Below are 288,358 nucleotides of genomic sequence, written 5' to 3'. Positions count from 1 at the left end.
CAAACCTTTCTGGGGAGAATTTGCAACAGTTTGGCACCATTTTTGAGTGAACTGGAGAATTTCAGATTTTTGCTGAAATTGTGACCCCGGGGCTTGGAAAAAAATTTTTTTCACAGGTTTTGTCTTCGAGGGCTGATTTCATTTCCTATGATTAAAGGCCTTCTGTTTCCTCCGCCAATCCTTTCAGGGGAGAATTTGCAACAGTTTCGCACAATTTTAGAGTGAATTGAAAAATTTCAGATTTTTCCTGAAATTGTGACCCCGGGGTTTAGAAAAAAAATTTTCAACCGGTTTTGTCTTCGAGGGCTGATTTCATTTCCTATGACAAAAAGGCTTCTGTTTCCACCGCCAAACCTTTCAGGGGAGAATTTGCAACAGTTTGGCACCATTTTTGAGAGAATTGGAGAATTTCGGATTTTTGCTGAAATTGTGACACCGTGGCTTAGAAAAAATTTTTTCCACAGGTTTTGTCTTTGAGGGCTGATTTCAATTCCTATGATAAAAAGCCTTCTGTTTCCACCCCCAAACCTTTCAGAGGAGAATTTGCAACAGTTTGGTACCATTTTTGAATGAACTGGAGAATTTCAGATTTTTGCTGAAATTGTGACCTCGGGGCTTAGAAATTTTTTTCCCCACAGGTTTTGTCTTCGAGGGCTGATTTCATTTCCTATGATAAAAAGACTTCTGTTTCCACCGCCAAATCTTTCAGGGGAGAATTTGTAAGAGTTTGGCACCATTTTTGAGTGAACTGGAGAATTTCAGATTTTTGCTGAAATAGTGACCCCGGGGCTTAGAAATTTTTTCCCTCCACAGGTCAACTTGTCGAGGGCTGATTTCTTGGCCTATGATAAAAAGCCTTCTGTTTCCACCCCCAAACCTTTCAGGGGAGTATTCGCAACAGTTTGTCACCATTTTTGAGTGAATTGGAGAATTTCAAATTTTTCCTGAAATTGTGACCCCGGGCCTTAGAAAAAAATTTTTCCACAGGTTTTGTCTTCGAGGGCTGATTTCATTTCCTATGACAAAAAGGCTTCTGTTTCCACCGCCAAACCTTTCAGAGGATAATTTGCAACAGTTTGCCACCATTTTTGAATGAACTGGAGAATTTCAGATTTTTGCTGAAATTGTGACCTCGGGGCTTAGAAATTTTTTTCCCCACAGGTTTTGTCTTCGAGGGTTGATTTCATTTTCTATGATAAAAAGGCTTCTATTTCCACCGCCAAACCTTTTAGGGGAGAATTTGCAACAGTTTGGCCCCATTTTTGAGTAAATTAATGAATTTCAGATTTTTCCTGAAATTGTGACCCCGGGGCTTAGAAATTTTTTTTCCCACAGGTTTTGTCTTCGAGGGCTGAATTCCTTTCCTATGACAAAAAGCCTTCTGTTTCCACCGCCAAACCTTTCAGGGGAGAATTTGCAACAGTTTGGCACCATTTTTGAGAGAATTGGAGAATTTCGGATTTTTGCTGAAATTTTGACCCCGGGGCTTAGAAAAAATTTTTTCCACAGGTTTTGTCTTTGAGGGCTGATTTCAATTCCTATGATAAAAAGCCTTCTGTTTCCACCCCCAAACCTTTCAGAGGAGAATTTGCAACAGTTTGGCACCATTTTTGAATGAACTGGAGAATTTCAGATTTTTGCTGAAATTGTGACCTCGGGGCTCAGAAATTTTTTCCCCCACAGGTTTTGTCTTCGAGGGCTGATTTCATTACCTATGATAAAAGGCCTTCTGTTTCCACCGCCAAACCTTTCAGGGGAGAATTTGCAACAGTTTGGCACCATTTTTGAGTGAACTGGAGAATTTCAGATTTTTGCTGAAACTGTGACCACGGAGCTTAGAAAATTTTTTTTTCAAAGGTTTTGTCTTCGAGGGCTGATTTCATTTTCTATGACAAAAAGGCTTCTATTTCCACCGCCAAACCTTTTAGGGGAGAATTTGCAACAGTTTGGCACCATTTTTGAGTGAATTGGAGAATTTCAGATTTTTCCTAATATTGTGACCCCGGGGCTTAGAAAAAAATTTTTCAACAGGTTTTGTCTTCGAGGGCTGAATTCATTTCCTATGATAAAAGGTCTTCTGGTTCCACCGCCAAACCTTTCAGGGGATAATTTGCAACAGTTTCGCACCATTTTTGAGAGAATTGGAGAATTTCAGATTTTTCCTGAAATTGTGACCCCGGGGTTTAGAAATAATTTTTCAACAGGTTTTGTCTTCGAGGGCTGATTTCATTTCCTATGACAAAAAGGCTTCTGTTTCCACCGCCAAACCTTTCAGGGGAGAATTTGCAACAGTTTGGCACCGTTTTTGAGAGAATTGGAGAATTTCGTATTTTTGCTGAAATTGTGACCCCGGGGCTTAGAATTTTTTTTTTTCACAGGTTTTGTCTTCGAGGGCTGATTTCATTTCCTATGACAAAAAGCCTTCTGTTTCCACCGCCAAACCTTTCAGGGGAGAATTTGCAACAGTATGGCACCATTTTTGAGTGAATTGGAGAATTTCAGATTGTTCCTTAAATTGTGACCCCGGGGCTTAGAAATTTTTTTTTTCACAGGTTTTGTCTTCGAGGGCTGATTTCATTTTCTATGACAAAAAGGCTTCTGTTTCCACCGCGAAATGTTTCAGGGGAGAATTTGCAACAATTTGGCACCATTTTAGAGTGAATTGGAGAATATCAGATTTTTGCTGAAATTCTGACCCCGGGGCTTAGAAAAAGTTTTCCCATAGGTTTTGTCTTCGAGGGCTGATTTATTGGCTTATGATAAAAAGCCTTCTGTTTCCACCGCCAAACCTTTGAGGGGAGAATTTGCAACAGTTTGGCACCATTTTTGAGTGAACTGGAGAATTTCAGATTTTTGCTAAAATTGTGACCCCGGGGCTTAGAAATATTTTTTTTCACATGTAAAATTGTCGAGGGCTGATTTCTTGGCCTATGATAAAAGGCCTTCTGTTTCCACCGCCAAAGCTTTCAGGGGAGAATTTGCAACAGTTTGGCACCATTTTTGAGAGAATTGGAGAATTTAGGATTTTTGCTAAAATTGTGACCCCGGGGCTTAGAAAAATTTTTTTCCACAGGTTTTGTCTTCGAGGGCTGATTTCATTTCCTATGACATAAGTCCTTCAGGTTCCACCGCCAAACATTTCAGGGAATAAGTTGCAACAGTTTGGCACAATTTTTGAGAGAATTGGAGAATATCAGATTTTTGCTGAAATTGTTACCCCGGGGATTAGAATTTTTTTTTCCCCCACAGGTTTTGTCTTCGAGGGCTGATTTCATTTCCTACGACAAAAAGGCTTCTATTTCCAACGCCAAACCTTTCAGGGGAGAATTTGCAACAGTTTCGCACCATTTTAGAGTGAATTGAATAATTTCAGATTTTTCCTGAAATTGTGACCCCGGGGTTTAGAAATAATTTTTCAACAGGTTTTGTCTTCGAGGGCTGATTTCATTTCCTATGACAAAAAGGCTTCTGTTTCCACCGCCAAACCTTTCAGTGGATAATTTGCAAGAGTTTGGCACCATTTTTGAGAGAATTGGAGAATTTCAGATTTTTGCTGAAATTGTGACCTTAGGGCTTAGAAATTTTTTCCCCCACAGGTTTTGTCTTTGAGGACTGATTTCATTTCCTATGACAAAAGGCCTTCAGTTTCCACCGCCAAACCTTTCAGGGGATAATTTGCAACAGTTTGGCACAATTTTTGAGAGAATTGGAGAATATCAAATTTTTGCTGAAATTTTGACCCCGGGGCTTAGAAAAAAAAATTTCCACAGGTTTTGTCTTTGAGGGCTGATTTCAATTCCTATGATAAAAAGCCTTCTGTTTCCACCCCCAAACCTTTCTGAGGAGAATTTGCAACAGTTTGGCACCATTTTTGAATGAACTGGAGAATTTCAGATTTTTGCTGAAATTGTGACCTCGGGGCTCAGAAATTTTTTCCCCCACAGGTTTTGTCTTCGAGGGCTGATTTCATTACCTATGATAAAAAGCCTTCTGTTTCCACCGCCAAACCTTTCAGGGGAGAATTTGCAACAGTTTGGCACCATTTTTGAGTGAACTGGAGAATTTCAGATTTTTGCTGAAACTGTGACCACGGGGTTTAGAAAATTTTTTTTTCAAAGGCTTTGTCTTCGAGGGCTGATTTCATTTTCTATGACAAAAAGGCTTCTATTTCCACTGCCAAACCTTTTAGGGGAGAATTTGCAACAGTTTGGCCCCATTTATGAGTGAATTGGAGAATTCCAGATTTTTCCTGAAATTGTGACCCCTGGGCTTAGAAAAAAATTTTTCCACGGGTTTTGTCTTCGAGGGCTGAATTCATTTCCTATGACAAAAAGCCTTCTGTTTCCACCGCAAAACCTTTCAGGGGAGAATTTGCAACAGTTTGGCACCATTTTTGAGTGAATTGGAGAATTTCAGATTTTTCCTAATATTGTGACCCCGGGGCTTAGAAAAAAATTTTTCAACAGGTCTTGTCTTCGAGTGCTGATTTCATTTCCTATGATAAAAGGTCTTCTGGTTCCACCGCCAAACCTTTCAGGGGAGAATTTGCAACAGTTTGGCACCATTTTTGAGAGAATTGGAGAATTTCAGATTTTTGCTAAAATTGTGACCCCGGGGCTTAGAAAAAGTTTTCCCATAGGTTTTGTCTTCGAGGGCTGATTTATTGGCCTATGATAAAAAGCCTTCTGTTTCCACCGCCAAACCTTTGAGGGGAGAATTTGCAACAGTTTGGCACCATTTTTGAGTGAACTGGAGAATTTCAGATTTTTGCTAAAATTGTGACCCCGGGGCTTAGAAATTTTTTTTTTCACATGTAAAATTGTCGAGGGCTGATTTCTTGGCCTATGATAAAAGGCCTTCTGTTTCCACCGCCAAACCTTTCAGGGGATAATTTGCAACAGTTTGGCACCATTTTTGAGAGAATTGGAGAATTTAGGATTTTTGCTAAAATTGTGACCCCGGGGCTTAGAAAATTTTTTTCCCACAGGTTTTGTCTTCGAGGGCTGATTTCATTTCCTATGACATAAGGCCTTCAGTTTCCACCGCCAAACCTTTCAGGGAATAATTTGCAACAGTTTGGCACAATTTTTGAGAGAATTGGAGAATATCAGATTTTTGCTGAAATTGTTACCCCGGGGATTAGAATTTTTTTTTCCCCCACAGGTTTTGTCTTCGAGGGCTGATTTCATTTCCTACGACAAAAAGGCTTCTATTTCCAACGCCAAACCTTTCAGGGGAGAATTTGCAACAGTTTCGCACCATTTTAGAGTGAATTGAATAATTTCAGATTTTTCCTAATATTGTGACCCCGGGGCTTAGAAAAATTTTTTTCAACAGGTCTTGTCTTCGAGTGCTGATTTCATTTCCTATGACAAAAGGTCTTCTGGTTCCACCGCCAAACCTTTCAGGGGAGAATTTGCAACAGTTTGGCACCATTTTTGAGAGAATTGGAGAATTTCAGATTTTTGCTAAAATTGTGACCCCGGGGCTTAGAAAAATTTTTTTGCACAGGTTTTGTCTTCGAGGGCTGATTTCATTTCCTATGACAAAAGGCCTTCAGTTTCCACCGCCAAACCTTTCAGGGGATAATTTGCAACAGTTTCGCACCATTTTAGAGTGAATTGGAGAATATCAGATTTTTGCTGAAATTGTGACCCCGGGGTTTAGAATTTTTTTTCCCCCCACAGGTTTTGTCTTCGAGGGCTGATTTCATTTCCTATGACAAAAAGGCTTCTATTTCCACCGCCAAACCTTCCAGGGGAGAATTTGCAACAGTTTCGCACCATTTTAGAGTGAATTGAAAAATTTCAGATTTTTCCTGAAATTGTGACCCCGGGGTTTAGAAATAATTTTTCAACAGGTTTTGTCTTCGAGGGCTGATTTCATTTCCTATGACAAAAAGGCTTCTGTTTCCACCGCCAAACCTTTCAGGGGAGAATTTGCAACAGTTTGGCACCATTTTTGAGAGAATTGGAGAATTTCGGATTTTTGCTGAAATTGTGACCCCGGGGCTTAGAAAAAAAATTTTCCACAGGTTTTGTCTTTGAGGGCTGATTTCAATTCCTATGATAAAAAGCCTTCTGTTTCCACCCCCAAACCTTTCAGAGGAGAATTTGCAACAGTTTGGCACCATTTTTGAATGAACTGGAGAATTTCAGATTTTTGCTGAAATTGTGACCTCGGGGCTTAGAAATTTTTTCCCCCACAGGTTTTGTCTTTGAGGGCTGATTTCATTTCCTATGACAAAAGGCCTTCAGTTTCCACCGCCAAACCTTTCAGGGGATAATTTGCAACAGTTTGGCACAATTTTTGAGATGATTGGAGAATATCAAATTTTTGCTGAAATTGTGACCCCGGGGCTTAGAAAACGTTTTCCCATAGGTTTTGTCTTCGAGGGCTGATTTATTGGCCTATGATAAAAAGCCTTCTGTTTCCACCGCCAAACCTTTGAGGGGAGAATTTCCAACAGTTTGGCACCATTTTTGAGTGAACTGGAGAATTTCAGATTTTTGCTGAAATTGTGACCCTGGGGCTTAGAAATTTTTTTTTTTCACATGTAAAATTGCCGAGGGCTGATTTCTTGGCCTATGATAAAAGGCCTTCTGTTTCCACCGCCAAAGCTTTCAGGGGAGAATTTGCAACAGTTTGGCACCATTTTTGAGAGAATTGGAGAATTTCGGATTTTTGCTTAAATTTTGACCCCGGGGCTTAGAAAAAATTTTTTCCACAGGTTTTGTCTTTGAGGGCTGATTTCAATTCCTATGATAAAAAGCCTTCTGTTTCCACCCCCAAACCTTTCAGAGGAGAATTTGCAACAGTTTGGCACCATTTTTGAATGAACTGGAGAATTTCAGATTTTTGCTGAAATTGTGACCTCGGGGCTCAGAAATTTTTTCCCCCACAGGTTTTGTCTTCGAGGGCTGATTTCATTACCTATGATAAAAGGCCTTCTGTTTCCACCGCCAAACCTTTCAGGGGAGAATTTGCAACAGTTTGGCACCATTTTTGAGTGAACTGGAGAATTTCAGATTTTTGCTGAAACTGTGACCACGGGGCTTAGAAAATTTTTTTTTCAAAGGTTTTGTCTTCGAGGGCTGATTTCATTTTCTATGACAAAAAGGCTTCTATTTCCACCGCCAAACCTTTTAGGGGAGAATTTGCAACAGTTTGGCACCATTTTTGAGTGAATTGGAGAATTTCAGATTTTTCCTAATATTGTGACCCCGGGGCTTAGAAAAAAATTTTTCAACAGGTTTTGTCTTCGAGGGCTGAATTCATTTCCTATGATAAAAGGTCTTCTGGTTCCACCGCCAAACCTTTCAGGGGAGAATTTGCAACAGTTTGGCACCATTTTTGAGAGAATTGGAGAATTTCAGATTTTTGCTAAAATTGTGACCCCGGGGCTTAGAAAAAAAATTTTCCACAGGTTTTGTCTTCGAGGGCTGATTTCATTTCCTATGACAAAAGGCCTTCTGTTTCCACCCCCAAACCTTTCAGAGGAGAATTTGCAACAGTTTGGCACCATTTTTGAATGAACTGGAGAATTTCAGATTTTTGCTGAAATTGTGACCTCGGGGCTCAGAAATTTTTTCCCCCACAGGTTTTGTCTTCGAGGGCTGATTTCATTTCCTACGACAAAAAGGCTTCTATTTCCAACGCCAAACCTTTCAGGGGAGAATTTGCAACAGTTTCGCACCATTTTAGAGTGAATTGAAAAATTTCAGATTTTTCCTGAAATTGTGACCCCGGGGTTTAGAAATAATTTTTCAACAGGTTTTGTCTTCGAGGGCTGATTTCATTTCCTATGACAAAAAGGCTTCTGTTTCCACCGCCAAACCTTTCAGGGGAGAATTTGCAACAGTTTGGCACCATTTTTGAGAGAATTGGAGAATTTCGGATTTTTGCTGAAATTGTGACCCCGGGGCTTAGAAAAAAATTTTTCCACAGGTTTTGTCTTTGAGGGCTGATTTCAATTCCTATGATAAAAAGCCTTCTGTTTCCACCCCCAAACCTTTCAGAGGAGAATTTGCAACAGTTTGGCACCATTTTTGAGTGAACTGGAGAATATCAAGTTTTTGCTGAAATTTTGACCCCGGGGCTTAGAAAAATTTTTTTCCACAGGTTTTGTCTTTGAGGGCTGATTTCAATTCCTATGATAAAAAGCCTTCTGTTTCCACCCCCAAACCTTTCAGAGGAGAATTTGCAACAGTTTGGCACCATTTTTGAGTGAACTGGAGAATTTCAGATTTTTGCTGAAATTGTGACCTCGGGGCTCAGAAATTTTTTTTTCAAAGGCTTTGTCTTCGAGGGCTGATTTCATTTTCTATGACAAAAAGGCTTCTATTTCCACTGCAAAACCTTTTAGGGGAGAATTTGCAACAGTTTGGCCCCATTTTTGAGTGAATTGGAGAATTCCAGATTTTTCCTGAAATTGTGACCCCGGGGCTTAGAAAAAAATTTTTCCACAGGTTTTGTCTTCGAGGGCTAAATTCATTTCCTATGACAAAAAGCCTTCTGTTTCCACCGCAAAACCTTTCAGGGGAGAATTTGCAACAGTTTGGCACCATTTTTGAGTGAATTGGAGAATTTCAGATTTTTCCTAATATTGTGACCCCGGGGCTTAGAAAAAAATTTTTCAACAGGTCTTGTCTTCGAGTGCTGATTTCATTTCCTATGATAAAAGGTCTTCTGGTTCCACCGCCAAACCTTTCAGGGGAGAATTTGCAACAGTTTGGCACCATTTTTGAGAGAATTGGAGAATTTCATATTTTTGCTAAAATTGTGACCCCGGGGCTTAGAAAAATTTTTTTGCACAGGTTTTGTCTTCGAGGACTGTTTTCATTTCCTATGACAAAAGGCCTTCAGTTTCCACCGCCAAACCTTTCAGGGGATAATTTGCAACAGTTTCGCACCATTTTAGAGTGAATTGAATAATTTCAGATTTTTCCTGAAATTGTGACCCCGGGGTTTAGAAATAATTTTTCAACAGGTTTTGTCTTCGAGGGCTGATTTCATTTCCTATGACAAAAAGGCTTCTGTTTCCACCGCCAAACCTTTCAGGGGATAATTTGCAAGAGTTTGGCACCATTTTTGAGAGAATTGGAGAATTTCGGATTTTTGCTGAAATTGTGACCCTGGGGCTTAGAAAAATTTTTTTCCACAGGTTTTGTCTTTGAGGGCTGATTTCAATTCCTATGATAAAAAGCCTTCTGTTTCCACCCCCAAACCTTTCAGAGGAGAATTTGCAACAGTTTGGCACCATTTTTGAATGAACTGGAGAATTTCAGATTTTTGCTGAAATTGTGACCTCGGGGCTTAGAAATTTTTTTCCCCACAGGTTTTGTCTTTGAGGGCTGATTTCATTTCCTATGACAAAAGGCCTTCAGTTTCCACCGCCAAACCTTTCAGGGGATAATTTGCAACAGTTTGGTACAATTTTTGAGAGAATTGGAGAATATCAAATTTTTGCTGAAATTTTGACCCCGGGGCTTAGAAATTTTTTTTTCCACAGGTTTTGTCTTTAAGGGCTGATTTCAATTCCTATGATAAAAAGCCTTCAACTGTTTCCACCCCCAAACCTTTCAGAGGAGAATTTGCAACAGTTTGGCACCATTTTTGAATGAACTGGAGAATTTCAGATTTTTGCTGAAATTGTGACCTCGGGGCTCAGAAATTTTTTCCCCCACAGGTTTTGTCTTTGAGGGCTGATTTCATTACCTATGATAAAAAGCCTTCTGTTTCCACCGCCAAACCTTTCAGGGGAGAATTTGCAACAGTTTGGCACCATTTTTGAGTGAACTGGAGAATTTCAGATTTTTGCTGAAACTGTGACCACGGGGCCTAGAAATTTTTTTTTTCAAAGGTTTTGTCTTCGAGGGCTGATTTCATTTTCTATGACAAAAAGGCTTCTATTTCCACTGCCAAACCTTTTAGGGGAGAATTTGCAACAGTTTGGCCCCATTTTTGAGTGAATTGGAGAATTCCAGATTTTTCCTGAAATTGTGACCCCGGGGCTTAGAAAAAATTTTTTCCACAGGTTTTGTCTTCGAGGGCTGAATTCATTTCCTATGACAAAAAGCCTTCTGTTTCAACCGCCAAACCTTTCAGGGGAGAATTTGCAACAGTTTGGCACCATTTTTGAGTGAACTGGAGAATATCAGATTTTTCCTGAAATTGTTACCCCGGGGATTAGAATTTTTTTTTCCCCCACAGGTTTTGTCTTCGAGGGCTGATTTCATTTCCTATGACAAAAAGGCTTCTATTTCCACCGCCAAACCTTTCAGGGGAGAATTTGCAACAGTTTCGCACCATTTTAGAGTGAATTGAAAAATTTCAGATTTTTCCTGAAATTGTGACCCCGGGGTTTAGAAATAATTTTTCAACAGGTTTTGTCTTCGAGGGCTGATTTCATTTCCTATGACAAAAAGGCTTCTGTTTCCACCGCCAAACCTTTCAGGGGAGAATTTGCAACAGTTTGGCACCATTTTTGAGAGAATTGGAGAATTTCGGATTTTTGCTGAAATTGTGACCCCGGGGCTTAGAAAAAAAATTTTCCACAGGTTTTGTCTTTGAGGGCTGATTTCAATTCCTATGATAAAAAGCCTTCTGTTTCCACCCACAAACCTTTCAGAGGAGAATTTGCAACAGTTTGGCACCATTTTTGAATGAACTGGAGAATTTCAGATTTTTGCTGAAATTGTGACCTCGGGGCTTAGAAATTTTTTCCCCCACAGGTTTTGTCTTTGAGGGCTGATTTCATTTCCTATGACAAAAGGCCTTCAGTTTCCACCGCCAAACCTTTCAGGGGATAATTTGCAACAGTTTGGCACAATTTTTGAGATGATTGGAGAATATCAAATTTTTGCTGAAATTGTGACCCCGGTGCTTAGAAAAAGTTTTCCCATAGGTTTTGTCTTTGAGGGCTGATTTATTGGCCTATGATAAAAAGCCTTCTGTTTCCACCGCCAAACCTTTGAGGGGAGAATTTCCAACAGTTTGGCACCATTTTTGAGTGAACTGGAGAATTTCAGATTTTTGCTGAAATTGTGACCCCGGGGCTTAGAAATTTTTTTTTTTCACATGTAAAATTGCCGAGGGCTGATTTCTTGGCCTATGATAAAAGGCCTTCTGTTTCCACCGCCAAAGCTTTCAGGGGAGAATTTGCAACAGTTTGGCACCATTTTTGAGAGAATGGGAGAATTTCAGATTTTTGCTAAAATTCTGACCCCGGGGCTTAGAAAAAATTTTTCCCACAGGTTTTGTCTTCGAGGGCTGATTTCATTTCCTATGACAAAAGGCCTTCAGTTTCCACCGCCAAACCTTTCAGGGGATAATTTGCAACAGTTTGGCACCATTTTTGAGAGAATTGGAGAATATCAGATTTTTGCTGAAATTGTTACCCCGGGGATTAGATTTTTTTCCCCCCCAAAGGTTTTGTCTTCGAGGGCTGATTTCATTTCCTATGACAAAAATCCTTCTGTTTCCACCGCCAAACCTTTCAGGGGAGAATTTGCAACAGTTTCGCACCATTTTAGAGTGAATTGAAAAATTTCAGATTTTTCCTGAAATTGTGACCCCGGGGTTTAGAAATAATTTTTCAACAGGTTTTGTCTTCGAGGGCTGATTTCATTTCTTATGACAAAAAGGCTTCTGTTTCCACCGCCAAACCTTTCAGGGGATAATTTGCAACAGTTTGGCACAATTTTTGAGAGAATTGGAGAATATCAGATTTTTGCTGAAATTGTTACCCCGGGGATTAGAATTTTTTTTCCCCCCACAGGTTTTGTCTTCAAGGGCTGCTTTCATTTCCTATGACAAAAAGGCTTCTGTTTCCACCGCCAAACCTTTCAGGGGAGAATTTGCAACAATTTGGCACCATTTTTGAGTGAATTGGAGAATTTCAGATTTTTCCTGAAATTGTGACCCCGGGGCTTAGAAATTTTTTTCTTAACAGGTAAAGTTGTCGAGGGCTGATTTCATTTCCTATGATAAAAGGCCCTCTGTTTCCTCCGCCAAACCTTTCAGGGTAGAATTTGCAACAGTTTCGCACCATTTTAGAGTGAATTGGAAAAATTTCAGTTTTTTGCCGAAATTGTGACCACGGGGCATAGAAAAAAATTTTTTCACAGGTTTTGTCTTCGAGGGCTGATTTCATTTCCTATGACAAAAGGCCTTCAGTTTCCACCGCCAAACCTTTCAGGGGATAATTTGCAACAGTTTCGCACCATTTTAGAGTGAATTGAAAAATTTCAGATTTTTCCTGAAATTGTGACCCCGGGGTTTAGAAATAATTTTTCAACAGGTTTTGTCTTCGAGGACTGATTTCATTTCCTATGACAAAAAGGCTTCTGTTTCCACCGCCAAACCTTTCAGGGGAGAATTTGCAACAGTTTGGCACCATTTTTGAGAGAATTGGAGAATTTCGGATTTTTGCTGAAATTGTGACCCCGGGGCTTAGAAATTTTTTTTTACACAGGTTTTGTCTTCGAGGGCTGATTTCATTTCCTATGACAAAAAGCCTTCTGTTTCCACCGCCAAACCTTTCAGTGGAGAATTTGCAACAGTATGGCACCATTTTCGAGTGAATTGGAGAATTTCAGATTGTTCCTTAAATTGTGACTCCGGGGCTTAGAAATTTTTTTTTTCACAGGTTTTGTCTTCGAGGGCTGATTTCATTTTCTATGACAAAAAGGCTTCTGTTTCCACCCCCAAACCTTTCAGAGGAGAATTTGCAACAGTTTGGCACCATTTTTGAATGAACTGGAGAATTTCAGATTTTTGCTGAAATTGTGACCTCGGGGCTTAGAAATTTTTTCCCCCACAGGTTTTGTCTTTGAGGGCTGATTTCATTTCCTATGACAAAAGGCCTTCAGTTTCCACCGCCAAACCTTTCAGGGGATAATTTGCAACAGTTTGGCACAATTTTTGAGAGAATTGGAGAATATCAAATTTTTGCTGAAATTTTGACCCCGGGGCTTAGAAAAATTTTTTTCCACAGGTTTTGTCTTTGAGGGCTGATTTCAATTCCTATGATAAAAAGCCTTCAACTGTTTCCACCCCCAATCCTTTCAGAGGAGAATTTGCAACAGTTTGGCACCATTTTTGAATGAACTGGAGAATTTCAGATTTTTGCTGAAATTGTGACCTCGGGGCTCAGAAATTTTTTCCCCCACAGGTTTTGTCTTCGAGGGCTGATTTCATTACCTATGATAAAAAGCCTTCTGTTTCCACCGCCAAACCTTTCAGGGGAGAATTTGCAACAGTTTGGCACCATTTTTGAGTGAACTGGAGAATTTCAGATTTTTGCTGAAACTGTGACCACGGGGCCTAGAAATTTTTTTTTTCAAAGGTTTTGTCTTCGAGGGCTGATTTCATTTCCTATGACAAAAAGGCTTCTGTTTCCACCGCCAAACCTTTCAGGGGAGAATTTGTAACAGTTTGGCACCATTTTTGAGAGAATTGAAGAATTTCGGATTTTTGCTGAAATTGTGACCCCGGGGCTTAGAAAAAAAATTTTCCACAGGTTTTGTCTTTGAGGGCTGATTTCAATTCCTATGATAAAAAGCCTTCTGTTTCCACCCCCAAACCTTTCAGAGGAGAATTTGCAACAGTTTGGCACCATTTTTGAATGAACTGGAGAATTTCAGATTTTTGCTGAAATTGTGACCTCGGGGCTTAGAAATTTTTTCCCCCACAGGTTTTGTCTTTGAGGGCTGATTTCATTTCCTATGACAAAAGGCCTTCAGTTTCCACCGCCAAACCTTTCAGGGGATAATTTGCAACAGTTTGGCACAATTTTTGAGAGAATTGGAGAATATCAGATTTTTGCTGAAATTGTTACCCCGGGGATTAGAATTTTTTTTCCCCCCACAGGTTTTGTCTTCAAGGGCTGCTTTCATTTCCTATGACAAAAAGGCTTCTGTTTCCACCGCCAAACCTTTCAGGGGAGAATTTGCAACAATTTGGCACCATTTTTGAGTGAATTGGAGAATTTCAGATTTTTCCTGAAATTGTGACCCCGGGGCTTAGAAATTTTTTTCTTAACAGGTAAAGTTGTCGAGGGCTGATTTCATTTCCTATGATAAAAGGCCCTCTGTTTCCTCCGCCAAACCTTTCAGGGTAGAATTTGCAACAGTTTCGCACCATTTTAGAGTGAATTGGAAAAATTTCAGTTTTTTGCTGAAATTGTGACCCCGGGGCATAGAAAAAAATTTTTTCACAGGTTTTGTCTTCGAGTGCTGATTTCATTTCCTATGACAAAAGGCCTTCAGTTTCCACCGCCAAACCTTTCAGGGGATATTTTGCAACAGTTTCGCACCATTTTAGAGTGAATTGAAAAATTTCAGATTTTTCCTGAAATTGTGACCCCGGGGTTTAGAAATAATTTTTCAACAGGTTTTGTCTTCGAGGACTGATTTCATTTCCTATGACAAAAAGGCTTCTGTTTCCACCGCCAAACCTTTCAGGGGAGAATTTGCAACAGTTTGGCACCATTTTTGAGAGAATTGGAGAATTTCGGATTTTTGCTGAAATTGTGACCCCGGGGCTTAGAAATTTTTTTTTACACAGGTTTTGTCTTCGAGGGCTGATTTCATTTCCTATGACAAAAAGCCTTCTGTTTCCACCGCCAAACCTTTCAGGGGAGAATTTGCAACAGTATGGCACCTTTTTTAGTGAACTGGAGAATTTCAGATTTTTGCTGAAATTGTGACCCCGGGGCTTATAATTTTTTTTTTTTCACAGGTAAAGTTGTCGAGGGCTGATTTCTTGGCCTATGATAAAAATCCTTCTGTTTCCACCGCCAAACCTTTCAGTGGAGAATTTGCAACAGTATGGCACCATTTTCGAGTGAATTGGAGAATTTCAGATTGTTCCTTAAATTGTGACCCCGGGGCTTAGAAATTTTTTTTTTCACAGGTGTTGTCTTCGAGGGCTGATTTCATTTTCTATGACAAAAAGGCTTCTGTTTCCACCCCCAAACCTTTCAGAGGAGAATTTGCAACAGTTTGGCACCATTTTTGAATGAACTGGAGAATTTCAGATTTTTGCTGAAATTGTGACCTCGGGGCTTAGAAATTTTTTTCCCCACAGGTTTTGTCTTTGAGGGCTGATTTCATTTCCTATGACAAAAGGCCTTCAGTTTCCACCGCCAAACCTTTCAGGGGATAATTTGCAACAGTTTGGCACAATTTTTGAGAGAATTGGAGAATATCAAATTTTTGCTGAAATTTTGACCCCGGGGCTTAGAAAAATTTTTTTCCACAGGTTTTGTCTTTGAGGGCTGATTTCAATTCCTATGATAAAAAGCCTTCAACTGTTTCCACCCCCAAACCTTTCAGAGGAGAATTTGCAACAGTTTGGCACCATTTTTGAATGAACTGGAGAATTTCAGATTTTTGCTGAAATTGTGACCTCGGGGCTCAGAAATTTTTTCCCCCACAGGTTTTGTCTTCGAGGGCTGATTTCATTACCTATGATAAAAAGCCTTCTGTTTCCACCGCCAAACCTTTCAGGGGAGAATTTGCAACAGTTTGGCACCATTTTTGAGTGAACTGGAGAATTTCAGATTTTTGCTGAAACTGTGACCACGGGGCCTAGAAATTTTTTTTTTCAAAGGTTTTGTCTTCGAGGGCTGATTTCATTTTCTATGACAAAAAGGCTTCTATTTCCACTGCCAAACCTTTTAGGGGAGAATTTGCAACAGTTTGGCCCCATTTTTGAGTGAATTGGAGAATTCCAGATTTTTCCTGAAATTGTGACCCCGGGGCTTAGAAAAATTTTTTTCCACAGGTTTTGTCTTCGAGGGCTGAATTCATTTCCTATGACAAAAAGCCTTCTGTTTCCACCGCAAAACCTTTCAGGGGAGAATTTGCAACAGTTTCGCACCATTTTAGAGTGAATTGAATAATTTCAGATTTTTCCTGAAATTGTGACCCCGGGGTTTAGAAATAATTTTTCAACAGGTTTTGTCTTCGAGGGCTGATTTCATTTCCTATGACAAAAAGGCTTCTGTTTCCACCGCCAAACCTTTCAGGGGAGAATTTGCAACAGTTTGGCACCATTTTTGAGAGAATTGGAGAATTTCGGATTTTTGCTGAAATTGTGACCCCGGGGCTTAGAAAAAATTTTTTCCACAGGTTTTGTCTTTGAGGGCTGATTTCAATTCCTATGATAAAAAGCCTTCTGTTTCCACCCCCAAACCTTTCAGAGGAGAATTTGCAACAGTTTGGCACCATTTTTGAATGAACTGGAGAATTTCAGATTTTTGCTGAAATTGTGACCTCGGGGCTTAGAAATTTTTTTCCCCACAGGTTTTGTCTTTGAGGGCTGATTTCATTTCCTATGACAAAAGGCCTTCAGTTTCCACCGCCAAACCTTTCAGGGGATAATTTGCAACAGTTTGGCACAATTTTTGAGAGAATTGGAGAATATCAAATTTTTGCTGAAATTTTGACCCCGGGGCTTAGAAAAATTTTTTTCCACAGGTTTTGTCTTTGAGGGCTGATTTCAATTCCTATGATAAAAAGCCTTCTGTTTCCACCGCCAAACCTTTCAGGGGAGAATTTGCAACAGTATGGCACCATTTTTGAGTGAACTGGAGAATTTCAGATTTTTGCTGAAATTGTGACCCCGGGGCTTATAATTTTTTTTTTTCACAGGTAAAGTTGTCGAGGGCTGATTTCTTGGCCTATGATAAAAATCCTTCTGTTTCCACCGCCAAACCTTTCAGTGGAGAATTTGCAACAGTATGGCACCATTTTCGAGTGAATTGGAGAATTTCAGATTGTTCCTTAAATTGTGACCCCGGGGCTTAGAAATTTTTTTTTTCACAGGTTTTGTCTTCGAGGGCTGATTTCATTTTCTATGACAAAAAGGCTTCTGTTTCCACCCCCAAACCTTTCAGAGGAGAATTTGCAACAGTTTGGCACCATTTTTGAATGAACTGGAGAATTTCAGATTTTTGCTGAAATTGTGACCTCGGGGCTTAGAAATTTTTTTCCCCACAGGTTTTGTCTTTGAGGGCTGATTTCATTTCCTATGACAAAAGGCCTTCAGTTTCCACCGCCAAACCTTTCAGGGGATAATTTGCAACAGTTTGGCACAATTTTTGAGAGAATTGGAGAATATCAAATTTTTACTGAAATTTTGACCCCGGGGCTTAGAAAATTTTTTTTCCACAGGTTTTGTCTTTGAGGGCTGATTTCAATTCCTATGATAAAAAGCCTTCAACTGTTTCCACCCCCAAACCTTTCAGAGGAGAATTTGCAACAGTTTGGCACCATTTTTGAATGAACTGGAGAATTTCAGATTTTTGCTGAAATTGTGACCTCGGGGCTCAGAAATTTTTTCCCCCACAGGTTTTGTCTTCGATGGGCTGATTTCATTACCTATGATAAAAAGCCTTCTGTTTCCACCGCCAAACCTTTCAGGGGAGAATTTGCAACAGTTTGGCACCATTTTTGAGTGAACTGGAGAATTTCAGATTTTTGCTGAAACTGTGACCACGGGGCTTAGAAATTTTTTTTTTCAAAGGTTTTGTCTTCGAGGGCTGATTTCATTTTCTATGACAAAAAGGCTTCTATTTCCACTGCCAAACCTTTTAGGGGAGAATTTGCAACAGTTTGGCCCCATTTTTGAGTGAATTGGAGAATTCCAGATTTTTCCTGAAATTGTGACCCCTGGGCTTAGAAAAAAATTTTTCCACAGGTTTTGTCTTCGAGGGCTGAATTCATTTCCTATGACAAAAAGCCTTCTGTTTCCACCGCAAAACCTTTCAGAGGAGAATTTGCAACAGTTTGGCACCATTTTTGAATGAACTGGAGAATTTCAGATTTTTGCTGAAATTGTGACCTCGGGGCTCAGAAATTTTTTCCCCCACAGGTTTTGTCTTCGAGGGCTGATTTCATTTCCTATGACAAAAAGGCTTCTGTTTCCACCGCCAAACCTTTCAGGGGAGAATTTGCAACAGTTTGGCACCATTTTTGAGAGAATTGGAGAATTTCGGATTTTTGCTGAAATTGTGACCCCGGGGCTTAGAAAAATTTTTTTCCACAGGTTTTGTCTTTGAGGGCTGATTTCAATTCCTATGATAAAAAGCCTTCTGTTTCCACCCCCAAACCTTTCAGAGGAGAATTTGCAATAGTTTGGCACCATTTTTGAATGAACTGGAGAATTTCAGATTTTTGCTGAAATTGTGACCTCGGGGCTTAGAAATTTTTTTCCCCACAGGTTTTGTCTTTGAGGGCTGATTTAATTTCCTATGACAAAAGGCCTTCAGTTTCCACCGCCAAACCTTTCAGGGGATAATTTGCAACAGTTTGGCACAATTTTTGAGAGAATTGGAGAATATCAGATTTTTGCTGAAATTGTTACCCCGGGGATTAGAATTTTTTTTCCCCCCACAGGTTTTGTCTTCAAGGGCTGCTTTCATTTCCTATGACAAAAAGGCTTCTGTTTCCACCGCCAAACCTTTCAGGGGAGAATTTGCAACAATTTGGCACCATTTTTGAGTGAATTGGAGAATTTCAGATTTTTCCTGAAATTGTGACCCCGGGGCTTAGAAATTTTTTTCTTAACAGGTAAAGTTGTCGAGGGCTGATTTCATTTCCTATGACAAAAGGCCCTCTGTTTCCTCCGCCAAACCTTTCAGGGTAGAATTTGCAACAGTTTCGCACCATTTTAGAGTGAATTGGAAAAATTTCAGTTTTTTGCTGAAATTGTGACCCCGGGGTTTAGAAATAATTTTTCAACAGGTTTTGTCTTCGAGTACTGATTTCATTTCCTATGACAAAAAGGCTTCTGTTTCCACCGCCAAACCTTTCAGGGGAGAATTTGCAACAGCTTGGCACCATTTTTGAGAGAATTGGAGAATTTCGGATTTTTGCTGAAATTGTGACCCCGGGGCTTAGAAATTTTTTTTTACACAGGTTTTGTCTTCGAGGGCTGATTTCATTTCCTATGACAAAAAGCCTTCTGTTTCCACCGCCAAACCTTTCAGGGGAGAATTTGCAACAGTATGGCACCATTTTTGAGTGAACTGGAGAATTTCAGATTTTTGCTGAAATTGTGACCCCGGGGCTTATAATTTTTTTTTTTCACAGGTAAAGTTGTCGAGGGCTGATTTCTTGGCCTATGATAAAAATCCTTCTGTTTCCACCGCCAAACCTTTCAGTGGAGAATTTGCAACAGTATGGCACCATTTTCGAGTGAATTGGAGAATTTCAGATTGTTCCTTAAATTGTTACCCCGGGGCTTAGAAATTTTTTTTTTCACAGGTTTTGTCTTCGAGGGCTGATTTCATTTTCTATGACAAAAAGGCTTCTGTTTCCACCCCCAAACCTTTCAGAGGAGAATTTGCAACAGTTTGGCACCATTTTTGAATGAACTGGAGAATTTCAGATTTTTGCTGAAATTGTGACCTCGGGGCTTAGAAATTTTTTTCCCCACAGGTTTTGTCTTTGAGGGCTGATTTCATTTCCTATGACAAAAGGCCTTCAGTTTCCACCGCCAAACCTTTCAGGGGATAATTTGCAACAGTTTGGCACAATTTTTGAGAGAATTGGAGAATATCAAATTTTTGCTGAAATTTTGACCCCAGGGCTTAGAAAAATTTTTTTCCACAGGTTTTGTCTTTGAGGGCTGATTTCAATTCCTATGATAAAAAGCCTTCAACTGTTTCCACCCCCAAACCTTTCAGAGGAGAATTTGCAACAGTTTGGCACCATTTTTGAATGAACTGGAGAATTTCAGATTTTTGCTGAAATTGTGACCTCGGGGCTCAGAAATTTTTTCCCCCACAGGTTTTGTCTTCGAGGGCTGATTTCATTACCTATGATAAAAAGCCTTCTGTTTCCACCGCCAAACCTTTCAGGGGAGAATTTGCAACAGTTTGGCACCATTTTTGAGTGAACTGGAGAATTTCAGATTTTTGCTGAAACTGTGACCACGGGGCCTAGAAATTTTTTTTTTCAAAGGTTTTGTCTTCGAGGGCTGATTTCATTTTCTATGACAAAAAGGCTTCTATTTCCACTGCCAAACCTTTTAGGGGAGAATTTGCAACAGTTTGGCCCCATTTTTGAGTGAATTGGAGAATTCCAGATTTTTCCTGAAATTGTGACCCCGGGGCTTAGAAAAATTTTTTTCCACAGGTTTTGTCTTCGAGGGCTGAATTCATTTCCTATGACAAAAAGCCTTCTGTTTCCACCGCAAAACCTTTCAGGGGAGAATTTGCAACAGTTTCGCACCATTTTAGAGTGAATTGAATAATTTCAGATTTTTCCTGAAATTGTGACCCCGGGGTTTAGAAATAATTTTTCAACAGGTTTTGTCTTCGAGGGCTGATTTCATTTCCTATGACAAAAAGGCTTCTGTTTCCACCGCCAAACCTTTCAGGGGATAATTTGCAAGAGTTTGGCACCATTTTTGAGAGAATTGGAGAATTTCGGATTTTTGCTGAAATTGTGACCCCGGGGCTTAGAAAAAAATTTTTCCACAGGTTTTGTCTTTGAGGGCTGATTTCAATTCCTATGATAAAAAGCCTTCTGTTTCCACCCCCAAACCTTTCAGAGGAGAATTTGCAACAGTTTGGCACCATTTTTGAATGAACTGGAGAATTTTAGATTTTTGCTGAAATTGTGACCTCGGGGCTTAGAATTTTTTTTCCCCACAGGTTTTGTCTTTGAGGGCTGATTTCATTTCCTATGACAAAAGGCCTTCAGTTTCCACCGCCAAACCTTTCAGGGGATAATTTGCAACAGTTTGGCACAATTTTTGAGAGAATTGGAGAATATCAAATTTTTGCTGAAATTTTGACCCCGGGCCTTAGAAAAAATTTTTTCCACAGGTTTTGTCTTTGAGGGCTGATTTCAATTCCTATGATAAAAAGCCTTCTGTTTCCACCGCCAAACCTTTGAGGGGAGAATTTGCAACAGTTTGGCACCATTTTTGAGTGAACTGGAGAATATCAGATTTTTGCTGAAATTGTTACCCCGGGTGTCAGAGCTGCCACCCAGTCCCAGCTCACATAGGACCAAGTCCGCCAGCGTTCACTTTATAAGAGTCTTTATTAAGTTACAGGTTTCATTTCCGAACTGCAGCGTGCAGCTCTACACCTTCTGCCCTAGGTCGGCGAAGACCCGTCTGAGTCCCCGCCTCTTGCACACCAGCTTAATACCCTAGCCTTGCTCCACCTCCTTCGCCTCTCCCTACGTCTCTGGGTCCTTCTGCCCCCCTGGGCCTCCTCCCTTCTACTCTCCTCTGACGCTGACCCCCCTGATCCTTCTGCCTCCTTGCGGCGGGCTTTGGGACCTGGCTCACTCTCCGGGCTGCTTACTGCTCCAGCTTCCGTTGCATTTGAACTTGGCGCGCGCGCCCAACTCTCTACTTTCCTCTTAACCGTTGCCTCGCTCTCTGAGGAGGGCGTGACCACCCCTGACTCGTGCCCTCCCTCCTGCTGACAGCCTCCGGAACCCGATGCCTGGCTACCTTCCTCCCTGCTGCTCTCAGTCTTGAGCGTGGGTCCCGACTTCCAGCTGCTGCCGCTCTCAGTTATGAGCGTGGGTCCCGACTTCCAGCTGCTACTCTCTGAATCTCCTCTGTTCCCTTCCTCCTGGGGTGTCCCCCCGGATCCCCCCCTTGCTCTGCTCACTGGGGCTCCCTTTTGGGAGTCCTCTGACTCACTGCTTAGGCTTGGAGATCTCGGGTCGTCATCATCACTCATTTTCCCTTCGGATTCCTCCCCCTCGCTCTCTGCTTCCTCCCTTCTCTGCGTCTCTGCTCCTGAACCCCTGACATCCATCCCCCCCTCGAAGCCCCCCCTTCCCCCCTCCCCGCTTTCAGGTGTGGGTGCTGGGTGCTCCATCATCACGGGAGGGAATGCCGGATACAGTTCGCTCCCCGTGGTTGGCCGCCAACTGAAGACCTCCGAGTCTTCCTCCTCGCGGTCGCCGACGTTGACCTGTTCCGCTTCCATCTCTGTACCGCCGTGCTCGAACCCAAGGTCCTCCCCGAACACTTCCATGTCAGTCTCTGCGTCGGTCGCTCGACCTGGCATCTCCAGCCACTTCCGGCGCCATTGCTCCTCCGGTCGATCGTCCCACCAATACGAGGTGTCTGACGCCGAACCCGCCGGCGATCCTTCTGGGGAACGGGTGCTCAGTGCGGGTTCCCCGTCCGAGTCGAAGCCATGGAACGTGCTGGAAGAAAGTGTGGGCGTGAACAGCCAGTCGTCGAAGAAGCTCGCTGGCATGGGTCTGTGTGGGAAAAGGGCATGAAACTCGTCCTTGAGCAGGGGTTCCTCCAAAGCGTAGTCTGGCACCCAGCTATTGGCGCTGGCCCGGGTGCCCTCTCTGGCTAGGAGGTATTCGACTCCCTCTTCCCCCCATCTGGAGTCCAAAATCTCCGTGACCTCGTTGATGGGGTCTTGCTGCGTCACCCCTCGCGTCTCCGTCCGCTCCCGGAACGGACTCGGTGCCGTCCCTGGCTCCTGGAATCTGTGAGGTGCCTTGTAGGGAGTGAGCACCGACCTGTGGAACACCGGATGCATTCTGGAACCCTCCGGCAGCGCCAGTCGGAAGGCTACCGGGTTGATCTGTGCTTCGACTTGGTACGGCCCAATTTGCTTGTGCCCCAACTTCTTCTTGGCTAGTGACCTGGTCGGCACTGCGTGGGCTGCCAACCAGACCCAGTCTCCCACTTGGATCTCTTCGCCAACCCGCCTGTGCTTGTCAGCTTGCACCTTGTAGGCGTGCTTAGCTAGCTCCAGCTGCCGTCTGAGTTGATCGTGTACCGCCTGCAACTCTGACGCGAACGCGTCCGCCGTCTGTGGTTCTCCGTCCCCCACTCTCTCCCGTCCCGGGAAGGTTCTGGGATTCCTCCCATTGTTGGCGAAGAACGGAGTCACCCCTGTGGACACGTGCTTCGTGTTGTTGTAAGCGAACTCGGCGAGCGGCAGGTAATCCACCCAGGTCGCAGGTTGTTGATTGGCATAGCATCTCAGGTACTGCTGCATGATGGCATTGACCCTCTCTGCTTGCCCGTTGGTCTGCGGGTGTCTTGCTGATGCCAGATCGACCTTGACATTTAGAAAACTCATCAGCTTCTGCCAGAAATTCGAGACGAACTGGCGCCCGCGGTCGGACAGGATAGACCGCGGCAGACCATGCACTTTGAACACGTGATCTATGAACAGTTTGGCGGTTTGTTCCGCCGTGGCCACCTTCGCACACGGAATGAAATGTGCCATCTTGGTGAACAAGTCCACCACCACTAGTACAGCTGTCTTGCCTCTCGAGCTGGGTAGATCCGTAACAAAGTCCAGGGCCACCCTCTCCCACGGTTCAAACGGCGTTTGCAGCGGTTCCAGCAGTCCCGCCGGTGGTTTGTGCACCGGTTTGGCCCTCTGGCAGGTGTCGCACCTCGCAACGTAGTCCGCGACTTCCCCTCTCAGTCTGGGCCACCAAAAGTCCCTTGCGACTAATTCCACCGTTTTTTCCGTGCCAAAGTGCCCGGCCGTGGGTGCGTCGTGCAGCTGCTGCAGTACCCTGGCGCGAAGTTCGTCTCCCGGCACGTAGATGGCCCCTTTACGTAAGAGCAAGCCGTCTCGTATCTGGAACTCGTCGCCCTTCGCCGTGCCCTTGTGCACCTCTGCCATCTTCGCCTGCGCGAAGGAGTCGTCCTGCAACGCCCGCCGCACCGCATCCAGGTCTACTGTGGCTGAAGCGCACGCCCACGCTGTTGGCGCGAAGATGTGCATGGCTGCCGCTGGCGTCGCCTCTTCGAGGTATTGCGGTTTGCGGGACAGTGCATCCGCCATGACGTTGGTGTCGCCTGGGACGTACTCTATTCGGAAATGGAAGTCAGCAAAGAACTCCGCCCAACGTATCTGCCTCTGGTTCAGGAACTGAGCCGTGCGCCAGTGCTCCAGATTCTTGTGATCCGTGCAGACCTGCACCGTGTGCTTGGCGCCGATCAGGAAGTGCCTCCACGCCTTGAAAGCTGCATGAATGGCCAGCAACTCCCTGTCCCAGATGGTGTAGTTCTGCTCCGACTTGCTGAGCTTTCTGGAGTAGAACGCTCCCGGCCTCCAGACCCCCTGTGGGTCCCTTTGCAACAGGACAGCTCCCACTGCTCTATCGGACGCGTCTGTCTCTACCCGCATCGGTCTGCTGGGGTCGATATGCAGCAGTTGCTCTTCCGACGCGAAGAGACGCTTGAGTGCCTGAAAGGACTGCTCCGCCTGCTCCGTCCAGATGAATTTCTTTTTCTTGGAGCTTAGCGTGTCCGTAATGGCCGCCGTCTGCATCGCGAACCCCTTGATAAACTTGCGATAGAAGTTGGCGAAGCCGACAAACCGCTGGACCTCCTTCCGGTTGCGCGGGCTCTTCCAATCCAACACCGCACGAACCTTGGCGCTGTCCATGGCTAGCCCCTTGTCCGACAACTTGTAACCCAAGAAATCCACCTCCGTCGTGTCGAACTGGCATTTCTCCAGTTTGGCGTACAGTCTATGCTGCTGCAGCCTCTTCAGCACCTCCCGAACATCTTGGTCATGGGCTTGCTGCGATTCGGAGAATATCAGGATGTCATCCAGAAAGCAGACGCACTTCTTGTAAAGGAGTCCCGCCAACACATGATGCATGAAAGCTTGGAAACAGTGAGAACCGTTTTGCAATCCAAACGGCATCACTCTGTATTCGTAGGTGCCCAGAGGCGTGAACATGGCTGTCTTCCACTCATCGCCCTCCCTCATGCGGATGAGATTGTACGCACCTCGCAGGTCCAACTTGGTGAACACGCGTCCCTTGCGCACCGTCGCTAGTAGGTCGTCAATCCTGGGCATGGGGAAATCAGAAGGCTTGGTCATCTTGTTTAAGAGGCGAAAATCCACCACCAGTCTTTTTTGGGGCGTGTCTTTCTTCTTCACGAAGAAAACAGGACTGCCCCCTACTGCCCTGGACTCCCGGATGAAACCGCGCTGCAAATTGTGATCTATGAACTGTTTGAGTTCCTGTAATTCGTCCTCAGACATGGAATACAGCTTCCCTTTCGGCAGCGTCGCCCCTGGTAGGAGGTCAATCTTGCAGTCATATTGCCTGTGCGGTGGTAGCTTGTCAGCCTCTTTCTCGCAGAAGACCTCCAGAAAGTCTGCGTATTTGTGGGGGACTGCTTGCAACGTTCCCAACTGCAGTTGTGATTCCTCCTCCTCTCCCTCCTGTCTGGGCAGGATGCAGTGTTCTGCGCAATAAGAGGAGCCGAAGATCAGCTGTCTCTGGTACCAAGCCAGTGTCGGACTGTGCCTGTCCAGCCAACTCATGCCCAACACAATGGGCGTGTCCGACAGTTGGGTGACATTAAAACTGATGACTTCCCTGTGGTTGCCAAGGCGCATCACCATCGGTGGCGTTTGCTTCACCACCTGCCCCCCTAGCAACTCTCTGCCATCCACTGTGACGACTTGCAGGGGCAGAGTGGCAGGCAGTAGCTGTATAGCGTGCTGCTCCACAAAATCCTGCGCTATAAAGTCTGCGTTGCTTCCAGAATCCACAGAAAGCGGCACTTCGATAGTGACGCCATCGGGTAGCTGGAGAGATGCTGTGAGCTGTACTACTGGTTTGGGTGGGAGGGGGTCCGTGGGTTGCAAGATCGCTGGGGACTGCTTCACTGATGCGTCTGGCTGGGCCCCAGTGCCTCTGTCTCCAGCCAGACATCGTCGTTTCCCTGCTGTGGTTCTCCTTGCTGCGTTGCTGCAGTCACCATTGCTGAGGCTGCAGTGTGCTTGTGGAGCCTCCGGGGACACTCTTTCGCCAAATGGCCTGGATCCTCGCAGATGTAACACTTCCTGTTCCCTCTAGGAGGCTTCGCTTTCACTGCTGTCGGTGCTTGGGCTCTGGCTGCTGACTGAGCCCTTGCACCTCCCACCTCCATCGGTTCCCCTCCCCCTCCAGGCGGAGGTGTGGATTGCGCACGCGCTGCTTCTCTTGGAACGAAAGAGAAACTTCTCGCTGCTTCGCGCCCTCCACGTCCTTCATCTCTGCACCATGGACGTTCTTCCAGCCTCACCCCCACAGTCAGCGCCCTTTGGACCACCTCCTGCGTGCTTCGGGGCCTCTCCCCCCTTGCAATTTCATCCTTGACCGCAGAGCTTAGACCCTCCCAGAACAGGTCTCTGACAGGGGGCGAATCCCGGTCCCACTCTAAAGCACTGACCAGCGCAAAAAAGCGGGCGTGGTACTGCCGGACGCTTGCCCTCCCTTGTTTTAGTCCATGAATCTCCCGTCGGGCAAGATCCACATCAATAGTAGACAAAAAACACGCATCCATCGCTTTGATAAAGGCATCTGCATTCTGAAGCGCCGGATCTTTATCCCTCCACAAATTGCGTAGCCACGCTTTAGCATCCCCATGCAAATGGGATAGTATGAACCCCACTTTCTCTTCCTCATCTCTAAAGTCTTTTGCCAGCAGTTGCAGTGCGCACATTACGTCTGCTCGAAAATTGGGGTACTGTTGTAAATTCCCATCGAAGTGAGCCACAAGCCCTCCTGCTCTCCGTGCCAACCCAACCCCCTCCGGTCTGGGTCCTGGCTGCCCGTGTTTAACCCATGCTTCAAACCTGGCGTGGAGATCTCTGTAGGCGGCTGCCGCATCCTCCTCCCTCTTCTTGGATGCCAGTACCTCCGCGTTCAATTGGGTAACTGCCTGTTGCAGCGCTGCAACTGTCTCTGCTTCCGTCATCTCTGCTAAACGTCGTGAGCTTGCTCCCAAACACCGATCCCCTCCTCCAGCTGCCTCTCTCTCCGCTGCGATATATCAGGTGTCCGAAGCTTTTTTAGAGACGGGTCTTACTGTCAGAGCTGCCACCCAGTCCCAGCTCACATAGGACCAAGTCCGCCAGCGTTCACTTTATAAGAGTCTTTATTAAGTTACAGGTTTCATTTCCGAACTGCAGCGTGCAGCTCTACACCTTCTGCCCTAGGTCGGCGAAGACCCGTCTGAGTCCCCGCCTCTTGCACACCAGCTTAATACCCTAGCCTTGCTCCACCTCCTTCGCCTCTCCCTACGTCTCTGGGTCCTTCTGCCCCCCTGGGCCTCCTCCCTTCTACTCTCCTCTGACGCTGACCCCCCTGATCCTTCTGCCTCCTTGCGGCGGGCTTTGGGACCTGGCTCACTCTCCGGGCTGCTTACTGCTCCAGCTTCCGTTGCATTTGAACTTGGCGCGCGCGCCCAACTCTCTACTTTCCTCTTAACCGTTGCCTCGCTCTCTGAGGAGGGCGTGACCACCCCTGACTCGTGCCCTCCCTCCTGCTGACAGCCTCCGGAACCCGATGCCTGGCTACCTTCCTCCCTGCTGCTCTCAGTCTTGAGCGTGGGTCCCGACTTCCAGCTGCTGCCGCTCTCAGTTATGAGCGTGGGTCCCGACTTCCAGCTGCTACTCTCTGAATCTCCTCTGTTCCCTTCCTCCTGGGGTGTCCCCCCGGATCCCCCCCTTGCTCTGCTCACTGGGGCTCCCTTTTGGGAGTCCTCTGACTCACTGCTTAGGCTTGGAGATCTCGGGTCGTCATCATCACTCATTTTCCCTTCGGATTCCTCCCCCTCGCTCTCTGCTTCCTCCCTTCTCTGCGTCTCTGCTCCTGAACCCCTGACACCGGGGATTAGAATTTTTTTTTCCCCCACAGGTTTTGTCTTCGAGGGCTGATTTCATTTCCTATGACAAAAAGGCTTCTATTTCCACCGCCAAACCTTTCAGGGGAGAATTTGCAACAGTTTCGCACCATTTTAGAGTGAATTGAAAAATTTCAGATTTTTCCTGAAATTGTGACCCCGGGGTTTAGAAATAATTTTTCAACAGGTTTTGTCTTCGAGGGCTGATTTCATTTCCTATGGCAAAAAGGCTTCTGTTTCCACCGCCAAACCTTTCAGGGGAGAATTTGCAACAGTTTGGCACCATTTTTGAGAGAATTGGAGAATTTCGGATTTTTGCTGAAATTGTGACCCCGGGGCTTAGAAAAAAATTTTTCCACAGGTTTTGTCTTTGAGGGCTGATTTCAATTCCTATGATAAAAAGCCTTCTGTTTCCACCCACAAACCTTTCAGAGGAGAATTTGCAACAGTTTGGCACCATTTTTGAATGAACTGGAGAATTTCAGATTTTTGCTGAAATTGTGACCTCGGGGCTTAGAAATTTTTTCCCCCACAGGTTTTGTCTTTGAGGGCTGATTTCATTTCCTATGACAAAAGGCCTTCAGTTTCCACCGCCAAACCTTTCAGGGGATAATTTGCAACAGTTTGGCATAATTTTTGAGATGATTGGAGAATATCAAATTTTTGCTGAAATTGTGACCCCGGTGCTTAGAAAAAGTTTTCCCATAGGTTTTGTCTTCGAGGGCTGATTTATTGGCCTATGATAAAAAGCCTTCTGTTTCCACCGCCAAACCTTTGAGGGGAGAATTTCCAACAGTTTGGCACCATTTTTGAGTGAACTGGAGAATTTCAGATTTTTGCTGAAATTGTGACCCCGGGGCTTAGAAATTTTTTTTTTTCACATGTAAAATTGCCGAGGGCTGATTTCTTGGCCTATGATAAAAGGCCTTCTGTTTCCACCGCCAAAGCTTTCAGGGGAGAATTTGCAACAGTTTGGCACCATTTTTGAGAGAATTGGAGAATATCAGATTTTTGCTGAAATTGTTACCCCGGGGATTAGAATTTTTTCCCCCCAAAGGTTTTGTCTTCGAGGGCTGATTTCATTTCCTATGACAAAAATCCTTCTGTTTCCACCGCCAAACCTTTCAGGGGAGAATTTGCAACAGTTTGGCACCATTTTTGAGAGAATTGGAGAATTTCGGATTTTTGCTGAAATTGTGACCCCGGGGCTTAGAAAAAAATTTTTCCACAGGTTTTGTCTTTGAGGGCTGATTTCAATTCCTATGATAAAAAGCCTTATGTTTCCACCCCCAAACCTTTCAGAGGAGAATTTGCAACAGTTTGGCACCATTTTTGAATGAACTGGAGAATTTCAGATTTTTGCTGAAATTGTGACCTCGGGGCTTAGAAATTTTTTTCCCCACAGGTTTTGTCTTTGAGGGCTGATTTCATTTCCTATGACAAAAGGCCTTCAGTTTCCACCGCCAAACCTTTCAGGGGATAATTTGCAACAGTTTGGCACAATTTTTGAGAGAATTGGAGAATATCAGATTTTTGCTGAAATTGTTACCCCGGGGATTAGAATTTTTTTTCCCCCCACAGGTTTTGTCTTCAAGGGCTGCTTTCATTTCCTATGACAAAAAGGCTTCTGTTTCCACCGCCAAACCTTTCAGGGGAGAATTTGCAACAATTTGGCACCATTTTTGAGTGAATTGGAGAATTTCAGATTTTTCCTGAAATTGTGACCCCGGGGCTTAGAAATTTTTTTCTTAACAGGTAAAGTTGTCGAGGGCTGATTTCATTTCCTATGATAAAAGGCCCTCTGTTTCCTCCGCCAAACCTTTCAGGGTAGAATTTGCAACAGTTTCGCACCATTTTAGAGTGAATTGGAAAAATTTCAGTTTTTTGCTGAAATTGTGACCCCGGGGCTTAGAAAAAATTTTTTTCACAGGTTTTGTCTTCGAGGGCTGATTTCATTTCCTATGACAAAAGGCCTTCAGTTTCCACCGCCAAACCTTTCAGGGGATAATTTGCAACAGTTTCGCACCATTTTAGAGTGAATTGAATAATTTCAGATTTTTCCTGAAATTGTGACCCCGGGGTTTAGAAATAATTTTTCAACAGGTTTTGTCTTCGAGGACTGATTTCATTTCCTATGACAAAAAGGCTTCTGTTTCCACCGCCAAACCTTTCAGGGGAGAATTTGCAACAGTTTGGCACCATTTTTGAGAGAATTGGAGAATTTCGGATTTTTGCTGAAATTGTGACCCCGGGGCTTAGAAATTTTTTTTTACACAGGTTTTGTCTTCGAGGGCTGATTTCATTTCCTATGACAAAAAGCCTTCTGTTTCCACCGCCAAACCTTTCAGGGGAGAATTTGCAACAGTATGGCACCATTTTTGAGTGAACTGGAGAATTTCAGATTTTTGCTGAAATTGTGACCCCGGGGCTTATAATTTTTTTTTTTCACAGGTAAAGTTGTCGAGGGCTGATTTCTTGGCCTATGATAAAAATCCTTCTGTTTCCACCGCCAAACCTTTCAGTGGAGAATTTGCAACAGTATGGCACCATTTTCGAGTGAATTGGAGAATTTCAGATTGTTCCTTAAATTGTGACCCCGGGGCTTAGAAATTTTTTTTTTCACAGGTTTTGTCTTCGAGGGCTGATTTCATTTTCTATGACAAAAAGGCTTCTGTTTCCACCGCGAAATGTTTCAGGGGAGAATTTGCAACAATTTGGCACCATTTTAGAGTGAATTGGAGAATATCAGATTTTTGCTGAAATTGTGACCCCGGGGCTTAGAAATTTTTTTTTACACAGGTTTTGTCTTCGAGGGCTGATTTCATTTCCTATGACAAAAAGCCTTCTGTTTCCACCGCCAAACCTTTCAGGGGAGAATTTGCAACAGTATGGCACCATTTTTGAGTGAACTGGAGAATTTCAGATTTTTGCTGAAATTGTGACCCCGGGGCTTATAATTTTTTTTTTTCACAGGTAAAGTTGTCGAGGGCTGATTTCTTGGCCTATGATAAAAATCCTTCTGTTTCCACCGCCAAACCTTTCAGTGGAGAATTTGCAACAGTATGGCACCATTTTCGAGTGAATTGGAGAATTTCAGATTGTTCCTTAAATTGTGATCCCGGGGCTTAGAAATTTTTTTTTTCACAGGTTTTGTCTTCGAGGGCTGATTTCATTTTCTATGACAAAAAGGCTTCTGTTTCCACCGCGAAATGTTTCAGGGGAGAATTTGCAACAATTTGGCACCATTTTAGAGTGAATTGGAGAATATCAGATTTTTGCTGAAATTCTGACCCCGGGGCTTAGAAAAAGTTTTTCCATAGGTTTTGTCTTTGAGGGCTGATTTATTGGCCTATGATAAAAAGCCATCTGTTTCCACCGCCAAACCTTTGAGGGGAGAATTTGCAACAGTTTGGCACCATTTTTGAGTGAACTGGAGAATTTCAGATTTTTGCTAAAATTGTGACCCCGGGGCTTAGAAATTTTTTTTTTCACATGTAAAATTGTCGAGGGCTGATTTCTTGGCCTATGATAAAAGGCCTTCTGTTTCCACCGCCAAAGCTTTCAGGGGAGAATTTGCAACAGTTTGGCACCATTTTTGAGAGAATTGGAGAATTTAGGATTTTTGCTAAAATTGTGACCCCGGGGCTTAGAAAAATGTTTTTCCACAGGTTTTGTCTTCGAGGGCTGATTTCATTTCCTATGACATAAGGCCTTCAGTTTCCACCGCCAAACCTTTCAGGGAATAATTTGCAACAGTTTGGCACAATTTTTGAGAGAATTGGAGAATATCAGATTTTTGCTGAAATTGTTACCCCGGGGATTAGAATTTTTTTTTCCCCCACAGGTTTTGTCTTCAAGGGCTGCTTTCATTTCCTATGACAAAAAGGCTTCTGTTTCCACCGCCAAACCTTTCAGGGGAGAATTTGCAACAATTTGGCACCATTTTTGAGTGAATTGGAGAATTTCAGATTTTTCCTGAAATTGTGACCCCGGGGCTTAGAAATTTTTTTCTTAACAGGTAAAGTTGTCGAGGGCTGATTTCATTTCCTATGACATAAGGCCTTCAGTTTCCACCGCCAAACCTTTCAGGGAATAATTTGCAACAGTTTGGCACAATTTTTGGGAGAATTGGAGAATATCAGATTTTTGCTGAAATTGTTACCCCGGGGATTAGAATTTTTTTTTCCCCCACAGGTTTTGTCTTCGAGGGCTGATTTCATTTCCTATGACAAAAAGGCTTCTATTTCCAACGCCAAACCTTTCAGGGGAGAATTTGCAACAGTTTCGCACCATTTTAGAGTGAATTGAATAATTTCAGATTTTTCCTGAAATTGTGACCCCGGGGTTTAGAAATAATTTTTCAACAGGTTTTGTCTTCGAGGGCTGATTTCATTTCCTATGACAAAAAGGCTTCTGTTTCCACCGCCAAACCTTTCAGGGGATAATTTGCAACAGTTTGGCACCATTTTTGAGAGAATTGTAGAATTTCGGATTTTTACTGAAATTGTGACCCCGGGGCTTAGAAAAAAAATTTTCCACAGGTTTTGTCTTTGAGGGCTGATTTCAATTCCTATGATAAAAAGCCTTCTGTTTCCACCCCCAAACCTTTCAGAGGAGAATTTGCAACAGTTTGGCACCATTTTTGAATGAACTGGAGAATTTCAGATTTTTGCTGAAATTGTGACCTCGGGGCTTAGAAATTTTTTCCCCCACAGGTTTTGTCTTTGAGGGCTGATTTCATTTCCTATGACAAAAGGCCTTCAGTTTCCACCGCCAAACCTTTCAGGGGATAATTTGCAACAGTTTGGCACCATTTTTGAGTGAACTGGAGAATTTCAGATTTTTGCTGAAACTGTGACCACGGGGCTTAGAAAATTTTTTTTTCAAAGGTTTTGTCTTCAAGGGCTGATTTCATTTTCTATGACAAAAAGGCTTCTATTTCCACTGCCAAACCTTTTAGGGGAGAATTTGCAACAATTTGGCCCCATTTTTGAGTGAATTGGAGAATTCCAGATTTTTCCTGAAATTGTGACCCCGGGGCTTAGAAAAATTTTTTTCCACAGGTTTTGTCTTCGAGGGCGGAATTCATTTCCTATGACAAAAAGCCTTCTGTTTCCACCGCAAAACCTTTCAGGGGAGAATTTGCAACAGTTTGGCACCATTTTTGAGTGAATTGGAGAATTTCAGATTTTTGCTAAAATTGTGACCCCGGGGCTTAGAAAATTTTTTTTGCACAGGTCTTGTCTTCGAGTGCTGATTTCATTTCCTATGATAAAAGGTCCTCTGGTTCCACCGCCAAACCTTTCAGGGGAGAATTTGCAACAGTTTGGCACCAATTTTGAGAGAATTGGAGAATTTCAGATTTTTGCTGAAATTGTGACCCTGGGGCTTAGAAATTTTTTTTTTCACATGTAAAATTGTCGAGGGCTGATTTCTTGGCCTATGATAAAAGGCCTTCTGTTTCCACCGCCAAAGCTTTCAGGGGAGAATTTGCAACAGTTTGGCACCATTTTTGAGAGAATTGGAGAATCTAGGATTTTTGCTAAAATTGTGACCCCGGGGCTTAGAAAATTTTTTTTCCACAGGTTTTGTCTTCGAGGGCTGATTTCATTTCCTATGACATAAGGCCTTCAGTTTCCACCGCCAAACCTTTCAGGGAATAATTTGCAACAGTTTGGCACAATTTTTGAGAGAATTGGAGAATATCAGATTTTTGCTGAAATTGTTACCCCGGGGATTAGAATTTTTTTTTTCCCCCACAGGTTTTGTCTTCGAGGGCTGATTTCATTTCCTACGACAAAAAGGCTTCTATTTCCAACGCCAAACCTTTCAGGGGAGAATTTGCAACAGTTTCGCACGATTTTTGAATGAACTGGAGAATTTCAGATTTTTCCTGAAATTGTGATCCCGGGGTTTAGAAATAATTTTTCAACAGGTTTTGTCTTCGAGGGCTGATTTCATTTCCTATGACAAAAAGGCTTCTGTTTCCACCGCCAAACCTTTCAGGGGATAATTTGCAAGAGTTTGGCACCATTTTTGAGAGAATTGGAGAATTTCGGATTTTTGCTGAAATTGTGACCCCGGGGCTTAGAAAATTTTTTCCCCACAGGTTTTGTCTTGGAGGGCTGATTTCATTTCCTATGACATAAGGCCTTCAGTTTCCACCGCCAAACCTTTCAGGGAATAATTTGCAACAGTTTGGCACAATTTTTGAGAGAATTGGAGAATATCAGATTTTTGCTGAAATTGTTACCCCGGGGATTAGAATTTTTTTTTCCCCCACAGGTTTTGTCTTCGAGGACTGATTTCATTTCCTACGACAAAAAGGCTTCTATTTCCAACGCCAAACCTTTCAGGGGAGAATTTGCAACAGTTTCGCACCATTTTAGAGTGAATTGAATAATTTCAGATTTTTCCTGAAATTGTGACCCCGGGGTTTAGAAATAATTTTTCAACAGGTTTTGTCTTCGAGGGCTGATTTCATTTCCTATGACAAAAAGGCTTCTGTTTCCACCGCCAAACCTTTCAGGGGATAATTTGCAAGAGTTTGGCACCATTTTTGAGAGAATTGGAGAATTTCGGATTTTTGCTGAAATTGTGACCCCGGGGCTTAGAAAATTTTTTTTCCACAGGTTTTGTCTTTGAGGGCTGATTTCAATTCCTATGATAAAAAGCCTTCTGTTTCCACCCCCAAACCTTTCAGAGGAGAATTTGCAACAGTTTGGCACCATTTTTGAATGAACTAGAGAATTTCAGATTTTTGCTGAAATTGTGACCTCGGGGCTTAGAAATTTTTTTCCCCACAGGTTTTGTCTTTGAGGGCTGATTTCATTTCCTATGACAAAAGGCCTTCAGTTTCCACCGCCAAACCTTTCAGGGGATAATTTGCAACAGTTTGGCACAATTTTTGAGATGTTTGGAGAATATCAATTTTTTGCTGAAATTGTGACCCCGGTGCTTAGAAAAAGTTTTCCCATAGGTTTTGTCTTCGAGGGCTGATTTCTTGGCCTATGATAAAAGGCCTTCTGTTTCCACCGCCAAAGCTTTCAGGGGAGAATTTGCAACAGTTTGGCACCATTTTTGAGAGAATTGGAGAATTTCAGATTTTTGCTAAAATTCTGACCCCGGGGCTTAGAAAAAATTTTTCCCACAGGTTTTGTCTTCGAGGGCTGATTTCATTTCCTATGACAAAAGGCCTTCAGTTTCCACCGCCAAACCTTTCAGGGGATAATTTGCAACAGTTTGGCACCATTTTTGAGAGAATTGGAGAATATCAGATTTTTGCTGAAATTGTTACCCCGGGGATTAGAAATAATTTTTCAACAGGTTTTGTCTTCGAGGGCTGATTTCATTTCCTATGACAAAAAGGCTTCTGTTTCCACCGCCAAACCTTTCAGGGGAGAATTTGCAACAGTTTGGCACCATTTTTGAGAGAATTGGAGAATTTCGGATTTTTGCTGAAATTGTGACCCCGGGGCTTAGAAAAAATTTTTTCCACAGGTTTTGTCTTTGAGGGCTGATTTCAATTCCTATGATAAAAAGGCTTCTGTTTCCACCCCCAAACCTTTCAGAGGAGAATTTGCAACAGTTTGGCACCATTTTTGAATGAACTGGAGAATTTCAGATTTTTGCTGAAATTGTGACCTCGGGGCTTAGAAATTTTTTTCCCCACAGGTTTTGTCTTTGAGGGCTGATTTCATTTCCTATGACAAAAGGCCTTCAGTTTCCACCGCCAAACCTTTCAGGGGATAATTTGCAACAGTTTGGCACAATTTTTGAGATGTTTGGAGAATATCAAATTTTTGCTGAAATTGTGACCCCGGTGCTTAGAAAAAGTTTTCCCATAGGTTTTGTCTTCGAGGGCTGATTTATTGGCCTATGATAAAAAGCCTTCTGTTTCCACCGCCAAACCTTTGAGGGGAGAATTTCCAACAGTTTGGCACCATTTTTGAGTGAACTGGAGAATTTCAGATTTTTGCTGAAATTGTGACCCCGGGGCTTAGAAATTTTTTTTTTTCACATGTAAAATTGCCGAGGGCTGATTTCTTGGCCTATGATAAAAGGCCTTCTGTTTCCACCGCCAAAGCTTTCAGGGGAGAATTTGCAACAGTTTGGCACCATTTTTGAGAGAATTGGAGAATTTCAGATTTTTGCTAAAATTCTGACCCCGGGGCTTAGAAAAAATTTTTCCCACAGGTTTTGTCTTCGAGGGCTGATTTCATTTCCTATGACAAAAGGCCTTCAGTTTCCACCGCCAAACCTTTCAGGGGATAATTTGCAACAGTTTGGCACCATTTTTGAGAGAATTGGAGAATATCAGATTTTTGCTGAAATTGTTACCCCGGGGATTAGAATTTTTTTCCCCCAAAGGTTTTGTCTTCGAGGGCTGATTTCATTTCCTATGACAAAAATCCTTCTGTTTCCACCGCCAAACCTTTCAGGGGAGAATTTGCAACAGTTTCGCACCATTTTAGAGTGAATTGAAAAATTTCAGATTTTTCCTGAAATTGTGACCCCGGGGTTTAGAAATAATTTTTCAACAGGTTTTGTCTTCGAGGGCTGATTTCATTTCCTATGACAAAAAGGCTTCTGTTTCCACCGCCAAACCTTTCAGGGGAGAATTTGCAACAGTTTGGCACCATTTTTGAGAGAATTGGAGAATTTCGGATTTTTGCTGAAATTGTGACCCCGGGGCTTAGAAAAAAATTTTTCCACAGGTTTTGTCTTTGAGGGCTGATTTCAATTCCTATGATAAAAAGGCTTCTGTTTCCACCCCCAAACCTTTCAGAGGAGAATTTGCAACAGTTTGGCACCATTTTTGAATGAACTGGAGAATTTCAGATTTTTGCTGAAATTGTGACCTCGGGGCTTAGAAATTTTTTTCCCCACAGGTTTTGTCTTTGAGGGCTGATTTCATTTCCTATGACAAAAGGCCTTCAGTTTCCACCGCCAAACCTTTCAGGGGATAATTTGCAACAGTTTGGCACAATTTTTGAGAGAATTGGAGAATATCAGATTTTTGCTGAAATTGTTACCCCGGGGATTAGAATTTTTTTTCCCCCCACAGGTTTTGTCTTCAAGGGCTGCTTTCATTTCCTATGACAAAAAGGCTTCTGTTTCCACCGCCAAACCTTTCAGGGGAGAATTTGCAACAATTTGGCACCATTTTTGAGTGAATTGGAGAATTTCAGATTTTTCCTGAAATTGTGACCCCGGGGCTTAGAAATTTTTTTCTTAACAGGTAAAGTTGTCGAGGGCAGATTTCATTTCCTATGATAAAAGGCCCTCTGTTTCCTCCGCCAAACCTTTCAGGGTAGAATTTGCAACAGTTTCGCACCATTTTAGAGTGAATTGGAAAAATTTCAGTTTTTTGCTGAAATTGTGACCCCGGGGCTTAGAAAAAATTTTTTTCACAGGTTTTGTCTTCGAGGGCTGATTTCATTTCCTATGACAAAAGGCCTTCAGTTTCCACCGCCAAACCTTTCAGGGGATAATTTGCAACAGTTTCGCACCATTTTAGAGTGAATTGAAAAATTTCAGATTTTTCCTGAAATTGTGACCCCGGGGTTTAGAAATAATTTTTCAACAGGTTTTGTCTTCGAGGACTGATTTCATTTCCTATGACAAAAAGGCTTCTGTTTCCACCGCCAAACCTTTCAGGGGAGAATTTGCAACAGTTTGGCACCATTTTTGAGAGAATTGGAGAATTTCGGATTTTTGCTGAAATTGTGACCCCGGGGCTTAGAAATTTTTTTTCCCACAGGTTTTGTCTTCGAGGGCTGATTTCATTTCCTATGACAAAAAGCCTTCTGTTTCCACCGCCAAACCTTTCAGGGGAGAATTTGCAACAGTATGGCACCATTTTTGAGTGAACTGGAGAATTTCAGATTTTTGCTGAAATTGTGACCCCGAGGCTTATAATTTTTTTTTTTCACAGGTAAAGTTGTCGAGGGCTGATTTCTTGGCCTATGATAAAAATCCTTCTGTTTCCACCGCCAAACCTTTCAGTGGAGAATTTGCAACAGTATGGCACCATTTTCGAGTGAATTGGAGAATTTCAGATTGTTCCTTAAATTGTGACCCCGGGGCTTAGAAATTTTTTTTTTCACAGGTTTTGTCTTCGAGGGCTGATTTCATTTTCTATGACAAAAAGGCTTCTGTTTCCACCGCCAAACCTTTCAGGGGAGAATTTGCAACAATTTGGCACCATTTTAGAGTGAATTGGAGAATATCAGATTTTTGCTGAAATTCTGACCCCGGGGCTTAGAAAAAGTTTTCCCATAGGTTTTGTCTTTGAGGGCTGATTTATTGGCCTATGATAAAAAGCCTTCTGTTTCCACCGCCAAACCTTTGAGGGGAGAATTTGCAACAGTTTGGCACCATTTTTGAGTGAACTGGAGAATTTCAGATTTTTGCTAAAATTGTGACCCCGGGGCTTAGAATTTTTTTTTTTCACATGCAAAATTGTCGAGGGCTGATTTCTTGGCCTATGATAAAAGGCCTTCTGTTTCCACCGCCAAAGCTTTCAGGGGAGAATTTGCAACAGTTTGGCACCATTTTTGAGAGAATTGGAGAATATCAGATTTTTGCTGAAATTGTTACCCCGGGGATTAGAATTTTTTTTTTCCCCACAGGTTTTGTCTTCGAGGGCTGATTTCATTTCCTATGACAAAAAGGCTTCTATTTCCAACGCCAAACCTTTCAGGGGAGAATTTGCAACAGTTTCGCACCATTTTAGAGTGAATTGAATAATTTCAGATTTTTCCTGAAATTGTGACCCCGGGGTTTAGAAATAATTTTTCAACAGGTTTTGTCTTCGAGGGCTGATTTCATTTCCTATGACAAAAAAGCTTCTGTTTCCACCGCCAAACCTTTCAGGGGATAATTTGCAACAGTTTGGCACCATTTTTGAGAGAATTGTAGAATTTCGGATTTTTACTGAAATTGTGACCCCGGGGCTTAGAAAAAAATTTTTCCACAGGTTTTGTCTTTGAGGGCTGATTTCAATTCCTACGATAAAAAGCCTTCTGTTTCCACCCCCAAACCTTTCAGAGGAGAATTTGCAACAGTTTGGCACCATTTTTGAATGAACTGGAGAATTTCAGATTTTTGCTGAAATTGTGACCTCGGGGCTTAGAAAATTTTTCCCCCACAGGTTTTGTCTTTGAGGGCTGATTTCATTTCCTATGACAAAAGGCCTTCAGTTTCCACCGCCAAACCTTTTAGGGGATAATTTGCAACAGTTTGGCACCATTTTTGAGTGAACTGGAGAATTTCAGATTTTTGCTGAAACTGTGACCACGGGGCTTAGAAAATTTTTTTTCCACAGGTTTTGTCTTCGAGGGCGGAATTCATTTCCTATGACAAAAAGCCTTCTGTTTCCACCGCAAAACCTTTCAGGGGAGAATTTGCAACAGTTTGGCACCATTTTTGAGTGAATTGGAGAATTTCAGATTTTTGCTAAAATTGTCCGGGGCTTAGAAAATTTTTTTTGCACAGGTCTTGTCTTCGAGTGCTGATTTCATTTCCTATGATAAAAGGTCCTCTGGTTCCACCGCCAAACCTTTCAGGGGAGAATTTGCAACAGTTTGGCACCAATTTTGAGAGAATTGGAGAATTTCAGATTTTTGCTGAAATTGTGACCCCGGGGCTTAGAAATTTTTTTTTTCACATGTAAAATTGTCGAGGGCTGATTTCTTGGCCTATGATAAAAGGCCTTCTGTTTCCACCGCCAAAGCTTTCAGGGGAGAATTTGCAACAGTTTGGCACCATTTTTGAGAGAATTGGAGAATTTAGGATTTTTGCTAAAATTGTGACCCCGGGGCTTAGAAAATTTTTTTTCCACAGGTTTTGTCTTCGAGGGCTGATTTCATTTCCTATGACATAAGGCCTTCAGTTTCCACCGCCAAACCTTTCAGGGAATAATTTGCAACAGTTTGGCACAATTTTTGAGAGAATTGGAGAATATCAGATTTTTGCTGAAATTGTTACCCCGGGGATTAGAATTTTTTTTTCCCCCACAGGTTTTGTCTTCGAGGGCTGATTTCATTTCCTATGACAAAAGGCCTTCAGTTTCCACCGCCAAACCTTTCAGGGGATAATTTGCAACAGTTTCGCACCATTTTAGAGTGAATTGAAAAATTTCAGATTTTTCCTGAAATTGTGACCCCGGGGTTTAGAAATAATTTTTCAACAGGTTTTGTCTTCGAGGACTGATTTCATTTCCTATGACAAAAAGGCTTCTGTTTCCACCGCCAAACCTTTCAGGGGATAATTTGCAAGAGTTTGGCACCATTTTTGAGAGAATTGGAGAATTTCGGATTTTTGCTGAAATTGTGACCCCGGGGCTTAGAAAATTTTTTTTCCACAGGTTTTGTCTTTGAGGGCTGATTTCAATTCCTATGATAAAAAGCCTTCTGTTTCCACCCCCAAACCTTTCAGAGGAGAATTTGCAACAGTTTGGCACCATTTTAGAATGAACTGGAGAATTTCAGATTTTTGCTGAAATTGTGACCTCGGGGCTTAGAAATTTTTTTCCCCACAGGTTTTGTCTTTGAGGGTTGATTTCATTTCCTATGACAAAAGGCCTTCAGTTTCCACCGCCAAACCTTTCAGGGGATAATTTGCAACAGTTTGGCACTATTTTTGAGAGAATTGGAGAATATCAAATTTTTGCTGAAATTTTGACCCCGGGGCTTAGAAAAAAAATTTTCCACAGGTTTTGTCTTTGAGGGCTGATTTCAATTCCTATGATAAAAAGCCTTCTGTTTCCACCCCCAAACCTTTCAGAGGAGAATTTGCAACAGTTTGGCACCATTTTTGAGTGAACTGGAGAATTTCAGATTTTTGCTGAAATTGTGACCTCGGGGCTCAGAAATTTTTTCCCCCACAGGTTTTGTCTTCGAGGGCTGATTTCATTACCTATGATAAAAAGCCTTCTGTTTCCACCGCCAAACCTTTCAGGGGAGAATTTGCAACAGTTTGGCACCATTTTTGAGTGAACTGGAGAATTTCAGATTTTTGCTGAAACTGTGACCACGGGGCTTAGAAATTTTTTTTTTCAAAGGCTTTGTCTTCGAGGGCTGATTTCATTTTCTATGACAAAAAGGCTTCTATTTCCACTGCCAAACCTTTTAGGGGAGAATTTGCAACAGTTTGGCCCCATTTTTGAGTGAATTGGAGAATTCCAGATTTTTCCTGAAATTGTGACCCCGGGGCTTAGAAAAAAATTTTTCCACAGGTTTTGTCTTCGAGGGCTGAATTCATTTCCTATGACAAAAAGCCTTCTGTTTCCACCGCAAAACCTTTCAGGGGAGAATTTGCAACAGTTTGGCACCATTTTTGAGTGAATTGGAGAATTTCAGATTTTTCCTAATATTGTGACCCCGGGGCTTAGAAAAATTTTTTTCAACAGGTCTTGTCTTCGAGTGCTGATTTCATTTCCTATGATAAAAGGTCTTCTGGTTCCACCGCCAAACCTTTCAGGGGAGAATTTGCAACAGTTTGGCACCATTTTTGAGAGAATTGGAGAATTTCAGATTTTTGCTAAAATTGTGACCCCGGGGCTTAGAAAAATTTTTTTGCACAGGTTTTGTCTTCGAGGACTGATTTCATTTCCTATGACAAAAGGCCTTCAGTTTCCACCGCCAAACCTTTCAGGGGATAATTTGCAACAGTTTCGCACCATTTTAGAGTGAATTGAAAAATTTCAGATTTTTCCTGAAATTGTGACCCCGGGGTTTAGATTTTTTTTCCCACAGGTTTTGTCTTCGAGGGCTGATTTCATTTCCTATGACAAAAAGGCTTCTATTTCCAACGCCAAATCTTTCAGGGGAGAATTTGCAACAGTTTCGCACCATTTTAGAGTGAATTGAATAATTTCAGATTTTTCCTGAAATTGTGACCCCGGGGTTTAGAAATAATTTTTCAACAGGTTTTGTCTTCGAGGGCTGATTTCATTTCCTATGACAAAAAGGCTTCTGTTTCCACCGCCAAACCTTTCAGGGGATAATTTGCAAGAGTTTGGCACCATTTTTGAGAGAATTGGAGAATTTCGGATTTTTGCTGAAATTGTGACCTCGGGGCTTAGAAATTTTTTTCCCCACAGGTTTTGTCTTTGAGGGCTGATTTCATTTCCTATGACAAAAGGCCTTCAGTTTCCACCGCCAAACCTTTCAGGGGATAATTTGCAACAGTTTGGCACAATTTTTGAGAGAATTGGAGAATATCAAATTTTTACTGAAATTTTGACCCCGGGGCTTAGAAAATTTTTTTTCCACAGGTTTTGTCTTTGAGGGCTGATTTCAATTCCTATGATAAAAAGCCTTCAACTGTTTCCACCCCCAAACCTTTCAGAGGAGAATTTGCAACAGTTTGGCACCATTTTTGAATGAACTGGAGAATTTCAGATTTTTGCTGAAATTGTGACCTCGGGGCTCAGAAATTTTTTCCCCCACAGGTTTTGTCTTCGATGGGCTGATTTCATTACCTATGATAAAAAGCCTTCTGTTTCCACCGCCAAACCTTTCAGGGGAGAATTTGCAACAGTTTGGCACCATTTTTGAGTGAACTGGAGAATTTCAGATTTTTGCTGAAACTGTGACCACGGGGCTTAGAATTTTTTTTTTTCAAAGGTTTTGTCTTCGAGGGCTGATTTCATTTTCTATGACAAAAAGGCTTCTATTTCCACTGCCAAACCTTTTAGGGGAGAATTTGCAACAGTTTGGCCCCATTTTTGAGTGAATTGGAGAATTCCAGATTTTTCCTGAAATTGTGACCCCTGGGCTTAGAAAAAAATTTTTCCACAGGTTTTGTCTTCGAGGGCTGAATTCATTTCCTATGACAAAAAGCCTTCTGTTTCCACCGCAAAACCTTTCAGAGGAGAATTTGCAACAGTTTGGCACCATTTTTGAATGAACTGGAGAATTTCAGATTTTTGCTGAAATTGTGACCTCGGGGCTCAGAAATTTTTTCCCCCACAGGTTTTGTCTTTGAGGGCTGATTTCATTACCTATGATAAAAAGACTTCTGTTTCCACCGCCAAACCTTTCAGGGGAGAATTTGCAACAGTTTGGCACCATTTTTGAGTGAACTGGAGAATTTCAGATTTTTGCTGAAACTGTGACTACGGGGCTTAGAAATTTTTTTTTTCAAAGGTTTTGTCTTCGAGGGCTGATTTCATTTTCTATGACAAAAAGGCTTCTATTTCCACTGCCAAACCTTTTAGGGGAGAATTTGCAACAGTTTGGCCCCATTTTTGAGTGAATTGGAGAATTCCAGATTTTTCCTGAAATTGTGACCCCGGGGCTTAGAAAAATTTTTTTCCACAGGTTTTGTCTTCGAGGGCGGAATTCATTTCCTATGACAAAAAGCCTTCTGTTTCCACCGCAAAACCTTTCAGGGGAGAATTTGCAACAGTTTCGCACCATTTTAGAGTGAATTGAATAATTTCAGATTTTTCCTGAAATTGTGACCCCGGGGTTTAGAAATAATTTTTCAACAGGTTTTGTCTTCGAGGGCTGATTTCATTTCCTATGACAAAAAGGCTTCTGTTTCCACCGCCAAACCTTTCAGGGGATAATTTGCAAGAGTTTGGCACCATTTTTGAGAGAATTGGAGAATTTCGGATTTTTGCTGAAATTGTGACCCCGGGGCTTAGAAAAAAAATTTTCCACAGGTTTTGTCTTTGAGGGCTGATTTCAATTCCTATGATAAAAAGCCTTCTGTTTCCACCCCCAAACCTTTCAGAGGAGAATTTGCAACAGTTTGGCACCATTTTTGAATGAACTGGAGAATTTCAGATTTTTGCTGAAATTGTGACCTCGGGGCTTAGAAATTTTTTTCCCCACAGGTTTTGTCTTTGAGGGCTGATTTCATTTCCTATGACAAAAGGCCTTCAGTTTCCACCGCCAAACCTTTCAGGGGATAATTTGCAACAGTTTGGCACAATTTTTGAGAGAATTGGAGAATATCAAATTTTTGCTGAAATTTTGACCCCGGGGCTTAGAAAAAATTTTTTCCACAGGTTTTGTCTTTGAGGGCTGATTTCAATTCCTATGATAAAAAGCCTTCTGTTTCCACCCCCAAACCTTTCAGAGGAGAATTTGCAACAGTTTGGCACCATTTTTGAATGAACTGGAGAATTTCAGATTTTTGCTGAAATTGTGACCCCGGGGCTTAGAAAAAATTTTTTCCACAGGTTTTGTCTTCGAGGGCTGATTTCATTTCCTATGATAAAAAGCCTTCAGTTTCCACCGCCAAACCTTTCAGGGGAGAATTTGCAACAGTTTGGCACCATTTTTGAGTGAACTGGAGAATATCAGATTTTTGCTGAAATTGTTACCCCGGGGATTAGAATTTTTTTTCCCCCACAGGTTTTGTCTTCGAGGGCTGATTTCATTTCCTATGACAAAAAGGCTTCTATTTCCACCGCCAAACCTTTCAGGGGAGAATTTGCAACAGTTTCGCACCATTTTAGAGTGAATTGAAAAATTTCAGATTTTTCCTGAAATTGTGACCCCGGGGTTTAGAAATAATTTTTCAACAGGTTTTGTCTTCGAGGGCTGATTTCATTTCCTATGACAAAAAGGCTTCTGTTTCCACCGCCAAACCTTTCAGGGGAGAATTTGCAACAGTTTGGCACCATTTTTGAGAGAATTGGAGAATTTCGGATTTTTGCTGAAATTGTGACCCCGGGGCTTAGAAAAAAACTTTTCCACAGGTTTTGTCTTTGAGGGCTGATTTCAATTCCTATGATAAAAAGCCTTCTGTTTCCACCCCCAAACCTTTCAGAGGAGAATTTGCAACAGTTTGGCACCATTTTAGAATGAACTGGAGAATTTCAGATTTTTGCTGAAATTGTGACCTCGGGGCTTAGAAATTTTTTCCCCCACAGGTTTTGTCTTTGAGGGCTGATTTCATTTCCTATGACAAAAGGCCTTCAGTTTCCACCGCCAAACCTTTCAGGGGATAATTTGCAACAGTTTGGCACAATTTTTGAGATGATTGGAGAATATCAAATTTTTGCTGAAATTGTGACCCCGGTGCTTAGAAAAAGTTTTCCCATAGGTTTTGTCTTCGAGGGCTGATTTATTGGCCTATGATAAAAAGCCTTCTGTTTCCACCGCCAAACCTTTGAGGGGAGAATTTCCAACAGTTTGGCACCATTTTTGAGTGAACTGGAGAATTTCAGATTTTTGCTGAAATTGTGACCCCGGGGCTTAGAAATTTTTTTTTTTCACATGTAAAATTGCCGAGGGCTGATTTCTTGGCCTATGATAAAAGGCCTTCTGTTTCCACCGCCAAAGCTTTCAGGGGAGAATTTGCAACAGTTTGGCACCATTTTTGAGAGAATTGGAGAATTTCAGATTTTTGCTAAAATTCTGACCGCGGGGCTTAGAAAAAAATTTTCCCACAGGTTTTGTCTTCGAGGGCTGATTTCATTTCCTATGACAAAAGGCCTTCAGTTTCCACCGCCAAACCTTTCAGGGGATAATTTGCAACAGTTTGGCACCATTTTTGAGAGAATTGGAGAATATCAGATTTTTGCTGAAATTGTTACCCCGGGGATTAGAATTTTTTCCCCCAAAAGGTTTTGTCTTCGAGGGCTGATTTCATTTCCTATGACAAAAATCCTTCTGTTTCCACCGCCAAACCTTTCAGGGGAGAATTTGCAACAGTTTCGCACCATTTTAGAGTGAATTGAAAAATTTCAGATTTTTCCTGAAATTGTGACCCCGGGGTTTAGAAATAATTTTTCAACAGGTTTTGTCTTCGAGGGCTGATTTCATTTCCTATGACAAAAAGGCTTCTGTTTCCACCGCCAAACCTTTCAGGGGAGAATTTGCAACAGTTTGGCACCATTTTTGAGAGAATTGGAGAATTTCGGATTTTTGCTGAAATTGTGACCCCGGGGCTTAGAAAAAAAATTTTCCACAGGTTTTGTCTTTGAGGGCTGATTTCAATTCCTATGATAAAAAGCCTTCTGTTTCCACCCCCAAACCTTTCAGAGGAGAATTTGCAACAGTTTGGCACCATTTTTGAGAGAATTGGAGAATATCAGATTTTTGCTGAAATTGTTACCCCGGGGATTAGAATTTTTTTCCCCCCCACAGGTTTTGTCTTCAAGGGCTGCTTTCATTTCCTATGACAAAAAGGCTTCTGTTTCCACCGCCAAACCTTTCAGGGGAGAATTTGCAACAATTTGGCACCATTTTTGAGTGAATTGGAGAATTTCAGATTTTTCCTGAAATTGTGACCCCGGGGCTTAGAAATTTTTTTCTTAACAGGTAAAGTTGTCGAGGGCTGATTTCATTTCCTATGATAAAAGGCCCTCTGTTTCCTCCGCCAAACCTTTCAGGGTAGAATTTGCAACAGTTTCGCACCATTTTAGAGTGAATTGGAAAAATTTCAGTTTTTGCTGAAATTGTGACCCCGGGGCTTAGAAAAAAAATTTTTCAACAGGTTTTGTCTTCGAGGACTGATTTCATTTCCTATGACAAAAAGGCTTCTGTTTCCACCGCCAAACCTTTCAGGGGAGAATTTGCAACAGTTTGGCACCATTTTTGAGAGAATTGGAGAATTTCGGATTTTTGCTGAAATTGTGACCCCGGGGCTTAGAAATTTTTTTTTACACAGGTTTTGTCTTCGAGGGCTGATTTCATTTCCTATGACAAAAAGCCTTCTGTTTCCACCGCCAAACCTTTCAGGGGAGAATTTGCAACAGTATGGCACCATTTTTGAGTGAACTGGAGAATTTCAGATTTTTGCTGAAATTGTGACCCCGGGGCTTATAATTTTTTTTTTCACAGGTAAAGTTGTCGAGGGCTGATTTCTTGGCCTATGATAAAAATCCTTCTGTTTCCACCGCCAAACCTTTCAGGGGAGAATTTGCAACAGTATGGCACCATTTTCGAGTGAATTGGAGAATTTCAGATTGTTCCTTAAATTGTGACCCCGGGGCTTAGAAATTTTTTTTTTTCACAGGTTTTGTCTTCGAGGGCTGATTTCATTTTCTATGACAAAAAGGCTTCTGTTTCCACCGCGAAATGTTTCAGGGGAGAATTTGCAACAATTTGGCACCATTTTAGAGTGAATTGGAGAATATCAGATTTTTGCTGAAATTCTGACCCCGGGGCTTAGAAAAAGTTTTCCCATAGGTTTTATCTTTGAGGGCTGATTTATTGGCCTATGATAAAAAGCCTTCTGTTTCCACCGCCAAACCTTTGAGGGGAGAATTTGCAACAGTTTGGCACCATTTTTGAGTGAACTGGAGAATTTCAGATTTTTGCTAAAATTGTGACCCCGGGACTTAGAAATTTTTTTTTTCACATGTAAAATTGTCGAGGGCTGATTTCTTGGCCTATGATAAAAGGCCTTCTGTTTCCACCGCCAAAGCTTTCAGGGGAGAATTTGCAACAGTTTGGCACCATTTTTGAGAGAATTGGAGAATTTAGGATTTTTGCTAAAATTGTGACCCCGGGGCTTAGAAAAAATTTTTTCCACAGGTTTTGTCTTCGAGGGCTGATTTCATTTCCTATGACATAAGGCCTTCAGTTTCCACCGCCAAACCTTTCAGGGAATAATTTGCAACAGTTTGGCACAATTTTTGAGAGAATTGGAGAATATCAGATTTTTGCTGAAATTGCTACCCCGGGGATTAGAATTTTTTTTTCCCCCACAGGTTTTGTCTTCGAGGGCTGATTTCATTTCCTACGACAAAAAGGCTTCTATTTCCAACGCCAAACCTTTCAGGGGAGAATTTGCAACAGTTTCGCACCATTTTAGAGTGAATTGAAAAATTTCAGATTTTTCCTGAAATTGTGACCCCGGGGTTTAGAAATAATTTTTCAACAGGTTTTGTCTTCGAGGGCTGATTTCATTTCCTATGACAAAAAGGCTTCTGTTTCCACCGCCAAACCTTTCAGGGGATAATTTGCAACAGTTTGGCACCATTTTTGAGACAATTGTAGAATTTCGGATTTTTACTGAAATTGTGACCCCGGGGCTTAGAAAAAAATTTTTCCACAGGTTTTGTCTTTGAGGGCTGATTTCAATTCCTATGATAAAAAGCCTTCTGTTTCCACCCCCAAACCTTTCAGAGGAGAATTTGCAACAGTTTGGCACCATTTTTGAATGAACTGGAGAATTTCAGATTTTTCCTGAAATTGTGACCTCGGGGCTTAGAAATTTTTTCCCCCACAGGTTTTGTCTTTGAGGGCTGATTTCATTTCCTATGACAAAAGGCCTTCAGTTTCCACCGCCAAACCTTTCAAGGGATAATTTGCAACAGTTTGGCACCATTTTTGAGTGAACTGGAGAATTTCAGATTTTTGCTGAAACTGTGACCACGGGGCTTAGAAAATTTTTTTTTCAAAGGTTTTGTCTTCGAGGGCTGATTTCATTTTCTATGACAAAAAGGCTTCTATTTCCACTGCCAAACCTTTTAGGGGAGAATTTGCAACAATTTGGCCCCATTTTTGAGTGAATTGGAGAATTCCAGATTTTTCCTGAAATTGTGACCCCGGGGCTTAGAAAAATTTTTTTCCACAGGTTTTGTCTTCGAGGGCGGAATTCATTTCCTTTGACAAAAATCCTTCTGTTTCCACCGCAAAACCTTTCAGGGGAGAATTTGCAACAGTTTGGCACCATTTTTGAGTGAATTGGAGAATTTCAGATTTTTGCTAAAATTGTGACCCCGGGGCTTAGAAAATTTTTTTTGCACAAGTCTTGTCTTCGAGTGCTGATTTCATTTCCTATGATAAAAGGTCCTCTGGTTCCACCGCCAAACCTTTCAGGGGAGAATTTGCAACAGTTTGGCACCATTTTTGAGAGAATTGGAGAATTTCAGATTTTTACTGAAATTGTGACCCCGGGGCTTAGAAAAAAATTTTTGCACAGGTTTTGTCTTCGAGGGCTGATTTCATTTCCTATGACAAAAGGCCTTCAGTTTCCACCGCCAAACCTTTCAGGGGATAATTTGCAACAGTTTCGCACCATTTTAGAGTGAATTGGAGAATTTCAGATTTTTCCTGAAATTGTGACCCCGGGGCTTAGAAAAAAAATTTTCCACAGGTTTTGTCTTCGAGGGCTGATTTCTTGGCCTATGATAAAAGGCTTCTGTTTCCACCGCCAAGCCTTTCAGTGGAGAATTTGCAACAGTTTGGCACCACTTTTGAGAGAATTGGAGAATATCAAATTTTTGCTGAAATTCTGACCCCGGGGCTTAGAAAAAGTTTTCCCATAGGTTTTGTCTTCGAGGGCTGATTTATTGGCCTATGATAAAAAGCCTTCTGTTTCCACCGCCAAACCTTTGAGGGGAGAATTTGCAACAATTTGGCACCATTTTTGAGTGAACTGGAGAATTTCAGATTTTTGCTGAAATTGTGACCCCGGGGCTTAGAAAAAATTTTTTCCACAGGTTTTGTCTTCGAGGGCTGATTTCATTTCCTATGACATAAGGCCTTCAGTTTCCACCGCCAAACCTTTCAGGGAATAATTTGCAACAGTTTGGCACAATTTTTGAGAGAATTGGAGAATATCAGATTTTTGCTGAAATTGTTACCCCGGGGATTAGAATTTTTTTCCCCCCACAGGTTTTGTCTTCGAGGGCTGATTTCATTTCCTATGACAAAAAGGCTTCTATTTCCACCGCCAAACCTTTCAGGGGAGAATTTGCAACAGTTTCGCACCATTTTAGAGTGAATTGAAAAATTTCAGATTTTTCCTGAAATTGTGACCCCGGGGTTTAGAAATAATTTTTCAACAGGTTTTGTCTTCGAGGGCTGATTTCTTTTCCTATGACAAAAAGTCTTCTGTTTCCACCGCCAAACCTTTCAGGGGAGAATTTGCAACAGTTTGGCACCATTTTTGAGAGAATTGGAGAATTTGGGATTTTTGCTGAAATTGTGACCCCGGGGCTTAGAAAAAAAATTTTCCACAGGTTTTGTCTTTGAGGGCTGATTTCAATTCCTATGATAAAAAGCCTTCTGTTTCCACCCCCAAACCTTTCAGAGGAGAATTTGCAACAGTTTGGCACCATTTTTGAATGAACTGGAGAATTTCAGATTTTTGCTGAAATTGTGACCTCGGGGCTTAGAAATTTTTTTCCCCACAGGTTTTGTCTTTGAGGGCTGATTTCATTTCCTATGACAAAAGGCCTTCAGTTTCCACCGCCAAACCTTTCAGGGGATAATTTGCAACAGTTTGGCACAATTTTTGAGAGAATTGGAGAATATCAAATTTTTGCTGAAATTGTGACCCCGGGGCTTAGAAAAAGTTTTCCCATAGGTTTTGTCTTCGAGGGCTGATTTATTGGCCTATGATAAAAAGCCTTCTGTTTCCACCGCCAAACCTTTGAGGGGAGAATTTGCAACAATTTGGCACAATTTTTGAGTGAACTGGAGAATTTCAGATTTTTGCTGAAATTGTGACCCCGGGGCTTAGAAATTTTTTTTTTCACATGTAAAATTGCCGAGGGCTGATTTCTTGGCCTATGATAAAAGGCCTTCTGTTTCCACCGCCAAAGCTTTCAGGGGAGAATTTGCAACAGTTTGGCACCATTTTTGATAGAATTGGAGAATTTCAGATTTTTGCTAAAATTCTGACCCCGGGGCTTAGAAAAATTTTTTCCCACAGGTTTTGTCTTCGAGGGCTGATTTCATTTCCTATGACAAAAGGCCTTCAGTTTCCACCGCCAAACCTTTCAGGGGATAATTTGCAACAGTTTGGCACCATTTTTGAGAGAATTGGAGAATATCAGATTTTTGCTGAAATTGTTACCCCGGGGATTAGAATTTTTTCCCCCCAAAGGTTTTGTCTTCGAGGGCTGATTTCATTTCCTATGACAAAAATCCTTCTGTTTCCACCGCCAAACCTTTCAGGGGAGAATTTGCAACAGTTTCGCACCATTTTAGAGTGAATTGAAAAATTTCAGATTTTTCCTGAAATTGTGACCCCGGGGTTTAGAAATAATTTTTCAACAGGTTTTGTCTTCGAGGGCTGATTTCATTTCCTATGACAAAAAGGCTTCTGTTTCCACCGCCAAACCTTTCAGGGGATAATTTGCAACAGTTTGGCACCATTTTTGAGAGAATTGGAGAATTTCGGATCTTTGCTGAAATTGTGACCCCGGGGCTTAGAAAAAAATTTTTCCACAGGTTTTGTCTTTGAGGGCTGATTTCAATTCCTATGATAAAAAGCCTTCTGTTTCCACCCCCAAACCTTTCAGAGGAGAATTTGCAACAGTTTGGCACCATTTTTGAGTGAATTGGAGAATTTCAGATTTTTCCTGAAATTGTGACCCCGGGGCTTAGAATTTTTTTTTTTAACAGGTAAAGTTGTCGAGGGCTGATTTCATTTCCTATGATAAAAGGCCCCCTGTTTCCTCCGCCAAACCTTTCAGGGTAGCATTTGCAACAGTTTCGCACCATTTTAGAGTGAATTGGAAAAATTTCAGTTTTTTGCAGAAATTGTGACCCCGGGGCTTAGAAAAAATTTTTTTCACAGGTTTTGTCTTCGAGGGCTGATTTCATTTCCTATGACAAAAAGCCTTCTGTTTCCACTGCCAAACCTTTCAGGGGAGAATTTGCAACAGTATGGCACCATTTTTGAGTGAACTGGAGAATTTCAGAATTTTCCTGAAATTGTGACCCCGGGGCTTAGAAATTTTTTTTTTCACAGGTAAAGTTGTTGAGGGCTGATTTCTTGGCCTATGATAAAAATCCTTCTGTTTCCACCGCCAAACCTTTCAGTAGAGAATTTGCAACAGTATGGCACCATTTTTGAGTGAATTGGAGAATTTCAAATTTTTGCTGAAATTGTGACCCCGGGTCTTAGAAAAAGTTTTCCCATAGGTTTTGTCTTCAAGGGCTGATTTATTGGCCTATGATAAAAAGCCTTCTGTTTCCACCGCCAAACCTTTGAGGGGAGAATTTGCAACAGCTTGGCACCATTTTTGAGTGAACTGGAGAATTTCAGATTTTTGCTGAAATTGTGACCCCGGGGCTTAGAATTTTTTTTTTTCACATGTAAAGTTATCGAGGGCTTATTTCTTGGCCTATCATAAAAGGCCTTCTGTTTCCACCACCAAAGCTTTCAGGGGAGAATTTGCAACAGTTTGGCACCATTTTTGAAAGAATTGGAGAATTTCAGATTTTTGCTAAAATTGTGACCCTGGGGCTTAGAAAAAGTTTTTTCCACAGGTTTTGTCTTCGAGGGCTGATTTCATTTCCTATGACAAAAAGACTTCTGTTTCCTCCGCCAAACCTTTCAGGGGAGAATTTGCAACCGTTTGGCACCATTTTTGAGTGAATTGGAGAATTTCAGTTTTTTGCTGAAATTGTGACCCCGGGGCTTAGATTTTTTTTTTTTTTCACAGGTAAAGTTCTCGAGGGCTGATTTCATTTCCTATGACAAAAAGGCTTCTGTTTCCACCGCCAAACCTTTGAGGGGAGAATTTGCAACAGCTTGGCACCATTTTTGAGTGAACTGGAGAATTTCAGATTTTTGCTGAAATTGTGACCCCGGGGCTTAGAATTTTTTTTTTTCACATGTAAAGTTATCGAGGGCTGATTTCTTGGCCTATGATAAAAGGCCTTCTGTTTCCACCACCAAAGCTTTCAGGGGAGAATTTGCAACAGTTTGGCACCATTTTTGAGAGAATTGGAGAATTTCAGATTTTTGCTAAAATTGTGACCCCGGGGCTTAGAAAATTTTTTTTCCACAGGTTTTGTCTTCGAGGGCTGATTTCATTTCCTATGACAAAAAGACTTCTGTTTCCACCGCCAAACCTTTCAGGGGAGAATTTGGAACAGTTTGGCACCATTTTTGAGTGAATTGGAGAATTTCAGTTTTTTGCTGAAATTGTGACCCCGGGGCTTAGATTTTTTTTTTTTTCACAGGTTTTGTCTTTGAGGGCTGATTTCATTTCCTATGACAAAAGGCCTTTAGTTTCCACCGCCAAACCTTTCAGGGGATAATTTGCAACAGTTTGGCACAATTTTTGAGAGAATTGGAGAATATCAGATTTTTGCTGAAATTGTTACCCCGGGGATTAGAATTTTTTTCCCCCCCACAGGTTTTGTCTTCAAGGGCTGCTTTCATTTCCTATGACAAAAAGGCTTCTGTTTCCACCGCCAAACCTTTCAGGGGAGAATTTGCAACAGTTTCGCACCATTTTAGAGTGAATTGAATAATTTCAGATTTTTCCTGAAATTGTGACCCCGCGGCTTAGAAATTTTTTTTTTAACAGGTAAAGTTGTCGAGGGCTGATTTCATTTCCTATGATAAAAGGCCCCCTGTTTCCTCCGCCAAACCTTTCAGGGTAGAATTTGCAACAGTTTCGCACCATTTTAGAGTGAATTGGAAAAATTTCAGTTTTTTGCTGAAATTGTGACCCCGGGGCTTAGAAAAAAATTTTTTCACAGGTTTTGTCTTCGAGGGCTGATTTCATTTCCTATGACAAAAAGCCTTCTGTTTCCACTGCCAAACCTTTCAGGGGAGAATTTGCAACAGTATGGCACCATTTTTGAGTGAACTGGAGAATTTCAGAATTTTCCTGAAATTGTGACCCCGGGGCTTAGAAATTTTTTTTTTCACAGGTAAAGTTGTCGAGGGCTGATTTCTTGGCCTATGATAAAAATCCTTCTGTTTCCACCGCCAAACCTTTCAGTAGAGAATTTGCAAGAGTATGGCACCATTTTTGAGTGAATTGGAGAATTTCAGATTTTTCCTTAAATTGTGACCCCGGGGCTTAGAATTTTTTTTTTTCCACAGGTTTTGTCTTCGAGGGCTGATTTGATTTCCTATGACAAAAAGGCTTCTATTTCCACCGCCAAACCTTTCAGGGGAGAATTTGCAACAGTTTGGCACCACTTTTGAGAGAATTGGAGAATTTCAAATTTTTGCTGAAATTGTGACCCCGGGGCTTAGAAAAACTTTTCCCATAGGTTTTGTCTTCAAGGGCTGATTTATTGGCCTATGATAAAAAGCCTTCTGTTTCCACCGCCAAACCTTTGAGGGGAGAATTTGCAACAGCTTGGCACCATTTTTGAGTGAACTGGAGAATTTCAGATTTTTGCTGAAATTGTGACCCCGGGGCTTAGAATTTTTTTTTTTCACATGTAAAGTTATCGAGGGCTTATTTCTTGGCCTATCATAAAAGGCCTTCTGTTTCCACCACCAAAGCTTTCAGGGGAGAATTTGCAACAGTTTGGCACCATTTTTGAGAGAATTGGAGAATTTCAGATTTTTGCTAAAATTGTGACCCTGGGGCTTAGAAAAAGTTTTTTCCACAGGTTTTTTCTTCGAGGGCTGATTTCATTTCCTATGACAAAAAGACTTCTGTTTCCTCCGCCAAACCTTTCAGGGGAGAATTTGCAACCGTTTGGCACCATTTTTGAGTGAATTGGAGAATTTCAGTTTTTTGCTGAAATTGTGACCCCGGGGCTTAGATTTTTTTTTTTTTCACAGGTAAAGTTCTCGAGGGCTGATTTCATTTCCTATGACAAAAAGGCTTCTGTTTCCACCGCCAAACCTTTGAGGGGAGAATTTGCAACAGCTTGGCACCATTTTTGAGTGAACTGGAGAATTTCAGATTTTTGCTGAAATTGTGACCCCGGGGCTTAGAATTTTTTTTTTTCACATGTAAAGTTATCGAGGGCTGATTTCTTGGCCTATGATAAAAGGCCTTCTGTTTCCACCACCAAAGCTTTCAGGGGAGAATTTGCAACAGTTTGGCACCATTTTTGAGAGAATTGGAGAATTTCAGATTTTTGCTAAAATTGTGACCCCGGGGCTTAGAAAATTTTTTTTCCACAGGTTTTGTCTTCGAGGGCTGATTTCATTTCCTATGACAAAAAGACTTCTGTTTCCTCCGCCAAACCTTTCAGGGGAGAATTTGGAACAGTTTGGCACCATTTTTGAGTGAATTGGAGAATTTCAGTTTTTTGCTGAAATTGTGACCCCGGGGCTTAGATTTTTTTTTTCCACAGGTTTTGTCTTTGAGGGCTGATTTCATTTCCTATGACAAAAGGCCTTCAGTTTCCACCGCCTAACCTTTCAGGGGATAATTTGCAACAGTTTGGCACAATTTTTGAGAGAATTGGAGAATATCAGATTTTTGCTGAAATTGTTACCCCTGGGATTAGAATTTTATTCCCCCCCACAGGTTTTGTCTTCAAGGGCTGCTTTCATTTCCTATGACAAAAAGGCTTCTGTTTCCACCGCCAAACCTTTCAGGGGAGAATTTGCAACAATTTGGCACCATTTTTGAGTGAATTGGAGAATTTCAGATTTTTCCTGAAATTGTGACCCCGGGGCTTAGAAATTTTTTTTTTAACAAGTAAAGTTGTCGAGGGCTGATTTCATTTCCTATGATAAAAGGCCCCCTGTTTCCTCCGCCAAACCTTTCAGGGTAGAATTTGCAACAGTTTCGCACCATTTTAGAGTGAATTGGAAAAATTTCAGTTTTTTGCTGAAATTGTGACCCCGGGGCTTAGAAAAAATTTTTTTCACAGGTTTTGTCTTCGAGGGCTGATTTCATTTCCTATGACAAAAAGGCTTCTGTTTCCTCCGCCAAACCTTTCAGGGGAGAATTTGCAACCGTTTGGCACCATTTTTGAGTGAATTGGAGAATTTCAGTTTTTTGCTGAAATTGTGACCCCGGGGCTTAGAATTTTTTTTTTTCCACAGGTTTTGTCTTCGAGGGCTGATTTGATTTCCTATGACAAAAAGGCTTCTATTTCCACCGCCAAACCTTTCAGGGGAGAATTTGCAACAGTTTGGCACCACTTTTGAGAGAATTGGAGAATTTCAAATTTTTGCTGAAATTGTGACCCCGGGGCTTAGAAAAAGTTTTCCCATAGGTTTTGTCTTCAAGGGCTGATTTATTGGCCTATGATAAAAAGCCTTCTGTTTCCACCGCCAAACCTTTGAGGGGAGAATTTGCAACAGCTTGGCACCATTTTTGAGTGAACTGGAGAATTTCAGATTTTTGCTGAAATTGTGACCCCGGGGCTTAGAATTTTTTTTTTTCACATGTAAAGTTATCGAGGGCTTATTTCTTGGCCTATCATAAAAGGCCTTCTGTTTCCACCACCAAAGCTTTCAGGGGAGAATTTGCAACAGTTTGGCACCATTTTTGAGAGAATTGGAGAATTTCAGATTTTTGCTAAAATTGTGACCCTGGGGCTTAGAAAAAGTTTTTTCCACAGGTTTTGTCTTCGAGGGCTGATTTCATTTCCTATGACAAAAAGACTTCTGTTTCCTCCGCCAAACCTTTCAGGGGAGAATTTGCAACCGTTTGGCACCATTTTTGAGTGAATTGGAGAATTTCAGTTTTTTGCTGAAATTGTGACCCCGGGGCTTAGATTTTTTTTTTTTCCACAGGTAAAGTTCTCGAGGGCTGATTACATTTCCTATGACAAAAAGGCTTCTGTTTCCACCGCCAAACCTTTGAGGGGAGAATTTGCAACAGCTTGGCACCATTTTTGAGTGAACTGGAGAATTTCAGATTTTTGCTGAAATTGTGACCCCGGGGCTTAGAATTTTTTTTTTTCACATGTAAAGTTATCGAGGGCTGATTTCTTGGCCTATGATAAAAGGCCTTCTGTTTCCACCGCCAAACCTTTGAGGGGAGAATTTGCAACAGCTTGGCACCATTTTTGAGTGAACTGGAGAATTTCAGATTTTTGCTGAAATTGTGACCCCGGGGCTTAGAATTTTTTTTTTTTCACATGTAAAGTTATCGAGGGCTGATTTCTTGGCCTATGATAAAAAGGCTTCTGTTTCTACCGCCAAGCCTTTCAGGGGAGAATTTGCAACAGTTTGGCACCACTTTTGAGAGAATTGGAGAATTTCAAATTTTTGCTGAAATTGTGACCCCGGGGCTTAGAAAAAAATTTTCCCATAGGTTTTTTCTTTGAGGGCTGATTTATTGGCCTATGATAAAAAGCCTTCTGTTTCCACTGCCAAACCTTTCAGGGGAGAATTTGCAACAGTATGGCACCATTTTTGAGTGAACTGGAGAATTTCAGAATTTTCCTGAAATTGTGACCCCGGGGCTTAGAAATTTTTTTTTTCACAGGTAAAGTTGTCGACGGCTGATTTCTTGGCCTATGATAAAAATCCTTCTGTTTCCACCGCCAAACCTTTCAGTAGAGAATTTGCAACAGTATGGCACCATTTTTGAGTGAATTGGAGAATTTCAGATTTTTCCTTAAATTGTGACCCCGGGGCTTAGAAATTTTTTTTTTTCACAGGTTTTGTCTTCGAGGGCTGATTTGATTTCCTATGACAAAAAGGCTTCTATTTCCACCGCCAAACCTTTCAGGGGAGAATTTGCAACAGTTTGGCACCACTTTTGAGAGAATTGGAGAATTTCAAATTTTTGCTGAAATTGTGACCCCGGGGCTTAGAAAAAGTTTTCCCATAGGTTTTGTCTTCAAGGGCTGATTTATTGGCCTATGATAAAAAGCCTTCTGTTTCCACCGCCAAACCTTTGAGGGGAGAATTTGCAACAGCTTGGCACCATTTTTGAGTGAACTGGAGAATTTCAGATTTTTGCTGAAATTGTGACCCCGGGGCTTAGAATTTTTTTTTTCACATGTAAAGTTATCGAGGGCTTATTTCTTGGCCTATCATAAAAGGCCTTCTGTTTCCACCACCAAAGCTTTCAGGGGAGAATTTGCAACAGTTTGGCACCATTTTTGAGAGAATTGGAGAATTTCAGATTTTTGCTAAAATTGTGACCCTGGGGCTTAGAAAAAGTTTTTTCCACAGGTTTTGTCTTCGAGGGCTGATTTCATTTCCTATGACAAAAAGACTTCTGTTTCCTCCGCCAAACCTTTCAGGGGAGAATTTGCAACAGCTTGGCACCATTTTTGAGAGAACTGGAGAATTTCAGATTTTTGCTGAAATTGTGACCCCGGGGCTTAAAATTTTTTTTTTTCACATGTAAAGTTATCGAGGGCTGATTTCTTGGCCTATGATAAAAGGCCTTCTGTTTCCACCGCCAAACCTTTGAGGGGAGAATTTGCAACAGCTTGGCACCATTTTTGAGTGAACTGGAGAATTTCAGATTTTTGCTGAAATTGTGACCCCGGGGCTTAGAATTTTTTTTTTTCACATGTAAAGTTATCGAGGGCTGATTTCTTGGCCTATGATAAAAAGGCTTCTGTTTCCACCGCCAAGCCTTTCAGGGGAGAATTTGCAACAGTTTGGCACCACTTTTGAGAGAATTGGAGAATTTCGGATTTTTGCTGAAATTGTGACCCCGGGGCTTAGAAAAAATTTTTCCCATAGGTTTTTTCTTTGAGGGCTGATTTATTGGCCTATGATAAAAAGCCTTCTGTTTCCACCGCCAAACCTTTCAGGGGAGAATTTGCAACAGCTTGGCACCATTTTTGAGAGAATTGGAGAATTTCAGATTTTTGCTAAAATTGTGACCCCGGGGCTTAGAAAATTTTTTTCCCATAGGTTTTTTCTTTGAGGGCTGATTTATTGGCCTATGATAAAAAGCCTTCTGATTCCAACGCCAAACCTTTCAGGGGAGAATTTGCAACCGTTTGGCACCATTTTTGAGAGAATTGGAGAATTTCAGATTTTTGCTGAAATTGTTACCCAGGGGATTAGAAAATTTCTTTTCCCCACAGGTTTTGTCTTCGAGGGACGATTTCATTTCCTATGACAAAAAGGCTTCTATTTCCATTGCCAAACCTTCAGAGGAGAATTTGCAACACTTTGGCACAATTTTTGAATGAACTGGAGAATTTCAGATTTTTCCTGAAATTGTGACCCCGGGGCTTAGAAAAAGTTTTTTCCACAGTTTTTGTCTTCGAGGGCTGATTTCTTGGCCTATGATAAAAGGCCTTCTGTGTCCACCGCCAAAGCTTTCAGGGGAGAATTTGCAACAGTTTGGCACCATTTTTGAGAGAATTGGAGAATTTCAGTTTTTTGCTAAAATTGTGACCCCCGGGGCTTAGAAAAAAATTTTTCCACAGGTTTTGTCTTCGAGGGCTGATTTCATTTCCTATGACAAAAAGACTTGTGTTTCCTCCGCCAAACCTTTCAGGGGAGAATTTCTAACAGTTTGGCACGATTTTTGAGTGAATTGGAGAATTTCAGATTTATGCTGAAATTGTGACCCCGGGGATTAGAAAAAAATTTTCCCATAGGTTTTTTCTTTGAGGGCTGATTTATTGGCCTATGATAAAAAGCCTTCTGTTTCCACCGCCAAACCTTTCAGGGGAGAATTTGCAACAGTTTGGCACCATTTTTGAGACAATTGGAGAATTTCAGATTTTTGCTGAAATTGTGACCCCGGGGCTTAGAAAAAGTTTTTTCCACAGGTTTTGTCTTCGAGGGCTGGTTTCATTTCCTATGACAAAATGACTTCTGTTTCCTCTGCCAAACCTTTCAGGGGAGAATTTGCAACAGTTTGGCACCATTTTTGAGGGAATTGGAGAATTTCAGATTTTTGCTGAAATTGTGACCCCGGGGCTTAGAAATTTTTTTTCCCACAAGTTAAGTTGTTGAGGGCTGATTCCGTGGCCTATGATAAAAAGGCTTCTGTTTCCACCGCCAAGCCTTTCAGGGGAGAATTTGCAACAGTTTGGCACCACTTTTTAGAGAATTGGAGAATTTCAAATTTTTGCTGAAATTGTGACCCCGGGGCTTAGAAAAAGTTTTCCCATAGGTTTTGTCTTCGAGGGCTGATTTCTTGGCCTATGATAAAAGGCCTTCTGTTTACACCACCAAACCTTTCAGGGGAGAATTTGCAACAGTTTGGCACCATTTTTGAGTGAACTGGAGAATTTCAGATTTTTGCTGAAATTGTGACCCCGGGGCTTAGAAATTTTTTTTTTCACAAGTTAAGTTGTTGAGGGCTGATTTATTGGCCTATGGTAAAAAGCCTTCTGTTTCTACCGCCAAACCTTTTAGGGGAGAATTTGAAACAGCTTGGCACCATTTTTGAGAGAATTGGAGAATTTCAGATTTTTCCTGAAATTGTGACCCCGGGGCTTAGAATTTTTTTTTTTTCCAAGGTAAAGTTGTCGAGGGCTGATTTCATTTCCTATGATAAAAGGCCCTCTGTTTCCACCGCCAAACCTTTCAGGGGAGAATTTGCAACAGTTTGGCACCATTTTGGAGTGAACTGGAGAATTTCAGATTTTTGCTGAAATTGTGACCCCGGGGCTTAGAAATTTTTTTTTTCACATGTAAAGTTGTCGAGGGCTGATTTATTGGCCTATGATAAAAGGCCTTCTGTTTCCACCGCCAAACCTTTCAGGGGAGAATTTGCAACAGTTTGGCACCACTTTTGAGTGAATTGGAGAATTTCAGATTATTGCTGGAATTGTGACCCCAGGGCTTAGAAAAAATTTTTTTCCACAAGTTTTGTCTTCGAGGGCTGATTTGATTTCCTATGACAAAAAGGCTTCTATTTCCACCGCCAAACCTTTCAGAGGAGAATTTGCAACAATTTGGCACCATTTTTGAGTGAATTGGAGAATTTCAGATTTTTGCTGAAATTGTGACCCCGGGGCTTAGAAAATTTTTTTTTCACAGGTAAAGTCATCGAGGGCTGATTTCATTTCCTATGATAAAAGGCCCTCTGTTTCCTCCGCCAAACCTTTCAGGGGAGAATTTGCAACAGTTTGGCACCATTTTTGAGTGAACTGGAGAATTTCAGATTTTTGCTGAAATTGTGACCCCGGGGCTTAGAAATTTTTTTTTTCACAGGTAAAGTTGTCGAGGGCTGATTTCTTGGCCTATGATAAAAGGCCTTCTGTTTCCACCGCCAAACCTTTCAGGGGAGAATTTGCAACAGTTTGGCACCATTTTTGAGAGAATTGATGAATTTCACATTTTTGCTAAAATTGTGACCCCGGGCTTAGAATTTTTTTTCCCCACAGGTAAAGTTCTCGAGGGCTGATTTCATTTCCTATCACAAAAAGGCTTCTGTTTCCACCACCAAACCTTTCAGGGGAGAATTTGCAACAGTTTGGCACCATTTTTGAGTGAACTGGAGAATTTCAGATTTTTGCTGAAATTGTGACCCCGGGGCTTAGAAATTTTTTTTTTCACATGTAAAGTTGTCGAGGGCTGATTTCTTGGCCTATGATAAAAGGCCTTCTGTTTCCACCGCCAAAGCTTTCAGGGGAGAATTTGCAACAGTTTGGCACCATTTTTGAGAGAATTTGAGAATTTCAGTTTTTTGCTGAAATTGTGATGCCGGGGCTTAGAAAATTTTTTTTCCCCACAGGTAAAGTTCTCGAGGGCTGATTTCATTTCCTATCACAAAAAGGCTTCTGTTTCCACCACCAAACCTTTCAGGGGAGAATTTGCAACAGTTTGGCACCATTTTTGAGTGAACTGGAGAATTTCAGATTTTTGCTGAAATTGTGACCCCGGGGCTTAGAAATTTTTTTTTTCACATGTAAAGTTGTCGAGGGCTGATTTCTTGGCCTATGATAAAAGGCCTTCTGTTTCCACCGCCAAAGCTTTCAGGGGAGAATTTGCAACAGTTTGGCACCATTTTTGAGAGAATTTGAGAATTTCAGTTTTTTGCTGAAATTGTGATGCCGGGGCTTAGAAAATTTTTTTTCCACAGGTTTCGTCTTCGAGGGCTGATCTCATTTCCTATGACAAAAAGACTTCTGTTTCCTCCGCCAAACCTTTCAGGGGAGAATTTGAAACAGTTTGGCTCCATTTTTGAGTGAACTGGAGAATTTCAGAATTTTCCTGAAATTGTGACCCCGGGGCTTAGAAATTTTTTTTTTCACAGGTAAAGTTGTCGACGGCTGATTTCTTGGCCTATGATAAAAATCCTTCTGTTTCCACCGCCAAACCTTTCAGTAGAGAATTTGCAACAGTATGGCACCATTTTTGAGTGAATTGGAGAATTTCAGATTTTTCCTTAAATTGTGACCCCGGGGCTTAGAAATTTTTTTTTTTCACAGGTTTTGTCTTCGAGGGCTGATTTGATTTCCTATGACAAAAAGGCTTCTATTTCCACCGCCAAACCTTTCAGGGGAGAATTTGCAACAGTTTGGCACCACTTTTGAGAGAATTGGAGAATTTCAAATTTTTGCTGAAATTGTGACCCCGGGGCTTAGAAAAAGTTTTCCCATAGGTTTTGTCTTCAAGGGCTGATTTATTGGCCTATGATAAAAAGCCTTCTGTTTCCACCGCCAAACCTTTGAGGGGAGAATTTGCAACAGCTTGGCACCATTTTTGAGTGAACTGGAGAATTTCAGATTTTTGCTGAAATTGTGACCCCGGGGCTTAGAATTTTTTTTTTTCACATGTAAAGTTATCGAGGGCTTATTTCTTGGCCTATCATAAAAGGCCTTCTGTTTCCACCACCAAAGCTTTCAGGGGAGAATTTGCAACAGTTTGGCACCATTTTTGAGAGAATTGGAGAATTTCAGATTTTTGCTAAAATTGTGACCCTGGGGCTTAGAAAAAGTTTTTTCCACAGGTTTTGTCTTCGAGGGCTGATTTCATTTCCTATGACAAAAAGACTTCTGTTTCCTCCGCCAAACCTTTCAGGGGAGAATTTGCAACAGCTTGGCACCATTTTTGAGAGAACTGGAGAATTTCAGATTTTTGCTGAAATTGTGACCCCGGGGCTTAAAATTTTTTTTTTTCACATGTAAAGTTATCGAGGGCTGATTTCTTGGCCTATGATAAAAGGCCTTCTGTTTCCACCGCCAAACCTTTGAGGGGAGAATTTGCAACAGCTTGGCACCATTTTTGAGTGAACTGGAGAATTTCAGATTTTTGCTGAAATTGTGACCCCGGGGCTTAGAATTTTTTTTTTCACATGTAAAGTTATCGAGGGCTGATTTCTTGGCCTATGATAAAAAGGCTTCTGTTTCCACCGCCAAGCCTTTCAGGGGAGAATTTGCAACAGTTTGGCACCACTTTTGAGAGAATTGGAGAATTTCGGATTTTTGCTGAAATTGTGACCCCGGGGCTTAGAAAAAATTTTTCCCATAGGTTTTTTCTTTGAGGGCTGATTTATTGGCCTATGATAAAAAGCCTTCTGTTTCCACCGCCAAACCTTTCAGGGGAGAATTTGCAACAGCTTGGCACCATTTTTGAGAGAATTGGAGAATTTCAGATTTTTGCTAAAATTGTGACCCCGGGGCTTAGAAAATTTTTTTCCCATAGGTTTTTTCTTTGAGGGCTGATTTATTGGCCTATGATAAAAAGCCTTCTGATTCCAACGCCAAACCTTTCAGGGGAGAATTTGCAACCGTTTGGCACCATTTTTGAGAGAATTGGAGAATTTCAGATTTTTGCTGAAATTGTTACCCAGGGGATTAGAAAATTTCTTTTCCCCACAGGTTTTGTCTTCGAGGGACGATTTCATTTCCTATGACAAAAAGGCTTCTATTTCCATTGCCAAACCTTCAGAGGAGAATTTGCAACACTTTGGCACAATTTTTGAATGAACTGGAGAATTTCAGATTTTTCCTGAAATTGTGACCCCGGGGCTTAGAAAAAGTTTTTTCCACAGTTTTTGTCTTCGAGGGCTGATTTCTTGGCCTATGATAAAAGGCCTTCTGTGTCCACCGCCAAAGCTTTCAGGGGAGAATTTGCAACAGTTTGGCACCATTTTTGAGAGAATTGGAGAATTTCAGTTTTTTGCTAAAATTGTGACCCCCGGGGCTTAGAAAAAAATTTTTCCACAGGTTTTGTCTTCGAGGGCTGATTTCATTTCCTATGACAAAAAGACTTGTGTTTCCTCCGCCAAACCTTTCAGGGGAGAATTTCTAACAGTTTGGCACGATTTTTGAGTGAATTGGAGAATTTCAGATTTATGCTGAAATTGTGACCCCGGGGATTAGAAAAAAATTTTCCCATAGGTTTTTTCTTTGAGGGCTGATTTATTGGCCTATGATAAAAAGCCTTCTGTTTCCACCGCCAAACCTTTCAGGGGAGAATTTGCAACAGTTTGGCACCATTTTTGAGACAATTGGAGAATTTCAGATTTTTGCTGAAATTGTGACCCCGGGGCTTAGAAAAAGTTTTTTCCACAGGTTTTGTCTTCGAGGGCTGGTTTCATTTCCTATGACAAAATGACTTCTGTTTCCTCTGCCAAACCTTTCAGGGGAGAATTTGCAACAGTTTGGCACCATTTTTGAGGGAATTGGAGAATTTCAGATTTTTGCTGAAATTGTGACCCCGGGGCTTAGAAATTTTTTTTCCCACAAGTTAAGTTGTTGAGGGCTGATTCCGTGGCCTATGATAAAAAGGCTTCTGTTTCCACCGCCAAGCCTTTCAGGGGAGAATTTGCAACAGTTTGGCACCACTTTTTAGAGAATTGGAGAATTTCAAATTTTTGCTGAAATTGTGACCCCGGGGCTTAGAAAAAGTTTTCCCATAGGTTTTGTCTTCGAGGGCTGATTTCTTGGCCTATGATAAAAGGCCTTCTGTTTACACCACCAAACCTTTCAGGGGAGAATTTGCAACAGTTTGGCACCATTTTTGAGTGAACTGGAGAATTTCAGATTTTTGCTGAAATTGTGACCCCGGGGCTTAGAAATTTTTTTTTTCACAAGTTAAGTTGTTGAGGGCTGATTTATTGGCCTATGGTAAAAAGCCTTCTGTTTCTACCGCCAAACCTTTTAGGGGAGAATTTGAAACAGCTTGGCACCATTTTTGAGAGAATTGGAGAATTTCAGATTTTTCCTGAAATTGTGACCCCGGGGCTTAGAATTTTTTTTTTTTCCAAGGTAAAGTTGTCGAGGGCTGATTTCATTTCCTATGATAAAAGGCCCTCTGTTTCCACCGCCAAACCTTTCAGGGGAGAATTTGCAACAGTTTGGCACCATTTTGGAGTGAACTGGAGAATTTCAGATTTTTGCTGAAATTGTGACCCCGGGGCTTAGAAATTTTTTTTTTCACATGTAAAGTTGTCGAGGGCTGATTTATTGGCCTATGATAAAAGGCCTTCTGTTTCCACCGCCAAACCTTTCAGGGGAGAATTTGCAACAGTTTGGCACCACTTTTGAGTGAATTGGAGAATTTCAGATTATTGCTGGAATTGTGACCCCAGGGCTTAGAAAAAATTTTTTTCCACAAGTTTTGTCTTCGAGGGCTGATTTGATTTCCTATGACAAAAAGGCTTCTATTTCCACCGCCAAACCTTTCAGAGGAGAATTTGCAACAATTTGGCACCATTTTTGAGTGAATTGGAGAATTTCAGATTTTTGCTGAAATTGTGACCCCGGGGCTTAGAAAATTTTTTTTTCACAGGTAAAGTCATCGAGGGCTGATTTCATTTCCTATGATAAAAGGCCCTCTGTTTCCTCCGCCAAACCTTTCAGGGGAGAATTTGCAACAGTTTGGCACCATTTTTGAGTGAACTGGAGAATTTCAGATTTTTGCTGAAATTGTGACCCCGGGGCTTAGAAATTTTTTTTTTCACAGGTAAAGTTGTCGAGGGCTGATTTCTTGGCCTATGATAAAAGGCCTTCTGTTTCCACCGCCAAACCTTTCAGGGGAGAATTTGCAACAGTTTGGCACCATTTTTGAGAGAATTGATGAATTTCACATTTTTGCTAAAATTGTGACCCCGGGCTTAGAATTTTTTTTCCCCACAGGTAAAGTTCTCGAGGGCTGATTTCATTTCCTATCACAAAAAGGCTTCTGTTTCCACCACCAAACCTTTCAGGGGAGAATTTGCAACAGTTTGGCACCATTTTTGAGTGAACTGGAGAATTTCAGATTTTTGCTGAAATTGTGACCCCGGGGCTTAGAAATTTTTTTTTTCACATGTAAAGTTGTCGAGGGCTGATTTCTTGGCCTATGATAAAAGGCCTTCTGTTTCCACCGCCAAAGCTTTCAGGGGAGAATTTGCAACAGTTTGGCACCATTTTTGAGAGAATTTGAGAATTTCAGTTTTTTGCTGAAATTGTGATGCCGGGGCTTAGAAAATTTTTTTTCCCCACAGGTAAAGTTCTCGAGGGCTGATTTCATTTCCTATCACAAAAAGGCTTCTGTTTCCACCACCAAACCTTTCAGGGGAGAATTTGCAACAGTTTGGCACCATTTTTGAGTGAACTGGAGAATTTCAGATTTTTGCTGAAATTGTGACCCCGGGGCTTAGAAATTTTTTTTTTCACATGTAAAGTTGTCGAGGGCTGATTTCTTGGCCTATGATAAAAGGCCTTCTGTTTCCACCGCCAAAGCTTTCAGGGGAGAATTTGCAACAGTTTGGCACCATTTTTGAGAGAATTTGAGAATTTCAGTTTTTTGCTGAAATTGTGATGCCGGGGCTTAGAAAATTTTTTTTCCACAGGTTTCGTCTTCGAGGGCTGATCTCATTTCCTATGACAAAAAGACTTCTGTTTCCTCCGCCAAACCTTTCAGGGGAGAATTTGAAACAGTTTGGCTCCATTTTTGAGTGAATTGGAGAATTTCAGTTTTTTGCTGAAATTGTGACCCCGGGGCTTAGAATTTTTTTTTTCACAGGTAAAGTTCTCGAGGGCTGATTTCATTTCCTATGACAAAAAGGCTTCTGTTTCCTCCACCAAACCCTTCAGGGGAGAATTTGCAACAGTTTGGCACCATTTTTGAGAGAATTGGAGAATTTCAGATTTATGCTGAAATTGTGACCCCGGGGCTTAGAAATTTTTTTTTTTAACAGGTTAAGTTGTCGAGGGCTGATTCCTTGGCCTATGATAAAAAGGCTTCTGTTTCCACCGCCAAGCCTTTCAGGGGAGAATTTGCAACAGTTTGGCACCACTTTTGAGAGAATTGGAGAATTTCAATTTTTTGCTGAAATTGTGACCCCGGGGCTTAGAAAAAAATTTTTCCACAAGTTTTGTCGTCGCGGGCTGATTTGATTTCCTATGACAAAAAGGCTTCTATTTCCACCGCCAAACCTTTCAGGGGAGAATTTGCAACAATTTGGCACCATTTTTGAGAGAATTGGAGAATTTCAGATTTTTCCTGAAATTGTGACCCCGGGGCTTAGAAATTTTTTTTTTCACAGGTAAAGTTGTCGAGGGCTGATTTCATTTCCTATGATAAAAGGCCCTCTGTTTCCTCCGCCAAACCTTTCAGGGGTGAATTTGCAACAGTTTGGCACCATTTTTGAGTGAACTGGAGAATTTCAGATTTTTGCTGAAATTGTGACCCCGGGGCTTAGAAATTTTTTTCCCCACAGGTTTTGTCTTCGAGGGCTGATTTCTTTCCTATGACAAAAAGCCTTCTGGTTCCACCGCCAAACCTTTCAGGGGAGAATTTGCAACAGTTTGGCACCATTTTTGAGTGAACTGGAGAATTTCAGATTTTTGCTGAAATTGTGACCCCGGGGCTTAGAAAAAAATTTTTTCCACAAGTTTTGTCTTCGAGGGCTGATTTGATTTCCTATGACAAAAAGGCTTCTATTTCCACCGCCAAACCTTTCAGAGGAGAATTTGCAACAATTTGGCACCATTTTTGAGTGAATTGGAGAATTTCAGATTTTTGCTGAAATTGTGACCCCGGGGCTTAGAAATTTTTTTTTTCACAGGTAAAGTCATCGAGGGCTGATTTCATTTCCTATGATAAAAGGCCCTCTGTTTCCTCCGCCAAACCTTTCAGGGGAGAATTTGCAACAGTTTGGCACCATTTTTGAGAGAATTGGAGAATTTCACATATTTTTTTTTAATGATTTTTATTGCATTTTTTCCAAATTACAGAAAGAACAGAAGAAAGAAATAACATAAAGAATAGAAAGAAAGAAAAAAAAACAGAAAATCACAACCATTTCAACAACTTATTTCAAATTTCCATTGGACTTCCCCACATCTCCCACATAGTGCATTCTTGACAATAATCAGCAAATTATACCCTTATTTCGTGTGTTTCTTTGTATTTTCAATTGCAGTTTAAGTTTAAATCTCTTATTTTCCATTTACTCTAAAAATATAACATGTTGTCATTTTTACCCATTTAAACTTTGATTCTTTCATAAATGTTATCCAATTTCATATATAATCAACTTTCGTTGCTGGGGCTAATATTCCAAATCATACGGCATCTTAAGATTCATATAACTTATAATACTTTTGCAAATAGTCTTTGAATTTTTTCCAGTCCTCCTCCATTGCCTCTTCTCCCAAATCTCGGATCCTTGCAGTCATCTCGGCTAATTCCATGTAGTTCATCAATTGCGTCTGCCAGTCCTCCAGTGTGGGCAAATCTTGAGTCTTCCAATGCTTGGCGATAAGGATTCTTGCTGCTGTTGTAGCATACATAAAAAAGGTTCTATCCTTTTTTAACACCTTCTGGCCGACAATGCCCAGAAGGAAGGCCTCTGGTTTCTTGGGGAAGGTGTACTTGAACACCTTTTTTAACTCGTTATAAATCATTTCCCAGAAGGCCTTCAATCTTGGACAAGTCCACCAAAGGTGAAAGAATGTCCCCTCAGCTTCCTTACATTTCCAACATTTATTATCGGACAAATGGTATATCTTAGCCAGCTTGACCGGGGTCATGTACCACCTGTATACCATTTTCATAATATTTTCTTTCAGAGCATTACATGCAGTGAACTTCATACCGGTGGTCCATAACCTCTCCCAGTCTTCAGACATGATATTATAACCAATGTCCTGAGCCCATTTTATCATCGCTGATTTAACTGTCTCATCCTGAGTGTTCCATTTAAGCAGCAAGTTATACATTCTCGATAATAACTTGGTCTTTGGTTCTAACAACTCTGTCTCAAGTTTCGATTTTTCCACCTGGAATCCTGTTTTTTTGTCTAGCTTAAAGACCTCATTAATTTGGGCATAGTGTAACCAATTTTGCACCTTATCCTTTAATTTTTCAAAGCTCTGCAACCTCCAATTACCTCCAATGTTTTCTATTATTTCCCAATATTTCGGCCAGTATGCCTCCATATTGGGTTTTTTCCGAGCCTTGGCCTCTATTGGTGAAATCCACCTCGGAGTTTTGCTTTCCAATAAGTCTTTGTATTTTTTCCAGACCATATATATTGCTTTTCTGACAATATGGTTTTTAAACATTCCATGTGTTTTCCCCTTGTCATACCACAGATACGCATGCCAACCTAGCGAATTATTAAAGCCTTCCAGATCTAGGACATCAGTGTTTTCTAGTAGAATCCAATCTTTCATCCAGCAGAAGGCCGCAGCTTCATAATATAACCTTAAGTCTGGCAGGGCAAACCCCCCTCTCTCCTTTGCATCAGTTAGTATTTTAAACTTTATTCGGGGCTTTTTGCCCTGCCAGACAAACCTAGAGATGTCCTTCTGCCACTTTCCAAAACATTCCACTCTGTCCACAATCTGCAAGGCTTGAAACAAAAACAACATTTTTGGCAAAACGTTCATTTTTATAGCTGCAATTCGGCCTAACAAGGATAGTTTCAATCTTGACCAGATTTCTAGGTCTTTTTTAACTTCTGACCAACATTTCTCATAGTTTAAATAAATTCAAGTTCTTAGAAGACAGATTGACCCCCAGGTATTTCACTTTTTTGACAATGTTTAGTTCTGTTTCCTTCTGAAACCCCTCTGTTTCAATAACTGTCAAGTTTTTCCCTAACACCTTAGTTTTTTGTTTGTTCAACTTAAAACCCGCCACCCGACCAAATTTCTGAATCAATTCCAAAACTCTTTTTGTACTAGATTCTGGCTCCTGTAATGTTAAAACCAAGTCATCTGCAAATGCTTTCAGTTTATATTGTTTCGCTCCGACCCGTATTCCTTGTACCTGCCGATCCTTCCTTATCATGTTCAGCAAAACCTCCAGGACTGAAATAAATAATAAAGGGGAAAGGGGGCACCCCTGACGTGTTCCTTTTTCAATGTGAAGTTCTTCTGTCACCACATTGTTCACTATCAACTTAGCTTTTTGTTCTGAATAGATTGCTTCTATCCCATTCTCAAACCCCCTTCCCACTCCCATCCCTTCCAAGTTTTTCTTCATGAATTTCCAAGAAATATTGTCAAAGGCCTTCTCCGCATCAATAAAAATTAACACTGCTTTAGTGTTAATATTTGTTTGTAAAAGTTCCAGAATATCAATAATATTCCTAGTGTTATCAAACAAATGTCTACCTGGGAGAAAGCCGGCTTGGTCCTTATGAATTACTTCATTTAATACTTTTTTAAATCTATTAGCCAAAATATCTGCAAATATTTTGTAATCCACGTTTAGGAGTGAGATGGGACGGTAGTTCTTAAGTTGAGTCTTTTCAGTTTCCACTTTAGGTATCAGTGTGATGAATGCTTCTTTCCACGTATCTGGTGCCTTCCCTCCCCCCATAATCTGGTTGCAAACCTCCATTAATGGTTGTATCAAGTAGTCTTTTAACATCCTGTAGTACTTGGAGGTAAGTCCATCAGGGCCTGGAGATTTGCCTAGTTGCATATTCTGAATGGCATCCTCGATTTCCTGTTGTGTTATTTTACAGTTCAAGATTGATCTCTTCTCTTGAGATAGTTTTGGTAGGCCATTGTCTTTCAAGAATTGTTCTATCTCAGTTGCTTCCTCGGACCCTTGTGTATACAGTTTTTTAAAATATTTCTGGAAACACTTTCTAATTTCTCCCGGTTTCTGAATATTTTTCCCTTCAACTTCTAGGTTGGTAACATAATTTAATTTTTGTCTCTTTTTCAACTGCCAAGCTAGCAGTTTCCCACATTTATTCGCAGATTCAAAAGATCTTTGTTTCATTTGTTTGATTTTCCATTCCACTTCTTGGTTAATCAATTTCGTATATTGTGACTGGTGGAATTTGATTTCTCTTAAAGTCTCTTTTGATTTTGGATTCAATCTTAATTTTTTCTCTCCATCTCTTATCTTCTCCAATATCTTATCCTTTTTACCATTCCAGAATTTTTTCTTAATCGTATTCTGTTGTATCAGAAACCCTCTCATAACAGCTTTGCTTGCGTCCCAGATTATTCTTTTTTCCACCGAGGTATTCAAGTTAATTTCAAAATAGTCCTTTAAGGCTTTTTGGGCCTTCTTTACAATCTCTTGATCTCTTAAAAGGTTGTCATTCATTTTCCATCTGAAGGAATCGGCAGTAGTAAATCTCATTTCCATTTTCAGAGCGTTATGGTCGGAGCAAGTCTTTGGGCAGATTTCTATTTTTGTAGTCTTAGGTGCCAGCCCTCTAGTTGTCCAAATTTGGTCGATTCTTGTCCATGACAGGTGGGCCTCAGAAAAGAAAGTTCCTTCTTTACCTAGGGGGTTTCTCGTCCTCCATAAATCAATTAAATCCATATTGTCAGTTAGTTCAAAGAAAGTTTTTGGTAGTCTTCCATCTTTGGTCAAATTCTGGTTCTGTGACTTATCCATAAAAGTAGAGACAACCCCATTCATGTCTCCCATCATAATGATGTTAGAATAATCCAGATAGTCCAGTAATGTCTCATGCAGCTTCTTATAGAATTCTGATTTCCCCTCATTTGGTGCATAGATTCCTAATATCAAAACTTTCTCTCCTTGGGTCAGTATTTCAATAGCCAGGATTCTTCCTTGTTCGTCTTTGAACAAAAATTTTGGTGATAAATTCTCCTTAGCGTAGATCACCACGCCTCTCTTCTTAACTCTATCTGATGAAATAAATTCTTGGCCTAGTCTTTTATTTATTAACACCTTCCTATGTAACCTGGTCACATGGGTTTCTTGCAAACAAATTATGTCCAAATTTTCTTTCTTTAGAATATGGAAGATCCTTTTGCGTTTTTCCGGGGAATTTGCGCCATTAATGTTCCAACTGTACAGCTGCAGAGACATCCTGTATCAATCTGTTGTTGCTCTTTATGGGGCGTCTTCTTTTTTGTCCAAATCCGAGGGTGGTAGCTCTTTTCCAGACTCTGGTGGTGGCCAAATAGCTGCCGCTCCTTTCTGCAAGTCTTCTCCGTGGTCGTGTAGGAACTTCTGGCTGTCCTCTTTCGTTTTGATTTTAATGTTCTTTCCTTTGTATTTGAATGAGAGGCCTTGTGGAAACTCCCACCTGTATGGTATTCCGTTACCTCTCAAAAGTCCAGCTAGGTCGGTGTAGTTAGATCTGAGATCCAATAGTTGTTTAGGAATATCCTTGTAAATTTGTGCTCTTCTGTCCTGGATCTCGAGTGCTTTGTTAAAATGTAGATCAAGTAGCTTGTCTCTCTCCTGCTTAGTCCTTAAGATAATCAGACAGTCTCTAGGCCTGTCCTTCCCGGTAACTCTTCCCAGTCTGAATGCAGTTGTTATTTTAAAATCTGTATCTTCATTTATACCCCAGAATTTAGAAAATTCTGCTGTCAAGAAGCCAATCAAGTCCTCTTTCTCAATCTCTGGGATAGAGCGTAATCTTAAATTATTTTCCCTGTTTCTCAATTCCACCAAAGACAGGTAGGCCTGCTGGTCAGTGATATGTTTATGAAGCGGCCTTACCTCTCCTTTCAATTCCTCCACTTTCTGAATTGCTTCTCCTGCTTTTTCGTTCGCAGCCTCGGCCAATTTCCGATTTTCAAATGTAGCGTCCTTTAGATTTCCAATATCTTGTGCATGCTTAGCCACCTGTTCAGAAAGTTTGGTGATTGAAGATGTGGCTAAGTCAATTTTTGCAGTTTGATCATCCACTTTTTTATTCAAAATTGCAAATTGTTGTAACATTTCCTCTAAAAGAGTGTTGGAGCCCCCAGCTGCCATATCCTCAGTTGTTGACTGTTTAGCTTCCTTGGATGGGGGTGTTGGTGATGGTACAGCCGAGAATTTCACATTTTTGCTGAAATTGTGACCCCGGGGCTTAGAAAATTTTTTTTACACAGGTTTTGTCTTCGAGTGCTGATTACAATTCCCATGATAAAAAGCCTTCTGTTTCCACCGCCAAACCTTTCAGGGGAGAATTTGCAACAGTTTGGCACCATTTTTGAGTGAACTGGAGAATTTCAGATTTTTGCTGAAATTGTGACCCCGGGGTTTAGAAAATTTTTTTTTCACAGGTTTTGTCTTCGAGGGCTGATTTCATTTCCTATGACAAAAAGCCTTCTGTTTCCATCACCAAACCTTTCAGGGGGTAATTTGCAAGAGTTTGGCACCATTTTTGAGTGAACGGGAGAATTTCGGATTTTTGCTGAAATTGTGACCCCGGGGCTTAGAAATTTTTTATTTCCACAGGTTTTGTCTTCGAAGGCTGATTTGATATCCTATGATAAAAGGCCCTCTGTTTCCTCCGCCAAACCTTTCAGGGGTGAATTTGCAACAGTTTGGCACCATTTTTGAGTAAACTGGAGAATTTCAGATTTTTGCTGAAATTGTGACCCCGGGACTTAGAATTTTTTTTTTTCACAGGTAAAGTTGTCGAGGGCTGATTTCTTGGCCTATGATAAAAGGCCTTCTGTTTCCACCGCCAAACCTTTCAGGGGAGAATTTGCAACAGTTTGGCACCATTTTTGAGTGAATTGGAGAATTTCAGATTTTTCCTGAAATTGTGACCCCGGGGCTTAGAAATTTTTTTTTTCACAGTTTAAGTTGTCGAGGGCTGATTCCTTGGCCTATGATAAAAATGCTTCTGTTTCCACCGCCAAGCCTTTCAGGGGAGAATTTGCAACAGTTTGGCACTACTTTTGAGAGAATTGGAGAATTTCAAATTTTTGCTGAAATTGTGACCCCGGGGCTTAGAAAAAATTTTTCCCATAGGTTTTGTCTTCGAGGGCTGATTTATTGGCCTATGATAAAAAGCCTTCTGTTTCCACCGCCAAACCTTTCAGGGGAGAATTTGCAACAGTTTGGCACCATTTTTGAGAGAATTGGAGAATTTCAGATTTTTGCTGAAATTGTGACCCCGGGGCTTAGAAATTTTTTTTTTCACAGGTAAAGTTGTCGAGGGCTGATTTCATTTCCTATGATAAAAGGCCCTCTGTTTCCTCCGCCAAACCTTTCAGGGGTGAATTTGCAACAGTTTGGCACCATTTTTGAGTGAACTGGAGAATTTCAGATTTTTGCTGAAATTGTGACCCCGGGGCTTAGAAATTTTTTTTTCCACAGGTTTTGTCTTCGAGGGCTGATTTCTTTCCTATGACAAAAAGCCTTCTGTTTCCACCGCCAAACCTTTCAGGGGAGAATTTGCAACAGTTTGGCACCATTTTTGAGTGAACTGGAGAATTTCAGATTTTTGCTGAAATCGTGACCCCGGGGCTTAGAAATTTTTTTCCCCACAGGTTAAGTTGTCGAGGGCTGACTTCTTGGCCTATATTAAAAAGCCTTCTGTTTCCACCGCCAAACCTTTCAGGGGAGAATTTTCAACAGTTTGACCCCATTTTTGAGTGAATTGGAGAATTTCAGATTTTTGCTGAAATTGTGACCCTGGGGGTTAGAATTTTTTCCCCCCACAGGTTAAGTTGTCGAGGGCTGATTTCATTTCCTATGATAAAATGCCTTCTGTTTCCACCGTGAAAACTTTCAGGGGAGAATTTGCTACAGTTTGGCACCATTTCTGAATGAACTGGAGAATTTCAGATTTTTGCTTAAATTGTGACCCCTGGGCTTAGAATTTTTTCCCCACATGTTTTGTCTTCGAGGGCTGTTTTATTGGCCTCTGATAAAAAGGCTTCTGTTTCCACTGCCAAAACTTTCAGGGGAGAATTTCCAACAGTTTGGCAGCATTTTTGAGTGAATTGGAGAATTTCAGATTTTTGCTGAAATTGTGACCCCGGGGCTTAGAAAATCCCCCCCCCACAAGTTAAGTTGTCGAGGGCTGATTTCTCGGCCTATGATAAAAAGGCTTCTGTTTCCACGGCCAAACCTTTCAGGGGAGAATTTGCAACAGTTTGGCACCATTTTTGAGTGAATTGGAGAATTTCAGATTTTTGCTGAAATTGTGACCCCGGGGCTTAGAAATTTTTTTCCCCACAGGTTAAGTTGTCGAGGGCTGATTTCTTGGCCTATATTAAAAAGCCTTCTGTTTCCACCGCCAAACCTTTCAGGGGAGAATTTTCAACAGTTTGACCCCATTTTTGAGTGAATTGGAGAATTTCAGATTTTTGCTGAAATTGTGACCCTGGGGGTTAGAATTTTTTTCCCCCACAGGTTAAGTTGTCGAGGGTTGATTTCATTTCCTATGATAAAATGCCTTCTGTTTCCACCGTGAAACCTTTCAGGGGAGAATTTGCTACAGTTTGGCACCATTTCTGAATGAACTGGAGAATTTCAGATTTTTGCTCAAATTGTGACCCCTGGGCTTAGAATTTTTTTCCCACATGTTTTGTCTTCGAGGGCTGTTTTATTGGCCTCTGATAAAAAGGCTTCTGTTTCCACCGCCAAACCTTTCAGGGGAGAATTTGCAACAGTTTGGCACCATTTTTTGAGAGAATTGGAGAATTTCAGATTTTTGCTGAAATTGTGACCCCGGGGCTTAGAATTCCCCCCCCCAAAAGGTTTTGTCTTCGAGGGCTGATTTGTTGGCCTCAGATAAAAAGCCTTCTGCTTCCACCGCCAAACCTTTCAGGGGAGAATTTGCAACAGCTTGCCACAATTTTTGAGTGAATTGGAGAATTACATATTTTTCTGAAATTGTGACCCTGGGGCTGAGAATTTTTTTTTTTTCAGGTTTTGTCTTCGAGGGCTGTTTTCATTTCCGTTGATAAAAAGCCTTCTGTTTCCATTGCCAAACCTTTCAGGGGAGAATTTGCAACAGCTTGCCACAATTTTTGAGTGAATTGGAGAATTTCAGATTTTTCCTGAAACTGTGACCCCGGGGCTTAGAAATTTTTTTTTTCACAGGTAAAGTCATCGAGGGCTGATTTCATTTCCTATGATAAATGGCCCTCTGTTTCCTCTGCCAAACCTTTCAGGGGATAATTTGCAACAGTTTGGCACCATTTTTGAGAGAATTGGAGAATTTCACATTTTTGCTAAAATTGTGACCCCGGGGCTTAGAATTTTTTTTTTTCACAGGTAAAGTTCTCGAGGGCTGATTTCATTTCCTATCACAAAAAGGCTTCTGTTTCCACCGCCAAACCTTTCAGGGGAGAATTTGCAACACTTTGGCACCATTTTTGAGAGAATTGGAGAATTTCAGATTTTTGCTAAAATTGTGACCCCGGGACTTAGAATTTTTTTTTTTTCACAGGTAAAGTTGTCGAGGGCTGATTTCTTGGCCTATGATAAAAGGCCTTCTGTTTCCACCGCCAAGCCTTTCAGGGGAGAATTTGCAACAGTTTGGCACCACTTTTGAGAGAATTGGAGAATTTCAGATTTTTCCTGAAATTGTGACCCCGGGGCTTAGAAAAAAATTTTCCCATAGGTTTTGTCTTCGAGGGCTGATTCATTGGCCTATGATAAAAAGCCTTCTGTTTCCACCGCCAAACCTTTCAGGGGAGAATTTGCAACAGTTTGGCACCATTTTTGAGAGAATTGGAGAATTTCAGATTTTTCCTGAAATTGTGACCCCGGGGCTTAGAAATTTTTTTTTTCACAGGTAAAGTTGTCGAGGGCTGATTTCATTTCCTATGATAAAAGGCCCTCTGTTTCCTCCGCCAAACCTTTCAGGGGTGAATTTGCAACAGTTTGGCACCATTTTTGAGTGAACTGGAGAATTTCAGATTTTTGCTGAAATTGTTACCCCGGGGCTTAGAAATTTTTTTTCCCACAGGTTTTGTCTTCGAGGGCTGATTTCTTTCCTATGACAAAAAGCCTTCTGTTTCCACCGCCAAACCTTTCAGGGGAGAATTTGCAACAGTTTGGCACCATTTTTGAGTGAACTGGAGAATTTCAGATTTTTGCTGAAATCGTGACCCCGGGGCTTAGAAATTTTTTTCCCCACAGGTTAAGTTGTCGAGGGCTGATTTCTTGGCGTATATTAAAAAGCCTTCTGTTTCCACCGCCAAACCTTTCAGGGGAGAATTTTCAACAGTTTGACCCCATTTTTGAGTGAATTGGATAATTTCAGATTTTTGCTGAAATTGTGACCCTGGGGGTTAGAATTTTTTTCCCCCACAGGTTAAGTTGTCGAGGGCTGATTTCATTTCCTATGATAAAATGCCTTCTGTTTCCACCGTGAAACCTTTCAGGGGAGAATTTACTACAGTTTGGCACCATTTCTGAATGAACTGGAGAATTTCAGATTTTTGCTCAAATTGTGACCCCTGGGCTTAGAATTTTTACCCCACATGTTTTGTCTTCGACGGCTGTTTTATTGGCCTCTGATAAAAAGGCTTCTGTTTCCACCGCCAAACCTTTCAGGGGAGAATTTGCAACAGTTTGGCACCATTTTTGAATGAACTGGAGAATTTCAGATTTTTGCTGAAATTGTGACCCCGGGGCTTAGAATTTTTTTCCCACATGTTTTGTCTTCGAGGGCTGAAATCATTTCCTATGACAAAAAGCCTTCTGTTTCCACCGCCAAACCTTTCACGGGAGAATTTGCAACAGTTTGGCACCATTTTTGAGTGAATTGGAGGATTTCAGATTTTTGCTGAAATTGTGACCCCGGGGCTTAGAAATTTTTTTTCCCACAGGTTATGTTGTCAAGAGCTGATTTCTTGGCCTATATTAAAAAGCCTTCTGTTTCCACCGCCAAACCTTTCAGGGGAGAATTTGCTACAGTTTGGCACCATTTTTGAGAGAATTGGAGAATTTCAGATTTTTGCTGAAATTGTGACCCCGGGACTTTGAATCCCCCCCCCCACAGGTTTTGTCTTCAAGGGCTCATTTCATTTCCTATCATAAAATGGCTTCTGTTTCCACCGCCAAACCTTTCAGGGGAGCATTTGCAACAGTTTGGCACCATTTTTGAGAGAATTGGAGCATTTCAGATTTTTGCTGAAATTGTGACCCCGGGGATTAGAAATTCTTTTCCCCACAGGTTTTGTCTTTGAGGGCTGATTTCATTCCCTATGACAAAAAGCCTTCTGTTTCCACCGCCAAACCTTTCAGGGGAGAATTTTCAACACTTTGGCACCATTTTTGAGTGAACTGGAGAACTTCAGATTTTTGCTGAAATTGTGACCCCGGGGCTTAGAAATTTTTTACCCACAGGTTAAGTTGTCGACGGCTGATTTCTTGGCCTATATTAAAAAGCCTTCTGTTTCCACCGGCAAACCTTTCAGGGGAGAATTTGGTACAGTTTGGCACCATTTTTGAATGAACTGGAGAATTTCAGATTTTTGCTGAAATTGTGACCCCGGGGCTTAGAATTTTTTCCCCACATGTTTTGTCTTCGAGGGCTGAAATCATTCCCTATGACAAAAAGCCTTCTGTTTCCACCGCCAAACCTTTCAGGGGAGAATTTGCAACAGTTTGGCACCATTTTTGAGTGAACTGGACGATTTCAGATTTTTGCTGAAATCGTGACCCCGGGGCTTAGAAATTTTTTTCCCCACAGGTTAAGTTGTCGAGGGCTGATTTCTTGGCCTATATCAAAAAGCCTTCTGTTTCCACCGCCAAACCTTTCAGGGGAGAATTTTCAACAGTTTGACCCCATTTTTGAGTGAATTGGAGAATTTCAGATTTTTGCTGAAATTGTGACCCTGGGGGTTAGAATTTTTTCCCCCCACAGGTTAAGTTGTCAAGGGTTGATTTCATTTCCTATGATAAAATGCCTTCTGTTTCCACCATGAAACCTTTCAGGGGAGAATTTGCTACAGTTTGGCACCATTTCTGAATGAACTGGAGAATTTCAGATTTTTGCTCAAATTGTGACCCCTGGGCTTAGAATTTTTTCCCCACATGTTTTGTCTTCGAGGGCTGTTTTATTGGCCTCTGATAAAAAGGCTTCTGTTTCCACCGCCAAACCTTTCAGGGGAGAATTTGCAACAGTTTGGCACCATTTTTTGAGAGAATTGGAGAATTTCAGATTTTTGCTGAAATTGTGACCCCGGGGCTTAGAATTCCCCCCCCAAAAGGTTTTGTCTTCGAGGGCTGATTTGTTGGCCTCAGATAAAAAGCCTTCTGTTTCCACCGCCAAACCTTTCAGGGGAGAATTTGCAACAGCTTGCCACAATTTTTGAGTGAATTGGAGAATTACATATTTTTCTGAAATTGTGACCCTGGGGCTGAGAAATTTTTTTTTTTTCAGGTTTTGTCTTCGAGGGCTGTTTTCATTTCCGTTGATAAAAAGCCTTCTGTTTCCATTGCCAAACCTTTCAGGGGAGAATTTGCAACAGCTTGCCACAATTTTTGAGTGAATTGGAGAATTTCAGATTTTTCCTGAAACTGTGACCCCGGGGCTTTGAAATTTTTTTTTTCACAGGTTAAGTCTTCGAGGGCTGATTTCTTGGCCTATGACAAAAAGCCTTCTGTTCCCACCACCAAACCTTTCAGGGGAGAATTTGCAACAGTTTGGCACCATTTTTGAGTGAATTGGAGGATTTCAGATTTTTGCTGAAATTGTGACCCTGAGGCTGATAAAATTATTTTTTTCCACAGCATTTGTCTTCGAGGGCTGATTTCTTGGCCTATGATAAAAAGCCTTCTGTTTTCAGCGCCAGACCTTTCAGGGGAGAATTTGCTACAGTTTGGCACCATTTTTGAGTGAATTGGGGAATTTCAGATTTTTGCTAAAATTGTGACCCGGGGCTTAGAATTTTTTCCCCCCACAGGTTTTGTCTTCGTGGGCTGATTTCATTTCCTATGTTAAAAAGGCTTCTGTTTCCACTGCCAAAACTTTCAGGGGAGAATTTCCAACAGTTTGGCAGCATTTTTGAGTGAATTGAAGAATTTCAGATTTTTGCTGAAATTGTGACCCTGGGGCTTAGAAAAATTTTCCCCCCAAAGGTTTTGTCTTCGAGGACTGATTTCATTTCCTTTGATAAAAAGCCTTCTGCTTCCACCGCCAAACCTTTCAGGGGTGAATTTGCAACAGTTTGGCACCATTTTTGAGTGAACTGGAGAATTTCAGATTTTTGCTGAAATTGTGACCCCGGGGCTTAGAAAATCCCCCCCCCCACAAGTTAAGTTGTCGAGGGCTGATTTCTCGGCCTATGATAAAAAGGCTTCTGTTTCCGCGGCCAAACCTTTCAGGGGAGAATTTGCAACAGTTTGGCACCATTTTTGAGTGAACTGGAGAATTTCAGAATTTTGTTGAAATTGTTACCCCGGGGCTTAGAATTTTTTTTTTCCACAGGTTTTGTCTTCGAGGGCTGATTTATTGGCCTATGACAAAAAGCCTTCTGTTTCCACCGCCGAACCTTTCAGGAGAGAATTTGCAACAGTTTGGCACCATTTTTGAGAGAATTGGAGAATTTCAGATTTTTGCTGAAATTGTGACCCCGGGGCTTAGAATTTATTTTTTTCACAAGTTAAGTTGTTGAGGGCTGATTTCATTTCCTATGATAAAAAGCCTTCTGTTTCCACCGCCAAACCTTTCAGGGGAGAATTTGCAACAGTTTGGCAGCATTTTTGAGAGAATTGGAGAATTTCAGATTTTTGCTGAAATTGTCACCCGGGGCTTAGAAAATTTTTTCCCCACAGGTTAAGTTGTCGGGGCTGATTTCATTTCTTATGATAAAAAGCCTTCTGTTTCCACCGCCAAACCTTTCAGATGAGAATTTGCAACAGCGTGGCACCATTTTTGAGTGAATTGGAGAATTTCAGATTTTTGTTGAAATTGCGACCCCGGGGCTTAGAATTTTTTTCCCCCACAGGTTATGTTTCGAGGGATGATTTCTTGGCCTCTGATAAAAAGGCATATGTTTCCACCGCCAAACCTTTCAAGGGCTGATTTCATGTCCTATGATAAAAAGCCTTCTGTTTCCACCGCCAAACCTTTCAGGGGAGAATTTGCAACAGCTTGGCACCATTTTTGAGTGAATTGAAGAATTTCAGATTTTTGCTGAAATTGTGACCCCGGGGCTTAGAAATTTTTTTTTCTCAGGTGATGTCTTCGAGGGCTGATTTCTTGGCCTATGATAAAAAGCCTTCTGTTTCCAATGCCAAACCTTTCAGGGGAGAATTTTTCAAAAAAAGGTTTTCCCGCAAGTTCAGTCGTCAAGGGCTAATTCTTTTTCCGATGATAAATACCCTTCTGATTTCAACGAAAAACCTCTCAGGGGAGCATTTGCAACAGTTTGGCACTATTTTTAAGAGAATTGCAGAATGTCAGATTTTTGCTGAAATTGTGACCGCGCTGTGAGAGGTGTGTGCTGCTAAGCCGGCATAGATAAAAACTCCAGGCCGCTGCCAGTTATAATCTCTTTGATTTATTTGTAAAGTTCAAAAGAACATCTCCAGTGCTTCAATTCATGTCCGACCCTGTCGGGAAAGATGCCGTGTCTGGTTTTTTAAAACTTTTTTTGGCCAACATGCAAGTCTGCGGAAACCCCGCCTCTGATTTCCTCTGTTTACAGAATGACTAGTTCAGTCTCCCCCTTGCCTCCCTCCTCTTCGCTGACAGACTGCTAATTATCTCTTTCGGCTCTCTATAAGTGCTGGTCTCTCCCCTTAGCTCTTTCCCCGTTTGCCTCTCCCTGACATCCACCCCCTCCTCAAAGGCCCCCTCCCACTCAGGAGACCCGACTGTACCCATCTCTCTTTCCTCTGGGGTGGTAGGGGAGAAGCCAGCAAAACTACCCTCTTCCTCATCCGTCTCTTCGAACACCCCCCTCCAACCCCCAATTCCTGGTTTTCCCCAGTCGACGCCTTCATCTTCTTCTTCCTCCTCATCCGATGCTGGGAAACCTTCGAATTCCTCTTCATCGTCTGTTGTTTCGAAAAGCTGTTGAAAGAACCTACCCCTGGTTTTGGGTTTGTCAGGGAAGAAATTGTGGAACCCCTCCACCAGGCCCTTGTCGGTGATACTGTCTTCCGGGACCCAGGTATTCTCTGATGTCAGGGCCCCTTCCCACACCACCAAATATTCCAAATTCCCCCCTCTCCAACGAGAGTCCAGTATTTCCGTTACCTTGTTGCTCTGCTCCCTTTCCTCCATTTCGGGTGGTGGGCTTTCCCCCTCCCCACTACCCTGGCTCCTTCCCCCGACCTGTAGGGGAACAGCAGTGACCTGTGGAACACCGGATGGATTCTCATGCTCTCTGGCAACCTAAGCTTAAACGCCACCGGATTTATTTGTTGGATAACCTCAAAAGGCCCCACCTTCCTGGGCTTGAGCTTTTTGCAGCCCCCTCTCCAAGGCAACCCTTGCGTGGACAACCACACCTTGTCCCCAACCCTAATGACCTCCCCCGGCTGCCGATGTTTGTCAGATTCCTTCTTGTATAACTCCTTAGCCCTTTCCAAATTCAACTGCAGCTGTCTGTGGATTGCCTCCATCTCCTCCACAAACTGTTCAGCTGCGGGACTACTCCACGACTCCTCTCCCCTTCCCGGGAAAGCCCTTGGATGATGCCCATGATTGGCAAAGAACGGAGTCATCCCAGTGGATACATTCTCCACGTTATTGTAAGCAAACTCTGCCAGGGCTAGTTTGTCCACCCAATCGTTCTGTTTTTGACTTACATAACACCACAAATACTGTTGTAAAACAGCATTCGCCCTCTCCGCTTGCCAATTGGTCTCGGGGTGCCTAGCCGTAGTGAAACTCACTTCCACCTGTAGCAACCCCATGAGCTTGCGCCAAAAATGTGAGGTGAATTGAGCCCCCTGGTCCAAAACCACCCGTGCAGGTACCCCATGCAACCTAAACACCTGCTCTACAAACAGCTGGGCTGTTTCTTCCACTGTAATGGCATGCAAACAGGGCACGAAATGGCACATTTTGGTCAGGAGATCCACCACCACCATGATAGCGGTCTTACCCTTACATCTGGGCAGATCAGTGATAAAATCCACCCCTGCCACCTCCCATGGCTTTCCTGGTGTTGGCAGCGGTTCCAGCAACCCCGCTGGTGCCGCCCTTTCCCCTTTGGCCCTCTGGCATGTGTCACACCCTCGCACATATTCCTTTACGTCCTCTCTCACCCTTGGCCACCAAAATTCCCATGTGACCAGTAGCATGGTCTTATGCTGTCCAAAATGCCCTGCCGTGCAGCTGTCGTGGAGTTGCTTGAGAATTCTGCCCCGAAGGTTTTCACCTGGAACGTACAAGGCCCCCTATGGTACAGGAGCCCCCCTTTCACTTCAAAACCCCCCTTGGCACCCCCTTTTCCGCTTAACTCCCCCATCTTTTGTCTGGCAAAGTCATCGTCTCTGAGCAGTTGCATTAGTTCACCGTCCTTGACTAACGTTCCCCCACACATCCATTTGCTCTCGGGGAACATCAGTCTTGCCACCGGAGGCCCTTTTCCCGTCATATACTCGGGTTTCTGGGAGAGCGCACCCGCCCTCGCATTCTGCTCTCCCAGCACATATTGGATCTTAAAGTTGAAGTTGGCAAAGAACTCTGCCCATCTTATCTGTCTCTGGCACAACACCCGTGCCATACGCCAGTACTCCAATTTTTTGTGGTCAGTGCACACCAAAATTTGGTGCTTTGCCCCAATCAGGAAGTGCCTCCATTGTTTGAAAGCAGCGACGATCGAAAGCTATTCCTTATCATAGATGTAGTTCTGCTCCGATTTGTTCAGTTCCCGCGAAAAAAAGGCACATGGTCGCCACTCCCCCTTTTGATCTGGCTGCAGCAGCACCGCCCCAATCGTCCGATCCAACGTATCTGTCTCCACATGTAGTGGTTGAGCAGGGTCGATGTGGATCAGTTGCTCCTCCGAAGCGAAAGCCCTCTTAAGCTTCTCAAACCCCTCTTGGGCTGCCTGAATCCACTGAAACTTTTTCTTGACACTGAGACAATCCGTTATGGGCGCCGTCAGTTTTGCGAAATCCTTGATGAATTTCCTGTAGAAATTGCTGAAACCCAGGAAACGCTGAACATCTTTCCTGGTCTTGGGACTCTCCCATTCCACCACCGTCTTCACTTTCTCCGGATCCATGGCCAAACCCTGGTCCGACAGCCGGTACCCCAGGAATTCGACTTCCTTTGCGTGGAACTGACATTTCTCCAGCTTGACTCACAAGCAATGCTCCTTAAATTTGCTCAGGACCTGACATATGTCCTTTACATGCTGTTTCTCATCTTCGGAGTACACTAGCAAGTCGTCCAAAAAGCACACACAGTTCTGGTACAGCAAAGGTCCTAGTACATGGTGCATGAAGGCTTGGAAACAGTGACTTCCGCACTCCAAACTGAAGGGCATGATGAGATACTCAAATGCCCCCAGCGGTGTGAACATGGTGGTCTTGCACGCGGATGAGGTTGTATGCCCCCCAGAGGTCCAGCTTGGTGAAAATCTTCCCTTTGCGCACCCGGGCCAGAACATCGTCGATCCTCGGCATTGGGAAAGCCACCGGTTCCGTCAGGCTGTTCAGGGTTCTAAAGTCCACTACAAGCCTCCTTTCTTTAGTCGATTTCTTGTCCACGAAGAAAACGGGGCTCCCCCCTGCCGCCTTGGACTCCCTGATGAACCCCCTTCTTAGATTTTTCTCAATAAAATCCCTTAGGTCCTTAATCTCCCCCTCCGACATGGAATAGGTCTTTCCCACCGGGAACGTGGCCCCCGGGACCAGGTTGATCTGACAATCATATGGTCGATGCGGCGGCAACGCGTCAGCCGCTTTCTCGCTGAACACCTCCTGTAGATCCCTGTAAAATGACGGGATCTCGGTCGTCCCCGCTCTGCGTGCTGCTGCCCTCCTGCCCTCCTTTTGTTGAGGTTGCCCTTGAGCCAGGCAGTTCTTCATGCAGTGCGTCGAACCGAACGTCAGGGACCGTTGATGCCAGGAAACCACCGGATCGTGCAAAGCCAACCAGCTCATGCCCAATATGATAGGCGGACCCGCCAGTGTGGCCACGTGAAAGGCAATGACCTCGGAGTGGGTAGATACCCGCATCTGCATCGGAGGTGTTCAATGCGTCACTTCACCTCCCAGCAGTTCTCTTCCATCAATTGTGGTCACTTGCAGCAGAAAATCCAAAGGCCTCATGTTCAGTTGGTGCTGCGCTGCAAATTCCTTGCTAAAAAAGGACGCTGAAGCACCAGAATCAACTAGCGCCAACTCCTCCACCGCCTGGCCATTTGGGAGTTCTAGGACCACCTTCAACACTATGCTTGCTTTGGGGTGCCCAAGCCGAGGACTTTCGGTGTTGCTCCCGCCTGGCTATTGCCTCGGTCCACCACCAGCCAGGCTTTTTCGTTTCCCAAAGGCTGGGCTTCCTCTGCCTCTGCCTGTTGGGTGGCCCCCACCATTCCCTGCCAGTTACAACACTCTGGACACACTCTGGCAAAGTGCCCAGTCTTCTGACACACAAAACATCTTTTTGCCGCTTGCCAGTCTTTTTTCTCCTTCCCTGCCGACCGTTGGGCTTTCAAACTCTCCCGCACCCGGGTTGTGCCTATCTCCATGGGCTCCTGCTCTTGTTGACGTTCTGAGGCAGCTGCAGGCATTTCAAGAATGCGGTCACCATGGAAACTCCGCTCTCTGCCTTGCTTCCTTTCCCGCCATCTGGCTTCCTGTCTCAAACCCACCGCAAGAGCAGCCTTCGTTAATTCATCCATATTTTTAGGACGGGTGCCCCTTGCAAGCTCGTCCTTAATTTGTGGGTTCAGTCCATTTTTAAACAAAGCTTGTACAGGGTCAGCCTCTAAATCCCAACCCAGTTTCTGCACGAGCATAGCGAATTCTGACCAGTAACTGCATACCGTGGATTTGCCTTGCTTCAAAGCCAAAAGCTCCTCCTGCGTCTTGTCAATTAAACTTTGATCTGCATAAAGTCCATAGCTTGCCAAAACTTGGACACATTTCTGAGGGCTTCATTATTCGAGGCTATTAACGGCCGGATCCAACTTCTAGCCCCTCCCGCCAGGTGTCTAATTATGTGAGCAACTTTCTGGGCATCGTCCCCAAACTTAGCCGATTCAAGCTCTAAAAAATATCCCATCTCGGTTTTGAAATCCAAGTAACTTTCCGGGTCACCATGGAACCTTTCCACCCACACTTGCTTGCCCCCATCTGCCGATAGCCCACCTGTGGGTCCTCTCTGAGCAGCTCTGGCTTCTTCCAAACGGGCCTGCAAGACGGACGATCTCTGTTCCAGAGCGACATTTCTCTTTCTCAGCTCCAAGACCTCCCTCTCCATTCTGAGGCTTATTCCTTATTCCACCAGCTTTTCACCAGCAATTAGTGACACGGCATGCTGTGAGAGGTGTGTGCTGACAAGCCGGCATAAATAAAAACTCCAGGCTCGCTGCCAGATACAATCTGTTTGATTTATTTACAAAGTTCAAAAGAACATCTCCAGTGCTTCAAAGCATGTCCGACCCTGTCGGGAAAGATGCCGTGTCTGGTTTCTTTTTACTTTTTTTTTGCCCAACATGCAAGTCTGCGAAAACCCCGCCTCTGATTTGCTTCGTTTACAGAATGACTAGTTCCGGGCTCAGCCTCCCCCCTGCCTGCCTCCTCTTCGCTGTCAGACGACAGACTACTAATTATCTCTTTCGGCTCTCTATAAGTGCTGGTCTCTCCCCTTAGCTCTTTTCCCCGTTTGCCTCTCCCTGACACGCACGGCTTGGGGAATTTTTCAAAAAAAGGTTTTTCCGCAAGTTCAGTCGTCGAGGGCTAATTCTTTTTCCGATGATAAATACCCTTCTGTTTCCACCGAATAACCTCTCAGGGGAGCATTTGCAACAGTTTGGCACTATTTTTAAGAGAATTGCAGAATGTCGGATTTTTGCTGAAATTGTGACCGCGCGGCTTAGGGATTTTTTTCAAAAAAAGGTTTTTCCGCAAGTTCAGTCGTCAAGGGCTAATTCTTTTCCGGTTATAAAAAACCTTCTGTTTCCACCCAAAAACCTCTCAGGGGAGCATTTGCAAGAGTTTGGCACCATATCTGAGTGAATTGCATAATGTCAGTTTTTTTGCTGAAATTGTGACGGTGCGGCTTAGGGATTTTTTTAAAAAAAGGTTTTTCCGCAAGGTCAGTCGTCGAGGGCTAATTATTATTCCGATGATAAAAAGCCTTCTGTTTCCTCCGAAAAACCTCTCAGGAGAGCATTTGCAAGAGTTTGGCACCGTTTTTGAGTAAATTGCAGAACGTCAGATTTTTGCTGAAATTGTTAGGGATTTTTGCAAAAAAGGTTTTTCCGAATGTTCAGATGTCAAGGGCTAATTATTATTCCGATGATAAAAAGCCTTCTGTTTCCACCCAAAAACCACTCAGGGGAGCATTCGGAAGAGTTTGGCTCCATTTTTGAGTAAATTGCAGAACGTCGGATTTCAGGGATAGCCGCCTGAAGCCTTTGGAGCGCAGCAGGAACTTGTGCTGCGCTCTGAAGGCTTCAGGTTCCTTTTCCTGAAGCCGGGAGAGCAAGACTCTCCTGGCTTCAGCAGAGAGGGAGAGGTGTGCAGCACCCCTTCAGCCAAGCGGGAGGAGAAATGGAAGGGGCTCCATTTCTCCTGCCGCTTCGCTGAAGGGGCGCTGAGCAGAGAGGGGGATAATTTTTTTTTCTTATTCTCCCCCTCTAAAACAAGGTGCGTCCTATGGTCGGGTGCGTCCTGTAGAGTGAAATATACGGTAAGAAGAAGAAGAAGAGTATGAATTTGATATCCCGCTTTATCACTACCCGAAGGAGTCTCAAAGCGGCGAACATTCTCCTTTCCCTTCCTCCCCCACAACAAACAAATTTTGTGAGCTGAGTGGGGCTGAGAGACTTCAGAGAAGTGTGACTAGCCCAAGGTCACCCAGCAGCTGCATGTGGAGGAGCGAGGAAGCGAACCCGGTTCACCAGATTACAAATCTACCGCTCTTAACCACTACACCACAGTGGCTCTCGCACTGGTAAGCTGCTCAAGTAAAATTCAAATGGTGTCACAAAAGCTCAGGCATGCCCGACTGAGGCCAGAACTCTGCTGATAGTTCTCCACTGTCACGTTAGCAGAGACTGCAATTCTTGCCACACAGCCCTGCCCTAAATCAATAACAAAGACTGCCTCCAACTAAAAATCACCGGAAAATTAATTGTTGGATGGATCCTTGAATTTTTTGACTATGCGAGAGAGAGAGAGAGAGAGGAAGCAATCAAAATGCCACAAATAAAAGACATTATGATTAAATTAATGCAGCTGGCTCACACAAATAAATGCAACAAAATATATTCTTTTATTATTCTTAACCATTATATTTTTACACTACAACAAAGCAATATAATTTTTTGGGGTACAAAATTAATGTTACTGCACATACAATGCTTAAGAATGCCACACCAAACATGAATTTAGCTTTTTGCCTAATCCTCTCCAAAATTCCCTGCGAAGAATGAGATATTCTCTCTGGCAATCCCAGCATTATGGTTATGAATGCTGTGAGACATGAACTATCGTTTTTGTGGAACTGTATAGCTCTGATAATTATGGCTGGTTTTCTGAGCATATCCACGTCGCCGGGACCCACTGAGGCTCATCTTGCGCTCGGCGCACAGCTGACAGTAGCTGCATGCAAGCCTCCTGCAAATTGTCGTTCACAATCACGTGATCAAAGAACTGACCAAACTGAGCTTCCATTTTCTTAGCCGACTCTTCCATCTCCTGCAGATCTTCTTCCTACAGAGAGCAAAGCAACAAGAAGCTCAAGGCAGAACTTATAGACATGGTGAATAATGGCTTATTTCAAGACCAACGGGGTGACTACTCTTAACATTTCTCAAGGTAAGAAGTCAGAAAACTGCACAGCATTTTTTTTTTTATAGGGCAGATCAGTGTACAGTGATACCTCAGGCTACATACGCTTCAGGTTACAGACTCCGCTAACCCAGAAATAATACCTCGGGTTAAGAACTTTGCTTCAGGATGAGAACAGAAATTGTGCTCCAGTGGCACGGCATAAGCAGGAGGCCCCATTAGCTAAAGTGGTGCTTCAGGTTAAGAACAGTTTCAGGTTAAGAACGGACCTCCGGAATGAATTAAGTACTTAACCCGAGGTACCACTGTATACTGTACCTGTGTAAAAATTGTAACTTGGTGTAAATAAAATCCATAAACCTTCAACATATATCCATAAATAGATAAGAGTCCAGTTGTACTTCAAAATTGTTCATGAACTACAACTTCCATTCTGCTTTTCAATATCGGCTGAATAGAGTGCTAATCTAATGCCCATTTTGATAGTTGTGTTCTTCTTGAGTCTAGTAATACAGAACAAGCATTTGTGCCAATACGCAGTTTATAGCACCTCCACGTGGGGCTGTCTACTTGGCTGCCGTGATTAGTATGGTTGTGGAAACCCAGTCTTAAGACCTGCTAATCACACAAACCACAATTGCTGAATGAAATTGTGGAGCTGGCTTTCACAAATGGCACCTCCATACAGGTGCTGCTAGGTTGTAAGCCATTGGTAAAGGTAAAGGTAAAGGGACCCCTGACCGTTAGGAGCGGTACCTATTTATCTACTTGACTTTGACATACTTTCGAACTGATAGGTTGGCAGGAGGAGGGACCAAGCAATGGGAGCTCACCCCATCGCAGAGATTCGAACCACCAACCTTCTGATCGGCAAGCCCAAGAGGCTCTGTGGTTTAGACTGGGTACCAAATTAACTGTCACCACAAATCACAATAATTACATCTGAGTAGCCACAGTCTGTTCCCACACATTTGGAGTGAGTGACGTGGCTCCAAAGTTAGAGAGTGTGGTTTCTCAGCTGGCTTGAATCCTAGCACCTTTGCTTTTAGAAATTAATCACCACTGGTGAGCGGTTTGGAAAAAGTGAATTGCAATGAGCTGTTTGCCCTTTCACTTAATGCTCCCCATCGCGGAGATTCGAACCGCCGACCTTCTGATCAGAAAGTCCTAGGCTCTGTGGTTTAGACTCTATCCTAAACACTCTCCCTGCTGTTGTATTTGAACTGGACTCAAGGGGGGGGGAGGAAGAGCTGACTATTGAAGAAGGGAGACACAGAAATCAAGGTTCTCATGCTGGGTAGACTATACAGAGGGAGGCATAACCATATTTAAAGAGGCCAAATAAAACTATTTATTAAATTATTATTATTATTATTATTATTATTATTATTATTATTATTATTATTATTATCATCATCATCATCATCATCTGACTGGGTTTCCTCAGCCACACTGGGTGGCTCCCAACTAAATATTTAAAACACAATAAAACATAAACCTCTAAATGTCAGAATTATTTTACTCCCACAATGTTGACCCAAAGAGGTTTTTTAAAAACGTGTGATGCGATAAATATGAGGCTTTAAAAAGGTTAAAGAGTACTAGTGCGTGTAACAGTGGACTTGGATTAATTGACTTCAGATCTTACTTCAAGCTTAATTGTCAGGGTAATTTTAGGAATTTACTATTTCAGAGTCCTGTCCCCCCCCCAAAATCATCTATAAAACTGAAATGATTGTCTTCCTCGCAGCATGGATTTGAAGATATTTTGCATACAAGGGCATATCAAGGAGGTGGTTGGGTTTCACATCATATCACATCAATCCATCCCCACCTCTCTCCTCCCCTCCTCTCACCTTAAATTTCATATTCACATAGTAGTCCGTGATCATCCGAGCATTTTTCCGGGACTGCTTCATACAGCTCAAGCTTGATGGCTTAATAAATATAATGTAGGGCTTCAGTTCATGAGTACGAGCCAGTGGAATACTCTGCAAGAGAAAAATACAATACAAAAAACCCCACGGCCATTTCAACTTGATGTGTTGCATTCAGACAATATAAATACATTTGTCTTTTTCAAGTTTTATTCTGATTAAAAATAACTGTATATTTAAAAGACAGAGGCTACAATTCAAATATGCATATGCACTGACTCCAACAGGACTGGATCTATCCTCTCTGCAGTTTAGTCATTAAAGAATGCTTGCGACAAAAAAAATAGTATTACTGACCATTCATAGTCCAGGCATCCTTCGGTAACAATGCCATATTAATTTTCAAACAGAATTAAATCATGATTTTTAAAAAGGTAAAGGCAAAGGGACCCCTGACCGTTAGGTCCAGGTTGCGGCGCTCATCTCGCTTTACTGGCCGAGGGAGCAGACTTTTGTCTGCAGACAGTTTTTCCGGTACCGATTTATATTATATAAGGTAAAGGGACCCCTGACCATTAGGTCCAGTTGTGGCCGACTCTGGGGTTGTGGCGCTCATCTCGCTTTATAGGCCAAGGGAGCTGGAATACAGCTTCCGGGTCATGTGGCCAGCATGACTAAGCCGCTTCTGGTGAACCAGAGCAGCACACGGAAACGCCGTTTACCTTCCCGCCAGAGCAGTACCTTTTTATCTACTTGCACTTTGATGTGCTTTCGAACTGATAGGTTGGCAGGAGCAGGGACCGAAAAATTGGAGCTCACCCTGTCGCGGGGATTCGAACAGCCGACCTTCTGATTGGCAAGTCCTAGGCTCTGTGGTTTAACCCACAGCGCCACCCGTGGCCCTAACATTATATATATTATATATATTACATACATGGATATTATTCCTCCCTAGCCTTGTCATATTTGTATTTTATTTGTGCTCTAGACCACCTTTGTTTCAAATTTCATTTCAGATTCTCCCTGGCCTCCAAATACGGAACCAAGGAGCTTTGCACATGACCTGTAGACAGTAACATTATTTTCTTCGTGACTCACCTGAGGCTCTAAGTCCACTATACAGATCTTCCCTTCGTCAAGCACTGCGCGTACAGCATCAATGCTCGTGCCGTAGAGATTCCCCTTATACTCTCCGTACTCCATCATTCTGCAAAGGTGATCAACAAGGGAGGAGGAGACGGGCAAGGTGAGAGGGGCCTGTTTCAAGCAAAAGGTATTTAAAACCTTCACACCCTGTGCTTCAGGTGAACAAAATGTGTTGGGGAGGGTAGCAAAAACATTTCCTTCCGGGGTCCCACCAGAACTTGTGTTTTGCTTTTTGCTGCTGTATTCTGCAACATGTCACCGATGGCGCAAGAGTGCACTGGCGGTGGCTCATTCTCACGTCATTCTGATTTATTAGTAGTTCTGCATCGCTTCTCTAGTATTGCTGCACTGTGGCTGCCTGGAGGGGAACTTTTGCACTGTAGCGCGACAATAGCTGGACAACTCCCCCCCCCCCGGTCCCTCTGGAACATTTGTGCTATAAAAAGTCAGAGGATATCAGCAGGAAGCTATTGGAAATGCACAGACTGGAAATGAAGCTATGCATCTGCCCCAAAGAAATGTAAATCTAAGGATTACCTGTGACCGTATACCATATTTTCAAAGGTTTCCTTCAACACATAATGGTACTCTCGGCCATTTTCTTCATAGCTCTTTTGAGCACGAGTTGTGTCTGTTAAAAAGAATAAAAATGGCAGCGCTATTATAAACCTATTAATTCCACAGTAAATAATTACAGTGGCACGTGAGTTTTCGTACAGCTTAGTTCACAAACAACTTGGAACCCAAAGGCTGCAAAACTGGAAGTAGGTGTTCCAGTTTTTGAACTTATATTCGGAAGCTGAACATGCTGTTTTGAGTCCCCGTTTTTCCTGTTGCGCTGTTAATCCCCCCCCCCCAATTGTAATTCAAGCCTTCCGTTTCCAATTGCAGTGTTCTGAGGTGATATTTGGAGCGTATATTTGGTGCTTTTGTTTTTGCTATTTATTTTGCGTTTTTTGTTTTGAGGCTTTTTCAGTTAATTTGTTTTTGTGACTGTGTGGATCCCAGTTCAGCTACTGATTGATTGATTGATTGATTGATTGTGTGACTGCGGAAATGGATAAAAGTCCCCCACCCAAACGATGACTATCATCAGTGCAGGTAAGAATTTTTTAAAATTTTAATTTCTATCATCTACAATACTGTTTTATTTATTTTATAGTACAGTAAATTGAGAATTGCTTTCATTTTATGGATCAATGGTCTCATTATATAGTAAAATTCATGACAAATTGCTGTTTTATGGGTTGTTTTTAAAAGTCTGCAACGGATTAATCCGTTTTGCATGACCTTCTATGGGAAAGTGAGCCTTGGTTTAGGAACGCTTTGGTTTTGGAACAGGCTTCCGGAACGATTAAGTTTGAGAACCAAGGTACCACCGTACTTGGATGAAACCATTTGGCAAAGCTTCACCCCCCTCCTACTGCTAGAATTAAGGATACATGAAAAATGTCACATACGTGGAACGGCACTTTGAAAGTGATGAGGGTTTATACCAATAAGCCGCCGCCGTAGCTCATTCACTCCAACACCTGAAGGACCTGTTTCAAGAAAGGAAACAGGTAAGTGCCAAATGAATGCATCATATCCCCGATACAATTCGCCCTATTTCTAACAGAAGAAGAGTAGTTTCACATGACCAGTAATGCTCATCACCAGTGGCGTAGCGTGGGGGGTGCAGGGGGGGCCAGCCACACCGGGCGCAACATCTGGGGGTTAGGGTTAGGGGGCGCAAATCCACGGGTTAGGGGGCGCAAATCCACGGGTTAGGGGGTGCAAATTACTTGCCTTGCCCCGGGTGCTGACAACCCACGCTACGCCACTGCTCATCACAATTCCTCAAAGTTAGATAAAGAGTAGAGAAACAGATTTCTTTGCAGAGGTGGTAGTGAGCACCTGCTTTTCTGAAGAGATGCCAATCCAAGAATTACAGGTGTACCGCTGGGACCACATAACACCGGTCCTGAGAGATCTGCATTGGCTCCCAGTACATTTCCGAGCACAATTCAAAGTGTTGGTGCTAACCTTTAAAGCCCTAAACGGCCTCGGCCCAGTAATAATAATAATAATAATAATAATAATAATAATAATAATAATAATTTATTATTTGTACCCCGCCCATCTGGCTGGGTTTCCCCAGCCACCCTGGGCAGCTTCCAACAAAAATGAAAAATACACTAAAATGTCACATATTAAAAACTTCCCTGAAAGATGTCTTCTGAGTGTCAGGTAGTTGTTTATCGCTTTGACATCTGATGGGAGGGCGTTCCACAGGGCGGGCGCCACTACCGAGAAGGCCCTCTCCTGGTTACCTGTAACTTGGCCTCTCGCAGTGAGGGAACCACCAGAAGGCCCTCGGAGCTGGACCTCAGTGTCCGGGCAGAACGATGGGGGTGGAGACGCTCCTTCAGATATACTGGACCAAGGCCGTTTAGGGCTTTAAAGGTCAGCACCAACACTTTGAATTGTGCTTGGAAACGTACTGTACCTATTTATCTACTTGCACTTTGGCGTGCTTTCGAACTGCTAAGTTGACAGGAGCAGGGACCGAGCAACGGGAGCTCACCTCGTCGCGGGGATTTGAACCGTCAACCTTCTGACTGGCAAGTCCTAGGCTCTGTGGTTTAACCCACAGCACCACCCGCGTCCCTTAAGACTACAGTATAGTGTAAACATAAATTTTACATGCAGTGGGAAACAAAAAAAAGTGACTTGCTTTATTGCAATATTTGTTTTATTGCAGTGGTCTGGAACTGAACTCGCGATATCTCCAAGGTATGCCTGTACTTTCTCTGTACAAATTCAAGGGAAGTTATGAGGTGAGGTGAGTCCCACTGATACAGTGAAGGGCGTGCGCCTCATGTGCAGATCTGAGGCAGCTACCACCTCAGCTACCACCAGGCATGCGCAGGAGTTTGCTAACACAGCTGTTGCACATTTAGCTGTGGCTAGGGGCTCGACACAGACCTTGGAACCGTAAGTCTTGAAAGGGGTACAGGGTTTGTCCTCAAAGGACAGGAAACCACGCCCAAAGGCTGTAAGGGTAGACACTGTTTCCTTGGAGAAGGAAGCTGAACTACGTCCAAAGGCTGTGTGTGTGTCAACACCTATTCCTCAGAGAAGAATGAAGCTAGGGTTCGAGTCCCAACAAAGCCAGGTGTGAAACTTCTTGATAGTCAGGAGAGCTATGATGCCAAGACTAGTCAGAAGTGCAAGATGGTAAAGGCCCAAGGCCAGTCCAGTTGCGGATAGTTCCAAGAGTGGAACGGGTGATACAGGGGTATACTGTGTGTATGGCATCTGTATGGTTGTTGCAGTTACACTGATGACTACAAGTTCATGAATCGGGGGAGGACGTTGGAGATTCATTCCCTGTGTCTGCAGTCATGAGACTGTTGTCTATCACATGACGGTGTATGTTTTCATTCCACAGTGTGGGAAGTGACGGAGACAGGATGTTTGGTATTACTGTGTTCCATGAAGTGGGACTATTGTTCTTTGTTTCTTTCTGTCTTTGCTGTCTGATGAGAAAGAGGAAGGAGCTAAGTCAGAATGCTCCGAGTGTATTAGATGTAAATAAATGTCGATTAGCCAAAATGCTGTGCTACTGAGTTCTGTTATGCAAACCGTGAATACTCTGTGGATCCCTAAGCATGCTAATGCTTTTTGGTATCAGTCGCTGTGATGTTCAGGCAGAAGAAAGATTTTGAAGCTGCTGAACAACTAACCAGGTGGGAGAGGGTCCTACACGAAAGTAGGACGATCCTAACAGTAACTAGATAAGTTGTAGGCAACTTGTTGCAACTCACCTACTAGCACAATTAATCTGTTTCGGTCGCCAGGATGCCTCTGGTACCTCACCACTTCTTCATAAGGTGCTGCTGCGGCACTGTAACAGCCGCTGGGGCACCGGGTGTAGCACGGCAGGTGGCTGTTACGGCATTTCCTGCGGCACAGGCGCATACTTCTTCGGAAACCGGCTGAGAATGGAGAATGGAGCACTGGTCACGGAAGGAATGTGATGGGCACACTTGATCGGTTGGCAGCGCCAGCCTGCAATATTTTTGGCGCCTCAGATGGCCCCCTACCCCATCACATCATAACCTGAAACTCCCCTTCCTAGCAGACTGATAGACCATTATTGTGTTTGGCCTCTCAAGTCCAAGGCAGAGCTGCTCTCCCCCCACATTTCTACAACTCATAGAATTGTAGAGTTGGAAGAGACACCTCCCCCCGCAAGAGTAGTCTCGTCCCTCCCCCTGCAATGTGGGGATCTCGGCTAAAGCATCCACTGGTTCGAGTCCTACCCTCCAGAGCAGAAGAAAGCTAGCTTGCTCCATCTTCAATGTTTAGATATTTGAAGATCGCTTGTGACAAGCTGCCTATTTAAATACAGTGGTACCTCTGGATGCAAACAGGATCCGTTGTGGAGCCCCGTTCACATCCTGAAGCGAACACAACCCGCATGTGCGGGTCGCGATTCGCCGTTGCCGCACATGCGCGTGGCGTCATTTTGAGCGTCTGCACATGCGCGAGTGGCGAAACCCGGAAGTAACACGCTCCGTTACTTCCAGGTTGCCGCGGAGCGCAACCCGAAAATACTCATTCTGAAGCTACTTCAACCTGAGGTGTGACTGTACTTAAATACAGTCATACCTCGTGTTGCAGGAGGTTCATGTTGCGTCTTTTCAGCTTGCCAACGCGGCAAACCCCGAAGTGTATACTTCCGGGTTTCACCACGTGTGCATGCGCAGAAGCGTTCTGCACGCTTCGCACATGCGCAGAAGTGCTCTATCATGCCGTGCGCAGAAGCGGCGCTCTAGTTACAGACTTTTCGGGGTGCGAACGGCACCCCGTAACGAATCGAGTCCGTAACTAGAGATACCACTGTATAGAAATACTTTAAAATTCAAATATTTGAATTTAAATTCCCTGCATGCCATTTGGCGAGCCTTGGAAGCTGATGGCAGTTTCTGTGAAAACAACTAAGCATCACTTCCAACAGCAGCTAGCCAAAGGCCTCTGAACAGTTGACGAGCTGGCCATGGAAGTGATGCTTAGTCCCTATTTTGTCTACAGAAGGGGGGAGGAGCCAGTGGGTTTCCAGATGTTTTTGGGCTCTCATCATTCCTGACCATTTGGCCACGCAGGCTGGGGTGGGGAAGAGCTGGAGCCCCAACCACATCAGGAGGGCTACAAATTTTTCATCTCTGACCTGCAACATCTGATATTCAGAGCTATGCTCTCCCTGAAGGTGTTGGGAAAGAATCATTCTGCACAGAAACAGGTTTGTACCTTTAAGAACAGTTTCTGTAAGCTGATTGGGTGCAGCTGGCCATGACTACAAAAGGAGAAAAGCTGCAGTTTGAACTCTGCCTGTAGAGAAAAACACCCAGAAGCTTTGCTGTTTGTTGTTTTGTAATAAAGTCCTTATTTACCGTATTTTTTGCTCTACAAGACTCACTTTTTCCCTCCTAAAAAGTAAGGGGAAACGTGTGTGCGTCTTATGGAGCGAATGCAGGCTGCGCAGCTATCCCAGAAGCCAGAACAGCAAGAGGGATTGCTGCTTTCACTGCGCAGCGATCCCTCTTGCTGTTCTGGCTTCTGAGATTCAGAATATATTTTTTTTCTTGTTTTCCTCCTCCAAAAACTAGGTGCGTCTTGTGGTCTGGTGCGTCTTATAGAGCGAAAAATACGGTGATTTGGTTTTACACCGGTCTCATGGTGTCACAGTCTCTGTCATCTGCCACCAGTGAAAATCCCCCTCTAACAGAAGGCACGGGTTCTTCTTAGATCTGATGGCCAATATCCGTGGGTCTAGTTCTCACTGAGGTTGTAAAACGTGTGCACCGTTTCCAACTGCAGCTGTGTCAACATTTAATGCAATTCTCAGGATGGTTTACATTAGAATGAATTCACAGTAATTAGTGGGTCTTTCTGATTAGCCCATAATAAAAGCTAAGCAATTTTGAGTCAAAAGCCTCTGAAGTTGGTGGAAATTCGTCTGTTTTTATCAGGCAGAGGGAACCACGAGAACTATAAACTTATTGGAGAGGTGGCTTAGCAGGGAAGAATACCTTCAGTATACCTGAAGGAGTGTCTCCACCTCCATTGTTCTGCCCGGACACTGAGGTCCAGTGCCAAGGGCCTTCTGGCGGTTCCCTCGCTGCGAGAAGCAAGGTTACAGGGAAACAGGCAGAGGGCCTTCTCGGTAGTGGCACCCGCCCTGTGCAACGCTCTCCCATCAGATGTCAAGGAAATAAACAACTATCTGACATTTAGAAGACATCTGAAGGCAGCCCTGTTTAGGGAAGTTTTTAATGACTGATGTTTTAATGTATTTTTAATCTTTTGTTGGAAGCTGCCCAGAGTGGCTGGGGAAACCCATCCAGATGGATGGGGTAGAAATAATAAAATTATTATTATTACAACTACGACTACTACTAGAACTACAAAACAGAACTGTACAGAAGAGTGGCTGGTTAGAGGCTTAAAATGAAGCAGTGGACTTGGATTAACTGACTTCAAGCTTAATGGTCAGGATAATATTAGAAGAGTTTGGACTTGATATCCCGCCTTTCACTCCCCTTAAGCTGTCTCAAAGCGGCTAACATTTCCCTTTCCCTTCCTCCCCCACAACAAACACTCTGTGGGGTGAGTGGGGCTGAGAGACTTCAAAGAAGTGTGACTAGCCCAAGGTCACCCAGCAGCTGCATGTGGAGGAGCGGGGAAGCGAACCCAGTTCACCAGATTACGAGTCCACTGCTCTTCACCACTACACCACGCTGGCTCTCTAGGGATATTAGGAATTTCACTAAAATTGAAATGATCATCTCCCTCGCAGCAAAGAGGGAGCAAGTAAAGGAACATTCAGGAAGAAAGCACAAGGTGAATACACCTCAAACACAACGACAAGGAACTACTTTCACAGGCAGAAACAGCAAACAGCAATTCTCCAGTCTCTCAATACAACTACGTACTAATGAAGACTCGCTTGCCAGTTCCACTGAATTCTTCCTCTTCTGCAATGTGAAAAAAGCAACATTTTTTTTTAAAGTCAGACAAATAATGAAAAGCCAGACTGATGATCAAACTTCAGGATTTTACCTGTTTTCATACAAAAGATGCAGCTAGTATCGTTTTAACGCCTAAGGGTGCCACCAAAAAGATGTAAGAGACCAGATTTACTACACCCAAAATACCGTAGACAAAGCTATACTTTAAAAACGACAACGCAACGGCAACAGCCCTTCACAACAGAACGTTTTAAGCTCTTGTTTCTTATATGCCTAAGTTGCTGTCTCACGTCAGTTTTAAGAAATAGCCCTCTCTCGATTTGTGCTTCGCTTGCTAAAGGTAAAGGGACCCCTGACCATTAGGTCCAGTCGTGACCGACTCTGGGGTTGCGGCACTCATCTCGCTTTATTAGCCGAGGGAGCCGGCGTACAGCTTCCAGGTCATGTGGCCAGCATGACTAAGCTGCTCCTGGCAAACCAGAGCAGCGCACGGAAACGCCGTTTACCTTGCCACTGGAGTGGTACCTATTTATCTACTTGCACTTTGACGTGCTTTCGAACTGTTAGCTTGGCAGGAGCAGGGACTGAGCAACGGGAGCTCACCACGTTGCGGGGATTTGAACCGCCGACCTTCTGATCGGCAAGTCCTAGGCCAGGGGTCTGCAACCTTTAAGACAAAAAGAGCCACTTGGACCCATTTCCAAAGGAAAAAACAACTGGGAGCCGCAAAACTCGTCATTATAAAAATAACTTTTTTGTCACTTTTTTATTATTTCTTTGTTTGACCCCTCAGAATTACTTCTCCTCATAGAAATAAACATTAAATTAGCAAGTTAGCTTTTTTGTGTGTGTGTTCTTCACTCCCCTTCACAACAGTGACCAGCGTACATGCCCCCTTTCAATGCAGTGACCAGCGTACATGTCCCTTATAATGCAGCAGGCGGGCAGGCGGGAAGGTGAAGTCGGGACGGTGCGTGACTAATGCACGCACTGCCCCCATGCGACGTCACAGCCAGTACAGCACCCGCCACAGTGGGGAGTGTCGTGGCGCACAATGCGCCTCCTCCCCTCGTTAGTATCTGCCCCGGAGTCGGGGCAAAGGTGTAAAAGAGCCACATGCGGCTCCGGAGCTGCGGGTTGCAGACCCCTGTCCTAGGCTCTGTGGTTTAACCCACAGCGCCACCCGCGTCCTTAGATGTTCAGAGGTACTACATCTCTAAATAGGTAAAGGTAACTGAACGGTTAAGTCCTGTCATGGCCAACTCTGGAGTTGCGGCGCTCATCTCACTTTATTGGCCGAGGGAGCCGGCATACAGCTTCTGGGTCATGTGGCCAGCATGACTAAGCCGCTTCTGGTGAACCAGAGCAGCACACGGAAACGCTGTTTACCTTCTCGCCGGAGCGGTACTTATTTATCTACTTGCACTTTGACGTGCTTTCGAACTGCTAGGTTGGCAGGAGCAGGGACTGAGCAATGGGAGCTCACCCCGTTGCGGGGCTTCGAACCGCCGACCTTCACTTGCTAGTTGATGGTAAATCAAAAAAAGTGCTTTCCAAATTGTCAGTTAGGTTGGCCTAAGTAAAAGAAAGCACACAAGGGTAGAGAATTGTTATGAAATTGGCTTGCCCAGCCTAGGTGTGGGCCCAGTGGCCAAATAATGGCAGCTGAATGTGGCTACAGAAGCCATGTGGCTTCTGATTCTGTTTTGAGACTGCCTACTCTTGATCGATATTGCTCAGTTTTATGATCAATTTTTATTGTTTTGGTTTTTTGCCCACTGCCTAGAAATCACAATACTAAAGCAATATCTAACTAGCTGAAATAAATATATTTTTAAACAAACTTCTTTCTTTTTTTTAACAGAAGGCACCAGTCATCTTCAATATGACACCTGAGATGTGTGTTTTCAATACCCACCCTATTCCCCTGACCACAGTTTGTGCTGTTTTTCATTCTGAACTTTAATTATATATTTTATTGCATAAAATTAAAACCCCTCAAATCAGTTTTATAAAAAGAACAAAGCAATAAAATTATTAGTAAAAGCAGTTAATTAAAACTACTATTTAATATTGTAAATGGTTGTCAGTGCCCTGGGACCTGCTGATGAATATTGCCCTGCTGAGCAATAATAAAACTATCTATTAATAATGACATCTTCTCTTTCTAAGGACTCAGGCTGCGTAAGTTGCCCTGAAATATCCTTCCAAGTGAGTAAGAAAGAAATATGGAACCATTTTTTACGTGTTAAAAACTGGCTGAACACTGTATTTATTTTCTGACCACACATCAAATATGCCACGGCAGCACTCAGGTGCAAAAATAAGCAGCTAATATATTTGTCCACCATCCTAACATGCTAACCAAATAGTCAAAGCACACACACACATACGCAGCACAAAAACTTTCCTCATATTTCCAAAGAGGTTCTGTAGAACCTTAACTTACGTAAGGATTGCTTAGCGCTTAGTTCATACAAACGTGTTATTATTTGGTAAACATACATTTGCTAAGTGTGCATCCATGTCCCTGATTGGGTCCATCCGCATATATACCTGACATGACTAGAAGGAGGCAATTCAATATATAAGTCTCTGACATCTCTAAGCCATAAAGAAATGACCAACAACCTACTTTGGGGGATCTGGAGGGAAAGGGGGGGGGGATTCAAAGTTACCTTCTTTAAGCTCCTCTGGCATTGTTGCATAAAAAAAATAAAAACAGGAGGGCATATTAAAAATTAGGTCTGTGAAATTCACATGCAAAGCAGTATAGCGGAACATACTATAGATAATTCAAGTATGACTAGAGCTACTTTGTACGAAAGCAAGCATTTCTTACTACTACAGTGGTACCTCAGGTTAAGTACTTAATTCGTTCCGGAGGTCCGTTCCTAACCTGAAACTGTTCTTAATCTGAAGCACCATTTTAGCTAATGGGGCCTCCTGCTGCGCCGTCGGAGCATCATTTCTGTTCTCATCCTGAAGCAAAGTTCTTAACCTGAAGCACTATTTCTGGGTTAACGGAGTCTGTAACCTGAAGCATATGTAACCCGAGGTACCACTGTACATTCAAAATATCTAGCAACCATACACATCCCTCATCTTTCTCCAGGGACTGCAGACTTTGCAACCTGCTTCAGATCCCCCTCAGTGTGAACACTTCACATCCCAGCTCTTCATATGCCACTTATCAATGCTTCTTAACAGATGTCCTCTGTCTCAAATCACATCTCACCATTTTGAAAAAGCCCTATGACTTCTAAAATTTGGGTGCTATTTTGAGGTGGGATTCCATCCCATACCAGTTCAGGTTGTGCAATTGCAGTTGGCCGAGAGGTCTTGCAAAATAAACTCACTTCCTTACTTTTTGCAGTAAGGAACGTGATGGAGAATGGTGAGAAAGAAGCTTGATGTAACATCATCTAACCTCCCCACAAATAAATCAGGATGAATGCTCAGTGAACAGGTTTGTCTGGAAGCGTCCTTCACCTCTTAGGCTATGGACATGCCAAAGCTTTAAAACATATTTGAAACACGATTCCCCCCTCAAAGAATTCTGGGTAATGTAGTTTAAAGGTAAAGGGACCCCTGACCATTAGGTCCAGTCGTGGCCGACTCTGGAGTTGCAGCGCTCATCTCGCTTTATTGGCCGAGGGAGCCGGCGTACAGCTTCCGGGTCATGTGGCCAGCATGACTAAGCCGCTTCTGGCGAATCAGAGCAGTGCACGGAAACACCGTTTACCTTCCCACTGGAGCGGTACCTATTTATCTACTTGCACTTTGACGTGCTTTCGAACTGCTAGGTTGGCAGGAGCAGGGACCGAACGACAGGAGCTCACCCCGTCACAGGGATTCGAACAGCCGACCCTACAGTGCCCAGAATTGAGGGAAAGAATGTGCTTTAAAGGTATTGTCTGTGCAGAGTTCTTTCCGCAAACTGCCTTAAAACTTATGAAAATCTGTCTCCCAGAGTTATCAGTTATGGTCTCCACACAGCTTTGTGGATTGCAGTGTATTGAAGTCACTGCAGATGCGCTGGAAAACTACAAGCATACCTTCTGATTTGTTCTAACAATCTGAACCATGTAAAAAAAACAAAACAGGACCACCGCTCAAGATTTGCTTGTTAAGGAAGCATGATCTCACTGCTGGGTGTTCTCAGTTGCTTTAAGCCCGATCTGCTCAGTTTACAGACAGATAAGCTTCACATAAACCTGCCCTACTTTTGTATACAATGTGCAAATTCATCCTAGCATCCAAGTGTCAAAAGGGATCCTCCTCCATCATCAGGAGTAATAAGGAGGCCATGAAGTAGATTAGCTCTTCAATCACACTTATATAATGTAATCTCATTATCTTCCAGCTGTCCTCTTGTAACACGTTCGTGGTTTGGCAATTTTCACCGTATGTATGGGAGTCATTCAAAACTGAATGAATGCGGAGGGGATAACCCAGTGGGTCTCAAATGTGTTTTCATTTTGGTGATTAATATCTCCAGATCTGGCTCAGAAAACCCTGAGACAGCAAACGGCTTTCCAAACGCACACATGGATCCCACAGTACACTTTTAAAATGAAACCGATCACCTCCATCACATGCTTATTATCATTAGGAAAAGTATAGACAAAATTGCCAAAAGAAGTATACTTACCAGACTCAAAAGTCTCCTCGTCTTTTAAGTCACCCAGGGAGCAAAAATAGCAAATACATTTCAGTATTATCCTCATCTAAGATAATTAAAACTCACCCCATCAGAAAGGTTTTCCCAACCCCACAGCAACAAGACACACTTAGTTTCTCATTTCCGCCTCTGATCCGTGCTTAGGGGCCAAAGTGCACATTATAGGGCAGAGCCATAATTGGATCTTATTTTTAGTTAAAAGCAACTGCGCTGTGGGGATGGGTGCCAAATTGGATTGCAGCAGTGGCACCGAGGGGACAGGGCACTTAAACCTTTTGCCCCACACTTATTTCAATCCAAACTGCATCCCCAGCACAGCTGTTACAGCCCGAGTAAAGGAGGGAAAAAAGAAGAGGTCCAGAATATTTTGATTCAGTGTTGGGTAACGTCATTCAATGCAACATACAAAGCCCTCCAAGGTTTTATATCTAGAGAGACAATGAATATGAAATGGCTTTGTAAAATTGGTGGTGGCTTTGATATTAAGAGGAATGTTATGTACTGAAGTTCTCCCCCTGGGCCAGCAGGGGGATACTGTAGATAGTTATGCAAATAAGGGATCGAAAGTGACGTTCAGTGATTGGATAGTTTTAGAAAATTGTTACAGTTACATTGTACTGGAGCTCTATATAAGCAGGCTGACTGAACCCTTCAGTTCAGTTCTGTCCTGGCCTGTGAATAAGCAAGAGCTGTAAGAAGAATCGCTGTGTCGTCTGATATGTTCACCCACAACTTAACAAGGAATGCTCTGATTTCACACTCATTCAACAATCTGAACTAGAAGCATTCCCCACTGAATTAGGAATAACAGACTCAGCATATTAGATCAGAGGTACAGTCCCCACTGCTCATGCAAGTTTGGCCAGTTTCAGAGAGTCTGCTTGAACTCATCCTTAGCTCAAAGGATTGTTCCCAGAGTTCCCTTTCACAGACAGAAGGGACAGGAGTCCATGAGAAAGGCAGGTGACTTTCATCAAATCCTCCTTTCCACTGCAGTCCTTTATGCTGTCTCCCTTACTCTTCCAACCCTGCAGAGAAGCTTCTCAAGGTGCACAAGGAATCGGTTGAAATTTTCTTCTAGAGAGCGCATCTCAGGAACCTCAACATCCAGCCCATATTATCCCTTCTCCATTTATGAGCAAGCAGGTCAGAAGATGCAATTTAGCATGAAGTCCCCCCGCTCAAAAGACTATTTCGTTTTTGCATTTTTCCATATTTAGTAATGTTAAGTCACACCAACCCACATTCTGCTTATCCAGGTACTGTACTCTTAGAATTGCCACCCTCTATATGTTTTAGGCATAGCAAGAGAAGGCGTCCTTTAGATAGAGTGTCTGCAAGGTATGTGCCTCCTATATAACAAAAATGGTGGCTATGACTACTCTTGTGCCTCCTTAGATCTGCAGAGGAACAGGGAAACGCTAATCCTTCAGCCCATTTGAATTCCTTGGTGTACAAATAATATCCATAAGCTCAAAAACCAGCTTGGTAGGGAGGAAAGCTTTTTAGCTTGTGAGACTTAACTTGTGAAACAGTCACAAGAGAGGCTTAAACTGCATAATCAAGCGTTCCTTACAAAACTTATACCTCTCCTGCTGGTTATCTTTATTATGAGCATCAGTTGCTAAAACCAGAATGATAACATGTTAAAAAAAATTTAAACACACACTTTGTTTTGCATATTCCATCAGAGATAATTTAATAGAACATTTCACTTATACCCAGGTTTGTGGTCCCTTTTGCACAACAACCACCCACCCAACCCCAAAGTCAATTACCTGTTTCTACACACTTCTCATCAATCTGCATATCTTCTTCTGTTCGTTGTATGAAAAAAAATGGCAAGCAGAAACAAAAACAGGCCATGAGCTTGTTTGCTTTTAACCTCACACAATGACAGAAACAATCACTAATCCAACCAGAGATCCAATTTCAATCGATTTTCTCTGGCGTTTCAGTATTGTACCATGGGGCAATGCAGGGGTGGGGAACATTAACAGGTATGTCTAAATTCAGGTAGGTAGCCATGTTGGTCGGATGCAGTCGAAATAAATTAAAAAATTGTCCAGTAGCACCTTAGAGACCAACTAAGTTTGTTCTGGATATAAGCTTTCGTGTGCATGCACACTTCTTCAGATACTAGGTACGTCTAATTTTCTTTTAGACTGAGGCTACATTTCAGGGATGGAAAAACCAGTCCATTTCAGTTTTCTCAGTTGCTCCCCCTTAAATTGTAATTTAAATTGTCTTAAATTCAGTTCCCTGTTTTTCTGCAGAAGTTTGCCCTTTTTTTAAATCCGCATGAAAACCTTCCAGCATTTCACTGCAAATTTATCCGAACAAACACGTTTTTGTACGCCGCTTTTACTAAATGTGCTCATTTTTGCAAGCAATTTCTCCTAACGGAATGCATTTTAGTGTGTCACTTTTCACTAATATATTCATTTTTTAATGTACACATTCTCCTAATGTATGCAGCTTTGTAAGCATTGTTTGGTTGGACAACTACTCTGCAAAATTCAGATAAGCGCAAATACTGAAGGGTGGCTGTGATTCAGTTCTCAGGTTGCTTCCAAAAGTGCAGATTTAATCTGGCTTTAAATGTGAGGAGGAGGAGAAGGAGGGCCACAAAATAAAACAAGGCTGGCTTGACACATTTCAAATTAAATGTGTACCATACCCTCCAACCTTTCTCCGGTAAAAATAGGGACATCCAATTCCATAATAATAATTTTATTATTTGTACTCCGCCCATCTGACTGGGTTGCCTCAGCCACTCTGGGCAGCTTCCAACACACACACACACATATAAATAATCAAACATTAAACATTTAAAAACAGGGCTGCCTTCAGATGTCTTCTAAAGGTTGTATAGTTACATCTCCTTGGCTCCAGGGTCGCATAACTCAACATTTCTCTGATGAAAATAGGGACGTCCTAAGGAAAAGTGGGACCTTCTGGGATCAAATCAGAAACCGGGATGGCTTCTGTAAATCCGGGGCTGTCCCTGGAAAATAGGGACACTTGGAGGGTCTGTGTACATTACCATCTAAACGATCTCTCCTCCGTGAGACCATTCGGTCTAGAGATGAAAATTGCCTAACTGCTCCACTGCCTGGCATATCTAAAAGGAAATATATGGAATTCAGACGCCTGTGCTTACCTTCTTCCACAGTACTTACTACTCACAGAAAATCCATGGAGGAAATTAAAAAGAAAGTAAACAGTAGAGTTAAGGAGACTGCCAGAACTTTTGCTCTACACACACACACACATGGCTTCCAACAGATGAAAATATACTAGGAAGAACCATAACTCAGCAACTGCTTTGCAAGCAGAAGTTTGCTGGTTCAGTCTTCCACAGCTAGGATTTCCCTGTCTGAAACTCCAGAAAGCTGCACCCAGCTTGACTTCCAAAATGTTCGGAAACCAAGGCGCAACATCCGACTGGAGCTTCCTGCAGCCTATCAGAAGCCCTGTCAGACGTTTGGGTTCCATTCGCAAACTGGAATGGTCACTTCCGGGTTTGCGGCGCTCGGGAGCCAAACCGTTCGAGTCGCAAGGCATTCGTCAACCAAGGTATGACTGTATTGAGCTAGATGCACCCTATTGGTTTTGTCACTGCCCCTCAATGTATGGCAGGGTCTGATTTGTGCTCTAGTCAATGGTGGCAGAAAACTCAGCAGTGGCCAGAGGACTGGAGAAGATCAGTCTACATCCCAATCCCAAAGAAGGGCAGTGCCAAAGAATGCTCCAACTACCGCACAATTCCACTCATTTCACACGCTAGCAAGGTTATGCTTAAAATTCTACAAGGAAGGCTCAAGCAGTATGTGGACCGAGAACTCTCAGAAGTGCAAGCTGGATTTAGAAGAGGCAGAGGAACCAGAGACCAAATTGCAAACATGTGCTGGATTATGGAGAAAGCTAGAGAGTTCCAGAAAGACATCTACTTCTGACCAAACTGTGGGAGGCAATGGAAGACAGAAGAGCCTGGCGTGCTCTGGTCCAGGGGGTCACGAAGAGTCGGACACGACTAAACAACTAAACAACAACAACAACAATGGTAGGAGGCCATACAGCAAATGAAGTAAGTATCAGAGAAGCTTCCCCACCCGCTATTCACAGCCAGAGGATCTTTCTACTCACGTATGGTTGATTTGAGGCAGGTGTGGGGTTGCAAGGGCTGAGACCACCAGAACTCTCGCTGCTTCCTTAAAAAGAGAATAAATGCAGTTTCCATGGGTCCCACTTCAGACGGGGCATTCTTATTCCCTGTGCTCCAGAATGATAATAAGATGGAAAACTAGCCTCTTCCACCCTATGTGTCAAAGAAGCCCAAAGCAACAGGAAAGGAAACCAAATGAAGAACCTACACACTTTTTGCCTACACATCCTCATATGCTGGAATACAACCACATTTCTTGTTTATACTGTTCCAGTTTTATAGGATCTAACACTAAATAGCAAAAAAAAAGGGACGTGGGTGGCACTGTGGGTTAAACCAAAGAGCCTAGGGCTTGCTGATCAAAAGGTCGGCGGTTCGAATCCCCGCAATGGGGTGAGCTCCCGTTACTCGGTCCCTGCTCCTGCCCACCTAGCAGTTGGAAAGCACATCAAAGTGCAAGTAGATAAATTGGTACTGCTCCAGAGGGAAGGTAAACGATGTTTCCGTGCGCTGCTCTGGTTCACCAGAAGTGGCTTAGTCATGCTGGCCGCATGATCCGGAAGCTGTACGCCGGCTCCCTCGGCCAATAAAGCGAGATGAGTGCCACAACCCTAGAGTCGGTCACAACTGGACCTAATGGTCAGGGGTCCCTTTACCTTTACCTAGGGCTAGGTAGACTCTGGTTCAAATCCCCCCTCAGCCACAAAGCCACCTTCTTTTCAGCTGACATTGGTTTTTCCTACCTCTTCAGAAGGTGGTTCGAGGGGATGAGTCCAGCACAGGCACTGAGGTCAGAGACTTTCCTTGCCTGCCACCACAGGGCATCGTTCTGGTCCACAATCTGAAGAATGTCTCCCTTTTTAAACGGCAGTCCTGCGTCAGCACATGGAATGGCGGGGTCCTGAAGGGGCCAGTAATCTGCCATCGCTCGCACATAGAGCTGATATGATAAAACATTAACATTGTAAACAGGATCAGGGTGGAATCTGGTCTTTCAAATTTCAGCAGCGCCCAGTGCGGCAGAACCAGCTATGCTGCCCTAAATCCACCTTTGACAGTAGGGAGAGCATGAAATAAATAATCTTACAGGCCAAAGACCTATCTGAAAGGAAGACCTGAAAATCGGCAATGGACAAGCCTCTCCAGGGACAGAATTCTGCAGTATGCGACAGCCACAGAAAAGGCCTTTTTTTCTCATGCCTACCAAATGTAACTCAGAAACTGGCAGGACACACCAGAGCTTTGCTCCTGAATATCATAAACTGTCAGGTTCATATAGAAGCCAGTGGGCCTTCAAGACTTTGTATACCTCTGGATGCACTGTAACATGTCTCTATAAACAGCACAGATTTGACAGCCCTTAGATCATGGGTAGGCAAACTAAGGCCCATGGGCTGGATCTGGCCCAATCGCCTTCAAAATCCGGCCCATGGACGGTCCGGGAATCAGCGTGTTTTTACATGAGTAGAATGTGTCCTTTTATTTAAAATGCACCCCTGTGTTATTTGAGGGGCATAGGAATTCGTTCATTATTTTTTTTCAAAATATAGTCCGGCCCCCCACAAGGTCTGAGGGACAGTGGGCCATCCCCCTGCTGAAAAGGTTTGCTGACCCCTGCCTTAGATGGAGTAAATTATGACTTCGTCCTTTTGAATACTAGCTGCTGGGAACAGGATAGCATGATTGCCCCCAGGCCTTGTTTGTGGGCCTTTCCTGATTGGGAGTTGAATTGACTGTACCAATTCTCCTTTTGGGATTAACTGGATTAGCCACACTTACTTTGATTAACTCTCTGCAGCCACAGAGACCTGGAGAAATAAACATATCTTACCGTCGTTTGATTGCTGACTGGCCGATCAGAAACTGGAATCAGCTTGAACATAATAGTTCCCTGCGACAGTGCCTGCAAAAATGCCAAATGCATAGTATTTCAGCACCCAAACCAACAGATTAGCAGTTCTAGATTTTTAAAAAGACACTCCTGTGAAGGCAGGATTAATAAAGTTCACAGCGACGCCATTTTAAGTGTGTAATTGTTGGTTATTGGGGCTAATAAGGCTTTGAGCAGCAGAGATTCCCCCGGGAAGAACTGAGGCAGCTGCCACCTGACTTCTGATGATCGTCTTCCAAAGCAACTACTCTATTCCGAACTTAAAAATGGAAATCGTAATGCTGGTGGTCAACAAATGAGGTTTAAAGACTGTCTCAAGGCAAATCTTAAAAAATGTAGTATAAACACTGACAACTGGGAAACACTGGCCTGCGAGCGCTCCAGTTGGAGAACAGCCTTTACCAAAGGTGTCATGGGCTTTGAAGGCACTCAAACTCAGAACGCGAGGGAGAAACGGGCTAAGAGGAAGGCACGCTTGGCAAACCCTCACCGTGATCAACTCCTGCCTGGAAACCAATGTTCCCACAGAGTAAAGACGTGTGGGTCCAGAATTGGCCTCCACAGTCACTTATGGACTCATTGTTAAAACCGTGTTTATGGAAGACAATCTTCCTTGGCTATGAGTGATCGCCAAAGAAGAAGAGAAGAAAAAAGAAGATGATACCTGAATTTGCTTATGCTGGCCTGCTTTCTGTTTTGTAGCATGTCCACTGAATTGCAAGCCAGTATTTTAAACTGCAAACCATTTTGAGCAGATAGGCAGTATTCAAATAAAATATTTAAAGTATCCCCAAGGCCTCTGACATTTATGCAATTTGTTTGCTAGGTGACATTTCTGGAGATTTTATTAACACGTCACCAAAGAACCCAGGAAGAATGCTATTGATTATGCATGGTGGTGGTGGAGAACAGTTCAGTTTTTAATAGGTTCATCTGAATTAACTTGTGTGGGCTTGCCAATGGGGACCAATAAACATTTTGTTTGCGTAGAAAGCTGTCCTTGTGGTTTTTGGGTGTTCGGTTTAATTATGACATTTTAATTATTACAATTTAATGCAATAGCACCATTGCAAATCAACCAGATGTCCAGGTATTCGGGTGAAGTGCTGTCCTTGAAAACAACTGTGTTGGTAACAACAGACACCCTGGCACCGGAAATCCAATTTAACACACACAGCAGAGTGAAAATCAGTTGTGTCTGGATTGTGTCAGTGGATTTTTAATCACACTACATGTGCTGATTGGCTTACCAATGCCAGCATTTATGTGGTATCAACACAGCTGGATTTTTTTTGTGAATGACCACTGCTAATACCACAATCACTGACTGGACTTTTCTGCATTTCCTTTATGTCTTCCTGCTGACAATTCCCTCCTCCCCCCACATCATGTGTGTGTGCTCGTGTGTATGTAATACAGTTTATCCTGAAATTCCGCATAACTTGCAGGAAACTTTAAGGTGTCACATGACCAGGTCTGGTGTTTGGACTGGTCTGATCTGATGTTCCGAGACCTGCTTGCAGATCAAAATGCAAGTATTGGCCGGATGATGCACCTTTCTAGATTTTTTGATGCAGTTCCATCCCCCAAAATATTAACAGCAAAAAGTATGTTATGTTTAAAGAAATGCACTCAAATGCATATTTCATATCAATGAAATTTGCATGTTTTTATGGGAAGATGGTATAAAAATTGCAAACCATTTCCCTGCAAATCTTCCATGCTCCCTTTTTGCAAAGTTAAAAAAAGAAAAGGAGGGAAGGAATGGGTCTACAGGTGAGTGCCAAAGATGCAGGGATGGATGGACCAACTTAAGACCTTTTGATGTTCTGATTGGGAGCTATTAAAAACGTAAAGGGCTGACCATATCATACCAGAATGTGAATTACTTGCTCTGGCTCCAAGCCTTCCACTGGAACTCCATTCACCTCGACCAGTTTGTCTCCAGCATATAACAGCCCTATGACAGAAGAGAGGGCATTGAGAGTTCTGCCAGAAAATAGGAGGGACAAAAATATTCTGCCCTTCTGAGGGATGCCTGCATCCTTTGCCAGAATTCTAAACAAGGGGAATCAATGAATCAATGATCATATGCAAATCAATATTGGCAGAGAAGTCAATTTACAGAACCTAACAAATGCACACAAAAAATCACCCCCAAACTACCATTCCTTCCTTGCGGTATATTTTAGAATTCATCTTACCACTTCTATCTGCCAATCCACCATGGATTACTCTCGCTACAGTAATATCTCCTGTTAGCTCATGGCGTTTAATAGTTGCACCCTAGGGTGGAAGAGAGAGAAAGAGAGAGAGAGAGAGAGAGAGAGAGAGAGAGAATATCACTGAACCAGTGAATGAAATAGAAACAAAGAATTCAGCAAGTATTTAACTATTATTGCAAATGGTGAGAAATTGTTAGAAACATTAAGGCTGGAGTCCTCATTCCATGTGCACACACTCCTTCTATAAATATCAGATGTTGCTAACAGCTGGCATTCTTTTTACCTATATATCATGAAACAATTTTAATTACCTTACATTACATAAGCAAAATAATACGCTTAACTGCACTAGAGGGTTTTTTGTAAGGGAAAAATATGCAATACTCACAGTTGGATTTCCTCAATGTCTCCGCCTCTTACATATAACCTTCTGTAACATTTCTAACCATATCATTTTTCTTCTCTAGCTTGCTTTACCCCCGAAACAGCCTTTTAATAAGCCTACACAGGTTGCTAGCATCCGCTGTGTAGGAGTGCAAATATGCAGAGTGTGGGGTCAGGTGGGATTACTATGAGGAATTATAAAATATGCATCAAGCCATTGTGTCCACGATGAATGCATTATGTTGACTGGGTTAGATACATTGACAATAATTTCTGATCAAATCCCACAACCCTCTGCATCTCTGGCCATTTTCTCTACTCTTTCTTGACAAGTCATGTATGCAGCCCAGTTGCTTCCAGTTGCTTGCCAGGAAGGCACCCTGGGTCATCAAAGACAGTGGGCAGTTTCTTTGATGTAGCTTTTCTGATATGTTAATCTTAGGATGTTAATCTTAGGGCCAGGAAACAGATCTCACCTGAAGGTGATAATGACCGCTGTCTTCCTGGCCATCCTTCTTATCATGTGTATTGATTGTTTATGACCTCAGGGGTTGCCAAATGCTCTCCTTTGTAGTTCTGTTCTTTGTTTACTCCAGAAATATCTGTGCTTAATTAGTTTTGGTAGTTTAACTTTGTCCCCACGTGGGGTTTGTTGAAATGCTCAGAAGAAATCTGATTGGTTCTTACGAACACTCTGTAAAAAGTTCTTTGTGAATAAAACGACCTGGGCCGAGGGGTAGGGAAGGAGATTATTATACTCACCCTTCCCAGAGTCTTGCTGGTTCAAGCCTCTGTGTGTATTCTTATTAATCAGAGTTCAATCCTTCCTTTACTTTGGGAACGCCTCACACTAGGGCTCTGTCTCTCCTGCAGCAGCCCATTGCATTTTTAAATTGGGTGAGGAGCAGCAGGATTCTCTCCTCAGGCATCCTATTTGACTTCTACGTGGAATTCCTTGCCCACCTATGACTACCAGGCTAGTGCTTCACGACAAGGCTGCCCTCAAAGCTCAGCAGATGTAACAACTTCCTAACAGTAGGGGGAAATACGCACCTCTCTGTATCTGAAAGCAAAGCAAATAATTCACATTACTCTGATCACTGCAGCGCTGCCTATGCTCTCTTAAGCGCTACGTTGGGGAAGGAAGACTCTTACACAGTGAAATCTGCTCTTCATGAAAAACACCTCATGGGCATATCCTACTCCTTTCTCATATTTTTAAAGCTCGTGTTAAAATTCTTCATTTGTGAAGCCATCCTTTTAATCTGAAAAAAGTTGCTTAAGATGATGGCACAAGTTTAGAATCAAATGTCCAGCTTACAAGGGGCTGCTTGTTTTTCACCAGGCAGACTATTCTCATCGCCTCCTCATTTTCAGGGATGTTATCGGGCAGAGGTGGGAGGATTGGTTCATAGTCCTTCTGGGCCACCGTATCATGAGCAGATAGAAAGGCCTGTGAGGAGGAGGAGGAGGAGAAAGGTTTAAGCAATGTTTAGCATCATCTTTGCATCCAGATACCGTCATTTGTTTCTTTCTAATCCAGAATGCGGCAGCTAAACTGGTGACTGGGGGCGGCCGCCAAGACCATATAACACTGGTCTTGAAAGACCTACACTGGCTCCCAGTACGTTTCCGAGCACAATTCAAAGTGTTGGTGTTGACCTTTAAAGCCCTAAACGGCCTCGGTCCAGTATACCTGAAGGAACGTCTCCACCTCCATCGTTCTGCCCGGACACTGAGGTCCAGCGCCGAGGGCCTTCTGGCAGTTCCCTCATTGCAAGAAGCCAAGTTACAGGGAACCAGGCAGAGGGCCTTCTCGGTAGTGGCACCCACCCTGTAGAACACCCTCCCATCAGATGTCAAAGAGAAAAATACCTACCAAACTTTTAGAAGACATCTGAAGACAGCCCTGTTTAGGGAAGCTCTTAATGTTTAATAGGTTATTGTATTTTAATGTTTTGTTGGAAGCTGTCCAGAGTGGCTGGGGAAACCCAGCCAGATGGGTGGGGTATAAATAATAAATTTATTATTATTATTATTATTATTATTATTATTATTATTATTATTATTATTATTATTTCCATTCTGCCCAAAAGCTGATGCGCCAGAGGTGATCCCCACCTGGTATCTGAATCTTGTCTTCATACAACATTCCTCCCAGTTGTCATTCTTTTACAAAAGGAGAACTAACAGATAATGAATCAATGGACTATTTGTGAGGGATCTGAAGTGAGGCCTCCCAGTTTTAGCATGCTATCTGCTTGCCAAATATCAGATATGGTCTTTTTTGGGTTGTTGGGAGAAGAGTGATGGAGTTTCCATACTCGCTGAGTATGCTGCATATTAACAACCCAACCACGTTCTACTCCTAAAGGTAAAAGTAAAGGGCCCCCTGACTGTTCGGTCCAGTCGTAACCGGCTCTGGGGTTGCGGCGCTCATCTCACTTTATTGGTCGAGGGAGCCGGCGTACAGCTTCTGGGTCATGTGGCCAGCATGACGAAGCCACTTCTGCCGAACCAGAGCAGCGCACGGAAATGCTGTTTACCTTGCCGCCGGAGTGGTACCTATTTATCTACTTGCACTTTGACATGCTTTCGAACTGCTAGGTTGGCAGGAGCAGGGACTGAGCAACGAGAGCTCACCCCGTCGCAGGGATTCGAACCACCAACCTTCTGATCGGCAAGTCCTAGGCTTTGTGGTTTAACCCAAAGCGCCACCCACGTCCCTCTACTCCTAAACTTTCTCCTTTAATGCTGAGTAATTTCATGGCCGGTACTCGCCTTGAAGTGTGGTCCTCGGAGAAGTCGCCGTAGCTCTTTAACCTCCGGAGACTGTTGGACTCCCCGCAACAGCTCCACCACCTGAAGGTGAAACAAAGAAGACTAATTTCATCTTGAAATTCTATAGAGCACCATCTTTTTGTTAGCAGCTGAATGATGAGGTACATATTTGATCACCGATACGGAGAAAAACCAAATCACACGGTATCATGCTACTCCTCTGGAGATCATTATTCACAGGCCAGAACAGAACTGAACTGAAGGGTTCAGCTAGCCTGCTTATATAGAGCTCCACTACAACGCAACTGTAACACTTTCTGTAACTATCCAATCACTGAACGTCACTTTCAATCCCTTATTTGCATATGTGGACCTGAGTGAAAAGTATCTACAGTACCCCCCTGCTGGCCCAGGGTGAGAACTTCAGTACATAACATTGAGTCTGAATCTGATCTCGCAATCTCACCTCGTGGGTCAGCGGTCGTGCCTGTGGTGTGAGTGGAACTGGTCTTCTCTTGATATACAGATGAAGACATTCATAAACCTAGGAGTAGAAGTGCTCAAGGTGAAAGATACCACTGCCACAACATAGTAATATGGAACACATCTCCTAACATTGATCACATGCCCCTGATTTTCCTCTGTCACCAAAGGGTGCATCTTGGTTAGGTCTGGGTTGTAGCCAAATTGTCCATAGATTTTACCAGAGGCTTGTGTCCTCTTTTAGAACTCTGTCTCCAACACTTACCTGTATACTCATATACTGCTTACAGTGCCAATATTATTATGAAATTTCCTGAAACTATCAAATAGGGTGTGGGTTAGAGTGGCTGGGATAAGCCAGCCAGGTGGGCGGGGTATAAGTAATAAATTAATTCTTTCTTTATTTAATTATAATTATAACTTAATGCTCTCACGTTTAAATGGGAAACATCCGGGTTTGGGAAATGCTTGCAGACAGGAAGCTGGAAGGTTGATTGCCTGAACTGGTTCGATCATTTTGATAAGGCTTAAGGATCCTTCTGTATTTTATGCCAGGAAAAAATTGCCGTATTTTTCCGTGTATAAGACGCCTCCATGTTTAAGGCGCCCCCTATTTTTAGGGACTCCAATTTAATAAAATAGGGGGGAGAGTGCCCTGTGTATAAGGCGACCCACAGTTTTTCACATACAGTGGTACCTCGGGTTACATACGCTTCAGGTTACAGACGCTTCAGGTTACAGACTCCGCTAACCCAGAAATATTACCTCGGGTTAAGAACTTTGCTTCAGGACGAGAACAAAAATGGTGCTCCGGCGGCGCGGCAGCAGCAGCAGGAGGCCCCATTAGCGAATGTGGTGCTTCAGGTTAAGAACAGTTTCAGGTTCAGTACGGACCTCCAGAACGAATTAAGTACTTAACCCGAGGTACCACTGTAATTTTAAAGTAAAAAACCCCTACTCTAATACACAGAAAAGTACGGTAATTTATACTTGCATCTATAGAATGGATCTGAAATGATTATTGATCATTGGCGGGGGGGGGGGGCTGCATTATCTCTCCATCCGTTGATTTACCGTATTTTTTGCTCTAGAAGACTAACTTTTTCCCTCCTAAAAAGTAAGGGGGAAATGTGTGCGCGTCTTATGGAGCGAATGCAGGCTGCGCAGCTATCCCAGAAGCCAGAACAGCAAGAGGGATTCCTGCTTTCACTGCGCAGTGATCCCTCTTGCTGTTCTGGCTTCTGAGATTCAGAATATTTTTTTTCTTGTTTTCCTCCTCCAAAAACTAGGTGCGTCTTGTGGTCTGGTGTGTCTTATAGAGCGAAAAATACGGTAATCACCCCAGCCCCCACATTGGAAAGAAATGGGTAGCTCTGAAGATATAGTCAATTTCTATATACTAACAGCTGCCAAATGCCTTTGCTCGCACTGGAAGAGATCTTACCTTCAGGAGAGCTTGCAGCCACGGAGATCTCAGCAGGTCATACAAGACACCAACACCATTGACATCTCTCTTATAGAACAGACTCAGTTCATGCAGGACCAGAGAGAGAACATGCGATAAACCTAGCCCACAGACAACATGCACTATTATTGATGGCATCATTTCCACACCCAAGATACAGCTGCAATCGAACCCCTGTTGCAAATCAGGTTTATTATCAAAATTTACAGACTTTCGGCTGCTTGCAATGATCAAATCAAACAAAGCGTGTTCTCCTTGAAATGAGAGCACGGGTGGCGGTGTGGGGCGCCAGGCCAGCCCTCTGTTGGCAGGCAGGTTAATGGTTAGGGCCTGGCAATAGACTATATGGAGATGGGGGAAATGACTGGCAGAATCCGAGACCAGGGAGAAGAGTCGGTGGAAGAAGATTGGAGGAAATTTAAAACTTATTTGCAGAAATATTGTAAAATTTTTGAATGCTGATGACATTGAAATGAATTGAAGGGGTTCTAGCAACAAGGTAAAATGTAAGATGGGATTAATAATAGATAAACTAATAGGACATGAATTTGCTGAACCAATTTTTAAAAGGGATACAAAAATGGGAGACGTGAGGAAGTCAGGAAAATAAGTTAACTAAAGATGAGAAATTAAGAAAGAGGGAATTTTTGTTTTTCTTTTATATGTGTTTTTTCTTTTTCTTTCTTTGTGTTTAATGTCTGTATTTTTGTATTTTTGTATTTTGTAATTTTGTATCTTTCATTTTTGTATTTTTCTAAACTTTTCTATTGATAAAACCTAATAAAATATTATAAAATAATAATAATAATAATGGTTAGGGCCTGGCACAACGATTGGCTGACCGGGTTGCTGGGGCGAATTGCATGTTGCAATGTGGTGGGTGGGACCAAAGGCTTTAAATATTGGGGCACACTGCTTTTGCTTTCTCTTTCGCTGAGTGCATCGTATCACCTGCCTGCCCGCCCTGAGTTCCGGTTGACCTTGCTACCCCTGTCATGGGGTTGTCTGCCATTGGGGCATGGGCCTAGTAGGAATTTTGTCCATTTGGCTGATTGGCTGGTGCCATTTGGTTTTTGCCTACTACTTAGCAATTCGTCACAACTTGTAAGGTTGCGGTTAGGCATTGGTTATAAAAATTGGTGGAGGAGGGGTAAGGATAGGCTGGGCCTGCCCCTCCAATGGTGGTGTGGAAGGGAATTCCATTAAAGGAATCCAGGGGCTTGCCACGATTTCGCCCAATCCCTGAAATGGGACAAGGGCCGGCAAGCCCTGGGGAGCAGGTTGGGTGAGCGGTGAGAGCCTGGGACCCAGCTTCATTGCTCCCCAATATTGTTTTCCCTTCACTGGCTTCCGAGGGAGTTCGGAAGTCAGTTCTGTCCCAGGCGGGGGGACAGATAGTCTTAACCAATGCCTAAGCAACCACTCACAGATTATGTATTTTAATAAAGTTGTGGTCAAAATTATGCCAAAAACCTTAAACAAAAATTATGTGTGAATTGTGAATTATTTCGAGGGGTGGCTTGAGGACCTCGACACGCAAAAGCAATTGAAATAGCTCAACACAGTGGATGCTTCAAGTGGTTTCTCCAAATTGAGCCGAAAATACAACTTATTGGTTGCGTATTTCTTGTCTTCCAAGGTAATACAAGCTTAGAGCTTTGCCTAAAGGCAAAAGCAAAAAGATTCTTGTTCTGTAGCTTTTCACCAGAGGGGCAGAGCCGGTGACCAACAAGGGGAGAAGAATGTAATCATTAGACCGCTTTGCTAATGCTGTCTGTCTTGAAACCCGAGACTGTGTAATATAAAAGGGTGTTCTTCGGACTTGGCAGGGGCACCCTAGATCCAGGTTTTCATGATTTGTTAATAAGTTAGCATTTCAATTTTATAAACATTTTAGTAGTGGATTTGTCACATTGCCTTTAATTTCTGAAGGCATCTTTATTAGTTGTTAACTTTTAAAAAAAGGGTAAGATGATGGAACACCTAAGTAGTTAGGGACTTTGTCTCTCTATGCCTAAATCTAAACAAAACAGAATTTATTCTCTTCTCATTTCTCAGCTGTTATCATCAAAATAATTTCTCTTTAAATATTTAGATATTTTATACCTCGCAGGACAGCTTCGTACAGTAAAACAATCCTCTAAAATAAGCAACAGCCATAAAACCACTACATCAGATTAAAATGCAATGGAGCAGCAGAAAAAATACCTAAAGTACGTTGGCTGAAATATCAATGTAAAAGAAACTGTATTATTCCCATTGGAATGTCAGTCTCATTTATAAAGAAACCAGAGGCCTTTCTTCTTGGAATAACAGGTTTGGAGTTGCCCAAGAAAGATGTTAAATTATTGCTGCTCGTATTTTGTTAGCTAAAAAGTGGAAAACCCAAGAATTACCAACAGTAGAAGAATGGCAGATGAAGATGATGGATTTTTCGGAGCTAGCCGACCTGACCGGAAGAGTCCGTGACCAGAAGGAGGAGGTGTATCAGGAAGAGTGGAATAAATTTAATGATTATTTAGTTAAATTTGTTAAGTTAAATTAATTGATAATAGCTTGCAGATACTTAATTGGTTTAGGATTTTATTTATGTTAAGTGATGAATTAATATGTTTAATTCCATAAGGTGAAGATTTAAGGATGTTAACGTTTAAGTTAAATTTCATAAGAATTGGCATTTGGAAAACCATTAAAAGGATATGCAATGAAATTCAACCAAGGGGAAGCGAGGAAGTCACTTAACAAAGTGTAATTTTCAATAAGGCTATGATTTATGTTTGTTTGTCTTGTGTGTTTGTTTGTTTGTTTATAATATTGTGAAAACCAATAACATTTTTTTTTTGGGGGGGGGGAGGAATGTCAGTCTCATAGAATGGTCCAAAGGCATATGATGAATTTATCTTGTTGACGCTAAGCCGATTTGATCAGACCAGTGGCTGAACGGGAGACTGCCTAGGAACTCTCCTTTAGGCCTTTTGAAACAGATGTAAACATTTCAATTAAAATAGGTATATATTTTCAAACAGACAACAGGCTTTCTAGTTTGTACAACTGGACAACTCTGGTATGGTGGTCTGCAGTTGCGCAGATTTAAGTGGAAAGAAGAGGAATACGTATCTACTATTACATTCATCTATTTTTTTTTTATTTAAAAAAGAGAATAAACCAATGGTTCGCACCATTTTCATGGCTACGCAACAGGGCAGCTTTCTCCAACTTCTCCCTCATTCTTGGAGTTTCCGCACGTTTCTCTGAGTGGATCATCTGAGCTGTATAAAATCAGAAGCCAAACTGGAAAACAAAGCAAAGGAAATTGGTTATATAGTTAAATTTGAGTTTTTAATAACACTTGAGAATGAAGACGGCGGGGGAATTGAGGTGGATGCAGAATACCTTCTTTGAAGTTTAATTGTTAGGTGTGTAAAATTTTGGAACCCTCTGTCTGGAATAACAACACGAAGAAAATACCATAGGTCTCAGTACAGACTGGGGTGCATTTACGACAAAAGTATTTTCAAACGTCATTAATGAAGCAAATAATAAAAGTTTGCTGTTGTACCCAGTGCTTTTTTCCTATAGAAATGTTTAGGGGTACTCTCATTTTGACTCAAGAAAATCACCATTTTATAGTTCGAATCAGGGAAAATAAATACAGTAAATGGACAAAAGTACAAAGATTCACAAAATGTTCAGGGGCATGCATACCCCTGCGTCCCCCCAGAAAAAAGCACTGGTTGTACCTTTATACTGGCTATGTTACATTTAAGGAATATCAGATTGTTTTCATCTTGGCATGAGGCTCATACCAATTAAAAACCCAATATTTATTTAGTGCTGTACAGTACTTGCAACTAGTTTCACGAGATTTACATACTTCTGAGATTTTTAAAAAGTTTGCCTTGTTTGTAAAGAGGTAAAGGACCCCTGACAGTTAAGTCCAGTCATGAATGACTCTGGGATTGCGGCGCTCATCTTCCTTTACTGGCCGAGGGAGACGATGTTTGTCCGCAGACAGTTTTTCCGGGTCATGTGGCCAGCATGATTAAGCCGCTTCTGGTGAAACCAGAGCAGCGCACAGAAACCCTGTTTACCTTCCCGCCGGAGTGGTACCTATTTATTTACAGTGGTACCTCAGGTTACAGACACTTCAGGTTACAGACTCTGCTAACCCAGAAATAGTACCTCGGGTTAAGAACTTTGCTTCAGGATGAGAACAGAAATCGCGCAGCAGCGGCACGGCGGCAGCAGGAGGCCCCATTAGCTGAAGTGGTGCTTCAGGTTAAGAACAGTTTCAGGTTAAGAACGGACCTCCAGAACAAATTAAGTTCTTAACCTGAGGTACCACTGTACTTGCACTGCTAGGTTGGCAGGAACTGGGACTGAGGAACGGGAGCTCACTCCGTCACGGGGATTTGAACCGCCGACCTTCCAATTGGCAAGCCCTAGGCTCTGTGGTTTAGACCACAGCGCCACCCGCGTCCTGCCTTGTTTGTACTAAGACAGAAAAAGACCCAGACGCAGAGAAGGGCAAGCAGTGTCCATTTTCACTCTTCAAAAGGTACCAGGTCAAACAGAAATTGCAGTGCATGTACTAGTTGGAATACAAGCAACTACACTGTGCAGCAAACAAATATTGATGTTTCAAGATTCCGAAGAAGCACAATATCCCAGAAACACAGCCTTACATTGTGTGTTTTCTAGAACCCCCACAATGTGACTAATGTGCTGTAATGGGTATGGGGTTGCTCATGCGTAAGTTGCTGCCTCTCCTGGTTATGTTGCCTTGTTAAACCTTTCTGTCTGGACTCTGGACAGCCCTTCAATTCGTGGCTGCCTCAGTCGCTAGCAGAATCCGTCAGTGGGCGTTTCTTAAATCTTTTCCAACATAAAAGTTGTTTGACACCCAGTCTCCTCCTACTCTCTCTGCGCGGAAGTCTTCTGCGCAGGGTGGGCGTGGGTAGCGGAGGACCCGTGCTCTCCCCGCTGGTGTCCGATGAAGAGTCCTGGAGCCCTCTCGACGATTCCCCCATCAGCCCCTCTATATCCCTGGTGTTGCGCTGATTTGCTTCCCCATCTGCGGAGCTGCCTCTCTCCCTGCTGGGCCCTTCTCCAACATCATTTGAGAGCCTTCCCTCCGCCTCTAGCTCCGATGTCAGTTCTCTGACATGTGCCTTTGCCATGTTAAAAGCAACAGCAACTAAAGGAAAGCTCACCATGACCATGTTAGAGAATGCGTGGCTAACATTAACTCAAAACCTATAAAAAGCTTACGTTTCAGAACAGAACATATGTGAAAACAGCAGCTACAGAAAAGAGGAGGCTACATTGCTCACTATTTCAAAAAGGCAAGTGTCAAGAGAGCTATGCATGCAAACTCAATCTATTTCAAGGAATGGGTAAAAGGAGGAGAGAATATATTTCTCTAATATAGAGAAATCAGTCCCTAATTTCCTGTGAAAATGCTGCTAGAGGGTCACTGGTGTCAGAAGTGGTTTCTTGAAGGGGTAAACAAGCAGATAAAATAAGTAGCCATTTAAGGGGGGGGGTAATAAACTGAGGTTGGCGTCATCTCAACCTTTCCCAGCACAGATGACTTTGGACAGCTTTTGGTTCTGAAAGTACCGTATAAAGTCTTCAAAAAAATAGTAATTATCCAGGTCATAGCTGTCAACTTACAGATTTGAAAACAAGGGACCAGCAGCCTCGAAAATAAGGGATCAGCAGCCAAAATAAGGGATCAACAATTACTTTGATAAAATACATATTTTGTTGCATGCAAATGGTTTTAGATACCTATTAGGTCCATAAATTACCATATAGCATATATTCAAGGCAAAAAAACAGCAACAATTTGTTGTTGACAAAGCACAGCTGGACATAGAAAGGGCCCCATTACCTTCAGTAGCTTATTTAAGGGACATCATCAATAAGGGACAGCAGCGGGACACGGCACTGGGATAAGGGACTGTCCCGCCAAATAAGGGACGCTTGACAGCTATGATCCAGGTGGAGGCAAGTGCAGCAAGACTCCTTGTCCTTTAGTGAAACTTCTCACTATCTGAGCTTGCAAGGAATTGCTCAGCTCCTAGTTAAAAGCTGTCATTGACCAGCTGAATTGCTTGAGGTAGAATTCTTCCCACTCACTCAGACAACACCATCACTGTAGAAATATATATATACAGCCAGTTGTGTCACAACAATCACTCTCCTAGCTCCCCTAAAAAGGGGGGGTGCAAGCAATGTAACGTTATACCAACCTGGAAGAGAATATGCTGTATAATTTCTTATCTTCGGGTTTATCCACACAAGACAGCAGCCATTTTCCGTGGCTTTGTTCTGCAGCTGTATTACCCCAATCTTCTTATCGAAGGCAAAGGAATTACTGTCACTTTTACTGCCCTTCTTTGGACCTATATTTAGAACTCGCTTCCTTTCTTCTGCCGTTCTGGGTACTCCACCGTCATTAAAAGATAGCTAAGGAGAATAGAGAGAGATGGGAGGAAGATGCGAGAGGCAGGCGCAGTTGGGAGCGCGTGGAAAGCTGTATTTATCCCTGTGTCTGAAAAGTTAATACCATAAGATGGCAAATCGCTGCAGATAGGAGATAAGGGTAGAAAGGGGAGGGAGTGTGAGAAGGGAGAGAGGGAGGGGAAAGAGGAATGGCTCGATAATGCAAACATGTGCCAAAGGGAGAAGAGGTGGGGGAGACAACAAGCAGGGTGGAATTTTGTACTTTGTGGCTGGTTCTTGAGTCCCTGGGGTGAGGCAGAGGTGATGGAATCAAACTGTTGCTTTGGTTCCATATTATCTTTTAAAGGCAGCAGCAGCAACAACAACTGCTTTTTTTCCCTAAAAGAAATGTTTAGGGGTACAGTGGTACCTGGGTTACATACGCTTCAGGTTACATACGCTTCAGGTTACAGACTCCGCTAACCTAGAAACAGCGCTTCAGGTTAAGAACTTTGCTTCAGGATGAGAACAGAAATCGTGCGGCGGCAGTGGGAGGCCCCATTAGCTAAAGTGGTGCTTCAGGTTAAGAACAGTTTCAGCTTAAGTACGGACCTCCGGAACGAATTAAGTACTTAACCCGAGGTACCACTGTACTCTCATTTTGACTCAAGAAAACCACCATTTTATAGTTCAAATCGGGAAAATTGAATACAGTAAACGGACAAAAGTACAAAGATTCACAAAATGTTTAGGGGTATGCGCCCCCCTGGGGGGAAAAAGCACGGCTAATAATAACTACAACAATGATAATAATCCCACACACCTAAATAGCAAATGTTGGTTGTGAAATTTCTCTCTAACATGGCGAGAGTGTGAGTTTTAGTAGGTTCCTGGCTGGTTTTTTTTAATAAAAAAACCCCAAAACTGCAAGATTTTTTAAAAAGTAAAGGCTGCAGACACTCCAGAGCTATCCCCTCCAACATTTCTCAAATGAAAATAGGGACGTCCCGTACCATAATGATAATTTTACTATCTATACCCCACACACATCTTACTGGGTTGCAGCAGCTACTCTGGGCAGCATCCAACAGATATAAAAACATAACAAAACATTAAACATTAAAAAAAAAACACCCTTCCCTAAACAAGATTGCCTTCAGACTGCTTGGGAGTCGAATAACTCCATACCCTCCAACATTTCTCCAATGAAAATAGGGGAAAGTGGGACATTCTGGGATCAAATCAGAAACCGGGACGGCTTCTCTAAATCAGGGATGTCTCTGGAAAATAGGAACACTTGGAGGGTCTGAAATTCCCAGCACCCTTAACAAACCAGTTTCCAGAATTATTGGGGAGGGTATCACATGCATTGAATGTATGGTGTCTATGCCGCTGTAGTCCAGCGGCGTAGCGTGGGTTGTCAGCACCCGGGGCAAGACAAGTAATTTGCGCCCCCTAACCTGGGGCAAGGCAAGTAATTTGCGCCCCCTAACCCCTAACCTGCCGCCACTGCCAGCTTCTTCTTGCTGCTGCCTGGTCTGGTCTGGTGTGGTTCTCTCCCGCGCTCAGTGCTGCGCTGGGCGGCCGCTGCACTGTCCCTCCCCCAGATAGTCCCTCGCTCTCTCTCCGCACCGCACGCCTGGCACCCACCCCCTCCACAGTGGGCGGCGACCCGGCGGCTCGGATCGGATTCGCACAGCCAGCACTGCAGTGAGAGAGAGTGAGTGAGCCAGGTAGGGGCAGAGAGCTGCGACTGCGAGCGCCCCCCCCCCAGATGTTGCGCCCGGTGCGGCCGGCACCCCCTGCACCCCCCACGCTACGCCACTGCTGTAGTTATTGCCTTTAACAGCTATATACTATTTGCACTTTTGTAAACGAATACAGTTATGCCTGCCTCTGATTAGTATTTCCTTCCAGGTTTTCTTCCCACAAACCTGCACTGAAACACCTTCAACAGTAGCTATTCATTTAGGTCTCCCATCTATTTCCTGATTTCCTCATACAGTAGCTTCAGTTGCTGGTATGTCAATACGGGGTAAATCCACATACACTCCTTTGACAACTCTATTTGCTAAGCAGAAGTAATCTGCCTATTTATCGCCAGCATTCAAACAAAGGAGTTATATAAATCAGATCAGAACCATCCATTTCCTAAAAATAACAAAGCATATGGGACATCCAGAGTCAAGAAAGCTGGATAAAAATGGCAATGAATAAATCATTCGGAATAGGAGGAAAGCCCTTGTTGTTTTAAATAAATACAGCCTTTCTCAACCTTGGGTTGTCTAATTTTTAGATTAGGGACACTCCAGAGCTATACCTAATTTCTGAATTTCTATCCTGCCTGACAAAACTAACTGGTCTGTGCTAGGTTATCATTTGATTAGGCAGGGATATAAACAAACGAATACTATACTTTCCATAGCTATACAGGTAACAGAGGTGACAACTTGAATAAACTATGGGAGGGGGCAGATAAGCCCTGCTCCACATAATCAATCACAAGACCTGGCACACACACACAATTTGAATGGTAATGCCCATAAAATATTTTATAGGGGGGACAGAGGGAGTTGGTCCCTAGGAGTTGGCTCCTATGACAGGTAGAAATGGAAACATGCAGAAAATAACTAGGTTTAGATCATTCATTCATTATTTGACAAACCAAACAGGGGGTTTCTTGTTTTGTTTTCAATGGTAAAATAATGTTCAATGAATTTCAAACACCTAGCAATCTGTATATAATATATTCTGCTTACACATTTTTAATGCTGCTCATCCAATATAGTGATTCCAGAGAACATCCCTTGAAAATTCATAGCCTTTGGTAAGAGTTCTTTATGGCTTGGGGAGAAATCAGCAATCAACTAAACAATGAAACATACTAATTACATAAAGAGGAATGCAGTTTTAGGACTCAGAACTCAAATTTCCTTGGCATGCAGAACTTCAGAGGACTAGGCATAGCAGTTCCAAAGTTGAGCCCTAAAACCAGCATGCATAAAACTCATCCAACCTTATCCTCTCGCACTCCTGTATCACGGAGAAGTGGAACGCATGTGCGCCCTTCTGCGTAAGAGAGCTTGTGGTTCAAGCATGTGCGCTGCCGCCACCCAGCTTAAATGACTCCTCTGTGCTTTTCTCACCTTTCTAATCTGACTCCTCACCTCCTCCCAGGAAAGATGCTGCAGCAGAGCTTAGATCCTCAGCTCCACTCCACGTCACAGTTGTGTGTCTAAGTAATCCAACTGGCACAACCCAGTCTGGGGAAGAAGGCACTCTGCCAGCACCTAGATTTGTCTCGCATGCTCAAGGTCACCCAGCATCCTATTTGGGGGATTCCAGAAAGATGAAAAGTCTGCTTTCCAAACCCAGATCATATATGTGCATATATGTATGGGACAGCTAATCTTATATATATGCAGATCCTCCAAGTGTCCCTATTTTCCAGGGACAGTGGCAGATTTACAGAAGCCATCCTGGTTCCTGATTTGATTCCAGAATGTCCCGCTTTTCCTTAGGACAGGCATGTCCAAAGTCCGTTTCAGGAGTCTAATCTGGTCCGCCCCCGTGACGGGGGAGCCCCCAACATTTACCGTATTTTTCACTCTATAAGATGCACTTTTCCCCTCCTAAAAAGGGGAAATGTGTGTGTGTCTTAAGGAGCAAATGCAGGCTGCGCAGCTATCGCTGAAGCCAGTCCCTCTTGCTCTCCTGGCTTCAGGGATAGCCACGCAAAGCCTCTTCAGGGCAATGGGAGGAACGTTTCCCCTCCCCTGAAGATGCTTGGCATGGCTATCCCAGAAGCCAGAACAACAAGAGGGATCGCTGCTTTCGCTGCGCAGCGATCCCTCTTGCTGTTCTGACTTTGGCTAGAGAGGCGCTGCACAGCTTTCCCTCTCTGCACAGCGCCCCTTCAGCAAAGTGGGAGGAGAAATGGAGCCCCTTCTGTTTCTCCTCCTGCTTTGCTCGAGAGGCACTGCGCAAAGAGGGAGAGAATATTTTTTCCTTGTTCTCCTCCTCTAAAACGAGGTGCGTCTTATGGTCCAGTGCGTCTTATAGCGCAAAAAATACGGTAATTCGGCCCCTGTGGCAGTATATGTCCAGGGGTAAAATCCTAAAAAAAAAGCTCAGCAACTTCAATCCAATAAAAGCTCAACAACCTCGGTCGGCCCTCATGCATGTTCACTTCATCAAATCTGGCCCTCTTTGGAAAAAAATTGGGCACCCCTGCCTTAGGACATCCCTATTTTCATCAGAGAAATGTTGGAGGGTATGGAGTTATGCGACCACTGAGGCAAGGAGAAAAGTAACTAGCCTTTAGAAGACATCTGAAGGCAGCCTTGTACGGGGAAGGTTTTTTTTAAAAAAAATGCTTGATGTTTTATTATGTTTTTATATATGTTGAAAGCCCCTAGTCAGATAGGTGGGGGATAAATAGTAAATAAAATAATGACAATGACAATCTGACATTCCTGTTGTCACCAGCGAAATGTTGGAGGGTGTGATTTATGTGGTTGCTAACAGGGAGCAGAGTCTTCTATCTTGTTGAGTTCACTTTCCTATGGAGAAACACAGGGTGGGAACTAATACAACTTCAGGGGGAAAGTACTGTTGCCAAAACAAATATACTTTCATACATAGAAAGAAGAAAGGTTGCCTAAAAAGGACCTGACAGTCCTAAAAAGGTTCCAAAGTTCTTCAGGTGTTGTTTATCAGGCCTACCACGTCCTTGAGATTTTGACTGTACAAAACTGAATCTTAAAAGTGCAGGTAGCCCAATTATTTATTAAAAAAGGACACCCATATGAAACTTCAATGCATGTGTGCACACAGTCTAGTTCAGTTAAGTAGGCCTCAGGTTTGCACCCTTTCCTGTCCTTTCCACGGTGTGAGGAGATTAGAAGCATCTGCTTTCTATTTTTACATAAGTATAGTCTATTGTTATATTTGAAAAGGACATCATCAAACCATGACCCTGGCTTATTTCAACAAATCATAGCTATGTAGAATGGAGTCTGAAGCTGGCTGTGATTTGTACATATATGCCATAAAACATATTTTGTTGCATTGTGCAAAATATGAGCAAGCCAGGGCTGAACTGATACTACCCTTGCTGATACCTTTTCCCAGGAAAATCAGAGGCTCACTATGTCAGGTTCCTATTGGAAGACCGGACAAATGCTAGAACATTAGCAGTGGCAAAGTTTTTATCGGTGGTTGCAAGAACAAATGATCCCTATATTCTGAACAAAATGCTTGTTTGACCTGGAGGTGGGCTGTATGAATTGTGTATTGCTTTATAATGATTTGTTGGGTCTCTGGACCATAATAAAGATTGATTGATTGACATATATGCCCAAATAAATAGAAATGAAACAAAAATGCCTGGTAGTTTGCAGTGCCAAGTAGATAGGAAAAAACATGCTCAGGTATCAACAACGCAATACAGTCCCTGAAGCTATCAGCACATCATGCTACAGACAAATAGTTTTCCTTATGCACACATTTCTAAGAAGAACACTTGACGGTGTCATGAAACAAGGAAGAGGGACCAAGTAAGCCTCTAACCCCAACACACAAAAGAAAATTCTATTTTGCAAAGGAAACCAAGCCTTATTAAATGTAGATCATTTGTGAATCTGCTTCCCATCATTATAAATGGGAGGAGAGACATGTGAACATTTCACAAATGACACAGAAGTGGAAAAATATTGCACACTTCACAATCTGCATGAACCTTAATGAAAATTTGTATAAATGAATATTCAGGTAGGACTTTAAACCACGGAGATTAAGCTGAACGTTTGCCACTAAAACAGACAAATGCCGGAGACATGATTCCACCTGCGCTGATGTTTCATCTGGGCTTGTCCCATAACCAGAAACACCTGGATTTCAATAGTATACAAAACCAAATTGATTCCTGGTTATGAGTTATCGATGGAACCCTTATTATTTGAAGACATTTGAAGGACATAGTAACACCCAATGACAGGGAAATGACTGTACGTTTACTGACAGTCACCCAGTTACAAATGGAAAAGGATTAACTCCCCTTTTCTACCTAAAGGAGTTCAACTCCTTTGAAAAATATGATCGTCCTTTATTTTTACAATTTTTAAGGCTTCTAGACACCCCCCTTTTTTTAATCTAGCAGGAGGATTAGTTGAACTATGGACCTGATTTGTTTATCATCAAGTCTCAGAAGGAAAAAAAACCCCACTTACCAGGTATTAAACTGCAGTTCAATTTCGCAGTTGCTGCTGAGAAATTCTTCTACAGGATGCCTTGCCGAATCTGAAAGGGACCAGAAGTTCCCATCAGAATTTATAACAGTACAGTCTCCTAGAATTGCCTAGAAGGAATTGCCTAGAAGGAAAACATTGGCTGGATATTAGTAACTTAAGTCACCTCACTGCTCTAGCTAATCTAGGGACATCCTTTCCTTTTTAATCCGCAGAAACGTAACCAGGACGACTCTTTTTATCAAGGAGACAACAAAGCTTCTTAACTGTTTTCTCACTTAAAACTTGGCTTGAAACACTATTATTTTTGTCTAATTATATTGTATTTCTTCATTTGCAAACCCATTCTTGCATATGGATAGATCTGATCTCCTATGTTTGTTTGTTTTTCCAAATCAGTAGCATGAGGCAATGAATAAAGATATTTATATTTAGGTAGCTCTCCTTTGGCAATACACCCATATAGGCGAATAGAAGCTATTCAAGTTGTTCAGAGTCCAAAGAAAGTAAGGCAATCCATTTCTTTGTTAACCAGCAACAACATTAAAGCTGCTACAGAGCTTTCAAACGCAGCTCAGGTTACTGGAACAAATCTATGCCCGTTTAATTATGGGATTCTCTTTAGCTAATTATTACCTCATAATGAAATGGCCTAGGAATAATCCAACTCAAGACACGCAAGGGGCTTCTAGCAATCACTGATCGAAAGACAATTAAAGCATAGCATTCCACAAAGGAGTTATGAGAAAAGCAGGGTAAAAATATTTTAGGGTTTGGACATTTTAAGATGCAACAGCTATACAAGATTGTAAGCTGCACTGCTTCAAAATGTGCTAAGATACTGGTAAGTGGGAATCTGGGCTTCTGACCCAAAGGCCTATCCTGATGACATGGCTGGGGATCAGTGTTCATACTGAAGGTAAAACAATCCCATATTCAACACCAGGAAAGTCAGAGAATTCTGATGGAAACAGAAATAGTAGTGGAAGCGACCAATTGCTGCTTATTCGTCCCATGTGTGGAACGGCTAGCAATCCAGCAAATATGATCTATATTTATGTTGTATTTTCTTCTCAAAGCAACTTACAATTATAAACGCATACATAATATACTTTTTTTAAAAATATTTTGTCTACAATGAGATTCCTCACTCTTTTAATTCCCTTCCTCCTTTTATACTTAGGACAGTGCTAAATGCCCATTTCCAGATTGTAAAACATCTCTGTGTATGGCATGTCTGGTGTAGGGGCCATGTATCACTTGAAATAGAAGCTTCAACAAATGTGTCCAATTTTGTGCGTTTCCAAGACTTTTTAAGTAGCTGGTTAGGATCTCGCTCAGAAGGTTTGAGACAGAGAAATAATCTTGAAAAAACCATTTGAGAAAAATGACAACAAAATGTCAAAATTATGCTTAATTTCTCTCATGAGAGATTTCTTGGTATAATTTTGACATTTTGAGTTTTTCTCAAATTAATTATTTAAGATTGTTTCTCTGTCTCAAGCCTTCTGGGTGAGCTTTCCAGCTGTTTAAAAAGTCTTGGAAATGCACAAGCAGAACCCACTCCTCTCTCATTCGAGCCAGAGATTTAACCTGGTTGTTAGAAATCCAGTCCGTAAATATCAATGCCAACTGGAGAATCAACTCACAGTACCATTTTTATTAAATTGTGGGTGGAATAAAATGGAGGTAATAGGGGAAGTTGATGGGAACCAATAACTTTTAAGTATGTATGGTAACTTCCACAGAGCTGTAACTCACAATTTTTTAACAGAAAAACCACCTTGGAGTGATTAGCGAATAGCACCCAAATGAAGCTTGTATTAATTCCCACAAAAGAAATCACAGAATTATTCTTTATTATGAAAATTGCTCCATTTACAGCCACTGATCCCACCATATATTTTTTTTAAATAAAGGAGCTACACAAAAGCCATGATTCAGATTTCCAGAAGTTATCGGCATTGTCTGTATTAACTTGCTAATTCAACTAGAATATTTTTCGTATCTCCCACATCTGTGACAGACATAGTGAAGGACAGCACCTGTTTTATCCAAGATGTCAGCTAACATTATCCACATACACCAAAGGAAAAGTCACAAGAACAATGGCATGACTGTTTTGTGGCTCTCTTCTTTAAACAATACTTCAACAAAAAATAAAGTTTGAACAAAAAAAAGGGTTTCCTTCCACCAAGCAGGCAAAACAGAAGACTCAAGATCCCTGCATGCTAAGCCAGCATCTCAGGCATGACCAAGCAAATACTTATTCCGACAGACCACATTGCTAGCCTTCTGTAATCTGTGTAACAAAACTGCTTCAGTCTTATGAATTGTATATTCAGTACATCTTAAGTCTTGGATTGCCATGGATCAGAAGAAGTAGGAAAGCCATGAGTTCTGTAGACAGATCTTAGTGGATACCCAAGACCCAGGCAGTTTAACTTAGAAAGACACTGTGTGGTTCCATAGTGCACTTCAATCCTCGGGAAGCTCAGACGGTCTCTTCAGAATAACAAGCAACATATTTCCGGACCATGCTTTTATATGAATTCCATGTAGATGCCACACTACACATTGCTTTTGTGAAGAGATGGGGAAAAACACTTCGCCACTTTGAAAGGCAAATATTTTTTCTACGAAAGCTGCCTTGAAAACCTTATTTTTGCTTCTTATAGATTTTCTTTTCCCCCACTGATATTGGCCTCTGCTTTTTCTCTTTTTTAAAGGCCTTTATCCACCGCATAAAGATTCTCAGTCCACCGTAAGTGCATTTCTGTGAAGAAGGCTAAAGCTGTGTTCATCGGTGTCTTCTATATTTAGGTGAATTGTTTAGGTGAGCTTCTCGTGTTGAATCTGGTAATAACATGCCTGCAAATAAGGGTTTTTTAAAAATGACAATTAGCATTCTTTTATGTGGGTTGGATCCAGATTAAGCTACTTTATTATTTTTATTTACAGGATATATACACATCTTAATAATCAAAACCTTCTACAGTGTTTACATGAAATACAATATTACCAATAATATCAGTTATCAGCAAGTTAGAACAGCTTTGCGGTTTTCAGATTTCCTAGTTCCAGCTATTGCTGATTACAAAGATTAAGGACTAAAGGTAAGGACATTGTATTTGCGATCAAAGCAGGTGAGAGATCTGACTGATAGTTCAAACAAGTCTAAATATAAATGTGTATACAGAAAAAAAATAGATAAACAATTAATGTCTTCAATAAGGATATTATTTATAGGCTTGCCTTCAGAGTAGTGAACATAATGCCTTGCTCCCCATGTTGGAGATATGGATCCATGAGGTCCTCAATCAAATGCACTTCAGAACCCAAATTCCTGATCCTGTCACAAAAAGGGAACAGCTGTTTAAGTCAACCAGCCACTATTTCACAAGACTTCACCAAGAGTACAGAGTGCACACCTATCAACATTGAAATACAAAAGGCAGGGTAACAAGATAGCTATTCCCCAGAGCAAAGGTATACCGTCCCCCTCATGTAACAGATGAAGAAGTATTGTGCTACTGCCAATGGATCAGAGCCAACAGTAGTGTTATCTCAGCCCCATGTAATCAATAAAATGTGAGTAGGACACACTGATTTAGTCCACTTAGACCCAGAACTTTGTTTAATTAAGCATTTCCCCTATCTTGGCTCAGTTGCCAGAGCATGAGATTCTTAATTTAATTCTTTAATTTTAATGTTTCAATATTTTAATGTTGTATTTTAATCTTGTTTTTAAGTTGTATTCATTCAACTTGTTTTTATTATTGCTTGTTAGCCGCCCTGAGCCCGGCTTTGGCTGGGGAGGGCGGGGTATAAATAAAAAATTATTATTATTATTATTATTAATCTCAGGATCATGGGTTAGAGCCCGAGTTTGGGCAAAAGATTCCTGCAGTATAGGGGTTTGGATTAGATGTCCCTTGTGGTCCCTTCCAACTCTACAATTCTACCAGTATTCATTGCAACTGCAAATGACAAGATTCACTGCATTTGCAAAAATTAAACAGTTGCCCACCTGGCTCGAAGCACCACATACAGAAAAACAGGAAACAAATCATCCATCGACCAAAGGAAATCCTCATGAAGACTCTCAAGGACGCTCTGTGAGATCTCCTCAAAAGTCTGCTGGATCACCTTCAGTTTGTCAGCAGGTGTAAAAGTTGTACTATTAGGAAGACATTTTTTAAAAAAGCAAAATTAAAGCATTCGTGATGCTGGCAAGGCAAATTCTTGAAAGATTTCAATAAGGCAGTAAAGTAGTTGTGAGCGAATTCTGTTTTACCCCATTCTCTAACTAACGAGAAAATCAAACACACAACCCAAGTTTCCACTTTGAAGAAAACAGTAGTTTCTGATACCTTGATGCACACAAAGGATTTACCTATACAGAGATGAAGCTGTCAAAAAGCCAATACAAGAGAACTGCACCTTTTAATTTGGCACATAAATGAAAGCAAGAAATAGGCTGAAGAACAAAAACTCTGGTGCTTTTCATATGCTTTGGACTACAACTCCCATCATCCATAGTGGCCAATGATCAGGGATGTTGGAAGTGGCAGTCCAAAATATCTAGAGGGCTCCAGTTGGAGAAGGATGCCCTGACCAGTGACACGTTAAATTGTGATACATTATATGCTTCCAGCTCACTCGGCAGTAAGTCTATCTGTGTACAATGGGGCTTGCTTCCTAGCAAATGCGTTACCACCAAAGCCTAAGACCAAAATCCTCAGATCACCAAGTTGGAAGTAGCCTTACTGACTAGGTAGGACCAGAAAGACAGGACAATAAGGAGTCAATGCTCAAGATTACCTGATCTGTTGTAAGCACTCCACTGCTGAAGCAAAACAGGCATCTTTTGTATTTGGCAATACCTAAGCATAAGAATGAAAACCTATGATTATGATTTCTAACTGTGTATTGGATAAAATAATTCAGCACACCAATTTTAGAAGTAACCAGAGATGCTGGATTAAGACTGCAATAAATCTTAACTTCTAAAGCACCACAATAGTTCAGTTTCTGCATGAATTCCAATTTTGAGAAGGCTACTTCAAATGGGGGTGGGGAGATGATATATTCAACAGTGCACATCAGGGCTGTAAGCTTTACACTTTAGTTTGTCTTACATTTAGGGAAGCTTGAGGAATTTGATTTCTGTGAACTGCAGTGCAAACAGACCCGATCCTCACCTCCCAGATTAATGTTCCGATTAGAATGTTATTATATGTGACATAAGTAAAGTTTCAATTCTGAACACCTCTGAATTTAGCTACTCAATTCTTGGTTTCGGGGGGAGGGGAGTGTTTTCACATGCATACAAAGGGTAAAGGGACCCCTGACCATTAGGTCCAGTCATGACCGACTCTGGGGTTGCGGCGCTCATCTCGCTTTATTGGCCGAGGGAGCCGCCGTTCAGCTTCCCGGGTCATGTGGCCAGCATGACTAAGCCGCTTCTGGCGAACCAGAGCAGCACATGGAAACACCGTTTACCTTCCCGCCAGAGCGGTACCTATTTATCTACTTGCACTTGGACATGCTTTCGAACTGCTAGGTGGGCAGGAGCAAGGACCCAGCAACGGGAGCTCACCCCGTCACGGGGATTCGAACCACCGACCTTCTGATTGGCAAGTCCTAGGCTCTGTGGTTACACCCACAGCACCATCCGCATCCCAATTTCACATGCATAGGTTAGGATAAAATATATTTTAGCCATGGGTACATTGTGAGAATTTTTAAAATTTTATTTTATGATAAAATATGTACTGTATTCAAACGGATTGTTTGTAGGATTTTTTAAAAATGTGCGTAACGTGAAAACAAGACAGAACAGACTTATGAATGAACACATGCAAAATTGACAGGGAGTTTGATTGCTCTGCCCATCCCTGCTTCTATATCGTCACTATATTAAAAATAGGATTAAAGCTGTGATTCTGGCCATGTGTAAATTTGATCAATTAAAATGAAAGACGAGGATCAACTTGAACAATTATCTAGTGAGTGATAGACATCTGCGCTTGAGAAATGAAACTCTTAAAATCCTTCAGTCACTATTATCCTCTTACAAAATACTTTGGGTCCCCACTTTATGAGAACCAAGCCAAGACATAACTGTGGCTGGGAATATCAATTTGGTGACATGCTGCTGCACTGTTCTTTCTGAGCCATGTCCAAAAATCTCAGCTTCTTCATGGTTGCACACTTGTGCTCTATAGATGCTAGCAGTCAGGATGGGCACAAAATGATATCATCAGGCTGTGCTGGCCCAAAGGTGCCTAGTCTGCAAAACACAAAGTTGTGGTTCGAGGACCCGATCCCCGTGTAGTGAAATGAAGACACAAGGACAAGTAATATAAGGTCAATGGGCAAGAAAAGGCCACAACTTTATTGATTACAGCAAGTGAAAAGGTATTGGCTTAGGCATTGGATCACGTGACTTGACTCCACCCACTTGGAGAGGGGCGAGTCTGAAAAAGGGGGTTTATTCACCAGTAGGTGGAGCCTGTTGATGCTAATCCAACTATTACCTCTCCCCTGATGTCACCGAGGGTCGTGCCATGGCCCCCCGCCACACAGGCATCGGACAGGATCCATGACCGCCGGATTCCTTTAACGGAATACCCAAAAATTGAAGGCGTAGGCAATGGCCACACCTAGCCCTTCCACACACCGCAACATATTCCAATGCCTAACCTACCCACCAATACCACAAAAGTTGTGACGATTGCTACGAGGTAGGCGAGAAAACCACAAAGCCTAATGCCAAATGGAAAAATTCCTACCAGGCCCCCTGCCAACCAGGGCGACCAACCTAAGGTCCATAGCAAGGCCAAAAGAGAATTGGAACCCTGAGCTCTAAGGGAGTGGAGGGTGGGTGACTCGTGACGGGACAACGGAAAGTGAGGCCATGTGGCTGGCGCAGCAACTAGTTAAGTTGCTATCCACGCCCCGTTCTAGCCGCCTGGTTGGTCGCCTGCCTATGGGGCGTGGTGCGCCAGCCAGTTAAGTGTTGGCAGGGAGGTAACGCCCCCTGCTTGAGGCTTGGATCGGATCCCGCCCACAACCACTCCCCTCTCTTGAAGGAGAGTCTTTTTCTCACTTTCCCCGTTTAGCAACAACACTGTGGCCTGCCTCTGGCGTGCAGAATATACCAACTGGACACCTGCACTTTATAAATTCCATACGGAAGGATTATTGCTTTTGCTTAATAGAGAAAGTGCAACTTAACCACATGCAGAATATGAACATCTAAAAGGAAACCACAGAAAGCCTCCACCCAAATCAATGAATAATTAGATTGTACTGCATCTTTTAATGAAGCAATGATTTGGGGATCATTTAAAAAAATCACTTAAGTGAAATAATGACAGGAAAGATAATGATAAATATTACATGTCCTTGGAGCCATGCATCTAGAAGAACTGTACACTGTAAACTGTAAAAATGATTGACATATAAATGCCAAGTGCTAACCAAAACAGCAATGTCTTAAAACTGACACACACAGTGACTGCAGTCTAGCTTTATTCAATTCAAAGGCTATCAAAGATATGCAGTCAAGAGAACTCCAGATGAAATATAATATACCTTTTTATTTTCACCAAGAATACAGGTTTTCATTGGCCAAAATTTCCTGAAAGAAGTACCATGAGTATAGTTAATTATTTTCCAGTCATGGAAGAAAGGATGTTAAACAAAATAATTTGTTTTCTAACACACTTCCTTACAAATAAATAATTGAGGTTTCAGGTTCTTAGCATAGTGGAATTTCCTCATATATCTGGATCAGTCAAATGAGAGGATCAAAGGAAAAACTTTTTGGCTCATCTTAATGCAAGCTTCCTGGACCTGCTGCCCTCCAGATGCCATTGGACTGGAACTTCCACTGGTGCTGCTGGGAGTTGCTGTCTGAAACATCTGGGAGGACACCAGATTGGGGAAGGCTGGCTTAAGAGCAAAGATGAGCTAAGTGAAGAATGCACATTTCTTTGTGGCATGGCCATAAGAAAACCAGCCTTCTGCCCAAAAGACTTTGGAAAGCTCTAAATCTCCTTTGTGAGAGGTGACAATTACTCCCCCGACAGTAACAAACAGGAAATAAGTACAGTGGTACCTCGGGTTACATATGCTTCAGGTTACATACTCGAGAGCAACAGGCAATAAGCTTCAATAGTCTGTTTTAAAAGGTTTCTTATTGATGATGAAAACAGTTAGAATGCAGAGCGCCTCTATTCCGTGTCTTGCTCATTCACTGGCAGAATCTGAGAGCGGGCGGTCCTTAAACCTTCCCCAGCAGAGTAGTTTTTTGACGCCCAGTCTGCGCCTCCCCTCCCTGCGCGGAAGCCTACTGTAGAAGGAGGGTGTGGGTAATGGAGCACCTCTCTCCTCCCCCCTTTGCCCAGGCAAGGTGTCCTGGCACCACCTAGCCTCCTCCGAGTCCTCCGAACCACTGGACGTGTGGTTGCTCTCCTCCGCTGAGGAGATGCTGCTTCCCACAATCTTTGGGGGCTCTCTGTAATCCATCCAGCTTTTCTCCTCTCACCCCTGGTTCCCTGACAATACGCTTCAGGTTACAGACTCTGCTAACCCAGAAATAGTACCTCGGGTTAAGAACTTTGCTTCAGGATGAGAACAGAAATCGTGCTCCGGCAGCAGCAGGAGGCCCCATTAGCTAAAGTGGTGCTTCAGGTTAAGAACAGTTTCAGGTTAAGAACAGACCTCCGGAACTAATTAAGTACTTAACCCGAGGTACCACTGCACTGCATTCTCTAGCCAGGAGAAACACATTGAAGCATGCTTACATTTGCACCCCCAAAAAGCTCAACAGAGCCATGTCTGGTTGTTTGTTCAGACGCAGGACGCACTCCCAGTAAACATCTTCCTCTCGCTCATTGTCTAAGGCGTACAGCATGAACAAAGGAGGGTAGAGTCGCGGTAGCAACACAGGAAGTAGCAACCCAGAGCTTGTGACCACATAGCTGAAAAACACAAAATGAAGGAAGAGCTTTGGATGAACGAGGGTCAGCTCACAGAAATCTTTATTATACGGCTCGGCTCTCCTCAACCTGTCCTATCTTTTTAAAAAAATACTTTTATTTTGCTTTAAGCAAATTGTTGGGGTTCCAAAGCGTTGCTCGAGAGCAAGCAGGCAAATGCCTCCCTGCTCGGCTGTGAAGCCTTGCTTTTGATGCCAAAATAAACTTAATCTGTCCAGAGCACCACTCTCCCGTGGCTGGCTCATTCACTGGCAGAATCCGTGAGTGGGCGGTCCTTAAACCTTCCCCAGCAAAGTAGTTTTTTGATGCCCAGTCTGCGCCTCCCCTCTCGGTGCGAAAGCTTATTGCACAAGGAGGGTGTGGGTAACGGAGCACCTCTCTCCTCCCCGCTTTGCCCAGGCAAGGTGTCCTGGCACCGCCTCACCTCCTCCGAGCCCTGAAGCTCCTCTCCGCTGGAGGCGTGGTTAGTCTCCTCCGCTGAGGAGGAGCTGCTTCCCACGATCTTTGGGGGCTCTCTGTAATCCATCCGGCTTTTCCCCTCTCCCCCCTGAGCCGATGGCAGTTCCCTGACACAAATACATATAAATATAGACAACCAAAATTACAAAAGAAAATTCCTTAGAAATAATAATAATGATGAAAAAAGCTAAAAATCTACAAAAAATATCAAAGTACATGGCATATGGAAAAGAAAAAAGAAAAAGGAAAGAAGAAGAATGAGGAAAGGAAAAAGGAAAAAAGAAGGGAAAAAAGAGAGGAAGATGAGCCAAAACAAGAAGGCTCATCTATTGTACGCTTCCGTCAAGGTCACAACAGATCATTTATTTTTATCAATTCTCTCTATCTGCATTCCAACGAATCCCTCATCTTGGTATCAGGGAACATTTGTCTATGTGGTATCACTCTAAACATAACCAGGTCTTTCTTGTTGAACCCTTGTCCCGTAGATAATTATCAACCTGTCCTATCAACAACACATGTTGAGGCAGAAAGACAACCAGTCCAAGGGAAGGTGGGTGGGTGGGTGTGATAGGAAATTCACTCCCCAAACTTTCTGCTCCTCTTTCCACAAAGAGCAATCAATCCCCTGTTCAGTTCTTAAGCTCCTGAGCAGCTTAAATGTTTTGTCCATGTTGGATGACATCACAGCCCCTAAAGCTGGAACAATTGTGTTCCATATTTGTGTGTGAGGAACAACTGGCACTATGAGGTGTGCACATGTACACACTGAGCTCAGGAATATCACCACAGCAAGGGGAGGACTAGTCTGTCAAGTTTTTAATTGAAAGAATCAATTACGCCTAGGATTAAATTGGGGTTAAATTTATAAATAAGAAGAAGAAGAGAAGAGTTTGGATTTGATATCCCGCCTTTCACCCCCTTTAAGGAGTCTCAAAGCGGCTAACATTCTCCTTTCCCTTCCTCCCCCACAACAAACACTCTGTGAGGTGAGTGGGGCTGAGAGACTTCAGAGAAGTGTGACTGGCCCAAGGTCACCCAGCAGCTGCATGTGGAGGAGCTGAGACGCGAACCCGGTTCCCCAGATTACGTGACTACCGCTCTTAACCACTACACCACACTGGCCTCCAGTGAAAATGCACGATAAGGAAAGTGATGTAATATGATTATGACTGTGATTTGGTTTTTTGAAATATTGATATTGGAAACTGCTACAGATAATTACTAAGAAATTCAGATGGAAGAGACTCGAGGAAGTCAAATACTATGTTTATGAAGATGGATGGTACTTGATTGTAATTAATTAAGTGGCATTATGCTGTATTGTATGTTCTTATTTTTTTCCTTTTTTCTATCTTTTTCTGTTCTATTTTCTGTTTGTTTTTGATACTGTTAATTCTTTTGTATTATGCTTATTTACTGAAAATAATAAATATTATTTGGAAAGGAAGAGGAAAAAAGGGGAGGGCTAGTCTGGCCCTAGCCATTGATGAGAGAAGGAGCAGCTGTGGGGAGCTTCCTCCCTGATCCTACCATCGCATGTCAAACATTTCTAAACAGATTTTTATCTACATACCCTGGTTCTGGAGATTCTGGCCTGGAGTCATTTTTTCCACTACAGAATGATCTCCTTCCTTTGGTCTCAGTCACCAAAAGTGGGATTGAACTGCCCTCTTCAGGAAGATCAGGGAACAGGAATCTTAAAATCAAAACATGTGTAAAATTAACCACAACTCACCAAACTGTGTCAAAAATCATTAACAAGGGTTGCAACCATTTTTTTCAAATATAATTCTCTTCGAATAATTCTCTTCGATTTTCTTTTTTGCAGGGGAAGCTAGCAACAAGTCAACAGCTGCTGGATGATCAGCTTTTCTGCACAAATGCATTTCTTTATGCATGTTTGTTAAAAGAGAAAGGTGGAAGTATAAAGGTTTTACACTAAATGAGAGACAAAGTTCATTGGTTTTTTCCTTACCTGACTAGCTGGAAGATGCGTTTGAGGTAGGATTTAATTTCCCTGACTGCTTCCTGCAACAGCCGCCGATTAGCTCCCACGCCTACATACGTCATTCGGTATACAGCAACTAGGGTCTCAACAAGTTTTCCCAAAGGATGCAGGGGAGTATCACATGCCTAAAAAGAAAAGGGTCAGAGAATTAGGCGGCTACATAAAGAAGCAGAGTCTTGATTGCAACACTCCTATTTATTTAAGGCTCTTTGTTTAAAGCAATCGAAGTTCAAGCAATATACATAACCTACTCATCTTATGGGACGTGGGTGGCGCTGTGGGAGGTTCGAATCCCCGCGACGGGGTGAGCTCCCATTGCTCGGTCTCTGCTCCTGCCCACCTAGCAGTTTCAAAGCACGTCAAAGTGCAAGTAGATAAATAGGTACCGCTCCGGCGGGAAGGTAAATGGCGTTTCTGTGCGCTGCTCTGGTTCGCCAGAAGCGGCTTAGTCATGCTGACCACAGGACCCAGAAGCTGTACGCCGGCTCCCTCGGCCAATAAAGCGAGATGAGCGCTGCAACCCCAGAGTTGGTCATGACTGGACCTAATGGTCAGGGGTCCCTTTACCTTTACCTTACCCATCTTATAGGAAAGAAGAACATTTACTCTACAATATTAGAGTACAGTTAGATTAGCCTCAACCAGAGCCAGGGCTTTTTCAACACTGGCTCTCGCCTGGTGGAACGCTCTGTCTCATGAGACCAGGGCCCTACAGGATCTGATTTCTTTCTGCAGGGCCTGTAAGACAGAGTTGTTCCGCCTGAGCTTTGGCTTGGCGTCAATTTGATTCCCTCGCCCTCTTTTTCCCTTTCTCCTCCTGTGATGAGGCTGCATTTTAATGTTTCAATGTTTTAATGTATTTTAATCTTGTTTTTAAGTTGTATTCATTCAACTTGTTTTTATTATTGCTTGTTAGCTGCCCTGAGCCCGGCCTTAGCTGGGGAGGGCGGGGTATAAATAAAATTTATTTTATTATTATTATTATTACAATATCAATGCTCTAGTCTAGTACATGGGTAGGCAAACTAAGGCCGGGGGGCCGGATCCGGCCCAATCTCCTTCTAAATCTGGCCCGCAGAAGGTCAGCGTGTTTTTATATGAGTAGAATGTGTCTTTTTATTTAAAATGCATCTCTGGATTATTTGTGGGGCCTACCTGGTGTTTTTACATGCATATAATGTGTGCTTTTATTTAAAATGCATCTCTGGGTTATTTGAGGGCATAGGAATTTTTTCATTATTTTTCTTTAAAATACAGTCCGGCCCCTCACAAGGTCTGAGGGACAGTGGACCGGCCCCCTGCTGAAAAAGTTTGCTGACCTCTGCTCTAGTATCATCTGGAAATTATACCAAAGACTGCAATCTGTAGGAGTTTATAGCAGACCTGGGAGAAGAACTGGAAATAGTGCTCTTACAAATTTATTATTTGTGGAAAAAATCCTCACTTTATAGTAGGAATGCATGCAGGTCCCATTTACTGAACACAGTGTGTTCCCTGCTTGTATCCCAGCTTATAGATAAGAACTTATTTAACAACAGTCACAATACCTTTATGAGATATTTCTTAATGTTGTCGTATTTTTCGAGTGTGAAGGCACCAACGTGTTTTGGAATGAACTCCAAGCTCTCCAACGTTTGCGCATGAGATCTACTTAACAGTTCTGGGCTGCAACAATGGAAGCAATATAGTTATAAGCTATATAGGAAACACACATGGGTCAAGTAGCTACAAACCAACCAACTGTAAAGAGCTAAATAATAAGTAAGCCTAAAAACACACATGAGAAAAGAGAAGTAATTACAAATCCTGAAAACCAGAGATAAATAAATTATACTAGCTCTTTCTGTCATCTTAATATTACAGGACCCATTACATTTGCCACACTCATTCCTTCCTCTCTCTCCAATAACTACACTATTGTTTCCTAATATCCCACAAGGTACAGATTTTCTTAAGTGTACAACAATAATACTTTTCTGCTTCTGTCACAGGGCTGCTCATGTGGATATCACCCTTCCCTATTTAAAGTATGCCACTGTATAATGTACTTGCACTTAAGGTAAAGGTAAAGGTACCCCTGCCCGTACGGGCCAGTCTTGACAGACTCTGGGGTTGTGCGCCCATCTCACTCAAGAGGCCGGGGGCCAGCGCTGTCCGGAGACACTTCCGGGTCACGTGGCCAGCGTGACATCGCTGCTCTGGCGAGCCAGAGCCGCACACGGAAACGCCGTTTACCTTCCCGCTAGTAAGCGGTCCCTATTTATCTACTTGCACCTGAGGGTGCTTTCGAACTGCTAGGTTGGCAGGCGCTGGGACCGAACAACGGGAGCGCACCCCGCCGCGGGGATTCGAACCGACGACCTTTCGATCGGCAAGCCTTAATTCTTGCCAATTGGAATAGCTCTTTCTAGCCATTTGTTCTAACCTGCTGAAAACCTTCATATCTGCTCTGAAACATTTCCTCCTTTTTTTACATCCGTTTTCTCTCTTAAGAATTTTTTCCTATAATTTACTAATTTAAAAATAATCCTGGGCAGTATGTGATCAACTATGCTAACTAAAGGCTCTTGTCACCACACTAACATTCTGTCAGTACTTAATAGATTCATAAAACACTAGAATTGCTGAAGTTTCCACACACAAAATGGCAATTTTTTTACATGTACACTTTTTTAACGTACACAAATGCTGTGAAACTACATATATTACAATATATATCCATAGCAAACTTCCAGTAAGCTGTTTTAAAAAATCTTAATGTGAATTTAAAATGATGGCCGAACTTCACTTGATATTTTTTTCTGCTGTTTCTTGAAGAACAAGTGTCCCTCACCACTAACCTGTCTTTGTGTTGACGCCGATTGGTTGTCAGGGCAACAGCAATGTTATCCCAAGCTTTCCACCTGTCCCCTTGGCCTGGTTGCTCACAGCCTAGCTGATGCCAGCATTCCTCAAACACCGCCTTCCATTTTTCATCAGCAGGAACAGCAAGGTTTCCAAGCTTCCGCCTGGGGACATTTTAACCACAAGAATCACAATTCTCAATGAAACGCCTTAAGAGAGGTGTGGATCAGCAATTTCTCCTAAGAGCATGCAGATCTAGAGCATTATGGGGTGGTGCAGGGCAGAAACATTCCCCCCACTCTTCAACATCTCAAGCTTGCTGTTAATTAATAAGACACATTAGCTAATGTTGGGCTGTCTGACAATTGCTGAAATGGTTTTTATTGTCAATCACTTGGGGGCGTTTCATGGGAGATGATTCATAAATGAATTGTTATTTATTATATCAATAACCAGGACAGTTAATAGTGCCCAAGCTGAAAAGATGAAGTGGTAAGGATCAAAGGATTGTGGGATTAAGACCAGAAGCATTATTTTAATGATAACTTATGGTAACTTCAAGGCCTTTGCTTAAAAGCATAGAATCTGATTCTCTCTGTGCTGCATTAGACAAGTGAGCAGCATTAACTATTTCTTAGGGAAAAAAATCAAGCAATAAATTCTGAACTTAAGACAGCCAACAATCCTCGCTTCAGAGGCACCTGCATACATTTATTCATAGACCCCCTAGTGAGGTAAAAAGCAGCTCCCTAAGAAGTTTGTTAAGTTTGGCAGGGAAGCCTGATTCACAGTCAGATTTGGGCATCAGTGATGTCAAAAGTAATTAACAGCATCATAAATAAAAGCCAAAGCGGGTGGGGCGGGGAGAAATTGAGCCTTATGCTGTCCATAAATATAAAATAGAAATTCATTTTGTTTAACAATTTAAAAACAACCACAGCTTTGTATAATGGGTACTGTATGACTTAAAACTGACAGCCACACCAGTGCTCTTCAGAGATGACAGTCCTGTACTGTTGCACAAGTCTGACAGGCACCTATTCCCCAACAGCATCTCTCTGATGACTTATAAAAATGCCTGAAAACATCCATTATGAATCAAAATGGGCTGTGCAGTCCAACCACCGCACAGATGCATTTCCAGTTCTGTTTATGTGTGTGTGTGTGTGTGTGTGTGTGTGTGTGTGTATATATATATATATATATATATATATATATATATATATATATATATATGTAAAGTTAAGTTCAGTCGTGGACGACTCTGGAGTTGCCGTGCTCATCTCGCTTTACAGGCCGAGGGAGCTGGAGTTTGTCTGCAGACAGTTTTCCCAGGTCATGTGGCCAGTATGACTAAGCCACTTTTGGCGCAACGGAACACCGAAACCAGAGCAGGGCACGGAAATGCTGTTTAGCTTCCTGCCGGAGCGGTACCTATTTGCCGACAATGGTACCTCGGGTTACATACGCTTCCGGTTACAGACTCCACTAACTCAGAAATAGTACCTTGGTTAAGAACTTTGCTTCAGGATGAGAACAGAAATCGTGCGGGCGGCGGGAGGCCCCATTAGCTAAAGTGGTGCTTCAGGTGAAGAATAGTTTCAGGTTAAGAACGGACCTCCAGAACAAATTAAGTACGTAACCAGAGGTACCACTGTACATCTCTTTGCCTGCCGGCATCCTCCGGATAGCCTGCTGCACCCTTTGTGGCAGGCATGGCCAAACTTGGCCCTCCAGCTATTTTGGGACTACAATTCCCATAATCCCTGACCACTTGTCCTGTTAGCTAGGGATAATGGGAGTTTTGGTCCCAAAACATCTGGTGGGCCGAGTTTGCCTATGCAAAGTACGTAACCAGAGGTACCACTGTACTTGCACTTTTTGGTGTGCTTTTGAACTGCTACGTGGGCAGGAGCTGGGACCAAGAAATGGGAGCTCACCCTGTCGCGGGGATTTGAACCACCGACCTTCCGATCAGCAAGCCCAAGAGGCTCAGTGGTTTAGACCACAGCGCCACCTGTGTCCCACATTCTGTTTATAGGAACCTCTATTTCTACTGCCGGTGTAATGGTAGAGGCCCTCACTCTTTAAGTGCCAGTGACCAATTCGGCTCTGAAAATACAGCTGCTACATTTTCACTTTCATCACATTGGTCACCAGCTGCTCAGATATCATATGACTTACAGAATTTTCACCACTTTTAGCCTTTTCTAAAGAACAAGCATTGTATCTCTTGACCCCATGGTCTTCCAAGCACCACAGACAAAACCTGTAGTGTTCTGCTCAAATCTGAAATCCGCATGAGGACTTGGCAATGACGCTGTACTCTTCCCCATTGCCTGACCAAGCAGAGGAGCTGGAAATAAACAACTAGAGCTGGGCAAACAAGCAATACAGGCTGTGATCTGCAACCTACTTTGCATTCAAATCAGTGCTAGGGCTCAGGTACCATGGCTAGCTACAGACAAAGACACGATACAGTCTAAACAGAAGCCATCTCCCATTCACTCACAGGGTTTTGGGTCGGTCCTTCTCATGATCGTACAAACTGGGTTTGAAGTAGGTTCCAGCAATCTTTATCCCAGATCCCCACTCGCCACTGAAAATACCTTCAATAGTGTCTCCATTTGGCAAAGTCAGTCTTCCCTTTGAAGAAGGGATGGAGGGGAGGGAAGAGAGTAAAAAAAGAATGAAATCACTCCTTTTGAAAAACTGCTCTATTCAAAAAAAGCAATCCCCCAAAATATGATTTACCAACCTTTCCATTAAGAGTCCAATTATCTGAAAACTCTCCTTCATAAACTGTGTCATCTTCCGAAAGCAAGACACCAGTCCCCTGCATAAAACAATATCACAATCATTACAAGCTCTGTTCTGAATAGTTCGCATAAACACAGAGTAGTATTACGGGGGGGAAATGCAGGAAAATGTATATTTTTACAGTAGCCGTAACACAAAGATACAGAACAGTCAATGTGCTAGATCCAAACTTGTCCTTATTGGGAAGGGCAGAGATCCAGTGGAGACTCACGATGGAAAAAGGTGGAGGAAGGAAGAAGGCAATTTTCACCTATTCCTTTTTCCTTCTGCACTGTCCTCCTCAGTCCCCCAACCCTCCAGAGCAGATTTTCATTGGGGTATAGGGGGTTGCAGGAAGAGGAGGGGTAACTAGCAAAAATTGCCTCCTCTGCTCTTCTGCCATTGGGAGCACCCCAAGAGAGGAACCACTCACAGGTAGTCTGGATCCAATCTGGCATAAACGCTACTTTGAAAAAAGGGAGTGAATTTTTATTTTTATACGTTGAGCACCAAAAAACAGAGTAAGGTTAGGGGCTGCTCCTTCAACCATAAGACACTGGTTTGTACAGTACTCACCATCATTTTATTGCTGCTAAAGGCTCCTTCATAATACAGTCCAAACTGTGTAACCACAACACCATTGCCCTGGCCAAGGTCATCTTGCCACATTCCCATATATTTTTCTCCCCTGAAGAGACAAGAAGGGATTAAGGGCCAAAGCAACCTAAATTTTAAAAAATAAGGCTCACCATACCATCTCCTGTTCTATGACACTCTGACAACTAAACAACAGACATACTGCCCTACCAGTTGAGAAGCCTTTTCGGCAATTAATAGGGTCATATCAGAGCTCTATAATGGGGTTGGGGGGAGGGCACAAACTAGTGTACATCTTAACTGCAGTTTATGTATCATTTTCATAAGTTTGCCATTATTATTTTTAAATGTATGTTATCGCACTTTTCAGTATTTCCAAAGAGGACTTATATTAAGGTTTATGAAACATGAATGCTGAGCTAAAAAATAAATTAGTAAGTTCAAAGGCAGGTGAGAGATAATTGAGATAATTTATTACGGTCAAAGACCAGCTCACATAACATAACACAATAAAAACAGCACTCATAAAGATAAAATATACAATCGGAGCAGATTGCAGCAATAGCTCATGAGTTAAAGCAATAGCTCATGAGTTAAACAAAGGCAGGTGATTGATTGCTGACATACAAGTTTTAGATTGCATTCCATGTCATCTTGTTAGTGATTTTATTCAAGTAAACTAGAGGGATTAGCAACTACTTAGCATAAGTTTTTAGAATGCTCAGAATCTATTTACCTTGTGATATCGTCAAATACTCCATATCCAGTCTTCTTATCCATCACCCACTGGCCAATGAACATACTGGGAGAGGTAGATGTCAGTTTCCCACTGCGCAGGAGACCATGCCCATGACGCATGTTATCCTGAAAGCTCCCTTCATACACTTCTCCAGTGGCATAGCTGAAATAAAAGAGTGTTATCTCTCTCCCCCTCTGCACACAGAAAACAACATTTTTAGCAGGAATGTAAAAACAGGACAATTATTTCCAGTGATGAGTTTCAGGAGAGGGGGGGGGGGAATGGAGATGTGTCGTATTGTGGATTATGTAGTTCTGTGCAAAAAGAGCATGAACAGATATGGTATCACATCTATGCACAGATTGTCGTGTGAAGCAACATGGGCACATGTATATTTCACTGCAGGGACACAAGGCAAAATGCAACTTCCCAGGAGGTGTTCACACAATGAAATGTGTTCGTGAGTGAAAACTGCCACACATGGTGATCTTCATAGGGGTTTCATGCTGTTCGTACCTGGAAAAGTTTTGCATAGAAATAAATGGTTTGTGTGTGTGTTAAGTGGCCCTTTGAAGTGCATTGTGGGTTAAATGCTGCTCTTTTGGACCACACACGATGACCTTTAAAACAATACTCATGTTGTTTTGTATACTACCTGTAGATGCCTTGTCCACACATTTTGCCCTCCTTCCAATATCCAACATAGCGGTCACTCTTGTTCAGTATTTTGCTTGGTATTTTGTATTCACCATACCTGCCAATTTGAAAACAATAACAGTCCTGAGCAACTAGAAAACAAGAATATAACATGAAGAGCAGCAATCCCATACACATCTACTTGGCAGTAGGACCCATTGAACACTGTAAGATTTACTTCTGAGTAAACATGTACAGCCATACCTTGGGTTACAGACGCTTCAGGTTGCGTGTTTTTGGGTTGTGCACCGCGCCGAACCAAGAAGTACCGGAACGGGTTACTTCTGGGTTTCGGAGCTCGCGCATGCACAGAAGTGTTAAATTGCGCTTTGTGCATGCACAGAAGCGCCGAATTGCAAACCCGCGCGTACGCAGACACGGCACTGTGGGTTGCAAACGTGCCTCCCACACGGATCACGTTCGCAACCTGAGCGTCCACTGTATTGAATAATACTAAAAATGTACTATGTATCTGTGAATTATGTGTAAAGGAGTAACGGTTAATGAATTATATGATATGCAATTATAAAACACCTATATATTACTTTTCTATACGTGTATATCTGAAGTGGTAGCTATATAAATTTAAGCACGTGTAACAAATTCAGCCAACAATTCCTAGCATGCGGTTCAAACTGTGACTGCTTTATTTTTGACACTGCACTGACTTCATGAGAGAACAAGTTTAGCTCTCCAGAATTTCATACAAATTTTGAATTGAAGGTAAAGTGATGAAAATCACTTGAGAAACAGCACTGGTATTTTCACCTGTCAAATAGAAGGCTAAATAGAAGTTTTAGGAAAGTGTCTTACAGACAAATCCCTAATACACTGTTTAAAAAAGTACACTACTACATACAGTGGTGCCTCGCAAGACGAAAAGAATCCGTTCTGTGATTCTCTTCGTCTAGCGGTTTTTTCGTCTTGCGAAGCAAGCCCATTGACGGATTAGTGGATTAGCGCTATTAGTGGCTTTTAGCGGCTTATCGGATCAGCTGATAAGCGGCTTAGCGGCTTAGAAAAAGGGGGGGAGGGAAAAAACCAGCAGGAACTCGCAAGACATTGTCGTCTTGCGAAGCAAGCCCATAGGAGATTCGTTTTGCGAAGCACCTCCAAAACGGAAAACTCTTTCGTCTAGCGAGTTTTCCGTCTTGCGAGGCATTCGTCTTGCGGGGCACCACTGTAGAAGTTTTAGGAAAGTGTCTTACAGGCAAATCCCTAATACACTGTTTAAAAAAGTACACTACTACATAACAGAATTCTTTAGTTTAACACCATGGATGACTCAAACCCAACCCCATCCCCCCGCCCAGGAGTGCACAGCTCCAATCTTTCATGTTCAGGAGCTTCAGCTGCAAAGGATTCCTATACTGCAACAGTTGCACAAGCACTGTATGGACGTACTTTTATTTTAGCACCATCCAGATTTCTAACATGCACACAAATCTGGCAAGGTGTTTGAACAGAAAAAAAGCACATGGGGGGTGAAGGAGAGGGTTTAATTTTACATTGCAAGCTGCTTGTTACAGTGATTAAAATGAAACCCTGAGTACCTGAGACTTACTCCCAGGTAAGCATGGGTTGAACCCAAGTTGCACTTTGAGCAGATCCATTGAAATTAATGGATATAAGTTAGTCATGCCCACTACATTTCAATGGTTCTGCTATGAGTAAGATCAACATTGGATATAACCCAATATATGATGTGACAACTTAAGTTAGTTTCACAAAACTCCTAAAAACTATTTTGACAGCTAAATAAATCCATCAGCCAAAGGGAGGTTATCTAACATCTTGCTGGTAGTAAGACAATTTTAAGTAATAATTAGACTTCTCTTTCTCCAACCCCAAATTTGGTTTAACTCTTTGTACCTACCCATCTTCCAGGCCACTTCTGAACATGCCAGAATACATTCTTCCATCTGCCCATTTCAAAACTCCCCTGAAATATACAGAGTGCCATAATTAAGACCAGTTCCTCATTTGAATTAGCATAACACGTTTTATGCAAGACCATTACATCATTCAAAGGACTACTGCATTTTTTCTGGCTAGGTTTTAGAGCTCAGGGTTAAGTGGTCATAGAGTAGGCGGCTTTTCATTTATTGTACTCTGCTTTATTCTGATTTAAATACTTTTAACATGCCTCTTTTCACTTGTTACCTAGCTTTAAGCAAAAAGAAAGAGAAGAAAATGTAAAAGAAGAGAACAGGGGAAAACTTCAGGTGCTTGAAATGAGTTATTGCAAGTCCAACATGTTAAAGAAAAAATCCTTCCTCGTGAGGCGTGTTTTTAGCAGCAATTTTCACCAAATGCAAGCGATGCTGTAACAACAGAAGTCAGGACATTTTCCATGCAATTAGTGAAAAACTCTCTCTTTTTTTGCCTATTATTATTGGTGCTTTTCTGCTTGGTTTTAAGTAAACAGGACAGCCTCTTAACTAGCGAACATGTACATAAGAACATTTGACCAGTTTCACCTGCCGTGTGGTTTCCCAGAAAGCCATCGACCATTGTAAGTGGCGTCCTTAAGCCGAGGATCTTTGTAAAAGGTGTATTTGGCACTCCGTGAGATAGGGGGCTCTTGCCTCTGAATGTTCCCGCTAACTCCATAAGGAGGCAAGTCAGTCGTCCCTTTTAAGGCCTGATCCACTGCTTGGCTTATCGCTCTCAGCCATTTAGTCTGAAACAATTACAGCAAAAGTATTCAAGGTTTTGCCTACCCTTTGTGTTCCTCCTCTCTATTCGTAACTACTTTTATGGGAATACAGTGGTACCTCGGGTTAGATACGCTTCAGGTTACATACGCTTCAGGTTACAGACTCCGCTAACCCAGAAATAGTGCTTCAGGTTAAGAACTTTGCTTCAGGATGAGAACAGAAATTGTGTTCTGGTGGCGCGGCGGCAGCAGGAGGCCCCATTAGCTAAAGTGGTGCTTCAGGTTAAGAACAGTTTCAGGTTAAGTACAGACCTCCGGAACGAATTAAGTACTTAACCTGAGGTACTACTGTACTGAAGGAATCTCTTGGAGTTAGTCTGATAAGACTTATTGGTGCCACAGAATCAATAAATGACTAATATCACGGAACTGCAAAAGTTCATCTGCTCCAGCAATCTTAACCTTTTCAGACTTGGGGCCCCATTTACCTTCTGCTTGGAACAAAGGGTGAGTTTTTAATACACCACCATTTTATGGTCATCATTCTCTACGTCACTTAACAACAAACTAAACTTAAATTTTAAAATAATAATTGGCAATGAATGCACTGGCATGAACTATCTTTGGGCCAACTCTGGATCACAAGTCACTATTTGAAAACCAGTGATCTCGTCCAAGTCTCCTTCTAAACCAAGATACTACATACTCAGCTACAGCAATGTGGACCATACTTGCATGTCTTCTATACCATGGGCTACCGTCTACGAGCAAACAATGTTAGTTTTGCTCCTCCCATTTGCACAGACAGGAAACAGACCACAATTCCTGTCTTAGCGTTACATTTGATCCATGGATGATTTCACTCCCAACAAACTATGATCAGCCAAGAACAAACCTCGGCTTACAGACTGTGTTGCAAAATGAACCACCATCTCTGATTTGGATGCAACACTAAATTGTGGCTTGTTTCATCCACATGCAACCAGCAAGGAGGAGAACAACCCAGATAGTCATGTTTGCGGTATACCATTAACTATGGTTTGCCATGCTGTGCAAGCAGGGTCATCGCACGTTGATTTCCCTTAGCTTACAGAGTGAAATAAGCATAGAAAATAAGCTTACAAAGTACCGTATTTTTCGCTCTATAGGACGCACTGGACCATAGGAGGGGGAGAACAGGAAAAGAAGGTGCATTCAAGGTGCACTCACCCGAGCTTGTGGGGCTGGTGGCGGAGGAAAGCGCTGCTTTCCCCCACCGCCAGCCTCAAAGATCCCTGAAGTCTTTGGAGCGCAGCGCCCCGCTGCCCTGCAGAGGTTTTGCACGCAGCTGTCCCCAAGCTAGAAGAGCAAGATGGAGCCCTCCGTCTCACTGTTCTGGCTTGGGAACAGCCTTCCTTCGCGCGCAGCCATCCCCAAGCTAGAACAGCGAGACGGAGCGCTCCGCAGCGCTCCGTCTCCCTGTTCTGGCTTTGGGCTTAGCCGTGCAGCCTGCATTCGCTCCATAGGACGCACACACATTTCCCCTTAATTTTTGGAGGGGGAAAAGTGCGTCCTATAGAGCGAAAAATACGGTACTCTGTGTTCAAAGTAGCTAAGGCACTTAAGATGGCTCTCACAAGTAAGCCAAGCCCACATTCCTTGTGGGGAAGTAATGGAGGAAGACCACAATTCATGCACTATATATAATCTCTGGCATCTCCAAACAGGACTAGGGATGTATGCTGACTGGAGCCCTAAGAAATGCTGCTGGTCAGTGTACACAATAGAGTTAAACGGACCAATGGTTTGAATCGGTATAAGGCAGCTTCCTATGTTCCTGCTGTTAACCGACTGGCAAGTGGTGCAAACAGGGGAGGAGAGAATGCAGTCTCTGTGCCTGCCTACCTTTTCCTGTGGTGTTGATGAAACAAGGATGAACTGTTCTTCTGGTGTAGTGACTCTCAAACCATTCCTAGTACGAAGACCAAAAAACCGAAAAGGTTCATGTAAAAAGAACATAAGAAAAGAAAAGAAAATTAATTGAACAGACAACTGTAGCTAGCACAGGCAAAAATTAATATCAAAGCAAAGGGGCAGAGTCAAATTCTACTTTCTGTCCTTTTCCTTCTAGCCTCTGGCTTAAAGCAATGTTCCCCCTTTCCCTAAATTCATGAGAAATGGAGAATCTCCATTTGCAACAGTAAAGTGCCACGTAATCTAACACCTTCCATCCTATTTCAGTCTCTTATCACTAGTGATTATAAGGAAGACTATACTCTGTACCAAAATAAAAATGAAGAAGTTCCAAGTTATGCAAGTAAAGTAAAGTATTTATGCTTATCTGGCATCTTTTACTTTACCCATGCCAAATCCTCAAACCACTAGATTTATTCAGCCATCCTTTTGTTTCATAAGAAATTACCAAGCTGCCAAGCCTACACAGTAATACCTCTGAGAACGTCTGCCTTGTCTAGAGTCCATTCTGGTGAATGTCCACGGCAAACCTGGAAGTACCGGAACGGGTTATTTCCAGGTTTGCCGCTTGCGCATGCGCAGAAGCACAAACCACTCTACATGTGTGCGCAGACATGGCGCTTTGCCCTGCGTCTTTTTCAGCTAGAGGCCGGGGCTCCGGAACGGATCCCGGCTGCAAAACAAGGTACGACTGTACTCACATCCATATGGACTAGAAAGCCTGCTTCAAGCTAAGAAAAAAGGTTGTGGAAAGCTGAATTCTGCTCCAATATCACATTGCATAAATATTCTTACCTGTCTAAACACAAGAAATGCCACGGCATTCTTCCTTACAAAAGTGACATTGGAATATTTCTTAGGGGTTTAGTCTAGTTTAAAATGTATTGACTGTTTAATGTTTTTGTTTTTAATTATCTTATATGTAAAATGACTTGAGATGGTAATCTAGAAGGCAATTAATAAATAAAAAATGATGATGATGATGATGATGATAAATAAATAATAATAATAATAATAATAATAATAATAATAATAATACAAATCAGACTGCACTGGTTTGGATGATTTCATCATATCTGCATTTACAAGACTTAATGTCCAGCCAATACTGAATAAGTTAATTTTTCATGTTTATACTTCTGCTCTCTAGGTCTTTGGGGCGGTGTCATGTGACAAAGACACATGAGAGCAGAAGCAGCAAAGGCTAGGAAGTGCTGGGACTGCACAATCATTTGGGCCTACTAAAGTTATTCTGGCCTAACTGCTAACTGTTGAGTCACTCTGGCGTGTGACTTCGTAGCCAGTTTCTCTTTTGTGCTCTCTGTAAGATGTCAGTGAGTGTCTGTCTGCTTCAGTTGGGAGCAGTATGTAATCTCAGTCAAACTGTTTGGAACCATGTTGTTTATGAAGAAGTTTATTTTAACTCAGTAAAGCTTTTATTCTTTGAAACTCTGCATTATTAATTTACGCTGTGCGTCAAATACATGCTTAAAATGAGCAACATGTACACCTGTGATAACTTTATCTGACTAACCACAAGCATGATGATCGCATTATTGTGGGAGTGGAGAACCTGTGGTCCTTCCAGCTGCTCCTGGATTATGATGAACATCATCCCTGGCCATTGGCTGGCTGAGACTGATGGGAGTTGGAGTCAAAAAGCAGCTGGACAGGCTACAAGGTTCCCCACCACTGCCTTTAAGGGATGCAAGTCGAGTATCACTTCAGAGACAGAGCACAAAAGGCCTGGAGTACCCAAGACGTTTCAAAAGAAAAACTCATTCATCGACAACAGCAACAAAATAATTTCTATTTGAGGGATGGCCTTGACATACTTACATATTACCAGACTCTTCTGAAACAGGTTCTACCCACAATGTGGACAAGGAAAAAATATGATGAGTTGAAAACTGCAAAGAAAAGCAAAAGAGGAAAAGCATCAACCTTCCTATTAGGATTAGATTCACTCTTTGTGGGTGTTCCTTCTTCAGTGTTTCTTCCCCTTTGGAAACAGAATGACGTCAAGCCACACTGCTGAAATGCAACTGCTATATCTCTTAACGAGTTCCCAACCACCCCCAATTTGATATGTTCAAATTGCACAGCTTCCAAAGCTGCAACCATATTTATGCCAAATAACGGGCTCTATGAACCAGAGCTTAGTGCATAGGATACCCTGTTCCTACTGTTTGTTTAAGGGGCAGCAAATGATAGTGCTGCTGTATGCTAGCGATGGAAGATATTTTCCAGTCTCTCCAGAAGACCGGGAGAAACTGTACACAATTTTTTGTCTTTCAACATTTTTTTGCAAGTGAGAGGCAATGCTGTTCAAAGACCCAAAACATAATGTTCCAAAACCTAATGCCGGCAATATCAATGGCACTAATGAGGTGGTGGCTTGTTTTAAGAGGGGGCGTTTTCAAGATGGCGACGAGGTAAGACGCACTTGCCGGAGTTCATTCCGAATCCTCCCTAAAATTTGTGCTGTGGCTCCCAGCCTTTCAAGTTTTTGCTGAAGATTGTATTAGGGTGTTGGAGCCCATGCCAGGAGTTCACATTGCTAATAACTGTAAAGTCTGCATCGTAAATCAGCTTTAATGAGCAGATAATTGCATTCTCCGGCAGCCTTGGACGCAGCCTTCGACTTACTGGTTTTCCGCCAGCTCACGTCCAGTTGTATTTCTATTTTTACTACCTTTTATTATTTTTTTTTAAGCACTGCTATTTTTAAAGACTCGTAACGATGGGCCAAGGCAAACGCCTAAGGGATTGTGACGAGGCTCTGCCCTCCCCAAGAGCCAAACAATTAAAAATCGACCCCCCCGTGTCTGACAAACGGAGTGACCCCATTGAACTCTGCTATAGGGTGAAAACTCAGAACCGTTTCTACCCTCTAATGTCTCCAGAAACAACGTCAACACCAGAGGATTTATTTTTACCTCAGACTAAAACTGCGGACGGCAAGCTTGGAGGAAGAGGGAGTGTCCCATTGAGGGTGGTGCAGGACGCTGGAACTGAGGACTGCGCAAGACAAGATCAACATGAACATCTCCATCTTGTGGTCAGAACCCTTAATTGCATATTCAAGAAGATTGATGTGCTAGCCTCCCAGTTATGTAACCTCGAACAGAAAATGGATAACTTCTGGTCAAAGTTTAAACCAACTGTAGATACGGGGGAATTGAAGTGCCAGAGGTCCTTGCCTTCTACCAAAAAAAGAAGTGTGATCCCTAAATATAAACCAAATCCTGCACTGAAACATCAAGCATTGTCCCTGCAACCTAAGAAAATCTGCCTAAACATCGGGGCAGGGTCACCAAGGTGGCTTACTCTGAGTGGGGTTAAAAAGCACCTAAGCAATCTCCTAAACATAGAAATCTCACAATGCGACCTCATTGCAGTATTACCTTTGAACCAGCACCTCGGGCAACAGAAAGTGATACTTGCGTTTTACTCTCCAAGGATCCCTTCAGCTATCATCAGGCAGAAACCACTCTTGGCAAGGTACGGTATCATCCCAACAAGAGTTTTTATGGATAGCATGATCCACCCCCTCCTACTCGCCGGTCACGGTACGGAGTGGACTCTGTCGGAGAGGTCGGGAGTACCTCGGGACATCGAGCCTCCTCTCCCGGAGGATATCCATCCGCACCGAAACTGGACTCACCCTACGTCCCCACGAGCTCTAAAGGAACCCACTGGCGCAAGTAATTCTCTGACCCCGCCGGAGGAAAGAGAGCTTTTAGCCACCTTTGGCGACCTTCCACCGAGAGAACAACAAGAAATAATTGATAGACTAGAAGTACTTAATCATCAGCTCATACATGTCCAGAAGAACGGAAAAGTCCTGCCCACTTTTCAGGATAACTCTGCCAGCTTTTCGGAGTCGTGTTTTAAGGAAGCAGGAAGTCTTCCATACCTTAGTCCTGCTCCTAAACCCATGCCTCCCCCACTTGTGGGCAAAACCCACCGACGCTCGGCAGACCCAGGTTTTGCCTCTCAAGCTGGCCCCTCATCCCAACTCTTGATAAATTTTGACTCGCCCTCCAAGAGTCCCCCGCTGAGGAGTGTATCTCAGAGTTCCTTCCACCAAAACAACTCCTTACCATCTAATCCATCAATGCCGGAACTGGAGTCCTCATACTCCCCTGAGCGGCATAGACCCGACATACAAACGGTACCAGTACGCCGAACATCCCCTGTACCTTTGCCAGCATCAGGTCAGGGGAGTGTCCCAACTACTTCAAAAAATGGCCTGGATTTGATTGAAGACCCGACCGGACATATAAACCAAATGGTTTCATCGGCGACCTTTAGACCTTGCGGTGGGGCAGTCTCAGCAAATCCTGTGGAGTTTCCCACTGAAGTGTCCGCCCTTGGGTTAGCCAGCGGGAGACCCGTTCTGTCGCCCCAGTCAGAATACCTCACTACCAACTTCAAGACCAGGTACCTTCAGCAGGTGCCTGCCATGCAAAGTAAAATAACTGACTTTTTCGTGGGGTCTGCCTTGCCTCCAAAGGACTCACATCCCTCCCTGAAATGACAGCGAATTGGTTACAACAGGAACTCCCCCCTATCAGTCCTCAGCTGGAACATTGCGGGCTGGAGGGGGGAAAAACTTGACCCAGAATTCTTGGAGTATATTAACCTGTTTCATATCATCTTGTTCCAAGAAACGTGGGAAGTAGAGAGAATTGCCCTAAATGGCTTTGAGCTTCTAGAACTCCCTGCCTGCCCCTCCCTGAAAGGAGGCCGCCCTAAAGGGGGCCTAATAATAGGCATCTCCCTCAACTTACATTCTAAATTTACTCTAGTACAGGCCTTGCCTCCTTACGCCCTTACCGGGCTGATTGTGGGGGAAAAGATCTCACTTCTAGTTACAAATGTTTACTTGCCACCCGGGGGTTCTTCCTCTGAACTGGGCTCTAAATGGGGCTCGCTAGAAGAGCATTTGCTCTCATGCTATGTCAAGTTTCCTAACACCCCGGCCATAATAGGTGGCGATTTTAATGCCTGTACAGCAGCAAATTGGGACTCGCTGACCAAAGCCAAATGGTGGGTTACCCCAAACCTTGATAATTATGATCTGGAACATATCATGAGGAGAACTTCTAAAGACCAACGAGTTAATGAGGCTGGAGTATTCCTCTACCAAATGGCCATCCGTTTAAATCTGGTCCCCCTAAATGGCACATGCCTCCCTGATATTCCAGGGGATTTCACTCACCTGAGTGTTAAATCAAACAGCGTCCTCGATTACCTGCTGGTCTCCAGTGATCTACTTAAGTGTATTTCCTCCTTTAAGATCGAGAATGTACAATCTAGTGATCATCTTCCCCTTGTAGCCAAGCTTTCCCTGAATTGGCAGTCAGAGGCCTATAGACATGCGACCCAGATGGTAACCAACGTATCTCTCCAAGTAAGAGGAATCAAATGGTCTGAGACCCAGGCTCAAAGGTATCAGGAATTCTTTCAAAAAGAAATCCTCGGGCCCCATCCCTACATAGGCTCTGCCTCAGACGAGCATAGCATAGTGTTGAAACGCTTCCACCATCATACGACTGATCTTACGTCCTTCTTCAGGTTACCACCCAAAATATTAAATCGAAACGAGTATACTCACGGTGCCCCCTGGTATAACTCCCAGTGCAAAGAAGCAAGACAGCGCCTTCGTGCTATATATAATGTATATAAGACCTCCGATGCATCTACTCTGCCAGCTAGTTATGCACAAGCCAAGCAAGTTTACAAACGCACGCAGAAAATTGCCAAACGTGAGTGGCAACATAATCGCTGGCAGGCCTTGATTACTGCTTCAAAATCACATAGATCCAGGGAATTCTGGTCTCTGATTAACAGAAGGGTGAGGAAATACCCAAGGGCAGTCATCCCTGCACCGACATGGGAATTGTTCCTGAAGAAATGTTTCTCACAGGCAGATGCTCCCTCCGACCATCTGATGCATCTGTTTTCCCACCTACCTATTTGGCCTCCCACCGATCCTGACGAAATAGCCAAGCTAATAGCCCAGCTGAAATCGGGCAAAGCCCCAGGGCCCGACCTGATCCCTGCTGAAGCCATCAAACTACACCCAAAATGGTGGGCTGGCATCTTGGCCAAAACCTTCGACACAATCAACGCTTCTGGTCTCATCCCCAAAATATGGAAGGAGGCCATTATAGTACCAATTCACAAAAAAGGTTCTCCAATGGAGCCGGAAAATTACCGTAACATCAGCCTCCTTTCGGTCATAGGGAAAATTTATGCCAGCTTTTTGTTGACGAAACTTTTGCGATGGGTAGATGAGACTAACCAGATTGGCCACGAACAAGCAGGGTTCAGAATTAAACGCTCTACAACTGATCATGCAATAGTTCTTTACCATCTGGCACGGAAGTACTCCTCCCCTTCCCGGGGCTACCTGTGTGCTGCCTTCTTAGATCTTAAGGCAGCCTTTGACAGCGTTCCTAGAAATATTCTTTGGGAGAAACTTGCGAAACAGGGCATTGATAGAAGACTCTTATGGCTTATTAGTCAGCTCCATGAAGGTACCCTTGCCAGAGTGAGACTTACTCCTGCGGGCGACCTCACAAATTCGATACCAATAAACAAGGGAGTGCGCCAAGGATGTATATTGGCTCCCTGCCTATTCAATCTATTCATCAGCGACATGCGAGCACCCCTAGTCAACGCATCTCCAAGTACACATGCGCCTAGACTAGCGGATTACCGCTGCCCACTCCTTTTATATGCGGATGACGCGGTAATTCTATCTTATACACGTGTTGGACTAACCAGAGCTCTGAAGATCTTTGCCACGTATTGTCAACTCAACCAATTAACCATCAACCATGTTAAATCTAAGATTCTGATTTTCGCCAGAAGTCGGAGATTATACGAATGGAAGCTTGGTGGAACAAAAATAGAGCAAGTCCTAAAATTTCAATACCTAGGAGTTATTTTCCAGTATAATTTGGGGTGGAAAGCACAAATTCAACACCTCCTTAACAAGGCCAAAACTCTGTCATATGCGCTCCTCCGATTTTTCTTTTCGGATGGAGCTTTGCATGTTCCCTCGGCCCTAAAGGTGTTCAAGGCAAAAGTGGTACCCGTGCTTGCTTATGCTGCCCCGCTCTGGGCCGTGATGACAGACCTTGCTCCTCTTGAGACTCTGCAAAACCAATTCCTACGTCGGCTCCTAATGCTCCCCCCGTGCGTAAGCAACGCAGCCATGCGACTAGAATTGAAGATCGCATCCTTAGAAACTTGCCTGTGGAAGCAAGTCTTCAATTATTGGTTATCATTGTGGCATAGATTACCAGACCATTACCTTGTCCAATGCTTATGGCGAGATGAATTCTCCAGCCTTTGGACTAGTAGAATTCATGCCAAACTCCTGAGCTATGGAATCTCTCCCTTAGATTCCCTAAAACTAGATCAAATCACTGCTCAAAGACTGATCTGCCAAAGACTGGATGACATCGATTTACAGCGAAATTATATGCTGGGGGGAGGTGTTTGTTCGCCCCAGAACATTGGTATCACTTTAACTTACCGCGTTCCATCATACCTCTCCTCTCTTTCGACTGTTGCCCATAGGCTGGCCTTCACCAAAGCGAGGTTTAACGTTTTCCCCTCCAATGTCCTGAGACATAGATTCTCAAAGGGCCAAGCCTCCGCCATGTGCGAATGTGATAAGGAGACGCCGGAGTCGCTTCAGCACATTATGTTCACTTGCCCCTTATTCAAGGTGCCACGGGCAAATTTGTTGGGATCAATCATACAGAAACTAGAGGGTACCCCACCAAAATTCCACCTTGCCCAAATCTTGCAGGATAATGATACCCACACGACCCTGAAAGTGGCTAGGTTCCTGGTCGCTGTCCTTACCCAAAAGCGTTGCCAAGGAGCACCACAAGCTAATTAAGGCGTAGTATGCCATTCCATCTTATAGTATTTTATTGTTATAGTAGTGTTTTAGCGGCTGTTTGTTCCCACGTGCACAAGCTGTTATTTATGTCTTGTTTTTATCTGTATGGGCCTATGGCCGTAATAAATTATTATTATTATAGACCCAATTCTGAATTGTGTTTCGGAACCCCAATAGAGAGAGGTGGGGAGTGATCTACATTGCACGGAAGACAGAACAGGCTTGGTATCCAAGGCTCTTGTCATCCATACGAGACCCAGTCACGGAGGAAGGGGCTTCGGTACCCGGGACGGCGGGGGCGTGGCACGTCGCCTGTGGGGGTGTGGCACCCAGGGGCGTGGTACGTCGCCCGTGCGAGTGTCCCAAGGGGGAGGTGCCTGCCCGCGGTGATGTCACCCCCCCAGGCTGGCACCCAGGGTAACCTGCCCCCTTCCTTCGCCACTGACTAGACCTAGCGACAACCCATATGGACCTCAGGTCGTCTTTGTGTGTGTTCTTCTGAAGAGCATGGGGAGAGATGTGACTGCTACAGAACTCTGAAAATATCCTTTTACTGTGAGGTGCCCCATCCATTCAGGTATAACGGGAACAATTCAGCTCTGATCCCCAGTATGCGCTTACCTGAGCATGGACCAAGGCATCGTTAAAGAGGATGAACCAGTTTACTGAGAATCTCCCAGCATGCTGCAGTGACAGTCCCCGATTGCTGCTCTCACAGATTAGTCGCCGTTCGGGTTTCCTCAAGGAATCCTATAATTGAGGAGTGAGGCAGGCACACAAATTAGGTCTACTATGCCTATTATCACCCCTGTGTCATTAACAGTAGTGCGCACTCAGCACAGATGGAATTTACATGCATCTCAGCCGTAACGGGAAATTAGGATTATTTGCTAAATACAATACTTTCTGAAATTGGAAGCACCACAGCCATGAAGAGAGGGGAAGGGAAGGGAAGAAAAACTATGGTGACATCACTGTGGGGAAAATGGAATCCTACAGTGGAAAGAGTTGTGCTAGCAGAGACTACAGCAATGCCCACGTACTGTCATTTTGCCAGGAAAGGTCTTCCAGAAGCCCAGCGTGTATTCAGCTTCTTTCCTTTTCCTGCTAAGATGGACAGCAAGGGTTTCATAACAAGAACTGGCATCCTGGAGGCTCTGGTATTCTGGAGATGCCTACAGAGAAGGAACAAACAAAACAAGGTTAGCAATTGACACTTGCTTCCAGAGACCTATTGCAATATTTTGTTACAGTAATTGCAGTTTCTGAAAATGTTATATTTAAATCAACTGAAACAACTTCTCCTGTGATTGAACATTATGAATAATATTTAAGTAACTAAAAAGAACACTAATACAATGAAGAATAAACCGCTTAGTTTTTTTTGAACTGATTAAAAATATTACACCACCTGGAATGATTATGTTAGCAATGAGATCCAAAAAACAAACACAAAATGTCTCCTGTTTAGTGAAACTTTCTTATCCAACAACTTACCACTTCAAAACACGTAGCAAGCTTTAGTAAAGTTCTAGCGTAATTATGAAGTCGTCGGATTGGCAAGAAAAACAGAGTATTTAACACTTCTACCAATGGGAAAGCCTCCTCATTTGTCTCTGACAGATCCTGAAGCAATGCCTGGTTTTTAGTTAAGAAATCCCTACAGTATAAAGACAGATGTGTGTTAATGTTTTGACAACGCTTTCAGTGCAACACTTACTATACTTATATCTGACTCTTCTTCTGTGGAACTCAGAACATATTTATATATGGTTTCCAGGTGTCCTTCCACCCAGGCAGCTTGCAAACTGGTTTGGATCTGCTTAGCTTCAGCTGCGGAACACCACCATGTGACTTTGGGCCCAGATATACATGGTTACATGCCCTTTCACTGATACAGAGGTCAGGCAGTATGAATTAGACCAGGCTTCCTCAACCTTGGCCCTCCAGATGTTTTGAAACTACAATTCTCATCATCCCTGACCACTGGTCCTGCTAGCTAGGGATCATGGGAGTTGTAGGCCAAAAACATCTGAAGGGCCGAGGTTGAGGAAGCCTGAGTTAGACCTACCCCAAGACTACTGCATTTAAAAAATACTCAAGGCTAATGTTTTGCATTAATTTCTAGGAGTCCTTAGAGCATCAAGCTTCACTTGTATAAAATCCTATAGTTGCATTCACGCATAAAAGGTAAGCCAAGAAGCTTGGTTTAATAAACTATACTGTGCAAAAGCTGCATTGTTTGTGCAAGCAAATGAACATCCCTACTCTGCATAAACAAACTAGCAAGAAGATGACTTACCGTATTTTTCGCCCTATAGGACGCACTCCCCCCCTCCAAAAATGAAGGGGAAATGTGTGTGCGTCCTATGGGGCGAATGCAGGCTTTCGCTGAAGCCTGGAGAGCGAGGGGGGTCGGTGCGCACCCACCCCTCTCGCTCTCCGGGCTTCAGGAAACTATCCGCTAGCCGTGGGAGACGCAGCTCTCCCACGGCTAGCGGAGAGCTTGCCAGCACCCAGAAGCTTGGGGCGCGCTGAGCTCAGCACACCCCAAGCTTTGGGCTTCACGCAGCCCTCTGCTAGCCATGGGAGAGCCGCGCGAAGTTCTCCCACGGCTTGCGGATAGCAGCCTGTTCTGGGGGCTGGGGTCGGGGAAAGCTCGGGCTTCCCCCACCCCAGCCCCGCACCGGGGGGGGGATAATTTTTTTCTTTATTTCCCCCCCAAAAAACTAGGTGCGTCCTATGGGCTGGTGTGTCCTATGGGGCGAAAAATACAGTAAGTGCTAGGTTCCAACCCAAAACTGTGGCTTGTTTCTCTCTAAAACAGGCCATGATCTGTATGTAAACAGCAAACCATGACTTACGACTGGGCTACGGATCACAGCCTGTTTAGGGAGCAGCAAACCACATACCTGAGTTCAAATGTAACCCTAAGCTATCACTTTCCTGGCTTGTTTCCTGCTTGCGCACAGTTCAGGCACAGTGTGGTTTATTACACCAAGTTTCTTGGTTTACAGCTGCTTGAGAACGCAGCCTGTGTATTTTGCTATCTCTTGTTAGAAGTGATGCGGATTTACTGGGAATCAAATACGTAAATTACTACTTATTAACATGACTAGTTTCTTTATTTCAACTAGAGGTATCTAACCTGTGGACCATATACCTCCCCCGCAATATGTTCTGGGCGTCCCCTGCCCCACCCTGTGGCATGTCTTTGAAATTTATTTTTTATTTAGATTTAAGCCATTTATACCCCTGCCTTCATCCAAAGATCGCAGAGCGGTAACAGCAAAAGTCAATAAAATTTTATATCCATACATAAATATCATAGTGTCATCATAAGCAAAGCCTCTACTATGGACATATGAATAAGTATCAGTAACAATACCCAAAAGCCTACGTCAAAAGCCATGATTGAGTTGGCATCTGAATACCATCAGAGACCATGCTCAACAAAATTCAGTGGGCAGAGAGTTCCAGAGTTGACTGCTGCTGACCACTAGCCAAGTATATTTCCTGCATCACCGAAGGAAGTTGATACGCTCTTTGCCTATCAGCTGTATAAGGTAAAGGGACCCCGACCATTAGGTCCAGTCGTGACCGACACTGGGGTTGCGGTGTTCATCTCGCTTTATTGGCCGAGGGAGCCGGCGTACAGCTTCCGGGTCATGTGGCCAGCATGACTAAGCCGCTTCTGGCGAATCAGAGCAGCGCACGGAAACGCTGTTTACCTTCCTGCCTGAGCGATACCTATTTATCTACTTGCACTTTGACGTGCTTTTGAACTGCTAGGTTGGCAGGAGCAGGGACTGAGCAATGGGAGCTCACCCCATTGTGGGGATTCGAACCACCGACCTTCTGATCAGCAAGTCCTAGGCTCTGTGGTTTAACCCACAGCGCCACCCGCGTCCCTTATCAGCTGAATAGTGCCTCCAAAAATAGAGCCTTTCAAGTTTTCCACTGCAAATTTTAAGTGCTAAATTAAAGGTGGTGGAAAATCCAGTCAAATATTACACAAGACTGCATTGGTGAACGCCACCATTTACTGCTTTTGACTTCTTCTGTGTTGCTGTCTGCAATGAAACATCGAACTTGCAATGAATTTGCACAGCTACGAAATAAGTTAAGGTGGAAATTTGGAAAGGCTTGCAAGGCAGAGAAGAGCGACACATCAAAGCTTTGGGAACAAAGGAGTAGCTTAGTGAACTAAACAGCAGGGCCACTCTACATGATTAACGAGGTGCTGCTACAGAAGCATCAAACGCATCTACCTTGCCTAGTTCCACGACTTCTCATTTTCGAAGGAGCTTCAAGGGGGGGAAAGTGCTCTCTCTCTCTTTTTTAATCAGGAAGCTCTTTTTCTCAGCCACCAGACTAACCATCTGGATGGTTTGCATTTTTAAAGTGCTTTGAGAGCAACACTTGGAAGTCACAATACACAAGCATCAAGGAGTATCAGAACTATCGTAAGACCAAGTCTCGGCTAATGTCTCAAAGGAAACGCTGCTAAGTTGCCTGACAATGAGGAGTCCTGGTGAGCTGCTGCTTCCCTTTTATGATGAATTACTTAAAAGGCTGTACAAAGGAATAGTCACAGAAGACCATCTCATATCATTAGCCACTGACATTGGTATCTTGCTGCAAAGATCTCATTTCCTGAATCAGTCATTCTAAGCATATAACCGTTATCTGGAGAGACACAGTCCTACATCCTTTGATACCCATAATGGAAGAAATGACTAATGCTTCAATGGTTTTCAACACAGATAATAAGAATAGAGCTACCTAATAGATTCTGACCACCATATAAGGCCCTTATTACTCCACACAATACCTGACATTAGGATCCAAATGTTATATATGCTTATTACAGGCTGGCTGTTTGGGCCAGAATTTGGGATGAAACTTGGATTTCTACTAAATTTGTCTCATTTCACCTGTTAAGGGGCAGGATCCTTTCCTGTGAGCAAAGCACTGATAGCTCACAATGACATCCTAAAAGCGTTTTCATTATTCTAAAGGGTAAGAAACTTTATTTCTGGGATTATTTCTGACAAAAGGAAGGGACAAACTAGGAAGCTGGGAAGGTGGGATGAGTATTATTATTACAATTTGTTTCCCGTCCTTCACCCGATGATTCCAGGGTGTGTTATAACAATTAAAACATAACATTAACATTAAAACATTAAATGGTCTTTAAGGTGCTACTGGAAGGAATTTTTTTATTTTGACTATGGCAGACCAACACGGCTACCTATCTGTAATTAAAACACAATATTACACAATACTAAAAACAGTCTAAAACAACTTAAAATGGCAAAACTAAGGTGGGTCTTTAAAAATATACACCTCAAGAGCCAAAAGTCAGTCTGAACAGGTGCATTTTCAGGTACTGCAAGAGACACCAACCTCAGACACTAACAGACCACCCCTACCTCTCTTCCTTTTTCTCTCTCTCTCTTTCTGTAGAACCCCTGCTAAGGATTGTAAAAGATTCTATGCAGCTGCACTACTAACCATTATCTTAGCACTCACAGTAAGCAGAGCTACCAGATTCACACATGGGTACATTGGCAATACCCCAGGATTTGCAGACCTTACTGTAACATCAAATCACCAGACTCAACATCCAGAAGGACTAACTTACATTGCTGGTTTGGAGAGAAGCGCAAATCCTCCCATCACCAGAAAGTTTGTCAAGGAAGTGCAGTACCTAAATCAGAGACATTAATGAAGAAAAGTGAGAAAGCCTAGGCATTTCAAATGGAAATCAGCCTGATGAATTTGCTGGATGAAGGACCTAAGGAGCGAGTGTGAACAACCTCTTTTCGATTAATGGAAAACTTACGTCACCACCCTACAGTCTCACATTGTGTTTGCAGCATGATTTTTCTCTGCAGAATAGTTGCTTCAATAACCATTAACACCTTGCCCACACTGCAGCTTCCTCCCACACTAGTATTGCCACATACACCACACAAAAATGGGTGAAAATCTATTATAGGAAGACTCACAATGTGGGACTACAGGGGTAACACAAGAACACACAATGTGCCCCCTTTGAAATAATGGTGTTAGCTTATAGGATGCAGCCTTCCAAGAATGTTTTGCACAATGCCCATTTCAACAGGGCTTGCACAGTGAGCATCTGCCACAATGCATCAAAATGAACAGCAATTTCACACCACGAGTTCTGGTGGATTGCACCTTAAAGATTAAATGACTGGCAGCTTTAACGTTCCACTATATCCACAATAGTACATAAATGATGCCTGGACATTTTAAATGCCCAATCGTTCCATTTAAGTGTCAACTCAGCCACAAATGTGGCTGGCTGTGTGACTTTTCTCTTGAAATTTTACATGAGGGAGAATTCAAGGAGGCTTGCAATCTGAAGTGATACAGTCCAGAACAAACACTTGCCAACTTTACTGAATGTGTGAAGTTCAGCCCTACAGTACAAGTCAATAATTCAGGTGATAGCAAGTGTGCTGTTTCAAGTCTTTCTTTCTTTGTTTCATCTTAGTTTTTCCTTGTAACGCGTTGTGCCTGAAACAATAAATCTCCAGAGAATAAAAATGAGATACTTGCTCAGTGTAACTTTCCAAAAAGAGGCTTGAATGCTTCAGGACAGCCAAGTTCTTTGCCTCTTTTGACCCTTGAATAAAGCTTGTCAAAGAGGCTCCATGCTGACCGATTAGGTAACACAGCTTGCTGAACATACTAGCCATTTCCTGCAACAGCTGCACTGTCGATGAAGCACCTAAATTATCTGCAGAGGAGATGAGCAAACAATATACAGTGAGCTATTTGAGGCCGGGGTGTGCACTAAGGAGTGGAAACTTTTTTTAGTTCAACATATCATGAACAAGAATTAATCCAGGCTATCAATACATGCAGTCATTTTAAAGGAGATGCCAACAAATGTCATTAACAATTTTCCCACTCTCCTTGCAAAACAAAACCACACAACTTTCAAGACTGCGATTCCTAACCCCCTTTACCTGAAATTAAGCCTTACTAAATTCAATAGGACTTGCTTCTGAGCAGACATGGTTAGGACTGTGCTGTTGTCAATTAGGATTAGAATTACAGGCAGCGACAATTTTGTGCACAACCAGCTGACGCATGACTATCAATGCATGGGTACTTTTGAACCTGGAAGAGGTCAGACCGGGGTGTAACAGGGCATTGTAGGCTTATGTATGCTCTGCCAATGCAAATGGAGGGTAGGAACAGAATCCCTGCACAAAATGGTCACCACCAGTATTAATAACCATTGCACTACTTACACAAGCTCAACATTAAGCAGCCACAACATTGTGTCCAGTCTTCCCTCTAAGTTTGCCAAATGTTAGTCTGACATTCGGCAAGTTTTTTCCACTATGGAATCATGGATTTATGAATGTGTACTCTTAAAGAAGAGAGATCTATTACAGTTCTGAGTAATGCATCTAGTGTACTATGTCCACGTTGTTCCATTTCTTCTCTAATGTTATTACAGGATATTTCTGACATAGGATCCATTTTGCTGAAGATGCCAAAATGGACATTGTATTCTCCATATATTCAAAGTTATCTGACCATAAAAGGACTACTTACTTGTGGAAATTAACCCGCCCCCCATTATACGAGCATTTACGCAGCTTAATGTTCAAGCTACACCCACCAAATATGTGACTTGAATTTTTTTTAAAGAAGCCAATAAACGATTGCCTTTGTAAATGTGGATCAGACCAGATCAAAGACATTGTGCATTGTATCATGTTTTAAATCTTGCGCAAGCTTGCTAGAGCAGGTGTGCTCAGCTGGTGGGTGAGTGAATGCCCATTATTCAACTTGCCTAGAAATAGATTCCTCTATTTTCTAGAAGGCCAATTGGATGGTGTCAAAATTAGATGCAGACAAGCCTGGCCTGAGGCAAGGGTGGGCGGGCGGCAACAGCAACATGATGGAAGGCAGTCAAAAGATAGGACTGCTGCTTTATAGATACAGTGGTACCTCTAGATGCGAACGGGATCCGTTTGCATCTAGAAGCAAATGTAACCCGTGTCCGCGGGTCACGTTTTGGCGCTTCTGCGCATGACGTCATTTTGAGTGTCTGCGCATGCACAAGCGACGAAACCCGGAAGTAACGTGCTCTGTTACTTCCGGGTTGCCGCGGAGCGCAAATTGAACGCGCTCATCCCAAAGCACATTCAACCCGAGGTATGACTGTACAGTCAGGGCTGCCGGCTGAGGCTCACCTGGAAGGGTGCTTGTGGTGTATTAAGTATTAAAAGAGCAGTGCTGTGTCTTGAGAAACAGCAGGAGATTCATTTTAGCATAAAGACAGCTTGCAGTGCTTTCCTTATCTGAACCTCTCAGCAAAACATCATGCATATGGGCAGAGAGGGGAGAGATATCTGATTACAGAGGTTTGGGTGCATAATGAAGCAGAAGACAAGATTACGACAGGTACTGCCTTCCAGGAACATACAAACATCAAGAGGTTGTGTTTCTAAAGAAGTCACAATCAGAAAAGGGATGCTGTGCATAGACTGCTTACCTAATCCCAAGAGGGGTCTGAGAACTTGAGATTTTATAGCACTCAGTTTGGAATAGAACTGTCTCTCCATCGAAGCCAACTCATGCAGACTTGCAATGTAGCCCATAATGTTTTTGTCCACTAAAGCCAAACAGTTATTCCCACCAGCCATCACACTGCTAATGTACCCTAGCTGGAGGGAAGACAGACTGTATTAAAAATCCCCTAGATAAGGGGTTTACAAATAACCATGACTTAATACAGAAATCAAGCTCTTCTGTGTTACACACCTTACACAATGGAACACTCACAAAATGCAGATAGGTTTCATTAATATGTATACTTTCTGCCGTCTAATCAGAAACCTTATTATATAGCCAGAAATCAAGATATAAAAATAAATATAGCAGTCAAATGACTTATTAGATTGGCCCAATTCATATGCCAAAATCTTGGACTGATAAAATATGCTTTATCAGTCCTAGAACAAGCTGATGTCTCTGCCTAAACACTCTCCCCCCATCTCTGCAACACATACTCAGTTTGGGCACCAATATCCTGACTCGTTATACCACAGTTTCCTGTGATATCCAGTGTGATCACATCAGCTCCTTCAAACTGCTGCCCTCCTTTTCTTATTGCCCTGCATGCTTGAAGCAGCCTCCTAGAACACCTTTATAAAGTCTCCTCTCTTACTGTACTATAACATAGCCTGTAACTAAGCCTACTAGTGGAGGAAAACACCTGTTCCTCAGCATCATGTTATCCCAGCTAATTTCAAAGTTTGCCATGTCATGGTCTCACTGACAAGACCAGGAGTTCAGCAAAAGTCCATCACCTTTCTTTTTTTTATTTTAAAACCCCCATACCTATTAAAAGGAACAGGAAGGCCACAGTAGCAGGCCCCAGGTGCAAGGACTATGGGAAATGCAATTTCCATCATTTGTTGTGCCTGGCATACTGCTGCAGCAGGGTTGAGGGGCTAAAAAGAGCCCCTTCTCAAGGCCTTCCTGCTGCTGTAAGGTTAATTTGAGCAGGAGAGAGAAGGGAGCAGCTGGAGCAGAGAGGACTTTTGCAGGAGAATTTGAATTTTTTGGGGGAAAGGGGCTTGGGCTCACTGGGGAGATGAGCTCCAGCTTACACTTTTCCAAACCCTACCATTCTGCATCTTGGCACTATCATGCCACTGCTAGGCCCTAAAGTTTTCTAGGACACAGAACTTAATTCATACCTTACTACAGTTTAGCAACAGTGTTGAATTTTTAAAGCAGCTATCTTCAGGTGACACATCACTCTCTTTCTTTTCTTCTCGACCACTATAGTATAACGAAGGTTGAAACTCTTCGCCATCTACTAGGAATAATGAATAATCTGGACCAGCTGCTATGTTCCAGATGCCTTTGTCATCGCACACCTAGAAGCAAGTAAAAAAAAAAAGACATAATAATAAAAAAGGGAAATCCTTGTTGACAATCGAAAATGGGCTTCTAAGGGGCTTTCATCAAAGGACTTTAGTGTTTTACATGCGGAAATTTGACACCTGCTTAAAGCAGCAGGGACAGGTTTCAATCAATTAAGATGCTCTTGGCTGTACCAGAATTTGGGAAGAATTTAAAATGCAACCCTGTACAGTTTCAATAGTTAAGTGCTATGCAATGGGATTTTAACAGCCTGTATGATTTAAGTTTTCAGGCTTATTTTGCCTATATCCAGCCTTCCAACATTTTCAATGGTCATGGTGAGTGCACCACCATGGTCTGATAAGCATGATGATGGAATTCCAGCCTTCTTCCCAACTTTGGGAGCTCCAAAGGTGTCTGGAGATCATCACCTCAGTTGCACAGACCTTTTGAGGCTCTCTGAAGTTCAGAGAAACTATAGAGATGATCCATAGTTTTGGGTAGGAGGAAATCTGGGGATTATTTGGCTGCTGTGGAGGTATAGGGTCAAAAACACAAAAGCTTCTCCTTTCTGGCTCTGGAATTAGAAAGAGCGCTAAAGACTTGTTTGGCTGCTGCGTTTCTCAGACACTCAAATACCTGGCAACTGCTGAACCCGAACAAACCCCGGCCTTTCTTTTTTCGAGCTCAAGAGGGCTGGGGCTTATTTTTAGTGCTGGGCTTCAAGTCCCAGCTTCTTTATGAAACCAAAGCTGCAGCGGGAGGGCAAGGATCATCCCCACATTTGCCTTGCACTTCCAAGGCCCTCTGAACTGCAATGCAACTGCAGGGTCATTTCAAACTCACTATAGCTGCAAGCTGGCAGAAGCGGTAGGGAAGATTCTGCACCTTCTTTTGCTCAGCTTGATGCTTGAAGTTGGGGACTGTTCCTGATTTGCACTGTTTGGGAGCAGGGAAAACCTCAATCCCTATCAAGAGAGACACAGGGTCCTAGAGCCTACACCTTTTTCTGTCCACAAAGATGAGCCAACACTCCTACCAATATAAACGATGCAAAGAGGAAAAACTGCTAGTTAAGATTGAAGTCCACATAAATAACCACCATTGCTCTAGGAGGAAGCTATGTCACAAATAGTACTGATTTTTTTTAAAAAAGACACATATAGTACCTTTGCAAGGCGAGGGACTGTGGTTGGAGAACTTAAGTGACTAAGCTGCCCAAAGGTATTGCTGCCCCATGAATATACCTGTGTAAAAAGATCAAGGGGAAGGGGGGGTGGGAAAGGATAGTCATTTTCAAATAATGAAGATTACAGTATGTTAGGAGACTACAGTATTATATGAATTAACAGAAGTCCATCCAGATATTATTTCCTACCTTTTACAGAAGCAAATCTCCTTTTAGGAGCAGGATGGTAAATGCATGAAGCTGTACAGTTCAGCACCCTATAGATCAGAGGCCAGTTCCTTTTAAGTACCTATTGCCCACAGGAGCCATGAGCAGAATGCCCTTCCTTCACCACCCAATACTGTAACCTCAACCAGTGCGTCACAGTGGCAGGACTGAGTTCTGCAGCCCTCATTTTTGGAAGAAGAAGAGGAAGAAAGAACACTAAAACTGTCTGGCTTGGTTCAGATGCAATAGGAAACCATGAGCTTCTCATTAATAAACATGCACAAATCTCAGCAAGTTGTGGGCTCATGTTTCCACTTTTGATTTTGGCCCAAAGCTTCCACTTTTGATTTTGATTTTAAAGTAAACCACGGTCACATCAGGGCTGAGGAACCTGAAACTTCCAGATGCTGTTGAACTCTCAACTTCCAGGCCAGCATGGGTAACGGATAGGGATTGGGGACGCTGCAGCCTCTGTTGGGTCACAAGTTTCCCATCCCTGGTTTAAACCTCTAGTTAGCAGACACAATTTGCAATGATAATAAACAAGGAGGTGGAGTGGAATATTAAAAAGTTAAGACAAAGGAACTTTGAGTTGGCTAATAAATCTGGCAAATGGCTTGCGTGGCAAATCAAGAAAAGAAAGGAACAAAACACAATTAGTAAAATTATTATCGATGGAGAGGAGATAGAAAATCCAAAGGGTATCAGAAAAGGATTCTTGGATTTTTACAGTCATTTATATAGGAATAGAGAAAAGAACAATATGAAGAAAATAGAAAGATATCTAAAAAATAAAAGGGTGCAAAAGATCTTGACTGAACGCCCCAATAGAGATTGAAGAAATAATAGAAGCTATAAAAGACTTTAAAAAAGGAAAGGCTCCAGGACCAGATGGATTTACAGCTAGTTATTACAAAGAATTGAGGCATATCCTGATAGTACCATTGAAAGAAGTTATGAACAATATTTTGAAGGAAAAGGATATTCCGGAAACTTGGAAAGAAGCCTTTATTACATTTATTCCCAAGCAAGATTCCGATTTAACACTAGTTAAGAATTATAGGCCGATTTCATTGTTGAATACTGATTATAAAATCTTTACGGGAATATTAGCAAAAAGATTGAAAAAGGTATTGCAAGAATTTATTCATGAAGATCAAGCAGGTTTTCTTCCTGGCAGACAGATGAAAGATAATGTGAGAAATATAATTAATACTTTGGAATATCTGACTGCTAGGAATGAGAAACAAGCTATATTGATGTTTGTAGATGCGGAAAAGGCCTTTGATAATATATCCTGGGAATTTATGTTAAAGAATTTAGAATATATGGAGGTAGGAAAAGATTTTTATAATGGAATTAGAGCGATTTATACAGAACAGAGAGCAAAACTGATTGTGAACAATGTAATTACGGAAGAAGTGAAGATATTGAAAGGTACAAGACAGGGATGCCCTCTTTCTCCACTACTATTTATAATGGTCCTGGAAGTCCTTTTGAGTTCAATTAGACAAAATGAACTAATAAAAGGGGTGACAGTAGGTCAGAATGAATATAAAGTTAAAGCCTTTGCTGATGTTCTGGTAATAACAATAGAAGATCCATTAAAAAAGTTTAAATGAAGTGCTGGAGGAGATTGATCAATTTGGTAAGGTGGCTGGGTTTATATTAAATAAGAAAAAAACTAAAGCAATTGTAAAAAATGTGGACCATAATGTAATAGAAATAATGCAACAAGAAACAGGAATTGAAGTGGCAAAGAAGGTAAAATACTTGGGAATATGGTTGACTTCAAAAAATATTGATTTATTCCAAAATAATTATATACCGGTGTGGAATGGAATTAAAAAAGATCTGGAGGTATGGGGAAGGATGAAACTCTCTTTTTGGGGTAGAATTTCAACGATCAAGATGAGTGTACTTCCAAAGATGTTATTCTTATTCTTAGAGAGCCAGTGTGGTGTAGTGGTTAAGAGCAGTAGACTCCTAATCTGGGGAACCGGGTTCGCGTCTCCGCTCCTCCACATGCAGCTGCTGGGTGACCTTGGGCCAGTCACACTCCTCTGAAATCTCTCAGCCCCACTCACCTCACAGAGTGTTTGTTGTGGGGGAGGAAGGGAAAGGAGAATGTTAGCCGCTTTGAGACTCCTTAAAGGGAGTGAAAGGCGGGATATCAAATCCAAACTCTTCTTCTTCTTCTTCTTTATTTCAAATGATTCCTATAATCAAAGGGACTATGATCTTTAAAGAGTGGCAGAAAGTAATTTCAAGATATATCTGGCAGGGTAAAAAGCCAAGAATACAATTTAAGTTATTAACAGATGCGAAGGAAAGAGGAGGCTTTGCCCTGCCAGACTTGAAATTATATTATGAAGCATCTTGTCTCTGTTGGTTGAAGGCATGGATAAAATTAAAAAATAACAAATTGTTAGATCTAGAAGGATTTGATAACAGATTTGGATGGCACTCGTATTTATGCTTGGAGAAGAAGAAAAGTCATAAGGGTTTTGAGAATCATATCTTCTGGAGATCTTTAATTGAAATATGGGATAGGTATAAAAATGTATTAGAACCCAAAGTCCCACACTGGTTGTCTCCATTAGAGGTTATGAGTGTAAAGAAAATTAATATGAGAGAGAATTGGATTACATATGGAGAATTAATAATTAAAGAAGGAGGAAAATGGAAAATGAAGCCATATGAACAAGTAAAGGAATATGTGTTTGACTGGTTGCACTATTTTCAGGTAAATGAAATGTTTAAAAAAGATTTTAAAGAGAGTGGATATGCAGAAAAGGAATCGAAATTTCAAATAGAGATAATAAACAATGATTATAAAATATTGTCGAAAATGTATAAAATGTTGTTGGAATGGCATACGATGGATGAGGAAGTAAAGTCGGTTATGATAAATTGGGCCAGAGATTTTGGATATAATATACAAATGGATGATTGGCAGAAACTATGGAATGAAAATATAAAATTTACAGCATGTACTGTGTTAAAGGAGAATATGATGAAAATGCTATACAGATGGTATATTACACTGGTTAAGTTAGCAAAAATGTTTAAAACATGTAATAAGTGTTGGAAATGTAAAGAAAAAGAAGGATCATTTTACCATATGTGGTGGGAGTGTAAGAAAGTGAAGGGTTTCTGGGAAATGATATATAATGAGTTGAAGAAGATGTTGAAATATACATTTGTAAAGAAACCAGAAGCCTTTCTGTTAGGAATAACAGGAAGAGGGATAAATAGAAGTGATCACAAACTTTTCCAATACGCAGTAACAGCAGCAAGAATCTTAATGGCCCCAAAATGGAAACAGGAGGAACTACCGACTCTTGAAGAATGGAGGATGAAACTCACAGACTATGCAGAACTGGATAAACTAACTGGGAAGATAAGATATCAACAGGACCACAAGTTCATCGAGGACTGGGGAAAATTTGCAGAATATCTGAAAAGTATATGTAATGAACAAATAGCACCAGTGGGATTTAAAGAGGCTTTGTGAAGGTGAGAGGAGTATTGTTAAACAGAAATAGGACAGTAAGGGTTAAAAATGCAATATTAAATTTAGAAAATGTGTAAAAATGGGAAAATATGGATGATTGGCAGAGAAGCTGATGGAAGTCCAAAAAGTTGAAATTTATGAAAACTGTTTGATATGGCAAATTTGTATAATGGAAATTTTAATAAAAAAAATATTTGGAAAAAGAAAAAAGAAAAACAAAACAAAATATATACACTTATGTAAAAAGGCCCCGAAGTCCATTATGCGTGCTGCTCAAGTTTCCTTTTCCGAAAAGTGAAATGAGAGTTTGACCCAGGAAAAAAAAGCAGATCCCACAATAACCCCTTGGAAAAGAAGCAAACAATATTTCACCCTCATACCTGCGATTTGGCAGTGAGTGCCAAGGAATGGTGGCCACCAGCAGACAAATGAATTACTTCCTTCCCATCAAGACTTTTTACACAAAGTGGTTGGAGCCTATGAACCCACAAAACAGAATCAGGACCCACAAGGTAAGCACACAGGAAATCTACACACAGCAAATTATATATTCCATAGGAATAAGGAGAAAGATTTCAATGCATCTAAGGTATCGGTAGCAATATAGATGAAAATATCAAGCAAATCTTGATCCCAAGTTGTTGTGTTGTTAGATGTTCGTCATCTAATGACTGCAGAGGGTTGGACTAGATGGCCCCATGGGGTCCCCTTCCAGCTCTATGATTCTATGATATAATGAAGCATTCAACAGAACATAGACAAACAGCTATAGAAGATCAACCCCAAATATCACTGCCTATTGGCATGGAACAGATTTCCTCAGTGAAACCTTACCTTGGCAGAGTATCACCATGTCCTAGCTGCCCTTCTTTTCCTTTACCCCAGCTCCACACCTCTGTTCGTAGAGATGGGAGAAGGGCGTCAGCTTCACCACTGTAGGTTGGTGTGAGGGCCACGGTCCTCATCTTGGCTCGTCCAACTTTCCTCAAGAGCCTTGGAGAAACTTTTAACACGGGAAACAAAAATAAATCCTTAAGTGTACAGACACTAAAATAAAATATTTCAGTCAAACAAAGAGGGCTGATTCACAAAGTCATTTGGGAACATCAGAATGTTATGAAGATGTTGACTAAGCAATATGAAACAAGTATGGCTTGGCCAAACAGTGCCGTTTCATTTTAAACTGAAAAGGCAATATGTCACCTTGCAGCACCTTCGCGTTGTCACCCTGTCAATCCAGGTCAGCAAACCCAAAATAAACTCCAAGATAAAAACTTGCTTTAGGTAGGAAAGGGATAATGTTAAGTAGCTTTCTTCCTTCCTCTTTCATTTCCGGCACAAGATGGATTACCAAATTGATTGTCAACCTGCCTTAGCAATTCATAACGCAAGGCAATGCACTTGGGTAAGTATTTTAAAGCACTCTGTAAATTAAAAGTGCTGCATAAATGAATAATCGTGTGCAGAATACAGGAGGACAGTTCCTGGCCCCCTGCCCTTAGATTGCACTTGTCCCAAGAGTTCCTTAAGTTAGGGAAACTCCTCTTTAGGGGTGCAAGTGAAAAAAACTCTTACTGTTAAGACAACTGCTGATCTAAAAAATGCATGCACTGCTGTTATTAGTGCACCACATTTTTGAGATCAACAGTTCTCTTAACAGTGACAGTATTTGCACTTGCAGCCCCTAAAGAGGAGCTTTTGTGATTTTTCTACAGCTATATGAAAGATGTGCAGGTTGCAGCAGTTGGCGTTTTGTGTGTGTTTATGTATCTTTGGGAGCTCAATGTGGTGATTAGACCTATTTCAGGGGGTGGATGAGTTGTTTATATGATTTTATTACCTTGCATTGTGCTTTGTTTTTAATTATTTTGACTTTTACATACTGCACTGTGTATTTTACTATATTTGTGAACAGCTTTGAGGTGCTTGTGTAAAAATGAGTAACAAGTTTAATAAACAAGAACAAAGTAACACTATGCATTTTAAAAAAATGATGGACAATCAATGTAAGGAAAAATATGTGTGCCCTGTCACACACAGAAATTACACATCAAGAAAGAACCCAAATCCCCAAGATGTATAACGCTGAAACCACCTGTGAGAATCTCACCTTGGGAGAGCAAACCAGGTAAGGAAAGCCTTCGACAGACTTCAGATTCCTCTTCTCGAATATCCACCAAGCTGGAACTCTTCTTTCCCTGCATTGACTCCAGCCTGACCTGCTCCTCTCGGCTGTCCTTCACACCATCCAGGCTTGGAGAGCCAGCGCTAGGTGGGGATACTGTGTCACCTGGAACTGTGCCATAGAAGTTCATTACCTTCTTCAGTGACAAGGCCCCAGCTTCACACGTAGCAGCAACTCTTACGCCAACTGCTGATGCACAAGAAACTACCAGGCTGTTAAGGGCAGATGTGCCTGGACCTGGTGGACTGGGTAGGCAAGCGGTGAGGTCCTCTTCTTGAGATTCCTGGAAATACAGTAACAGAAACCCCACAAAATCTAATTAGAACAAGCAAACCCAGAGTAAGGAAGCTTTAAAATAAGATTATAACCTCTACTCTTCTGCTTGATTACCATCCAAACCTGGTTTGCAATGACAAAGTAAACCAAACTATGGCTTACAGGGACTGTGCAAACATTAGGGCTCTTGGGAAGTAGTTTGTTTCGCTTCTCCCTGGTTCTTTTTGGTCCCACACCGAAAGGAGCTAAGACAAGGTTTTGGCCAAAAGGCTACAGCTCATAGTGAGGAGGGACTTGGGTTCAGTGTGGGAGCAAGTAGAACCAGGAAGAGCAAAATGAAAACAAGCTCCTTTCTAAGAGCTTGCATGTTCGCACAGTTCCAGTAAGCCATTGTTTGGCTGACTGTGCAATGCAAACCAGGCCAAAATCATATTGAGCATGTGTACTTTTCATAATTTTATTCAAGCCTGAATTGAGGATTGGTTATTCGACTTACATTGTTTATAACATTACATATTTGGTTAGAGTAAAGGTCTGTTCGCTGGAGATATGGTCGCCCCCCACATTAACTTTTTTGACCTCAGTTTAAGACAGCTTTTCCTTCAGGCCTATGGAAGCGGTCAGTTGAAAGAATCTGTTTCTCTGCTGCTGAATTACTGCTTTAGGGTGTCTAATGGTTTTATTTTATATTTTTAATGAAATGTGCACCACACTGAAAGCCTTGTGGCTGAAGGGCAGGTTATAAACATAATAAATGCAATTATATTAGAAAGCCAGCTATTGCAGTTACTAGCTTATTTAAGACATTAATAACAACAATAATGAAGTGAGTTAGCCAAGGATCAATACTTCAAGGGCTGTACAAGATTCAGACCCAGGTTAGAAGAAAATATGGCACACGTTAAATTAGGAAAAAACAACAACTGTGAAATTATGTCTCTGAATTAGTTTCAGAGCAATTGTGCAATTGTGAAGCATTCTTCCACACTCTCCAAAGAGTAGCATTACTTTTGTATGCAGTTCTTGACTCACTGCAGGGCTCCTATTTCTTAGTACTCACATTCTATGCTTGTTTACCTCATTTGTTTTGGATAGAGTGGATGTTAATATGATGTGTTTGGAGTCTAAGGATGCTGTATCTTATGTCTCATGGGAGACCAGGTTAGAAAACAACTAGGTTTCCTAACAACTGGGTTAGGAAATATATCTTCCAAGGATATTCTAGGTAAAGTGGGTTATTTCCTCATAACTAATCTGAGACAGGGGGAAAGGCTATCTAATGCTCATTTTCATGAGATTGCACTCCCTGATAGCTCCCCATTTAAAAGAGTCTTGGGCTGCTTTTAGGAATGCAGTTTTAGGGCTTTCTCTAGAACGGGGCTGCCCAAAGATCTTTTGCTGCCTGAGACAGAGCAGTAAACATCCCCTCTCCCTAAGTCAAGGTGTGCAGCATCCAAGATCAAGTAAGCTATTCTGGCACCCAAGGCAAAAAGTCTCAGAAGCACTCCTCCACTGCTTTGGCATTAAAAATACAATGATGCATTAACTAAGATTTGGCTGTCCCTTCCATTGCTCTATCAATCAGCTGCCTGAGGCAGCCACTTCACTATGCCTAATGGTAGGGTCAGCCCAGTTCCAGGAATATATATTACACATAGAAGTTAACCATGGCTGGACTATGACTGGGCTTAGCTAGGGATTTTGAGAGGTTTTTCAAGGCTTGGCACTCAGGCCAAGCCTGACATGGACACATGTACATCCTATCCTGAAAGATTTTTCTTTTTTCTAATAGAGAAAATGTTTTAGATGTGTTTTCAAGGTTTTTAGATACAGCTGGTGTGTGGAACCTTTGGCCCTCCAGATGTTGCTGAACTCCAACTCCCATCAGCCCCAGAAAACCTGAACCATGGCCAGGGAATGATGGGAGTTGTAGTCCAGCAACATCTGGAGGGCCAAAGGCTCCGTACATCTAGGTTACAGGATAAAAATCACAAACAATTTCCGGTGGTTGATTCAAGTGATTATAAAAGTACAAAACAACAACCTCTCAACAATTTCTGAAGTCCACGTGTGCAATTCCAACCCCCCACCCCACCCAGAATAAAGTGCTAAGGAACACTGAGCTCTAAATTCTCAGCTGGATGCCAAAGCTGAAAAACAAGAACTGCTGGGGACTGAACTTCAGTGCCCTTTATGTGTAGTCAACTGCACATGTGCAGCCCTGACCTGAAAAAGCTCTCAACTGCACACAGAACAGCAGTTCAAGACTCTGTAGTATGAACTGAAAAGGGGGTAAATGCCTTGTTCACAAAGCAGGGCTGTTCTGACCATAGTCACAGGAAAAGTCAGCATAATTTTATTTGTTACAGCCGAATGGGAAATATTTAGACACAGACTGCTTGGACAGTGATCTTTTCATTATAGAAAAATCAAGATTGGCACGCCACCTAACACTGCAGCACAAAAGTATCCAGAATACAAAAAAACCTAGTTTTGAGCATTACTACTGAACTCCTGGGTTTTTGTTCATTATCAGGAAAGGAAATAATCACACATCATCTTAACCTCCCATGATACTGAGTAGCAACCAAATGACACAGGCCAATTTAGATGAGGAATCGATTCTGCTTTTCCCACTTTTGGCACTAAATGAACTCTTGGTGATTCCACCACCCTTACAAGAGTGGAAGAGGACTTTCTGTGGAAGCTGCTAAATGGGGGAATTGCCTCCCCACAGAGGTGCAGCTTCATGGTACTGCTTACGCAGTAGACTGAAGATGTTACTCTTTATGGTGAGACTAACCTCCTTTGTTAAATTTATGCAATTATTTCCATTTGGAATGGCTTTACTTGTTTTATCATAGTAAAGGTTGCATCTGTTTTTATAATTGTATATGAAATAATTGTAACCGGCACTGAGACCTTATGGTAAAGAAGTAAGAATTCTTGTAAACAATTATGTCTTGATGCTTACAGAACAGGCAATTACTTCCCATTAGTAGGAATCCTGTAAAGATTATAAAATGTCCTGTAAAGATTATACAGTGGTACCTCCAGTTATGAACTTAATTCGTTCCGGAGGTCCGTTCTTAACATGAAACCATTCTTAACCTAAGGTGCGCTTTCGCTAATGGGGACTTCCGCTCACATCCCAGGGCAAAGTTCACTTCCAGGAGCACCGACTTCCGGGTTAGCGGAGCTCGTTACCTGAAGCGTTCACAAGGAGGACGGTACGTAACCAGAGGTATTACTGAAAAATGCTGAATAAATGTGCAGCATATATAGATCTTCTTTGATACTGTGCAGTTTCTTTAATAAAAAGACATGAGGGAAGTGTCTACAACAAATGCTTCTTTGGTATAAACTATCCACAGAACAGAAGTTGCCTGACACTGAGAACAATGCTAATATACAAAGAATGAATTAAATCTTTGCTTCATACCCACAGAACAATCTGTCTCTCTTGGTAGACACAAAGCATGTGTTAAGCATATGCAAGATTCACTGCTTAGTCTTGCATAGTGTTCAGCAGCATTCAAAATACAAAGCAAGAGAAAAGAAACTACAGTATGTTTCACGATCTATGTTTAATTTATAACATGAAGCCATTTCCCCTTAGAGGTGAGGGAAAGGCACACCCTATTTTCCCAGAATTCAGTCACAGTACTGAGAACAGGTTCTGCCATTAAACCTCTGTAAAGCCCAAGTTAAGTTGTGGGGAACTTTATCCTTTATTTTCCTGCTTTACACCAAACAACCAGAGTTAAAAATTCCGCACAAATCTATAGAACACATCCATAATGCTAACTGCTGTCAATCAGATCATAATAAAAGAACCAATACCAAACGCTAAATGAATCCACCTGTCTAAGATTTTTCTGGGAGACCCCTCTCCAAGTCTGCCTCTGCAAGTGAGTTTGTTGAAAACAAATAACAGAGTCTTCTCAGTTATGGCACCTTGACTCTGGAATGTACTTCCAGAAGGCTCATTCGACACCAAGTTTACATTTTGATTGCCAGGTGAAGGACCTTTTGATTTAATAAACAAAACAATAATCCCCAAACCCCACACAGTTTAAAAGGCCATATAATGTTTAATTTGTCAAAAGCCTGGGAAAAGAAGAGTTTATTTTTCTGCTACTCTTGCTTTTCTTTTGTATTTTTTCTACTGTTTAAATTGTGCGGGCTTAAGGGGAAGACGGAAGCTATCCCTCCTTCAGAACCATAGCTCTCATTTAAAGTCACATTCTCAAGAATCATCAGAACTTTGCAAGACAGCGTGATCAAACAGCAATGAAAGCACAGCCTAGTGACTATGGGTACCTGCTCAGGTTGCTGATCCATAGGCTTCTCATTTAATGGATGATCCGGAAGACTTGCCAAGTGCTGCTTTGTTGTCACCTTGTCCATTATCAAGAGATTTCCTGGACTAGAAATGCCACTGTCTTCCTGGGCATCGCTGTTTGAAAACACACTTGCTGCATCATACTCTGCGGCAGCGAGTGCCTGGTCTTCTGTAAGGGTTTTCTGACAATCGTCACCTTGACTGCTTGTTATACTCTTCCTCTCTAGAGTTTCTAGCGAGGAGCAAGAAATGTGGCATTCCGAATGGGAGTCAGCTAGAACCACCCCTAACGGACAGCAATGGCTATCAGAGATAATGACATGGTCTTCTTTGTCGGTCATGGTGATCAGGAGTTGGCTGCAGTGATTGCATCTCTCTGGAATAGGCTTTATGTCTTGAGTAGGGAGGCACTGCACAAGAGCCAGGCTGTGAGAGGCTCCGCAAGCAATCTGAAGCACAATGCGGCCTGCCAGGTACTCGACCTTTTGTGGTTTGGTAACTGGGAAAGTGTTGGTTATGAGCCCCAGCTGGCAGCCACTTCCCCATGCCCATATCTCCCTGCTTAGGGAGAGTGCCAGGGTGTGCTCCTCTCCACATGCCAGCTGCAAAATCCGTATTGGCAAGGGATGGCTAGCTTCAGAGTCAGAAATACTGATGGGTTTGGGTTCCGGCACAAAGGCCTGGTTGGCCACTGCACACTGGCCGGCAGAATTTCCACCCCACATGTACACGTCGCCACCTTCAGTCACTGCTCCACAATGGAAGCTGCCAGCTGCCACTGTAACAACATGTTGTCCATTCAAAGCCTTTTCCAAGATGGGACAGCTGATATAAGCATCTTCCAACTCAACCCTCCAGGGAAGCTTTCCAAAACTGTAAACCTCACCATCTGAAACAAATACACACACACACTGAAAATACAGTACAATTACTAGGCTATTACTAGGCTAGTTTTCATTGGTTCTGAAGGCAAATTTACAGAGAAATCTGCCCACGAAGCAAGGTCCTACATATGAAAGAATTGATCTAGGACAAAAATCTTGAATAAAAGTTTTAAAGAGTTTTGACATCATATTTCTTCACGAGAACATGCATGGCTCAGTTCTTGCCTTTCTTTGGCTATACCAAATTCATTAAGAAGAGGTACAAAGGTATAATCCAAATGTGCAGTTATAAGTACATTTTTTTAAATACTGAAAACCAGTTTCCATCCTCATAAAATGCAACTATGGAAAATCAATAACTCTGAAATTTCATTTTACAAATGCTATTATTATTATTATCTTAAATATTAAATATTAAATAATGCTCTTCGGACAATACCTTCTGAGAGAAGCACACCATGGTTTATGCCAACTGCTGCCTGCAACACTATCTTTCCACTCCAACCTGGAAGTCTTTCAGGATCTGGACAACAGCAACCAGCCTGCCACGTATAGACCAGGCCTCTCTCGCGCGCTCCCTCTTGGTCTGCTGAACTATGTGGTAAAATAAATAAAATGCTGATAATGTAAGATTAATTTAAAGTCTACACAAGTTTAATTCAGAGGAAATTGTTTTGCACATATGCATGATAATTCAGCTGCACTTCATTTTCAGAATGCAGGTTTTATCCATATGTAATATCCAGGAGGGCAACTCATTGTGAAATACCAAACCCCAGTTGAAGGAAATCTTAAGAGCATGTTTGCACACCCTCAACATTGGTCTGTGTAAGTTTAAAGCATGCCTATTCCCAGTATCCCTTGTGCAGATAAGACAGGGAAGCAGTGCAGCACAAATTATATGATAGTGACTGGACAATAACCAGGGAGACATAGGTTCAAACTCCCACTCAACCATTAAGCTCAATGGATGGCTTTGGGCCAGTATCTCTGTCTGTCTGTTCACTACTGGGAACAATTAGAAGCAAACCTTTATACTTTAAAATGCTGTGAACCAAAAATGGCTATTTGTTTTCCTTTTCCCCTATCCTCTGGTTCCAAAGAAGAGTCAGAGTTTAAATAGGTGTGCTGGAATACCATCAATTATTATTATTTCCTTGGCTTAATACGTTATACAGGTTTAAAAGCATATTAAATCAGATTTGTGAATAAGTTCAGAAACCTTACTAGCCTGCAAAAGGCTTTTACTCTGCCTACCTATATACAGGTAGCCATTTTTGCCACCTCAACAGTCTGAAATATTCACTTGTTTCCAATTTGTAAGATGCCCCATACCTACTGGATCAAAGGCGATTCTTCCTTGCCACAGGCAAGTGGATCCAAAATTCTGAGAGTTTGAATTTTTTTGCACCACCTGTTTAGATGTAGCATCAAATACAAATAGGCTTACCTTTCTTCTTTAGGGTCCATCAGTCAGCAAGAACAGGCCATTACCAAATCATTCCTCTTTGAGATAGGAACTGTTAAGACGAAAGTGAAACACAAGTTTAGCAGCTGAAGTACATGTGGAAAAGCATCTGGCCCGCCGGTTGGTTTAATCTGGACTCTGTGGCAGTTTATTTCCTGGGGTAAAAATCCTAAAAAACACCCAACTTCAATCCTAAAAAAGAAAAGCTCAACAACTTTGGGGTAAAATAATAAAAAAGCTCAACAACTTCAATCCTAAATAAAAGTTTAATAACCTTGGTTGGCCCTTTGGTCAGCCCTCACGGCCCTTCACTTCATCAAATCTGGCCCTCTTTGAAAAAAGTTTGGACACCACTGTCCTACAGGGTGCAAGAAAGTGCAAAAAAAAAAGAAGGCATCTCAGCTTTGAACATCTACAGAAGACTGGAATGCGTAAAAGTTTCTATGCTATGCCATTAAAAAAAATTAGAAACAAAAGCTCAACAGAATTACTCTGCCCACAGATTTCATGAAAGGCCTTTTCACTGCAAGTTTTTTAAAAGAACGCTCCTTCAAAACAGACCTTTTCAGCTAGCACCACTCTTATGACCAGCTGTTAAAGTGTCCAATTAGGACAGTCATAGCCCTCAGGAGAAAGTTGTGATTATTCAACACTTCCTTTCCTTAGGAAAAGCAAGTTTTGAACATACATTTTCAGTTTCAAGAGATCTCTTGCATACACAGATGCAGAACAACAACCATGGCTGCTTCTCACACTTCCATATACAGGACTATACTTACAAAGCTGGAACTGTGTGTGTATTGTACGAACCCCCACCCCAGCTCCTTGCCATGATACAAGTAAGAAAACCATACAAGTGTTACCTCTTCCCTCATGATACACATATCCTGCTGCTGGGCAGGCATAAACACATGCCATGCCAAGAAACAACAGAATTTCCCTATAATTCAGCATCTGTTTCCTTACTTGTGAGAACACTAACATTTAGAAACATCTGATATGAGAAACAATTCTACTGGATGGTTAAAAACAAAAAAAAAATCTATTTACTAATGATATCACATTGCATTGCATATATAATTTAGCTGCTTAAGTATATATTACCCAAAACGAAGACTCTTGTAGCACCATAAAGACTAACAAATTTGGTATGGCATAAAGCAGGCATGGCCAAACTCAGCCCTCCAGCTGTTTTGGGACTACAACTCTCATCATCCCTAGCTAACAGGACCAGTGGTCAGGGATGATGGGAATTGTAGTCCCAAAACAGCTGGAGGGCCAGGTTTGGCCATGCCTGGCATAAAGCTTTTGTAGATTACAGTCTACTTTATCAGATGCTTGGATTTAAATCCTAAATATTGCTGCTCTGTGTCACTGTGGTGTTTGCACAGTGAGGTCAGCCCAGCCTCTTCCCAGTACTTCTATATTCTGCTGCCTCTGGCAAGATACACACTAGTGACCATCATTACATTTGTGAAGCTGTATTTTAAACCCGATTTTAGTTTTGTTTTGTAAGAGAATGTCTGGTTATTTTCTTTCATGCTGGCTTACTGCTTTGATGATAAACGAAGTAATGCACACAGAACCATCACCTGAGCATTGAAATTGTGTCATATTCCCCTAAGGCCTTTTAAAAACTTCCAGTACCACATTATAAAAAGAATAAAGACAACAAGCAGGAACCAACTGGTATACCTAATAAGTGCACAGTGCACCAGTTCAATTACTTGTGACTCTCAGGAAAAACCAAAGGGTTCTCATAGCAGCTTTACTCCACTCCTCATAGCTCTCATAGGTTCTTAATCTAGTTCAAGAGCCTGCACTTGCTTCACTTCCTCCCAAGTAGCTAGCTCTGGGCTTCCAATTTCACACACCACTCTTGGGGAAGTTGTGGGAGAATCCAGAAGGAGACTGCAGAATCATCCAATATTTCCACTTCCTCAAACGGGGTGCCACTCAAGGCTGCTAGCACAAATTTTGTTGGCTCCAGGGGTTCCCACTTGTGTTCATGGCCACCACAAGATCTTATTCCTCTCCCACAGAAGAGATTTCCTTGGGATGAATGCCCAGTTGGACCCCTGAAGTACACATTTTAGAAGTTAAGCCCCACTGAACCCATAGATGAGCAAATTTGATTGATGTTGCATTGACATTGGAGAATGCAAAACCCATGGTGAATGAGAGTAGGAAGACTGAAAACTTAACAGCATTCAGGATTAAAGGAACAATTAATGCAGATTTTTTAAAAAGGTATAGAAAATATAACCAAACATCAGAACAATTAGAGCAAGACATGTAAAGTACTGGGAGCTCTTCAAATGTTGCAGTTGTGTAACACTATTCCAGAATTAAAGATGCAAGACTTCACCATTTCCTGGCCACTTCCCTATACACTTTTTTAAAATGCTGCGCAAGGAAATTGCCTCCCATCCCTGTCTTCAGACCGAAATAAAAACTAAGCAAAAACTGCTGACTGGTCATTTAACCATGTCTTTATTCCCATGAACATCTCATTCAGCAATATAAAAGAAAACAGGATACAACATGAAGGTGCCACTAGCCTCCCTTAAATAAAAAAAAGGTGCCACATCTTCCATTATGGGAGCCAATCTTGAAAATCAGAACTCTTATTCTTAAGGCAATTTGATGGCAATTGCAGACAATTTAAGAAGCTTGTAAACACTTCCAATCCCAGTTTTCATTCCCTTGAAGGTAAGATTGGATATACTTAATGTTTAGTTTTGATGGCTCCCAGGTCTGTATGGCATTCATTCCCAAAACAATATGGCTGCCCTTGAAGAGAATGGCATCAGTCAAGACATCAGACCAGCATATGCTTCCATGGGGAGTGGGAAGGAATCGCAGTTTCTCCAGTAGCTGCAGTTGCAGAAAAATGCTTCTTTCCCAGCAGACAGGACTATTACACCCACGGTGCTGCAGGAATGCCTCTGGAACAGTGTATTGTTCTTACTGTATGTGAGGCAGGACTGAAGCAACTTTCGAACGCAACCCTGTGAGATCTGCATCAAAATGTTGCAGCATAGTAGGCTCCTGTTCAGGGTTCCATGCGTTCTTCAGGGATGCTCCATTCCATTTTAAAATAATTGCAAATCTTTGTCCCTGTCCTTCAAAATACAGTTGTCCCTTGGGGGCCTCTTCAGTCATCTGCTCGGTGCTAGCTTCCACATCTTTGCAAAAATATATTTGAAGGGGGGGGGAGACTATCCCTCAGCAGCAAAGCTGGCCTTGTTCCATTTAATAAAGCAGGAACAGAGATATCACTAGCCACGACTACGCAGAGCAAAGCAGTAGCAGCAGCAGCAACCGCAAACAATCTCCCCCTGGAAAAGCAAGCTCTGTTTGGAAAGGCCCTAAGCCACAGCTGGTAAGAGGGACCAATGCCATCACACATTGATACCTTGCCAGATAGTTGTTTTTCCATACAAACACACACCCAAAAAGACCTGTGCAAGGCACAGAATGAAACATTATCCAGCCCTTCTAAGAGGCAGGCAAAAGCTGTATTCGGAGTGGCGGTGTGGCATCTGAATATAGACTGCATTTTTAATCAAGGCATATATTGGCTTATATCTTGATCAGGTTCCTAAATTAAATGGGCTTAGATTTTCAAAAGTTTCATGTCAGGCAAAAGACCAGCTGCTTAGAGAACCTTGGCAAATGTTTTTCCTAGACAAGGGCCCCTTTGATTTATAGCAGAAAACAATTCTCAAAGTCGTAAAAGCTAAAATTACAGGCTGAAAACGGACACTGACCCTACATGTTACAGAAGATAAAAAGGCAGAGATAAACATAATTAATAGTTGGTAAATAGTAAAATAATATCAATGTGCCTCCCAGTAAAATGACCCAGATCTTCTTTCTAAGGTTAAAAGGCCAAGACCAAATGGGGAAGCATCTAGCTGGCAAGTCTTTTTTCCTAATGGGAAAAGCAGCTGGCTGAAGGAGGGGTTGTAAACTGGAGAGGCTTCTTTTGAAGCTGTTTTTTTTTACTGAGTTCCTTTTTACTTTACAAAGGCCTTATTCCTTTTAAAAGGCTACCTATGTTATGTATTAAATATATTGTCTTAAATGTAATTATGCAAAGGATTTAAGAAATGCTAGATTTCATATAGTTTTAAGAGTTGTATTTTGAAATTAAGTCAACCACCAGTCTTGCCCCCCTTGCTAGACAAGAGACGCCGTCCTGAGCAGTCCTGATTTATTAGTTGTCAAACATTTGTTTAGAAACCTTCAAATGAAGGAGATCTTTCAATGTTGATGTGAAACTCAAGATCCTTGACATATGTTTAAGATAAAAATTTAAGATTAACCATTTGTTTTAGAAGGCAAAAGGGCAAGGAGGGCAAGAGGTGAGCTGGTAATTAAGATTCCTTGTTGAGACACATGTAAGATATATTACTACTTATTTGTCATTTATAGATGTAACAATATATAGCTGTTTGTGTTCCATATAAGGACAGGAGGATGTGGGTGTATCTTTTAGGATTGGGTATAGCAATCAGCCAATAGGAAATCCAACTAGGCTGATTGGACAGAGGCAGCCACAGGAGGAGCAAAGGGGGCTGGATTAAGGGAATATAAGGGCTGGCCATAATGGCAGGAGCCAGGCCAGAGCTTGGTAACCATATACCACTGTGCCTCTCATTTATTTGTCTGACAAATAAATAATTATTTTAATTTCTCTATTGCTGCGTTGAATATTTCATTCCAGCTAAGCGTTAACCACAAGCAGGGTGCTACATTTTATGGTGCCTGCGACTCGGATAAGTGGTCTGCTGGAACGCAGCCCCTTCGCCCTACTGGGCAGGGTACAAGAGAGAGGATCTCTAAACTGCTTACCCAGCGCGCACTGGAAAGTTTTTTTCCAGGGGAACGCAGAAGTCTCATCTGTCTGATACCCTGCTCACTGGCGGCGACGGACCGGGGGGAAACGGAACCAACCAAGGGTAAGTGCACAAAGGGATTTTTGGCCCTCCAATTAATTGGGAGGAAGAGAAGTCTTGATCAAACTTCTGCGTCTCAGTAAGTGGGAACTGAGTACGCTAGGTGGTTGGGTATATCAGATGGTGGTCTGGTGGGGGAAAAGGGAAGAATGGGAGGTAGTGTGTGGTGAAGTATCTAGCGCATTGTATGTGTGAGAAAGTACAGAGCAATCTGTAGCTGACCTGAGTGTGGAGTGGGTAGTACTTCGGTTCTCAGTAAGGCGACTTCACTGAGCAAGGAAACTCACGAAGTGTGTGTGTGAGTGACTGAGTGGATACTTCACAGGGCCATACAATGGGAGTTGGGGGTTCAAAGGGGGGAAATACACCTCTTGAATGCATGTTAAGTAATTTTAAGAAAGCCTTCTCAGGGGCATATGGAGTCAAAATGACGCCAGAGCGCCTGAGAACGTTATGTGAATTAGAGTGGCCGAAGCAAAATACTGAATGGCCATCTCAAGGAACCTTTGATATAAATTTAGTAAGCAAACTTTGGTCTAACATCGCCAAAGAAACTGGAGGATGCCCAGAACAATTTTCATATATAGATTCCTGGCTGAGCACATTAAATAAAAATCCTCCATGGATAAGGGAATGCAAAGTCCAACGATGCAAATTATTGGCTGTAAAAGCCGAAGCCAGGAAAGGAATCTTGCCAAATAAACTCAAACCCATTTTTGAGGGACCAGAGGAAGAGCTGCTTCCACCTCCACCCTATGCTCCACATCGAAGGGAGCCTAATCCAAACACTCCACCAGTTGTAACCCCAAGGCAAGAAAGTGGAATGAATAATGGGGCTGGAGCCACAGAACTTGATTCCTTGATAGATTATGATAAATATCTTCAGGAGGCATTGGAGGCCTATAATAAAGCCCAAGCAGAAGTGGTTATTCCATCTGTGAGTCCCAGTAGAACTCCATCTACAGTCTCTTTTAGTGGAACAACTGATTGCCTACCCCAAACCCCTGTACATCCAAGTCCTAGAGAATTATTACAGAAGTTACAGGGAGACCTTAATCGGTCAGCAAGCAATACAGCCAGGCGTATAAAGCTGCTAAAAGAACGCCTTGGGACAAATACCATCCCCTATGATTTGAGGCCCCTAGAGCAAAGCGAAGAGAAAGGTCACGTAGTAGCCCCTCTTAGAAGAGTATTTGATGCACTTGAGGAACCTGTGCTGGCTAATGGGCAACCCGGACCACGGCCACCTTGAACTTCGATCCTCCAGTACATTCCATTCACAACTACGGATCTGATGAATTGGAAAACACCCTATCTTTCGCAGAAAAACCTCGGGCTATGATGGACTTGGTGACTTCAATAGTAAATACTCATAGTCCTACTTGGACAGATTGTCGCCAGCTCCTGAATACTCTGTTCACCACTGAGGAAAGGAGAGACATAATTGAAAAGGCACAGATATATTTGCGTGAGCAGGCCAGAGTGGGAAATATTTATAATATTGACCGTCATCTCCAGGACAACTTTCCCTTGGAAGATCCTAATTGGGATCCAAACAATGCAATTCACCTGGCCAGGCTTAACACCTACTGCCAGATGCTTGTGCAAGGTATCTGCAGGGCATGCCAGAAGCCCACTAATCTGTCTAAAGTCTCAGGAGGGTAGACGTGTTACCCATAACACTGTTTCGTGTTCGGTGCACACCCACAAAAAGACTTAAGTTGTCACCTTTTGAGCTCCTGTATGGGAGGCCGCCCTCCTTTGTTCAGGATATTCCAACTGACCTCAAACAAATAGGAGACCATGCGACACAGGGACAAGTGCAATCTCTCTCCCGTGTTTTGTCTCTCTCCCGTGTTTGTTTGTTTGTTTGTTTTTATCTTAACAGGTGGGCCCTCGAGCGCACGCCGTGCAGCATTGCCGTGCCGATTCATCAGCTCCAGGCTGGCATAGCATATGGGTGAAAGAGTGGAAACGTGATCCACTTGCACCTAAGTGGCGTGGACCTTACACCGTCTTGCTCTCTACTCCAACAGCGGTGAAGGTAGCTGAGGTGACCCCCCTGGATTCATCACTCCCGTTTGAAGAAGTCCGAAGGCAGTTGGACGTGTAAAGGTGACCCCTCTAATCCTTTAAAACTGACTCTCTCCAAAAACCCCTGTATCTAGCCCTACGGGGAACGGGCTGGGTCACGGGCGACATTAGACGACCGGCCTGCTGCAGCCACAACACTGGAAGCTGGCTGACCTGCGCACGCCTGAAGCTTGAGGAGCGTCTGAACCAGAGACTGTGAGCGGAAAGATTCTCTTATACAATTGATTGACTGCCCCCTTGTGGAACAATTATCAGAGATATTACACATTGGGGATCCTTGGGATATATGTTTTGGTCTTGGTGGTTCCCCATTTCTGTCACTGGGGGAATTATATTGGGACTAATATTTATTTGCTATCACAATAAGGTAATCTTTTGTGAAAGGAATGCATATGCTAGACATCAACATGATTTTATTATTAATCCTGATCCCTTGGGAAGGGGAAGGGTCCTTGAATCTGACCAAATTTGCTAAATATGGATTCCGCTATGACCACAATATGTGGGTAGGTTTAGCTGAAATGGTAGCCAATGTTGCAAATAGGACCAATTGCCTTGTTTGCTCTCTTGGGCCAGATGATTCAGAGGGAGGTATGCCCTTATTACCGATACCATTAGATGCCATTGGTATGGTAAGCGAAATACCACACCAAACAGAAGTACAGAATTTCCCCGGATGGAACTCAACTAAACCATTACGAGTTATACCTGTACAAGGGGAATTCTGTGTACATAAATCATCAGATGCAGCTGATTCTACCATGATAGGCTCTTCTCATTGTCACTATACTTGGGATAATATTAAGAATACCTGGGCACACGGTACTACCTATCGAATTCGGAATGCCTTGCCCTGTGCACCTCCTTTTATTCATGCATGGAAAGTGGTATGAAACATAACTGTGACAGAAAAAGGCAATCTAACATACTGCACTGTGAACTCTATACCCCTTGTGATACTTTGCCTTATGCACTCCACATACCAAAACCCTCAGACCCGATGGTTGTGGTGGATATGTGGAGAATGGGCATACAAGAAACTCCCTTCCAAATGGAGTGGGACTTGTTTCCTGGGATGGGGGTTTTACCACCAGTGTGGATTATGCCCACTAGTTCAGCAAAGCGAACACAAAGAAACGCTGATATTTCTCATATAGCAGGAGGAAGTACCCAAAGTTGGAGCGGTACTGATGATTGGCCACTAGAGCGCATGATAGCCTATTATGATCCTGCCTCCTGGAATCCTGGTGAGCCCATACAAGGGGCACGGGATCCTATTTATAATCTAAACAGAATAATTCGATTGCAAGCAGTAGTGGAACTTATTGCATAACAGCTGGATGAAAGTAGAGCCGTCATTTTGCAGCTGTAAATGGGAATGGATTATGTACTTGCCAAGCAGGGAGCCCTATGTGGAGTCTTGAACTTGACAGGGAATGCCTGTTGCTTTAACATTTCAGATAATGGTGAGGCAATCCGTGTGTTGGCCACAAAGAAGGAGAGTATAGCACATGTCCCAGTACAAACATGGGAAGGATGGGATATGGGATGGCTCACCAGTTGGTTACCTAAAAGGGATACTATTGTCTTGCTTGTTTTTCTTGACAGTAGTAGTGATGGTTTTATGTTTGATGCCATGTATCATTTCATGTTTTAGAAGTACAATTAGCAAGATGGTTTCAAATGAAACTCTACCTCATATCATGGCCCTATACAGAGCTTTAACTCAGGAATATGATGAAGTTCAAGCTATCAAGGACTCTTGGTGGCAAGGTCCTTGAGCTTGAAAGGGGGGAATGTGGCATCTGAATATAGACTGCATTTTTAATCAAGGCATATATTGGCTTATATCTTGATCAGGTTCCTAAATTAAATGGGCTTAGATTTTCAAAAGTTTCATGTCAGGCAAAAGACCAGCTGCTTAGAGAACCTTGGCAAATGTTTTTCCTAGACAAGGGCCCCTTTGATTTATAGCAGAAAACAATTCTCAAAGTCGTAAAAGCTAAAATTACAGGCTGAAAACGGACACTGACCCTACATGTTACAGAAGATAAAAAGGCAGAGATAAACATAATTAATAGTTGGTAAATAGTAAAATAATATCAATGTGCCTCCCAGTAAAATGACCCAGATCTTCTTTCTAAGGTTAAAAGGCCAAGACCAAATGGGGAAGCATCTAGCTGGCAAGTCTTTTTTCCTAATGGGAAAAGCAGCTGGCTGAAGGAGGGGTTGTAAACTGGAGAGGCTTCTTTTGAAGCTGTTTTTTTTTACTGAGTTCCTTTTTACTTTACAAAGGCCTTATTCCTTTTAAAAGGCTACCTATGTTATGTATTAAATATATTGTCTTAAATGTAATTATGCAAAGGATTTAAGAAATGCTAGATTTCATATAGTTTTAAGAGTTGTATTTTGAAATTAAGTCAACCACCAGTCTTGCCCCCCTTGCTAGACAAGAGACGCCGTCCTGAGCAGTCCTGATTTATTAGTTGTCAAACATTTGTTTAGAAACCTTCAAATGAAGGAGATCTTTCAATGTTGATGTGAAACTCAAGATCCTTGACATATGTTTAAGATAAAAATTTAAGATTAACCATTTGTTTTAGAAGGCAAAAGGGCAAGGAGGGCAAGAGGTGAGCTGGTAATTAAGATTCCTTGTTGAGACACATGTAAGATATATTACTACTTATTTGTCATTTATAGATGTAACAATATATAGCTGTTTGTGTTCCATATAAGGACAGGAGGATGTGGGTGTATCTTTTAGGATTGGGTATAGCAATCAGCCAATAGGAAATCCAACTAGGCTGATTGGACAGAGGCAGCCACAGGAGGAGCAAAGGGGGCTGGATTAAGGGAATATAAGGGCTGGCCATAATGGCAGGAGCCAGGCCAGAGCTTGGTAACCATATACCACTGTGCCTCTCATTTATTTGTCTGACAAATAAATAATTATTTTAATTTCTCTATTGCTGCGTTGAATATTTCATTCCAGCTAAGCGTTAACCACAAGCAGGGTGCTACAGCGGAGGGGAAAAGGACCGAACTCCAAAACTCAACAGGTTCACACTTGATGCTAGTTTTAAGTCTCTTCACGTTTGTGGAGGAAGGAAGGGAGTGGAAACAACATCCCTTTCCCTTCACGACAGGAAAAGGCCACAGTGCTTACGAGGTGAGGGACTATATATATATACACACACACACACACAGTCCCTCCCCTCCCCTCCCATATATATATATATTTGTGTTAACGAAAACAGATAGATGGAGGTGCCTTGCCCCCCCCCCTACAGAAAAAAGAAAATAAATTTCGTGCTGGTTTATTAAATGACAGGCAGCCCACAGCAACGATGTCAATGAGAGCAATGACGACAGGCAGGTGAGGCTGGTTCCAAACGTGAGGCGGGCGACGTCCGTTTTCTCTCATACCTCTCCCCCCCCCCTCCGCGCGCTAAGCACGTGACTTAAGTTTCACTCACCCCTCGCGCGTTGAGGGGTGGGGTAGAGGAGGAGGAGGGAAAGGGGGCTAAAGCGGCGGTTGGGAGTTGGCGCGCGCGAGCCGCTCGGAACCCGGCGTCGTCGCCGCCGTCGTCATCCTCCTCCCTTACTAACCACCCCTCTCCCTCTCCCCCCCCCTCCCGTGCGTGCGTGTGTGGCGTCGTCGTCCCCCCCGCGCTTCTCACCTGCAACCGCGCGCCTTACGCTGTAAGCCGCCGAGCTCCCCGCCGGCTTCTAGGGACGCTCAAACCAGCTGATTCACGTAAAGAGCGGGCGGGAGGGAGGGGCGGGGCCTGGGGGCGGGGCCAGCCTTTCGGGCTCTGCTGAGGGAAGATTAGGGAAAGAGGCTGGGAAAGCGAAGGCGGGGGCGGTAGGCCGGGCGGAGAGCGCGCGCGAGGACGGGGCCCCGAGTGGGACAAACTAGTGCGAGGGGCGCTAAGAAAGTCAACTTCGGCCAACCTGGGTTTTTCCTCACGCGCGGCGAGGCACCGTCCTCTCACACCCCACACACAGAGAGATATTTTATACGCACATGTGAGGTGAATGCTTTAGCTGAGATTCCTGCATTGCAGGGGGTTGAGATAGATGACCCTTGGGCGCAGCTGTCAACTTTTCCCTTTTCTTGCGAGGAATCCTATTCGGAATAAGGGAATTTCCCTTAAAAAAAGGAAAACGTTGACAGCTATGCCCTTGGAGTCCCTCCCAACTCGACCATTCTATTATCCAGTGCCAGATTTATGTAAAAGCTTAACAAGGTATAGTTTAGGGGCCCCCAAAAAATTAAAGGGGAAAAAACAACTGGATGTACATTTCCAAAATATAAGAAATAAAACATATACAGCAACAGTGTTTTGTGTTGTGTAGGCTCCAGTTATGTAATGCCTGCTAGCTTGCTCCCCAAAATACCCCTCATTTCTCTCTATATATATAGGGTGCCTACATTCTGCATGGACTGGTTGCATGGCAACATGTGCAAATGGCTTTAGATACCTATTAGGTCCATAAATTACCATATAGCATATATTCAACACAAAAAACAGGGACAATTTGTTGTTGACAAAGGACAGCTGGACATATAAAAGGCCCCATTACCTTCAGTAGCTTAGGGCCTCATCAAACCTAAATCCGGCCCTGCTATTATCATCTCTGTGGTACGGAGGAGAGCGTTGACTGCAGTGCCCTAAGCGTCCCCTCAGATACCTGTCAAGGTGTATCGTTTTGCCTTTTTTCTTTTTTTATAAGATATTTATTAAAATTTCCAATTTTTTACAAACAAAAAGAACAAACAAACATAAAAATATTAAAAACGCATAAGTTTCACAACTTATTTTCTTGTGACTTATTTCCCCGACCTCCTCATACCTCCCCTTCTTGTATACCCAGTTTAAATTGTTTATACAGCAAATCCTTATCTCAACATCTTAAATTATTGTAGTTTTAAATTCTTGCTTACAAAAAGAAAATCATTTTATCATAGTTACAGCTTGAAACCACTTAATTTCAATCCAGCATCATTCAACATTCCGTAATTTTACAATATTTTTGTAGATAGTCCTTAATTTTTTTCCAATCTTCTTCTGCCGACTCTTCTCCCTGGTCACGGATTCTGCCAATCATTTCTGCCAGTCCTATACAGTCAATCAGCTTCATCTGCCATTCTTCTAAAGTGGGTAGGTCTTGTGTCTTCCAGTACTTTGCGATCACCGTTCTGCCTTTTTTCTCTGCCGTGGGAAGATTAGCGCGTAAAGCAGCATGACAATAAATTTAATAGTCTCCTCTGTGGGCTCTCAGAGTAGAATTGTAGGGTGTCGATGCAATGCAGGGGTCTCAGCTAAAGCAACCAGGGCAAATGGCCACACAACCTCTGCTTTAAAACCTCCAAGGGAGGAAGAGTCCACCACCTCGTGGAGTCTAACTGCTCTTAGTGTCAGAAAGTCCTTCCTGATGTTTAGTTGGAATCTCCTTTCTCGTAACTTGAAGGCATTGGATTCGAATCCTACCCTCTGGATGTCGGGAGCGGGTGGCGCTGTGGTCTAAACCACTGAGCCTCTTGGGCTTGCCAATCGGAAGGTCGGCGGTTCAAATCCCAGCAATGGAGTGAGCTCCCGTTGCTCTGTTCCAGCTCCTGCCAACCTAGAAGTTTGAAAGCACACCAGTGCAAGTAGATAAATAGGTACTGCCGCAGTGGGAAGGTAAACAGTGTTTCTGTGTGCTCTGCTTTCCGTCACAGTGTTCCGTTGCACCAGAAGCGGTTTATTTAATTTTTTAAAATATTTTTTATTAACAAACGGATCCAATCACATTAGTTCCAAATTTCAAAACCGGATTTTAAATTTTTGTTGGGGGTACCCATGCTTCGAGCTCAGAAAGGGTCCAATCATCTTTTATTTCTGCTGCTTTGATGTTCACAGTTCTGTCCATTCATCTCTTTGTTGTTTTCCTTTACAAATCATCTTTCAATTTTCTTGTTGTTATCGTATTTTTCCCCCTTTCTTTATAACCTCTGAAAGTCTCCACAAGCAAGTTGAAACGAACTTTGTTATAATCCTGTGTGGATTTTCGCATTAATCCAAGAGTCGTATTCAGACGGCAGACGCCATTTCAACATTTCCATAAAATAGAGTCTCAGCGTCTGCTCATTAGCTTTCTCAGACCTGTTTCTCCGACATCAATCTTTTCAGGGGGTTCTGCCAGATCAAACGCAGAGTCACATATGATAACAAAGCCACGGCTTCCTCCCCCTCTTATTCGTCATTCCTGCAACAGAGCCTGTCTTGGCACCAGAAGTGGTTTAGACAGGAAAGCTATCTGTGGACAAACGTCGGCTCCCTCGACCTGAAAGCGAGATGAGCGCCGCAACCCCATAGTTGCCTTTGACTGGACTTAACCGTCCAGGGGTCCTTTACCTTAACCAACCCTCTGAAGCAGGAGAAATTAAGTTGGCCGCAGAACCCACCTGGGCACTGTGCTGAACACCAAAGAGTGTCCCGAGTTCAGAGTTGAAAGCCATTGAAGCAGTCAGAATTGAGGCACTGCCGTGAAGAAGCCCCAATTTAAAATTAACTTTAAACAAAGGGTGCAGTAAGCCAGGAGTGTGAAGCTGGCACTCACTCAGAAACCGAGTTTGGGGAATGCCGGCAGCAGGTGACTGACTTTTAAAAACACCACCTGCTCCACCAACTCAGCCTCTTAAGTGGCTGTGATAGGTGAAATTATAACTACCCATCTTCAAAACACCCTCTCACTTGGGATTTGGGCCAGTATGCAAGACAGCAGCTTGTGGGTAACCTAACCTAGGTCCTAGCACACGTGGCTTCAGGCTGTCCAGTAGGCCAAAGGATTGTTCACTCTGTCTGACAGGTAGTGCACCACAATAAATTCAAGTGCTATCCTGGGTGGAATCTACATACACATAAAAAAAAAGTTCTGATTTTTTTTAAAAAAAGTTTTTAAAAATACATTGAATTTTCCATAAGTTTCACCATCGATATTTGGTGTTACCTTGTATATTAACAACAACAACAACAACAACAACAAAACAACAACAAGTAATACAAATAATAATAATAATAATAATAATAATAATAATAATAATAATTTATTTTTTATAACCCGCCCATCTGGCTGAGTTTCCCCAGACAGTCTGGGCGGCTTCCAATCAAGTGTTAAAAACAATACAGCATTAAATATAAAAAACTTCCCTAAACAAGGCTGCCTTCAGATGTCTTTTAAAAAGAAGATAGCTCCTTATTTCCTTCACATCTGAAGGGAGGGTGTTCCACAGGGCGGGTGCCACTACCGAGAAGGCCCTCTGTCTGGTTCCCTGTAACCTCACTTCTCGCAATGAGGGAACCGCCAGAAGGCCCTCGGTGCTGGACCTCAGTGTCCGGGCTGAACGATGGGGGTGGAGACGCTCCTTCGGGTATACAGGACCGAGGCTGTCTAGGGGTTTAAAGGTCAGCACCAACACTTTGAATTGTGCTTGAAAACATACTGGGAGCCAATGCAGATCTCTCTCTTTTTTATAATAATTTTTATTCATTTTCCAAATATTTTTATACAATCAGCTCATATTTAATCACATAATCATCAATTTTTGACTTCCCTCAGTTTCTCTGCCAATCTTTCGTTAAAATTTCTATTGTTAATGCATTTCTAACCTTATTATTACCTTTAACCATTCCTCTTTCTTTCTCCTACTTTCTTTTTTACAATATTTCTTAATTTTTCACAGAGACTCTTCAAAACCAACAAGCGTTGTCTGTATATCACATATGCTTTTCAGATATTCTGTAAATCTCCCCCAGTCCTCAATAAACTTTTTGTCTTTCTGATATCGAATCTTCCCAGTTAGTTTATCCAATTCTGCGTATTCAGTCAATTTCATTCTCCATTCTTCCACTGTTGAAATTTCTTCCTGCTTCCATCTTTGCGCCAGAAGTATTCTTGCTGCTGTAACCACGTATTGGAAAAGCCATTGCAGATCTCTCAGGACCAGTGTTATGTGGTCCCGGCAGCCACTCCCAGTCACCAGTCTAGCTGCCGCATTCTGGATTAATTGCAGTTTCCAGGTCACCTTCAAAGGTAGCCCCACGTAGAGCGCATTGCAGTAGTCCAAGCGGGAGATAACCAGAGCATGCACCACTCTGGCGAGGCAGTCTGCGGGCAGGTAGGGTCTCAGCCTGCGTACCAGATGGAGCTGATAAACAGCCGCCCTGGACACAGAATTGACCTGTGCCTCCATGGACAGCTGTGAGTCCAAAATGACTCCCAGGCTGCACACCTGGTCCTTCAGGGGCACAGTTACCCCATTCAGGACCAGGGAATCCTCCACACCTGCCTGCCTCCTGTCCCTCAAAAACAGTACTTCTGTCTTGTCAGGATTCAATCTCAATCTGTTAGCCGCCATCCATCCTCATTAAGTGCAATATTGCACTTAAAACGTTTTATTTGCAGTTGTATAGCTGAGTTCCAGGTTGGGGACTTCTACGTGCAACCACAGACCCCAAAGCCCACATTCCCAGTCCACTAATGCTGTACAGTTTCTTCCTTTTCCAATTTACAGTTCAGTTCTCCACATTTCTGAATCAGTTTCCTTTTTTTAAAAAAAAGCTTTGTGAAAATTCATCAGCATTTTAGTATGAGTCTCTCCTAAAATACACATTTTTTGTATGAAATTCTATCCAATATACACATTGTTGCAAAATGGTTTCCCCCCAATTAAAAAGTGCATTATGTGTTATTTTCACAAATATGCATTTTTATACACACTTCACTTTAGTGTATGCATTTTTGTACACATTTATACAGTGCAGCATTTGAAAGACTACAGATTTCAAAGAATGGCTTTACAGTGCTACCTCAGGTTACAGACGCTTCAGGTTACATACGCTTCAGGTTACAGACTCTGCTAACCCAGAAATATTACCTCGGGTTAAGAACTTTGCTTCAGGATGAGAACAGAAATCGTGCTCTGGCGGCGCAGCAGCAGCAGGAGGCCCCATTAGCTAAAGTGGTGCTTCAGGTTAAGAACAGTTTCAGGTTAAGAATGGACCTCCGGAACGAATTAAGTACTTAACCCAAGGTACCACTGTATTTCAGTTCATGTATTCTTTTGGAAAGTATGAATTAGGTAGATTTGCCTTTAAATGCAAACGACATCGAATGTAAATATCTCTGCTATCCCTAGAAGAGAAGAGCTGTCTCTTCTCCTGCCTTGGCAGACCACAGACTTTGTTCCAGCCCATTGCCATTTTCCAAGTGGAATTCATTCACATGACAGAGAATTCAGGTAGCTCTGTAAAAATTGGTTTGGAAGGCTTGCACAACATAGCCTCAAAAGAACAGTCTTTTTCTGATCATGCAAGTACAGTGGTAGCTCGGGTTAAGTACTTAATTCGTTCCAGAGGTCCGTTCTTAACCTGAAACTGTTCTTAACCTGAAGCATCACTTTAGCTAATGGGGCCTCCAGCTGCCGATTTCTGTTCTCATCCTGAAGCAAAGTTCTTAACCTGAAGCACTATTTCTGGGTTAGCGGAGTCTGTAACCTGAAGCGCATGCAACCTGAAGCATATGTAACCCGAGGTACCACTATAACACGAAAATGCAATAGAAAATGTGGGACAATGCTTGCTTTGACATGTTGTCTAACCTAACAAACACAAATGCTTAATGAATAGCTGGTGTTTAATTTTGTTGCAAACAGATCAATAATAAGTAGATCACCTGGAAATTACCTGAGCATGCTCGCTTTCAGAAGCCATGTTTATTAAATCAAGAGAGCTGCACCAAGAATGAATTCGACATACTGGGTGGTAGGTGGAAGAAAAAAGGTTTCTGAAGTCATGAGACCAATTGTGGCCGAGACCTTATGCAAGTCATATGAACATTCATGCCTTTCCAAGCTCTGGCAAACTGAAGGGGAAACGGATAACAAGAGAAAGGAAGAAGAGCAAACCGTCGGAAGACAGGAGAACATGGGAGAGGTACTATGCGGAAACGCTTTCAAGTCTAATTGCAGATGTTGCCATGAAGAGATAGAAGACTCATCACAAGACACTATTCAGCCTAATGGAGCAGATTGTGTTTTGAAGGTAAGTGGTATTCCAGCCTGGCTTTGGAGTTACATATATGGGAGAAGGAAAAGGGATCATATTTTCCATGGGATGTATACGGAAATCTCTGGAGTAGAGTCTCAGGGTACACCCATTAAAATTAATTGATCCAAGTTTATTTGGTTCACATTTTTTTAATACCATCTGTTTATATATAAAAACCCCTCAAAGTGGTTAGGGTTAGTAATTATTTTCAATGGCTCTGAGTAGGACTCTCAATAGCAATAATCCTATGTAGCTGTGTTGCAAAAAAAAGCATGAGAGAAAGCAAGATGGTGTAAATTCATTGGCTCGACTAATAACGGTAGACTTACGTGCATTCTACTCAACATAGCCACGTATGCACACAGCACCAGTGTAAGAAATTGTGAAGAAATGAAAGATGTGGGCAGGAATATTTATATTTGGGTGCCTTCTCTTTTGCCCTTTTGCCCTGGCCAGGCGAGAGAGCCAAACAAGATGCCAAAGCCAATGGATTCAACGCAGCCACAGTGGTTCCAGACACTTCCGGTCCAAAAAGCTGGAAGACGACGACAACGCCGTCTCAGTGATCCTTCTCAGGAGCTGGATTTTGCTGCGAGGTTCCAGTGGGTAAGCTTGCATAAAGTGATTAATAAAAGGCATTTATAGTCATGTATGCGTTTAAAGGTAAAGGTAAGGGACGCGGGTGGCGCTGTGGGTTAAACCACAGAGCCTAGGACTTGCCAATCAGAAGGTCGGTGGTTCGAATCCCCGCCACGGGGTGAGCTCCCATTGCTCGGTCCCTGCTCCTGCCAACCTAGCAGTTTGAAAGCACGTCAAAGTGCAAGTAGATAAATAGGTACCACTCAGGTGGGAAGGTAAACGGCGTTTCCGTGCATTGCTCTGGTTCGCCAGAAGCGGCTTAGTCATGCTGGCCACATGACCCGGAGGCTGTACACCGGCTCCCTCAGCCAATAAAGCAAGATGAGCGCCGCAACCGCAGAGTCGGTCACGATTGGACCTAATGGTCAGGGATCCCTTTACCTTTATGCGTTTAAATGTGCAGTCCAACCCATTGTAAATAAATTTGACAATAAATGTAATAGATGAGCCAATGATGATCACAGAATCATAGAAATGTGGAGTTGGATGGGACCCCAAGGGTCATCCAGTCCAACCCCCTGCAATGCAGGAATCTCAGCTAAAGCATCCATGACAGATGGTCATGCAACCTTTGTTTAAAAACCCCCAAGAAAGGACAGTCCACAACCTCCCAAGAGAGAGCATTCCGCTGTCAAACAGCTCTTACTGTCCCTTGTTGGTGACATGCAAGTCAGACTGTGTTCGTTCCTGGCCATCTTGAATCCCATCACCTCTCTTTTTGGAAACGAACAGCTGCGGATTTGTTCCACATCATGTAATCAGCTGAAAATCAGCTGCTTATCCAGTTTGTCCGATGAATAATTTTGGGTAACTTCAAAAGCGTGTTCACTTCAATACCATACCAAATCAATCCAGTAATAAGTATCATCCGTTTTCCATTCATTGACAATATAGCCTGTGTTTCTGCTGGGTTTGAAACTCCTTTGTTAAATCTAGTACTGAATATAGGCTTTCTCTGTCCTCACCCTCATCTAAGCAAAGAAGAGGTCTCCCGTTTGGAAATGCTTCATCCTACCTGAATCTGGAGAAGCTGGGTGGCAGTTCTCATTCCACAGTATACAAAGGAATCAGCAGGTGAGTGATATTACATGGGAAACCTTGGCTACTCCTGCATTAGTTGAACCTATAATGATTAAAATGTATCAGATTAATTGAGCACCATCAACTTAAGCATCACATGATAGATGAAGTATTACAAGAAACGTTCCAGAATGCAAAGAAAATGTTTGCAGAGGAAATGAAAAGTCTGATATTTGTGCATCTGTTCTAGGCTATAAAAAAAAGGTAGCTTGAAATAGTCATACTGAAGATAAGTAGTTTTGGGTCTAATTTTAGGCATTTGTAAACATTTGACGTGGGTGGTTCTGTGGTTTAAACCACAAAGCCTAGGACTTGCTGTACAGAAGGTTGGCGGTTTGAATCCCTGCGATGGGGTGAGCTCCCGTTGCTCAGTCCCAGCTCCTGCCCACCTAGCAGTTTGAAAGCACATCAAAGTGCAAGTAGATAAATAGGGACCGCTCCAGCGGGAAGGTAAATGGCATTTCCGTGCACTGCTCTGGTTCGCCAGAAGCGACTTAGTGAGCTGGCCACATGACCCGGAAGCTGTACGTTGGCTCCCTTGGCCAATAAAGCGAGATGAGCGCTGCAACCCCAGAGTCAGCCACGACTGGACCTAATGGTCAGGGGTCCCTTTACCTTTTTAAACATTTGCAAAATGTTTTCTGAATGTTTATTTTATTTTTGTAATATTTTTTTAAAAAGTTTTCTTACACAATTATCTAAATATGATGCATACAGCAAAGTTTGCCTGACCTGGATTAGAGGACGTTTCACCTGCAGACACTGGGAGGGAAGATTTGTTTGTGAGTTGAAGATGGCACATAGACAAAGGTGTACCAGCTGGGCCATCTGGGCAGAGCTTTGGAGCAAAAGTCCACACACACACACACACACACACACACACACACACAGCAATTGCAGCAGGGCTGATGACATATATTTTGAATTAAGGGAAGAAATGCACATGACCATATGGAGAATTCTCACCCTCTACAAATAAGACTCTACAAATAATAATAATAATAATAATAATAATAATAATAATAATAATAAAGTAGAGCCATCACCTTGCCAACAAAGGTCGGTATAGTAAAAGCTATGGTTTTCCCAGTAGTGATGTATGGAAGTGAAAGCTGGACCATAAAGAAGGCTGATCGGCGAAGAATTGATGCTTTTGAATTATGGTGCTGGAGGAGACTCTTGAGAGTCCCATGGACTGCAAGAAGATCAAACCTATCCATTCTGAAGGAAATCAGCCCTGAGTGCTCACTGGAAGGACAGACCCTGAAGCTGAGGCTCCAATACTTTGGCCACCTTGTGAGAAGAGAAGACTCCCTGGAAAAGACCCTGATGTTGGGAAAGATGGAGGGCACAAGGAGAAGGGGACGAAAGAGGACGAGATGGTTGGGCAGTGTTCTCGAAGCTACCAGCATGAGTTTGACCAAACTGAAGGAAGGCAGTGGAAGACAGGAGTGCCTGGCGTGCTCTGGTCCATGGGCTCACGAAGAGTCGGACACGACTAAACGACTAAACAACAGCAACAAATAAGACCATTAAGTTCAGGCTCTAACATTACCTAACAGAATCACTGTTTAACTCCACTGCTTCCCTGCTGGAAAACTGTGGATGTATGTTATTAAAGCATATATAAATATATTGGGCAACCATTAAAAGTAGTGGGTTCTCCGTGCAGGTACTGTTTTCATGTGTCTGTAAAACTACATGTCATATAATACTATATGACCACAATGTGGAGAACAGGGGAAAGTTTTTTATCCTGTATTCTCAAAACTCGCAGAACATTGGTTTGCGGGAGAAGTTTGATTCAATTCGGATTTAAATGCCAACCAACCTAAATCACACTTTCTGAAATAATACACGAACCAAATTGCAGGCGTCCTTCAAAATTTGCACTTTCAGTGCATCTATCAGTAGAAGTAGCTTGCAAAAATGAATAATATTAAATAAAATTGCTTTGCAGAAAAATGTGTGCTAGAAGAAATTTGCACTACAATGTTGTTGAGTTTCCATGACTTCTTTTCCAATAATAATTGGAAACTGGTGTGAGAAATGTGGACCTCCTGCAAAACTCTACAAATGCGTAAAACAACTTTTAATTTATGGCAACACAACAGCATCATATTTCCTGACACAGTTGTCACTGATTGTTCTTTTTCTTTTCTCTTTCTATTATTTTAAATTTTATTCATTGCTTTTTGGTTACAGGTATACCAAATACACTGTTCTGTTTATGTAAAATATAATAAAAAGATATTTTTAAAAATGTTACACGCATTAGTATGTAATACACAACTTGCTTCTTCAATGGTACTAAATCAGTTGACTGAACCAGTGGCTGAACTAGGTTGAAACAGTTTTGTGTGTGCCTTAAATAGTGGATCCAGTTGTTATGTATAGGGTTTCATCAGTTGTGCTCTGTCCCTTTAGGATATATGGACAACTAGTAGCTTTGAAAGTCATCAGCCTGAAGACTGAGGAAGGAGTCCCTTGTACAACCATAAGAGAAGGTAAGATATTCACCATCTCTGGCAGCAGGGCTCAGTTCCTGAATCCACTTTCTGTACCAGGTCCGAGCCCTACAATATAGGAACTAATAAAAGTGCGTCTACATACATGCCGAGTACCACTTCCTTGCTGCCAAACTATCTCATCTAGCAGGGCCAGGCTGCCTCAGGCATCTGATTTGGGGGTGGGTGGGGGGAAAGAGAGATGCATGTGGGATTTTCTGCCTCAGGTGCCTAAATAAGCCTCGTCAGCAGTACTATGCACCTTGACTCCTGCTGTCTCTCAGGCAACCAATAATATCTGGCAATTCCTGGCACATACAATTAAGGAGGGCTCCTATCACAAATGGGACGTGGGTGGCGCTGTGGGTGAAACCACAGAGCCTAGGACTTGCCGATCAGAAGGTCGGTGGTTCGAATCCCCTTGACAGGGTGAGCTCCCGTTGCTTGGTCCCTGCTCCTGCCAACCTAGCAGTTCGAAAGCACGTCAAAGTGCAAGTAGATAAAATAGGTACCGCACCGGCAGGAAGGTAAACGGCGTTTCTGTGCACTGCTCTGGTTCGCCAGAAGCGGCTTAGTCATGCTGGCCACATGACCCGGAAGCTGTACACTGGCTCCCTCGGCCAATAAAGTGAGATGAGCGCCGCAACCCCAGAATCGGCCATGACTGGACCTAATGGTCAGGGGTCCCTTTACCTTTGCCCCTAGCTTAAATGACAATAGTATATTCCAGGTACATCCAACTTCCAGGGGACTGCGATCTACTCACATGATTAAAATCTGTTTCAGGTCAAGGTTGTTAAGCTTTTTTTAGAGAGGAACGTCACACATTTTAGGGAGGAACAACCCAATTTTAGGGGTGCGGATTCAGGTCATAGGGAATATCCGTTTATTTAGGGGTTTGGGTAAAATAAAATAAAAAACTCTCACAAACAGATCAGTAATGACAGTCTGCCGCACAGAGGAAACTCCAGCTTCCGCTCTAGCAATCTAGACGATGGGGGGAGGGGGCAGGGCCAGATGGAGGAGCCAGCGATCTACCGTGATCTACCTTAACCTCCCGGGAATTGCCCAGTCGATCCTGATGGACCTCTTGGACATCCCTAGTATATTCTCACTAGAAGTGACTGGAGCTGCTTCGGAATTCTAAGAAACCAAAGAAATTGCAAGTTAAAAGGTAAAGGTGAAGGACCCCTGACAGTCTAGTCACAAATGACTCTGGGGTTGCGGCGCTCATCTCGCTTTACTGGCCGAGGGAGCCGGCATTTGTCTGCAGACAGTTTTTCTGGGTCATGGGGCCAGCATGACTATGCCGCTTCTGGTGAAACCAGAGCAGTGCACGGAAATGCCGTTTACCTTCCCGCCACAGTGGTACCTATTTATCTACTTGCACTTTGACATGCTTTCAAACTGCTAGGTTGGTAGGAACTGGGACCGAACAACGGGAGCTCACCCCATCACGGGGATTCGAACCACCGAAATTGCAAGTTACTCAAGGGCAAAAAGTTACTCTTTTTGTTGGTGTGGTACCAATACCTATTTTGAGAGTGTTCTCCCGCCATAATTGTTTTCGTTGATCTTGTACTGGGCAAAATGTCCAGAGTTTTCTTGGTGTCTCTGAGTTGATGCATTAGATTAAGATTTTAATTATTGCCTTCAGGCCTTTAGATGCTCCCACTGATATAACATCCAAAAGCAGCTTGTTTAATTTTCCATTAAGACTGTTGCTTTAGTCTGCCTCTAAGTCCCAGTGGAAACATATTATTTTCCCCTGCTAAGGGGTAGATAAACAATTTAATGCCAGCCTCTAGAAAGAGCAAGGGCTGCAGAAATAATTTCTCATGGTGCTCCTAATTTTTTGTTCTTTCCCCCACTCAGCTCTGCATTTCCTAATAGGGGTGAGCAAAAAAAAATAAAAAATGATCAAGATTGACAGGTAGATCTCTGGGGGATTTAACAATAGTCACAATTGAAAAAGGTTTTCTTTTTCTTTTCTAAATTTAGTTACTGTGATTTAAAAAGTTTGCGGGGAGGGAGAAAGGACTTACAGTGGATTTTTTTGTGAAGGGTTATCTGTTCAGTTGAAGTTCTGAACATATATTTCTGGCATGTAATATGAGCACATACTAAGAGGCACTCAGTTTCTTATATCTAGGTATATGACACCTAATCACTATTTTGCACCTGTCTCCATTTGTAGATCTTGGGGTGCTAGTGAAAAAGCAAGGTATAGAGATCCCACAACAAGTCTGAAGTCTGCCCACCCCCATCCTAACTCATCCTGAATGAAATTGTGCATTGGGATAAATGAGAAAGACTAGATTTTGTCCAGCTAAGTCAGCATTTCCCAAACTTAGGTTTCCAGCTGTTTTGGACCACAACTCCCATCATCCCTTGCTAGCAAGACCAGTGGTCAGGGATGATGGGAGTTGTAGTCCAAAAACAGCTGAAGACCCAAATTTGGGAATCACTGAGCTAAGTCATACTCAGAACAGAGGCAGTGCAATCCACAGACTTTTAAGTCATGATGATTAACAATTTCATTGCTTTTAGTGGCTCTTCCTTGAGTATGACTTGGGTACGTTCACATTAGTGCCGGCATGGCCAAACTCGGCCCACCAGCTGTTTTGGGACTACAACTCCCATCATCCCTAGCTAGCATGACCAGTGGTCAGGGATGATGGGAACTGTAGTCCCAAAACAGCTGGAGGGCCAAGTTTTGCCATACCTGCATTAGTGGCTTGAAACTCTGTGTTTCATGACAAATTTTTAGAGTTGTTCACATCAGAGAGGGGACAGTGATGTCTTCACCCAATGTACATGTCCTTTACGGTTTCTGTCATCTGTGCTTGCACGAGGACTGTCAATGTATGCTCACATTATGCTCTTACTCACATGGGATTGAAATGTGTCTGAGAAAAAAAAACACCCTCATTTGTCAAGAAACTACAAGACTAATACGGATTGTTGCTGACATCGTGTGAGTCAGGCTTCAAAAATTACCGCATTTACTCGAATGTAATGCGCACCTTTATTGGCCAAATTACATCGCAAAAATTAGGGTGCGCATTAGATTTGCTGGCACATTTACATTCGCCAGCAAAAGCTTTCTGGGTTTCAAGGTTTTGAAAATTGAGGTGTACATTAGATTCGAAGGCGGATTTGTTGTTGTTTAGTCGTTTAGTCGTGTCCGACTCTTCGTGACCCCATGGACCAGAGCACGCCAGGCACTCCTGTCTTCCACTGCCTCCCGCAGTTTGGTCAAACTCATGCTGGTAGCTTTGAGAACACTGTCCAACCATCTCGTCCTCTGTCATCCCCTTCTCCTTGTGCCCTCCATCTTTCCCAACATCAGGGTCTTTTCCAGGGAGTCTTCTCTTCTCATGAGGTGGCCAACGTATTGGAGTCTCAGCTTCAGGATCTGTCCTTCCAGTGAGCACTCAGGGCTGATTTCCTTAAGAATGAATAGGTTTGATCTTCTTGCAGTCCACGGGACTCTCAAAAGTCTCCTCCAGCACCAGAATTCAAAAGCATCAATTCTTCGGCGATCAGCCTTCGTTGATTCGCATAAATATGGAAGGAGTGGGAATGTACTAAATGTGGAATAAGCAGTAATGTGAACATATCCAGAGTCGCATACAACCCGAAATTAGTAGGAGAGGGTAGTGTTCTTTTATGCCAGCATCTGGGGCTTTGCCCTGTGCTGTCATCGAGAGAGCTCAATATCTAGGCTGTTTTGGCATCTTAAAGGTAAAGGGACCCCTGACCATTAGGTCCAGTCATGACTGACTATGGGGTTGTGGCGCTCATCTCGCTTGATTGGCCTAGGGAGCCGGCGTACAGCTTCCGGGTCATGTGGCCAGCATGACTAAGCCGCTTCTGGCGAACCAGAGCAGCGCACGGAAACACCATTTACCTTCCCACCGGAGTGGTACCTATTTATCTACTTGCACTTTGACATGCTTTTGAACTGCTAGGTTGGCAGGAGCAGGGACCAAGCAACGAGAGCTCACCCCGTCACGGGGATTTGAACCGCCGACCTTCTGATCAGCAAGTCCTAGGCTCTGTGGTTTAACCCACAGCGCCACCCACGTCCCTTTGGCATCTTGGTTAACCTCTAATAAGAAAAGCATGGTGGGAAAGGTTTCTAATTTTAACTGTTCTATCGCTTCTGAGGCATTCCTCCTGTTTAAGAAGAACACAAATTGGGACCAGCTCCTGCTCAAAATTCCAGGTGTGGAAATGATGGGCAGTTGAATTTGACAAGGCAGTCTTGCCTTGCTTTCTGTGCTGTTAAATTGTTTCCCCCTCTCGCAGACAGCAGGCTGACCCCTCTTTATGTGTCCTTTAGCATCTCTCCTCAAGAGCTTGAAGCATGCCAATATTGTGCTCCTTCATGACATCATCCAGACCAAGGAGACCCTGACGTTAGTCTTTGAGTATTTGGTGAGTTGATTTTCTCAGGTTTATTTAGGGTTTGTGAGCTTTCTCACGAGCCGGTAAACAAACCCTGGGTCCTATTTTTGCAGTGCTACACAGCGTTTTATAGCAATGCGTAAGAGTCCATCATGGTGACATATGTTTCTTGCTTGCTCTCCCTAATTGCCTTTGAGAGCTATCTTCTCTTCCCTAACTTCTCTTAAGTAACAGCTGTGTTTTAAAAACATGCTTCATTTGCAGAAAAGCTGGTAGGAACTGATTACTCTTGCAGCTGCCATGACAACAGACTCGTAAAACCACTGGTTTGTTCGTTCACAAACACACATGCAAAAACCTTTCCCTCCCTCACCATTTGAGTAATGATCCTTGTAAAAGCAGCACAAGCAGAGAAATACAGTGGTACCTCGGGTTACAGACGCTTCAGGTAACAAGTTACAGACTCTGCTAATCCAGAAAGTGGTACCTCAGGTAATAATAATAATAATAATAATAATAATAATAATAATAATAATAATTTATTTGTACCCCGCCCATCTGGCTGGGTTTCCCCAGCCACTCTGGGTGGCTTCCAACAAAGACCAAAAATACACTAAAATGTCACACGTTAAAAACTTCCCTGAACAGGGCTGCCTTCAGATGTCTTCTGAATGTCAAGTAGTTGTTTATCTCTTTGACATCTGATAGGAGGGAGGTTAAGAACAGCTTCAGGTTAAAAACAGACCTCCAGAACGAATTAAGTTCTTAACCCGAGGTACCACTGTAAAGTTGTCAAGCTGTAAAGGTAAAGGTAAAGGGACCCCTGACCATTAGGTCCAGTCGTGGCCGTCTCTGGGGTTGCGGCACTCATCTTGCTTTATTGGCCGAGGGAGCCAGCGTACATGTGGCCAGCACGACTAAGCCGCTTCTGGCAAACCAGAGCAGCACACAGAAACGCTGTTTACCTTCCCGCTGGAGTGGTACCTATTTATCTACTTGCACTTTGACGTGCTTTTGAACTGCTAGGTTGGCAGGAGCAGGGACCGAAGAATGGGAGCTCACCCCGTCACGGGGATTTGAACTGCCAACCTTCTGATCGGCAAGCCCTAGGCTTTGTGGTTTAACTCACAGTGAGGTATATGTAAATTCTCCTACCTTCTGTGTACAATCTTCTGGTGATACTCTGACAAACCTTTTGCAGGATTAATTCAGTCATGGTGTGGGGACCCTGAATTCTTCAGATCTTGTTGGCTAGTTCTCTCTTCAGCCCCAGCCAGCAAGGCCTATAGTCAAGGATGATGAGAATTGTTTTCCAGGAGCATAGGTAATGCCACGGGTTTCCCATTCTTGCATTAATCCTACAGAAGGAAGTGCAACCTCCATTAAGAACAGGCCAAACAAACGGCAAGACTTTTATATGCCCAAAGATGGAAAAATTCGTTATTACCAACAGTGGAGGAATGCTTGTTAAAATTAATGGTCTTAGCTGAGGTGGCGAAATTGACATGCTTAATCAGAGAAAAGTCATTGTTAACATTTACTAAGGCAGTGTTTTTCAACCACTGTTCCGCGGCACACTAGTGTGCCGCGAGATGTTGCCTGGTGTGCCGTGGGAAAATTGAAAAATTCGAAAGATTTTTTTAAAAAATAATGTCACATTTTCGCCCACTAAGCGGGCGCCGGATTGTGTCCACCCTATTTTCCATCCGTCCTGGGTGGGGGTCAGATCGGATGGGATCGGATGAAAGCGGACAGGCGGTCCGCTCTCATCCGATTCCCCATAGAGAGCAGCGGGGCTCTGACATCTCCCTCTCCACACAAGGTGCGGAGACGGAGCTGTCATCTGCCGGCTCAGCGGGGATCAGTGGATCGATCCCCGCTGAGCAGAGAACAGTCCGCAACGTTTTTGTTTGCCATTAAAGAAAAAAATATTAAACCATGCTTGAATGTCGGAACTGGTTACTAAAATTTTTGAATCCCACCACTGATGTTAAGTGTTTGTGTTTATTTCATTTGTGTTTATTTGATTCCTATTCAAGAGAATTACTTTATATATAGTCAATATAGGCACAGAGTTAAATTTTTTAACATTTTCTAATGGTGGTGTGCCTCGTGATTTTTTTCATGAAACAAGTGTGCCTTTGCCCAAAAAATGTTGAAAACACTGTACTAAGGATTGGAAACCTCTTGTCAGGGAACTGACATCAGAGGAAAGGGAGTTGGTAGGGCTCCCAGAGACTGGGAGAGAGTCAGCAGCTAAAGCAGGGACAAGGAGGGGGAGCGAGGGGTCTCTGGAGGAGGATCTCAGTAATGCTGAGAGAGACGCAGCAGCCCAGGCAGGAAACAGCAGGGGAGAGAAAGGGGTGAGAGACACATCCAGCGAAAATAGCGGGGAGGTGTCAGAAGCAACTGCAGGGAGACCCATGCTTCGCCGGAAGCTGCCACGTCGTGAGTCCAGGAGACGCGTTTCCGTTAAGGAACTTCTTTGCTGGAAGCGCTTCCGCAGGCAGCCACTGTCAGACTCTACTAGTGACTAGAGCAGACATGTCTGAGGAGCTCTGTCACACACAGAGGTTTGTGGGGCCGCACAAACTCTGAAGGGGCACAATTTTAAGCACAAGCAGCTAATCATCCCCTCACAGCAGTCTGACAGTCTTTGTACGCTGCCTGTGCAGGAGAAAGCATCATGAGCAACCCAGCCGGAACCGGAGAGGCAGGGGTTGGAGCTGGTCCAAGCTTGGAAGAAAGGTATCAAGCTCTGGAGGTCCAACTTGCGCTGCAGACGGCGAGGCTCGAGGAGAGAAGGGCTCAGGATGCTGACAAAAAGGGGAGAACCACTCAGTTCCCCAGAAAGGTACCAGGATTGGTGCAGAAGTTTGGGGGGGACCCCAAGGATTACCATGCCTTTAGGACCGAGATGCAATATGCCCTGAATGTGCAGTTTGATGAGTTCCCTGATGAGGAATCGCGAGTTGCTTTCGTAATTGGGCATCTTGAGAAGGGGGCGCGGGACTGGGTTCGACCCCTGATGGCAACGCACAACGATATCCTAAAGGACACTATGAAATTCTTTCGTGCAATGGATATCATGTTTTCCAGCGATATTGAGGAAGGGGTGGTGCGCAGACAGCTAATGGCTTGCAAGCAGGGAAGCAGATCTGTCCGTGAGTACTGGACTGAATTTACCATGCTGATTCACAGATTGGGGTGGGATTTATCGGCAGCACCCATTCAAATGCTATTTGAAGAAGGTCTTTCTTCGGCTGTGAAAGACGAGCTGTCCAGGAGCCCCAGGGCGGTGTCTATGGATCAGCTGACCAAATCTGCGCTGACCATTGGAGCGCGCCAGGAGGCAAGAGCCTTGGAGAGGCGGGAAGGGAGAGGGGAACGTTGGAAGGAGTTACGCATTCCAGACATTCCTGAGCCAGCTTTCCCGCCGGCAGAGCCGATGGAAATCGGAACAGCCCGCGCGCGCGCAGTTTCAAAGCCCAGTGAGGGGGCGAAGAAGGAGGGAAAGGGAGCCCGGAAATGCTATCTCTGCCAACAGCCAGGCCACTTTGCCAGAGTCTGCCCCCAGAGGAAGGAATGGCAAGGGATGGTGGGAGCAGTTGAGGGGGGAGAGCAGGGAGAAACGGAGCAGGTAAAAGCCAACGCCTGGTTGCCAACGTCAGGGCACTGCAGCCAGGCCAAAGAGCAGTGAAAGTGCCCGTGCCAGAAGCTCCTCGACCTGCTCTAGTGATTGAAGTGTCGCTAGAGCTGCAAAATGGACACCCCCTAAAAATAAAGGCGCTGTTGGACTCAGGCAGCTCCTGCAATTTTATGAGCAAGGAGTTTGCTGCTGAACATCAGATACAGACTATCCCTTTAAGCAACCCCCTGCAGGTGACCACGATCGATGGCAGGGAACTGTTGGGAGGAGGAGTTAGCTTGCAGACCGTCCCAATGATAATGAGGGTGGCAAGGCACACAGAACTGATAGCGTTTAATGTGGCCACCTTGGGAGGCGCTCCCATTATTTTGGGAATGAGCTGGCTAGCCTTACATGATCCGCTGGTGGGCTGGCATCAAAGAGTGGTTTCCTTCGGTTCAGCACATTGCTTAGAACACTGCAGGGGGGAAAAGGGGTCAGCAGGGGCCCAAGCCACCCTGGCAGGGACTGAAGTAATGGGGAAGGGGAAGGTGCCACCACAGTATGCTGATCTCAGCGACGTGTTCAGCGAGAAGGAAGCTGACCAACTACCCCCGCATAGGCCCTTTGATTGCCAGATCAATTTACTCCCTGGAGCACAGCTTCCTGTAGGCAAGTTGTATGCCATGTCAGACAGGGAAATGCAGGAGTTGCGAGCGTTCATTGACAAGAACCTGAAGAGAGGCTTCATCAGAGAGTCCAAGGCAGCGGGGGGTAGCCCAGTGTTTTTTGTGGATAAAAAAAACACGGACAAGCCGAGGCTGGTATGTGACTTTCGGCGGTTAAATGCAGTGACAGAGCCGGCGGCTTTTCCTATGCCCAGGATTGATGATATTTTGACCAGGGTGCGAAAAGGAAAGATTTTTACAAAGCTGGACCTAAGGGGGGCGTACAACCTGATACGTATAAGGAAAGGGGATGAATGGAAGACCACCATGTTCACCCCTTTGGGGGCATTTGAATACCTCGTTATGCCTTTTGGATTACAAACAGGCTCCGCGTGTTTTCAAGCCTTCATGAACCACGTACTGGGGCCTTTGCTCTACAAGAATTGCGTGGCCTTCTTAGATGACGTGTTGGTGTATTCGGAGAATGAGGAGCAACATGTGAGAGACGTCAGAGAAGTGTTGAGCAGGCTGCAAGCCAACAGACTGTGGGTGAAACTGGAGAAGTGTCAGTTTCATACCAAGGAGGTGGAATTCCTGGGGTACCGCTTGTCAGACAAGGGGTTGGCCATGGACCCCGGCAAGGTTCAAGCGGTGCTGGAATGGAAAACACCCAAGACCAAGAAGGATGTGCAGAGGTTCCTAGGGTTTGGAAAGTTTTATCGTAAGTTCATCCGAAACTTCGCCCACCTGACGGCGCCCATCACGGACTGTCTCAGCAGTAAAAAGAAGTTTGTTTGGACGGGGGAGGCGGAGCGAGCGTTTGAGGAACTGAAAAGGGCCTTCGCCTCTGATGAACAACTTCTACATGTGGATTTACAAAAAAAGCTGAGGGTCGAAACAGACGCTTCTGACAGAGCCATAGGGGCGGTGCTTCTTCTGCAGCCGGGGAAGGAGGGGTCAGAGTGGCGACCGTGTGCCTTCTTTTCGCGAAAGCTGAACAAATCTGAGAGGAACTACACGGTGTACGACCGGGAACTTCTTGCGATTCATGAGGCCTTCCGGAGATGGAGGCACCTGCTAATTGGTGCACAACAGAAGGTGCAAGTGTGCACGGACCATAAGAATCTAGAGTATTGGAGAACTGCGCGAGTGCTCAACCAACGGCAGTTGAGATGGGCCCAGGAGTTCTCCAAATTTAACTTTGAGATTTGTTACGTACCAGGCCCGGAGAACGTTAGGGCGGACGCTCTCTCACGCAAACCTGAATATTTGGAGGGAGAGGGTGCACCCGAAGAGACCCATGTCATTCCCGAGGACCGCTGGGTGTGTGGGGCGGCATTGGTGGGGCAAAGGGAACTGGTAGAGGGAACGGTGCAGGATGAATACGCCCAGGACAAACTCAGGGGTCTCAGGAGGGAGGGAGACAAACCCGGGGGTTTTGAGGAGAGAAACGGGGCGTTGTACTACAAGGGAGCGTTATACATACCTGAAGGGGAATTGAGGGAAAAGGTACTCAAGCAACTGCACGATAGCCCCACAGCAGGGCATTTTGGGCAACACAAAACCATGTGGCTGGTTACCAGGGAATTCTGGTGGCCCAAGGTCAGGGAAGATGTGCGGGAATATGTGAGAGGGTGTGACCAATGCCAACGAGCCAAGGGGGAGAGGCGGGCACCGGCAGGTTTATTAGAACCACTACCCACGCCGGAAAGGCCATGGGAGGCAGTGGCAATAGATTTCATGACTGATCTGCCCAGGTCCAAAGGGAAAACAGCCATCATGGTTGTGGTAGACCTGTTAACCAAGATGGCCCACTTTATAGCCTGCTCACATGCGGTCACAGCGGAAGAAACCGCTAAATTGTTTGTGGAAAATGTGTTTAGGCTGCATGGCGCACCCTTGAGGGTGGTTTCTGACCGAGGGAAACAATTTACTTCCAGGTTCTGGAGGAAGCTCATGAGCTTATTGCATGTAGAGGTGAATTTCTCTACTGCCCGTCATCCAGAAACCAACGGGCAGGCGGAAAGAGCTAATGGTGTCCTCCAGCAATATTTGAGGTGTTATGTGAATGACAGAGAGAATGATTGGGTGGAGAAGCTGGCGTTGGCAGAATTTGCCTACAACAATGCAGAGAACGTGTCCACGGGGATGAGCCCTTTTTTGGCTAATCACGGGTGTCATCCCCGAGCCTTCCCAGGGGGGGAAGGGGAGAACTGGAGCGTTCCAGCCGCAGAACAGTTCGTTGAAGAAATGGAAGCGATCCATCGCCAGCTCCAACTTAATTTAAACAGGGCGAAGGAGGAATATAAGAGGCAGGCAGACAAAACCAGAAGGGAAGGGGAAAGCATTAGGGTGGGGGACCAGGTGTGGCTGTCCACCCAAGGGTTACCATTCAAAGGAGGTTGTAAGAAGTTAAGACCCAAAAGGCTGGGCCCATTTGAAGTCACGCAACAGGTCAACCCAGTGGCTTTCAGACTCCGGTTACCGAACCACATGAAGTTGCACCCAGTGTTCCACAGGTCGTTGCTGTCACCGTATATAGGGGACAGAGAGGGGAGGGTCAATAGGGGACCAGCTATGGAGGAAAAAGAACACAGCTACCATGTAGCGGAGATTCTCGATTCCAGGTGGAAGGGAGAGCAAGTAGAGTATTTGGTAATGTGGGAAGGGGAGCCGGAGTCGGAAAACACCTGGGTCAGGGCAGAGGATGTAGATGACGAGGTTTTGATTGAAACTTTTCATCAGAGATTCCCTCGTAAACCCCAGCCAGTGGCGAGGTTCCGGAGGGAATACTTCGCCACCACCGACGAAGAAGAAGAGTTGGAGGGGTTCTCTGATTCCGAGGTGGAGGAGGATTCAGCGAGTCGGAACGAAGACCGATGGAGGGAAATGTTCGAGATGTCTGAAGATGAAGAGGATTCTTTTCGGGGTTTCAGCTCCTCACCGCCCAGAGGAGAGAGTAGGGGCGGGGGAGAAGGGGGCCCTGGAGGGGAGGTGGATGTCAGGGAACTGACATCAGAGGAAAGGGAGTTGGTAGGGCTCCCAGAGACTGGGAGAGAGTCAGCAGCTAAAGCAGGGACAAGGAGGGGGAGCGAGGGGTCTCTGGAGGAGGATCTCAGTAATGCTGAGAGAGACGCAGCAGCCCAGGCAGGAAACAGCAGGGGAGAGAAAGGGGTGAGAGACACATCCAGCGAAAATAGCGGGGAGGTGTCAGAAGCAACTGCAGGGAGACCCATGCTTCGCCGGAAGCTGCCACGTCGTGAGTCCAGGAGACGCGTTTCCGTTAAGGAACTTCTTTGCTGGAAGCGCTTCCGCAGGCAGCCACTGTCAGACTCTACTAGTGACTAGAGCAGACATGTCTGAGGAGCTCTGTCACACACAGAGGTTTGTGGGGCCGCACAAACTCTGAAGGGGCACAATTTTAAGCACAAGCAGCTAATCATCCCCTGACACCTCTCATAGACTTTTTGCATGAAAAAGAAAAAGAAATAAAGACATTTGTATTTGAGGATTGAAGAGAACGATCAATAGAAAGTGGCTTTATTAGGTGTTATATTGGAGTGGATGACGTGAGTAATGCTTATATATAGCACTGAGACAAAGAATCGGAAGTTCTTTAGTTCTTAACTTTCTTCCTCTCTTGATTCTGGATTGTTTTATTGATGTTTTAATATGCTGTAAACCGCTTTGAGATTTTTATTTAGAAATATAAAGCGGTATGAAAATAATAATAATAATAATAATAATAATAATAATAATAATAATAATAATAAAAATAAAATAAATAAAAAGATCTTTTTCTCTCCCTTTATATCAATCTCTTTCTTTTCACCTTTCTCCTCTTTTCTTCTTTTTGCCTTTAAATTAACATTTTAGTTTGGACAGAAAAAGGATATTTGATAATAATCTTTGTATTTTTATTTCTAAACCTAATAAAAATGTATTTTAAAAAGAAGAAGAACAGGTCAAACAACACCTCCACAGCCAGAAGGGCCACCTACCAGCAGCCTCCATAGTGTCTGGATTCTGCCTCAATTTCTTAGCTCTCATCTTAATCTTCTATTGACTCCAGGCATAGCTTTTAATTATCAAAATTGCAGAAGGCAGAGAAGGGAAATGTTCCTTCCCCTGCTGAGATCCTGTAGAAATATCTGGTCTGAAGCTAATATTTGTACTGGGACGACATGTACACATACACTGGCTCAAAGGAGGGATTTTCCTCAGGACCTCAGCAGGGGTGGAAAGGGTTAAATGACCCCTCCCTGGTTGTTCTCATTCCGCTGGTTGTCAGCTGCTCTCCAGCAGATGCAATTTGCCCTTTTAAAAGACACCTACATCATGAAAGTATTGCAGCCCATGTTAATGTACTTTATATATTGTGATATCTTGCTCGCATGGTCGACACACTTTTAAATGGCTGTGTGTTGAAAGTAAAGATGGATTCAGATCATGCTCTTTTGACTCAGCATAGTTCAAGGAACTGGCATCGATCAGTGTAGTACCGTATTTTTCGCTTTATAAGACGCACCAGACTATAAGGCGCACCTAGTTTTTGGAGGAGGAAAACAAGAAAAAAAAATATTCTGAATAAGGCAGAAGCCAGGAGAGGCGCTTCGCTGAAGGGGCACTGTGCAGAGAGGGAGAGGTGTGCAGCGTCCCTTCCGTGAAGCGGAAGGAGGAACAGAAGGGGCTCCATTCTTCCTTCCGCTTCGCTGAAAGGGCGCTGCGCAGCTCTCCCTCTCTGCGAAGCACCATTCGCTCCATTAGACGCACTCATATTTCCCCTTACTTTCTAGGAGGAAAAAAGTGCGTCTTATGGAGCGAAAAATACGGTATTTGTGTGTCCCCAAGGCACACACAAAGCTCCAGGAGGAGAGTTTCCATCTCCCCATACAATGCCCTACTAGTTTCATCAACAAGGGGCTGGCAGGAGGCTTGTGCAAGGCACATAACATGTGGTTGCATGGATTTTGCAGAAAGTATCTAAGAAAATTGGGTTCACCGCCCTCAATTCCATTTCCTGTCTATTTATTTAGCACACAGACTTGGCACAGTACATGTCCCAGCATCCTGGTGGGCTTCATCTTTCTAATGTTAAGGTAAGTTCTTGAAGAAAAATGTGCTGTTCTTAAGTGTGCAACAGTTCAATCCCATGCATGTCTACTCAGAAGTAAGTCCCATTGGGTTCAATAGGAGGCGCTCCCAAGTGAGTGGACATGGGATTATGGCCTAAAGCTCATATGCCAAGAGCAGCTCTGGTTATTGGATAGATTGTTTCACTGAACTGAGGAGACTTGGGACTCAGCTACACAGGTCAATTATAACATTAAAAATGTGACACCAGATGGCGCTGTAGAGCAGCAATCCGAAGTCACTGGTAAACTGCATTGTGAGCTATATATATTTTCATAGCGGTTTTTTTATATCTGTGTAGATCCAGCCTTGGTTCAAATCTCTGGTTGGTTGGTTGGTTAGTTGGCTATATATTTATTTTACAGTTTCTGTCCTGCTTCTAAGCCCAGGCATGGGTGCTCAAAAATTATCAGTTGCAATAAAGCGAGGTTTGGTTTTTTCTTCTTCTTTTTCAAAGAAATCAGTTCCATTCATACATAAATACAACTACGGAGCTCATTTAGCAAGTCTCTCTCTTGCAGCTGTACCTATCTTGCAGAGGTCTTGCAATAAATAAGACCTTGAAATGGTTTTTTTGAAGCTGTAGACAGGTATGTCCACTGGTGCCAAACGTAAATAATTTGATTTGCTCTGAAGCAAAGCACCCCATAATAGTCTACTTCCTGACCCTGTGCTGTTGATTATAAGCGGCTTTCAAGGGTTACCATATTTTTCACTCCATAAGGCGCACCGGACCATAGGGCGCACCTAGTTTTTAGGGGGGGGGAATCAAGAAAAAAAATATTTTCCCCCCCTCAGCCCCAAAGAGCAAAGAAGCCAAGACAGCGAGCGGGATCCATCCTGCTGGCTGTCTTGGCTTCCTCTTTAGCCGCGTGCAACCTCTCCAGCAGGGAAAGCTTTGCGCAGCCATCCCCAAGCGAGAGCAGCGCTCCGTCTCACTGTTCTGGCTTCGGGGACAGCCTTTGAAGCCTCCGCAGGGCAGCGGGGTGCCTTCACCCCACTGCCCTGCGGAGGCTTTGCGCAGCTAACCCCAAGCTAGAACAGCGAGACGGAGCGCTGCGCAGCGCTCCGTCTCCCTGTTCTGGCTTTGGGCTTAGCTGCGCAGCCTGCATTCACTCTATAGGACGCACACACATTTCCCCTTAATTTTTGGAGGTGGGAAAGTGCGTCCTATAGAGCGAAAAATACGGTATATGTATTTGCTTACTTTTCTATCAAGCAAGGGTTTATTCTTTTGCTTGAAATGCAGCAGTAAAACTGATCAGTCATTAACGAAATTATGTCCTTTTTCTGTCTGCCAGCTCTTTATGTTCCAGCTTCTGCGAGCCTTGGCTTTCATCCATGAACACCGCATCCTTCACCGGGACCTGAAACCTCAGAACCTCCTCCTCAGTTGCCTTGGAGAGCTTAAGCTAGCTGATTTTGGTAAGCCATCATAGTCAGACTGCTGGACAATAGCCAGACCTTCTGGCAAAGCCCAGCTTTCCCATCTTTATGAATCCCACATTGACAGGGGTTTTTTGCTTTCACTGATCTTTTGGAGGAGCACATTGCTGTACAATGTCTTTTGTCATCATCCCTCTCCTACGTATAACATAAAATAAACAAAGAATTTAGAAAATATCCCTGGTGAAACCAATTGACTTCAAATGAGAATTCTCTCCAGCTCCATAGGGAACGCATGCCTGCCAACAGTTGAAAATTAAAAGTAAGGGGCAGAGATCCATAGTTCATTGGCAGGGCATATTGTACAGCCGTCAGCATTGCATTCAATACTAAGGTTAAAAATTGCCTTTTTGTATGTATGGAATAGCCCTTAGTGAAAACAGTTGACTGCACATAGACTTGACACATCTTGTGTGTGTGGCTGGGGAAACCCAGCCAGATGGGCGGGGTACAAATAATAAATTATTATTTTTATTATTATTGTTTCATTTATTGCAATTATTTATTTCATTGGCACCTGTTTGGCTACAATTTCATAGCTGGCCTTGTATCTTGGGTTTCCATCTTTGCACAGGGACGAGTACGTTTCTGGAGAGGGCATTAATGTAAAATCTACACTTGCAGGAAAGTAGCATAAAATAAATGTAATAAATTTAGCTGCCTAACTAATAAGAGTTAAATGAGTCTGCTGCTCCATGTACAGAGGCCCTTGGGCTCTTTGTACTGCTGTGGCAATTATGTACACTTTAAGGCCCCTTCATGTAATGTCCTTGTCTATTAAAATGGCTCAGAGACATCCAGAATGTTCAAACTGAACCATAACGTTGGGCACTTAAACTCCCGGTAATGAACCAATTAAGTGGCAGCACTTGGAAATAATCTAGTTTAATGCCCATGAAGCTACTGGGGGAAATTATCTTAAATCCAAGTGCTTTGACTTAAGATGAATTGAGGAGTTGGGGTTGGCTGCTCACTTTATATTGACACTGGTGGGAAGTGCCCACTGCTGCCCAGGATTTTGTAGACACCCCCCCCCCCAAAAAAAACCCCAGTGATTTCAAAATAGATGTTATAATTTGTAAGCTTGGACCCGTCACGCTAACAATTGGGTGAAGTCACACCAAAGTCATGTTTTGGTTCGCCATTTTAAATCAAAATGGCGCCTTGTATCCAAACGTTGATGCCGCCCCCATTTTGGGAACCCTTTGGCAATGATATCTCAAGAGGCGGCTGAACGGCTAGTGATCAAACAGACAAACCACTTTCTTTCCAAAATACACAGAGGATGAGTTAGCTGTCGGAGCCTCTGTACAACCGAGCTGAAATGGCTCTCCTCCTCGTCGTATCTTTGGAATCCATCTAGGCTCTCCTCCGATGGTGATTAATGACTTAAGCCTTTGAATGAGGCTTCAGGCACGCTCCCCATTACGCAGAGTACCAGACAGCAGAAGGAGCCAGGAATATGTGCTACATTGATGCTTTTATTTCTAACTATGCCAACAAAGGTCCGTATAATAAAAGCTATGATTTTCCCAGTAGTGATGTATGGAAGTGAGAGCTGGACCATAAAGAAGGCTGATCGCTGAAGAATTGATGCTTTTGAATTATGGTGCTGGAGGAGACTCTTGAGAGTCCCATGGACTGCAAGAAGATCAAACCTATCCATTCTGAAGGAAATCAGCCCTGAGTGCTCACTGGAAGGACAGATCCTGAAGCTGAGACTCCAATACTTTGGCCACCTCATGAGAAGAGAAGACTCCCTGGAAAAGACCCTGATGTTGGGAAAGACTGAGAGCACAAGGAGAAGGGGATGACAGAGGACGAGATGGCTGGACAGTGTTATCGAAGCTACCAGCATGAGTTTGACCAAACTGCGGGAGGCAGTGGAAGACAGAAGTGCCTGGCGTGCTCTGGTCCATGGGGTCATGAAGAGTCGGACACGACTAAACAAGAACAACAATGCAGGACAGAAAAGAACATGCGTTTGCTCTCTGTGAGAGACAGAGAACAACAGGGAACAAAAGAAACAGGAAACCAGTAACTTCAACATCCGTCTCCCGTGAGACTTCCAATGGTCTGGAATGTCAACAGAGTCTTGTGACTCCAAAAACTGCACAGTGGCATAACAGAAATCTAACATCCTCCCCCTTTCTGTGAACACCACTGGGCAGTGTGTCAGTACAATCTCAGTACAAACCCAGTTTCTGTACATAGGTACAGTGTTGATCCCTTGTAACAACCTTGGACAATAAATCAGCAGGAATGAGGCTTATGCTCAAACTTGCTGCCGAGGAGAATCTACAGGTTTCTCATCACGATGTGAATACAGTGTTGACATCGGCCAATAAGTATAAGATACTGAGAGTTTAGATATTTGGGCTTCTAGGTTATTCAGAAATTGAAAAGCCACCAAAAAGTGGCTGCATGTTCAAGGCCTTGCATGGCTATCTATACGAGAAACTCATTTGATATTATTCACATCAAAAAGATGCGAAATAATAGTAATGGGTTGGTGTTGCAGTTAATTGTAAAGGAAAACTTCATACAGGCTAAAATCCTAATCCTGTCTATTAAGAAGTAACAAAGTGTTGTAGTTGTTTTTTAATTTACTGGGGCTTATCTCCAGGTAGGAATGCAGGAGAAATTTGGCTCTATTTGCATTTAAAGGCTAACCTACCTAATTTCCACTTTCTGAAAAAATGTGTGAACCAAAACAGTCATCCTTATAATTCACATTTATCTGAATTTTGCAATGCAATTCTCCCACTAAGTGATGTCCACAAAAAGGCATGTACTGGGGTAAAGTATGCATTAAATGTATATATGAGTGAAAATAACATACAGAAATGCATTGCATTGGAGAAAATCGCACTATTAAATGTGTATATTAGGCAAAACTACATGGTAAAACATTAGAAGTTAGTACTAAATTGCTGATGAATGATTTTTCAAAAATTCTGCAAGCTGATGTGGAACTGATTTTGAAATTTGAATAATTAGAAACTGAGAGAAACCAAAATTGACGGGATTGCATATCACTTAGGATTGCAGCCTAACCTTGATAGAAATGGCCGTGATATTTATGCTATAGAGAGTGGATTGGAATTATAATTTCATGCATGGTTTTAAAGGACTTGTTTCTTGGCAGGTCTTGCTCGTGCCAAGTCCCTTCCCAGTCAAACATACTCTGCTGAAGTGGTGACATTGGGGTACCGACCTCCTGATGTGCTGCTGGGAGCCACTGACTATTCTGCTGATGTGGATATCTGGTGAGAGCCAGCTGTGGAGATGCTATGAATCATGTTGAGCGTAGCAATCTTCCCCTTTCAAGCATATACAGAACGTTGGCAGGTTGCAATAAGAGACTTTTTGAGACCATCATTAAAAATCACTTGAACTACATAAAAATTAGGGATGCGGGTGGCGCTGTGGGTTAAACCACAGAGCCTAGGATTTGCCAATCAGAAGGTTGGCGGTTCGAATCCCCGCGACAGGGTGAGCTCCCATTGCTCGGTCCCTGCTCCTGTCAACCTAGCAGTTCGAAAGCATATCAAAGTCCTCTGGCGGAAAGGTAAACGGCGTTTCCGTGCGCTGCTCTGGTTCACCAGAAGCGGCTTAGTCATGCTGGCCACATGACCCGGAAGCTGTACGCTGGCTCCCTCGGCCAATAAAGCGAGATGAGCGTTGCAACCCCAGAGTCAGTCATGACTGGACCTAATGATGGTCAGGGGTCCCTTTACCTTTACATAAAAAGTAAATTTGCAAGCATAATAAAAGGAAGAACTTTCCTCGACTTTCAAGGCTGACACAGAAGTGGGGTTTGTGGAACCTAGATCCCTACCCCCAAGCCAACTGATACCACCAATTTCTAGACTTGAATTGGACTTGAGCCCCTATCAGAATAGATACGGAGATTCTTTGCTCTTTCTTACTGAGACAGGTTCAGAACAACATAGAAGCAGAAGTGAGATATTTTACCATGCCCTTGTGTTCGTGGTGAGGAGCACCACACATGCCAATACTCACTCCATCTCAGCATGGTAAATGCACACCTGACAGGATGCTGAGAGGAGTTTTTATCTCTCTTCAACTAATATACAAAGTCCCTTTAGCAATGATGGCAGGAGGGCTAGACATTACATCCACTTCAAGGCAATCACACATACGTCCGATCTGCATAGCATTTTATTTCTGAATTATTTTTGACATTGCTGCTGCTTTTCTTCTTGTGAGGCAAAGAGAGAGACAAACTTAACATACTTGAAACAGTGCAGGTGATCACTTCTGTTCATGATTAGTTCCTGTCCATTTTAGTTATTTAAGACCTGTCAGTGCTATTTTTTCTAGGAAAAGAGGTGTGGGGACTCACCATTAACACCTTGTTCTGTTATAATGGCACCTGAGAGGTGCCAGAAACTGAGTTTCAGCAAGTTCTGGCTGAAAGAAAGCCCTGTAATTATTATCTGTACTTTACTTTACTTTACTTTTACTTTACTTTACTTTACTTTACTTTATACCCCGCCGATTTGACCAGGTTGCTCCAGCCACTCTGGGCAGCTTCCAACACATATGAAAACATAACATTAAACACTCCCGATACAGGGCTGCCTTCAAGGTGTCTTCTAAAAGTTGTATAGCTATTTATCTCCTTGACCTCTGATGCTAGGTTCTTTCTTGCATTATGCTCACTGAGCGGGAGCCATTGCAGAGTAGCTCCTGCCCAGGTCACCACTGAAACGTGATACAGCCGGGGGCATATGGGAGAAACCTGTACCGCAGCCTAGGCCAGTGCCATCCCAGAAACTGGGATGCGTGAAGGAGGTGTCATTTTCTGGACTGACACCACCCCCTCCCTATTCCCGGAAGCTGCTCATATACCATATTTTTCGCTCCATAAGACACACTTTTTTCCTCCTAAAAAGTAAGGGGAAATGTCTGTGAGTCTTATGGAGCGAATGTGTGGTCCATCGCTGGCTACCTTTCTGGCCTCGCCCCCTTGCCTAGGCCTCCATTGTTGAATGTTCTGCAGATGGAGGCTGTTTTTCCCCCCAGTGACATGTGACTGGCTGATTAGATTAGAAACTAGGCTACATTATTACATGAGCACTGTTCCACAGCATTTGATATTTTCATTTACATACATTCATTCGAAATAAGATGGGTTTGGGTTTATGAAGCAATTCTATATCCTCCCACCACACTGACGAAGAATTCTACGAAACAGTAGCCAATATCTGGAATCACTGTTCAGTGTTGGACATCGTATTTGCTAAATATACAAAGCTTCCCAGCTTGTCTTTCATCGTACAAAGTCTGGTACCTTGCTTCATTTAAAGATTTTCATAGACTTTGAGACTAAAGATTTCATTTTGTACTTGTTATGGTTTGAAGGAATTCTATAAAGATTGTCTATTGCGTATGTACATGGTCATCGTGTTGCCTAGACATTGCTGATGGAAACTGTAGAAAGGGGTCCTTTTCCTTTCCTAAAGAAGCTGCAGAACTGTGCATTGAACCCCATAAAAACAGGATTTCCCCCCCTTTGCAAAGTAAGCTCAACAACTTTGAGCTGATCCTCAAAAAATGGGGCTTTCCCCCTTTGCAAAAGAAGCTGCACAACTTTGAGCTGATCCTGAAAAAAACCAGGGCTTTTCCCCTTTGCAAAAGAAGGTGCAAAACTGTGAGCTGATCCCCCCAAAAATGGGGCTTTCCCACTTTCCCCCTCTAGAAACTAGGTGCGTCTTATGGAGCGAAAAATACAGGTACAGTGGTACCTTGGGTTAAGTACTTAATTCGTTCCGGAGGTCCGTTCTTAACCTGAAACCTGCTGCTGCCACGCTGCCGGAGCACGATTTCTGTTCTCATCCTGAAACAAAGCTCTTAACCCGAGGTACTATTTCTGGGTTAGCAGAGTCTGTAACCTGAAGCGCATGTAACCTGAAGCATATGTAACCCGAGGTACCACTGTAGTTGCAATGCACCTGTCTCCCTCCTGCCCGCCCCAATGACCAATATAGCAGCTTTGGAGAAGTGATTCTGATTAGGAGCACAACATGGTGCGTGTGTTGGGAGCAGCAAAGAGCTGGGCACCCCACTGCTCAAACCCCATTGAGCAATCCTATTTAGCAACTGTCTTTAATTGGGAGAGCCATTGATTGTCCAAATCAGGCCAGAGGGTTTGATGTTTTGGGGAAACACTTCTTCCTTTGAATAGAAAATGTAACTGAGGACGTAGTGCATGTGGTTTTCTTCCACCTCGATCTGGACTTAGGCATATTTATCTGTGTATTTAATATCCGCAGTGTGAGACTGAGTGAGTGAAGAGAATGTATACCTTTTCTCCAGGGGTGCAGGCTGCATATTTGCTGAGATGCTTCAGGGTCAGCCTCTGTTTCCAGGGGTTTGCAACACCTTTGAACAGTTGGAGAAGATCTGGGTGGTAAGTATAATGATACATCTGGGAAACTGGAACAAAGATCATTAGCATCTCAAAAGGGTCAGCTTCTATCCGTCTATCTATCTAGTCCCAATGATGGATGCAACAGAAATAAGGCAATTTGATTGAAAGTCTCACTCACTCCCAGTGTGTTAAGTTTGGGGTTGTAGCCAATAGGCTGGTCTATATTTGGCAATTTCCCCACAAACACTAAGATAAGTCAAAGTGACTTCCCTTTGATGCCTCTCTTGTCTCATCAAAAATTGAAAGCCAATTAAACGGATAGCAGGTTGAAGGAGGCACACAAAAATGGAGTTGCTGCACTTTCTGCTCCCTCTTGTTAAACTCTTGTATTTCTTTGTGTCGTGTAAAACAGCATTCTTGTGTGTGTGTCTGTTTTGGGGTTGTTTTGGGAAGATTATCCAAAGCTGCAGCCCTATGTTGGGAATAGGAACAGTGCTTTTTGTGATGGTACTCAATGGTATGGCATACCGCAGGCATAGGCAAACTCGGCCCTCCAAATGTTTTGGGACTACAGCTCCCATCATCCCTAGCTCACAGGACCAGTGGTCAGGGATGATGGGAGTTGTAGTCCTAAAACATCTGGAGGGCCGAGTTTGCCTATGCTTGGTGTAAATGCTCAGAAGAAACTGATAGGATAAATATTAATTTTAAAAATCCTTAGCATTTTCTAAGCCAACTCTTCAAAGTATTGGTCCGAATCACAAGTTTTGAATCAGTTTGAGCTTTGCTTGTGAATCTGTTCAAGTTTGGAACCACAAATTTGCTACAAAGGGGAAGGGGGATATCTATACATTTGGAGTTGTTTTTTTGTGAACTTGAAATTTCAAAAGATACCAGGCGAAAAGAGAAAGTGTGATAGGATGAATATTCATTTCATTATTAGCATTTTCTGATGCTTTTAAAACAGAGCTATGTAGCTGCTCCAATTGCAAAGGCAAATAAGGATTCAGAAGTATTGATCACTCAGCCAGTAACAAAAAGCTTGCTTTGGTGGGGAGGACGTATCACATTTTCACTGGCACAGATTTGTTTGCTTGCGGGCAGAATCCTAAGGTGGACTCAGACCACCTCATCAAGATACAGCGTACTTGAGGCCCAGAATGTCTTTGAATTGTGCCCCGGATGGGTTTTTTGAACACCTGTCAGAAGATTCGTTTGCTATCTATTCCTTTTCATCTCAAAGCAGCAGGGATCTCCATCGCAGCCAGTGTACGGCTTCGGAATGCCTATCATTTGGGGGGAGCTACTACCATCAGGAGTCACTCATCAATGCAATCCTGGTCTCTAGGGGAGCACCTTGGGTGTAAAAAAAAGACTGTACCATGATCCTGACTGCTGCTGATATATTTGAAATGGCACCTGTCTTTGCAGTCGCTAAAGCACATTTGTATTCCTAGCTACATCCTCGTAAGAAAACCTTGCTGGGCACCCTTTTCCAGGAGCAAAACTGAGACTAGAATCTAGTCTGCATACATGTATTTGGAAAAGACATTGGATGTGTGCTGAGTTGTTCTTTTGTTTCTGGTTTGTCTCTTGCTTTATGCAGGTACTGGGAGTCCCAACCGAAGGAACATGGCCAGGGGTTTCAAAGCTTCCCCTTTATAAGCCAGGTATGATCTCTCTTCAGATGGCAAATATGCCACAAATGCTATTTGAAGCGGCTTTTCATATGAGCAAAATCCATGGTTGCATCCTGAAGGTAAAGGTAAAGGGACCCCTGACTGTTAGGTCCAGTCGTGACCGACTCTGGGGTTGCGGCGCTCATCTCGCTTTAGTGGCCGAGGGAGCCAGCGTACAGCTTCCGGGTCATGTGGCCAGCATGACCAAGCCGCTTCTGGCGAACCAGAGCAGTGCACGGAAAAGCCGTTTACCTTCCCGCCGGAGCGGTACCTATTTATCTACTTGCACTTTGATGTGCTTTCGAACTGTCAGGTTGGCAGGAGCAGGGACCGAGCAACGGGAGTTCACCCCGTCACGGGGATTCGAACTGCCGACCTTCTGATCAGCAAGTCCTAGGCTCTGTGGTTTAACCCACAGCGCCACCCACGTCCCACAACCCTGAAGGTAGCAACACTTTTAAGAGCTTTTGGCTCATCCATAAAACAGTTCAGTGTTAAACAAGAACCAGAGAAAGATTGATAATACTATGACATTCATCACTTCATACCTTCCATTCATAACGCTATGGAAGGTATAGGCTTTCTCCCTTCTGGCTATTCTCTCTGGTTATAGTAATAAAATAATAATAATAATAATTTATTATTTGTATCCCCGCCCATCTGGCTGAGTTTCCCCAGCCACTCTGGGCGGCTTCCCACAAAGATTAAAAATACATTAAAATGTCACACATTAAAAACTTCCCTGAACAGGGCTGCCTTCAGATGTCTTCTAAATGTTAGGCAGTTGTTAATCTCTTTGACATCTGATGGGAGGGCATTCCACAGGGCGGGCGCCACTACCAAGAAGGCCCTCTGCCTGGTTCCCTGGTTGCCCTCTCTTTTCTGTAATAATAAAAATAAAAATAATAGTAGTATCCCACCCACCTGACTGGGCTGCCCCAGCCACTGTGGGCGGCTTCCAGCATATCCTACATTATTTCCTTTCTCTCTTATGCTCCTGGTTTCCTCGGTCCCTCTACTTAATCATGTATTTTGCTCTCTTTTTCTCTGCTTCCCTTTTCTAAGGTTTCTACTTCTGTCCCCTCCTTGGACTCCTCTCTGGCCCAGTTTCCCCTTTCTCCTCCCCTACATTTCTGGGCTCCCCAGGGGTCTTCTGCCATTCCTTATTTAAACACCCTTTCCCTCAAAAGCCCCTTTGCTGTTTGACGGAAGCCTCCTTCTTGGGCTTTCCTCTGCCTCTCAGTCACTTTGTTACCTTCCTGCAGGAATTCGCACTCAGGGCTCCATTCCCCCCCCAAAAAAAAAAATCCTGAGGATGAGGGTGCTTGGAAAAGTGGTATTATACCGACAAAAATAGAGTGGCTTGCCAAATTATTGCAGTAGTACAATATATTCAAAACTATGGGAGAAATCGATTGAAAGGTTGGCAGTTCGAATCCCCGCGGCGGGGTGCGCTCCCGTCGTTCGGTCCCAGCGCCTGCCAACCTAGCAGTTCGAAAGCACCCCCGGGTGCAAGTAGATAAATAGGTACCGCTTACCAGCGGGAAGGTAAACGGCGTTCCGTGTGCTGCGCTGGTTCGCCAGATGCAGCTTTGTCACGCTGGCCACGTGACCCGGAAGTGTCTCCGGACAGCGCTGGCCCCCGGCCAATAGATGTGAGATGGGCGCACAAACCCCAGAGTCTGTCAAGACTGGCCCGCTCGGGCAGGGGTACCTTTACCTTTACCTTATGGGAGAAATCGGAAGGATCTCAAAAGAGAAGATAGACAGGGATTGGAAGGTGTTTAAAGGATACTTGCAAAGCCATATTGAAAAATCAGAACTCCTATTAGAATAAACAAGTTCCGTTTCAAATACTGAAATACTAAATAAGACGGATAACAATGTGTAATAGAAAAAGAAGCATGAAAATAGGTTAAAGGTGTGTGAAAGAAAGTAATAGAAGTGGAAAGAAATTGCAATTGAGTAGACTGGAAGTCTAACACAAAGGTGGGGTGAGGGGTGGTGGATGGTGATGGGAAAAGGAATTATCTGTGGGACTGAATGGAGGTATGTCTGAACATTTTTAAGGATTGTATGAAATGTATGTTTGTATGCCTGTATATTTGCAATATGTGTGTATTAATGCTGAATTGTTTTAACAATAAAAACTTTTTTTAAAAAAAGAAAGAAAAAGGAATTGTAGCTCTGAGAGGGGGAAACAGCCATTTCCCAAGTGATTAAAAGGTGTTTAAAATGTGCTCTGCGCATGGGCGTAGCCAGGATTTTTGTGGGGGGGCAGAACCTCAGTTTGCTATGTATTTTTATTGATTTTTTAATTTAAGGGGGGCAGCTGCCCCTCCCTACCCCCACCCCAGCTATGCCCATGGCCCTGCGTATGCAGCCTTCTGAAGCTCACCTCTACTCTTCATTTTGTCTTTCTTTTTTCCACTCGGTATGGCAGGCCTTTGGGTGCATTGCCACATGGTGGCAGTGTGGGACAGCACAGGCTAGGGAAATCTGTAGGTGGGGGGGGCACCAGCAGGATACGTGCCATCTGCCCCTTCCGTTCGCCATGCAGCCATTGTGCTAGACACTGTACATGTGCATCAAACACACAGAGTCCTTCCTCTGCAGAGTCTGCAAGAGGTGGCAACAGGTGGAGGCCACAGATTGAATAGTGACATGATCTCTGGTCAGCCTAAAGAGATCCCTGTGTATGCTAATCATGTTGGCTTGTCAAATTTGAAATACGCTGGCTGGTATTATATTTTGGCTTTGGTGCTATAAAACAGATTGTGGCTATACAGTGGTAAAGGTAAATGTAAAGGGACCCCTGACCGTTAGGTCCAGTCGTGGCCAATTCTGGGGTTGCGGTGCTCATCTTGCTTTATTGGCCGAGGGAGCTGGTGTACAGCTTTCGGGTCATGTGGCCAGCATGACTAAGCCGCTTCTGGCGAACCAGAGCAGTGCACGGAAACGCCGTTTACCTTCCCGCTGGAGCGGTATCTATTTATCTGCTTGCACTTGACGTGCTTTCAAACTGCTGGGTTGGCAGGAGCTGGGACCGAGCAACGGGAGCTCACCCCGTAGCGGGGATTCGAACCGCCGACCTTCTGATTGGCAAGTCCTAGGCTCTGTGGTTTAAACCACAGCCACCCGCGTTCCTATAAAGTGGTACCCTTGGTTTAAGAACAGTCCGGTTTAAGAACGATTCAGTTTAAAACTCCGCAAAATCGCAAATAGTGTCCTGGTTTGAGAACTTTACTTCGGTCTAAGAATGTAATCCGAATGGTGGAAGGGCACTGGCGGCGGGAGGCCTCATTAGGGAAAGCACGCCTCGGTTTAAGAATGGGTTCGGTTTGAGAATGGACTTCCGGAACGGATTAAGTTCGTAAACTGAGGTATCGTTGTATTGTTCAGATTTTCTTGAGATGGGTCGGAGGGTCCCCTCTGCCTTTCTGTCTCTGATTTTGATGTGGGCAAGGCAAGAAGCATGTGAGAGAGAGAATGTGAGCGAGAAAGAGAGAGAGCGCGCATGCACAGCCGCACATGTGATTTATAAAGCAAGTTTCTTTTATTCCCATGCAGACTGGGTGAGACTTCTGTGTCCTGAACTTCAAAGGGCCAGTTGTCTCTTATTTTGATGTGGGCAGATTGAGAAGTGCGCTTTGAAAAGAAGTCTCCCCCCCCCCCAACCTCCTGGTTTTCCTTTCCTTCCCCCCTCCTCTTTTTTTGTTTAATGTTTTCTCGTGGGATATCTTTCAGAGCACTATACCCAGGTGCCAGAGAGGGCTGGGGTTGGGAAATGATCAACACCAATTCTCTACCTCTCAGCAGGATCATTCTTTTGGAAATATATCTAAAAGTGAAATATTTAAAAGCCTGAAATGTGAAATCCATCCATCTGCGTGTTAGCTAGCGTGCCTCTTGCTCGCACTTGGAGTGATGAGGAGGGAGCTGTTTGAAAACCAGGAGTAGCAAGAATTGTGATGGGGGGGGGGAGAGAATGCTTTCAGCCAGAGGTTTGCAGGTTTAGCAGAGCATAGTAACATCTCTTCAAAGAAGTGGGTGTTGTTCTGTGACTTGCTCCAAACTGCCCTTTCTCTGGCTCCAGTGCTCGGAAACTAAACCTCTCCTTATTTTCACATGGTAGCCGTGATTGGCTAAACAATAACCCAAACTTGCATTGTAAAGGTCTGGAATTTTTCACACAATTAGCCGAGTCTCATTAATCAAACTGGCGTGAAATGAGAATGTGTCGCCTTCCTCTGCAGACGTAAGGGTCGGGTGTCCCATCTTCCCCACATAATAACCGGGGGGGGGGGGTGCGAAGGGAAAGTAAGTTTGCTAGCAGGGGTAGCTGTACTTACTCCAGCGAAGTACTTTAAAGCAAAATTGGAGAAGATGCACATTCTGACATTGGGACGAGAGAGCAGATCACTACAAAAGAACTAAGGAACATTTTTTTTTCTTTTTGTTAAGCGAAATATTCCCCAGTGGTGGATAGTCATTGCTGATATTTGTTGTTGTTTTTAAGAGAGACCTTGATGAGTTCTATAGATGGGAATGATCTAAATGTCTGAATAACAAGCTTTTTAAAAGACCACAAAATCTTGTGAGTCTGAGAGGCATGAGCTGGGTTGCTGATTTTTTATTTTTTTTTTAATATAGCAGAATAATACAGTTCTGGAAAGCAAGTGAAAGCAATTCATTTCTGACTTCAGTGTGCTTTATACAGACATGGCATAAACCTACCCAGACATCTGGGTAGGGAATTTTTTTTTCCTCCCAAGCCATACAACCAGGAAAAAAGCAAAGGGAAAATGTGTGTTGTTGTTTTTTGGAATGTCAAATAAAACACCGTACATTCCAATTGTTCTGAAACGATGTAGAAAGAAGGAGGAAACTTTTAAAAAGCCAAGAAAAACCACAGATAGGAAGGAAAGCACTCTGATGGGATGGAGGGAATGGGTCAGGTTCATCAGTTGTCAGATGCTACATGAAGTGAGGTTGGGGCCATGGGCTGCCCACCTGTGTTGTAGGTGCATAGGTGAATGGACAGGTGAGAGTTGTTATATGATGGAGATGCAGGTCCTCCCCATCCTCACTAATACACAGAGGTAGAAGCTTGTGAATTAGACACAACAAGGTGATCCCATGGGACCTTTGTTGTTGTGTTGTTTAGTCGTAGTCGTGTCTGACTCTTTGTGACCCCATGGACCAGAGCACGCCAGGCACTCCTGTCTTCCACTGCCTCCCGCAGTTTGGTCAGACTCATGCTGGTAGCTTCGAGAACACTATCCAACCATCTCGTCCTCTGTCGTCCCCTTCTCCTTGTGCCCTCCATCTTTCCCAACATCAGGGTCTTTTCCAGGGAGTCTTCTCTTCTCATGAGGTAGCCAAAGTATTGGAGTCTCAGCTTCACGATCTGTCCTTCCAGTGAGCACTCAGGACTGATTTACTTAAGAATGGATCGGTTTGATCTTTTTGCAGTCGATGGGACTCTCAAGAGTCTCCTCCAGCACCACAATTCAAAAGCATCAATTCTTCGGCGGTCAGCCTTCTTTATGGTCCAGCTCTCACTGCCATACATCACTACTGGGAAAACCATAGCTTTAACTATACGGACCTTTGTTGGCAAGGTGATGTCTCTGCTTTTTAAGATGCTGTCTAATGCCTAATTCATGCCTAATTCAGGGCGACATGTCCACTACTCCCATCATATGAAGGCTTTGCCGGTTTGATGAATGTATAAATCTGCCCAGGCAGTGAGTATCAATCATGGTTTAATTAGCCTGCATCTCCTGCGTTCCAGAGCAACGTTATCAATAGAGTTCCTTGACAGCTGCCTTGCAAAATAGTTATTTCACATTCAAGTGTACACTTACGTGCTGTGTTCACAGTATGGAGAACATTACGCTCCAAAGGCTACTGAGAACAAAGTGTCTGCCTAGCAAGAGCAATATAAATGCACGATTTAAGATTGGATTCTCTGCTTTCACCCCTACTGTTCTCAATTAGTCACCACTTGATACTCTCAAGCTATCGTCCCTTTTTACGTGGTGGTTGGCACATTTACACAAGATCAACTGCTGCTCGGTGTTAACCTGACCTGGGCTATAAAACGCCATAAGACCAAGTGAATCATTGACAGAGATGCTTCCAAATTCACTGGTTTTAAGTTCGTTTCCTGAGACACATGGCAGATACAGCGTTACACTTTTGCTCACACAAAAAGGAACTGAGCACAGCCCCCGCGCTGAAATCAACACAGCGTCACACTGGCAAAACCTGCCAGTTTTCCTTCCTCCTTTGATTGGTTGGGGAGATCCATACATTTAAAGCACATCCGCTGCACGTTGTGTGAAGTAGTTCCGCAGGCATTTCGGGGGATTTATATATAAAATTTGGAGTGTATGTGGTGTTAGGAGAGGAGGAGTAGCACCTCTGGTGGAGGGACACATTGTGCTCCTTCTGGGGTAGTTTGCCCACCTTTGTGTCTGGAGGCGGTTGGAGGATGGATGGCGGCTAACAGATTGAGGTTGAATCCTGACAAGACAGAAGTACTGTTTTGGGGGGACAGGAGGCGGGTGGGTGTGGAGGACTTCCTGGTCCTGAATGGGGTAGCTGTGCCCCTGAAGGACCAGGTGCGCAGCCTGGGAGTCATTCTGGACTCACAGCTGTCTGTGGAGGCGCTGGTTAATTCTGTGTCCAGGGTGGCTGTCTACCAGCTCCATCTGGTATGCAGGCTGAGACCCTATCTGCCTACAGACTGTCTCACCAGAGTGGTGCATGCTCTGGTTATCTCTCGCTTGGACTACTGCAATGCACTCTATGTGGGGCTACCTTTAAAGGTGAGCCGGAAACTACAATTAATCCAGAATGCGGCAGCTAGACTGGTGACTGGGAGCGGCTGCTGAGACCATATAACACTGGTCTTGAAAGGCCTACACTAGCTCCCAGTTCGTTTCCAAGCACAATTCAAAGTGTTAGTGCTGACCTTTAAAGCCCTAAATGGCCTCGGTCCAGTATACCTGAAGGAGTGTCTCCACCCCCATCGTTCTGCCCGGACGCTGAAGTCCAGCTCCGAGGGCCTTCTGGCGGTTCCCTCACTGCGAGAAGCCAAGTTACAGGGAACCAGGCAGAGGGCCTTCTTGGTAGTGGCGCCTTCCCTGTGGAATGCCCTCCCACCAGATGTCAAAGAGAAAAATAACTACCAAACCTTTAGAAGACATCTAAAGGCAGCCCTGTTTAGGGAAGCTTTTAATGTTTAATAGGTTATTGTATTTTAGTGTTTTGTTGGAAGCTGCCCAAAGTGGCTGGGGGGACCCAGCCAGATGGGTGGGGTATAAATAATAAATTATTATTATTATTAGTCCCCACCCTGCACTCGGCTCCCACCTGTGGCTCTTAGAAGCTGTCAGCATGTGACAGTAGCCACAGCCCAGGAACAACTTCAACTGGCCAGCTAAACCAGGTGAGGGTAGCCAACGGGTCTCAAACCCTCAGTGGGTTAGGGACTTCTCCTGTATGCAAAGACAGGCTCTGGCGTGAAAAGATCCCTCCGGTGCCCCCCCCCCGGTAACTCCAAAACAAGGGAAGGGGCAGTGGAAAATGTCCTCTGCCTCCCCCACCGCCCCAATCCCCGGCGTGGCACTCCCATTTCTTTAAGAACTTGCCATAGTTTGCTGTGGTCGACACAGTCAAAGGCTTTTGCATAGTCAATGAAGCAGAAGTAGATGTCTTTCTGGAAAGCGTGTTCTCCTTCATGGAGAGCACGTGTTGCGATGGTGGCCGCCAGGACACTCCAAAGTTGGGGGGCGGGCTAATTGCTCGTTGGCCACTGATACGATTGGGGCTTCCCTTGTTGTTGGGAAGAAGTTAATGTTGCCATTTTTTGATTGACAGCCAGAAATAGTAAAGCTCCTTGCACGAGGCTAGGGCTTCCTCTTTTTGCCCATGTATCAGATTGCCCGTCCCTCCCTCCCTAGAATAGGGTTGTTCGCTTTGACCTTGCTATGCCTGTCATGGGGTTGTCTGCTTTGGAGCGGGGCCTGGTAGGAATTTTGTCCATCTGGCTAATTGGCTGGGGCCATTTGGTTTTTGCCTACTGCGTAGCAAATCGTCACAACTTGTAAGGTTCGCGGTTAGGCATTGGTTTATGGTTTGGTTGGTTGAGGGGCATGGATTGGCTGTGCCTGCCCCTCTAATGCTGCTGCTGCTGCAAGGGATTCCGTTAAAGGAATCAGGGGCTCACTATTGCTTGTCCGCTCTGTCAAGGGGGCTCGGGCCATAGCAATGAGCTCCTGGTTGCATTTGGGGTGAGGGCAGGTTCCCTGCTCCGCGTAACCCCCAAGTGTATTCCCCCATTCTGACTTTCACAGGCGTGCGGAATGTCAGTCTGTCCCCCATGGTGGGGGCAGATAGTTGCAACCAATGCCTATGCAACCACTCACAAATTTGTATTTTAATAAAGTTGTGGCCAAAATTATGCCAAAAATCTTAAACAAAAACTTCTGTGTGATGTGTGAGTTATTGGGGTGGACCTGGGGACCTCGACACGCAACTCTCTAGCTTTCTCCATAATCCAGCGCATGTTTGCAATTTGGTCTCTGGTTCCTCTGCCTACCTGCTGCTAATGCTTTAGCAAGAGTTTTGCCTTGTGCCTGTTCATTTGGTTGGGCTGTCTTGTTTTGCTGCTTCCAGGGAGGAAGTTGTAAACTCTTTTAATACAATGCTACCCCCCACCCCACCCCACATCCCATGCTGGGTGAGCTTAAATCCTCGCATTAATCCACTGCTGTGTTTGTTTCACCATGCTGAAAAGCAAGACATGTAAATCCTCTCTCAATTCCGCTTGTGCACCTAAAACCAGCAGCCTGATCTTTTTCTAGATATGTTAGAATGAGGCAGTTGGACTCTAGATACATCCTGAGTTCAAGGATAGGAAAGGATTAGGGATGACGGGACAGCTCTAGCCAAAATGAAATTGCTTCCTCTGCTGCGTTGAGGGGTTTGGGGGGTCACTTAGTTTAAAACTTGCATCACACTGAAACCTGCATCCCCACAGGGGACTGCCTTGCCTCTAAGCACTGCTTTTCCCCCCATTTTTAATCGATGTGGCAGCACATTCATTTTTAATTTTATTTTCTTGGTCTTTTCCCCCCAGAACCATTGCATATACTGTACGTTCTAGAAGCAAGGGTCACCCATACTAAAAAACACAAACACACACACACACACACACACAGATGTAATCTGGTTCTGGGGTATGATGAAGCTTCATAGACCTGGTCAGTGTCTCATGTGAATCACTTGGGTGCGCGCTCTCTCTCTCTCTCTCCCACGTGGAATGCGGGATAACTTCTTGGCAGACGAATGAATGAATGAATGAATGAGGAAGAGGTCACTGAAGGTAGAAGGTAGAAAGTTTTTGGAAATTGGAAACTATAATCATAGTTACTTGAGCAGAGCTAAAGTGGTCCTTCCCCATTTCACTATCCCATTCACAGGCGGCAAAAATGTCACCAGTTTCTTTGGTGTAGGAGATGTGTGAAGGGAGAATTTACTGGTGGTAATTCCTCCTCCTCCTCCTCCTCCTTCTTCTGAATTCAACTGATTGCCAAAATCCTACAATTTATTGATGTCTAGGATTTAGGAGGGGTTCCCCCCAATCTATTACATTATTATCTGTTCATATAAAGGTAAAGGGACCCCTGACCATTAGGTCCAGTCACGACCGACTCTGGGGTTGCAACACTCATCTCGCTTTATTGGCCGAGGGAGCCGGCGTACAGCTTCCAGGTCATGTGGCCAGCATGACAAAGCTGCTTCTGGCGAACCAGAGCAGCACACGGAAACGCCGTTTACCTTCCCGCCGGAGCAGTACCTATTTATCTACTTGCATTTTGATGTGCTTTTGAACTGCTAGGTTGGCAGGAGTAGGGACTGAGCAACGGGAGCTCACCCCATCGCGGGGATTCGAACCGCCGACCTTCTGATCGGCAAGTCCTAGGCTCTGTGGTTTAACCCACAGCACCACCCTACTGTTTACCATAGAGGACACTATTTCCCCACCTCAGAATCACCCCTTGGAATGATGCAACATGATCGGGCCCAGTGTCAACATCTGACATAGGGGTCACCCAGACTTCCTTTTCACCTGTGTTTTTAGGCACACGTCCAAACTTTAATGCTATGCGTCCTATTGTAGGTGTTTTGTTTTGGCGCTTCCCTTGGGAAAGCCCATGTTTTATCATTGAATTATAGCAAATGGCAGTCGGGTTTTCTGCAGATCAACATTTGCTCCAATTGAGCGGTAAAACGTGGGATTCCCCAGGTAAAGCGCTGGGACAAAAAACCTTTTTGGTCAAGGAACTTCAAAGATGTGGAACCTGTGGCTAGAAAGCATGATGCAAGATGAAGTATAGATGTGTGTTTGTGTTGAGCTGGGTGGCTGCAGCTACCGCCATCTTCCCCCACTCCCATTCCTGTAGGCCTCACACCCAACGTAGTGACACTGAACCAAGACCTGTCATTGCCTTCCTTGAGGATAGATGAACACAAGGAGGATAAGGAAGAGTCCATGGATCAGAGCTCTCCCACCCAAGCTGGGAGCTGGGTCCTTCTGCTGAGACTCTCCCTATGGAAGTCCCTCAGGTCCCCTCTTCCTAGGGATGGGGAGCTAGAGCTGGTTGGTGGGCCAGATCTTTACCTCAGTCAGCCACCCATGAGCCAACAATCACTTGTGAATCGTTGTCATTATGACATCAGGTGGTGACTTCAAAAGGGCTTATTCTCTCTCTTTTTTAAAAATAACTTTTTATTCAAAATTAAAACAAAACATATTATCCAGGAGCATATCATCCTTACCCCCCCCATTTTTCCTCTCTCCCCCCACAGAACCCACCCACTCCCACCCCCGACTTCCCTCAGTTCCAGTCTTTGATTTCTCTAAAAATGCTGTTTTCTGCATGTTACACAGTTGTATAGATCCTCAAACTATTTAGCTGATTATCAATAAAAAGATTGTGAATGTTTATTCAAAACCAGCCAAGGAGTCCAGTTCACTTTGTTGCATCTCCAAATACTTTGAAAGGTTCCCATTCATCTTTAAAGTTACAGTTATCCTTGTCCCGTAGTTTGTATGTCAGTTTTGCCAGTTCTGCATAGTCCATCAATTTTTCTTGCCATGATTCTTTAGTTGGGGTTTCTTCAGTCTTCCATCCTTGTGCTATTAACACTCTTGCGGCCGTTGTCGCATACATGAAGGTATTTTTCAGCTTTTTTGGCAGATCTTTCCCTACAATCCCTAATAAAAATGCTTCAGGTTTTTTAACAAATGTTAAATGGAACATTTTCTTCAATTCGTTGTATATCATTTCCCAAAATTTTTTAATTACCTTACAATCCCACCACATATGATATAATGTCCCCTCCTTTTCCTTACACTTCCAACATATATTTGAACTAGTTTTGTACATTTTCCCTAACTGCACTGGTGTCGTGTACCATCTGTACATCATCTTCATGTAATTCTCCTTCAGTAGGGAACAATCTGTAAATTTTAAGTCAGTTTTCCATAATTTTTCCCAATCTTCCATCATAACGTTGTGACCCACATCTTGTGCCCATTTAATCATAACTGATTTTACCTCTTCATCTTTCGTCATCTTTCAAAAGGGCTTATTCTCAGCGCTGCTCAGTTGACGGGCAATGTGAGAGTGCGCCTCTGAAGTCCACATGCAGACTTCATATGCATTCAAAACTCTGCCTACAAAATGTCCATATACTGTGTCTAGAAACAGCCTTTGGAAAATGGGAAGACCCTGTCCCTTACTCTAAAGCACAGGAGCTTTATTTTTATTTTATTTTTAAGGCCTCTTGCTTTTTCACTTTCTGCCAGCAGATGGAAGCAAGAAACAAGAAGCGCAGTCTTGCCAAACAACAGAATGCATTTGTTCGATAAATGACGTCCAAGATCTGGAATGTGCATTTTAATATTTTGAAAGCTTTTTCTTCCCTTTCCCAGTTTGGTTGATTCCTTTAAAAGAATACATCTCTACGGGGCTGAAAGAAACAGAATTCTAAAATGAAGGCAAATCTTCCTTGTCATAGGAGCTTTTAGATCTAAAAGTAATCATAGCTGCTGTGTGTGTGTGTGGATCAACAAGGGAGTTTGCTGTCTCCACCACAGCCTGGAGGAACCCTTATTGGCAGAGTCGTCTTCTGCACTGACAAACTGAGAGTGCCTTCAGCCTCTGTAATTTAAGATAAATAGTTCAAAGTTCAGATGTGGGAAATTCAGGGTCAGTTCCCTTCCCACTCAGCCATGAAACCCATTGTGGGGCAAGTCATTGTACGCCAACTCTAATCTCCTTACACAGTCATTCTCAAGGCAAAAATTAGCCAAGTTTGTGCTATGTAAACAGGATCTGATTAAGGGAGTTCACGCAATATATGTGGACTTAATAGATCCATGCAGTGTTTGACACTCAGCATCAAAGCAGCCAAGTGATTGCTCAAACATGCATCCAAGCCATAAATCAGATCAATCCCAACTCACATCCAGCAGCTTTGCAGATTTGACAAATGGCAGGCTCACCTTGATGGAAGGTTGGGCTGCAAATGTGACAGACAGATAGGCAGATCAGTGTAGATGCATAGCCAGGTAATCGCTCCCAATGCTACTGCAAGACTTTGGATCTGCCACCTGGCGTGTAAATGTTTGCATCTGCAATCCTGAGAATAGGTGGGCTGTTTGAATTGCATTGGGTTCAAATGGTGCTTAAGGCATTCAAGTACACAATGTCAAACTGATCACCTCTGTATGTTGATTGAGAGTCTCAAGGAACTCTTAAAGGTTCATGAGAAAGGACTGGCCCTTGCAGAAACCATGCTGACTTTGCTTCAGCAAGGCTTGTTCTCATATATTTTTGTTGTTGTTTAGTCTTTTAGTCATGTCCGACTCTTCGTGACCCCATGGACCAGAGCACGCCAGGCACTTCTGTCTTCCACTGTCTCCCGCAGTTTGGTCAAACTCATGCTGGTAGCTTCGAGAACACTATCCAACCATCTTGTCCTCTGTCGTCCCCTTCTCCTTGTGCCCTCCATCTTTCCCAACATCAGGGTCTTTTCCAGGGAGACTTCTTTTCTCATGAGGTGGCCAAAGTATTGGAGCCTCAGCTTCAGGATCTGTCCTTCCAGTGAGCACTAAGGGCTGATTTCCTTAAGAATGGAGAGGTGTGATCTTCTTGCAGTCCATGGGACTCTCAAGAGTCTCCTCCAGCACCATAATTCAAAAGCATCAATTATTCGGCGATCAGCCTTCTTTATTGTCCAGCTCTCACTGCCATACATCACTACTGGGAAAACCATAGCTTTAACTATACGGACCTTTGTTGGCAAGGTGATGTCTCTGCTTCTTAAGATGCTGTCTAGGTTTGTCATTGTGTTTCTACTTGGTTACTTTTATCTTTAACAATACATTCCCCCCAAGTTTCTCATTAAGGACCCCCCCCCCAAGATCCCCTTTTAACAATAGGTGTTGCTTTGGTTATTTTCTAGTCCTTGGGCATGGAAATTGAGCTTAGGGACAAGTCACATATTTTTAGCAATTTCACTTTTGAGTTATTTGAGAACTCTCAGGTGGATACCATATGAACCTGGTGATTTGTCAGTTTTTATTTTGTCTATGAGTCCTAGAACTTCGTCTCTCCTCACTACTATCTTCCTAGGTTTCTCAAACTCCCTTCCTGCAGGAGTTAGTTCAGACACTGAGATCTGCCCTATATCATCCATTGTAAAGACAGATGTAAAGAATTTGTTTAGATTCTCTGCAGTCTCCTTATCCTCCTTTAGCATACCTTTGACTCTCTCGTCATCCAGGGCCCAACTGCCTCCCTGCTACTAATTTTTTTGAGAGTTTCTTGTTGTTGATCTTAATGCTTTTAGCAATGTATTCCGCAATATATTTTTTTAACATGCCTTTCTGTCTGCTTGCACATCTTTTACCAAAATTTCTGTTCTTTTTTGTCTTTTTAATTTTTCAAAGGAAGACTTCTTGCCTCTGATAGTTTCTTTGACTCTGCTAGCTAACCACGCTGTCATCCTCTTGACCAGTGATGGCCAAATTTGGCCCTCCAGCTGTTTTGGGACTACAACTCCCATCATCCCTGACCACTTGGTCCTGTTAGCTAGGGATGATGGGAGTTGTAGTCCCAAAACAGCTGGAGGGCCGAGTTTGATCATCACTGCTCTTGACTCTTGTGGTACCTTTCCTGATCTGCATTTATAAACTCCACTTGAACTTCTAATATTGTTCTTTAAACAGCTCTCACATATTTTGGAATGATTTGACCCTCCTGACTTTACCTTTCAATTTCCTTTTTAACTAATCCCCTAATTTTTGATAAGTTTCCTCTTTTGAAGTCAAATCTGACCATGTTGGGGTTTCTTGGCAAATGGCTGTTTACATGTACATTTTGTTTAAAAGCACTATGGTCACTGCTCCCAATGGGCTAAACAACACTTGCATCTTGCACCAAATCCCTCAAGATTAAGTTCAGGGTCCCTGCCTATGCTATGCTATACCTACGCAGACCCTGCCCCATAGGAAAGAAGGGCAAGTAACATGCAAGAGAGCTGGAAATGCAGAGGGGTTTCTTTTCAAAGTTCCCAAATGCAAAAGGAGATAGGAGCCCATGCCACCAAATGTCCATCAGACCAAACACCCTACCAGACACCTGCGCCTAACATGCAACAACTATTTCCTGAACAATTGGCAGGATTATATAGCTATCTGGGACACGGGTGGCACTGTGGGTTAAACCACAGAACCTAGGACTTGCCGATCAGAAGGTCAGCGGTTCGAATCCCCGCGACGGGGTGAGCTCCTGTTGCTCAGTCCCTGCTCCTGCCAACCTAGCAGTTTGAAAGCACGTCACAAGTAGATAAATAGGTACCGCTCCGGCAGGAAGGTAAACGGTGTTTCCGTGCGCTGCTCTAGTTTGCCAGAAGTGGCTTAGTCATGCTGGCCACATGACCCAGAAGCCGTACACCGGCTCCCTCAGCCAATAAAGTGGGATGAGCACCGCAACCCCAGAGTCAGTCATGACTGGACCTAATGGCCAGGGGTCCCTTTACCTTTATATAGCTGTCTACGGGTTTGGCCATCTCCCTGAGCACTGTGATGCTCAGCGACCTTACATGACTCTTCTTTTAATCCTAGGTCAGGAGTTGTCAGTAATGAACCTTACCCTTTGAAGATCCATGCTTTACACACAGAGAGGGAGCTATCGGCACACCTCCGCCCCATTCCAGCGAATATTTACAAATGCCAGAGGTGTGATGTGCTTTCATATCAGTCATTTTCAACTTACAGCTTTAAGTCATCCACCCAGTCTGGGAATTATTATTTTTATCACTTATCTCTAATCAGTAGTCACAGCGTCTTGCATTCTGGCGGTTACGAAAGAGCTACTTCAATTACATTAGAGAGCTCCAAGGGAATCTTATTGTCATTGTAATCAAAGCACCAGTTTTCTCTTGTCCCTCCTTCCCTCCTCCCCTCATACACACATTCATATACTGCAAGTCAACATGTTTATTGGCACTGAAATTATAGAAAGGCATGGGCATGGTGACAATTATAACACCTCTGTTAGGCTTTTTTTAAAAAAATATTTTTTAGCAAGAGTCCAGAGTGGTGAAAATATGAATCAAGGCCACTGTCTTATTAGGTAAAGTGAGGCTGTGGATGCTGGGATTTGTGAGATGTCAGAGGACAGAGAGATATGTGTGCCATATAGCTTGGTGTGTGCCCCCTAAGTTAGCCTGATGCCTTCAGGTGAAGTGGAGGATGTCAACGTTGCCAAGATAAAAGGACAATTCAGCTGCCAGTCCAGCTGGCTTCAGTATGTGGAGAGGGGGGTCTCAGGTGGCAAAATGTCTTGGGCCAGCCTTGGCTTGAATGGAGTGCAGAAACACCCAGATAGGCTTTGGGAGGGAAACCAACAGTTTATTTATTGCAATTATTTATAAATTGTAAAAAGTAAAGGGACACGGGTGGTGCCAGGGTCTAAACCACTGAGCCTCTAGGGCTTGCCCACCAGAAGCTCAGCGGTTCGAATCCCCGCGATAGGGTGAACTCCCATTGCTCTGTCCCAGCTCCTGTCAACCTAGCAGTTTGAAATCACACCAGTGCAAGTAGATAAATAGGTACTGCTGCGGCGGGAAGGTAAATGGAGTTTCTGTGCACTCTGGTTTCCGTAACGATGTCCTATTGCGCCAGAAGTGGTTTAGTCCTGCTGGCCACATGACCCAGAAAGCTGTCTGTGGACAAACACCAGCTCCCTCAGCCTGAAAGCGAGATGAGTGCCACAACCCCATAGTCGCCTTTGGCTGGACTTAGCTGTCCAGGAGTCCTTTACCTTTTACCTATATATTGTAAATACTGACAAAGGCAAGGAGACTATTTATTTATTTACTTATTTGCTCATGAAATTCCTAGGCCAGTGTTTCCCAACCTTTTTTGGGCAAAAGCACACTTGTCTCATGAAAAAAATCTTGAGGCACACCACGTTACAGCCCCGTGACGTCAGCGCGCAGCGTCACGCCGGGAGGGACGCACAAAGGAGGGGGGAGGGCGAGCGGAGGCAGCGGCGAGCCCCGTTCCTCCCCATCCGCCCCTTTCCGTGCAAGGAGCGCGAACAGGTGTGAGAAGGGGGTCAAACCTGCGGGCCGGCGCCGGGGAACCTCCAAGCTTTGGGGGTGGGGGGGAGGAGGCAGCAAAGCGAGGCAGGAAGGAGAGCGCGGCTTGGCTGGGTGAGCTTTGGCAGGGGCAGGGAATGAGAGCCGCAAGGCGGGCGCTGCGGACGGAGGCGCTGCCCGCCGAGCTCGCAGGCAGCCAGGCAGGCAGACGGCGAGAGCCCCGCGCTGGGCGGCCTCTCCTCGCCGCCGCCGCTCCGCATCTCACCGCCCGACTCGCCCGCCTCCCTCCGGGGACGGCGCCCCAATCGAAAATTTGACTTAAAAAAAATCTTTCGAATTTTTTAATTTTTCCCACGGCACACCAGGCAACATCTCGCGACACACTAGTGTGCCGCGGAACAGTTGTTGAAAAACACTGTCCTATGCCACCCTTCACCCAAAGGCTATTTTTCTGGGCCTTGGGGTGGGGTGGGGAAGTTCTTTGAAGGCTTTCCACCTCCTCCGCAGTGTTTGCCCTGACTGACTGGACCGGTGGAGAACAAACAGTATCAGCCAGGTTTTCCACAGTAGCATGATACAGAAGTGGAATGTTTTCCGCTGGTACCGGGGTTGAGGTTAGCGCAAGTGTAGTTTAGGGAAAAGAATCCTTTTCAAATTGTCTAGGAAAGTCTTTAAAGCCTGCCTAAGTGTTGTTACACGCTGTGAATTCTCCTCTCTATCTCGGCAACTGCCATTGATGTGGATTGCTGACAGGGAAACTCACCATGATACCCTTGATTAACACTTTGAGTTGTAATAGAGCGCCGTGTGTGAGCGTGTTTGAGTGTGCACGAAACTCGCCGCAAAGATGTTGGTAACCGATGGCAAGGGCAATGTCTAGCCCAGGATAACATGACATCTCTTGATCAGAATTTCTAAACCACTTAAGATTTTAAAATTTCTAACTGGTATACAAAAACAATTAATATTACTGTACAGTGGTATCTCGGGTTAAGTATTTAATTCGTTCCGGAGGTCCGTACTTAACCTGAAACTGTTCTTAACCTGAAGCACCACTTTAGGTAATGGTGCCTCCTGCTGCTGCCACACCGCCGGAGCACAATTTCTGTTCTCATCCTGAAGCAAAGTTCTTAACCTGAAGCACTATTTCTGGATTAGCGGAGTCTGTAACCTGAAGCGTATGTAGCCTGAAGTGTATGTAACCCGAGGTACCACTGTATTTTATTACTGATTATTTACTTATTGTTCATTTATATGCCATATTTTTCTCCCAGGGAGCTCAACAACCCTGTGAAGTATTTTTAAAATCTCTGAGTGGTGCATCTAGTCCACAGGAGCAGTGCCAAAAGGATAAAGGGGTGGGTGAGACTCCAGTTATTCAGAAGAGTGGACAGAGCAACGGCCAAGAAAAAGAGAGGGCTTAAGACTCCTGCCTATCTTAATCTAGGGAAAGTTGTATCTCTTCAATGAGACACTGTAAGGCAGTGACAGATTGCGGATTTTGTGCCTCCCTGTACAGTTGTAGCAGGTCATGTGAGAAAACAGATGGTCACACATAGATATCAGCTGGTTTTCATGGCTCCTGTTACATCTCCCTGTCTGCCTTCCACTATTTCGGCAATCCCAACCCAGTCGCTTGTACCCACATACCCTGTTTCAGTTGCGGAATTTGGGAGTCCTGGTTGCAGAATCTGTATTCTTAAAAAAAGAAAAAAAGAAAATTCAAGCGTCGGTGCCTATATTCTTTAGCAAATGGGTAAAGAGCTCTACAGAATCACTTTATACCAGTACTCATGCTTTATAGAAGCAATGTAGCTTTATAAATACACCAACAGCAAATTTTAGAGCAGGATTTGAAAAGCTAAGTGCATGGTTTGGACTGTTTCCCTGGGTTTTGTTTAATCTGGTGATCGCATATTAACTTTCCAGAGAGGTTCTTCGCCAGCAACCCTCGGAGGCTCGGAATGATCTGTGACAGGTAAACTACCTATGACAGCGTTATCATGCTTTCCCTTAGGGTCTGTTTGTTTTTATATGCAAGCTTTTAACTCCAGACTTGGAGTCAGAATAAGGCAACTCCAAAGTAGTCTGTGGAAGCAGCAGATTCCAAGAAAAAAGGCATCATTATTGGGCTATTTGCATGAACTACCTAAGCAGCCGCAAGTGAACCATTTCACGACAAGTCATCAGTTTTAAGCAATAGGTCTCTGAGCTTATAGTAGTCACTCTGTAAAAACCCAGGCTGAAATACTTACCAGCTTGCCCAATGCTTACTAAATACACACATCTCAAGGGGTTGGGGTCAGAAATTCCTGCATTGCAGATGGTTGGGATGACCCTCAAGTTCCCTTCCAACTCTACAATTCTGGGTCGTGTGGCCAGCATGACTAAGCTGCTTCTGGCGAACCAGAGCAGCACACGGAAACGCCGTTTACCTTCCTGCCGGAGCGGTACCTATTTATCTACTTGCACTTTGAGGTGCTTTCAAACTGCTAGGTTGGCAGGAGCAGGGACTGAGCAACAGGAGCTCACCCCGTCGCGGGGGATTCGAACCTAGGCTCTCTGGTTGAACCCACAGCGCCACCCACGTCCCGTTTGTTGACAATAGTTTTCAAACAAAACTTCTGCACAAAATCCTGCCAGTCAGTGTGGACGGACCTCAAGTAGATGGGCCAATGGACTGACTCATATCAAGGCAACTTCCTAGGTTCCAGGTTGTGCGTCTGGACATGGGAACTTCCTTCAGCCTTGTGCATTGGGACCATGCTGCTTGGCCGGCGACCGCTCAAGTCCAGGGATTTTTGTCTTTTTTTCATGCCCACCCACGAACTTTCACCCATCTTTGTTGGACGGTTGAAGAGCGGAGGCAGCCTTGATGTACACCCCCCACATGTTTCTACCTTTTGCGCAAGTACGTAAGGTAAAGGTAAAAGGACCCCTGACCATTAGGTCCAGTCGTGACCGACTCTGGGGTTGCGGCACTCGTCTTGCTTTATTGGCCGAGGGAGCCGGTGTACAGCTTCCGGGTCATGTGGCCAGCATGACTAAGCCGCTTCTGGCGAACCAGAGCAGCGCACGGGAACGCAGTTTACCTTCCTGCCGGAGCAGTACCTATTTATCTACTTGCACTGGCGTGCTTTCAAACTGCTAGTTTGGCAGGAGCAGGGACTGAGCAACGGGAGCTCACCCCGTCGTGGGGATTCAAACTGCCAACCTTCTGATCGGCAAGTCCTAGGCTCTGTGGTTTAACCCACAGCGCCACCCGTGTCCCATACGCATGCGCAAGTATGTAGACACGCATAAAAGCATTTGAAGTGGAGAAGGCACCCGGTTCATGAGAAGATCAGAAAATATTCCTCTATGCCCGTGTAAATGGCTCCCACTTCTTCTCGTCCCCCGCTACCTCCCCTCTCCTCAAAAGGCGTTGGCAGCTGACATGAGATATTCACGCTCCGAGCCCAGTTCGTTTTATGGGTATGTTTTGGTTGGGGCTCCAAGCTAAGAATGAAAGTGAGCAGATCCCAGCGGCGTGATGTCATTTGGAAGGGAAATGCCCGGCTGGGGAGGGTGTGAGGAGAGACACAGCAGCCGGGGCTCTAACAGGCCACCTGACGCTCTGAATAAGCAAGCAAATTAAATGCTATAAAACGCAGGGCACTGTTTTTGTTTGCTTGGCGGCGTTTTCGTCTTCTTCTTCTGTTTTGCTTCCTACACTCCAAACTGTCATGTTCCCCAGGAGTCAGCCACTTGGCACTGCACCGCCCCCCCCCCCCGCCCACGCAGACATAGCTGTGGGGAGTAGAGAGGGGAACCGCACAACTTTGTGACATGAAAGTGATTTACATCAGACCATTGGTCTGTCCACACTGAATGTCAGTGGCTCAACAGTGTTTCGGCTAGGAAGTCAGAGCGCTTATATAATAAAACGTTCTGATGTCAGATCTATGGAGCATCTGAAGAACATTCTTCGCGTATGATGAAATGATTAACGGGGCGGTTAAAAACACCCCGCTCCCCTTTTAATGCCGTAATGACACAACAAAGTTTCCATGCTTAACTTTTCTGGCAAAGTTAACAGAACATGTCACAAATTTAACAGGTTTGTCCCTCCACTCCTCCCCGCGCCAAAAAACCCAACCCAGGGTGACTTTGCTCCCTTATAAGCCTCCCCAGAGAGGCTTTGGCTTAGTTTTGGTAGACAGATAAATGCCTCCACTCTCTTGCAGGATTATTTGGAGTTGCATGTACTTGTGCGTTGGCCAGGACTGGCCCTCTCATTGCAAGGAGCAAGGCAATGAGGAATATCAGGAATACCCTTTTCAGTTAAAGGGCATCAACTGATTTAATATAAGTGGTTGTCTCTATCTACAAACCCTTACTAGTATGTGCCCTCACTTTGGTGTAGAGATTTTACTTGGGGTACTAAGCATTAAGTCTGCCACCTCCTATTCAACCATCATTCAACTCCCCTAAAGTTAAAGGTAAAGGGACCCCTGACCATTAGGTCCAGTCGTGGCTGACTCTGGGGTTGTGGCGCTCGTCTCGCTTTATTGGGCAAGGGAGCTGGCCAATACAGCTTCCGGGTCATGTGGCCAGCATGACTAAGCCGCTTCTGGTGAACCAGAGCAGCGCATGGAAACACCGTTTACCTTCCTGCCGGAGTGGTACCTATTTATCTACTTGCACTTTGATGTGCTTTCAAACTGCTAGTTTGGCAGGAGCAAGGACCGAGCAACGGGAGCTCACCCCGTCGCAGGGATTTGAACCGCCGACCTTCTGATCGGCAAGTCCTAGGCTCTGTGGTTTAACCCACAGCGCCACCCACGTCCATCAACTCCCCTACCCCCAGGTTATTGTGCCTTTCCTACCTCATCATTCCCCCAAATGATGTAATCAGTTTCCTAAGTTCAGCATTTGACTCAAAGCAAAACAAGCTATTTGTCACCCAGTTATTAAGGAGAGGTCGGATAACCTATCACTACCCTCGTTGGTCTTTACCTTCAGAGTATTCAGTATTGTCTATTCTTACCAGAACATTATACTTTTTGGTCTGGGTCTTCATTTCATAACCAGAAATTTAGTAAAAGAATTGTGTGCAGCTTGGAAAGAATCCTGGCTGTTCAATCCAATGTACACATTTATTCTTAGGTTTGGGGTGAGTGGGGACAATGTTGGACTGGACCCAAGTATGACCATTGCAATTTGAAGCCAAGATTTAATGGTAACAAAAGCAATATGCATTGCATTAGTCTGCTATTGGTCCTTCCCATGTATTTAAATCCTTTGCTTGCAAAGTAGTGATTTTGCTTCACAATGGATGGCTTTGGAGGAGGGAGGAAAAAGCTTTCTCTGGAAATGAGTCTATAGCATTCTCCAGCAGTTAGGTCCCTAACTTGGAATAAATTTGGAGGAGATGCAAAATATATTGACCCATTTATATACCTTTAACTGGCATAATTCTGTGGCTGAGTTGTTAACACACAATTTTTCAAATTTCTCTATCTATACCTTCGCCCAAAGGGATGCGGGTGGCGCTGTGGGTTAAACCACAGAGCCTTGGACTCGCCGATCAGAAGGTTGGCGGTTCGAATCCCCACAACGGGGTGAGCTCCCGTTGCTCGGTCTCTGCTCCTGCCAACCTAGCAGTTTGAAAGCACATCAAAGTGCAAGTAGATAAATACTTCCAGCAGGAAGATAAACGGCGTTTCCGTGTGCTGCTCTGGTTCGCCAGAAGCAGCTTAGTCATGCTGGCCACACGACCCGGAAGCTGTACGCCGGCTCCCTTGGCCAATAAAGCGAGATGAGCACCACAACCTCAGAGTCAGTCACGACTGGACCTAATGGTCAGGGGTACCTTTACCTTTACCTTTTACCTTCGCCCTGCTTTGGCCAGTTCCCCCATGATAGCTTTCCTCAAGCTGATACAGCTTTCTTCTGCCCAAGCTGACACAGTCATGATGTCTTGGGCTGGTGGAAGTTGTAGTGCAAAAACATCTGGCGGGCACCGGTTGGCAGAGTCTCTCCTGTGGCTAAACCTATGGCTCAAGGCCTTGTTTTGGTGTTGGTTATTTCTCTCTGTTGTTTTTTTTAGGCTGGGCAGAGAATCTGAAGCTGAAGACTTGGCAACGAGAATGCTAAAACTTTGTCCACGGGACAGGATCTCAGCACAGAAAGCATGTCGTCATCCTTTTTTCAACTCTTTACCTTCTCAGCTGCACCAGCTTTCTGATGGTATGTCATTCTATTTTCTAACTGCCTCAACAAGATGCCCTTCAGATGTTGTTGAATGACAACCAGTGCTTTTCTCGCAAGAAAAATAGGTGCCGGAATTCACCATGACGTTGTTACAGTAAGTCACTGGGCGGCTCAGTGCAGCCCTCAACAGATGCCAGTTTGACAACAGCCACTGTCACCACCCGCAGAAGTGTGAAAAACTACAGCAAACTGTCTCCCTAGCTGGTTTGGGCGTTGCTTCTGGTTTTGGTACAGGTCAAATAAATGCGCCCTAGCACCCTCGTTCTCCTAGATTCAGGCAGATGGCTAGGGCAGCTTATAAGGGTCCTCGCACATGCAGCGGTAGAGGCCTGACTGGAAAGCTTAAAGCTCGCCGCCACTACATGGGAGATGGACTGAGGAAAAGGAAATAAGAATTGGCCCTGCCCTGTGGCTTGACCAGTCATGGCTAGGAGTGAGTAGGAGCTTTTGTTGTTGTTGTTATTTAGTTGTTTAATTGTGTCCGACTCTTCTTGACCCCATGGACCAGAGCACGCCAGTCCCTCCTGTCTTCCACTGCCTCCCGCAGTTTGGTCAAACTCATGCTGGTAGCTTTGAGAACACTGTCCAACCATCTCATTCTCTGTCGTCCCCTTCTCCTTGTGCCCTCCATCTTTCCCAGCATCAGGGTCTTTTCCAGGGAGTCTTCTCTTCTCATGAAGTGGCCAAAGTATTGGAGCCTCAGCTTCAGGATCTGTCCTTCCAGTGAGCACTCAGGGCTGATTTCCTTCAGAATGGAGAGGTTTGATCTTCTTGCAGTCCATGGGACTCTCAAGAGTCTCCTCCAGCACCATAATTCAAAAGCATCAGTTCTTTGGCAATCAGCCTTCTTTATGGTCCAGCTTTCACTTCCATACATCACTACTGGGAAAACCATAGCGTTAACTATACGGACCTTCGTCGGCAAGGTGATGTCTCTACTTTTTAAGATGCTGTCTAGGTTTGTCATTGTTTTTCTCCCAAGAAGCAGGCATCTTTTAATAGAAAAAAACTTCCTGCCCTCTAAATCAGTTATCCTCAATCTTTTCCCACTGAGGTCAGACTATTAGCCTACATAGGCAGTTGGGGGCCTATTTGTTTTAACCATGCATTTGTACGATGGCTGTGTTGCAAGGTGATGTCTCTGCTTTTTAAGACGCTGTCTAGGTTTGTCATTGCTTTTCTCCCAAGAAGCAATGACAAATCTAGACAGCATGGGTAGGAGCTAGGTGGAGTCATTGATCTAAAAAAAAGTGTAGACTCACACATGCTGACCAGCTTCTGTTTTGACTTGAAATGTTCATTTTGGGCTTCTCAGAAGTTTATAAAGGCAAGAAGCGGGGAGCGGGGGAACTGCTGGCCTGCAATGGGGAAAAAACTGGGGGGGAAAGCTGGGGGGAAAAACACTGACTACAACTCCTAGCATCCATGACCACTGACAGTGTTGGCTGGGGCTGAGGGAAGTTGGAGTTTAGCAACATCTGGAAGGCACCAAGCTGAGGAAGGCACCAAAAAGTATCCAGAGTTAAAAAGAAATCTCCCTGCGCATGGGATAATAATAATAATAATAATAATAATAATAATAATAATAATAATAATACTGTAATACAGTGGTACCTCGGGTTACATACGCTTCAGGTTACATACGCTTCAGGTTACAGACTCCGCTAACCCAGAAATAGTACCTCGAGTTAAGAACTTTGCTTCAGGATGAGAACAGAAATTGTGCTCCAGCTGCGCAGCGGCAGCGGGAGGCCCCATTAGCTAAAGTGGTGCTTCAGGTTAAGAACAGTTTCAGGTTAGGAATGGACCTCCAGAACGAATTAAGTACTTAACCCGAGGTACCACTGTACATCGAACATTCAAAGCTTCCCTAAACAGGGCTGCCTTCAGATGTCTTTTAAAGATAGGATAGCTGCTTATTTCCTTCACATCTGAAGGGAGGGCGTTCCACAGGGCGGGCGCCACTACCGAGAAGGCCCTCTGCCTGGTTCCCTGTAACTTGGCTTCTCGCAGCGAGGGAACCGCCAGAAGGCCGTCGGTGCTTTCTGGGAAGCTTTCTTGTCAGGAAAATGTCTACTTTCTAAGGCTTTTGCAGACATTGACACCTATAAGGCTACCAGATTTTTTTCAACGAATCCAGGGACACTTTTCAACTTCAATGGAGTTAGTATGGGGACTGATTTGTAGAAACAGGGACTGTCCCCAGGAAATGGGGACGTCTGGTAACCTTAACCTAGGGGTTGCTCCGGTTGGCCTCTGCCAAGGACGAAAGGCCCAGGGGGAGGGGCACAAAAACTACTCCTTTCCACTCCGGCTCAGAGTAGCTAGGAGCCCATTTGCCTGTCCATGTGCTCCCTGGCACATGCCTCTGCTGCTCTGGGTCCTCTGGGTGGAGGACTCCGGTTGCTGGTGTGGGCTGTCGCAGCAGCCTCACTCACCTTGTAGTGGTGAGTGGGCTTGCATGTTCCTATAATAATATGACAGCAACAATCGCAGATAACAGTGGCTCTCAAAGTGAACCATTCAAAGTGGGATCAGGTGTTAATCAGGGCTGCATTATCGCCCAACTATATTCATTATTTTCGGCGGCCCTCTGGGGTCCCCTCCCCAGCGAAAGGCGACAAGAAGCAAACTTTTTGAATTTCCAGTCCATAGTCTGAAATTTGACTCCTACAATTGACTCCTACAATTTCACTTTTATCGTTTTGATCGCCATCTTTGTTTGGTCCATAGTCCTCAGGCTCATGAGGAAATCTCTCGTCTGAAGGTCTCCATCCCTCCCAAGGGCCAAGGGGTCCACGGTTTGGACCTCTGCTATCTCCCTCATTGAATTCTCTGTGGTCAGGGGGGAAAGTATGCCTGGACCACCTCGTCTCCATTTCTCTTCTTGGGGTGGGCCTCCCCGTCCCTCAAATTCACGTAAGTGATGGCCAAATCGCTTGTCTGGATGGAAGTCTTCACAAAATTCAGTCACCATGGAACTCTAGATGAGGTCCCCTTCTGTCTGGCATGCCTCTATTTTCTCTACCATCACTCCAGTCTTGGCTACCTCGGAAGGGGTCCCTCTCAGGGCCATGATCAAGACCACCAAGGGAGCCTAGGACTCCTCTGCCTCCATTAAAGTGATAACTGACAGCAGTAGAAATACCTCAGAGAGAATTAAAGCTGGACCTCACAGACGGGGACGCAATATTCTTTGCGTACGAAAACAGCTCTTGACAGGCTTTTCCCGTCTTGTTATCGGGCCCGGGTTGTGGGTGGGTTGGCGGGTGGGAAATAAATGATTTTGACTTTGGAGGCATGTCACAGTCTGAGCAGAAGCCAACAAAGACCATGAGATTCATGGGCGGAATTAAACAAAGTTGTTGCATGCACAGAACAAGGTCCACATGTGTGATGGGACTCCCCCCCCCACCTCCTATCTCTCTCTCTCTCCCCCCTCCCCGCCTCTCTCTGTGTATAGAGCAAGGGAGAGAACTGCATCCCCTTTCTACCCAACCAGCCGCAGAGCACAAATCTACTTTGACACTTTTGGAAAATTGAAAAGATGGAATCTCATAGGAGCCTGCCTTTGCCGGGGGGGGGGGGGAGGCCGAGGAGGAGGAGGGGAGGACTCTCAGCAGGGTGGGGGGGGAGTTGACTTTTCTTTATACATATAGGTTTTTTTCCATGCAGAGTTTAAATTATGCCTGATAAAAGGAGTTTCGTGGATGTTTCAGTTCTTTCAAACCCTCCTGGCTTCCTCCCAATTAAATGAGGTTTGTCAAAGCCACAGGGCTCTGCCGCTGCCTGAGAGGCAGACAAGCACTTCCTGCAGTGACATCTCAAATCCCCGAGGGAGGAGATGAAAGTGCCCGTGCCAAAAGACAGGAAAAGAAGGAGAGAGAGAGAGAGAGAATGTGTGTGTGTGGAGGGGAGAGGTGTGGGTGGGGGGAGAGCAAAGAGACAGAAACGCAGGAGGGGAAAAGGTGGGGAGGGAAGGAGGGAGGCAACAGATTGGCGAACACAACATGTCACTCCTGGAGACGAGATGGATCATTTCCATATGAGGAATGCATTTCTCAGTCCCCTGGGTTGGTATATTGGAGTGTTTCTTACAATGGCTGATATTTCACCCCAGTTGCAGCCCGTGGCGCCTTGGTGGATTGGGGGCAAGTCCATGATGTCATCATGGCAACCCAACGTGTTGGGAAGCCAACCAGAGTCTTTCAGGCAGAAACCATTGCAGTTTGCGATCCAGCAAGCTCGTATTCTCAAGTGAATTCACTACGATTGCAATGATGATAATAGGTGGTACCCAATGCTAGTCATGGGGACGCGGGTGGCGCTGTGGGTTAAACCACAGAGCCTAGGACTTGCTGATCAGAAGGTCGGCGGTTCGAATCCCCACGACAGGGTGAGCTCCAGTTGCTCGGTCCCTGCTCCTGCCAACCTAGCAGTTCGAAAGCACGTCAAAGTGCAAGTAGATAAATAGGTACCGCTCCGGCGGGAAGCTAAATAGTGTTTCCGTGCGCTGCTCTGGTTCGCCAGAAGCGGCTTAGTCATGCTGGCCACATGACCCGGAAGCTGTACGCCGGCTCCCTCGGCCAATAAAGTGAGATGAGCACCGCAACCCCAGAGTTGGCCATGACTGGACCTAATGGTCAGGGGTCCCTTTACCCTTTACCTTTAATGCTAGTCGTAACCAATAAAATAAACGGGCTGAAGTTACTGAAGCCGATTGATTTCCATGGGTCTACTCAGAATATAGCTAATATTGGATATCACCCAACGACAGCAATGTGATTTCAAAACAACAACAACAAAAAACTCCTGATAAACAGCTGCCTGTACTTTCACAATCAAGCAAGACATTTGGGTTCCAGGGTCACTGCAGCTAATTTAATTGAATTACATAAAATTTAGCATTCTGAGTGCATACAAGATTGTGTTCTGGCTGTAGCCTAGTCTAGGGGATGCTGGTGATTAGCTTTCGTGTGCTCAAGTACAAATTTGAAGTGGCAGTGGGTAAAATAATCAGCTTGTTATCTTCATCTGAAAGGATACGAGAGAGAGATCCCCTCCCCCCAACATTGTTATGAAATTGTTATAGCAGAGACCACTCTTTCCTGTAAATTGCCACAGGGGGTGACTAGATGGGTGGGAGGGAGATAAATGAGTGATGCAAAGATCGCTTTTTTATTTTTAAAAAAAGTAGTTTTGATGATGACAACAAGAACAACAAGATTTTAACGATTATTGAAAAGAATGCGAAGGATCAGATGTTAACTGCGTCGGATTCTGAACTGCCGGCAGAGGAGTCTGCTTTCCTTTGGTTCAGGAAAAAGGAGGTGGGAGGGAGGTTTGCAGGAAGGGTGGGGGCTTTTTGTCCCCTTGTAACATGGGTGGGAAACCTTTTTCAGACGGAAGGGCCACATTCTCCTATGGCCAGGGTCAAAGGCTGAAGCAGGTGGAGCTACAAATGCATACGTTCCAAGGGTCCCGATTTTCCAGGGACAGTCCCGGAATTACGAAAGCCATCCCAGCTTCTGATTTGATCCCAAAATGTCCCGATTTTCCCTGCCAATGCCGCTGCTACTGAGCTCAGGGAGGAGGGTGAGCAGACGCTTGTCCCAAGTGATTGTGGCTGCTGCTCTGCTGCTGCGAGGAAGGAACTCGTGACCTCTCCCTGGCCACTGCTTTGAGTAAAGGTAAAGGCACCCCTGACCATCTTGCTTTATTGGCCAAGGAAGCCTGCGTACAGCTTCCGGGTCATGTGGCCAGCATGACTAAGCCGCTTCTGGTGAACCAGAGCAGCGCACGGAAACACCGTTTACCTTCCCGCCAGAGTGGTACCTATTTATCTACTTGCACTTTGACGTCCTTTTAAACTGCCAGGTTGGCAGGAGCAGGGACCGAGCAACGGGAGCTCACCCCGTCGCGGAGATTTGACCCGCCGACTTTCTGATCGGTGACCTACTGCTTCGAGTAGCTATGACCTAAATGAGGCGAGGGATGCATATATAGTCCTGTAGAAAAATAAACTTCATCTGACAATCAATAAGTCCAACAAATTAAAAATGATTGGAAAAAGTTGACTTCAACAAATAGCCCACAATCGTAGAATTCAGTCAGAAGTCTGCTACTAATTGCAATACAGTCGTACCTCGGAAGTCAAACGCCTTGCGTGTTGAACGTTTTGGCTCCTGAACACCACAAACCCAGAAGTGAGTGTTCCAGTTTGCGAATGTTCTTTGGAACCCGAACGCCCAATGCAGGTTCCGCAGGTTCTGATTGGCTGCAGGAGCTTCCTGCAGCCAATCAGAAGCCGCGCCTTGGTTTCCAAACGTTTTGGAAGTCGAACAGACTTCCGGAACAGATTCCATTCGACTTCCGAGGTACGACTGTACTATTACTATAATCCGTGACTAATAAAAGCAGTAGGCACTCAGCATGCAACTTGTATCTGGTGTTCATAGAACCACTGAGGCTGCAATCTTATATACAGAGTAAGCCCAAACTCAACTATGGTGGGGCTTACTTCTGAGTATACTTGTATAAAGATTGCACTGAACATCTCTTAAGGTTTTGGCATCTCCAGGGATGGTGGCTTGTTCATACTGAAGTTTACTGCGTGTTTCTAGCTGTTTAATCTATATAGCCCACAAATCACCCTCAGACTATAGCAATCACCATGCTTTTCACCCATAAATTCCAGTTTGCCTGTAAGCCACTCGGGGAGCCCTTGTTGGCTGAAGAGGCAGGTTAAAAATTATTAAAATAACTACGTTTGTGGAAAAATGACTCCCATATATAGATTGGCCCACTGAAGGCTAAATTCTAACAGCTGCTAAGCAAAGTACACAGCCAATGGTACAGATACAAAACACATTGGGCCGCATGCATACTGCTGGGCACATAGAGTTGGAACCAAAGGCAGTTAAAGAAAACCACGGTTTGTAAACCAACAGTAAACAATGGATACAAATTGGGGGGGGGGGTTGGGCAGCAAGCAAACTATAGTTAAACTGCTGGGCAGGCTTCACACATAACACTAAGCCACAGTTTAATAAACAATAGTTTAATACACCATGGTTTAGCCACGTTATTGGGTTGTTGTTTTGATTTTGATTATATATATATTGTGGTTTTTATGCTGATCTTTTCTCTGAACTGCCCTGAGGCCGCTGGGTATAGGGCGGTACATAAATTCAATAAATAATAATAAATAATAATACATCATGGTTTAGCATTTCATAAGTGTTAGCTCAGTACACCATGGTTTAGCATGATGTGCAACCCAGGTCTATAAGGCAAGGTTGCTGCACTTTCCCATACATATTAATGGAAATATATGAACCCTGGGAAAGTTAATTCCATTTGGTAACTCCAGTCTTGTATTGCCAGACCATATTGGTGCTGGTGCACAATAGTTTAGTGATAACAAGGGTCCCTTCTACCCCTTCTTGAATAGTTCTTCGAACCGTAATTAATTCCACTCCCTGTCAGACTTTAAGCTGACCCCAAGTAGTCTGTTCACCAGAGTAGCTGACTTTGATGTGAGATTTCTTTAAGTAAAGACCAGGGAAAACAGTAAATTGTGGCTGTGAGCTAGAGCTGTTGATATTGCATACTTAAGAATCCTCTCACTCTTTGGGGCGATTGCAGCGTTAACTTGCAGGAAAGTGCTTTGAATTTCATTCGTGAGATCCGCCCTCCCATCCCTGCCACCGCTTTAATGATTTTGGAGCTGTGGTTGGTAAAGGGTAAAGGGAACCCTGACCATTAGGTCCAGTCGTGGCCGACTCTAGGGTTGCAGAGCTCATCTCGCTTTATTGGCCGAGGGAGCCGGCGTACAGCTTCAGGGTCATGTGGCCAGCATGACTAAGCCGCTTCTGGCGAACCAGAGCAGCGCACGAAAACGCCGTTTACCTTCCCACTGGAGTGGTACCTATTTATCTACTTGCACTTTGATGTGCTTTTGAACTGCTAGGTTGGCAGGAGCAGGGACTGAGCAACGGGAGCTCACCCCATTGCGGGGATTCAAACCGCCGACCCTTTGATCAGCAAATCCTAGGCTCTGTGGTTTAACCCACAGTGCCACCCCCACCTAATTTTCCACTTCCAATGCAGATTGGCCTTTCTGCGGCAAGCATTCCAAATGTATTGTTGTTAACACCACTGTGTGGATCCTGGTCACCGACCACTGAGTGCTGTCATCCCTGCTTCATGTCATTGGTAGTCAGGACAGGAGACTCACTATGTCGCGGGTGGGGAGCAGTATTCCCTGGAGAGTCAGCATGGTGTAGTGGTTAAGAGTGGTAGACTCGTAATCTGGTGAACCGGGTTCGCTTCCCCGCTACTCCACATGCAGCTGCTGGGTGACCTTGGACCAGTCACACTTCTCTGAAGTCCCTCAGCCCCACTCACCCCACAGAGTGTTTGTTGTGGGGGAGGAAGGGAAAGGAGAATGTTAGCCGCTTTGAGACTCCTTCGCGTTGTGTTAAGGCAGGATATCAAATTCAAACTCTTCTTCTTCTTCTTCTTCTTCTTCTTCTTCTTCTTCTTCTTTTAAGTAACCTAGTCAGAGTCACATGCCAATGGTCATAGAATCATAGAATCATAGAGTTGGAAGAGACCACAAGGGCCATCGAGTCCAACCCCCTGCCAAGCAGGAAACACCATCAGAGCACTACTGACATATGGTTGTCAAGCCTCTGCTTAAAGACCTCCAAAGAAGGAGACTCCACCACACTCCTTGGCAGCAAATTCCACTGTCGAACAGCTCTTACTGTCAGGAAGTTCTTCCTAATGTTTAGGTGGAATCTTCTTTCTTGTAGTTTGGATCCATTGCTCCGTGTCCGCTTCTCTGGAGCAGCAGAAAACAACCTTTCTCCCTCCTCTATGTGACATCCTTTTATATATTTGAACATGGCTATCATATCACCCCTTAACCTCCTCTTCTCCAGGCTAAACATGCCCAGCTCCCTTAGCCGTTCCTCATAAGGCATTGTTTCCAGGCCTTTGACCATTTTGTTTGCCCTCCTCTGGACATGTTCCAGTTTGTCAGTGTCCCTCTTGAACTGTGGTGCCCAGAACTGGACACAGTATTCCAGGTGAGGTCTGACCAGAGCAGAATACAGTGGCACTATTACTTCCCTTGATCTAGATGCTATACTCCTATTGATGCAGCCCAGAATTGCATTGGCTTTGGTGGACCAATTGCATTGGTGGACAAGGTCACAGGCAAAAGTGGGCAAAGCAACAGATGTGAATTTTATCTAGTTTCTATATGCACGCCCAGCCCTTTCTATCCTTCAGCTGGGCAAGCAAGAAGCATTATCAGTGTCCGAGAGCATATTACCCCTGAGGAATAGCTCAATTGGTAGAGCACGGGACTCTTAATCTCAAGGTTTGAGCCCCACGTTAGGTGAAATATTCCTGCATTGCAGAGAGCTGGGCTAGATAATTCTCGTGGTCCCTTCCAACTCTACAATTTTTATTATTCATATTAATAATAATTTTATTATTTGTACCCTGCCCATCTGGCTGGGTTTCCCCAGCCACGCTGGTCGGCTCCCAACATAATATTAAAAACACAATAAAACATCAAACATTAATAACTTCTCTAAACAGGGCTGCCTTCAGATGTCTTCTAAAAGTCAGGTACAGTGGTAACTCAGGTTAAGTACTTAATTTGTTCCAGAGGTCCATCCTTAACCTGAAACTGTTCTTAACCTGAATCACCACTTTAGTTAATGGCGCCTCCTGCTGCCGCCGAGCTGCCGAAACACGATTTTTGTTCTCATCCTGAAGCAACGTTCTTAACCCGAGGTACTATTCTGGGTTAGAGGAGTCTGTAACCTGAAGCATATGTAACCTGAAGCATATGTAACCTGAGGTATCACTGTAGTTGTTTATTTCCTTGACATCGGATGGGAGGGCGTTCCACAGGGTAGGTGCCACTACCGAGAAGGCCCTCTTCCTGGTTCCTTGTAATCTCACTTCTCATAGTGAGGGAACCACCAGAAGGCCCTCGGAGCTGGACCTCAGTGTTCGGGCTGAACGATGGGAGTGGAGACGCTCCTTCAGGTATACTGGAATTCTATGATTTCAGTCAGGCAAAAACATTTAAGGAGTTCAGAACAGGGCTGGTGAGGGATGTTGGCTGGGAGCAGATAGAGATTGTTAGGGTTGCGGCGCTCATCTCGCTTTATTGGCTGAGGGAGCCAGCATGCAGCTTCCGGGTCATGTGGCCAGCATGACTAAGCCGCTTCTGGAGAACCAGAGCAACGCACGGAAATGCCGTTTACCTTCCCGCCAGAGTGGTACCTATTTATCTACTTGCACTTTGATGTGCTTTTGAACAGCTAGGTTGGCAGGAATAGGGACCGAGCAACGGGAACACACCCCGTCGCGGGGATTCAAACCACTGACCTTCTGATCGGCAAGTCCTAGGCTCTATGGTTTAACCCACAGCGCCACCCACGTCCCCCAAGAGAGACAATTCCTCCCTAAAGTGGCTTGGGCACTTGCTAAAGGAGCAAACATGCCTCCCTGACCCCTCTCTCATCCATTTTGATCTATGTCAGTGTGCAGACAAGCACACCTCCCCTTGTGCGCTAACAGCACAGGGAGCTGTCCGTCTGTTCACTTGGTGTGATCGCTTTTGAGCAAGCTTCAAACCTTTCACATAGCTGTGGGGCCCTAAAAAGGTCTAATCTGATCTATCCATTGTAAAGTTTCAGCGCTAGTGAATGCAGACTTTGGAAATTTTCACATATGAAGCTTGAGTCAGTGGTATGTTATATAACTGATTTTTTAAAAATTCACTACAATGATAACACTGGATTTCTCTTCTGTGGTATGTCCTGAATTTATGAAAACAGCTGTTTAAGGATTGGTACCAGAGTTTGATTTCCTTGTCCCTTTCCCCTTGTGTGTTGCGTTTTTTAGTTTGTCACCCTGTAGGCAGGGACTATCTTGTTTTTATTGACTGCATGTAAGCAAGTCACTCTGGTAACCTTCTTGGTTGAAGAGTGGGGTACAAACGCTCTAAACAAACTAAATAATAAATAAGATTACAACATGCATGTGCCAGGCAAGTAGGTGAGAGAGAGTCTCAAGTCCTGTCAGTTGTTGGCAGGACTTCACACTTGAGGAAGAAATGAAATGGGTTCTCCCCACTGGGCATGTGGTGAAGTGGTTAAGAGCGGTAGACTTGTAATCTGGTGAACCGGGTTCGCGTCTCCGCTCCTCCACATGCAGCTGCTGGGTGACCTTGGGCCAGTCGCACTTCTCTGAAGTCTCTCAGCCCCACTCACCTCACAGAGTGTTTGTTGTGGGGGAGGAAGGGAAAGGAGATTGTTAGCCGCTTTGAGACTCCTTCAGGCAGTGATAAAGCGGGATATCAAATCCAAACTCTTCTTCTCTTCTTCTAACATCTGCGCATGATCAGTGGCTGCCTGAAACATACAACTTCAGCTGAACTGGATGGAAACTGGTTTCAGGGAAAGCACATCAAACAGGAGTATTTTTCAAGAAGCTGCAGCAGAAGATCCCAGTTGGTGGTCCATGGACCCCAGGAGATCTGCGTAACCCATGTCACATACCCATCAACTGTCCAGGACATCCCGTTTTTTTGGGGGGGGAGCGGAGCACGGTGCCCCAAAATGCACAATATTGTGGCACTGAAAAATGCATGTTTTGGGGTGCTGTGCTCTTGTGCAGGTCATGTGAGTCATGTGGGAGCGCAGCCCGGAAGACACATGTCCTGGTTTTGTGTTGGGACATGTTGGAGGGTATGGTGGCACCATTCGCATAACGAAAACCTCACCACATACATGTCAACATTTTCAAAAGTAGGGGTTCCGAGAGACCTGTCAGGAGTAAGCATGGACCAATGGTACCAATTAGTATGGGGGGAAAATAAGAGAGAGAGACATTGCACACACTTTTGTAAATCAACAAAATCTATAATAATGATGATGATGATGATGATGATGATGATGATGATGATGTAGGGGTTCCATTGCTTGGCTTTTGAAAAGCAGAGGGTCTGCTGTACTTACCTAACTGGGGACCACTGAGCTATAGGAATACCTGTAGATTTGTGTTTAACATCTTGTGTACAGTGGTACCTCCGGTTACAGACACTTCAGGTTACAGACGCTTCAGGTTACAGACTCCGCTAACCCAGAAATAGTACCTCAGGTTAAGAACTTTGCTTCAGGATGAGAACAGAAATCGTGTGGCAGCGGCGGCACAAGGCCCCATTAGCTAAAGTGGTACCTCAGGTTAAGAACAGTTTCAGGTTAAGAACGGAGCTCCGGAACGAATTAAGTTCTTAACCCGAGGTACCACTGTACTTAGCTTTAAACACCACCAGTGGGAGTGTGCCGGAGCCAGAGTAAGTGGTAATTTTTACACAACCTAAGAATCCCATTCCCAAGCTACTCATACCGTTGATATATATTTTTGTAGTGGAAGTAGAAGCATCTGGGGGGGAGGGGATTTCCAGCAGAAAAACCGTGTGAGGAGGAAGGGCACAGAAATTCCTCTCCCGCCCTCCAAACTGGTCCTCTTCCTCAAATTACCGCCTCTAAAGCAGCTACGCTGTAGAAAAGGAAAATTGAAAAAGACTCAAAGGACTACATAGATTGTGTTTGTTGTTCCAGTGGCAGAGGCAATATTTAAACCGGAGCGCTTGTAATTCCCCCCCATCCCACTATACTTGTGCCCCCCTCCCCAAGACAGAAATAATTTAAAGAGTAACTGTGCTCTGCAATGTGCCACTGCTGCATGCTGCATTTTGCTGGCTGGATTGCTTTGCAGCCAGGGATGCTGTGGGAGCTAGGCAGAGCTGAACTCTGCTGCCACCCCCAAGCTCAGAGGAGAGGAAGAGAGAGGAGCAAAATAGAGATGCAGGTTTCACAGGGAACAAAAGTTTAAAAGTTAAAGCTGGAAATTGTGACAACAACAAGCCATCATCCACCAAGTGAGGAACTCAATTAGTCTGAAAGACAACTATGGCACTGTCTCCCCCCCCCCCAAAAAAAAATGCTCTAAATACGCACGGATATAAAAATTTAAAACAAACTATCTCTCTCTATTGACTGCCTGGATGACGGCCCTTTTCCTTCTCGTTTTTCTTTAAACATCCACTTTCATATTTATTTATTCTAAGCGCAAAGCAGCTGCGATAATTAGACTGTCAGATTCGGTAAGTTAATGAGGAGTCAGTGGAGTGGAAGCGTTTGCATTTGTTAAGATTGCTGAAGAAGGGAACCACCATGCTCTTGGTTTGCTCTGTCTTTTTGTCTCTCTTCTTTTCTCTCTCCCCCCCCCTCCCCTTCCCTCCCGCCCTCCACTGGGTGGGAAGAAGAGAGCTTGGCAGCACATAGGAAGATTTGAATCCTTTTGATTAGCAGGCTGCATTCCCACTACTGTTATGCCAAATTATTTCTTTTCTGGGGCTCCTGGCATTTAAAAAAAAGAGAATTTCCAGATAAGAATCCTACGAGGGCAGGAAGCATGGCTAGAGAATCCTAGCTTCACTCCACACACCCTCCAGATGGAAAAGGGAAACTTGTAGAAGTTTCTGGGCTTCTTTTTATTATGATATTAGGAAAATACTAACGCGCATTTCTTCCTCTTTACATTTTTTTAAAAAAACAAAGTACAGTGGTACCTCGGGTTAAGTACTTAATTTGTTCGGGAGGTCTGTTCTTAACCTGAAACTGTACTTAACCTGAAGCACCACTTTAGCTAATGGGGCCTCCTGCTGCCGCCGTGCCACCAGAGCACGATTTCTGTTCTCATCCTGAAGCAAAGTTCTTAACCCAAGGTACTATTTCTGGGTTAGCGGAGTCTGTAACCTGAAGCGTATGTAACCCGAGGTACCACTGTAACTATAAAGAGAATTGGGTTGTTATTTTTCTGGGAGGATTAAAGGTAAAGGTAAAGGGACCCCTGACCATTAGGTCCAGTCGTGACCAACTCTGTGGTTGCAGCGCTCATCTCACTTTACTGGCCAAGGGAGCCGGCATACAGCCTCCGGCTCATGTGGCCAGCATGACTAAGCCGCTTCTGGCGAACCGGAGCAGCGCACGGAAACGCTGTTTACCTTCCCGCCAGAGCAGTACCTATTTATCTGCTTGCACTTTGACGTGCTTTCAAACTGCTAGGTTGGCAGGAGTAGGGACTGAGCAACGGGAGCTCACCCCGTCGTGAGGATTCGAACCACCGACCTTCTGATCAGCAAGTCCTAGGCTCTGTGGTTTAACCCACAGCGCCATCCTGCTCCCTGGGAGGATTACTGGGACTGAAATGTAGATATCCTGGACAACTTCAGATATTGCCCGAAGTGCTGCACAGTAAAAGCACAAGTGTCTGGGATAAGGAGGGTCGGCTCTATCATTGGGCAGAGTGAGGCACCCATCTCAGGCAGCAGATGCTGGGGGGAACTGGGACCGGTGGCAAGGTTTTGGAGGACAGGCTTTGCTTGACACACACACAGGAAGGCTACCTTGTACTGAGTCAGACCTATAGCCCATTGCATTGGGCTCAATCTTGTCTACAGTGACTTGGAGCAAGTCTCCAGGATTTCAGACAACGATCTCTCCCAGCCCTTAAGCCAAAAGAAAGAGGCTGGGGAATGGAAAACAGTCCATAATTGGGACAGGTTAGGCATCCAGGCTGCAATGTATGGTCTGAGAGAGAGATGGAGTGCCAAGCCAAGGCTGATGGTCAGACAAAGTCTAGGTGTGACTAGTTGTTGTTTTTTAATCCCCCAGCATCCCATCAAAAAAGCCATCAAAAGAGGTGACCTGGAAGACTTGTCGCGGGTGGGGGTGGGAACCCCATCAGTTTAGTCTGATAAGCAACTGGCTAACTGGAGCCAAGGATAATGGCTCAGGAACCATTCCCTGCTGTGCAGCGATAACAAGCAGCTGACTCATCCACTTTGTGTGCTTCCAGGCTCATATAGGATCAGGGAACATGTATAATCTGTGCCCACAATCAGATCTTGCACATCTCACAGAGAGGAAGATGCACACACACACAACCTCAAGATTACAAAAAAGTGGATTCATTAGTCACTGGGACCTTTGCTTTTTGACACTTCTTGTAAGGTGCAAAGCTAGCTCATTGCTTGCTTGCTAAATAATAGGGATGTGTGACTTTTTGCCAGTAAATCAACTGATTGCCGGTTTACTACTAGAACTGCAGAGTGAACATGTTTCTTTCCACGGTTGTAGTTTCCAGTGGTGGTTTCGTGTTAAAATTACTTTGGGAAGGAGTCGGGGAATAGTTTGCTGCTGGTCCCTATGGTATGTTTCAGTCTGTGGATGAATTTCTGGAGCAGATTGCCTGACTCCCTTCATTAACCTGGTGTTTTCCAGATTCTTTGGAGTAGAACTCCCACCAGTCCCAGCTACCACAGCAGATAGGAGTTGTAGTCCAAAATAACTGGAGAGTTGCTGGCTTGCAAAGGCTTGGACATAGCATAGCTACTGGGTTAAAAAAAAAAAAGGGGACCCTGTGTATCTGAAGAAGTGTGCATGCACACGAAAGCTCATACCAAGAACTAACTTAGTTGGTCTTTAAGGTGCTACTGGAAGGAATTTTTTTATTTTGACTATGGCAGACCAACACGGCTACCTATCTGTAAAAAAAAAAAAAAGTTATCATAAATGTTACTAAAATGATAGATTCCACTAGAAGAGGGGTTGAGAACCTACAGATGTTCTTGGACTCAAGCTCCCATCATCCCCGACCATTGACTATATTGGCTGAAGCTGATGGGAGTTGGAAGCCAACAATATTTGGAGAGTTATGGGTTATCCATCCCACTTGCACTGGTGTAGAGGCTCTCCAAGAAATCTGGGGAAGCTCATCCAGGAATAACCTTACTCCTGTGTCAAGCAGCATCACATAGGAGCAGTTTTCTTTCAAGACAAGCAATATGGGTCACCATCAAGGACAGATTTGACCCAGTGCAGGCTCCCCTGTATTGCTCCCCTGTAACTGATACTTGGCTTCTTTGTTTCCTTCATAGCACAGTCCATCTTCACGGTTCCCGGAGTGAAGCTGAAACCAGAAATGTGTGATCTCTTTGCTCCATACGAGAAGGGTCATCACAAAATCAGCTCTAGCAAGTTTTGGTGAAAAGAACAAACGAAGTGTGGACTTCTTTTCTGGGGCGAGGAAGTCAACGGATGTAGTTCATTGTCACTATTTGAGTCTGGGCTTGCCATTAAAACTAAGAAGTGATAATAGAAAATAGGAGCAGACTGTATTATAAGCATAAGTAAAAGGAGCAAAATATTTTTCCCCTTTAGGTTTCAGGATTAAGTGCAACTATCAATGTGTCCTGGGACCATTTGATTAAGGGTGGGCTATACGAACAGATTCCTGCCAACCTAGCAGTTCAAAAGCACGTCAAAGTGCAAGTAGATAAATAGGTACCACACTGGTGGGAAGGTAAACAACGTTTCCGTGCACTGCTCTGGTTCGCCAGAAGCGGCTTAGTCATGTTGGCCACATGACCCAGAAGCTGTACGCCGGCTCCCTCGGCCAACAAAGTGAGATGAGCACCGCAACCCCAGAGTCAGTCACGACTGGACCTAATCGTCAGGGGTCCCTTTACCTTTACCTTTATACGAACAGATAATAATGTAATAGATTGGGGGGAACCCCTCCTAAATCCTAGACATTAATAAATGGTTTGTTGTTGTTTAGTCATTTAGTCGTGTCCGACTCTTCGTGCCCCCAAGGACCAGAGCACGCCAGGCATTCCTGTCTTCCACTGCCTCCCGCAGTTTGGTCAAACTCAGGCTGGTAGCTTCGAGAACACTGTCCACCCTTCTCATCCTCTGTCGTCCCCTTCTCCTTGTGCTCTCCATCTTTCCCAACATCAGGGTCTTTTCCAAGGAGTCTTCCCTTCTCATGAGGTGGCCAAAGTACTGGAGCCTTAGCTTCAGGATCTGTCCCTCCAGTGAGCACTCAGGTCTGATTTCCTCAATAAATGGTAGGATTTTGATTATTTGGAATGTGAAGGGAGAAATACAAGCTGCAGAGGAACTCCTGGGCCAGCCCATGCAAAATGACCTGGCCAAGCTAGGGCCATTAAGAAACAAAACAGGGCCATTGAGGACCGAGGCCAGCTGGCACCAAAACCAATCAAGGTCTGCGAGACTGGATGTATATATGAAGGCCTACAGAGCTGGGCCTCAGATCCAGCCTGAATCATAATCTGGTGCTCTTTCATTGGTCAGAAGACCAAGAAAGAAGGTAGATAAGGGACCGTGGTTGTAGTGACCCAAGAGAGCTAATCTTGCTGGGGAAAGGGCTTTGGCCACACTGGAGCAAGCCCACAGCTCCTAAATCCAAGGTCTGCACTTTGTGTTAGCTATGAGTTATAAGTAGGACATTTTCCCTTTGATTTGAAGAGGCTCACCACTCTCAACTTTATTTTTATTGAGTGCTACAGCAAAAGTTTTCACAGCACAAACAACACTGCACACAGCAAAAGCAACAGCGAAAGACAGTTTGAGCTGCAAGTTCATTTGGGTCAAGCACAAGCCAAGCTTTTTTCCATTTTTAAAAGAGAAAAGACATTTTCTATCACAAAAATAAATTGGATTTGGCTGTGCTTTTGTAATTAGCGAATCTCTGATGTTTACATCAATCTATGGCTGACTTCAAAGGGATGTGGGTGGCACTGTGGGTTAAACCACAGAGCCTAGGACTTGCCAATCAGAAGGTCGGCGGTTCGAATCCCCGCAACAGGGTGAGCTCCCGTTGCTCAGTTCCTGCTCCTGCCAACCTAGCAGTTGGAAGTTCAAGTAGATAAATAGGTACTGCACCGGCGGGAAGGTAAACGGCGTTTCCGTGTGCTGTAATGTGTATGGGTTGCTCGTGCATAAGTTGCCACCTCTCCAGGCTTTGTTGCCTTGCTAAACCTTTCAGTCTGGACAGCCCTTCACTTCGTGGCTGCCTCAGTCGCTAGCAGAATCCGTCAGTGGGCGTTTCTTAAATCTTTTCCAACATAAAAGTTGTTTGACACCCAGTCTCCTCCTACTCTCTCTGCACGGAAGTCTTCTACACAGGGTGGGCGTGGGTAGCGGAGGACCCGTGCTCTCCCCGCTGGTGTCCGGTGAAGAGTCCTGGAGCCCTCTCGCCGATTCCCCCATCAGCCCCTCTATATCCCTGCTGTTGCGCTGATTTGCTTCCCCATCTGCGGAGCTGCCTCTCTCCCTGCTGGGCCCTTCTCCATCATCATTTGAGAGCCTTCCCTCCGCCTCTAGCTCCGATGTCAGTTCCCTGACACATGCGCTGCTCTGGTTCGCCAGATATGGCTTAGTCATGCTGGCCACATGATCCGGAAGCTGTACGCCGGCTCCCTCGGCCAATAAAGCAAGATGAGCACCGCAACCCCAGAGTCGGCCATGACTGGACCTAATGGTCAGGGGTCCCCTTTACCTTTACCTTACAGAAGGCTAGTTTCTATGCTCTCACCCACCCCTCTCGATCCTTCATCCACGAATCTGATCAGGTAGCCTCCAGAAATAGCATGTTTCACTCAGAGTTTGTTAATGAATATATTATTTATTTAACATAATCGAAGCCTCCAGCCTTTCCCGTTAATAAACAACGTACAGTCATACCTCAGGATAAATACGCTTCAGGATAAGTATTTTTGGGTTGTGCTCCGCGGCGACCCGGAAGTACCAGAGCGTGTTATTTCCGGGTTTTGCTGCTCACGCATGTGCAGACAGTCAAAATGACGTCACGCACATGCGCGGAAGCGGCGAAACGCGACACACGCAGACGCACAGTCGCGTCTTACGTTCTGTTCAGGATGCAAACGGGGCAACCCCAGAGTCGGTCACAACTGGACCTAATGGTCAGGGGTCCCTTTATTTATGGCTGACTTACACCAGCATAGATGCTAACAGAATCTGGTTACAGGCCATGTCTTCCTTCTCTGACGACACATCTCAGCAGTAACAGAGGAAACAGATGTCCTGAGTTGCGTATTATCTTTTGTTTAGAAAGCAGCGTCAGTAAGATTGACTTAGCAACCGAGATGTTAACAGTGCGGTCTGATTTTTGGACCCTTAGGATAAATCTGACTGTCCCTTGATAAAGAGATCGCCAGACCAGGGTCTGGGTGGACAAGCAGAACAGATGGGAGCCGATAATTTCAAGAATGTATTGACTGATCCAAGGCTTAGGGACAGACTTGTCATTCCTGGGGTTGGTTTCCGATCTTTCCCAACAAAGGGATTCCTGGAGGAAGGAGAGGATTAGATTAAAGTCGAGCAGTGTCTCCGGGGAAAGATGGCTCATTGGATGAAGTCAACAAAAGGAATTGTTTAATATTTGTTACACTGTCCTAGAGAGACCTTCCACCATCACTAATGGGATTATCATTATACCAGTTCCACGCCAACGGAGTATTCAAAACGTGCCGAGTGGGCAGATGACTTCGCTAAATTCAACTGTTCCATCCCAAATATGTCTGCTTTTGAAAAAGGAAAGGATTGCAAGTGAGCTTATATGGATCCAGCCAAGGAATTTTGGTGGTGGAAGTTTTCAGCGGAGGCCAGTGATATTCTAGTGAGTCAGAAGCACATATTTAATCTCCTTGATCTCGCCATTCTTGACAGAATGACAGAATGTCAATAGGAAAGGTGCTCTTAAGCGACTTCTGATGTGGTGGGAGCATCTTTTGAGTTCTTTCATAGACAGCGCATTCTCACAGCGTTTCTCATCAGAATTCGTTTCCAGAGAGAACAAGAAAACTCAAGGCTTGCTCTTGTGTTTTCCTCCAGTCAGCCAAGGCAAACTTGCTTATCTCCAAATAATCAGGCCCACAACTGAGGGAAATAAATATAGAGATGATAAAAGTCATTAGCAATTATATAACGTAAGTCCATGAAAGTTAATTGCCCATCTGCCCACACAGATCTGTATTAGTCATTTGTGGCCTAAAAGAAACAATTTTTTTTTTTTAAAAAAAAGATTGCCTTGAGGTGATTCTTACTCACCGCAGCTGCCTAGACAACTAAGAACACCAGCCTGTTTGCATGAGTATGCTCCTGAATCATGCCACAATTAGTCAAAAGGATTATTCTGCAAAGTCTGAACTAGATAACCATGTGCCTTACAAATTAACCATAGATATCCATACATTAAATCATAATGCACACAAGGAACCATGAATACCTATAGAAAGTGCTAGGGAAAATTAGGGTCCGTGCTCCAGTTTTACCGGTAATTTAGCTTTGTTGTTGTTGTTTAGTCGTTTAGTCGTGTCCAACTCTTCGTGACCCAATGGACCAGAGCACGCCAGGCACTTCTGTCTTCCACTGCCTCTCGCAGTTTGGTCAAACTCATGCTGGTAGCTTCGAGAACGCTGTCCCACCATCTCATCCTCTGTCGCCCCCTTCTCCTTGTGCCCTCCATCTTTCCCAACATCAGGGTCTTTTCCAGGGAGTCTTCTCTTCTCATGAGGTGGCCAAAGTCTTGGAGCCTCAGCTTCAGGATCTGTCCTTGCAGTGAGCACTCAGGGCTGATTTCCTTCAGAATGGAGAGGCTTGATCTTCTTGCAGTCCATGGGACTCTCAAGAGTCTCCTCCAGCACCACAATTCAAAAGCATCAATTCTTCAGCGATCAGCCTTCTTTATGGTCCAGCTTTCACTTCCATACATCACTACTGGGAAAACCATAACTTTAACTATACAGACCTTTGTTGGCAAGGTGATGTCTCTACTTTTTAAGATGCTGTCTAGCTACCTTGTATATTATTTTATGCTATTGTGGGCTGTGTGAGGTAAAGCCACCTGATCGTTGACTTTATCATGCCATTTTCTCGTTTCTCATTTTCTCATCAGGATTAATCCAAACCCCAGCCTTTCATAGAGGCCTTTTTTTTTGGTACAGGTCATTCACAAAAACCTCACAACGGGATCACAGCAAACCCATCCTCTGACAACTTCGTGACACCTTCAAATAATTTGAGAATATACCAACATGAGGAACTATGTCACGCATGAAGATGGAGGGTGTGGGGAGCGAATTGTGGCGAAGGAGAGAGAAAGTATGCGTTAAGATGTACCAAAATAGGGTTTTCTTCCGTTTTAAAAAAGGCCTTCATCAGAGCAATGCTAACATTTTGGGGAAAGGAGGGGGGCATGTTTCCCCCCAGTCAATTCAAGTACTGGCTTGCGGAGGCAAAATACTGCAATATTCTTTGGGTTCCCCCACCCCTAGACCATTGGATTGTGTGCTAAAGTAGCATACTTGAGTAACAAACAAATTGACTATCGTATTATTTACCCCCCAAAAATCATCATTATTTATTTTTACAAGTATGCGGTTTTAAAAAAATAAAATAAATGAAATTCTTCTTCGTTTCCTCCTCCTCTTCCACAAAGTAAATTTCATGACCATTTTTTAGAGAAAAAAACACAAACAACCCAAAGGAGAACTAAGCCACAGATCTCTTGTCTAAACGCTGACACAACCGTAGCCAGAATGGCAAACAATGGGCAATATTCTCTCAGAAACCCAGCAAAAATCCCTCACACAACCTGCGACTGCGTTTGGGAAACGCAGATTAAAAAAAAAAGCCCCTTCTTGGATCATGGGAAGGTGTCACCTCAGTAATGATACCAGGGACAGAGATAAAAGTCCCCAGGCTCTGGTCATGAGACACAGCTTCATTACTCGCACAGCGGGTGGTCCTGTGGCTCTCAACGCTTGCATTTATTTTTTATTTTAATTTTTTTATTCTCTGATAATGAGAAAATGTTTAAACTCCCATCCCTGTGTTTAAACACTTCTTCCTGCTGACAGCAGCAGGGAGAGCCCTTGATCAGCTGTCAGGCTGAAAAGTGCACTTTTTCCGGGAAAGTAAACAGCATGTTTGCCAGTGGGAAATAATTTTCTATTTGTTTGCACACTGTTAGTGCTGGGAGTGATGGAGCCATGTCAAAGTAGCTGATTGACTCGGAGAGGGGGAATAGCAAATGGGCCGGGGGAGGGGGGAATGCCCTTTATTGTGTGCTTTTGGTAAAAAGAGCCTGCGATTTCGGAGATTTCACCGCACACCAACATTTTGAGGCTCAGTTTCGGCACCTCCCTCTGTGTGAGCCTCTGAATCAGTGGGGTGCAGAAAGAATAATGGGGAGTTGCGGCACAGTTCAATATAAAAATCTGTTGTATGGAGAACATTTTACAAACCAGGTGTTCTTTTATATATAAAACATGAAACAGGATTTACACCTGTCTATGTGTTTCTCAGGGATGTGGGTGGTGCTGTGGTCTAAACCACAGAGCCTAGGGCTTGCCAATCAGAAGGTTGGCGATTTGAATCCCCGCGATGGGGTGAACGCCCGTTGCTCGGTCCCTGCTCCTGCCAACCTAGCAGTTCGAAAGCACGTCAAAGTGCAAGTAGAGAAATAGGTACCACTCCGGCAGGAAGGTAAATGGCGTTTCCATGCACTGCTCTGGTTTCACCAGAAGTGGCTCAGTCATGCTGGCCACATGACCCGGAAAAACTGTCTGTGGACAAACGTCGGCTCCCTCAACCAGTAAAGCGAGATGAGCGCCGCAGCCCCAGAGTCATTCGCGACTGGACTTAACTGTCAGGGGTCCTTTACCTTTTTACCTTTATGTATTTCTCATATAAACTACTCAGTTGCTAGATTTTACAAAGCGTGGTAGACTGGGGAGGTCCGCTTACCTTAAGGAAATTTTCACATGAGCATGCAGTGATCAAATGGATTGCATCTCAGATACACTCACCTATTGCTGTTGTTTTAATATATTTAAATTTTTTGTTGTATGACTTTATTCCAGGGCGCTCTGAGTACAGTGGTACCTCGGGATGCGAACAAGATCTGTTCCGGAGCCCCGTTCGCATCCTGAACAGAACGTAAGATGTGACTGTGCGTCTGCGTATGTGTGGATCGCGTTTCGCTGCTTCCGTGCATGTGTGTGACGTCATTTCGCATGCGCGAGAGGCGAAACCCGGAAGTAACGCACTCCGTTACTTCTGGGTCGCCGCGGAGCGCAACCCAAAAATACTCATCCTGAAGCGTATTTATCCCGAGGTATGACTGTACGATGTTTATTAACGGGAAAGGCCGGGGGTTTCAATTACTGGTATGTTAAATAAATAATACATTCATTAACAAACTCTGAGTGAAACATGTTATTTCTGGAGGCTACTTGATCAGATTTGTGGATGAAGGATCAGGAGGGGTGGGTGAGAGCATAGAAACTAGCCTTATGTACAAATGTAAAGTTTAATTTCCTTGTGTTATGTACTGAAGTTCTCACCCTGGGCCAGCAGGGGGATACTGTAGATAGTTCAGGTCCACATATGCAAATAAGGGATTGAAAGTGACGTTCAGTGATTGGATAGTTACAGGAAATGGTTACTGTTGCATTGTAGCTCCATATAAGCAGGCTGGCTGAACCCTTCCGTTCTGTTCTGTTCTAGCCTGTGAATAAACAAGAGCTGTTTGAAGAATCGCTGTGTTGTCTGATATGTTCACCCACGACTTAACACCTTGCTCCACTTGCATTTCCCTCTGGCCCTGCCCACAATTGCATGCGGCCCTCAGAAAGCTTCTCAGAAAGAAATGCGGCCCTTGAGCTGTGTAAGTCCCCCCCCCCCTTTGCTTGGTACAGTGACTTTGCACTAACCTAACCGGCATTGCGCCCGTTCAGGTTTAAATGCTTTCATGCTTTTTGGAGTACCGACAGCTTTCGATATACAGCTCTATCCAAATATATGAAGCCCTAGCGTCACTGACAAGAGGCTTTCTTTTGCGATTACCTGGAAGAAGCTTGGCAGCAAATTAATCTGTTCGCAACTGTAACAAGCATGAATAGGCCAACTGCAGGGAAGGTTGCTTAAGAAATTGAACCCCAGCCTCTTCCTCTCGGCCCCTGAGGGCAGCAGCTTAAGAGTGCGGCACACAAACGTTTGAAAGAAGCAAGTGACTCATGACACCAAAACTGATCTCTGATCAAGCCAGGCATTTGGCAGCTGGACAAATTTTCACAGTCTTAGAAAAGGTTTCCCAGCTATCATACCCTAGCTGGGAACACGCTCACAGCCTAAAAGTTCCTCTTTCGTTCCCTGCCATTTTCATCTTTTCCTTCTCTGCTTTTCTCCTTCCAAAGGGAATGTCAACATGGCAGCTTTCTGTACAGTGGTACCTCAGGTTAAGTACTTAATTCGTTCCGGAGGTCCGTACTTAACCTGAAACTGTTCTTAACCTGAAGCACCACTTTAGCTAATGGGGCCTCCTGCTGCCGCCGCGCCGCCGGAGCATGATTTCTCTTCTCATCCTGAAGCGAAGTTCTTAACCTGAAGCACTATTTCTGGGTTAGCGGAGTCTGTAACCTGAAGCGTATGTAACCTGAAGCGTATGTAACCCAAGGTACCACTGTACTACTTTTCATAAACAGAAGCGTAGAGGGGAGTGTGTAGGCTTGGTTCCAAATATTTGTTAACTCATGGGTAGGCAAACTAAGGCCCGGGGGCCGGATCCAGCCCAATCACCTTCTAAATCCAGCCTGCGGGTGGTTTGGGAATCAGCGTGTTTTTTCATGAGAATGTGTCCTTTTATTTAAAATGCATCTCTGGGTTATTTGTGGGGCCTGCCTGGTGTTTTTACGTGAAGAGAATGTGTGCTTTTCTTTAAAATGCATCTCTGGGTTATTTGAGGGGCATAGGAATTGGTTCATTTCCCCCCCCCCCAAAAAAAAGTCCGGCCCCCCACAAGGTCTGAGGGACAGTGGACCAGCCCCCTGCTGAAAGAATTTGCTAACCCCTGTTAAAAGCAATTCACTGGAGGAATATTCCAATATCCATATTGGGGCAATACCTTTATCAGACCAATGCAAATGTCACAAGGCTTTTGAGCTCTCCAGAACTCATCAGTAGGCTACATGGTCAACAACACAAAGGAAAAAACGAAACTGGCTCTTCATTAAGCCACGCACACCCCATCCCATCCTTGTGGGGGACTCCCTGGTCCTGAATGGGGTAACTGTGCCCCTGAAGGACCAGGTGCGCAGCCTGGGATTCATTTTGGACTCACAGCTGTCCATGGAGGCACAGGTCAATTCTGTGTCCAGGGCGGCTGTTTACCAGCTCCATCTGGTACGCAGGCTGAGACCCTATCTGCCTGCAGACTGTCTCACCAGAGTGGTGCATGCTCTGGTTATCTCCCACTTGGACTACTGCAATGCCCTCTACGTGGGGCTACCTTTGAAGGTGACCCGGAAACTGCAATTAATCCATAATGTGGCAGCTAGTCTAATGACTGGGAGTGGCCGCCGGGACCACATAACACCGGTCCTGAGAGATCTGCATTGGTTCCCAGTACATTTCCGAGCACAATTCAAAGTGTTGGTGCTGACCTTTAAAGCCCTAAACTGCCTCGGTCCTGTATACCTGAAGGAGCGTCTCCACCCCCATCGTTCAGCCTGGACACTGAGGTCCAGCACTGAGGGCCTTCTGGTGGTTCCCTCACTGCGAGAAGTGAGGTTACAGGGAACCAGACAGAGGGCCTTCTTGGTAGTGGCACCCGCCCTGTGGAACATCCTCCCTTCAGATGTGAAGGAAATAAGCAGCTATCCTATCTTTAAAAGACATCTGAAGGCAACCCTGTTTAGGGAAGTTTTTAATATTTAATGCTGTACTGTTTTTAACACTTGATTGGGAGCCGCCCAGAGTGGCTGGGGAAACTCAGCCAGATGGACAGATGGGCGGGGTATAAATAAATTGTTGTTGTTGTTGTTGTTGTTGTTGTTGTTGTTGTTGTTGTCTGAACCGATGTTCATAGTTAAGTTCTCTACATACCAACCATGTGCTGTAGCCAAGAACAAACTTTGACTGCAACTTGTGGTTAGTTGAGCTTAATCACAAGCCTAGACTGGACAACATGGCATAGCACAGGAGGAAAAAGGACCAGGGAGTTCCTCTTCCAGAGGGTCCCAGTAAGCCATAATTTGGCTTTGCTGACCATGTCATGCACAAAAAGTCAACACACACACACACATGGGTGACGCTGTGGTCTAAACCACCGAGCCTCTTAGGCTTACCGATTGCAAGGTCAGCAGTTCAAATCCCCACAAGGGGGTGAGCTCCCGTTGCTCAGTCCCAGCTTCTGCCAACCTAGCAGTTCAAAAGCACACCAGTGCAAGTAGATAAATAGGTACCGCTCCACCGGGAAGGTAAACGGCGTTTCCATGTGCACTGTTTTCCGTCACGGTGTCCCGTTGCGCCAGAAGCGGTTTAGTCATGCTGGCCACATGACCGGGAAAACTGGTCCGGGGACAAACGCCGGCTCCCTCGGCCTGAAAAGCGAGATGAGCGCAACACCATAGTCAAATTCAACTGGATTTAACCGTCCAGAGGTCCTTTACTTTTACACGCACACAATATCTAATACGCCCCAGAGATCTCGCAACACAGGCGCTCCAAACGCTTGCAATCCAAATTCACATTTTTGTATTGATTACTTCTTTCCTTTTGCTTACTTGACACAGGCCTGCAATGCTTCAAGAAGTGGCTTCCTCAGAACCAATTTATTATGGAGCATTTCAGTAATATTCTCTATTAATATCCTCTGCAGGTGATTCAGAATTGCTTTCCTATAGTGGTACCTCGGGTTAAGTACTTAATTCATTCCGGAGGTCTGTTCTTAACCTGAAACTGTTCTTAACCTAGCTAATGAGGCCTCCCGCTGCCGCCGCGCCGCCGGAACACGATTTCTGTTCTCATCCTGAAGCAAAGTTCTGAACCCGAGGTAATATTTCTGGGTTAGCGGAGTCTGTAACCTGAAGCGTCTGTAACCCGAGGTACCATTGTACTTAGTGCTTTAACTACTGATGAAGCCCAGGACGGTGAAACAAGGCCAATATTCCAGAAATCTGTACAGTGGTACCTCGGGTTACATACGCTTCAGGTTACAGACTCCGCTAAACCAGAAATAGTGCTTCAGGTTAAGAACAGTTTCAGGTTAAGTACGGACCTTAGGAACGAATTAAGTACTTAACCCGAGGTACCACAGTATAAACGACTCTTACATCCTTGTGAGAAACTGTTGGTTAGCCTTCTTGTCCGATGTGGCTCAATATTAGCGCACAATTTAATCAGCAAGGGGAAGAGCAAAAGGAGGATTCTGGAATTAACCAGGGGGGTTGGGTGTCCCCCACCCCATACTCTGTTTTTCCTTATATCAGTATGCTTTCCTAGAAGCTGGATGTAACAGAAACTATACACCATGCAAAAGCATTTAATGATTTATTGTAGAAGAAAAACATTTTTTTAAATAACTGCCCCCCCCCCGCAAAAAAATATCTAGCTTGGAAGGAGGGTTGAAATTAAGGCCAACCTATTTGCATTGTGAATAAAAGCTACCCACTCTCTAAGAAAATGCAGAAATTATCAATGCCCTCTAATGAACTCTGTGGGGTCTGGGCCTTTGATATGGATCTTGCTGCTGAAGAGGAAGGGGGGTTCTAGCCAGACTGAAGCCCAGCGTGGTGTGGAGGGTGGTGGGCAACCCAATCTCCCTCAGAGTGAGAGAAAAGAAGTGGGATTATAGTTTTTTTCCTTCTTGTCTCTCCTGTGAGAAGGCCCAGCTGGGGCCCAAAAATGGAAGCAAGAAGAGTTACCGACGATTGAAGAATGGAGGATGACGTTAATGGGCTATACAGAATTAGATAAACTAACAGGAAGGATTCGAAACCGGCGAGACCAGAAATTCACGGAAGACTGGAGTAAATTTACGGACTATTCGAAAAGTAATTGTGAAGAACAGACGACGCTTGTAGGTTTGCAAAAAGTTTTGTGAGGAGTATTATTAGAAGTATTGTAAAAATGGAGAAGGGGGAGGATGATTTGTTAAGAGATGTAAAGGCAATATAAAGTTAAGAAATGCAAAAGAAGTGGTTAAAACGGTGGATCATCAGAGGTGCTGATGGAAGTCCAAAAATATTGTATAAGTGATAAGTTTTGTGGTACATTTTATAATTTATATGTTAAAGTTAATAAAAAAATTATATAAAAAAAGAGAAGGCACCGATGGGGAGTTAAATCCAGCCCTGTTTAATCAGGACTATAGCCATCTTCACAAAAACCAGAAGCAAAGCCACATCTTTCTCAAACTGAGAATGAGTCATCCTGAGGTTAGAACATCAGTGACAGGAGCAGCCAGACCTGTCTTCGCATTACATTTGCGGCTACTTAAATGGTGTGCATGTTTGCAACCCGATTCTCACAACCCTTCCTCCTTTGTGAAGCTTCAGTCAATTGACACTTCAATGGTCATGTGGAGAATATAAAACCTACATTGGCTAGAGCACGCATTTGATTTATTTTCCATACTCTGTGGCGCATGGAGAACCTTTGCCCATGACACAAAAAGCGTGAGAGAGGCTCAGAGAGGCTCCTTGTTTTGCTTTGGTCTGTTCCAGAAGGCACAGTGCACTCACATGGATAAATCCTACTCCTTCTGTTATGTACTAAAGTTCTCACCCTGGGCCAGCAGGGGAATACTGTAGATAGTTATGCAAATGAAGGATCGAAAGTGGCGTTCAGTGATTGGATAGTTTTAGAAAGTTGCTACAATAACGTTGTACGGGAGCTCTATATAAGCAGGCTGACTGAGCTCTTCAGTTCAGTTCTGTTCTGGCCTCTGAATAAACAAGAGCTGTTTGAAGAATTGCTGTGTCGTCTGATATGTTCACCCACAACCTTCTTTCCTTGAGGGAGGCTGGATCAGAGCCACTTTAGTGTAGGGATCTGTGGGAATCACAAGTTCATCTTTGGTCACAACTGGTTCATGTTCAGACGACCTTTTCATTTTTAGCATTCATTCCAATTGGTTTGCATAGAGCTTATACAGTGGTACCTCTGGATGCGAACGGGATCCATTCCGGAGCCCCATTCGCATCCTGAAGGGAATGCAACACGCGACTGTGCGTTTCGCGGGTCGCGTTTCGCCGCTTCCATGCATGTGTGTGACGTCATTTTGAGCATCTGCGCAGGTGGCGAAACCCAGAAGTAACACGCAACGTTACTTCTGGGTTGCCGTGGAGCGCAACCCAAAAATATTCATCCCGAAGCTACTTCAACCTGAGGTATGACTGTACAATGTTTGCATAGAGATTATACAATATTGTGTTGTTGTTGTTGTTTAGTCCTTTAGTCGTGTCCGACTCTTTGTGACCCCATGGACCAGAGCACACCAGGCACTCCTGTCTTCCACTGCCTCCCGCAGTTTGGTCAAACTCATGCTGGTAGCTTCGAGAACACTGTCCAACCATCTCGTCCTCTGTCGTCCCCTTCTTCTTGTGCCCTCCATCTATCCCAACATCAGGGTCTTTTCCAGGGAGTCTTCTCTTCTCATGAGGTGGCCAAAGTCTTGGAGCCTCAGCTTCAGGATCTGTCCTTCCAGTGAGCACTCAGGGCTGATTTCCTTCAGAATGGAGAGGTTTGATCTTCATGCAGTACCACTGTAACTCATAAAGTTCAACAAACGAACAAAGCAGAAGACCCAGTGGATCAGATCATTCTCTAATCAGTTCATGCATAAGGTCTGTTATGTACTGAGAACAATAGGATCCAAATTGCAGCAGTCTGATTAGTCCTAGAACAATAGGATTCAGAATGCAGCAGTCTGATTGGCCCTGGAACAATGCAGCAGCATGATTGGTTGGCAGGAACCACCCAATCCTGCTCCAGATTGAAGTGAATCCACAACCTGATTGGCTTACAGTAGAATTCTGGAATTAGCCAATCATGTGCAGCCCATTGTGTAAATAATGTATATAAGGCAGATACTGGGAGGGGACTTCCATTCATTCCTCCTCACCACTATGAGCTGAATAAAGAGCATGAAATCACTTTGCGACTCTGAGTATATTTCACTGGCGACGAAGGTGGGATCCCGCTGAGCTGACTGCCACACACAGCACCGCAGCACCGCCACCTGCCGCACCGCTGCCTCGCACCGTGTATCCAGGCTTCAGCTCCGAGACACAAGGAACTCAGAATGGCAACCAACAGCAGCTTCTCGCCATTCAACCCAGCATCTGGAGACTGGGAAGCGTACGCCTCCCGTTTCACCTTCCTCCTGGAAGCCAAAGGGGTCACCGACGAAGAAGACGCCAAGAAGAGGGCAATATTCTTCAGCGTCTGCGGAGAGGAGACGTTTGAAATCGCCCGGGCTCTCCTTGCGCCTGAAGACGTCGCTACTGTTCCATACAAAACAATAATGGAACAGCTGAAGGGGCACTTTTCGCCACAGCCCTCAGTGGTGGCTCGTCGAAATGCCTTCTACGCAAAGCGACAAGCCCCTGGGGAAACCATAACTGGGTTTGTGACCTCTCTCCGCCAAGCCGCCCGGTTCTGCAACTTCTCAGAGCTGGAGAACATGCTTCGTGACCGCCTCGTCGGTGGCCTGAAGGATGAGAAGCTGCAACGACGCCTCTACGCTAAGAAGGACCTAACGTTCCAGGTCGCTCTGGAGGAGGCCCTGGCAACGGAAGCTGCCGAGAGGTCGACGCAAGAGGCACGGCCGAGCCTGCCATCCCAACCAAGGGTCCACCACGAAGACCTCACCGACGACTCAGGATCCGACAGGGAGGAGGTGCACCGAGTACAGCAGCGCACTCAAGCAGCGCACAGACCACAGCTGCCTCGACGAGAAGGAGGAAACTGCGCAAGCTGCGGGGAGAGTCACGAGAGGAGGACCTGCCGTTTCCGCAACGCAGAGTGCAGGCAGTGCAGAAAATCGGGACACATCGCCCGGGTGTGTCGGGCTCGGCCCACCCGACACCAGGCATCAGATGACCAACCCAAGAGCCCCAGGTCCCGGGGCCCAACGCACCAAGGCAACTCGACGGAGCTCACGGACTGCCAGGTATACCAGTTGCCCCACCCCAACGTAGAGAAAATTTATGTAGAGGTACAGATAGAGGGGGCCCCATGCCGCATGGAGCTTGACACGGGTTCAACTCTATCCATAATCTCGGCAAAGACCTTAAGGAAACTGTGTCCTACTGGGGGTCCCAAACTCAGGCCGGCCCCATTCACCCTACGGGACTTCCAGAAACGTAAGGTCCCCACAATGGGGGTGGGGACCTTCAGGGTGCAATACCGAGGGCGGACGCGGCAACTGGACTTGCTTGTGGTCAAGGGCCCCTACATTAGCTTACTGGGATTGGCATGGTTTGGACCACTGGGGCTAGCTGTCACCGGGGTGAACCACACTACCTTACAAGTGGACGTGGACGCCATATGCAAGGAATTTCCAGGGGTTTTCGACGGGAAATTGGGACAGTATACGGGCCCCCCCATTGCGCTACAGCTTGACCCCGCAGTACGACCGGTCAGGCTCAAGGCCCGCCGGGTCCCGTTCGCCTTGAAACCCCGTATAGACGAGGAATTGGACCGACTCGTGGAGCAAGGAGTGCTGGAGCCAGTGCCTAATGCCCCCTGGGAAACTCCAATCGTCACACCCGTCAAGCCTAATGGTTCGGTCCGCATCTGCGCAGACTACAAGTGTACCATAAACAAGGCCCTCACGGCCCACGCATACCCAGTGCCAGTGGTCAGCCATGTCCTTGCCACCCTGGCTGGGTCGAAAATTTTTGGCAAGCTGGACTTGGCCCAAGCATATCAACAGCTGCCAGTAGATGAGGCCACAGCAGAGGCACAGACGATTGTGACGCACAGAGGAGCGTTCAGAGTAAAGCGGCTGCAATTCGGGGTCAGCGTGGCACCAGGCATATTCCAGAATCTAATGGACTCTCTCCTTAAAGGGATTCCTGGTGTCACCCCCTTCTTCGATGATGTGTTGATTGCCGGGCCCACACCAGAGGAGTTTGAGGACCGCCTCCGCACCGTTCTGCACCGTTTCCAGACGGCGGGTCTCAAGGTGAAGCGGGAAAAATGTCTACTAGGAGTGCCTCAGGTGGACTTTCTGGGATTTATGGTGGACGCAGAAGGGGTCCACCCGACTGGGGACAAGGTACGGGCCATTTGTGATGCCCCCGCGCCCAAGAGCAAGACTGAACTTCAGGCCTTCTTGGGATTATTGAACTTTTACCATTCCTTCCTTCCCCACAAGGCGGCGGTAGCGGAGCCCCTACACAGACTCCTGGACAAGCGGGCCCCTTGGGTGTGGGGCCAGCGCCAGGAGGCCGCATTCCAGGCAGTCAAGGACTTGCTTGTCTCAAACTCTGTCTTGGCACACTTCGACGAGAGGCTGCCGGTGGTGCTAGCATGCGACGCCTCACCCTATGGCATTGGCGCTGTCCTGGGGCACCAACTCCCGGATGGAAGAGAGGTACCGGTGGCGTACTTTTCCCAGACACTCAACGCAACCGAGCGGAACTACTCGCAAATTGACAAGGAGGGTCTGGCAATTGTGAAGGGAGTAAAAAAATTCCATGATTTCTTGTACGGGCGGCCCTTCACCGTGGTGACTGACCACAAGCCGTTGCTTGGCTTGTTTGCCCCCGAAAAGCAGACCCCCCAAGTGCTGTCTCCTCGCGTCCTCAGGTGGTCAATTTTCCTTGCCAGCTACCAGTATGCACTGATTCACCGACCTGGGAAGGCGATGGGCCATGCGGACGCCCTCAGCAGGCTACCACTACCGGAAACAGGCCCTGACCCAGCACCTGCACAAGAGGTCATGAGCCTGGAGCTGCTTCCCGACCGCCCCATTCAGGCACAAGAAGTTGCACACCATTCCAAGAAAGATAGGGTCATCTCCCGGGTCCTGGACTGGGTGTGGAGGGGATGGCCCAGCAGCAGCCCCGGGCCAGAATTCGCCGGCTACACAACCCGCAAACATGAACTGTCGGCCCACAAGGGGTGCCTGTTATGGGGAAGCAGAGTCGTTGTTCCCCAGCCCCTCCGCAAAAGGATCCTCACAGCCCTACACGAGACACATCCAGGGGTAGTAAGAATGAAGGCCCTTGCCAGGAGTTATGTGTGGTGGCCGGGGATTGATGGAGAGATAGAGGCCTGGGTCAAACACTGCCAGGCCTGCCAAGAATCCCGCCCAGATCCCCCAAGGGCCCCAGTCCAATCCTGGGAGTCCGCCCGAGCACCATGGTCACGCCTGCACGTGGATTTCGCTGGCCCCTTTCAGGGGAAAACATTCTTCATAGTGGTGGACTCCTACACCAAATGGCTGGAAGTCGCACTGGTACCGTCCACTTCCACGTCCGCAGCCATCCGGGTACTACGCAGGCTGTTTGCAACCCACGGGCTCCCTGACACTCTCGTCTCAGACAACGGGACTGCATTTACGTCAGGAGAATTCCAAACCTTCACAGCACAGAACGCCATCCGCCACATCCGTTCGGCGCCGTTCCACCCTGCCACCAATGGCCAAGCAGAACGCATGGTGCGGACCACCAAGGACACCCTTCGCCGCATGACGCAAGGGGACTGGGAGTACCGCCTTGCCACATTCCTTCTAGCACAGCACAGCACCCCCAGCTCAACGACTGGCCGGAGCCCCGCTGAACTACTAATGGGTCGGCGCCTTGCAATCAGATTGGACTGCCTTCACCCCGATAGAGCTCAGGATGAGGTAGTGGTGGGGGAAGGCAGGAACCCCCGGACCTTCGAGGCCCAGGACCCAGTGTACGCAAAGAATTTTGGGGCAGGCCCAGCATGGGTACCCGCCACAGTCACCAGGGTCACTGGCCCAGTGTCGTACGAGGTGCTAACGGATGGGGGGCAATGCTGGCGCCGCCACTGCGACCAGATACGGCGACGATTCCCGGGAGAAACCCAGGAGGAGGACAGGTCAGAGGAGTCCCAAGGGAACAGCGGGGCAGTGAGGCCCATAGAGCAAGAGGGGCCAGCAGGAGAGGCAGAATCAGTAAATACAGAGAGGACCCGTGAGGCCGAAAGGACACCAGAACCAGAACCACGACTGAGCGAGCCGGTTGCACCAGACCAAACAACCCCATCACAGCCAGCACCCTTGGAACACGAGCCAGAACCTGAACCCCAGACCAGGGAACACCACAGGCCGCAACGCACACGTAGGCCACCGGCATACCTTGAGGACTATGAATGCGACCTCCCGGGCAGGACTGGAACTTAGAGGGGAGGGGTGTTATGTACTGAGAACAATAGGATCCAAATTGCAGCAGTCTGATTAGTCCTAGAACAATAGGATTCAGAATGCAGCAGTCTGATTGGCCCTGGAACAATGCAGCAGCATGATTGGTTGGCAGGAACCACCCAATCCTGCTCCAGATTGAAGTGAATCCACAACCTGATTGGCTTACAGTAGAATTCTGGAATTAGCCAATCATGTGCAGCCCATTGTGTAAATAATGTATATAAGGCAGATACTGGGAGGGGACTTCCATTCATTCCTCCTCACCACTATGAGCTGAATAAAGAGCATGAAATCACTTTGCGACTCTGAGTATATTTCAAGGTCCATCCGTGTAATGGTGCCTATTCCACCTGTCTGTTCATAAAGTCCAAACAATCCACATGAAAGGTTGTTACAGTTCCACAAAATCCTTTCACAGAGTCTAGGCAAGGATTTCCGGAATATTGGCCTTGTTTCGCCGTCCTGGGCTTCATCAGTTGTTAAAGCACTAAGTACAGTGGTACCTCAGGTTACATATGCTTCAGGTTACATACGCTTCAGGTTACAGACTCCGCTAACCCAGAAATAGTACCTCAGGTTAAGAACTTTGCTTCAGGATGAGAACAGAAATCGTGCGGCGGCAGCGGGAGACCCCATTAGCTAAAGTGGTGCTTCAGATTAAGAACAGTTTCAGGTTAAGAACGGACCTTCGGAACGAATTAAGTACGCAACCAGAGGTACCACTGTAATACAATATCACGATCTCACACATTTTACAACAAAAATAATATCAAACAATACATACCGTATGTGATATTACAAGACAGTGGATCTTATGGCATAGTAGTAGCTGTGGTAAGCAGCAACTGTTACAAAGTTATATGGAGTTATGTGGACAAGCACAATAGTGATTGGGTTACGTTTCGTGTGTGTATTGAGAATTCAAAAAGGACAATATGCCGTTTTTGCCAAAACTGATTCATCTCACCAAGTAGCTTGCGGGCAGTGCAGTGGGGTTGCCCAGAATCCCTGCAATGGCTATAAAACGTATGTGAGAGACTATTAGCTCTGCGAACCTAAATGACCACCAGCAGGGATCATTTATTCCCAATCAACAAAAGGAAATGAAAGCCCCAGCTGTGCAGAAAGTGAGTTTTGCTTCCAAATATCAAGTAAATTGGGACGCGGGTGGCACTGTGGGTTAAACCACAGAGCCTAGGTCTTGCCGATCAGAAGGTCGGCAGTTCGAATCCCCATGACAGGGTGAGCTCCCGTTGCTCGGTCCCTGCTCCTGCCAACCTAGCAGTTCAAAAGCACCTCAAAGTGCAAGTAGATAAATAGGTACCGCTCCGGCGGGAAGGTAAACGGCGTTTCTTTGCACTGCTCTGGTTCTCCAGAAGCGGCTTAGTCATGCTGGTCACATGACACTGTACGCCGGCTCCCTCGGCCAATAAAGCAAGATGAGCGCTGCAACCCCAGAGTCGGTCACGACTGGACCTAGTGGTCAGGGGTCCCTTTACCTTTACCTATCAAGTAAATGGTATGTATAGGTTCAAAATAATCAACAATCCAACTACCACCATCAGAGCATTGGGTTGAATTTATATCTATATATATCTACACACACACACACACACACACACACAGTCATACCTCGAGCTGAAGTAGCTTCAGGATAAGTATTTTCAGGTTGCGCACTGTGGCGACCTGGAAGTAATGGTGTGCGTTGCTTCTGGGTTTCGCTGCTCACGC

At 43.9% G+C, this 288,358-nt stretch overlaps 3 protein-coding genes and 1 long non-coding RNA gene across 6 annotated transcripts; 2 read left to right on the top strand and 2 right to left on the bottom strand.

Moving 5' to 3' along the window:
• Nucleotides 1–87,711: 87,711 nt before the first annotated feature.
• On the bottom strand, nucleotides 87,712–126,311 carry MPP4 (MAGUK p55 scaffold protein 4). Its single transcript, XM_082242356.1, has 23 exons — nucleotides 125,965–126,311; nucleotides 122,626–122,842; nucleotides 119,548–119,659; nucleotides 116,348–116,469; nucleotides 114,887–114,964; nucleotides 114,421–114,501; nucleotides 112,961–113,092; nucleotides 111,235–111,316; nucleotides 110,905–110,990; nucleotides 108,971–109,042; nucleotides 107,883–108,079; nucleotides 107,121–107,185; nucleotides 106,135–106,152; nucleotides 104,750–104,788; nucleotides 102,942–102,962; nucleotides 100,966–100,980; nucleotides 98,252–98,293; nucleotides 95,081–95,251; nucleotides 92,732–92,812; nucleotides 91,809–91,902; nucleotides 91,224–91,332; nucleotides 90,105–90,239; nucleotides 87,712–88,170 (listed from the first exon to the last, which is right to left on the bottom strand). The coding sequence occupies exons 3-23, from the start codon at nucleotides 119,630–119,632 to the stop codon at nucleotides 87,979–87,981; spliced, it is 1,917 nt and encodes a 638-aa protein (XP_082098482.1). The 5' UTR covers nucleotides 119,633–119,659; nucleotides 122,626–122,842; nucleotides 125,965–126,311; the 3' UTR covers nucleotides 87,712–87,978.
• Nucleotides 126,312–130,908: 4,597 nt separating this feature from the next.
• ALS2 (alsin Rho guanine nucleotide exchange factor ALS2) lies at nucleotides 130,909–195,601 on the bottom strand. 3 transcript variants are annotated; one of them, XM_082242342.1, is made up of 34 exons: nucleotides 195,501–195,601; nucleotides 184,745–184,814; nucleotides 183,734–183,888; nucleotides 182,389–183,299; nucleotides 177,715–178,072; nucleotides 176,439–176,607; nucleotides 175,985–176,081; nucleotides 171,861–171,938; nucleotides 170,523–170,705; nucleotides 169,313–169,484; nucleotides 167,356–167,536; nucleotides 166,412–166,477; nucleotides 162,262–162,424; nucleotides 161,808–161,939; nucleotides 161,386–161,514; nucleotides 154,674–154,744; nucleotides 152,766–152,832; nucleotides 150,703–150,905; nucleotides 150,099–150,164; nucleotides 148,182–148,280; nucleotides 147,524–147,688; nucleotides 146,767–146,878; nucleotides 146,150–146,227; nucleotides 145,904–146,037; nucleotides 143,388–143,555; nucleotides 142,095–142,212; nucleotides 140,515–140,672; nucleotides 140,113–140,235; nucleotides 137,883–138,059; nucleotides 136,669–136,714; nucleotides 133,891–133,952; nucleotides 133,097–133,246; nucleotides 132,322–132,418; nucleotides 130,909–131,937 (listed from the first exon to the last, which is right to left on the bottom strand). In XM_082242342.1, exons 2-34 carry the CDS (start codon nucleotides 184,762–184,764, stop codon nucleotides 131,899–131,901), a joined length of 4,947 nt encoding a protein of 1,648 aa, XP_082098468.1. In that variant the 5' UTR covers nucleotides 184,765–184,814; nucleotides 195,501–195,601; the 3' UTR covers nucleotides 130,909–131,898. The 3 variants fall into 3 exon arrangements, with proteins under 3 accessions (XP_082098468.1, XP_082098469.1, XP_082098470.1); XM_082242343.1 differs by lacking the exon at nucleotides 195,501–195,601 and adding an exon at nucleotides 186,637–187,939; XM_082242344.1 differs by lacking the exons at nucleotides 130,909–131,937; nucleotides 132,322–132,418 and adding an exon at nucleotides 136,474–136,516 and having other exon boundaries at nucleotides 133,102–133,246.
• Nucleotides 195,602–201,681: 6,080 nt separating this feature from the next.
• Nucleotides 201,682–269,179, top strand: CDK15 (cyclin dependent kinase 15). Its single transcript, XM_082242375.1, is given in 14 exon segments — nucleotides 201,682–201,783; nucleotides 201,786–201,908; nucleotides 202,371–202,520; nucleotides 203,530–203,627; nucleotides 206,061–206,140; nucleotides 210,489–210,583; nucleotides 219,886–219,948; nucleotides 221,284–221,407; nucleotides 224,577–224,697; nucleotides 227,774–227,867; nucleotides 229,435–229,498; nucleotides 248,129–248,177; nucleotides 252,291–252,430; nucleotides 268,494–269,179. Coding segments are annotated over 14 exon segments (1,398 nt in total). The 5' UTR covers nucleotides 201,682–201,696; the 3' UTR covers nucleotides 268,604–269,179.
• A 415-nt stretch (nucleotides 269,180–269,594) lies between these two features.
• LOC309520948 lies at nucleotides 269,595–273,864 on the top strand. The gene is made up of 2 exons (XR_014214482.1): nucleotides 269,595–270,114; nucleotides 271,349–273,864. It is a non-coding gene; the product is annotated as an uncharacterized lncRNA (long non-coding RNA).
• Nucleotides 273,865–288,358: the final 14,494 nt, after the last annotated feature.

Source organism: Podarcis vaucheri (genome assembly GCF_965113315.1).
Source record: "Podarcis vaucheri genome assembly, contig: SUPER_1_unloc_1, whole genome shotgun sequence".
Taxonomy (NCBI): Eukaryota; Metazoa; Chordata; class Lepidosauria; order Squamata; family Lacertidae; genus Podarcis; species Podarcis vaucheri.
The sequence above is the reverse complement of the archived record's forward strand: the minus strand, read 5'-3'. Positions and strand labels throughout refer to the sequence as shown.

Coding starts and splice junctions, on each gene's coding strand:
- MPP4 (XM_082242356.1), bottom strand. CDS start 119,632: ATGATCCACTCAGAGAAACGTGCGGAAACTCCAAGAATGAGGGAGAAG. Junction 109,043..110,904: donor AGCAAGTAATTCACATTCTG/GTATGATATGGT, acceptor GCATTTTTGCAG/GCACTGTCGCAGGGAACTAT. Junction 102,963..104,749: donor TGAGAAGTGTGTAGAAACAG/GTAATTGACTTT, acceptor GTGACTTAAAAG/ACGAGGAGACTTTTGAGTCT.
- ALS2 (XM_082242342.1), bottom strand. CDS start 184,764: ATGGACCCTAAAGAAGAAAG. Junction 183,889..184,744: donor ATGGACCCTAAAGAAGAAAG/GTAAGCCTATTT, acceptor TTTACCACATAG/TTCAGCAGACCAAGAGGGAG. Junction 176,082..176,438: donor CATGGTGATACTCTGCCAAG/GTAAGGTTTCAC, acceptor GTGGGTTCATAG/GCTCCAACCACTTTGTGTAA.